Genomic DNA, 281,509 nt, shown 5'->3' on the forward strand with positions numbered 1-281,509 from the left:
TCTGCTAGGGCCAGTGCTGGCTTGAGGTGGCAGAGGGCCTCGTCTTTCACACTTTCGCCCTGGGCCTTAAACGGCTTTAGTGAGCCTGTTTTCTCTCTCCAGTCCCAGTTCACAAGCTGTTTATCTCCTCTATTCCCACAGTGCCCCCAGCTGCCTTCACGTGAAAGGGCTGGGGCTGTGGTCCACTCGGCCACTTCCTGCTTGGACAAAGCGGGTGCTAGACCTGGCTGCCCAGCCCGGGAGCGAACCTGGTGAATCTGTTTCCTCTGCTGCCTGCAGCCTGGTTCCTGTCCTTCCCGAGGGCTTGGGGGGAGAGGGCAGGAGCACGGATTAGGCTTCCCAGCCTCCTGTCCCGAATCCAGCCTGATCTCTCGACACTGCGCCTGGAGATGGCACTCATGCTGCTACACACAAAAGAGAAAGAGGGCCACACATCCCGAAGATTTCCTGTCACTCAGAGATCCTTCGCGGGATACTCGCCACCAAGAACAATTTAGGTAAAAACCTACCGCTGGAGTCACTACCAAGAATAAGAGGTGCCGGTATGCTGTTGAGCAGTTTTAATATCTGCTCTGGGTTTCAGCAGTGGCTTTACTCTCGTCTTAGTGAAAGTTTCCCTCCTTCTCTGTAAGACTCCCAGCCCTGGTTTGGGAGGAGGAGAAGAAAGCGGAAGGAAGGGCGGCCAGGGCTCCCATATTCCTTGGCAAACCCCGTGTCCAGTAGGGGGACACAGAGGCCAGAGGAGCGAATTGCCAGTGCAGGTGGCGGCTCTCCCACCCCAGCCGTCACGCAGGAGCCAGCGCGGGAAGCTGGCTCGCGGTAAAGGAAAGGCATCCTAGGAATCCAAACCAAAGCCCAAGCCAAGGTCTTTTTTCTAGGAAAATTCCTCTTTGTTGTCCACAGGGAGTCATCCTGCAGATAGTTTTACACCTTATAGAAAAGCAGTCCATCCGTCTTCCCCTGCTGCTCCCCCAGCGGGGCAGCAGTCCCATGTGTCCTGGCCCCAAGCGCCTGTCAGTCATCTTCACCCTCTGATTCTTCTGCTGACTCGGGCGCACTCTCAGGCAAGTCCTCTCCCATCGGCTGGAAGCTTCCAGACTGTGCGTCCCACATGTATTTGATGGTGACCTTGAATTCAGCCATCTCATACCCAAAAAGCTTCTGCAAGAGATGTGTAAAGGGAACCAACGGTCAGGAGGAGCATGTGTGGCACCAAGTGGCCATGGTCCCTTGTGCTACAGGCCACAGGATGCAGAAGGGGTCAGACTCACCAGCACGCGGGCCTGCTCTGGGGTCAGCACGTCGCCCTCCTTGCACACCTCGTAGTCAGACAGCAGGGTCACCACACCTACAGAGAAGGGGACCCCACACAGTGACTTCTGCACAGAGGCCTGCGCACAGCTCTCTGCCCGCCGCCCAGAGCCGGGAGGGGGCTGGCTGGCACCCCTGACCCCACTCCACCTTGCCCAACCCCAGCACACTCGTGCTAAACCAGCAAGCGTTCAGGAGGGTCTGTGGGGGGATGAAGCCTCCCTTGTGTCCTTTAGCTGAATTCTGGCTGCAAGTTACTGTCACTGTCGTCCCGACCAAGAGGTGGTCACTCAGTCCCACTTTCCTCCAGGAGAAAATGAAGGCCGGCAGAAATAACCTGCTCAGCCATAGAGCCAGACGGGGTCTGTTGAGCTCACAAGCTTGCATTCCTGGCAGCTAAGTTGTGACGTTTCCGCTACAGGGACTAACCCGTACCTCTCTTGAGGGCAGTGGGCAGGCCCAGCTGCCTCAGCTGTGGCTCCATGGAGTGGGGGAACTGCTCCAGGGGGCCCGGGTCCAGGGTCACGGTGAAAGTTGCTTTGTTTCCAGCTCGAGCGAAGTCCATTTCTGTGTATTTTGTGAACCACCTTTGGGAAAAGATCAGTGGTAGGAGGGGAGGCTCCTGACTGGCCCCCCAGCCCCGCATGAAGTCAGGCCCCCTGGCCTCTTCTCCCCCAACCCCCACCTCCCTGTCCATCTCTGCTGCTGACCAGCAGTCAGCCTGGAGCACGGTGCTGCAGAGAAGGAAGACCCAGGAGCAGTGTTCCAGGAACCAGTTTTGACTCAACGCCTCCATACTGTACAGAGTACCAGGATTATTCCTTCCCTGCTGCTCCTCAGTAACACTTACTCATTCACTTCCTCCTTGGTGCGGTTGGTGAAAAGGAGACCGACCTCACCCCTCAACTTCTTGCTGACCTACAGAACAAAAAGGTCAGCCCAGTCTCGTTAGACATCTGGCAAAATCTGGAGATGTTTTTGGTTGTCAGGAGCTGGTGGGGCAGGGGTGCTATTCTGAGTCCGGGGTTTAAAGGAGAACCGAGCAGTAAGTCAGGCCTTGCTCTCACTGATCCCGCCACTGGCCAGAAATTCACCTGATGCAGGTTGTCCTTGTACTCGTCAGCTGGGCTCCGACCCAAGGCCACCATCATCACTTTGTTTTTGCCAAAGAACATCCTACACAGAAAAAGAGAGGTCTGTGAAGGAAGCGCCCTGCCCACCCTCCCCCCGTTAGGTGCAAACCAGCTCTGGTTCCGGGGAGCCCGAGCGCAGGCCCAGACTGTTCCGCAGCAGGAGGTGTGGCCAGAGGCTCCTACTTCTTCCACACAGCCCTGCCTGCTCTGTCCACAGCCAAGGACCCCTCTCGTGATTTTCCTGCCTGAAGGCCTCAACGTTCACAGTATGCTGACTACCAGCTCGTGGGTGTTACGTGACCCACTAAGCGCCCCAATCTGGTAACGTGGAAGAGGCACAGTCACCGGTCTGAGCCACACCAGGACTCACTCGTACCGTCAGAGACTCACCCAAGGGGCAGGTACCCGCCACATGGCTCTCTAGTCACTGTGTCATTTCAGAGGACACATCAACATTTTAAAGCTGATGGGACGTTCCCAAAAGGACCAGCCTCCAGGGATAAGGATGCCCCTTCTCCTGAGGGATCATTACTCAGGCATTCCCTGAGCAACTACCAAATCCTGCCCCTGAGAAGCTCAACACAAGGCCATTTTTAACAGCTAAAAAGTGCCTCTGGGGGGTGTGGCACTTTCTCCTTAATAAGGTGGTATCCGCAGGGTCAATAACCGCCCCTTGCTCTGAGAGCACCCTGGCTGCTTCTCTACTCAGAAAGGCCCTCTTCCCGCCACCTGCTCACCGGCTGTGCTTCCAGGCGTTCCGGATGTCCTTCAGCTTGCTGTTCCTCATGTTGGCCACGGAGAAGATGAAAAGGTACTTGTATGTGTCCACACATTTCCGAAGCTGCGGGGCAATTCATGGGGTTCTGGAGTTCAAGGGGCAGCACGGGTTGGGCTTCAGATGGGAAAAAATCTGCTCTAGGTCCCTAACAACCGTGGAAGTTTAGAGCTGGAGGCTCTAATCTCGTCATTTCCTCCTTACTTCCATTACTGAAGTCATGATCACGGACTACAGGGGCTCCCCTGAGGCAAAGCAGGTGTGATCTCAAAGCGCAGGGGAAGCTGGGCCATGGGTCAACATCCCATGGTCTTCCCAGGTTATCTGTGGCCATGAGTGGAATGGATCGCTTTGCTTTGCCCGTTAACTGACAAACCGGAAACGCTCAGCCATACTTGGAAGGCTCCTGTGAAATGGAAATCTGTAACACCTTATTATTTACTAAGAAGAAGCGGCTCATTGGCCCTGCTCTGCCCACAGTGCTGGCTGCAGCCATGACATGGTCTCATGGAAAAGGAATCACTGTGCTGGAGGACAATCTACTGTCATCCAGCTTGCAGCCTTGGAACAATGTAGACAGGGGGCTGGCTGGTACACTTACATCTAGTAAACCCAGAGCTTTTTTTTTTTTTTTTTTTTTTTTTTTTGAGAGAGAGAACGAGGCAGGTAGGGCTCACCCAAAGCCTTGAGCTCACCTGACCTGATGTGGGGCTCAAACTCACTAACTGTGATCATGAGCTGAGCCAAAGTCAGATTCTTTTTTTTTTTTTTTTTTTTTATTTTTTTCTTTTTCAAAGTCAGATTCTTAACGACTGAGCCACCCAGGTGCACCCCCACCTTTCAAAAGTAAGTTCTATGCCCGTCATGAGACCTGAACTCATGACCCTGAGATCAAGAGTCATATGCTCTACAGACTGAGCCAGCCAGGTGCCCTGTGATTGTACAGCTTTTTGACACTGGGCAGGCTACCAAATCTAAGTTTCTGTTACCTAGATGCATAACAGTGATCATTATTCATAGACACGTATGAATGAAGTGGAACACACGTGGAGTACTTAGTGGGGTGCCATGCACAGAGTAAGAGCTCTGTGAAAACCAGAAATCGTTACTACGGGGGTTTTTATTGGGTGCTGTTGCTGGAGGAAAAAGGGCTGAACCAGCACCTTGTGGTGGTTGTTTGTGTGTGTGTGTGTGTGTGTGTGTGTGTGTGTGTGTGTGTTTTAAAAAACAGTATTTCCCTGACAACCCTATAGCCACCTTTATAAACCAAAATCTGAACCGATAAAAAGAATGAGCTCTTACCTCTTCTATCAGGTTCTGTTTCAGTTCTAAGCCTTTCTTGGCAGTTTTGGTTAAGGAAACTAATACAAAGAAGAAAAAGATAGATGATGAGACACATATCCAGAAGCCTTGCAGGCTCATTTCCTTCTCCCCTTTGGTAGCTCAGCTGGACCAAGCCAGCCTGAGGAAAGGCACCAGGGCTTTGTATTCCCAGGGTCCCCAGAATGCCAACTCTCTAGTGTTCCTGAGCCTGGAGATCCCTTGACATACTTCCTGTTACTTAGACAAACCAGGTGTTCCCTCGCTCCTATTAGGCTAACCTAAAAAGCTGTACTGAGGTGTGGGGGCAGGGCTTGTTCCTGTTCTTGGACGGCTTTCAGAGGGATACCTAGCTTGCCAGGGGCCTTCCTGATCCCCTCCCTCCGCTCCCCATGGTGTGTAGAGAAAATCTTAGGTGGCTTAAGCTGTGGAATGATGAATCTGGGGACTCTACCTTCTCTGCTACAACCTGTTCTGCAGTTTGGATGCAGCAATGTCTCTTTGGGGAGGGCAAGCACCTCTACCAAGAGCTGGGGCCCAATTTCCTCATATCCAGAGGGTTTGGCATTTGCCATCTCACCAGGGTTCCCTCTACCGAACCCAGTCATTCCACAAACACTTAACAAAGCATCAAATGCAAGGCCATGAGTGTCCCCAGTAAGGGGCTATTTCTTATTCAGTCTGCCTGGCACCCACAAGGCGTATACCTGGAAAGGTAATCAATCATGCCAGTCAGGGTAAGGGCAGCACAGGAAGGCAAACAGAACGCCACTGTCCATTTCCCACCAGGTTCACTGCTACAACAGTGGACCAAGCCAGCATGACCCTCTCTTGGATTGCTGCTGGTCTCATTCCTTCCAGCCTTGCCCTCTAGCTTCACTTTCCCCAGTCTATTTTCAACAAGGAAATTAGGGTGATCTTTTAAAAGTTAAACCCTGTCATCCCTCTGCTCAAGCTCCCAGGTGGCTATCCATTTCACCTGGGTGTGAAAGCCAATTACTTGCAAAGGCTTGTAAAGCCCTGCCTTCTTTGCCCACCTCCCTCCCCTTCTTTGCTTACTCTGCTCCAGCCACACAGCCCCTCTGCACTTTATCTTCCCTCTCCTTGGAATACCATTCTCCCGGGTAACTCCGTGGATTGCTCACTTCCTTTCTTTAGGTTTCTGCTCACTTGTCAGCTCATCAGAGACCTCTCTCTGGCTGCATTATATGAAATATCACTTCTTTATCTTTAGTCCACAAGACTCATTAGAATCTGACCGTATAGGATTTTTGGTGTTTTGGGGGATAACATTTCCAGTGACTAAATGTTAAACTCATTGAGGCCTCTAGGCCTTCTTGTTGTAACTGCTGTATCCTCCAATGCCTAGAGTACTGTAAGGGTTAAATTGTAGTGTAGGACTAACTGTCGCTTGAGAGATAACAGCTTTGTGTTGACACCGTAGCTTGAAAACTAACAGCTTTGTTCTGACACTGAAGGTCAAGAGATAACAGCCTTGCTTTACTCTTGTAAATTATGCTTCATACTCTTGTAAATAAGGCTTCACCAACTAAGGAAACAAAAGTTCAAAGAAAAGAGCATCAGAGGCAAGGTCAAGGAGATCCACTGGTTGCAACTTAGCGGCAGAAAGTCTAAAATAATCACCTCATCCGGCAACTGTTTCTAACTCATCTGGGAACTGTTTCTAACTCGTCTGGGAACTGTTTCTCTGTTCTGTTCCCAGGTGATGATAAAACGATGTGATTGGCTATAAAAACTCTGTACCCTGGCTGTTCGAGGCCGCACTCTGATCAAGAGTGTTGGTCCCATCGATCGGCCTTGCCTCTCATTGCAATAAACTTTGTTGTGACTGTCACTGGTGCCCGTAGCATTCTGTTTCAGGAGTCGTGTGGATCCAATAGTACTAGGCTCCCAAGTATATTTGTTCAGTGTGCTAGAGGGTCTGTATGGGAGAGACGCTACCACAATAAAAGAGTCAGAAATGGCCTTTTAAGACGTACCTTATGAAATGTCAGCTGAGACAGACCCAGGCACACGAAGACCGAAGCATAAGCATGCCAGGCAGAGGCAACGGCAAGTGAAAAGGCCAGATTTGGGATTAAACCCGTCTTAAAAGAAAAGCGGCCAGGGTGGCGGGCGCGCGAAGAGCTAAGGAAGATGGGCTAGGGTGGAAAAGGTGGGCCAAGGCGAGATCGGGTGCTCAGAAGCTGTTTGGAAAGGCACTCAAGGCTCGGCAAGACAGTCTCCGTTCCCCTGACCCGAGGAGACTCCGGACCCCAGTCGCGAAGCTCTCTCGCAGCTCCCAGCTAGTCCGCGGAGCTCCTCATGGAGGCCCCGGGGTCCCACTCGGAGCTCCTCGCGGAGGCCCTGGCGTCCCACTCACGTCCCCACCGCAGCTGGCAGCCAGCCGGCGGTGCACCCCTCACTCACCTTTCTTGTCGCGCTTGGATTTGGGCATCGCGCTGCACGCACATGTGTCGGAAGGCGGTGCTGCCTGTTAGGACCCGGGTGGCGCGGGGGCCTCTGGGACGGCCCTCCGGGGCTGGCCTCGCGCGTGCCTGACCCAATCTGCGCCACAGCCCGCCTCTTTCCACCCAGACTTCTCTAGGGCGACTTTAAGCGCACCCGGAGGCCTCCAAATCCCGAGGGCCCCAGCGAGGGCTGCGCGTGCGCTCCCAACTCTATGGTCCACGGAGGCGGAGCCTTCGGCCCGGTGCATGCCGGGCCGGCGGCGGCCCGGGCTCCTATCATGGCGGCGGCGGTAGGGGCGACTCTTTGGCCCTGGCTCTGGGCCGCCCTGCTTGTCCTTTCGGACGCGGTCTACGAAGACCAAGTGGGCAAGTTTGATTGGTGCGTGCGTGTGGGGCCTGTTCGGGAAATATGTGGCTATTTTCTCAGTACCTATGTGCTTGCTAAAGGGAGGGCCATTACAGGCAGCAGGATCGGCTGCATAACTTGCGGGGCTCAGTGCAAAATGAAAATGTGGGACCCCGCGTTGAAAAATGAAGAGTTTTGAGATGGCCAGAGCAGAGCATTAAACCAAGCGTTAGGGGCACTTCTAAGCCAGTCCCTGGGTGACAGGTCGCGAGCCCGTGAAGCCGGCCCTGACATTCAGGCATGCTTGGGTTTGTGGTCAGAGGTCACTGCCCCATCCTCCCCCGTCAGGCCCTGTTTTTGTGACTCAGGTTTCTGATCTACCGGGTGTCGGGGGTCGACAGCCCCTCAGTGAGCTCTCGTTCTTTCGCGAATTGGCGTCTCTTGGGTATGTGAACAGAGGCTTGGGTCAAGACAGGTCCTAAACCGAGTGCGCTTTCTGCTCCCTTCCAGGCAACTTCAACCCTGGGATCAGAATAAGACCCGGCAAGCCTCTCATCAGCCGGGAGGTGCCATTAACTCATTCATTCACTCACTCACTCACTCCCGCCCCCTTCCTTAAGGTCCTGGAATTGGTTTGCTTTTATTTGAAACTAAATTTTGCCATTTAAGGGTTGTGCGATTTTGGGAAAGTGACTCAACAGCGCTGTGCCAAGGTTTATCTGTAAAATGGGTTTACTAGTAGTCCATTGTTACCTGCAGTAGTTGTAAGGATGAGGGAGATCATTCCTTTAAATTAGTACAATGCCTGGCTCATTGAATGCAATTAGTAAATGTTACCCGTTATTATTACTGTTCAGGAAACAGTTTATTCTTCAGAGCCCAGCTTGGATACCTCCTCTTCTGTGCAGTCTTTTCTGTATCAGACACATTGATTCATGTATTTGTTGAGTGCTTGCAATGGGCCAACAGGTGTTCTAGGTGCTGTGGATACAGAGTTAGGAAGGATCTCAGTCTGGTGGGGCAGATGTATCTGTATGTGACATACGACAGTGTGACAAAGGCAACTCGAGTCACACTAGAAAGTTTTTTTTTTTTTTAGTGCTTTTTTATTTATTTTTGAGAGCAGGAGAGAGGCAGAGTACGAGTAGGGGAGGGGCGGAGAGAGAGGGAAACACAGAATCTGAAGCAGGCTCCAGGCTCTGAGCTGTCGGCACAGAGACCGATGTGGGGCTGAAACTTGTGAACTGTGAGATCATGAGCTGAAGTCAGAGGCTTAGCCGACTGAGCCACCCAGGTGCCCCTCGAGTCATATTTTTAATGATATGTGGAAATCCTTACAATGTAATATGTGAATATTACATGCATACGGCGTATTCATATATATGTGCTTGCGATATTCCAACTTACCAAATACTAAGTATATGCAATTTACAAATAGAAGAATAAACAGAAGGAAATACCCTAAAACACCAAAAAGTTTATAGCGGTGGTATTTTAAGCATTTTAAGATTAAAAAATACTTTTACATAGTTTTAATATCTTCTACAATGAGCAGGCATTACTTTTGCAGTTCAAATAAAAGATAGCAATATATTTTTTTAAGTTTATTTGTTTGTTTCGAGAGAGTGTGAGAGAGAGAGCAAGAGCTAGAGTGTGAGTGAGCAATCGGGGAAGGAGCAGAGAGATAGGGGGATAGAGAGAGAGAGAATCGCAAGCTTATCCGTGCTGTCAGTTGAGAGCCCGCTGTGGACTCAAACCCACGAACCGTGAGGTCACGATCTGTGCCGAAACCAAGAATCAGACGCTTAACTGACTGAGCCACCTGGCACCCCAAAAGATAGCAATATTTTACAAGAGAGCTTGGGTATTAGAGTCAGAAGTTCTTAGTTTTGTGTTCTAGTTCTGACAGTAACTAGCTGACCTCAATAGACATTAGTTTACTTATGTGTAAAATGAGAGTAGTCATTTATTACTTGTAAAATCAAACTAGTAACGTTTATCCTATGTGCTTCCTAGAGCATTTAATAGATACAGCAAGAATTAAGTATGTGAAAATACCAGTAGAAACTGTCAAATGGCACATAGGTCTGTCTATCTGCTCAGTTTCTTTATTTTTTTTTATTTTTATTTTTTATTTTTTTTTCAACGTTTATTTATTTTTGGGACAGAGAGAGACAGAGCATGAACGGGGGAGGGGCAGAGAGAGAGGGAGACACAGAATTGGAAACAGGTTCCAGGCTCTGAGCCATCAGCCCAGAGCCCGACGCGGGGCTCAAACTCACGGACAGTGAGATTGTGACCTGGCTGAAGTCGGACGCTTAACCGACTGCGCCACCCAGGCGCCCCTGCTCGGTTTCTTTAAAAAAGAAGACGAAACAACAACGACAACAAAAACCAACCAGACCAAACCACACCACCAGAGGAATTTAGTGTAAATGCCATGTGTGTTTAGTTTGCCAGAGATGAGAGTACTTCTTGCCTAACAGCCATGTGTGGGCACCTCCTGTGTACTTGGTAGTGAGCCATGCAGAGTTAATTATATTCCCTTTATGCTAGAGAACGGTGTTCAAAGTTATGGGATCTATTCCAAGGGAAGTCTGAGTAATGAGTCAAATGGATCTCAAACATGGAGTGGGCTCGAAAAGGCTGTAGAGAACAGAAGCCTGACCCCATCTATGGAGTTTGGTTGGAGAATCTGCATGATTTTTTTTTTTTTCTCTCCAGAACTCAGTGAAAATAGAAGGGCAAGTTGGATTGTGTGCTTGTGAACAACAGGCTTTGTGTCTGTTTCCGTCTAGTCCGAGAGGACTAATGTTTATTCCAGGGGAGTTTTGGTCAGATGTGTCACTTGAGACAAACATGTGAACTTCAAAGGAAGACTGGCACTTCTTATCTACCAGGGTGTTTTCTTTCTCCTTGTTCTGCTTGCTTCTGACTACACTGCATAGAAATCTTGCTTTTGGTCGGATCTCGTTAACAGACATTTCTCCTGTGTCCTAAGATAAGGACCTAAGATGGTGACAACCTCACGTATTGGCACAGTTGTCTTTTCCCAAAATATTTTGTGCAGTGATGATTTTGACCCCTCTCACTGCCCTGTACTCTCTTCCTCAGGAGACAGCAGTATGTTGGGAAGCTCAAGTTTGCCTCCTTGGAATTTTCCCCTGGATCCAAGAAGTTGGTCGTGGCCACAGAAAAGAATGTGATTGCAGCATTAAATTCTCGGACGGGGGAGATCTGTGAGTGACCTGTGTAGGCCATTAGCTTGGGATGGGATGGCTGACCATAGTGAATCCAGAATGGCCTATGGCTTAGGTAGTCTTCCTGGCTGCAACTCAAGTTAGGGACAGGTTGGCCAAAAGATGCATCTCTTACTGCGAGTAAGAGAACTCCTGCGACTTCTTAAGATACTGCTTCAAAAAACCCGTTCTTTTATTCTGCAGTAAAGGTTTGGATGCCACTCCAATTCCCTATGCTGCTTTCAGGGATGTTTTTAGGCACTAAGATTGTGGACATGTAATTTACGATCACTACTTTTCTTGTGGATCACAGAGATTTTGTTTTGTCAATCGTATGCTTAGGGTGGCAGGGGGTATGGGAAGTGAAGAGACTTCAGACTGGGATAAGAGTCCCTCCTCTCAACCCTTCCTCCCCTCCTTACCTAGTGAGTGGGAGGAGACCATTGCCAGTTAGCTGTAATCCTTCTCTCCTTTGAAAAAAAATTGGATACTGCTACGCAAACAAAGAGCTCTTCAGTTCTCTCCTACCTGTCTCCTTGGATGCCTCTCTTTTATAGTTTATGGTAATGTCTGACTCTCATGTTTCTCAGTGTGGCGCCATGTTGACAAGGGCACAGCAGAAGGGGCTGTGGATGCCATGCTGCTCTGTGGACAGGGTAAGCAGAGTCCTGCTTTGTCTCTCTCGTGGTGTTGGCCCCATCTCCCCATTCCTTGGTTCCTTCCTTTGTGCAGGGTTGGCTAAGAAAGGAGAAGGGGTGTTTTCAAAAGGAAAGGACAGGTATTGCAAGTAACTTCCATTTGCGTCCATACATCAGAGGTGCGGCCATTGCGCACAGACTGTCGGAGGAGGCTACAGAGGGCCAGTTGGGGAGATGACTTCACCGTGGTCTTTTCTCTTCCAGATGCAATCACTGTGTCCAATGGAGGCCGGATCATGCGTTCCTGGGAGACTAACATTGGGGGCCTGAATTGGGAGATTACCTTGGACAGTGGCAGGTAGAGGGCAAAGAAGCTGTATTTCACCTAGGCTTGGCGTGAGGCTTTGCTGGGACACAGGTCTGCATGGACAGCAATTCCGGGTCTTTTGGCTTTTTTCCTCACGGACCACCGAAGAGCCAAAGAACATCAAACACCCAGTGTCTTGATGAGTTGAGGTCATGGAACATGTGGTTACTCTGCCAGTGTTTATTGAACCCCCGTAGGCTCAGATTTCTGTGCTAGGTGCAGAGTGTATCCTTGCCCTCGAATGGTGGTCCTCATCTTACCGTGACTTGAGAACTCTGTAATGTCCTAGGTATAGGAATGTCACGTAAACCTCCCAGTGTTTTAATTTTACGTTGCGAGAGCAGCTTGGGCTACTGTTACACCTTTGCCGGGGTTGTTTCCGTTACAGGGTCATTTGCAGTAGCCTATACCTCTTCTGATAGTAATGTATTTGGCAAACACTTGGTAAGCCCTCCAGACGGTGGGAACACACGTGTGAATGTGAGATCAAGAAACACACTGTCAGCTGGGGGAGGCAAGCACGTAGCCTTCAGTGGCAGTATGGTGTGAAGGTTGCCACGGTAGAGGGATCACCTGCTTGCTGTGCAGTCCTGGGGGCGGGGTGGGGGGAGCAACCCTTAGGAGGTTCCTGGGGTCTCAGGGGAGCAGAACAGCCGAGTGGTTGGAAATGCAGCCCCTCAAGTCAGCCAAGCACAGGCAGAGCCAGTATTAGGATTCTGACGCGTTTGGCTCCAAGGCCTGTTTTCTCACCTACCGAGCTGCAGTGGTAGTGTTCCAGATCGTCTCCTCTAGTCCGAGGCCCCAGAGGTGCCAGGCCGTGCTCACCCCTGTACCTGCACTCAGTTTCCAGGCGCTTGGGCTGGTAGGCCTGCAGGCATCAGTGAGGTACATCGCGGTCCTGAAGAAGACCACTCTTGCCCTGCATCATCTCTCCAGTGGGCACCTAAAGTGGGTGGAACATCTCCCAGAAAGGTAAGGCCACCTTCCCACCCGGTGATGACTGCCTCGCCGTGCTCTCCACAAGCCCCTGTGTCTCCTTGAGGGTTGAAGCGTTTGTTCTGGCTCAGGCTCACCTTATATCGGTATCACATGGATGGTGTTGGGCTCACTAGATGTAGGCCTGCGCTCAAAGGCCTTGCTACCTCTGGCGTTTCCTTTGCAGTGAGGAGAAAATTCTCAAACTGGGCACTAGAGGCAGTCTGGCAAAGGGAGTGGCTCACTTGCTCCTGGTCATAACACTCTGGGCTTTTTGACTTCTGGTTCAAGTCAGACTAAGCCTTTCTCTCTCTCTCTCTTTATTTTTTTTTTTTTAATTTTTTTTTAATGTTTATTTATTTTTGACAGAGCATGAGCGAGGGAGGGGCAGAGAGAGAGGGAAACACAGAATCCCAAGTGGGCTCCAGGCTCTGAGCTGTCAGCACAGAGCCCAACACGGGGCTTGAACCCACAGACCGCAAGATCATGACCCAAGCCGAAGTCGGACGCTCAACCGAATGAGCCACCCAGGCGCCCCTCTTTCTTTCTTTTTTAATGTTTACTTATTTTTGAGAGAGAGTGTGATCAGGAGAGGGGCAGAGAGAGAGACTGAGAATCCCAAGCAGGCTCCATGTTGTCAGTACAGAGCCCGACACGGGGCTTGAACCCATGAACTGTGAGATCGTGACCTGAACTGAAATCAAGAGTCGGTCTCCTAATCAACTGAGCCACCCAAGTACGTCTTCAGTTGGACTCAGCCTTTCATTCATGTTACGAATCAGAACAACTGAAGAAGAGGCCAGGGTAGGAGCTGGGTGAGGTTTGAGATGGTTTCCAGAAGTCCTAGATGTGGAAAGCTGGGAGGGATTAGGAGGCAGGGAGGAAAGGAAAAGATTGGCTTAGACCTGTGGCCATTTTCAGAGTGTAAAACTCAAGTTCCTATGTGGCCCAGTGCATGGTATTCTGGAGCAAAGGAGGCCCAATGGGGCTTGCCGGCAGCTGCAGTGTGCCTGGCTGGCCTCCAGGGGGCAGCCTTACCCAGCAGATTGGCGCCCTATAGGAATGCCTGGGGATGCCATTCCTACTTTTTAAGAAGAGCTAAAATCTGATTTTTACATGTAAAGTCTCAGTTCCTTTTTTTTTTTTTATGGTTTATTCCTGTTTGAGAGAGACAGAGTGCAAACGGGGGAGGGGCAGAGAGAGAGGGAGATACAGAGTCCGAAGCAGGCTCTAGGCTCTGAGCTGTCAGCACGGAACCCCATGTGGGGCTCGAACTTGGAATGGCAAGCTTGTGACCTGAACTGAAGTCAGACGCTTAACTGACTGAGCCACCCAGGTGCCCCTGTAAAGTCTCAGTTCTAAATATTGACGACTATTTAAAAAACAAACAAACAAGCAAAACAAAACTGTGAGCCAAACAAAACCTACTTGGGGACTGCTAGTTTGTGACTTCTGGCTAAGGACTTGACTGATTTTATTTTATTTTATTTTATTTTATTTTATTTTATTTTATTTTAATTTTATTTTATTTTATTTTATTTTATTTTTTAAGAATGTTTATTTTTGAGAGAGAGAGATACAGAGTGTGAGTGGGGAAGGGGCAGAAAGAGAGGGAGACACAGAATCCGAAGCAGGCTCCGGGCCCTGAGCTGTCAGCACGGAGCCCATTTCGGGGCTCGAACTCACAAACCAGGTCGGGCAAGTCCAAGTCGGCACTTAAAGTCGGCACAAACCAGGTCGGGCACTTAACCGACTGAGCCACCCAGGTGCCCCAGGACCTGACTGATTTTAGAGGACCCCTGAGATGGGCCTGTCCCACAGCTGAAGCTGTTGCTCCTTGCCTTTTTTCTTCTGTCTCTTAGTGACAGCATCCATTACCAGATGATGTATTCCTACGGTTCTGGGGTGGTGTGGGCCCTCGGAGTCGTTCCCTTCAGCCACGTGAACATTGTCAAGTTTAACGTGGAAGATGGAGAGATTGTTCAGCAGGTATGGTCAAGGCATCGGCTTGAAGAGCCTTGTGGATTGTGGAGGGGAATAGATGGAGCCCTTCTTTGCATCCAGGACCAGAGAACTTGGCCGGGAAGATGCAGAAGCCATTCGTGGTCCCTGATTCTGGTCACTTGGGACTCTTTTCTTCTCATCCAGTGTTTGTTTAAAGCCCTCACATTTGTACACGGTGCTCTACTGGGGTGGCTGAAAATTACATAGGTTGCTTTCATTGCTGTGAGTTTCTTAGAAGATGATACCGTGAGATAGCGAGGAAACCACATTTGATAAATATAGTGGAGAAATGCTTACCTGAAGTATCAGGTCTTAAAGACGACTGGGTATGTTTTTCCAGTGACCAGAAACAAAATCCTGATTTTCTCCAACTTTGGAGCTCTTGAGAGGTTGGGAGGGATGGGAAGAAGTCCTTTAGAGCCAGCCATGAAGAACCTTTGATCTTAGCCCCCCGTGAGATTGGTGGTGACATTGCTGATGAGCCGAGAGGGAAATGTAAAAATTCTCACGAACCTCTCTCACTAGGCTATCTTTCCTGTAGGTCAGGGTTTCAACCCCCTGGCTTCAGAGTCTCACCGGAGCCTGTGGTGTGGTGGATGAGGCTGTGCTGGTGTGTCCTGATCCGAGCTCACGGTCCCTCCAGACCTTGGCCCTGGAGACGGAGTGGGAGTTGAGACAGATCCCACTGCAGGTGAGAGGTAGTGCTGCGGCCCTCTGGCCCAAGGCCTTGGCTTTGCCGCTTAGGAAAGTCTTTCTCCTGGTGATGCTGCTTCCTTCCTGAGCCTTGGCAGTTGCTGGGAAAAGGTCAGGCTTCTGGCTGACCTGGTGTGAGGGGAAATGGGCCACTCTTCTCTTTGGGGAACCTGAATGGGAACTTCCGGAGCCACATGCCATGGCCTAGTTACTTTCACTGGCAAAGTGGGGCAGGGGAAGCAGGCCTGGGATGGATCAGTGGATCAGTGACTTGCCTGCGTTTAGCCCTAATCCTCTTTCTTCTTGCCCTTCAGTCTCTTGACTTGGAATTTGCAAGTGGGTTCCAGCCCCGGGTCCTGCCCACGCAGCCCAACCCGGTGGAGCCTTCTCGGGCCCAGTTCTTCCTGCAGTTGTCCCCGAGTCACTATGCTCTGCTGCACTATCGTCACGGGGTCCTGAGTCTGCTCAAGAACTTCCCACAGGTAACCGCAGGCAGCATAGGATTCAGGCGAATATAGCCAAGTCATGAAGCTAGAAAACCCTGCCTCTGAATCTGTAGATGATCCCTCCGGGTCCAGACATCTCTGTGTGTGCTTTGAGAGGGGTTAGCCTTAGAGCAGAAATGGAACACTCTTTTTCTGAGAGTCACAAAGAATGTTTAGAGTAAAACTAGGGCCTTCCTCTGAGTCTGCAGCAGGGTGGGGATGTTAATTTGAACTTCCGTGTAGATACTAATAACAGCATGAGATTTATGACTGGCCTGTGCCTGTGTTGGAGGTACGGGGAAAGCCTTATGTGCAGCTATGGACGCACCTGGGGCCTTCGTCTGTTCTCATGTGCCCTGGCTGCTGTGCTTCAAAGCCAGGAGCACTTTTAGCCTCAAGGCCTAGGGGACCTCCCTGTAGAGGTGCTCCTCTGTAAGGCCACTGGCTGGTACGGGCCCCATTTAGGAAGTGGCACTTTGCTTTATTCCCAGGCTGCCCTAGTGAGCTTTGCCACCACTGGGGAGAAGACGGTGGCTGCGGTCGTGACCTGTCGGAGTGAAGTGGTGAGTATTGAGACTAGCAGCTCCTCGTATCTACCAGGAGCCCTGAGAGCCAAAAGTCGGGGCGGTTGGAATGCAGGGGGCAGGAAGCCGTTGAGAAATAAGTTCTCGCTGGTTCTACAGAACTTTCTGCATACCCCCTTGTCCCCGGGAATGAACCCTAATATTACAACCTCACTTTTCCCCTGGGGCTGCTAAGGGCTGCACGGGCTCTCTGGGCAGGAGTCAGGAGTGAGGTTTGTCTTCTCCAGGGGCTGAGACGACACAGAAGTGAGAGCTTCATTTTGGTGACTGGGGAATGACCCTTTGGCTAAATTTTCTCCTTCTGTCCTTCTCTTTTCCCCCGCAGAAACCTAGCAGTTCTGAAGATGGGTCACTGGGGAGTTTTTCGGAGAAGTCTAGTCCTCAGGTACAGTGTGGCATTGAGTACCAGCATTGGGCATCTGGCGTCGTGCCAGACCTAGAGACAGGGGCGGCCCTCCAGGGAAGCTGGGAGCAGCTGAGGCTTGGAGCGGGTCTCCCGGAGCCCTCAGCCTCACGTGGGGTTCGCCACGTTCTGTAAATGAAATCCGGTTTCTCTGGATCCTCTTTAGTTGGGAATTTGGAAGGAGAGACCCTAGAACCTGTTCTTTTCTTTTTTTTTTTTTTTTTTTTAAATTTTTTTTTAACGTTTTATTTATTTTTGAGACAGAGAGAGACAGAGCATGAACGGGGCAGGGGCAGAGAGAGAGGGAGACACAGAATCGGAAGCAGGTTCCAGGCTCTGAGCCATCAGGCCAGAGCCTGACGCGGGGCTCGAACTCACGGACCGCGAGATCGTGACCTGGCTGAAGTCGGACGCTTAACCGACTGCGCCACCCAGGCGCCCCCTAGAACCTGTTCTTAAGCACTTTTTCCTCTGGCGCTCAATTTCCCTGTCTCTTCTGGGGTCCTGGCTGGTATTGCCAAGTGGTAGTCTGTGCATCTGCATCGGGGCAGAGTGTGGGACCCTGGGTGGCACGCTTGTTGCTGCGTCCCCCGTCCCCGAAGCTCCTCTGGAGAGCTCTGTGGTCCTACCTCTGGGAAGTCTGCTGGGCCGCACCGACTTCCTTCTGAAACAAGTACGGCAGTCGTAGTTCTGTTTGTTTAGTCAGGTACTTTACTTCCGTCTCAGGATTAAGCTTTCTTTTTTCCTTTTGTTTTCCTTTGCGTGTATTTCCTCTTTTGGCCTGGTCCCCCTCTAGGGTGGTTCACCCCAATTCTTGGACGTCCTCTGTGGGGCTTTGCTTTGGGGGAATCTCGCGAGTTACCCCGTGCTGTCCGTACCCGCAGGACTCACTGGCGTGCTTCAACCAGACCTACACCATTAATCTCTACTTAGTGGAAACGGGTCGGCGGCTGCTGGACACCACCATCACCTTCAGCCTGGAACAGAATGGCACTCGGCCAGAGCGGGTGAGTCGGGGCCTTGGTCTTGAGGCTCTGTCCTGCGAGCCTCTCACCGTGAGCCTCGCTTCCTCAGGGTCAACTCGCAGCCTGGGGCGCTGGATTAGGGCTCTCTGGACACGGGTTCTAGTTCTTCCTGAGCAGCCGACCTGTCGCAAGTCCCTGTGAATCACAGCAGAGGCGGGTGTCATTTATGCCAAGCGGTGAGCGTGCCAGGCGCTGTGCTGTGCTAGTGCTTTTCATAAACACACTAATCGACTGGACCCCGCCTGTCACCAGCCTTGTGAAGTGGCTATACTACCGTCATTTTACCAGTGAAACTGGGCCTGGTGAGATTCAGGATGCCACCCAGAGTCACGGAGCTGGTAAGGGGTCACCGGTGCCACAGCCTGCACTTCGGGTTGTCGCCCCGCATTGCCACTCTGCACGTTCAGGGTCTTCTTCAGCCTGTCTGGGGCCGTGGCTTCTTTGTCTCCAAAATGGAACGTCTGATCTGAGCCTTCTGCTCGCTCTGCGGGGGAATGACACGAGGAATGACACGGCGCCCGGGAAGCACGCAGGTTCCTCCCTGGGGAGGTCCGAGCTGCAGCCTAGCACCCCTGTGCCGGCTCCGACGAGTTCACGTTATCTCGCGGGGGGTCTGAACAGTAGCCGTGTTGTTTACACAGCGAATAACACCATGAGCCAGGCCCCTAGCCACTCCCTATGCCTCGGCCTTTGGGGTCTGGTGCTCAGAGGCGTGTGGATGCTCGCCGACTGCGTGCTTCTCACTCTGCCCACAGCTCTACATCCAGGTGTTCTTGAAGAAGGATGACTCCGTGGGCTACCGGGCCCTGGTGCAGACGGAGGACCACCTGGTGCTGTTTCTGCAGCAGCTGGGTGAGCAGACCTCCTTCGGCCCTCTTCTTTTTTCTTCAGGCCTGCCCAGATTTCTAGTCAGGCTCTATTTTGGGGTCTGTGGACCGGCTGCTGGCAAAGATTCCAGCGGAGTGTAGCTTGAATGTTTTTTAGAGCCATATGTCACCTGCTTTTGAGTAATCCCTTAGCATTCTTAGCAGGGGGGGTATGGAACTCCCCTTACTTGAGCTGCTGAATCCCCCCCTCCCCCGCTGCTTCTCTGTCTCCCACAGGAGCTGCTGGAATCCCTGAGCCACGGAGAAGAGTGCGTTCAGGCGATGGGGGAGGCGGGCTTGGCTTTTGTAACCGGGGTTTCTGTAGCAGGGAAGGTGGTGCTGTGGGGCCGGGAGGAGTCGCTGGCAGAGGTGGTGTGCCTGGAGACGGTGGATCTGCCCCTGACTGGCGCGCAGGCTGAGCTGGAAGGCGAATTTGGCAAGAAGGCAGGTAGGCACGGAGGCCGGGACAGCAGGGCTGCTGGAGGGGCCGCCCCGGGAATGGGTTTGGTAGTTAGACCACAAGAGACGCTGGCTCGTGGCCTCCCCGGCTTCCTGGGCACAGTCGTTTTGCCAGTCTGTGTGGACCTAGCTCTGTGACCAGTTTCCGGGGCATTTGTGGCCATGGGATTTAGGTAACGTTCTTTCTGAAGGAGTCTCTTGTGCATCCCTCTGTGGCAAGATCCTGAGGGAAAGGAAGCTTGACTCAGTAGAATGATAGCTACCGTTGCCTCGGTACCTCGGTTCTCCAGGCACTGTGTCAGGCATCCCTAAACCCCAGCCACATCTTTCTGGAGAGGTGTGACTGGGCAGGTGCGGTTGTCGTGGTGACTGGCGGTGCCCTCTGACGCCGGCCAGTCCCAAGCCGCAGGCTGGACTTGGTTCACTTCCCTCTGGTCAGTCCTGCCTCCCGCCTCTCCCTCCCTCCCCTTCACCTCGCTCCGCAGCTGGTGTTTCCTCGGCCTCCTCTGGGCCAGGCACCCCGGTAGGCATTGTGGATTTTCTTGAGCTGAGGATTAATTTGACTTTACTATTCATTTCTGCTGCCCGGATCCAGCAATTCAAGGTAAAATCTGCTTCCTGCTGCCCTGTTGCTCGTTGCCTGCTCGCGTGGCTAGCTTTTGGTTAGTTCTTTGTTTGTCCTGGCCGGCATCGATGAGGTGCCTACCGTGTGTGCATGGACCGCTGGGGCTGTGACTTGTCCCGTTGGCTCTCCTCTTCCTTGAGCTGAGGTTGCTGCAAAGTAAGATATGCAAAGGCACTACTTTTCAATGAACGCTCGCCGTGGACCCCGCATGGTGTGAAGTCCTGTGTGTATATCCTGTGGTCTGATCTTCCCAATAGCCCAGTAGACGACAGGTGGTTTTACAGATGAGGAACCAGAGGTCAGAGGTTATGTACAGGGGTCACCCAGCTAGTAAGTAGTAGAGCTGGGATTTTAATTCAGGCGACACCAGAGACTGTGCTCTTTATTCACACTGGCTGGCTCCGATGGCCACGTTGACCCTCCGGAGGAGACTCGAGGGTGGCATCCTCAGTCACGGGGTGGGGTGGAGTGAGTGATAGCTCTGGGGGTCAGTCATCACTTGGTCTGTCGGGAATAGGTTAAATAGCTGACGGGGTGGGAATGAAGCAGTGGGTAATGGGAGTACCTGTCCACAGTGCACCTGCCTCTGCGTCCTGCACCCCGATACTCTCCCCTCTTGTGGCTTTGTCGCGGCACCCAGAAGCTTTCCTCTGGCCATTCTGGATGCGGGCCGTGGCAGAGACATGCCAGCATGGCTACAGCCTGCGTGGCTGACCCCTGGCCCCTGACCCCTAGTTAGTCTCCTCTCCCAAGATTCCAGGAGGTGGAATACTGTGAGCCAGGAAAGCAGGTTTTGGAAGTTCCTGCCTGGCTGTACCTGAGTGTGAGATGGGCAGCTTCAGACAAAGGACTGCCCGTTGGACTTGCAGCCTGGCATGTGGATCACTTGAATGGCCCACAGGAGCGGGAGAGACCCCTCGCTAGGAGAAGCCCCTTGCTGGCAACACCTAGTCCGATGAGGAGGGAGCCTCAGTTGCGTTACCTTTTCCTTGACACCAGACGGCTTGCTGGGAATGTTCCTGAAACGCCTCTCGTCGCAGCTCATCCTGCTGCAGGCATGGACCTCCCACCTCTGGAAGATGTTCTACGACGCTCGGAAGCCCCGAAGCCAGATTAAGAATGAGGTCAACATTGACACCCTAGCCAGAGACGAATTTAACCTCCAGAAGATGATGGTGATGGTGACGGCCTCAGGCAAGGTGAGGGCGTTTGAAGCCCCGGGTACCCAAACCTTCTGAGGCTCCGCGAGTGGGAAGCAAAAAGCCTCTGGTAGGGGATAGCGCCAGTTCCAGTCTCCAAGGATAGGATCGGTTCTTCGGCTTGTCTCTCTAGTAACGAGCCAGTCATTTGTTTATCTTGCAGCTTTTTGGCATTGAGAGCAGCTCTGGCACCATCCTGTGGAAACAGTATCTCCCCAACGTCAAGCCAGACTCCTCCTTTAAACTGATGGTCCAGAGAACTACCGCCCATTTCCCCCACCCCCCGCAGTGCACCCTTCTGGTAAAGGACAAGGTGAGGCTGTCCTCCTCGGATTTGAGCCAAAGTAGGTGTGGCTTTTTGGTGTTTTGCAAGCCGAATTTCTCCGGGGCCTTTGGCATGCTGGGATAGCTAGGGACGGGTGTTCTGGGGTTAGGCAGCTGTTTGCCTGAGTGGTGGGAGCATCCTGGACCGATGGGGGGGGCGGTTGGCTCTGGAGGAGCTGTGACGTCACCAGACCTGGAACGAGCCAGCTCTCCTCGTTCCCAGAGACACAGGCCACCGGTTTCTCTTTAGACGAGGGAGAGCAGGACACAAGCTGTTTATCTCTGCCTCCCAGAATTAGCTGGATTTTTGTGGATTCACTCTATGTCCTTGGAAAGGCGGTTTGGTAGACACTGCCGAGTCGGTCCGTGCCGACTGTTTTGTTTGTTCCTCAGCATGTCCGGTGCTTGGTTAGCTTTGCAGCCACAGGCAGTTTACCTGTTTCCCTTCTGACACGCTAGCCTCGAGGACCGTTCCCACTGAGACAGGACGTGATTTTGCACAAAGAGGGAATCCACCCAGAGGGCACTGGGGAGGCTGTCACAGCTGAGCCGAGGTCCCAGCTCTCCAGATGTACCCTTAGCGTTTGCCTTCTTTTCCGGTTGGCGGAGTCTGACTGTTTGCTTGACCATTTCAGGAGACGGGAATGAGCTCACTGTATGTCTTCAATCCCATTTTCGGGAAGTGGAGTCAGGTGGCCCCCCCGGTGCTGAAGCGCCCCATCTTGCAGTCTTTGCTTCTCCCCATCATGGATCAAGACTACGCCAAGGTGCTGCTGTTGATCGATGATGAGTACAAGGTGCGAGACTTCCGAGTGGCCGGACGGCATCCAGGAGGGTCAGATGTGGGGGGAGGTATGTGGTCGGAGCTGGTCAAAGCAGCCAGCACGTGTGTGGGCTTGAGGGGCGTCTCTGAGCCACCCGATGGCTCTTCCTGCACCTGAGAAAACTCGGGCTCTTAGCAAAAGTAGACTTACACCCCACGTCGGGTCAGTGGACTTCAACTCTTTTAAGATTTGCTATTTTATTCTTAAGGCTCTTTTTGATGGTGAACAGTAATGAGTCTTGAGAAACTGTATGGAGGATCCTTTTTCTTTAATTCCTTCTTTGGGCTATCTGGGGTTTTCAAGGTCACGGCGTTCCCAGCCACTCGGAATGTCTTGCGACAGCTCCATGAGCTCGCCCCTTCCATCTTCTTCTATTTGGTGGATGCAGAACAGGGACGGCTATGTGGATATCGACTTCGAAAGGTAGGGAAGGCGCCTCGTGGCAGGACCTTTTGGGGAGGAGTAAGGGTGTCCCTCGGATGTTCCACTAAGAAGTGGATTATAGCATGCATTCTGTTGTAGACGTATCAGCATAATCCCGATGTCTGACTCGTGGTCATTTTCATACTGAGCGACTGCTATGTGGCAGACGAGGGTCTAGGTGCTGTGGAAAGAGGGGTGCCCGACACATGAAGTCTGCCCTCGTGGAGGTTTTTTTTTTAATTTTTAAGTTTATTTTGAGAGAGAGACAGAGAAAGTGGGGGAGGGGCAGAGAGAATCCCAGGCAGGCTCTGGGACGTGAACTCCTGTACCACAAGATCATGACCTGGGCCAAAGTCGGATGCTTAACCGACTGAGCCACCCAAGTGCTCCTCCCCTGGGGAGTTTTTATTCCATGTTCTTTTTCTATAGCAGAGAGAAGGGATGTTGTCCATCCTTGAGCGGGTGGGAGGTGGGAACCCGGGTTGAGTAATGAGTCGTACTTTCTGTATGAGGATGATGTTATTGACCCGCTCCTGATGGAATGTGTGCTTTGAGTTTTATTTTTAGATACGAGATTGATTTGTTCTAATGCTGACATACTTGAGCCCAGCACTAGCAAACAGTGTAGACACTGGCTCTGGGGTCCAGCTCTGAGGTTCACAAGGGGCTGACTTTGGCCTCGTTAGTAGGCCTGTGGACAGAAGGGATTTGTGGACTCACCAGAGGCCCTCCATCCTGTCCTGCAGGGTCTTTTGAGAGGCAATACAGTGTAGAGCTTAAGGGCCTGGATCCGGCTGTCTGAGTGAAGCCAAGCTCTATCACTTGTTAACTTTGTAACCTCGGGCTTATGACTTCTCCAACCCTCTGTTTTCTCATCTGTGAAATAAGATGATTGTAGGATCTACCCCCATAAGGTTGTAAATCACATGAAGGTGTAAATCACATGAAGTAATGTCTGGCACATGATAAATGCCATCTAAGTTTTAGCTGCTGTTGTCCTAAAAATGTTAAAGAAAAAAAAAAGTGTCCTTTCCTGACGTTTTGTAGTAGCCGACCTTTACAGAAACAGCACGGGAAACGGTCTCCCCGGAAAACATCTTCTTTAGTCTTGTGGGTGAAAAAAAATTGTCCCTTCAAGTTGATAAAAAGGGGACCTTGAAAGAGATGGTTCTTTGTGGTAGAGGGGAGCAAACTCATGGGTGTCATGATCAGTGGAGTCCTGAGGACATATGGGAGGAAACGGTATCCAAAGGTGGACAAAGGACACTAAGTTTACGTGGGAAATAAGCCAACTGCAGTCTTGGGTCATTGACCTCCAGGTGAGTGTACTGGCGACCTTACTCCCTGGGGAGGTTTTCATGCATTCAAATGGCTTCACAGGAGCCGGTGGCGATGCAGCCTGATTTGCTCTTAATACAAATTTTATTTCAAAAAAAAAAAACACTTAAGTTATGCATGTTGTAAATATTGATCCAGAAGCGCACAGAACATGAGCAGACCTCTGCAGATGGAGTGCATGTCAGTAGTTGGCCGTGCATCCTCCCTTGTCCTTTCTGTGCATTTGTAAATACTGGAGTCACGGTGGTATGGACCATAGAATGTGTGGGGTTCATATTTAGGTTTTCTTACTTAAGTGGAATTTGTGAAATTTGTTCCTTTTATTTAGTATGTTTTCTACCTCATTATTTTGTTAAATCCATTGTTTGTCAATGTACGGTATTGAGAAAATGCAGAACCATGAGGTTACGGCTCACTCGTTCACAAGAGGAACGCGGTTGTGTACATGGCCCTCAGATCAGGAAGCAGCGTATGGCACCGGGACCCTGGGGGGCTCTTGTGTCCCTTTCTTTTTTTTTAAATGTTTATTTTTGAGAGAGAGAGAGAGAGACAGAGAGAGAGAGAGACAGAGCATGAGCTGGGGAGGGGCAGAGAGAGAGAGGGAGACACAGAATCAGAAGCATGCTCCAGGCTCTGAGCTATCAGCACAGAGTCCGACATGGGGCTCGAACTCACGAACTGCGAGATCATGACCTGAACCAAAGTCGGACGCTTAACCAACTGAGCCACCCAGTTGCCCTTCTTGTGTCCCTTTCTAGTCTCTCTCCCTGCCCGCCCCCCCCCCCCCCCCAAGGCTCCACATATATGCAGTATGGATGTATACTAATGTATTTAGCTGCCTGGGTGGTTCAGTCAGTTAAGCATCTGACTCTTGATTTTGGGTCAGGTCATGATCTCACGGTTTGTGGGTTCAAGCCCCATGTCTGGGTCTGTGCTGACGGCACAGAGCCTGCTTGGAATTCTCTCTCCCTCTCTCTCTCTCCCCCTCTCCCATTCATTCTCTCTTTCTCAAGTAAATAGTTAAAAAAAATGTATCTAACTATAAAGCTATATGTATTGGTTTTCTTTGACTATAAAGAACATTTCCTTGTATGGAACCAGAAAAGACCCCGAATAGCCAAAGCAATCTTGAAAAAGAAAACCAAAGCAGGAGGCATCACAATCCCAGACTTCAAGCTATACTACAAAGCTGTAATCATCAAGACAGTATGGTACTGGCACAAGAACAGACATTCAGATCAATGGAACAGAATAGAGAACCCAGAAATGGACCCACAAATGTATAGCCAACTAGTCTTTGACAAAGCAGGAAAAAAAGAGCCAATGGAATAAAAACAGTCTCTTCAGCAAGTGGTGCTGGGAAAACTGGACAGCAACATACAGAAGAATGAACTTGGACCACTTTCTTACACCATACACAAAAATAAACTCAAAATGGATGAAAGACCTCAATGTAAGACAGGAAGCTATCAAAATCCTTAAGGAGAAAGCAGGCAAAAACCTCTTTGATCTTGGCCGCAGCAACTTCTTACTCAACATGTCTCCAGAGGCAAGGGAAACAAAAGCAAAAATGAACTACTGGGACCTCATCAAAATAAAAAGCTTCTGCACAGCGAAGGAAACAATCAGCAAAGCTAAAAGGCAACCACAGAATGGGAGAATATATTTGCAAATGACATATCAGATAAAGGGTTAGTATCCAAAATCTATAAAGAACTTAGCAAACTTAACACCCAAAAACAATCCAGTGAAGAAATGGGCAAAAGACATGAATAGACACTTCTCCAAAGAAGACATCCAGATGGCCAATCGACACATGAAAAAATGCTCAACATCACTCATCATCAGGGAAATACAAATCAAAACCAACATGAGATATGCTCTTAACACCTGTCAGAATGGCTAACATTAACAACTCAGGCAACAATAGATGTTGGCAAGGACGTGGAGAAAGAGGATCTCTTTTGCATTGTTGGTGGGAACGTAAGCTGGCACAGCCACTCTGGAAAACAGTATGGAGGTTCCTCAAAAAACTAAAAATAGAACTACCCTACGACCCAGCAATTGCACTACTAGGCATTTATCCAAGGGATCCAGGTGTGCTGTTTTGAAGGGACACATGTACCTCAATGTTTATAGCAGCACTATCGACAATAGCCAAAGTATGGAAAGAGCCCAAATGTCCACTGATGAATGAATGGATAAAGAAGATGTGGTATCTGTATACAATGGAGTATTACTCGGCAATCCGAAATAATGAAATCTTGCCATTTGCAACTACGTGGATGGAACTGGAGGGCATTATGCTAAGTGAAATTAGTCAGAGACAAAAATCATATGACTTCACTTACATGAGGACTTTAAGAGACAAAACAGATGAACATAAGGGAAGGGAAACAAAAATAATATAAAAACAGGAAGGGGGACAAAACAGAAGAGACTCAAATATGGAAAACAAACTGAGGGTTACTGGAGGGGTTGTGGGAGGGGGGATGGGCTAAAGGGGTAAGGGTCACTAAGGAATCTACTCCTGAAATCATTGTCGGACTATACACTAACTAATTTGGATGTAAATTAAAAAAAAAAAAAACCAAAAAAAACTGTGTACACACACACACACACACACACACACACACCAAAAACCAAAAAAAAAAACAAACCCAAAAAACATTTCCTGTAATGTTTCAGGGTCCCTGCCAGCTTAGTAATTTACTGCTGGCTTCAGATACAGGAATCTTTTTTTTTTTTAATGTTACTTAATTTTGAGAGCGTGCACGCATGAGCAAGCAGGGGAGGGGCAGAGAGAGAAGAAGACATGGAATCCGAAGTGGGCTCTAGGCCTGATCTGTCAGCACAGAGCCCAAAGTGGGGTTCCAACTATGAAGAGTACGATGATGGCCTGAGCCAAAGTCAGACGCTTAACCAACTGAGCCACTTAGGCACCCCTAGGAATCCTCACCTTCAGTAATAAAGTGGTAAACTTTCTTTGGATATTTCTTACTCAGACAAACAGTGGGATACCATGGAATATTCCTCTCCTTTCTTACTAGCTTTAGTATCTTTCTGAACCAAACCGAGAGTTCCAAAACTCCTGCACAAACTAGATCCTTATTACTGTTTTCTTAGGAGCTCTGATCTCCATTTCTTCCAGCACAGAGGCCCCAAATAAAGGAGTATGGGACGTATCTGGCTACAGCTCTTGTGGGTCTAAGTGTGCTCTCCAGTTTATAAGTGCTGGTTCTCTTGCCCTGGCCCTAGGATCTTACCACTGAGCTAAGCTGGGAGCTGACTATTCCCCCAGAAGTACAGCGTATCGTCAAGGTGAAGGGGAAGCGCAGCAGCGAGCACGTTCATTCCCAGGGCCGCGTGATGGGGGACCGCAGCGTGCTCTATAAGGTACGGTTCAGCAGTCTGGTGTCAAGTAGAGGGGCAATGGCTTGGATTCTGGCTCTAGGATTTGGCAGATACTTGACCTTGAGTGAGTCACTTCGTTCCTTTGAGCCTTAATTTATTGTCTGTAAAACGAGTATAACATTCCCTGTTCCTAGGGTTGTTGTGTGATCACACGAATGCTCATGTGTAGCATAGTGCCTGGTGCGTGGCCGCTACCCACTAGAGGTTAGCTGTTGTTACTAGTGGTAGCGCTGATAGAACTTTCTGGGGTTGAGCCTTAGCTGATCCATTAGAAACCCCACCTCTGTGGTCCGACACTAGTTCGTGGGGAAGGGAGGGAGACGGAGAGGTGGCCAGTGGGCTGCAGCACCTCCGGGAGAGAATGCAGTCCTTGTAGTAGTGGTCATTGGTTCCACCCTCTGCAGAGCGGGGGCTGAGCTGGAGGAGGAGAGGGGATAGAACAGGGTAGCGCGACCCAGGAGCCTTGACGAGCAGGCTGCTTTCCCCAGGCGTGAGGCCGTGCCGCAGAGTGCAGGCCTGCTGGGCTGTCCACGTACAGACTTAGCTCTGCCGCAGGCTAACTTCTGTCCTGGGTAATTTGGGTAGGCTCCCCGAAGGTCTGTTTTCAAGAATATACCGGAGATAAGAGCACCTACGTCACAGGATTGTCTTGAAGATTGACGATAACACAGACCGTGGTTAGTGTACTGCTGTGTAATTAATGCTATTGGAGCCATTGATCTGAAATCTTTATTGATGGATGCCTTCCACGTGGCGGCAGTCAGTTTGACTTATTCAGAACGACCAAAATAACACAAATTCTAAAGTATGCTTGACTTGTACTAGAGAAAAATACATTCACTATGTGATTTACCTTTATGAGGTGAAATTTACTAGAGTGCTTATGTTTTTCTGTGTTGAAAAAAGTAGAGTGGATTGAAAAAAATAGAATAGATTCATATTCATCACACACATTGTTTAGTCTTTTTTCAATAAGCCTTTTGTTTTGGCCTAATTTTAGATTTACAGGGAAGCTGCAAAGACCATGCATTGAATTTGCCTATTCACCCCTTACCTGGTTTCTCCTGGGACACTGTGGTACATCTGTCTGAACTCAGAAACCAGCATTGGCGCAAGACTGTTAACTAAACTCCAGACTTTCTTCAGGCTTCACCAGGTTTTTCGCTGAGGTCCCTCTCTGCCGCAGGCCCCAGCCCTGGACCCCATGCTCCACATAGTGGTCCTGTTTCTCTAGTCTCCTCCGCTCTGTTCTGTTTTTCAGTCTCTCTTTGTTTCTCACGATCTTGGTAGATTTGAAGAGTACTGGGCAGGTGTTTTGTAGGCAGTTTTTGTTTGATGTTTTTCTCACGGTTAGACTGTGGTTGGGGTTTAGAAGGAATACCACAGAGGGGAAGCTGTACTCTTTTTTCTTTTCTTTTCTTTTCTTTTCTTTTCTTTTCTTTTCTTTCTTTCTTTTTCTTTCTTTCTTTCTTTCTTTTTCTTTCTTTCTTTCTTTCTTTCTTTCTTTCTTTCTTTCTTTCTTTCATTTTTTTTTGAGTGCTATCAGGATGTCAGGTACTTTTTTTAGATTCTGGGATACGTTAGTGAACAGAATAGACAAAATTGAGGCTGTTATATATTCTGGAGAGGCCAATAACGAAAATAAATAGATAAGTTTACAGCAAATTAGAGGTTGATTACAGAAAAATGTGAAACTGAGAAGAAGGAATGGGGAGCTGGGATTGGAAGGGGGTGCAATTTAAAATAGGAACGTTAGGAGGGCCTCACTGAGATGGTGACACCTAAGTGAAACTTGGACGGAAGGAGGAAGTGACAGTGTGTGATAGCAGGGGAAGAACCTTCTAGACAGGAAGGCCAGAGTGGGCCTGGAGGGTTCCAGAAATGGCAAGGATGGTGTGATTGGAATGGGGTAAGTGAAGAAAGTCCAGGCTGCTGAGGTCAGAGGGCGGCAGGTGGCGGGGCATACCACAGCTGCCACTCTGGCCTTTAGGTCATGTGAGATGGAATGCCAGTGGGGAGTTGGGAACACAAATGTGACGTAAATGACCAAGATGAAGGTCTCGCTCAGCCTGCTGTGTTGAGACCAGAGGGCCGAGGGAGAGAGCAGGCAGACCGCATAGGCTGTTGTAGTAACCCTGGCGATGTGGCGGTGGCTTGACCAGGGTCGGTGGGGGGTGAGGAGGGACCAGATTCCAGGTGTGTCTTTAGGTAGAGCCAGTGGGATATGCTGATGGATGGGATGCTTGGGTCTGTGCTGGAGAGAGAGAAGGGGGAGTCCAGGATGGCTTGGAGGTCTCCGGTCTTAGACCCTGACGCAGGGGGAGGCCCACGGGGAGCAGGCTTTAGGCAGGGGCAGGACAGGAGTTCCCTTTGGGGCGTGTCAGGTGTGAGATGGGACAGTTAGGAAGAGATACTGAGATGGCAGCCTGTCAAAGCCTGGAATTCGGGGAGAGTCTGGCATAGATACGCAGCCTTGGCCATTGCCAGCTCCTGTGGGTGACGTGACCATGAGAGCGAGTATAGACGAGGTCCAGGAGCCCGGAGAGATGAGGACTCCGCAGAATAGACTGAGAAGGAGGGGTCCATGGGGTGGAGGAGAAGCAGGGGGGCACGTGTCACGGACACTAGGTGGAGAAGGTGTTTCCAGAAGGGGTGACCGCCCTGTGTCACATTGTACCAGCAGGTCAGGGAAGACCAGAGCAGACTCGGCCATCGGCTTAGTGGTAGGGAGGGCAGTGGTGGAGAGAAACAGTGTCGCTGCAGTGATGACTTAGGTCCGCGAGTGGGCAGACCTGTATCTTGAGTTAACCATTTGCTGTGTCTGTGACGTGAGCAGGTTGCGTAACTAACTACCTTGAGCCTTTCCTCGCCTACCAAATGTGGATAGCCGCAGCTCCACTGCAGGGTGGTTTACGGGATTCAGTGAGGCCATGTAGGCCAAGCACCCGGTGTGGCACGCGGCACCCAGGGACTCTGATCCAGTGGAGGGAAGACGAACTCCAATAGGAAGTTCTTCTGACCAGGAGGTCTGGTTTCTCCTCCAGGCTGGCAGGCTCCAGGTCTGCCGCAGTGCCCAGGGCTCACATCAGAGTGGAGCTCGTGATTTGCCATCGTGGTTCTGAAGGACCTCTTTTCTCCTTCTCCCCAGAGCCTGAACCCCAACCTGCTGGCCGTGGTGACGGAGAGCACAGACATACACCACGAGCGCACCTTCATCGGCATCTTCCTCGTTGATGGTGTCACCGGGCGCATCATCCACTCCTCCGTGCAGAGGAAAGCCAAGGGCCCCGTCCACATTGTGCACTCCGAGAACTGGGTGGTGGTAAGGAGGGGCAGATCTACAGGTGTCACTACCAGGGACGTGACACAGTCAAGAGCGCATGGCTGGTCTCCCCGTGTCTCGAATCCTTTCATCGCCTCTTGTTGCAACCAGTGGCTGCTTTGTGTTTTTGTAGGATCCAAACCCCTGGATGGCAGTTGAGACAGACTCAGAAATTAGACCACCTAGGGCTGATGCCAGCCCTGCCTTTTCCTGACTTTATAACCTTGAACTAGTTATTTGAGCCAGTGTGTTGCATCATTTGCGAAGTAGAGAGAGCAGAGTGTCCTGTGGCCTAGGTTGGGACGACGCCTGCCATGTAATAAGCACTCAAACGCTGACTTGCTGTTCTGCTTTCTGAGTATCTTGAAAACCCCTTTGTCTTATGGTGCACTTTGGATAAAACTAGATAAAACTACCCTGAAAGTTAGTAAACTTGGCAGCAAGGAAGAAAAGTGGGGTGCTGGGTGGTTTCTTTCCTCCCTGGACATGTAGCTCGTCGGAAAGCTGGCTTCCTGTGGAAGTTCCCCTTTCCCGCTGAGCCAGCAGCCGCGTCCCAAGCTGCCCTCTCTTCTCTCTGCAGTACCAGTACTGGAATACCAAGGCCCGGCGTAACGAGTTTACCGCGCTGGAGCTCTACGAGGGCACCGAGCAGTACAACGCCACCGCCTTCAGCTCCCTGGACCGTCCCCAGCTGCCCCAGGTCCTCCAGCAGTCCTACATCTTCCCCTCCTCCATCAGTGCCATGGAAGCCACCATCACCGAGCGGGGCATCACCAGCCGGCACCTGCTCAGTGAGTGACCAGGGGAGGGTGTCCGGGGTGGCGGGGTTTCCGTAGGGCGTCACACTGAAGGACACGGTTGGAGACGTGACACTGGCACACCCTGTTTGACCACCGTAGGGGAGGTTAGTGAGGAGGGCTTTGTTTCAGCCGAGAAAGTTCCTTAGTCCGGCTTTGCCACCTGTAAGAGACGGCACGACTCATTTCTGATGAGCCACGTCACTTCTCTGTCAGCCATTTTCACCTCACCCAGCAAATTGAGCCCTGATGTCATGTCTGTGCTGATACTGAGGAAACCGGCAGGGGTTAGGGTCTCCTTCTGTGTCTGGGTGCGGGACTTAGTGACAGCTTAGCAGGCTGCTTGGTCTGCTGGATTTTACTAGAGACGTCAGGGACTCTCAGCTCCGACAGGCACTTGGATCACTAGTTTATTCTCAAATCTGTGGGTTTCCCAGATTTGGTCCCTCCATCCTGTAACCAGCAGGCTCTCCTGTGGCCTGCAGCGACACGCACATACCTGGTGTTCTGGTGTTTGGCCAGCGGCGGGGCCGCCCGCTTTGTTGGGGCGGCTGTCACTGGAGGGAAAGGAGAGGGCTGAAGAGATCAACTGGCCTTCTGCGCTCTTCTCTCTCATCATACCCGTTTCTTGATTCTAGAACTTGATTTCCTGAGGTCTCAGGATGATGTGTGAAGAAACCAGTATCTTCAAAAGTGGGAACCTTCATTCAGACCCATGTGTATTCTTGAATTACTGTTTTTGGCCACTTAAGGGCACATCAATGACCCAATTTTTGGTTTGAAACTATCTTAAATTTCTGTGGTAATGACATTTTTGTGACTAGCCCCGATTTGGGATTGGATCACTGTGTGAACATTTACCTCTGTTGACTTGTTTCTGTGTAGTTGGGCTACCTTCCGGAGCAATTCTTTCCCTTCCTAAGGCCTTGCTGGATCCCCGCCGTCCTGAGATCCCAACAGAACAAAGCAGGTGAGACCTTGCAGGTGGTGCTGAAGGCTCTGACCCTGAGAAGGTGACCTATTGAACAAACCTGGTCCTTGGCCTGCTGTCTGCCGTTCTGCTGTGCTTGGGGCTGGGGTCATAGCAGTGAACAAATCCAACAAAACTCTCTGCCCTCATGGAGCTTAACATTCTGGTGGAGGAGGTTAAATGAGATAAGCAAGAGAAATAATGTTGTGTTAGGTACTTGTAAATGCTACGGAGAGAAAATCAAAAAGGGACTGGGGCTATGAAGGGTTGGGGAGGGGTACCTGGGGGTGAAATTTGAGAGGGTGGCCTGGGAAAGCCGCTCTGGAAAGGTGACTGTGGAGTGAAGCCTTGGAGGAGGTCAGAAGCCAGCCTGTGGATGTAAGGGAAGACTTCCAGGCAGGGGACAGCCAGTGCCTGTGCCCTGAGATCATGGCTGGTGAGCCAGAGGCAGGGAAGAGGCCACAGTGGCCGCAGCAGCTAGCAGGGATGGGGGGACACTAGGAAATGAGCTCAGGGAGGCAATGGGGGCTGGGTTATGTGGGGAAGTCAAAAGCTTGTCATTGTTAGTAGTAATTTTTTGTGTTGACAGCCATCATCTCTGCATATTTCTCCACCTCTGTCCCGAATCCTCTTCACTTAGGGGTGTGGGGAAGAGGGAGCAGGAAAAGGGGAACAGGGGGAAAGGGGGTGTGTGGTTTGGAGAGAGGGGCGGCTGAAGCTGGGGAGACACGTGGGAGGATCCTAGGGCTTTCCAAGGAGCACGGGCCGAGTCACTGTGGAGCAAAGAGCAGGAATTGGCCTAGTGTGGCTCCGTGGGTGAGTTTTAGAGTGGCCCTGACTTTCCTCCTCTAGGGTGAAGTTGCATCCTGTTGTTTTCTTAGATTTAGAACGAGGTAGGAATCCAGATCTTACTCTCCACACAGGTTTCTTTCTTGTAGCCCTTGCTGACATTCAGCTGCTAAATTTTTAACTACATGATGCAAGTAGATGTTGAAGGAAGATTTGAGGCTAGATATGTGGCCTGGAAACCTCCTGGGACTCAAAAAGGGCAGCCAAGAGATCCCCTTGCAGGAGTTTTGAATGCCAGTCCTGGCTGATGTTTTGCAGAGAGGAGAACCTAATCCCGTACTCTCCAGACGTGCAGATACACGCGGAGCGATTCATTAACTACAACCAGACAGTTTCTCGAATGCGAGGGATTTACACGGCTCCCTCAGGCCTGGAGTCCACTTGTTTGGTGAGTAGAGCTCACAGCCGCTGCGTGTGATCGCTGCTTTTTGGTTCACTCCAGGAGACAGCTGAGGATTCCATATCTTTTCTTACCAGAGTTTGAGGTCACGGTGGACCACTGGCCACCTTTCTTACGTATTTCTCGCTCCTTTTGCCTTCTAGGTTGTGGCCTACGGCTTGGACATTTACCAAACTCGAGTCTACCCATCCAAGCAGTTTGACGTCCTGAAGGACGACTATGACTATGTGCTAATCAGCAGTGTCCTCTTTGGCCTGGTGTTTGCCACCATGATCACTAAGAGACTGGCACAAGTGAAACTCCTGAATCGGGCCTGGCGGTAAAGACCCAAGACCCACTGCCAGAGAACAGAGAGCCGAGGGCTGAGAGGGTCAGACAGGAAGCTGCAGTGTGACAGGCCAGGGGAGGATGTGTGTTGGGTGCTAGTGTCAGTGGAGTCGTGGGGAAGAAGAGGGACTCTTGTGGAGACTCCTTCCGGGACACGTCTGCTGCGGTGTTGGTGGCGCACGGAGGCTGAACTCACACGTTGTCTCAGCCGAGAATCTCAAAGCATCTTGACGGACTTGCCCTCAACGTCTGAAGGCTATCGCCCTGTTTCCTTTTTTTGCCCACTCGTGAATGTTGTTGTTTCGAAGACCCCCAGCAGATTTTTCTCTTTTGTGAGGCCTGCCTAACTTGATTGTGGTTTGCCTCTTGTGTTTCCCAGACCTGTCCAGAGATCTTTCTGTTTCCCGGCCTCATGCTTCAAAGTCCGGAGGGCACTCTTACTGAGAACTCCACCTCGCAGGTGCTTTTGCTGTTTTACGTCGAGAAAGAAGATCCAGGCTTAGTTGAGGCTTAAAGACTGATCCAGCTTCTCACGGACTTTCTCCAAAGAGTTGAGGAATCTATATATGGTGTCAAAACTCACTTTAACTGAGCCCCTTGTTTGGAGGCTGTCATTCATCAGGGTGGGCCACCCTGTCCTTGATGCAGTTCATCGAAGTCGAGTGCGAAACAGTGTCCTGGTTTGTTGGGCCAGTGCTTTTCACCTAAGTTGTGTCCAAGCTGAGGCCTTTTTTAATACTACTGACAAGAGATTTCAAGGAGGAGAGAATCTACCATTTCGTGGTGCCTGCTAACCTCTCGTTTCACCCCCAGGCTGTAGTCCTCTTCTGACCTAGAGGAAGTTGTCCTGTTCAAGAACCTCATTATTTATTTTTACTTTTAGATATAAATTAATGAGTGCCTCACCGTGTTTCTCCTAAAGTGAGTAGATTTTAAATGTTACTGTTGTAACCTTTGCAGCTTTAAAAGAGGGGAGAGTGGGGGTAGGGGAAGGAAATGGGCATTTTGTGGATGAAGCATTGCTGATTGGCTGGGCTGTTGTCTCTGTTACGAATGGAAGAAGTCCTAAAAGTTTCCTTTGTTCACGGATCTGGGAACGATGGAGTTTTTCTTTACTGTGGAAATGACATGTGCAGAGGAGACCATCTGTAGCCTTGCGGGGAGAGCGGTATGCTTGGGTGTCTGAATAAAGTGAATGGTGAATGGCACGAATGTCAGTCCTTTTTTGCGGTGTGGGACTTGGAGGCTACTTCTGCATTAGAGGGGACAAAAAGCTATCCAGAAATGGAGTGTATTTGAATAGGAAGCATGCCAATTCAATCATATAAGAGTTGTGTTATTTAAAAACAAAATGAAATCTGGGCCAGCTGGGTGGTTCAGTCAATTCAGCGTCCGACTCTTTTTTTTTTTTTTTTTTAAGTTTATTTCTGACAGAGTGAGAGCGAGTGTGAGCTAGGGAGGGGCAGAGAGAGAGGGAGACCCAGAATTGGAAGCAGGCTCCAGGCTCTGAGCTGTCGGCACAGAGCCGGACACGGGGCTCGAACTCACGAACCGTGAGATCATGACCTGGGCTGAAGTCGGATGCTTAACCGACTCCCCAGGTGTCTGACTCTTAATTTCGGCTCAGGTCATGATCTCAAAGTTTGAGTTCGGGCCCCACATCGGGCTCTGCTGACAGCAAGGAGCCTGTTTGGGATTCTCTGTTTCTCTCTGCCCCTCCCCCACTCATGCTGTCTCTCTCTGAAAATAAATAAACTTTAAAAAAAAAAATGAAATCTTTTTGTGGTCATATGCTGCTGGTAGATCATGATAGAGAAGGAAGAAACAAGATAATCATTTTACTTGAGTAATAAAATTACCAAACTGATTTTAATGAGTGAGTCAACATCTAGGTGTCTCCAGAAGAAAACCAGCATCTTTTCATCCTGACTCAAGGCATAGTTTGTTTAAAGTGTCCTGGGAGAAAGAAATTAAAACAAACAAAAAAAATTCTGCCCTAGTTTTGAGAGAGCTGGCTGGAATGTCGACTGCCCTATATACGTGTGTGCAAGCTGCGTCGTTAGCTACTGCCTTGGTGCCTGCTCTGTTTGCACAGCACCCCCAACTCTGCTAGATTCTGGTTTTTATTTACCTACATATGTGCCAGAATCTGAAAGAGCGAGCTAAGGGGAGGGCTTATCTGCCGTTTCATAAAATGCCCTGTATTTCAGCTCTGATCATTACCATTCTACTGAAAGTTATTGCAAAGCAAGTGCTTGAAATAGCTGATGCTGATGGCATGTTCCAGCGTCCATCTTGTCATTTCCTACCTTTCACCGTCTTAAAGCTGTGCTTGGTTGGGACCGGCTTCACCAGCCTCTACCTGTGGCATTTGAAACTGTTGCCCCTCAGTGCTCTGATTTCTCTGGTCTTCCTCTTTTTCTGTGCATTTCCCTTGAGCTGTCTGTTTCCTCTCTCTTCAATAATTAGGTTAATTGGGAGCCCCCTGCAATGTTTCACTTGAAGTAAGTCCTTCAGCGTTTTTAATGTTTTTTAAATTTTATTTTATTTGGTCAGTATTCAAGATCTTTGGTGGAAGATTTTGCAGCTAGTTATTTAGTGATTGTCAGTCCCTTTAGGGAATAATGTAAAATTTGTGGCTTTTGTTATAATTTTTCCCTAGCCTTTGACTCTGCAGTTATTGGGGAAAGTATGAGTTAACTACAGAATCAGAACATTCAGGGGAAGAACCTTTTTAAAAAATGTTTTGCCAGATGAGGGGCACCTGGCTGGCTCAGCTGGTAGAGAATGCGACTCTTGATCTTGGGGTTATGAGTTTGAGCCCCAAGCTGGACGTAACTTGGCAATTACTGCATAATTAAAAGAACGTAGACAGCGTTCTGTGCACTTTTATTGTAAGTTTGTAAAATGTAAACAGAGGTACCATCTACCTTTCAATAACGAAGGACATACTGGTACTTTGTATGAACTGCTTCAGTTTTCTCCACGTTTTTTAAATTTTCGCTTTATTTGTGTGTGTGTGTGTGAGAGAGAGAGAAAGACAGAGAGAGAGAAAGACAGCGAGAGTGCGTGCGTGCGCACAAGCGGGGGAGGGGCAGAGAGAGGAAAGAGTGAATCTCAAGCTAGCAGCACAGAGCTGGGGGGGTGTGCTCAAACTCATGAAACAAGATCATGTCCTGAGACAAAACCAAGAGATGGACGCTCTAACTGACCTAGCCACCCAGGCGCCCCTCCAAGTTCTCTATTTTAAGACTATTTAATAGGTGCACCTGGGTGGTAGAGTGGATTAAGGGTCCAACTCTCGGTTTTGGCTCAGGTCAAGATCTCATGGTTCTTGGGATCGAGCTCCCTGTCAGGTTCTGCGCTATCAGCCTGGGATTCTCTCTTTGCCCCTCCCCGACTCTGTGCTCTCTCTCAAAATAAATAAACTTTAGAAAAAATAAAAAAAAAGACTAAGAAAAAAAAGTTAATGCCCCAAACTGTAAGATGAGTCTCTCCCTCAAAGCCTTCCCCCATTCCGTGCCCCAGAGGTAACCACTGAACAATTTGGTAAATACCTCTCCAGATTCCATAATGTTCTGCAACTTGATTTTATCACTTAATGTATCGTGAAGAGCTTTCCATATTAGCAATATGGATTTCCCATACCCTTTTTTAATGGCCACAAGGTTGAAATTCTTAAATGTTATTCCATTAGAGATTTTTATGAGATCAATCGAATACTCTTTCAGGTCAGTCTATTTTGTATTATTTAGACCATCTTTCCAGTAAGGATTTATAAGGTAAATGATGTGCACACACCCGCCTCCTCGTAAGGCATTAGTGTGACCTTGAGACTGACCTCCAACCAAGAAGCCATTTTTCTTTATTTTGAGAGAGAGAGAGAGAGAACATGAGCACGGAAGGGGCAGAGAGAGAATCCCAAGCAGGCCCTGTGCTGACAGTGCAGATTTCATGAACCATGAGATCATGACTTGAGCTGGAATCAAGAGTCGGATGCTTAACAGACTGAGCCACCCAGGAGGCCCAAGAAGCCATTTTTCTATTAGCACTGAGCCTTATGTAAATTTCTGATCCATGATACTGGGAAGGTGCCTTTCCCAGTATACAGACTGATGACACTTAAGGGGGGGGGGGGGGGTCTTTATAAAATAGCCACTAATTTGTATGGAAGCACACTTTTTCTTTTAATGTTTATTTTTGAGAGTGGGGGAGCAGCAGAGAGAGAGGGAGATGGAGAATCTGATGTGAGCTCTGCACCGACAGCAGACAGCCTGATGTGGGGCTTGAACTCGTGAACTGTGAGACCATGACCCGAGCCTAAGTTGGACACTTAACCATATGAGCCACCCAGGTGCCCTGGAAGCACACTCCTGTCTCCTATCACCTCACATGCAATTGGAATGAGTGAAAGTCAGTAAAGCAAACTAAGCATTTCAAAGGCACGTTTACCCACATAAGTGGTTTACGGTTTTGGTGACGTTGTATATCCCATATGCTAGACTAGAAGAGTGATAAACCAGAGTGTAGGGTTACGCTTATGTCTGCCAGTTGGAATGCGTATCCTATTTTTAAAAAGCCTGTATAAGTTAAAATGCTATTGTAAGTCTGGTTATTTTGCAGTTAGAATAGAGGATGTGATATTCTCTGCATGGTCTTTATGGTCAGTGTGCTTCTGCCAAGAACATTCACTTCTGACCAGGGCAGCTCTCCTGTCCCCCTCCCACCCCCAGTCGTGCTAAAGGATACAGTTTAATCGCTTGACTCCACTTTTCCTAGATTTTTATGTATACGACTCTCCTTCTGCTAAGTACCTGCCACATAGATCATTATACTTAAGTCATGTTTTCCTAATCATAAAGCAAAGTACTCACAAACTTAAAAAAAAAATTTTATTTTGAAGCAGTTTCAGACTTACAGAAATGTTACAAGAAGAGTACAGAGATTTCTCAGATATCCTCCAGTCAGATTCCCCAAACGTTAACCTTTTACCACATTTGCTTTATCCTTCATCCCTCCTGTCTCTAAATGTGACAGTCCACAATTTTGCTGAGTGCAAATCCTAAAAGATGGCCAATGGCAGGTCTGAGGAATATAAAAACCATTTTATGAAAGAAAACTCTTCTGATATATTTGTGATCTTACATAAGTTATTTGGGTTAAGCTGAATTAGTGTCTCCATCTAAGCTTCATTCTGTAGAAGTTTGCCAGTCAAGCTTTCGGAACAGCGTTGCAAATCTGGATATTCACCTTATTATAATTTCAACCATTTCAATTGTGCTCTTTTCGTCCTCAGTTTCCTGTAAGTCTTGCTTCCTGCTATTCTGTAAAACTGACATTGTATTCTAGTCCCTGCACAGTTGCCAAGATTGCTCCTCTCTCTTAAAGTAAGAAGGCTGCAAGGCACATTTTCTGCTGTTTTAAATTCATACCATATACAATGCAGTATTATGGGAAAAATAATCAATACTTGTGGATTACAAATGACTATCTTATTACTAAATTGAATTAGGCTTCTAATCTATTTCCTTATATTCATGATACTAAAAACAAAAACAAAAAGCAACTCTGTTCATTGTGAATTACCAAAAAGGAGCTGCTCTCCATTTCCAGCATTCAGTTTTGCACTAGGAATTTCCACAAAATAGGCACTATTGGCTCTGATAACTTTGTAAAAGCCCAAGAACAGATTGACCTCTGTTGGCCACCTCTGGTGGCTGCTGGGAGCTAACACTTGCAGCTTATTCATGTGATTATTTCTTTAAAAAATGTTTATTATTGTTTATTTTTTGAAAGAGACAGAGAGCAAGTGGGGGAGGGGCAGAGAGCGAGAGGGAGACACAGAATCCAAAGAAGGCTCCAGGCTTTGAGCTGTCAGCACAGAGCCTGACATGGGGCTTGAACTCACACACTGTGAGATCATGACCTGAGCTGAAGTTGGACGCTTACTGACAGAGCCACTCAGGCACCCCAATGTAATCATTTCTAAACACACAATGTCTACTAGGATTTCTTTCAAGCAACTCTTATCAGATGGAATTTTTTAAAAATAAAAATGCCACTATCTCTTGTCTTTGAGGTTCCTGCAGTGACAGTGACCTCTTGTTTTTATTACTAAAGATTTTGATTTAGTAGTTCTGATGAAGCCAAGGAATATGGATTTTATTTCTTAAGAGAGAGAGAGAGAGAGGGAGGGAGGGAGAGAGAGCACGCAAGAGAGGGCACACGCATGAGCAGGGGAAAGGGGCAGGAGAGAGAGACTCTTAAGCTGGCTTCACGCTCAGCATGGAGCCTGACACGGGGCTGGATCCCATGACCCTGGGATCATGACCTAAGCCGAAATCAAGAGTTGGATGCTCAACTGACTGAGCCACCCAGGCGCCCTGACCTCTTATTGTTTTCAGATTGAAGTATTTTTAACTGCTAATGTGTATACATCATAAATATACAATTGAATATTATGCTTTCCATATTTTTCCACTTCCCAGGAGGTTTCTTCACACTTCTTCTGTCTGTATTCCCAGATTAACACTATTCAGTCATGGCTGCTTAATTTTTCCTTCACTGCATTTTTGTAACATGACTATATCATATCTCTCTTTTACAAGTTTTAAAATTTTAGTTCCTTACCCAGCCTCTTGGGATTAGAAGGAAACTAATATTTTAAATCATTCAGTTAATAATTCATAAAAATTACTGTTTAGTTTCTATCTTATTTTCTGGACTACAGTATTGGAAGCTTGTGTTACATATAGAAGTCTCTTTTAGTACCCTTTTACTGTGTTCCTTTCTTATCTAAATTTAGAATGTGGAAGGGCACCTGGTTGGCTCGGTTAGCAGAGCAAGCAACTCTTGATCCCTCGGACCTGAGTTTAATCCCACGTTAGGTGCACAGCTTACTTAAATTTACAATGTGGATGCCATTCCAAACCTTGAAGCAACACAAGAACAAACCTTGAATACTGAAACTAATATGCTGCTTGTAAAGAAAAATCTTAAACTGGAGTGCTTTCTCCAAATTGATGAGCCAGAGACAGTAAAAAGTAATGTGAGTTTAGGTACAGGTGCAAATTTCCCGGTGATAGTCTGCATTTATCTTTTTACTATGTCTCCTTCAAGCAGCAGGTGGAGGGGGGAGGAGGAGAGCAGGAACATTTGATCTTCTATTATTTCCTGAAACCTCCCCAAGAGAACCTCTGCAGGTTAATTTTGTACTTCAGGTAAAATGAAATTAATGTCCCAAAAGCCACTTTAAAATTTCAAGCTAAGGGGTAAAATTTCAAGCTCCCTGGTAGCTCAGTCAGTTAAGCGTCTGACTCTTGTTTCACCTCGGGTCACGATCTCATGGTTTCAAACCCCATGTTGAGCTGTGTGCTGATGGTGCGGAGCCTGCTTGGGATTTTCTCTCTCTCTCTCTCTCTCTCTCTCTCTCTCTCTCTCTCTCTCTCTCTCTCTCCGTCGCCCCTACTCATGCTGTCTCTCTCTCAAAATAAGTAAATAAGCTTGAAAAAAAAATTTCAAGCTTTTTCCTTAGGACTCTGGTTCAGTATCTTGAACTAGTGCAGTATTTGCTATGTTATGGAGAAGTTTCTTTCTCTTTTTTATTTTTATGTTTAAGAAACCTGCTGTTGTGGGGCACCTTGGTTTTGGCTTAGGTCATGAACTCACCATTTGTGGGACCAAGCCCCGTGTGGGGCTCTATGCTGTCTGCACAGAGCCTGCTTGCAATTCCCTCTCTCCCTCTTTCTCTCTGCCCCACCTCCGCTTGTGCTCTCTCTCAAAAATAAAGAAAAAAGAAAAAAAAAAACCCCAACTCTGCTGTTGTTATTATTTCCTGACATACAATAAATTGCCTTCTTACTGAAAGTGCAGATTGATCATCAGATACCAATTTACTTACCAGAGTTACACCAAAACAACAGTAGCTGAGCCTCCAAAACTTGGGGAAGAATTTCAGGGCTTCAGGATCTTCAAACCGTCCACCGACACCCCTCCACTTCCGCGAAGAATGTCCTCAATGCACGCATACCTTTCCTGGAGTCAACGGGTCAAACCGCTTTTCCCTCTTAGATCTTGAACCCAGATAGCTCTATCGGCAAAAATCCGTTATTAAAATTTAAGTTCCTTGTTTGCTAGTAGAAAAATGGGGAAAAAAGAACCTGCCGGGGCAAACTGCAAAGACCGATTAAATGCTGGCTGGTAATACTACTGGTGACGGTAATCAGAACGCAAAAGGGATCTGAGCGCGAATTAAGTAAGACTAGTGACTGCAATAGCGAGACGTGGTGTAGGGAGTAGAAAGTTGTCTAGAGTGCGAAGTGCTGTAGTATCACTATTAAGGGGGTCACTCGAGAGGGAACAAGCGGGTGAGTGATTAGACTCTGGTCCTTAGCTATCTCGGGCCGGGACCATCGTATCCGCAGATGCATAGTCTACTGCGCTGCCCTGGTCTTGCCAACTTCAACTAAACCCCCAGCTCACCTTTTCCGGATGCCGCGAAGCCACCTTGCTCCTACCTCGGGAAACGACTCCCAGCGCGCAGGCGCGGAGGTTAACGCTCCCCTGCCCTCCTTCAAAGCAGTACGTCCTGCGCAGGCGCAGCTCCTCGAACCCGCCTCCACGCCGCGCAGAGCTTCTCCTGAGAGCAGAGTGAGGCCGCCCTGCGCGTCGCGTGTTTTGCCTGGCGACTGCGTCGCGCAGTCTGACGCGACGATTGCGTCATTTCCGCCCCCTCCCGGGAGGCGGCGCTGGGCCGGTGGCAAGCCCCCGAAGGGAGCCGCAGTAGTACGACGGAAGATGGCGACGAGCGGCGGCGATGAGGCGGCGGCGCCGGCGCCGGCGCCCGGGGCCCCGGCGACGGGGTCCGGCACAACCCCGGGCTGGGAGGTGGCGGTGCGGCCCCTGCTGTCTGCGTCCTATTCCGCCTTCGAGATGAAGGAGTTGCCGCAGCTGGTGGCCTCAGTCATCGAGAGGTACCGGGCGGCGGCCCCGGCAAGGCGGGCGCCGGGAGGGGGAGGGGAGGGCGCGCCGGATCGTCCGGACCCGCTTCCCAGGTTGCCTCTTGAAGCTTGGCGACCCCCGCCCCAGCCGCGGCTTTGGGGCTCCCGGATCCAGGCAGATGAGGGCTTGTCCAGGGCTCCTTCCGCCGGCCCTTGTAAATTATCTGTGCCTCGATTTCCCTTCCGAGCAAAACTTTTGAGGACGCCCTCTGGAGAGGGCGTGGTCGGACCCGTTTGGGAGTGACTTTGAGAGGTTTCGCGCTCTTGGGGGAATGTCCTCGGGGCTGTCCCCGGTGTTGAGGTCAAAGCACTGATGAGTTTGCATTTCTAGCCCGTCCTCATCCCCCTACCCGGGGCCGGAGCGGAGCCTGGGGTTTAAATTGGAGATCTGCCACATAATTTAATAACGGTCTTTCCGTGGTGCTGTAATCACTGGGGGCACGTGCTGTTAATGTGACTGAAGCCACTAGTGACCACTGATGACTTTCTTTTCAGGTTGCGCTTATTGTGTATTGCTACCGTAACGGTCTTTGATGAAAAACATTTCTGGGTTAGACTGAGGTCATTTTCCCACGGAAACAGTGCCCTCGCTCTCGCGCGGGCGCTCTCGCAGTAGAGTATCTTCAGACCTTATTACAAACGGGATTATGTATTGCTCTATCACATCGTTTTGTCATTTTGTACAAAGTTCTTAGTTCGTGCTAGTTGTCTTCGTACAAGGCCGTGATAACAGAATGCCTGTGTTTTCCTGACTTAACCTTGTTCAGAGGAGTCTTCCATTGGTTTAATGGTAGACATGCTTTTAAAAAGGCAGTCTTTCTTTTATTTTACTAGCCAAACCTTACTAGAACAATCTGCAGTTGCTGACTGGGTCATTTTAGCTTCTTGCCAGCCAGGGTATATCTTAATGTGACCCAGAAGGTTAGAAATTGCTATTTGTTACTCAAGGGAGGCCCATGACTTGACAAAATGTTTATTATAGTGCCTGTTGTTAGGTTTGTGATGCTTTTGGCTCAGGTTTTTTTTGTTTGTTTGCTTGTTTGTTTTTTAAATAGAGACTGGGTTTGGTAATTTCACAGTTAACTTTACAGATGGATTTTCCTATCTAATTATTAAGCCAGGAATGTTCTAAAGATGTAAACAAGTATCAAGATACTGTTCTCAAGTTATATAGCCTCTTTTTTTTTAATGTTTATTTATGTTTGAGAGAGAGAGAGAGAAAACACGAGGGCGTGAGCGGGGGAGGGGCAGAGAGAGAGAGGGAGACCTAGAATCCCAAGCAGGCTCCAGGCTTTGAACTGTCAGCACAGAGCCGGATGCAGGGCTTGAACTCACGAACCATGAGCTCATGACCTGAGCTGAAACCAAGAGTCGAATGCTTAACCAACTAAGTCACCCAAGCACTCCTGTAGCTTCTTTTTTACCTGTTTTAAACATTTACTTTGTTGGCATTTTTCTTGATTATGCTCATAATGTTACTTACAATGGACAAGTTTCTACTCTTTAGAACATTTTTTCATATGGTGGTTTTTTTTTTTTTAATTTTTAAAAAATGTTTATTTTGAGAGAGAGAGCGAGAGAGCGAGCGAGTGCTAGCAGGGGAGGGGCAGAGAGAGAGGGAGAGAAAGAATCCCAGGCAGGCCTTGCATTGCCAGTGCAGAGCCCTTCCGGGGGCTCGAACTCCCGAACCATGAGATCGTGACCTAAGCCAAGATCAAGTGTCGGATGCTTAACCGACTGAGCCACCCAGTCACCCCGTTTGTTTGTTTTTTAAAGATTTTATTTTTATGTAATCTGCACACCCAATGTGGGGCTTGAATTCACAACCCTGAGATCATAGTCGCGTGTCCCACTGAGCCAGCCAGGCGCCCCTGCTTTTATGTTTTTGTAACATGAGCTGAGTAGGTTATAAAGTCATTTGTTGACACCCTCCCATTCATCCGGTATTCCAGACCCATCTTTTTGAAACTAACAGTTTAACAACTCTGTTCAGCTTGTAGAAGGAGCCAAAACCAAATATATCAAACTGGGTTTGAATTTTGCCAAATAAGAGACAGGGCCCCCTCCTGCACCCTAAGGCAACCTAGAGTTGCCTGTGTTTGTAGGCATTTAGTAAGAACTCTCTTCACGGTTTAGAAAACAAATCCAAACTAATGGACGTTTTAGTAACAAAATTTTTAATTGTAAGGCAAGATCCCTGAAGTCTTGGTTCCAGTTTTTGTGGCTTGGTTAATTTTGAAACCTGTGATCATAAGAAAAGTTGTCAGAAGAAGTATCTGGCTGACAAGTTCTTTACAGTCAAAAAAACAACCAAATGTACAAGTGTTCAGTTTGGTATAGAGCAGAGGTTGACACACTTTTTATGTAAAGGGCCAGAGAGCAAATATTTGCAGGCTGTATTTCCTCTGTGGAGTCGTCAACCCGGCCATTGTATGGCAGAAGCAGCCTTACACAGTACGTAAGTGAACGGGTGTGGCTGTGTTCCAAAATCTCATATATGGGCACTGAAATGTGCATTTCATATGATATTTCATGCCACAAAGTAGCCTTAAATTTTTTTCCCCAGTCATAAAAAAAATTGCAAAAACTGTTCTTAAATATGGGCTGTTACGAAAACAGTGCCAAACCCTGGTTTAGAGCACAAAAATTAGTGCCTTGCTATTGTTTCTCAAAAGTTTTTTTTTTTTAACCTCTCAAGAAAAAAAAAAAAGAAATGAAGATGTAAGAGTTATGGAAGTATTGGGGCTCCTGGGTGGCTCAGTCAGTTGAGTGTCTGACTTCGGCTCAGGCCATGATCTCACGGTTTGTGGGTTTGAGCCCCGCGTCGGGCTCTGTGCTGACAGCTCAGAGCCTGGAGCCTGCTTCGGATTCTGTGTCTCCCTCTCACTCTGACCTTCCCTACTCATGTTCTCACTTTCTCTCTCTCTCTCTCTCTCTCTCTCTCTCTCTCTCTCAAAAATAAATAAACTTTAAAAAAATAAAGAGAATTATGGAAGTATTCCCTATATATAGGATTACGGCTGTCGAGTATAGGACCAGATCAGCACCGTACATACAGATGCTGTGGTGGGCTTTGTTTTGTAGGTAATCAAAGGTGTACCGGCCTAGGCTGCTACTTTACTTTTGGGTTTGCCTCTTGCATCTGTGGTTCCCTTTCTATTGTCTTGACTGCCGTGTTTTTCTTCCTTGCCTCCGGGGACCTTCTATTTTTCTGTTGCAATCTGCTACTCTCTGTTTCTCTTGTAGATGTCCTGACTCCATCATGCCAGCTCTTCCTTCCTATCTGGCAGCCTGCTCATTGAATTCCTCCCCATTTGATCATTGGGGATGATAACTTGCCCTGAGACTCCTTTGTGCCCTACCATTCTACTTGTTGTCTCTATTCTTTCATACCTTTATAGTTGCATTTGAACTTTGGGTTTGAAGAAAAGATAAACAGAATTCCTAGGTCTAGCCCTGTTTATTAAGTTTGATTTTGTAGCCAAACTGTAAGACAAAGGAGGAATAGATTCACATGGGTAAACTTGGAAGCATACTTTCAAAAGTATGCTTTGAGGGGTACCTAGGTGGCTCAGGCGATTGAGTATCTGACTTCGGCTCAGGTCATGATCTCACTGTTGGTGAGTTCCAACCCTGTATCCAGTTCTGTGCTGACAGCCTGCAGCCCTGCTTCACATTTTGTGTGTGTGTCTCTCTCTGCCCCTCCCCCCACTCACACTCTGTCTCTCTTTCAAAAATAATAAACATTTAAAAAGTTATATGGGGCGCCTGGGTGGCTCATTCGGTCAAGCGTCCGACTTCAGCTCAGGTCATGATCCCGCGGTCCGTGAGTTCGAGTCCTGAGTCGGGCTCTGTGCTGACGGCTCAGAGCCTGGAGCCTATTTCAGATTCTGTGTCTCCCTCTCTCTCTGACCCTCCCCATTCATGTTCTGTCTCTCTCTGTCTCAAGAATAAATGTTAAAAAAATTTTTTTTTTTAATTATAAAAAAGCATGCTTCGATTTTTAAAAGAAAAACATATCTAAGTTTACTTACAGAGGAGTTTATTTTTATTTTTACTGTCTGTGCTAGCATGTCTTTTAGTAGTAAAGATTGAAAATCTTTTCAGTGCTCTTACTTTTCCAGAACAGAAATGGAGCTAGAACTAGCTCATTAGAACACATGCCATATTTGGGATTGATTAGGATAATTGCTGAATGTAGCCTTATGTTTTAAGGTACTATCAAGTACGGAATTCCTTTCTTAACTCTGTAAGATATGTCGGTGACCATAGTTGTCATTGACTCTTGATTACCAAAAAAAAAAAAGAAAAGAAAAGAAAAGAAAACGCTGCTTTCCCGTGAGCCAGCCCTTCCTAGGCTCCTCTGGCCTCCTTAATGATAAATCTCTTTCTGTCTCTGCCTCCCAGGTGTTGTATAAAATTTAGGCCAGAGAGACCTACCTGGGAAGGCAGAAGCTGTTACAAACATCCCTATTAGATAATGTTCTGTCATTTCCTAAATATCTTGAAAGGGAGAAGAGGATACATTAATGTCATGATCTTTTGAATTTACATGCAGTAGGACTGAAGTTCACGATTGACCTACAGGGGGAAAAAAAAAGCCTGCCACCAAATGATAGAGCAAAATTGTGCGATTAGTCCTCATGGCTGGTTAATGTCTCCATGTCTTAGTGTCACATTCACCACAGGTTTGTCAAGAGTGTGAGGAAGGTATCTGAAGGCTTTTAGTTCTTTGGTTAACATGTGTTAAGTACTATGTGACACACAGCAGATGTTCAGTGAGCATATATTTTTTAATGCTTTTATTCTTTTTGAAGAAATTTAAACTTTTTGTGCACGCGTGTGCAAGCAGGGGAGAGGGGGCAGAGGGAGCGAGACAGAGAATCTTAAGCAGGCTCCACATTCAGCGTGGGGTCTGGGGCTGGATCCCATCACCCTGGGATCATGACCTGAGCCTGAATCAAGAGTGGGACTTTCAACAGACTGAGCCACCCAGGTGCCCCAGTGTTTTTATTCTTCAATGTATTCATTATGCTTATTTGTTTCCTGATTGTAAGTGTCATGAAACAAGCATAATGGATTCTGTTCTTGGGGGTTTATGATTCTGATGAAGGGAAAGGGGTTTGGGGAGTTTACAAAAAAGATACAAATAGTATGTTATCTAGGAGGGAGAGGGGAGGTGAATCCCTAGTCTTTTATTTTGTCCTCTTGGATTTCTACCTTTTCCTAAAAAAAGCTAGATATTTCCAGACCCAAGCCAGTTCATTTTTACTTACATGTCAAATTGGATTTCTCTGACCTGGCTGCGTAGCTGCTGTTTTCCTTTGTACTCTGCCTCACATTTATTTTGTATGGAATGTACATGTTTCCCATTCCATGTCTTTCAGCCCAAGTGCTGCTGTTGGAATGTTTGTTAGAAGAAGCAGATGTTTCAGGAAGATAGCTTGACTGCCCAGAGGAGAGAGATGTTTTTACCTATAATTTTATTTTTCTTTCTCTTTGTTATATTTGTGTTCAGGTCTTCATTCTTTCCCATTCCTACCTAACTTCTTGCCCTTTGTCCCATTTTTTCCATTCCTTTGCACCCTCTGGTGTCTTGATGTTTCAGATTCTTGGGGAATGAGGGAGGCAGCAAGTCTTTATCAGGTGACTCGTATACACTTGTTTCTTTAAAATCAAGAGGTATGGTATTGTCCTTTGGGACACAGGTCCACATGTCCACATGTCTACTCCCTTCTTTTCAAATTAATTTCCCCTGGTTTATCCTTAGTTGCCCTAAGCAAATTGTAAGCGGAGCTTGAGAGTGCTCCATTTTTTTCTATGCCAAGGTCCATCTTTCCTCAAAGTGCATTCTTGTTTCTTTATTGGAATAAGGCAGTTGTGTATTTCTAGGGCAGGGAGGAAGGTTTGTTAAATCACAATGGGGCAACATTGAACCAGGCAATTAAATAAATACGAGTTTATTCTCTTATTTTGAATTTATTTCTTTATCTGAATGGGGATGAAAGCAACAGAATAAGTTCATCCTTTGGGTGGGCAGTTTTTCTTTTAGCTTTGGTAAGCCCGCTCAGCTGAAAAACATGGGGATGAACACCTCTGAACTTTTGAAATAAAACAGAGAAGGTAAATGACTCCGTAAAATACATCAAATTACAGGGTGGGAAAACTTTAGAACAATGACTAAAAAAATGTAAGGATGGAAATGAAGGAAGAACTAAGTATGTAAGGTAGAAGTAGGGGATTTAGTAGGGCGTTTTATGCTGAGTAGGATACCAGCATGTACCAATGTGATGGTCACCAGAAACTTTGAGCGTCTCTTGGTGCTTAAAGTTTTTGTTTCCTCTTTTTTGGTCCATCATAGAAATGATCTTTGGTGGGCAGGAAGATCCTTGCACGTCATAGGTGCTCAATAAATATTTTTTCTTGGTGAAGAAAGATATTCCAAGATGAGGAACTGATCTTTGGTAAATCACCATTTATCCTCAATAAATCCCCACATAGCAGAATGTTTGCAATGCCAGACTCTTAAGTGCTGTTTGAGATGATTCATCACTCGCCCTGGCACCTCCCTAGTGTTGAACTTGTCTTTTTGGCTCCTGTGTTGATTTGGCAGGTGGATAGAGTCCTGACTGTGTACATTTCCCTTCCCAGTGTGATCCTTCTTATTGGAGAATTAACTGACTGAAAAAACTATTTAGCCACAGCCCTCTATTCTTTCCGTTTAATAAGAAACATTTTGTTTTATTTTGTTTTCATTGCCTTCTTGTTTCTTGGGTTGTGGATTAGGATCTGATTTGATAGAATGACATAAATGTATACGGCTTTAAGACCTAGGTGGACCCCAGATTTTCACAGAAGAGGACATTTCTTCAGCTAAAGATAAGGGGATGTGGCTAAAATCCCTGAATTTGTTGTGATTTAGCAGTGTCCTGGTTGGGGATGTGGGGAGGTGTGGAGGTAGGAGAACTCTGGTACCTGGTAAATTTTAGGTTTTAGCACGATCAGGTGATTCCTGCCTGCATTGTTATTCTTTTTAAGTTATTTGTATTATGGACTGGCCTTGTTTAGTCTTCAGAATGGGTTACCATGACCTGTGTTCCCACTACAGTATTTTGAGTGTGCTGGTCTACCCTCTTTTGGCCAACACATGCCATTATTAGGTTTTGGTCTTTGCCAACCAGTAATACAGGACAAAATGGCATCCTGTTATGTTTTTACTTGTATTTTTAAAATTCTAAGTGAGTTTGAAAATATTTCCTGCTTCTTAGCCATTGCTGTTTACTAAGTCTGACACCTTGAGCAAGGTGCTTGATTTTAATTTGCTAAGCTTCACTTTCTCAATCTTGAATATAGGGATGGTAACAGTGCCTCTCAACTAGGGTTGCTGTAAGGATGAAGTAGGGCAATGCCTGTAAAGGGGATGGGTATCTGGCAGACAGGAAGCACTAAATAAATGCTAGCTGAATTATTTTCTTTGCAGTGAATCTGAAATCCTGCACCATGAGAAGCAGTACGAGCCCTTCTACTCCTCTTTTGTTGCACTTTCCACACACTATATTACAACAGTCTGCAGCCTCAGTAAGTATTCTACTCTTGTTACTCCTTGCCGAGGGCTTGGGAATAGGGGAATTGTGTCTCCTCTTTGTAGGGTGTCTGAACAGGTTGTTAATGAAGTTGTATTTTAGCACTCTCAGCCTGTCCACCCAGTGGTGGAAACTGCTGTCAGTCTGATAAGGCTCTGGAAGTTCCTTTACCTGGGCCAATCAAGGGGGCTTTAAAAACCACTTGGTTCGGATACCTGCTTTATAACCCATTAAGTTAACCTTCCTTCTGTTCTTAATCAAAAGCATTTTACTGATTTCACACATGCACGTGTAATTACTAGCGTGTTAATTTCTGGGAGTCGAGGCGGATGGGTGGATACGGACCTGGGGTTAGCAGCCACTGACGAGGGCTCTATTATTCCTTATTTGGTTTGGTGAGAAAGTAAATTCTCCTTTTGTGTTCTCTGGTATCTCAAGGGATTTCAGTTTCAGTTCCCATTCTTTTAAACTTTTTTTTACCCTTATTTTCCACTATTTCTGAATTTTTGCATTTTTCTTTTTTAAAAAAATCCTGAGATAGTTCTGAAGAATTCTAATTATTTGTTTACTTAAATAGTTTGCTACACATGTAAAATGAAAGGAAGGTATAGGGTCGCTCAGTAATCTTCAAGTGTCCAGTGCTGTTTATTATAGGCGCTGTTCCTGTTGAAAGAATCAGTTGTAGCTTGAAGAAATTTTGTGTAGGAAGCCCTTTGCAAAAGGCATTTAGAACCTATGGGGAAGAAGAGGTAGTACGTTCTAATAGTTAAGAGCATGAACTCCAGAGTCAGACTTCCTGGATTTGCTTGTGGCTGTGTGACTTTGGGCAAGTCATTTCATCTCTGGTGTAATTTCCTTATCTGTTTAGAAAAAGGAGGGGGGAGGGAAACAATAATAGCTACCTCTTAAAATTGGTTTAAGGATTAAGTGGATTAGTACGTTTGAAATGCTTGGTACTTATTGTGATGTATATCCTATTATTATTAATTTCCAGTAAATATAAGATAGGTTGCTCTAAAAGCAGTGGATGGCTGTTAGTGCCAGGATGCCTTTGTTTGCGCCTTGGATTGTTGGTTCTGAATGATTCTTGTCATAGAATGACATCGGGGATGTCGGACATGTGGAGCTCAATGGTTGTCTGGTTTTGATGTACTGACTGTGAGGCTGAAGCAAGCTGTAAGCAGTCTGAGGTTAAGTAAAGCTTACTTGCTTTCTCAGTTCCCCGGAACCAGCTTCAGTCCGTGGCAGCAGCCTGTAAAGTCCTGATTGAGTTTTCTCTGCTACGTCTGGAGAATCCAGATGAGGCTTGCGCTGTGTCCCAGGTGAGAGTGCCGGGCTCTTCCGGGGCCCTTCTTTCGAAGTAGGACTTTGACAGACTAGTGGAATGGTGGAGAAGGGGTGGCAGAGAGCAGGGGTTGGTGAACATTTCCCGTAATAGGCCAGATAGTAAACAATTTGCTGACCATTCAGTCCCTGTTGCAACTAGTCTCTATCTTCTAAACTCTGCCTTTGTAGTGTGAAAGCAGCCACAGACAATACGTAAATGAACAAGCGAAGCTGTGGTCCAAGAAACTTTATTTACAAAAATAGGCAGTGGGCTGAATTGGGGCTGTGGTTTGCCAACCTCCTCTGGTTGCACAGGCTTTTGCAAGGATTGCAGAGTGTCACGTTTCCAGGGACCAGGTCAGTAACAAAATCAGTGAAGTGTGCCAGCCACAGCTATTAAGGGCCAGTCGCTGTGTGGCTCCAGCCGATTGTTGCCATGCAGGGGTGGAGACTTAGTTGCTCTATCTTGGGGATTATCAAGAGAGATAAGAAATCTGTATTTGAATGCTAAAACTTCCATGCTTTAAAACGTTAGCTAAAACTTCAGATAAAAAGCTGAAAATCCAACAGCAACACTTTGAGACTAATGAGACAAATTTGCAAGCCAGATGTGGTCTGAGGACCATCAGCTTGTGATCTCTGCTTTAGTGTTTTTCCTCATTTCTATTCTTGCTAGCAAGCTCAATCTGGCCCTGTGCCAGTTACAAGTCCCAAAAGAGTAGCATCTTCTAAAAGACATACTTGAATTTGTTGTCTTCTCAGAAACACTTGATTCTCCTCATCAAGGGCCTGTGCACTGGCTGTAGCCGACTAGACAGGACTGAAATTATCACGTTCACAGCCATGATGAAATCCGCCAAGCTGCCACAAACAGTGAAGACGCTCTCAGATGGTGAGCGTTCGTTTGCCAGACCCAGTTCCTTGGCTGCTTCCCTGGCCAACTTTCTCCCGCTCTGCCTTCTAGCGGTACTCTGCTCATCCTGTTTTTGGTTTTATATTTACAGTGGAAGATCAGAAAGAGCTGGCCTCACCAGTAAGCCCAGAGCTGAGGCAGAAGGAGGTACAGATGAATTTTTTGAATCAGCTGACGTCAGTTTTCAACCCTAGAACTGTAGCATCACCGCCCGTAGGTCCACAGACTTCGGTGAGTTACTCCAGCCAAATGTCCTCACCCCTTGGAAGTTGTTAAGATGAGAATACTAGAAAAAAGTAACAAATGCATCTTCTGTTTGTGATATAAAGTGATTAAGTACCTATGATAGAAAGAAATAGAAGAATGCAAACCAGAAAAAAGCAAAACTTACCCTAACATTCTGTCCACTGTTGTTACTCTTTTGATGATTATTCTTCTGAATTTCTCAGTGCAAAGAAACGTGAAGAGCACGTACATTTTTCTGTCAAAGGTATCACACTCTATACTGGTTGTAGAATATATATATTTTAAAGCTATATGTTTTTCTCTTCTTGGGAAACTAACTTGTATTTTCCCTACATTAGAGGGGGAGTTGCCCCTCATTAACTGGGGAGTCTGAGGAGTATCCGTAGAACTGCTTCGTTTGGGTGCTTGTTTCGATTCTGACTGCAGGGCTGTAGTCAGCAGATGATGGTATCATGATAGGCCTTTCACGTGCCTTTTGTTTCTCTTTAGGCTGAAGGAGAAAATGATGAGCAGTCATCCACAGATCAAGCCTCTGCTGTCAAAACCAAGAATGTGTTTATAGCTCAGAATGTGGCTAGTCTTCAAGAGCTTGGTAAGACTCTTAATCATCGACAGAAAGCTGGTTTCTCTGCTTTCCAAAATTTCATACGTGGAAGAGAATCCAGCAGCAGACAGAGGCCCGTTTGTAAGGTTGAGCCTTGTCGTTGATTCAGGTGGCTCAGAGAAGCTGTTGCGTGTGTGTTTGAACCTACCGTATTTCCTGCGCTACATCAATCGGTTTCAAGATGCAGTGTTGGCCAATTCTTTCTTCATCATGCCTGCAACAGTAGCAGATGCCACTGCTGTTCGCAACGGGTAAGGGGCTCAGGCTGTTTGCTTTACGTTCTGATGCTGCCCTTGGAAAGAAACCGGTTAGCTTTCTGTGGCATGCCGACTTTCTTTAGTGATCAGAATAAGAAGCAAGGGATTCAAAGAGACGCTCTTGTTAACCTCCTCCTCTGTTATGTTCTAGTTTTCATTCACTGGTGATTGATGTTACCATGGCATTGGATACCCTCTCTCTACCTGTGTTGGAGCCTCTCAATCCTTCTCGTCTGCAAGATGTGACAGTCCTCAGCCTAAGTTGTCTCTATGCAGGTGAGAGGTGATGATGTCTGTTCTCATTTTGTCAGTCAAGTACAAGTACGCTTTCTGGAAAGCATGAGATCCTTTTTTTTTTCTTTTTGTTTTTTTAATTTTTTTTTTAAATGTTTTTTTATTTTTGAGACAGAGAGAGACAGCACGAGCAGGGGAGGGGCAGAGAGAGAGGGAGACACAGAATCGGAAGCAGGCTCTAGGCTCTGAGCTGTCAACACAGAGCTCAGCGCAGAGCTCAAACTCATGAGCTGTGAGATCATGACCTGGGCCGAAGTCGGATGCTTAACTGACTGTGCCACCCAGGTGTCCCAACCATGAGATCCTTCGGAGTGCTCTCCCCGCCTTACGTGTGCCCTTCCCCCCGAGGATCATCTAATGTCTCATCTAGGTGAAATGAGGTCTCAATAGGAGTCTTGTAAATTATCTTGTTGTTCCACTGCTGGTGTTGTTATTATGTGCATATTTGATTTTATAGTATGTGCAGATAGTAAATGTCTGTGTAAAGCAAAACGCCAAGTGCTATTGGGATATTGAGATGAACAGTATCTGATCCTTGCCCTCAAGGAGCCTACACTGAGAACAGTTAGGACCGCAGGGTATGGCATAAAACAGGAGATGACAAAAAGCAGTAAGAGGAGTGTAGCACGGTTGGGTGTGCGAAGTAGAGAGAGAGGGAGTCTTGCTGTGGGAGCAGGTTTGAGGAAGCCTTCATGGAACAGGTGGTATCTGTTTATATTGATTATTCTTTGTGCGCCCACAAAATCTCCTCTCTTCCTGTTGATCATGCTGCCTTGGAAGTGGGGCCTGACATCTGGCGTTTACTCACTTTTAAGTTATGACAGTGACTTTTTAACCCAATTCACTGATCCTTGATTTCAAATAGCATAGTCCTGGTATGTCTTGGAAGGTATAACAACTTCCTTTGTTTACTTGGCTCTCTGAGTGAGGATTTGATCAGTCTTGGAAACCTGACCTTGGGGACCATCATGAAATTGCTGAGGTTGATCATCTCCCTATATTCTTCCAACAGCTTTACTTTGAACATCTGGATGCAAATAGGAATTGGGTAAAGCAGTAGTAATGAAGAAGTTCTGTTGATGTACCTGTAGGGCAGGTGGATTTTCAGTAGGGCTATCCCTAGGCAGAGGCAGAAGCAGGACTCAAGAGTGTCCTAGAGTCTGGGGGCACATACTATATCAGTGTGTGTGGAGAGGAGGGGCAGGGGGAGAGGATATGTGCTTAGTGGGTATTGTACAGTGGGAAAGAAAGGACACAATCAAAGAGGTCTTAGAAATGCAGGCTAGGGGCACTTGGGTGGCTCAGTTAGTTGAGCATCCGACTCTTGATTTCGGCTCAGGTCACGATGCTACAGTTGTAGGCTCAAGTCCTGTGTCTTCACGGAGCCTGCTTAAGATTCTTCCCCTCCCCCTCCCCCCCCCTCCCCTCCTTATTCCCTCCCTCCCTCCCTCCCTCCCCCTCTGTCTCTCTCCCCCGCTTGTGCTGTCTCTAAAAAAAAAAAAAAGAGAGAAATGCAGTCTAAGTCATTTGGCTTATGTCCTGTAGACGGGAGAAACCATTGAAGGTTCTGAGCTATATTTTAGGAAGAACATTCAAGTAGCAGTACACAGGACATTTTGGCATGGAGAAATTTGGAGTCCGGAAGCTCTGTTAGGATTTTTTTTATCGTCATTCAGGCAAGACACATTAAAGGCCTAAGCTAGGGCAGCAGCAGTAGGAATAGAAAGCTAAAGATACCTGTGAAGATACGTTCTCTCCCAGCCCAATTCCAGTGTTTATTTCCTTGTCCTCTGCCTTTGATTTTTGCAGTTTTTAAGTTGGGGTTTGTTTCAATTATTAGGGAATTTCTTGAATATTACATGGCCGTCAGTATACTTAGTAATGGTTAAAGAATCCTTAAAAATTTTTAGTCAGATTAAAGATCCCAGAGTTGGTTTGTTGTTGAAATTTGATGGCCTGGGATTTGACTTAAAGACAAGGATTTGGCGTTGATGTCTTTGAGGAACACCAAGAGTGGAATGTTTTTCCCTGTAATCTTGAAAAAATTGAAAGATACCTTTGTGATGTCTTTAAAGTTTTAAAGTTAATAGATACTTATTTTTAAAGCAGTTTTACAGAAAAATTTACAGAAAAATTTTTACAGAAAATTTTGACAAAAATTTACAGAAAAATTTAGCAGGTTATACAGAGTGCCCATCTACCTTCTGTCCCCAATACAGTTTCCCTCATCATTAACATAGTGCATTAATAACAGTACGTTTGTTATAATCGATGAATGCACTGTTGATACACTATTAACATCTGAGAAGTCCGTTGTTTACATTATGGATTTCTCTTTCAGACAGTTCTGTGGCTTTTGACAAATGCATAACATCGTGTATTCGTCATCACTGTGACACAGAATAGTTTCACTGCTCTGCAGTCCCTTGTGCTCTACCCAGTAATCCCTTTCTCCTACCCCTACCCCTGCCCCCTAGAAATCACTGATCTTTTCACTGTTTCCATAGTTTTAGCTTTTCCAGAATGCCCTAAAGTTAGAAGCAGTCTGCTTGGATCCCGCATTTAAGTTTCCTCCGTGATTTTTTGTGACCTGATGGCTCGTTTTTTGTTATTGCCGAATAATACTCCTCGTATGGGTGTGCCGTAGTTTGTGGTACTGCATCCACCTGTCGAAGGGCATCTTGATTGCTTCCAGTTGTTGGCAACCATGAATAAAGCTACAATAAGTATTTGTGTGCAGGTTTTTATGTGGATAGAAGTTTTCAGCTCATTCAGCTAAGTACTTAGGAGTGTTGATTGCTAGATCGGATGGTATCACTGTTTAAGTCTTGCCCTGTGGACTTTACTGTCTGTGATCAAATCATGGAATTACCTTTGGGTAGGTTGTTTTATGGTTCTGTTTTGGTGGGCTCGTGGGACTGCCATGATTCGAATCTGTGCATCTTTCTTTTTTTCCTCCAGGCGTGAGTGTGGCAACTTGCATGGCCATCCTGCATGTGGGTAGTGCCCAGCAGGTGCGGACGGGGTCCACGAGCTCCAAAGAAGACGACTATGAGAGCGATGCGGCTACGATCGTCCAGAAATGTGTAAGCCATGCCATCTGGACCCAGGCACTGCCATTGTTCTGTGAGGAGATAGGGTCAGGCCCCCCTCTCTTCCCGGGTAGAGGAAAGGACACGGGGTGCTCTCCAACCCTTCCGCTCGGGTAACAGGTCTGAGTGGTAGGTGTTTGGCTTGTTTGGCAGCTTGGTTGACTCTGCAGAAAACACTGCATCTTCGTGTTGGCAGTGGACCTTGTGAGCGAGGAGTCATTCAGTCAGCACACGTAGTTGAAGGCGTGCTGTGTGTCAGTGCACTTTTAGTGAAGACACACGATACACGAGATAGCTGCAGAGAATGCTAAGCATGTAGGATGAATCAGTGTGGTAAGCTGTGGTCTGATGTGGGCCTGGGGTATTGTTTTAGATTGGGGGCAGGGGACACCTGTGAAGAGGTGACACAGGAGCTGGATATAGAGAGTAGTCAACACCATGCGCAGGTCAAGGAAAGTGTGATGGGATTGCATCATTAGAAAGTGCCTTGAGGACATTTAATTTTATGAGTGAAATGAGTTTGGGTGGGATTAACTTTTGTAATGAAATACGACAGCTTGCTCAGTTTTTTGTTACGTTTGATGTTGTGCAGCTTGAAATATATGACATGATCGGACAAGCGATCAGCAATTCCCGCCGGGCCGGTGGAGAGGTAAGAAATGTGTCTCTGCTACATTCCTGTCTAACAGCCTGTAAGATCTCTGTGTTCATACTTTGCTTTTGTGCCTTCTTAACAGCACTATCAGAACTTCCAACTGCTGGGTGCCTGGTGTTTGTTAAACAGTCTTTTCCTCATATTGAACCTCAGCCCTACTGCCTTGGCTGATAAGGGGAAAGAGAAAGACCCACTGGCCGCACTCCGAGTCAGAGACATCCTTTCTCGCACAAAAGAGGGAGTGGGCTCTCCTAAACTGGGGCCTGGAAAAGGGTATGTGTCTACTCGATTGCTACTCATGTTTTGTTTTGTTTGCCTGCCATTTTATCTTGATGGGGAGCTGGTGTAACCCCTCTTGTCTTCACATCGATAGAAACGTTTGCCTTCGTACTTGGTTGAATTTAATGATTAAGGTGATGACCATCATCCACTGTCTCTACATCATAGCTGTGTCATTTTGGATAAATTGTTCATTCTTTCTGATCTTGTTTCCTTATCCATAAGAGGGGGAAATGTGTGTGTAACGTATTTCAGGGTTTTTATTTATTTATTTATTTATTTATTTATTTATTTATTTATTAATGTTTGTTTATCTTGAGGGAGAGCATGCGCAAGCTGGGGAGGGGCAGAGAGGGAGAGAGAGAGAATCCCAGGTTAGCTCCATGTTATTGGTGTGGAGCCCATTGCGAGCCCATTTGAACTCACAAACATGAGATCCTGACTTGAAGCGAAATCAAGAGTCAGAAGTGCAGCCGAGCGAGCCACCCGGGTGCCCCTATTTCAGGCTTTTTATGAGGGTCAAATCAGAAAACAGTGCTTCTGTTTTGTGTAATGGGCCTGTTTAACTTTCAGCTGATGGCTCACTGCATGTTTAACCTCTAAAGAGGATTCTGTCGGGTCCCCCTGCCTTGCTTCCTAAAATGTTTGCATCTGTTTGGGTGAAGTAAGCCCTGCTTGCTAGGAGAGAAGTTAGACATATGACTTCCATGTGGTTTGACGTTTTCTTTTCTGAGCCTAGGCATTTCTGGGTTTTGTTTGCTATTCAGTCCCTACCACATGTTGGGCTGTCTCTGGGCACGGAGGACGTAGCACTCTTTAAAGCAGTGTCCTTGCTTTGATGGAGCTTCTTTTCGTTTCTATTTATTTAGTTTATTTTTGGGACAGAGAGAGAGCATGAGCAGGGGAGGGGCAGAGAGCGAGGGAGACACAGAATCCGAAGCAGGGTCCAGGCTCTGAGCTGTCAGCACAGAGCCCGATGTGGGGCTCGAACCCACAAACTGCGCGATCATGACCTAAGCCAAAGTCGGACGCTCAGCCGACTGAGCCACCCAGGCGCCCCATTGGAGCTTCTTTTCTAACTGGAGTGACCGTGAGCAGATACACTAATACGTTCATGATAACTTATCGTAGGAGTCCTGTAAAGAAAAATAAATCAGAGCAAGGGGCTAGCGAGTGACAGGGGCTGGTGTTTTAGTTAGGGTGGTGAGGAATAAGCTCTGAAGACAAGACGGAGAGAACATATGTGAGGTGGCAGGGTGAGCCATGCAGATTTTGGGGGTAGAATTGTTCAGGTTTGGAGATGGAGGTTTGATTGGCATTTTTAAGGATCAGTTAGGTCCGTGTGGGCTGGAGTGGAGCCGTCCAGGAGGGAGCGTGGAAATTAGATCAGAGAGGTAGCCCGGGGCCAGATCTCCTAGGGCCAAGTGTAATCTGTAAGTCATGGAGGGTTTTCCCCAGGAAAGTGATCCGATCTGACTTACTAGTTATTGGCGATGTGAGAAGCCAGCTTCTGTGAGGAGAACAGACTGCAGGGTGTAAGGCAGGAAGGAGGGCAGGTAGGAAGCTGATGCATTTCTGCAAATGACAGAGCTGGTGGGAAAGGCAGAGAGAAGAGGTCCAAGGGGTATGTGTTTTGAAGGTACAGCTGACAGGATTTGCCGATGGCTTGGATATTGAGTATGAAAAATAGGACCTCAACATTTTTTGGCAGGAGACAAAAAATTGTGTAATTTACGGAGGATGGTATGATTTACGGAGACTGGGAATACCAGCTCAGGAGTAGCTGGGGTGGCAGGAAGGCGAAGAAACACAGAATGTCATCTTCACCATGCCGACTTTGAGATGACTGTCACATCTCTCTGTGTGAGATGTAGAGGAGGCGGTTGGCATGGGCGTCTGGCGTTCAAGGAGGGAGTCAAATTCTGGACCTCAGTCAACAAATTATTCACTGAGTTGTCTTCTCTGTCCCAGGCTCTGTGTCATTTCTGGAATGCTGTGATGTACCAAAAAAAAAAAAAAAAAAAAAAAGGACACGCTTCCAAGAAACATGAAGAGAGATGTCAAATTGTATCTAGAGAGTATTACAATAAGGGCGTTTGGCGTGGTCAGAAATCAAAGCAGGCTTCTTTGAGGTGTTAAGCGAACTGAAATCTGAGAAAGACGTTGGGATGGTAGACGGTAGACACTAGGCAAAGAAGGGAGGTAAGCACATTAGAGGGAATAGTAGTTTATAATTCTGTGAGTGTCTGCGCTCATAGTACTGTAGAGGGAAGTGGGAGGATGCCAAAAGGTCTGCCCATAGAAGTAGCAGTTATGGGGCGCCCAGGTGGCTCAGTTGGTTAAGCGTCAGATTCTTGGTTTTGGCTCAAGTCATGAGCTCATGCTTCATGAGTTCGAGCCCTGGGTCGCACTCTATGCTGACAGCGCGGAGCCTGCTTGGGATCCTCTCTCTCCCCTCTCTCTCTGCTCCTCCCCTGCTCGCTCGCTCTCTCTCTCTCTCTCTCTCTCTCTCTCTCTCTCTCTTTCTCTCTCTCAAAATAAGTAAATAAAACTTAAAAAAAAGTAGTTATGTTTAAAAAATGGCTATTGTTTCTTAAGATTTAAGAACAAAACCTGTTCTTTGTGTAAGTTACAAACCATAAGAAAGGGGGGAAAATCACCCCAATTCTCCCACCCAAATGGATAAACGTTCTTCCAGATGTTTTTCTGTGCACGCATTCAAAATGTATATGTTTACAGAAGCAGGATCACCGTTAGAAAACATCGTAGACGTTTTCTCAGTGCCCGTATTAGGGATTCACTGTATCTAAGCATTCCACTATGTAAATAGGCCATAGTTGACTCTAATCACCTTATTGAAACACTTATTTAGGGTGTATGAAATTTCTGGTTTTGATAAACTGTGCTTTGATAAATCTTCTAAAACATAAATCTTTGTGAAGTTGCTTAATTATCCCCTTGGGGTAAATACCTAGAGGTATGAATGTTAGGACAAAGGGCACACTTATGTAAAAATTTGAAATGTTTTTTCAGACTGTTCTGATTGCATTCTTACTTAGCAGCTATGTGTGCACATGTGCCTGTTTCCCCAGGTCCGCTTTGAAGTGGGCATTGTTAGTTTTCACGTTTTCTAACGTTAAAGGAGGAAGTTTATTTTTGAGACCGAACACAAGTGGGGACAGAGAGACAGAGACAGAGAGAGAGGAACAGAGGGACAGAGAGAGAGAAAGGGAGACACAGATCTTTGACAGTGGGCATTGTTAGGTTTCACGTTTTCTAATGTTAAAGGAGAAAGTTTATTTTTGAACACAAGTCGGGGAGGGACAGAAAGAGAGGGGGACAGAATCTGAAGCAGGCTCCAGGCTCTGAACTGTTGGTGCAGAGCCCGACGCGGGGCTCGAACTCCGATGCTGTGAGATCGTGACCTGAGCCAAAGTTGGATGGTCAACTGAATGAGCCACCCAGGTGCCCCAGCGTTAAAGGAGAGAGGTGGTATTACATTTCTCTTATTAGTATTTCTTTATTAGTGCCATTGCAACTGCCTGTGTCCTTTGCCCCAGTTTTCTCTTTGGTGTTTGTCCTTTTTTCTTACTAATTTACGTGCACTCTTTGTATATTAGATATTCTAATTGTCATGTGGCCATTTGGACAGAAAGAAAGTTTTACATTCAATGTGTCAGTCTTTGTTTTTATTCTCTTTGGTTTGTGCCCAGATATTTTACAGAAATTGGCAATTTTTAACTTTTTTCTTCTCAAAAGAATGACTTCAAATGTCCTAGCAACCTTTGAATGTCAGCATCTATACATCACCCGGTCGATTCGAGCTGATAGTTTAAATTCCAAAATGCCGTGTACTTGGAAGTCTTTCTTTTACTCTTGGGGTGCTTAACCTGAAGCTTGTGGATCCTCAGGCGGGCCGTGGGTGGGCTTCAGGGAGACCGAGCTTCTGAAATTACATGCACATATTGTGTGTGCGTTTTCTTCCCTCCGGGGCAAGGTTCATAGGTTCTGAAAGGGGTCTGGGACCCCCGGATGGCAAGATCCCCTGTTCCGAGGTGGTGAGTTGTGTTTCTCCTCTTCTTCGTATAGGCACCAGGGCTTCGGGGTGCTGTCGGTCATACTGGCAAACCACGCTGTCACGCTATTAACCTCTCTCTTTCAAGACCTGCAAGTGGAAGCACTGCACAAGGTGAGGGACTGTGCGCAGGGGGTCAGCACGGCGACGCTGGCTTCGCTCCTGGGGAGGCTGCCCTGAGCCATCTGATCACGGGGTTCCTTTCTGCGCCGTTGGATCCGTAATTCTCTTTTGCCATGCTTCCCTTCAGGGTTGGGAGACAGACGGTTCCCCGGCAGTCCTGAGCATTATGGCCCAGAGCACCTCCATCCAGAGGATTCAGCGGCTGATCGACTCTGTCCCACTGACGAACCTGCTGTTGACACTGCTGTCAACCTCCTACAGAAAGGTGGGTGGGGTCACACCGTGGATGATTTGGAAGATCTCGTGTAACCCTCTCAGGAGGAAAAAGGCTGTACGCTGTGACCTTCATGAACTCAAAATTTATGGTAATGTTTTGAAGATGAGAGGAAAGCTTCAGTGATTCCACACGTGAATCTGTTACTGATTGTCAGCTTTTTTTTATGTTTATTTATTTTTGAGAGAGAGAGAGAGAGAGAGTGCATGTGTGTGCGCTCATGAGTCAGAGAGAGGCAAAGAGAGAGGAGACACAGAATCTGAAGCAGGCTCCAGGCTCCGAGCTGTCGGCACAGAGCCCAGCGCAGGGCTCGAACTCACGGACTGCAAGATCATGACCTGAGCTGAAGTCGGATGCTGGACCGACTGAGCCACCCAGGCGCCCCTAAAAAAATTATTTTTAAATTATTATTATTATTTTTTTTTTTTTGAGAGAGAGAGAGACTCAGAGCAAGGGAGGGGCAGAGAGAGAGGGAGACACAGAATCTGAGGCAGGCTCCAGGTTCTGAGCTGTCAGCGCAGAGCCCGACGCGGGGCTCGAACTCACAGACTGCGGGCTCAAACTCACAGACTGTGAGATCATGACCTGAGCTGAAGTTGGAGGCTTAACCAACTGAGCCACCCGGGTGCCCCCTGATTGTCAACTTTGTGATGCACATGGCTATTTGGTTCTTTGTGACAGCGGTCATATTTTTATTTTTTAATTAAAAAAAAAAAAAAAAGTTTATTTATTTATTTAGAAAAAGAAAAAGAGAGTGCAAGCAGGGGAGTGGCAGAGAGGAAGAGAGAATCCTAAGCAGGCTCCGTGCTGTCAGCCTAGAGTCTGATGCGGGGCTCGATCTCATGAAACGTGAGATCATGGCCTGATCGAAACCAAGAGTCTGAAGCTTAACAGACTGAGCCACCCAGGCACCCCAAGAGATTTTCTTGGATTTAGAGGAAGAAAGAAGACACGGAGAAGATGTCTTACGTGGTGAATGAGGTGAAGTAGGGCGGCTCCATTTCTGTGACCATTGGTTCCAAAACCTTGCTGTTTTCCTAGGCCTGTGTCCTGCAGCGTCAGAGGAAGGGCTCCATGAGCAGTGATGCCAGTGCCTCTACTGACTCAAACACCTACTATGAGGATGATTTCAGCAGCACAGAGGAGGACAGCAGCCAAGGTAGAGGCCTCTTTTCCGTCTCCCAGGAGATAGTTGCAACAGGAAGTTTCTCCATTGGCTCGCTTCCGTTAGTTTCCTGTTTGCCATTTTCACCTGCCTAGCATGGATCCTGATTTTCTGTGCCCTCAAAGGTGACATGTTATTCAAGAGTAAGTTGAGCTGTGGAAAAATGGATGGTAGAAATTACTCTCAGTGAAGCCCAGATTGCTTTTCATCCTTTCCCCTCCAAGATCAAAATACATCTCGTTTCATGTTTCTTTCTGCATTAACCCATTTGTGTGTAAGGTGATTGGTTTGGCTGTTGTCATAGATGCCTGGTGTGGGGAGGCGTAGGAAGAGAAACTCCACTCTGTTGCAGTGAACAACAGGGCAAAATGAACATTCCCTTCTGCCTTTGTTTGGAGAGAGATGGAATGAGATAAATATCTCCAGTTCGTTATAATTGGGTTTGTGGGAGCAGTGTATAGTATTGTGAAAGGTGCAGTTTTATTTGTGTATCTGAGAGAGCACGAGTGAGCGAGCGTGAGCATGTGTGTGCCCTGTCTCTTGTCTGTGAGAGAGAGAGAGAGAGAGAGAGAGAGAGAGAGAGAGAGAGAGAGAGAGAGAAAGAAAGAAGGTGTGCGTGTGCACAAGCATGGGAGGGTCAGATGGAGAGAAAGAGTCTCAAGCAGTCTCCACACCCACTGCGAGATCGTGACATGAGTCACAATCAAGAGTCAGACGCTTAACTGATTGGGCCACCCAGGTCTTAATTTGGGCTTTATAACCCACCGACAAGGAAACATTTGTTTTTCAAAACATTTGGCTTGTTGGCAGTAAAGTGAGGTGGTTCTTTCTTCATTGGACTCCTTTAAAAAAATACCAGTTTTATTGAGGTATAATTTACGTGCCATAAAACGCTTCTGGTTTGCTTACACACTTAGAGGAGTATTGACAAATTTATGAAACCATGTTACTCCCACCGAGTCCAGATAATCCTCGTGTTCCTTTGACGTAGACTGTTTTACAAAGCAGGTGTGCTAAAAAATTTTTACATTGTGTTATTTTTATTACTTCTCTCTTTCTCTGTTCCAGATGATGACAGTGAGCCTATTTTGGGGCAATGGTTTGAGGAGACCATCTCCCCCAGTAAGGAGAAAGTGGCACCTCCACCCCCTCCCCCGCCCCCTCCGCTGGAGAGCTCGCCTCGCGTTAAAAGCCCCAGTAAACAGGCCCCTGGTGAGAAGGGCAACATTTTGGCTAGTCGCAAAGATCCTGAGTTGGTAAGAGTGGATTTCTGAGGTTTAGGGGAGGGAGAAATGGGAAGAAGGGGTGTGAAGAGCAGACCATTTGAACTCAGACATTTTGTAGATTGGTTAATTAACTGTCATGTTTAAAGGTATTTTTACTTAGGGCCTGAGTGTACTGATTGCATTTGATTAAATAACTTGTACCCTTGGTGTTGCTTCTCTGATTGAGGGTTAGTAGCATAGTCTTTGGAGTTAGAAGCGAGTTTGAATCTAGCTTTTACCACTCACTGGCTTTGAGACTGTGGGCAAGAATCTAAACTTCTCTGAGCCTCAGCGTTGTCTTCTGTCATATGGGAGTGATAGTACCTGCCTTTAAGGGTGTTGTGAAGAAGTGAAGAGCCCTTAGCATAGGTGTGGTACGTCGTTAAATGCTCGCTAATTATTTGTTCAAGCAGTATTTCTAGATGATGTACTATCAGCCCTGTTCTAAAGCAGACACGTCAGATACGGACCTCACTTTCATACAGCTTAGTCTAGTCAAGGCTGTGGACATAAAACATTTACACAATAATTCAGTTTCATTTTGAGAGAGCAGTAAGGAGCTGGGAATTCCCTGTGTGTATAATGATCATACAGGCTTCTGAATTCCTTATTCCAATAATGTCCCCGAGCTGAACAAATACAGGGCCTTGGAGGAGTGAAAGAAGCAAGTCTGTGTAGAAGCCTCTGTTTTCGCACAGAGTTTTCTGAAGTCTGTTGTGTTCAACTGGTGCCATTTTTTGTAACTGGAAGAATTAGGTGGGAAAGATTGTCATAGTTAAGCTTAGCCCCACTCCCACTGTAGGGGCTTTAAACTCTGACTTGAATTCATTGCATTTGTTCCATCAGCTCTATGGGCATGTTTTATGTCTATTTAGATTGAGAATTTAGAGGCACTCTGGGCTTAAGAACCTGGCATGAACTTCTTTGTGCTCTCTTTAGTTCTTAGGTCTGGCTTCCAACATTTTGAACTTCATTACCTCTTCCATGCTGAACTCACGGAATAATTTTATCCGAAACTACCTGAGTGTGTCTCTTTCAGAACACCACATGGCCACCCTGGCCAGTATCATTAAGGAGGTGGACAAAGATGGACTCAAGGGTCAGTAGACAGGATTGGTGCCTGGCGGGTTTTTTCCCCGGTGGGGTTTGGCTGTCGCCAGGGCGGTGTAGTGCATCAAGTGGCTGCTTGAGTCATTGGTTTTCTTATTTGCCTCCAAGGTTCATCAGATGAAGAGTTTGCTGCTGCGCTCTATCACTTCAACCATTCTCTGGTAACTTCTGATCTTCAGTCGCCCAACCTGCAGGTTTGTGTGCACTGTGACCCTTTGGCCAAGCGCTGTCTGTGTCAGCTCCCAGTAGGCTGTAGCATTCCAGTCGCAAAGGAACATAGTTTATCCTGGGGACCCCCTCACTGGAAAGAGTGTTGAGAGATGATTATGTCCCACTGCCCTGATGAGGATCATTTTAGGGAAGAGAAAATGTGTTCTTTATCCCCATTCATTCAGTAAACTTAAAAGGAAAAATGATGAAAACAGCTTCTGATGACTGTCGTAGTAGGCAAGTGGACAAAATAGATGAGAGCAGTTTATAAAAAAGGCAAATACACATGGCCAGCAAACGTAGGAGATGCTTAACTTAATTAGTAATCTAAGAAATACATGTTGAAATGTGTGTTTTAAAAGAATCATTCAGGCGCCTGGGCAGCTCAGTTGGTTAAACATCTTGATCTTGGCTCAGGTGATGATCTCACGGTTTGTGAGTTTGAGCCCCACGTTAGGCTCTGTGCTGACGGCACAGAGTCGGCTTGGGATTCTCTCTTCTTCTCTTTCTGCCCCTTCTCTGCTTGCACTTTCTTCGCACTCTCTCTTAAAAATGAATAAATAAATAAGCTTAAAAAAAAATAATCATTCAAATTACAGGAGTAGGTGTTTTCAGATAGACTGCTATTTGCAAACTCACCAAGAAAATAAAGCCTAAGATCTTGATTGTAAGTTTTGAAATCTTAGGGTTTTCTCTCCCTGCTGGTAGGTCATGTTCTGAATCCTGCATCTCAGATTCCTTCATTCGTTATTTTTATTTATATATTATATATCCATGTATGTATACATATATACATACATATACATATATGTGTATACGTGTATTTTATTTACTAACAATTTTTTTGAAGTTTGTTTATTTTTGAAGGAGAGAGAGAGTTGGGGGGGAGAGGGACAGAGAAAGAGGAAGACAGAATCTGAAGCAGGCTCCAGGCTCTGAACTGTCAGCACAGAGCCCAATGCGGGTCTTGAATTTACCATGAGATTATGACCTGAGCCAGAGTCAGATGCTTAACTGACTGAGCCACCCAGGTGCCCCTATATATATTTGTTTTTACATTCGTAGTCCTTAAAGTTTTAGATTGATTGTTTTAAGCATTATAGTAATGATACCATGCTATATATAATCTTTTTAGGCTTTCTTTTTTTCACTTAATATTATTTAGCACTATGTCGCCAAGGTTTGTTTATATTATTGCTAATTCTGCAGTTCTTGCTTTGACTGCTGTCTGCTGTCCCGTTGTATTTGTGACTCTACCAGCTCCCCTCTGCTCCCACTGTTGGACCTTTGGATTGTGTCAGATTTTGTTGCTATTCCAGTTGTTGTTGTGATCTTTGTTGTAGAAGTCTCCTGTGATAAAACAAGGGGTTCTCTTGGGTAGAGAACTGGGAGTGGAATTGGCAGGATATGGAGTAGGTGATTGTAAGCAGGTGATGCCAGACTGCTCTCTAAAGTAGCTACATCAGTGGGGCACCTGGCTGGCTCAGTTGGTGGAGCGTGTGACTCTTAATCTCAGGATTGTGAGTTTGAGCCCCACATTAGGTGTAGAGATTACTTTAAATAAATAATAAATAAAAACTAAAATAAAAATAAATAAATAAATAAACCAACAAACACAGGAGCTGCACCAAGATTTACTATCACCAGCAATGTGTTCGAGATTTGTGGGTTCACTTTCCCAACATTTGACAAGGTCATATTTTGATAATAACTTATTTTTAACACGGTCAGAGTTTGTGGTTCTCATTCTTTAGTGTACATAAAGATCCCTGGGGAATTTGTTTAAAAAAATGCAGATTCCTAGCTGTGGCCACCCTTCATCTCCCCTAGAAGAATTAAATTTGGTAGATCTCCAGTAGTTTGCCCTGAGATTGTTTTGAAATTTTTTTTTTTGTTATTCTTAAGTGGATTCTCAGAATCAGGACACAATCGAAGAGATTGCACTTGCCCCAAAGGTACAAAATCTAGGAAGCAATTTCAAGAGGTTAAACTTGATTCTTAAAATCCTAGGCTATTTGAGAAATTCTTTTTTTTTTTTCCACTTTAAGTTTATTTTGACACAGAGAGACAGAGCGATGCAGAGGGGGCAGGGCAGAGAGAGGGAGAGCACGAATCCCAGGCAGGCTCCATGCAGCCATCCCAGAGCCAGCGTGGGGCTCGAACCCACAAACCGTGAGATCACGACCTGAGCTGAAACCAAGAGTCAGACACTTAACCGACTGAACCATCCAGGTGGACCTATTTGAGAAATTCTTAAAAATTCATTTCTTTGTTGGGGCACCTGGGTGGCTCAGTCTCTTGAGCACCTGACTTCGGCTCAGGTCGTGGTCTTCTGGTTTTTTTGGACTTAAGTGCTGCATCGGGCTCAGTGTTGTCAGTGCCAAGCCTGCTTTGCCTCCTCTGTCCCATCTCTCTCTGCCCCTCCCCCACTCCAGCACGCTCTCAAAAATAAAATTAACATTTTAAGAGCTTATTTCTTCGCTTAAAAAGATAACTATAAAACCTGTTTGTACGTACCTATTGTTAGATGAAACAGAGTGGGGTTTTTTTGGCAGGAAAGGGACTATAAATAGAGTGGTAAAGTTGTTGACCTAAGATGAAGAGAAGAAAATTCTTCAGTCAGTATATGGCCTGCACCTCCTTCTCAGACTGTATAGGGTCAGGAAGTTGTGTCAAAGTTATGAGCTCCTTAAGTTTATTTAGGGAATAACTAAGATCTTAAGTTTATTTAGGGAAGTTTCACAGTTCACAGACTTGGCCTTTTCCTGCCGAAACTTGTCCAAATAATGGGGGAAGAAATATTTTTCTGTAGAGAATAGGAGTTCTTAAGACTCCTGTTATGATGTTGCCCTCATAGCATGTAAAAAACTAATTCCAGACCTTGTGTGGACATGCAACTTGTCTGCCTATAACCGCTGACTTTCTGTAGAACAAATCCTCAAAACTCCCTTCTCATTCCATCTCCAAACATGGGCCTTTAAATTCTGCCCCCAAATTTCATTGCTATGGTGGAAGAGAGTAAAGGATGGTTGGTGTAATTTAACGACCTGCTATTGAGTTCCCCTGCCCTGCATGTTTCTCTGGGATCATGTACAGAGTCCTATACCTTTATCAAGATACCTGAGTGCTATTGCAGGACATACACACACAGTGTCCTTAAGGTAGGTTAGCAGAATGTAGCTCAGTCTGTGAAAGTAAGCAGATAGAAGTTTCATCACAAAAATTGTCTTCACCTATCAGGTTCATAAAAAACTGGTTCCGAGTTGGTAAGACCAGTAGGCCTGTTCCCTGCTTCTAGGAGAAATTGAAGCCTACTTATTTACTTCCCAAGATGATATCTTGGGAAGAGGGCTTTCTGTTGAAATGCCATGTGCTTGGTTGGCATGGCTTCTCTGTTCTTTCTTTCAAATTTGTTATTAGAGCATTCTAGTAAGATGATTTGTGTCTTCCGAAACCAAACGAGAAAGCAGGCCTTGTGTGGGTTTCATTGTCGTCCTGCTCTACTGGCCATTGGGGATTCTTTCTGTCTCTAGCCCTGGTTGGGGATGCCACTGAAGGTTCCAGCTCTCTAATCATAGGGTTGGTTCCCCTGGCAGTCAGCCCCTGGCCTAAAGCTGTCGAGGGGCCTCCTTATTATAAACATAGGTAATGCTGAAAGGGGCTTATTATGAATAACAAAACATGTTCTTCTCACCCTCGTCAGGAAATGATGAGAGTTTTAGGAGCTGTGTACCAGGAATGAGACAAAGACCAAATATACATTTCTTCTTACATCCCGGGATCACAGGGGCTTAGTGTTTAATAGGTATCGGGTTTCAGTTCGGAAAAATAAACAAGTGCTGGAGATGGATGGTAGTGATGTTTGCACAGTGTGTGTGTATTTAATGCCGCAGAACTGTGCACTTAAAAAATGGTCAGTTTTCGGTTATGTTTTTTATCACAAAGTAAAATTAGAAACGTACCTGGCACATAGTATTAGTGCCTACTCAACATTAGCTGCTGTCTTTGTTACTATTACCATTTAATGTTGTGTTTATAGTTATTATATTTATTATTATGTATAAAATTATAATAATTTAACGTTACCTTAGAGGTCTGAGTTCATTCATTCATTCACAGAGTATTCATGGAGCACCTACTGCGTGCCAGGTAGTGTAGGCACTGGAGAGATCCAGATGATTTGAGTTAGTGTGAGATCATGAGAAAAGGGGGAGATAGATACCATGTGGATAAAGGGCCCATGGTAGATAGAGATCACGGGAAACTATTTGAACGGGGTAAAGAACACAGATAGGAGAGAGTCTAAGGTGTTGCCTGGGTTTACAACCCGGATGAGACCAGAAGGATGCTGTTGTCTTTCGTAGAAAGGGGCCATCGGCGAGAAGGGTTAGTTTGGTGGTAGAGGAGCCGTGCCGAGTGCTCAGGGAGCACTCCTAGGTTTGAGTCAGCTCAGAGGTTGTGTACTTGTGGATTGCTTATTTATTCATGGTTGCTCAGAATGGTCCTTTGGGTTCTTGAGCTACACGAGGCACAGTTTGCCATTTTCTCTTTTTGTTTTTAAAAACAGTATCACCTTACCAGCACAACTGTCTCGCCGTCCGTTGTGGTTAGCCAGCCTCGAAACCATTCTGCAGTAGAGCTTGAGCGTTAGGCTTTCCTTAATTTTTCAGGTATTTATTTATTTTTTTTAGATGTTTATTTTTGAGAGAGAGAGTGTGAGTAGGGGAGGGTCAGTGAAGGGGACAGAGGATCCGAGGATGCCTCTACTCTGAACTCAAGAGAAGAACTGTGAGATCATGACCTGAGTGTAACCGAGTGAGCTGCCTAGGCTCCCCGAGGCTTTCCTTTAATGGAGTAAGCTAAAAGCAGTTAAATAGGCGTTACCGATGTGATTATTGATTATGTTGTTTCCTGTGTCAGAACGTTGCATCTTACAGCCCTTTCAATCCAATGAGAAAAACAATTTGTATGTTTTATATATGAGAATTCTATATAAGAATTTGGTGTGTAAGAATCGTGTAGCATATATTAACTTTTTTAGTTAAACGGTTACCACTGCCATTAAAGCCACTTTAAATATGATGACGTTTTGAGGGGCCAGTGGGATGAAGACATCTAGAAAGTAGTTGGAAATGTGAGTCTGAAATTCAGAACTTAAATTAAGAGTGGTAATGTGGTTTTGGGAATTATCCACTAAGAGGCAGTCGTTGAAGTAATGAGAAACAGCAAGGTGGACGGGGGATGGCCCAAGCGGCGAGGGCTGGGGCCAGGAACCCAGGAGAGCTGGCATTAAGCAAGGGTGGGCACGGGGGTGCTCGGGCTGGAAGGGGCACTTCAGGCTAGGCCTTGGTTGGTGGGCAATGGCTCTCTTTTACTTCTTAGGAAGCCCTCTTCCTTAGGGCTAATCCAGGCTCTGAGGAAGGCTTGGTCATTTTTTGCGGCTCTGAGGCCCGAGACAACAGACACAAAACAAAAAAACCCTCTCTTAAAAAAAAAATCCTATAAATAACATTGTAACGTTACATTCTTCCACCAAATTCATGGTTTATGTTTTTCCATGTTTCTTTGTAGTCCCTGTCTGTGTAGATAGATGCACAGTTTTGCAGTTAAAATCAGAACATCAGTTCATCTCTTGTTTTTTGCTTCTTTCAGATTTTACTATTTCAAATATTACTCCATTAAGTTTAAAAAAATTTTTTTTCTAATGTTTATTTTTGAGAGAGAGACACACACACATAGAGTGCAAGCAAAGGAGAGGCAGGGAGTGAGGGAGACACAGAACCCGAAGCAGGCTCGGGCTCTGCACTGTCAGCACAGAACCCGACGCGGGGCTCGAACTCACGAACCGAGAGATCATGACTTGAACTGAAGTCGGACGCTTAACTGACTCAGCCACCCAGGTGCCCCGAGAATGTAGATTTTAGAGATAAATCTGGTTTGGGCAGTTGGGAGTCTTGTGGCTTAGTGTGTTTTTAAACCACTCTGACCTCTGTTTCCCGCATCAGTAGAATGGAGCGCATACCCAGGTAACATAGTGGCCCAGAGCATTGCCTGTGACAGTTGGTGTGCGGCACTTAGTCATGATAACTGCCCAGCACATGGGAACTACTCCTGATTATCTGTGACATTTTGAATGATTGTTTCCCAGGAATGGGGTCCTCTGGGGTGTTACCTAAGAACATAATTTAATTTGGCAGACTTAGAAATTTATCCTGTATCCTGAGGTAACTATGATTTGTGTTTTCTGAAGCCAAGTGAGAACACAGGCCTTTTGTCTGGTGTTCCATTGGCATCCTGCTCAGTTTGTGTGTGTGTTTGAGAAGATAAGTTGCAGCTTAGATAACTGAGCTCAAAGTCAAGCTCATTTGAAAGACACGCTACAACTGGAGGCAGAGACACAGCCCTGACTAATTGGAGGTGCCTTGACATCTTACAGGCAGATTTCTCTGCTAATACGGTTCGTACAAGTGGGTGGACCCACAGGTGCGGGACCGACCTCCCCACTTGGCGTGTTACTTGTATATAACTGGTTATCGAAGAAAAACTGTCAGCCGTTAAAATTGTTCAAGAGGTTTTCTTCTGAAGGGAAGACTTTTCATGTTCTGCCTGTTTGGAAAATCATTCTGATTCTGCTGTCTCAGTTTGCATCTCTGCATTTCTCCTTTTTCAGGACCCCATCTATGACACCAATTAACTGTAGTTGTGAATGGGGTTAGATGAGTAATTTTCCCTCGATAGTTTTCCTGTTTGTTGAGCAAAGTGACCTTTCTGCAAACAACGTCTGAATCTGAATTTCTGTGTGCCCTTTAAAATACTCCTCCAGCGCCGAAATCAAGAGTCGGGTGTTCAACCTACTGAGCCACCCAGGTGTCCCTTGACTTTTTTTTTTTTTATGTTTTTCCTTTGCAATCAGTATATTTTATTTTCTGAGCTACCTATTCAAAAATTTCCCATTTAAACCATTATGGTGTGTCCCTTCCTTACTGAATTGAAAGGTTCTTTATAAATTCTGGATACAAGTTCTTAGTTAGATAAATGTTTTTAAAATACTGTTTCTCATACTGTGGCTTGTCGTTTCTTTTACTAAAAGTGACTTTTGAAGAGAAAAAAAAAAATACTCCTCCAGCATAAAGGGTAACATTTAGGGCTCATTGGTAACCTTTGGCCTCATTCCCTGTCTTTTTCCTAATGGTTTCCTGTGTGTCTTTTCCTGGCAGAACACACTGTTGCAGCAGCTGGGAGTAGCGCCTTTCTCTGAGGGCCCCTGGCCCCTGTACATTCACCCTCAAAGCCTCTCTGTGCTTTCACGCCTTTTGCTCATCTGGCAACATAAAGCCGGTGCTCAAGGTGATCCAGATGTCCCTGAATGCCTTAAAGTTTGGGACAGGTAAGAGAACTCCAGGTGAAGCCCTGCAGAGAAGGTTATGTACTTTTTTGATTTGTTTGACTTCTTTGTAGTTAGTCCGTGGCTCTGAGGTGGTATCTGCTGATGGCACAAACTGGTGAGGGCGGACGAGTGTGTGTTTCCGGTGGCCTTGGGGGAAGAGGTACTGTTTAAAAAACAGGAGCACCAAGTTAGTTATCTAATTAATTAAATAAGTAATACAAAAAACAGAAATACATAAACTATGGTCTGGGAACAGAATCATCCTTTGGCACCTGGGGGGGTTTGGTTGCAGTTTTGAGACATAACCTGACTCCTGAATGTAACCGATTCAAGAGTCCTGTCCTGATTTATTGAAAGGTGGGGAACAGGAAAGCCAGCTCTGTCTTCGGCTGTTCTGTTTTCAATGTGAAACCACTCCAAGTGACTTGCAGTCTTTTTTTGGACAACTTTTAAAGAATTTCTTCACTTGGGGGAAGCTCAGATTAATCATCGAAATCCTCTTTAGATGGACCTATATTTGCCATTTTTGTTTACATGGTTAGGAGCCTTCAAAGCAGTTTGTTTTCCTAAAAGGCTTTGCTTTTCTCTTCCTCATTCTGTGATCAAATAGCTGTAATGCTGGATTTGAGAAATCTTAAACCTCCTTGAGTGCCAAAGACCCACTGTATTTTTTCCTGGTGGAATCTTGCAAAAAAAAAAAAAGGGGGGGGGGTTGTCGGGGGAAGAGACGAGGATGAGGGAAACCTTTATTAAAACACAAATCTCTTTCCTAATAGCTAGAGGCAGTGGAAATAGTTGGCTACATTCACTCCTTTTTTGCGTAAAAGCTCTTCTGACAAGTTCTCCGAATAGTGTAATTTCTTTTTACTGCTTTTTACTGCACCGACTCATTTTGGACTGTTACCATGTAGTGAATTTAACCTGTAGGGCTAAGCTCTCAAGATAAGAAGCTATAGAGCCAAAACAATAGGGGAAAGTAATTGAACTATCTCTACCTGTGCAGGTTTATTAATTCAAAAAAAAAAAGGAGCCACCGTTTTGGGGGCTTCCGGTTCTTTTCATGGTCAGAAATGGCAGAGTGCGTGTTAACACTATCACCACAGTCGACAGGGAATGTTTTGTGGTCGAGTCTTGCTTTTTTGTAGCCAGGATTGAGTTCTTAAATCTTCTCTTTCCACGTAGATTCTTGTCTTCCCTGATTTGTTGTCTTGATGCCTGGGTTTAGAAAGCTTAACTCTTCCAGCACGTGACACCGTGACTCGTGGGGGATGCGTTCTGACTTGGTCCAGCAGACACGTTCTCCTTTTCTCCGCGGTAGGTTCTTGTCGACCATGAAGCAGAGCGCCCTGCAGGGGGTGGTGCCCAGTGAGACGGAAGATTTGAACGTAGAGCACCTGCAGCTGCTCCTCCTCATTTTCCACAACTTCACCGAGAAAGGCCGGCGGGCCATACTGACCCTGTTCGTGCAGATCATCCAGGAGTTGAGTGCCAGCGTGGAGGCCCAGGCGCGCTCCGTGCCCCTCATCCTGGCTCGCCTCCTTTTGATCTTCGATTATCTGCTTCATCAGTACTCCAAAGCCCCTGTGTATCTGTTTGAGCAGGTACAGATGAACGCATTGTTTTCGCTCTACTGGCTGTGATTGAGAGTGTCACTCTTCTTGAGTTGTGGTGATCCAAAGCAAAATGACCTGCTTACTTGAGGTTTCAGGTGTTTGTTGTGGTAGGTTTATGATTAACCTTGGAATATCACCGGACTTCTGGATGTGCACTCACGCTTTGTACTTAGCCAGGAGCAGTAAGTGTAGATTATTTGATTTGATGCATTTGTGAAAATTGGATTATAGGCTCTGTTCACAGGTATCCTTTGAATAACCCCACTTTACCTGTGTCTAGCTCCGCGCCCCGAGCATCGGTTCCCCCCCAACCCACCACTCCCCACCGTGAATATTTGTTAGTGGAGGAATGATGGTTGAGCAGTAGGTTTTATGGATTAGTAAATTCTTTTGTTGTAAGGATCCAACACGAGGATGGGAGGCCCAGGTAAGGATTATTCAGCATTTCCTAAAATGTTTGCTTGAGTGCTATTTCTGTTAAACTTCAGCAAAAAAGATTGTTCCCCAAAAAAGTCACAGAAAAATCTAAAACTTTTGTTTTGGCTTGTGAGTTTCCCAGTCTTTGATATGTTGGTCAGTTGTGATGCCTGCAGTGAGATGCTGAATGTGGCTGTGTATCTTTCTTAATTTGAGTATTTGTGTTTTAAAAGGTACAGCATAACTTGCTGAGTCCTCCTTTTGGGTGGGCAAGTGGATCCCAGGACAGCAACAGCCGCCGGGCGACTGCCCCTCTCTATCATGGGTTCAAAGAAGTAGAAGAAAACTGGTCTAAGCATTTTTCATCAGGTCAGAAAAAAGATGGTCAGTAAGAAGCTGACTCATTGGCTCTCGTTGGGGGGATTAAATTTGGTATTTGGAGACTCCTCAAGGTTTAGTCTATTCCTTATAGGTGGCAGATACCAGTGGATTCAGAACATTTTCAGAAATAGACCGTTACATATCCCACATTGATTTAAAAACAAAAAGCAAAAAACCATTGAGACATAAGAATTAGGAATTCTTGTGTATGCTCATAGAGTACAGTATTTGGATTTTTGCCACTTGGAGTGATTACATTTAATTTCTCAGAGGAATGTGGTTCTAACCCACAGGCTAAATTTCCTTTTGGGTCATGGTGGGGTGCTATTCAGAAAATAATGGGAGCCATGACATTCTCTGCAGCGTTTCTCATAGAGCAGCTGTCCGTTCTTTTGATGAAGTGCCTCTTGTGTTTATCTTTAGTTTGTGTTTGCACACTTCCTGAGGAGTGTAAGCTGTTGAGTGGAGTTTGTGGAAACTCCTCAAACTTTAGATCCTGTCATTGGGATCTCTTAGTAGTTAGTCCTGTTGATATTGGGGAGACAGCCATTTAAGTTTAATGCACTTAGTCTGTGGGTCCAGTTTTAATGATTAACTTGGTGTTTGCAGAGCACCTCTGTTACCTCCTGGAGCAGTGGTTCTTAACTAGGGATGCTTGGGCCCCATGCCCAGACGGGACAGTTGGCGACGTCTGGAGACATATTTGGTTGTCAAAACTGGAAGGGTGCTAAACATCCTGTCGTGCACAGGACAGCCCTCTCTCAGCAAGGAATTATCTGGTCCAAAAGTCTGTATGGCAGGGTTGTTTGTATTTTCAAGTGTCCAAAGGGTTTTCTTAATTTTTACATTTTATACTTACTAAGCAGAATCGAGAATGAAACCATTCTTCTAACGAGCTCATTGTTTTTCAGATGCTGTCCCACAACCCAGATTCTACTGTGTCCTGTCCCCAGAAGCCTCAGAGGATGATTTGAATCGACTTGATTCTGTGGTACCAGGAATTTTAAAACCCCATTTTACATGTGGGTCAGATGGTTTCCACCAAAATCAGTCTGGCAGGGGAAAAGGGAGTCACTTGCTTTTTGTAATGAGGGAATTTGGCCTGTATTAGGATTTGAGGTTATTCTAGAAGGAAAATATTGTTTTGAGATTTATTCGCTGGGCTCCACTTTTGCTGTAGGGGACCCTTCTTCCTGTCTTTGTTGGCGTGTTCACATGCAGATATTTTAACGGACAAAAATAGTTGCCTCATTCTATGGCCTGCACTTGTGTGCGCACCATAACCCATCAGCTGGGAGAGGTCCCTGAGTGAGAATCTTGCTGCAGTGAGAAATTCATAACTATAATTTGAATGAGCTATTTTGTCAGTTCTGAGGTTAAATGGTAGTGTATGGGTTGGAGGAAAAATATTTCAAAAAATAGGACAGAATGATTTTCTTTCTCTCGATATTAGGCGTGTGATGTTCTTTTCTCCAAGCTTGTCAAATATGATGAGCTTTATACGGCACTGACATCACTGCTTGCTGCTGGATCCCAGCTTGACACAGTCCGGAGGAAGGAAAACAAGAACGTAACGGCCCTGGTAAGACCACCGAAGCCCAGGCTGATGATGAAGAGTTTGGGATGTGTTTGATGATTTGGTAGCCATTCTACTAGAAATTTCTTCCTGGACTCTAATCAGTTATTGAATTATCTGTTTCTTACGTTCAGCAAATGGTGGTTGATAGGTCACATTGAAAGTCTCCCACTGGAGCTTTTCCTGTGGTCCCATGAATGTGTCTCTGTACCTCTAGAAGTTATGACAACAATTAGAGCCACAGAAAGGGGCACCTGATTGTGGGCCTGCGAGGCAGAATGTCCTGCTCTCTTTTGGTTACTTGGTAAATTCTTGAGGAGCCGAAGTTGTCTTAGAACAGTGATTTTGGCTTGTGAGATGTGCAAGTGTGGAGCATATTATTTATATGTGGGTTCTAACATGTTCTGCTTTATTATTGGATGTATTCTCTATAAAGATGTGGGGAGCAGACTTGAGAGCCAAATCTCAGTTGAAAATCAGGACTCTACACAGTCTGCTCTAAATGTATTCAGGGGGCGCCTGGGTGGCTTAGTGGGTTGAGCATCCAGCTTTGGCTCCGGTCATGATCTCACCGTTTGTGAGTTTGAGCCCTGCATCAGGCTTTGTGCTAACAGTTCGGGGCTGGAGCCTGGAGCCTGCTTGGGATTCTGGATCTCCCTCTCTCTCTGCCTCCCCCCCCCCCCCCCCCCCCCAACTCAAGCTCTGTCTCGGTCTTGGTCTCTCTCTTGCTCGCTTTCAAAAAAAAAAAAAAATGCTGTATTTGGAACAGTTCTCACTGTCAGGGAGCTCAGGACACCATAGCAAGTGCTATTGCTGTAATTGCTCTTTGCTTTTTCCAGGAGGCCTGTGCCCTTCAGTATTACTTCCTGATACTGTGGAGGATCCTAGGGATTTTGCCACCATCAAAGAGTTACATGAACCAGCTGGCCATGAATTCCCCTGAGATGAGTGAATGTGACATCTTACACACCCTGAGGTGGTCTTCCCGTCTCCGCATCAGCTCCTATGTCAACTGGATAAAGGTACCACAGTGTGACACAGGCCTTGCTGCCAAAGGGTTGTCCAAAATCACCGTGCTCTGTACTCGTGGGGACTTGTTAATTTAAGAGTAACGAAAGCTTTAGATTCTGTCTGTATCAACCTCCTGAACACGTTTTCTTGGCTGTCCAAATAGGATCACCTTATCAAACAGGGCATGAAGGCTGAACATGCCAGTTCTCTCTTAGAACTGGCATCCACCAAGTGCAGCTCAGTGAAGTATGACGTTGAAATTGTAGAGGAATACTTTGCTCGACAGGTATGTTAGTTTTGGGTCCATAATGACAGGATTTAGCTTCTGCTGCAGTCTTTTCCCACAACTAATTAGTATCTTGGGTATCTTTAAAGATCTCATCATTCTGTAGCATTGACTGTACCACCATCTTGCAACTTCATGAAATTCCAAGTCTGCAGTCCATCTACACCCTCGATGCTGCCATCTCGAAGGTCCAGGTCTCTCTGGATGAGCATTTTTCTAAGATGGCCGCTGAGACTGATCCTCATAAGTCATCTGAGGTCACCAAGAACCTGCTTCCAGCCACGCTACAACTCATCGACACCTATGCATCGTTCATTAGGTGTGACAGGCTGCCTGCCCACAGATGTCAAGACGGGGAATTTAGATCCTTCGGTGGTTTGCTTTCCTTAGAGGCCTGAAAATTCTTCACATTGGACTTAGTGGTGGTTTTTTTGTTTTTTTTTTTTTTTTAAGTTTATTTATTTATCTTGAGAGAGAGATCAAGTGCCGTAGGGGCAGAGGGAGGGGAGAGAGAATCCCAGGCAGGCTCTGCACTGTCAGTGTAGAGCCCAGTGCAGGGCTTGAACCCAAGAACCATGAGATCGTGACCTGAGCCGAAATTAGTAAGAGTCTGACACTTAACCAACTGAGCCACTTAGGTGCCCCTAGACTTTGTGGTTCTAGGTACTGTTCACTGTGCAGATCCCAAAGGACTCAGAATTGTACACATTTTTTATTTTTATTTTTGTCAGCTTAGGTTTTTTTCTTTTTTCCCCCTCTCTTTGTAGACTGCCTGATGAGGGAATTTTCAAACAGTTTAGGAAGAGTCGAGAAGTTTGATTTCTATAAATCTTTAAATATTTTGTAGCATTTACCTTGTAGGATATAAGGAAAGGTAACACAATTTCTCCAGACATGTCATTTCTGTTACTCACTGAGATAAAGCTTTAAATGTTTTTGAATTTCATGGTAGGTAGTTAGAGAAAAAAATTTCCTAATGAGTTAGAGAGTATTTTGAAATCCAGTCCTTTCTTAAGTAATAAACACTGCAATTTGCATGCCCTGTAGACTTGTTCTGTGTGATGTTTAAATATTGTGGAATTTGTTTTCAGTGTATAAACATTGGGAATTTATTCACAAAACAAGATTTCAGTCTTTTCTTACATTGGAAGAGCTGGCAGAACTGGGCTTGACATCCCATGTGACATTAACACACTGGAGTTGAGGAGTGGCTGCCCCTTGTAGCTCTGCCCACCGGGCCCCTTTATGCTCATTTACTTTATCTGGTGCCCGTAGGATTTCACTGTTCAGCTCCTGTTCTTTGGAACTTTTGTGCTGAAAGGGACTCGGATTGTTATAAAGTTTAATGTCTGGGTGTGAGTGTCTTGGAGTAAGTAGAGCAGAGACTATTGTTAGAGGCACAATTTTTGACAATATATGAGCCATAAGCATGAGTAGGAAATGTGAGTGCTTGCTTGTGCCAAGTACTGATCTAGGTACCAGGGATATCGCAGGGTCAAAGGTGACCAAGTCACTTCCCTCTGAGAGCTTGTGGGCTCTAATCTGACCCATTAATTAATGCCAACAGTTTTGTATACTGTTAATAAATGTTCCTGGCAAGTAAGTTTGGGAAGTGCTGAGTGAGTATAATTGAACAGCTTTCGAGAAAGTATAGTATAGTTGACCCTTGAACAGCATGGGTTAGGGGCACCAATCCCCCTGTGCAGTTAGAAATCCACAGAGAACTTTTGACTCCCCAAAACATAACTACTAATAGCCTGCTGTTGATCGGAGGCCTTACTGGTAACATCAAAACAATCGATTAGCACATATCTTGTATACAAAGGTATCATATCCTGTATTCATACAATTAAGTAAGCTATTTGTAAAACATAAAAAGATAACCTCATACGAAAACCACGAGGAAGACAATATGTTTATAGTACTGTACGGTATTTATCGACAAAGATCCATGTGTAGGTGCACCTGTGCAGTTAACACTTAATGTCGTTCAAAGGTCAACCGTACTTCTCAGAGCCTTCAGTATATACATTGCCAATCTTCCAAGGCCAGGGAGAGGTAGGTAGATAGTGTTCAATGTTCGCCAAGCTCATCTGTCCTGGAATTATGTTTTGGGAACATTTCAGAGGATGGGATATTCTTTGGAAACAGTTGCCCATTGGGGTTTGTAGGAGATCAGAAATGGGCAGGTACTCTCAACTATATTTAATAGATTAGGAAACTGAGATAACAGGTATTTCAATTTGTCTAGGGTAGTTTCTCCTATGATGGGAGTAGATTACTTCAGTTTTCATGTAGCCCCCTGTTTTTTCTTCAGAGCCTATTTGCTACAGAACTTTAATGAAGAAGGGTCCACTGAAAAACCATCCCAGGAGAAATTGCATGGCTTTGCTGCTGTTTTGGCTATTGGCTCTAGTAGGTGCAAGGCCAACACTCTGGGTAAGTGAATTTGAAAATGCTATTACTACCATTGGGTAATAGTATAATGCTATTAATACCATTGAGAATGAGTACTACCATTTATCTGCCTGCCTGCTGACATTTACCACTCACTGGGGCCTTTGTGTGTCAGACACAGCTGTGTGTGTGTGTGTGTGTGTGTGTGTGTGTGTGTGTGTCTGTCTGTCTGTCCTCTCAGGAGCCCTGTGAAGTATTACCGTCCCCTTTTACTCATTAGGAAACTAAGTCCTCCAAGTTAACTTGCCTGAAATCCTGCATCTTGCAATATGTGGAGGCTGGGATCCAAACCAACATCATTAAACCAACAGCATTAAACTGTTGCTGTTAGCACAGATCTTTGTTCTTGTTTTCTTTTTTCTTTTTTTTTTAAGTTTGTTTATTTATTTTGAGAGACGGCATGAGCAGGGAGAGGCAGAGAGAGAGAATGAATCCCAAGCAGGCTCCACACTGTTGGCGCAGAGCCCAACGCGGGGCTCAAACTCACGACCATGAGATCATGATCTGAGCTGAAACCAAGAATCAGACACTTAATGGACTGAGCCACCCAGGCACCTCTGTTCTATTTGTCATTTATAGAGATCAGGAAGATTAGCAAGCTGTCCCTTTGTGCTGGGCAAACCTCTTCCCTTTTTTAGGAATGATCTGGTAGAAATGTAGGATGGGGAAGCAAAAGGACTTGAGCAGGACTGGAGTGAAGGGCGGTAGTTACCCTTTAAATTTATAGCCGTTTGTATTTTCCTGAATGGCAAGCTTTAAATCCCCTTTCAGTGTTCAGGTAGTCTGTCTCACTTGAAGAAATTAAATTCTATTTCATCAAACACTGTTCTTGATGTGGATTAAGAATCCCTGTCCTCAGATTTGTATTAAGGAGAAAAGAGGTCAGAGTGCTACCCGTCCACAGAGGGTGTAGCAGAGGCTGAAGAGCGGTCTTAGCCTGACTTGTAGCGACATGCCCCCACTTCACATCTTGTTTTCAGTTGTCGTCTTTATTTGCAAGATTAGAAAGTGAATGTGATGGGAAGTGAAAACCTTATAATCGACATTGTTAGCTATTAAGCAGTTAGTTAGCTCTTGGACATAGTACTGCTCTTGAAACACCCATCTAAGCGATCTTCGTAATTATTTTGACAGCTTGGGCAATGGTGTTTCTTTCTGCATTTGGGCTTGGCTTTAAAATACTATGTGTCATTCTTTCCCTCTGGTGATGAGTTCTCATCCTTCCTGTCGCCTCCAGGTCCCACATTGGTTCAGAATTTACCATCCTGGGTGCAGGCTGTGTGTGAATCCTGGAATAACATCAACACCAACGAGTTTCCCAACATTGGCTCCTGGGTGAGTGTCTGTTCTGGGAATAGAAATGTGGAGCACCAGCTATTCTGTGTTCTGTTCTTGTTCCTTAGGGTGAAACTAGCTGCCACGAGGTCTTGGTATGCAGCAGTATATTTGCTAATGATAATCGATGTTTGAATCGATAATCAAAGCCTTGAATTATCCAAGCGGTACCCAGGTGGTCGTTTTGTTAGGAAGTCTGGGTTACCCTGTTAAGTGGACGACCACCTTATTACTATGAGTGTGTTTTTTCGTCTGCTTAAGACTGGGATGTGAAGATGAATTGTATTAAGTGTAAGGTGCTGACAAGATCTAGCATCTGAATTCTCAGAAGATACAAACTGTTTCATTTTCTTTTTAGGAGAAATGTCAGGCACCTACTCCTTTTGTAATGATTTTATACAGTAGCTTTTAGGTTCTGTAGGCTCTTAGAAGACTGTAGAATCTTCTGTCCATTTACTTGACCTTTGTGGATGCTCTAATCAAATTACCTCTATTAACAGATAATTCCGTTGTCACGGTTCTTTGGAAAAGCCAAATATTATAATCTTGTTATCCTGCTTTGTAATCGTGACCCCTATTTACATCACCCGGAGCTAGAGCAGAAGGATCATGAAGATATTTTAACGGAGGCTCTGGGGCTTTGCAAAACACAGATCCTTCTTAATTATGAGAGACAGTAGTCTTAATGTGAAGTATAATGTATTCTAATGATTTGAAACCTGGTATTGGGTATCTTAACTTTGTACTAACATTTTAACTTTTGAAATGTTAACTTTGTACTCACTACAATTTGTTAACTGCTTTCAGTGCTCCACCCCACGTTGCTTCCCAGGATGAATGATAGTATATACTGAGTAGAGCCGTTGTCTAGAAACCTCGGTGGAGGTCTTAGTTTATGTCAGTTGGTTTTTTTCCCCCACACGAGAGTTTATCCCAGATAGGTAGACGCTTTTTCTGTTCTTGTCTGTTTTGCTCCCTTCCAGCGCAATGCCTTTGCTAATGACACCATCCCTTCAGAGAGTTACATCAGTGCTGTGCAGGCTGCTCACTTGGGGACACTTTGTGGCCAAAGCCTGCCCCTGGCTGCTTCCCTGAAGCACACCCTTCTCTCGCTGGTCAGGCTGACTGGAGATCTTATTGTGTGAGTACCTACTGCCCAGCCCTCGGTGCTCGCTGTGCCTGCGTCCTGTCGTAGCTAAAGGAAGACGGGATGTAGAGCTGTATAATGATGCTTTTCCTGCATGCTTCGATAGCAGAGAGTATGGTTTCAGAGTAAATAGAGTGTGAGCATTCATCTAGAATGTGATGTGAAAGGCAGCAGGATACCTCCTCCCCTCCTGCAGAAGAGGCCATGCAGGCTTCAAATCATATTGTAATTTTGAGGTGCTTCGGGTCGGAATTTGAAGGTGGCAGTGATGTATTTCAAATCACGTGTCTCCGGAATCATCACGGGAGTTAGACTCTGCTATTGTGGGGCTGGGACAGGCCAGTGGAGGCATGCTCTGTCTTCCAGTACATAGGTCACAGGTGAAGTCCTGTATCATATTGCCTTAAGCGTGGTCTGGATTCCTGGTAGTTCTAGAAGAATTGTCTGGGTTTCTAGTTTAGGTTTCAGTTCATTTTCTTTTCTGAATATTCTATAAAATACATCTTACGTTATTTAACATTTTAATAAATGGGCTTTTTACATGGAAATGATTTTTGGTTTTGATAGAATAATGAAAAAGAAAATTTTGAAGTTGTATGATTACATCTATGTAAAAAAATAACTGCCAAGGGAAAAAAAGCCTGGGGTAAAAGCTCTCACCCCTCAATAAATGATTGAATTGCCCGGTCCTCGCCTTTGCAGCTAATTTTGGGGGAGTATATCCATTGACATGGTTCCATTTTCTTTGAAGTTGGTCCGATGAGATGAACCCGCCACAGGTAATTCGGACCCTGCTTCCCCTTCTTTTGGAGTCGAGCACTGAGAGCGTCGCTGAGATCAGTAGCAACTCCTTGGAGCGCATCCTGGGCCCTGCGGAGTCTGATGAGTTCTTGGCTCGAGTATATGAGAAACTGATCACTGGTTGTTACAACATTCTGGCCAACCACGCAGATCCCAATAGGTGAGCCTGATCTGAGCAGACATCAGGTTCCTCCTCCTGCTGTTTCCAGTGAAATGTACTGGCTTCTTTATGTCATTAACTCATGACTTGTACTTTTTAATCGAAAGTTCTGTGCTTATGTGTCTTCTCTTAATGATGAATTCTTAAGAATCAGCATTGAGTAAATGGAAGGCTTAAATGGTTCATATTTGGAAACTTTAAGTCACTGAATGGATGCTTATCAAGCACTGTATTAGATATAATGAACCGTACAAAGGACCTTCATAAAATTTCTAATATTTTTGTAACCCTGCTTCTTTCGGAGGTGGGTGGTGTGGAATTAGGTGCTCTTCACCATTGTCTGACTTTGGTAGTTTAGGTCTTAGTGATGTAGATGAGTCGTGAGGAACAGCAAAGTAAGCTGCAGTTTTGTCCCACTGAGAAGCGGACAGATAAAGGGTCAAGTACTGGGGTTTCTGGTCTTTTTGTTGTTGATGAATCCATGGTTTCATCAAGGGCTCCTTTTTTTTTTTTTTTCTTTTCCCTCCATTCTTCCTTCTCCTCCCTTCCTCCCTTTCCTGCCTTCTTCCCTCCCCTCCCTTTTTCCCTCTCCTCCCTTTTTCCCTCTTCTCCTTTTCTTTCTTCCTTCCTTTCTTCCTTATAATTTAAAACAGCAGCAATGATTCTTTGGACTCTTAGAGATTGAGTACATCTGTTATCTCAGGTTTTATTAACTTTTTAGTTTTATTATAATTCAACTTGTTAAACATGCACCGAGTTCCTACTGCACAGCCAGGCTTTATGCTAATAAGTTTTGGGGGAAAAAAACACAGAATATTGCCCTTAAGGTTTAGTGATAAACTTTGGGTTTTTAAAAATTAATATTAGGAAGGCATTGACACAGATTTTATTTCTGGTAGTTGACTTTTCTTTGTGCTTCTCAGTGGACTGGATGAATCCATCTTGGAGGAATGTCTCCAGTATTTGGAAAAGCAGCTGGAAAGCAGCCAGGCTCGTAAAGCCATGGAGGAATTTTTCTCTGACAGGTGAGCTGTATTTTGTTTTCCTCAGTGAACAGTTTTTGAATGCCTTCTGAAAGTAGTAGGTATTTCTTCTCAGGGAGCACCCAAGGCCTGCTTCAGTGTCTGTACTGTGGGGAGGACTTAGATTCATTGCTGACTCCTTCAGGTTATTGATGAGGGGGTTGACTTCATGAACACCTAGTGTGGTTCATTGGCAAGTGGCCAGTTCCCCTGGGAGAGATGACATTGTGAAGACATAGAAGCGGATGCCTTTTATGTGAGGCTTAATGTGATTCTTCCATTTTTCCCCCCTTCTGCCTCCCAGTGGGGAACTGGTGCAGATCATGATGGCAACAGCCAATGAGAACCTGTCTGCTAAATTCTGCAACCGGGTTCTGAGATTCTTCACCAAACTCTTCCAGCTGAGTGAGTGACAGCTTTTGGTAATCTTCTTATGGGAACTTTGATGTCCGGCTAATACTGTGCCTATCTTCTGCCTGAGTGTAAGCACCGCTTAACAAGTGCAGAGAATCCCTCTGAGAAAGTGTGGAAGGAAGTTGAAAACTTGCTCGAAGCCTTTCCTTCCCCCTTTCCTGGCTCACAGTCTGCGCTTCTCGCCCTTTCCCCCGCCTTCCTTCACTGACCGGAGTCTCTCGGTCTGTCCCTAGCTGAGAAGAACCCTAACCCGAGCCTTCTGCACCTCTGTGGCTCTCTGGCACAGCTGGCGTGTGTGGAACCTGTGCGTCTCCAGGCCTGGCTCACGCGCATGACTGCGTCGCCCCCCAAAGATTCCGATCAGCTGGATGTGATTCAGGAGAACCGGCAGCTCTTGCAGTTACTGACTACTTACATTGTTCGGGAAAACAGGTAGAACACGTGCATTTAGGTCAGGTGTCGCGAAGAGCCCCAGATGAGCGCTGAGAGTATTTGTTACTTTCTTTCCTTCAGGCATTGGTCCTTAACCTTTTGAACGATTCCACAGCTCCCCTCACTAGACTTAAGGAATCTAGTAGAACTCTCCTTGGTTTTTCCCGTGGAAAAATTTTTGCAGTGACTTGGCCTGTCAGTTATCGCATAGGCGAATGTTTTGTGCTCTACTAGCCAAAGTCCGAAACTGGGTGCATGTATATGGCAAGGGGGAGAGAGTCACGTATCTAATGTTTAATTTGCAATGTCTCTTAATGACTCTTACAAATTGAGAAGTACAGTCAGACTCCTGTTGTTTTATTTAACTAATTTGCTATTTCTTTTCTACCAGCCAAGTTGGGGAAGGTGTGTGTGCTGTGCTTCTGGGCACCCTGATCCCCATGGCGACAGAGATGTTGGCCAATGGTGATGGGACTGGTTTCCCTGAACTCATGGTTGTGATGGCCACCCTGGCCAGTGCAGGTCAAGGTGCTGGCCATCTTCAGCTTCACAATGCTGCTGTGGACTGGCTGAGTAGATGGTAAGATGATGAATTTGGAGGAGCCCATCACTCTTAGAGAAAAGGGGGAATAGATCATTAATTGCAAGGTATTTTCTTTGTAGCTTGGAGTGAGTATAAAAAGAAACTTGAGTCTACATTTTTATTGGGGATCGAGGGAGTAGCCTGTAACTATTCACTTTTTTTTTTTTTAAATCCATCAGCTCCTAAGCTTTTTTTAATGTTTTTTTTTTAAGTTTTTTAATGTTTATTTTTGAGAAAGAGGGAGAGAGAGAGAAAGAGAGAGAGAGAGAGAGAGAGAGAGAGACCAAGCGTGAGCAGGGGAGGGGCAGAGAGAAAGGGAGACACAGAATCTGAAGCAGACTTCAAGCTCTGAGCTGTCAGCACAGAGCCCGCCATGGGGCTTGAACTTAGGAGCTATGAGATCATGACCTGAGCCGAAGTCGGACGCTCAACTGACTGCAACTGTTCACTTTAGACTGAATCTTTGTCATATCCCTGGTAGGGTTTCCTGTTCGTTACCCCTGGGGGAAGTCTTAGGGAAAGTGATAAGTGTCAGTGATGAGACTGGAGCACCCCAAACCTCAGTGTTTTTCTAAGAATGCTTTGGCTTCCCAGTGTCTACAAACTGATGCAGGATTCATGAAGCTACTTCCTTTTCTTTGGTTCCTTAGATGATTTTGTGTCTCTCCCCCATCCCCTTTTTTTTTCCCCTTTGGGACAGCAAGAAATACCTGTCACAGAAGAATGTGGTTGAAAAACTGAATGCCAATGTAATGCATGGAAAGGTAAGCAAAATGCAGAGAGACAGCAGTCGGTGAGTGATGATCCTTACCTTTGTGGTCACATAGAAGGCTCTGCTTCTTACTGGCTTGTGTCCCTGGCCAGCCTGCCTACAATTTCAAAGCCCAGGGAGTGTATAATTCCGAACTGTGTGCCCTTGGGCCTTTGCTGAGTGACGAGGAATGATAGGAGGGAAATAATATGGGAAACAGTATCCAACTGAATCCTTCATAAAACCTGGTGGATTCTTGGTATTTTTAGCTATTGGTGTGCTGTGGAACTGGAGCTGTGTGCTCTGAGTAGGTGTTCTGTGCGGTTACAGACTCTGCCTTCTCAGCTCTAGTCCAGTTGCTAGAATAGTTTAATTTACCTGAAGATTCAGGGCATCTCTGAGAAGGGTTTTGAACTGACAAAAAGTCCACGTTCAGTTGTTCGCCCGCCCCACCACGGTCCTGCCATAGGTCACTGAGAGCGGGCAACCAGCCTCTGAGACCCAGCAGCATAGCGCTGTTTATTTCTCAGTAATGAGATGATTTAAATTTCAGTAATTTCAGCCTTTCTTGCTCGTCTTTCTCCTCTGAGTCTGAACTGTCGCTGCAGAGTGAAGAGCTCGGAAGTCTGAGGCCTTGATGCCAGGCTGCTGGGTCCTCAGGCAAGCATGAGCTGCTGGCAGCTGTTCGCTGGAAAACTTGTGGCTTCATTTCCGAAGCTGTTCCTCTCTTACTGCTTTCACTTAAAAGTCTTTCGCTAATGGTTAGAAAAAATTGCTAATGGTAGGGAGAAAGCCAGCGAGCGCCTGTTCATACTTTGAATCTAGTCTGTTTTTCCTTTCTTCATTTAAATTGAGGTATACTTGACAGGTAACACTGTATCCGTTTCAGGTGCACAGCACAGGGATTCACTGTTTGGGCGTGTTGTGGAGTGATCCCCACAATAAGGCTAGTTGCTATCTGTCTCCATATGTAGTTCTAAAACGTGTTTTCCTCGTAAGGAGTTTAGAGATCTGCTCACTTAGCAACTATCAACACGTCATACATTGTTAGCTGTAGTCGCCATGCTGTGCTTTATTTACACCCCTGTGACTTATTTATTGTATAACCGGAGGTTTGTGTCTTTTGAACCTCATTCATCCATTCTCCACCCACCGCTCCCCTGACTCTGGCAACCACCAGTCTCTTCTCTGTATCATTTTCTTCTCTTTTTCTATTTTCCTGACGAGAGTTTTACTTCATTTCATAATTTGTAAAGGGTTGTCTTTGTGCTTAAGGATGAGTGAATCCCGTTAATTCAGTACAGTGTATTGACTGGCTACACGTGGCCATAGTGCTCAGAGGTGAGGAAGTAGATAATTGAAGCATGTGGATTTTCTTTTATACCATTTCTCTGATTGCGGGCTTTATTGGGAAAAGTCTGAGAATCGGATATGGAGAACTGAAGTTTCTGTGACGGGGTAGTGGTCTTCTCTTCTAGCATGTGATAGTCCTGGAGTGCACGTGCCACATTATGTCTTACTTGGCTGATGTCACCAATGCCCTGAGCCAGAGTAATGGTCAAGGCCCAAGTCACCTCTCGGTGGATGGGGAGGAGCGAGCCATTGAGGTGGATTCAGACTGGGTGGAGGAGTTGGCCGTGGAAGAGGAGGACTCCCAGGCTGAGGATTCAGTAAGTACCACGTAACCCTCCAGGTAACCCTGCAAGGTTAACAACGGTGACCGGCACTGACAGAGCTCATGCTAAATAAGCTTTTGGCCTTCTTTTATGGCCCCTGTGAGCTTCAAAACTCTCCTGCTCCTGCCTGCTTTCTCCCAGTTTACATGACTAATGCCAGACTGATTTTCTAGTCTGCAGAGCAGGCTGGAGGCATCTAATCTCTTGGGGAAAAGACTATTTAATAAGCGCATGGCTTCTTCCATCCAGAGTCACTTATCCTGTAGTCGTTCAGTTTTTGTATCCTAACTACAGTCTTAGAGACGAATTCCTCATGGGGATGGTGTGAGCTCACTTGGACAGAAAACATAAGATTTATTTATTTTTTTTCTAACCACAAAACTATAAGCTCTCACCCAGAATTGTAGCACATTTATAGCCTGTAGATTATTTCCAGGGGTAGATTTTACTGGCCGTTTCTGAACGGACCATTTATTCTCCATAGGATGTATTTCTGTGGGGGCCTGTGTGGAAGAGTATATTTCTGATTAAAAAGATTTATTATCTTTAAAGGATGAAGATTCTCTTTGCAATAAACTCTGCACTTTCACGATCACTCAGAAAGAATTCATGAACCAGCATTGGTAAGAGTGGTTCTTTTTTTCAGAAGGTGAGGATTTGCGGGGCCTTGGCCTTGGCACTGCTGGGCTCATTTGCCGGTTCTTGTTCTTTGCAGGTACCACTGTCACACCTGCAAAATGGTTGACGGGGTGGGTGTGTGCACAGTGTGTGCCAAGGTGTGCCACAAGGATCATGAGATTTCCTATGCTAAGTATGGGTCCTTCTTCTGTGACTGTGGAGCCAAGGAAGATGGCAGCTGTTTGGTGAGAGTTTGGAACATTCGCTGGGCTACAAAGGGTGACGTGTTAGTGACACGGGAATGCTGACGCCAGACTGGGTAATTCCCATGTCACCTTCATGGTGGCCCAGGTCTAGGAGTATGTTCTGCTTTTGTCATTGATCATGGCCTAAGCACTTCACTCAGAACGTTAGACCTTGCAGTGTCCTTAAACAGCTTGCAGTTTTTCCCAAAGACCTGCCACAGTTTCAGAAGTTGTAACCAAGACCTGTTGCTGTGAATGGGTTAGGGACCCAGTTAGGTGGATACCTGTCAGCTGGATGTTAGATATTAGGTGAAGATGAGAATTCAGGCATCTGGTTATCATTTAAATGGTTAGCCGATTTCTCCGCCGGGTCCAGATTTTCCTCCAAGGTCTTTAGCAGTGTTTCAGCTCTGTTTGTGGGTAGAGCTCAGAATCTCTGACGTTTTCTGTCCCTAGGCGCTGGTGAAGCGGACTCCCAGCAGTGGCATGAGCTCCACCATGAAGGAGTCAGCGTTTCAGAGTGAGCCCAGGGTTTCAGAGAGTCTGGTGCGCCACACCAGCACCTCCCCAGCTGACAAGGCCAAAGTCACCATCAGCGACGGAAAGGTTGCTGATGAAGACAAGCCCAAGAAGAGTAGCCTGTGCCGCACGGTGGAGGGCTGCCGGGAGGAGCTGCAGAACCAGGTGGGGATCTGGTGGTGCCCGGTGCGGTGGGCGGAGTGCAGAGCCTGGCAGGTGGGTTCGTGAGCAAGCCGGGCAGCTCCCTGGTGGGGCCGACAATTGGTTTCTCCTTTCTCTGAGTTTACTCATTTTCATAGGACAGGCGTGGGTAGGACGTGTCGTCAGCCCCTGCCTCATAGGGAGGGGTTTAAGGACTGAGGGGTACTGTGGGGGTGTGGGGGAGGGTGAATTTTAGTTGGGTAATACTCTAGAGCACTTTTCTTGGCCAGGGTTCCTCATCTGAAGCAGAGCATACAGAAAGTGATTTAAGTGATTATTTTCTTAGTTTTCTCAGGGATGGCATGTAACTAGAATGATTCTAGATGTACCAGAGAGAAGATATCATAGGTGATGAAGGCGTTCTAGCATTAGGGTGTATACACGGGACTCCTGGTTTACAAAGATGGCTCTAGAGTTTGTAGCACAAATCCAGTATCATGGAGAGAGAGGGAGAGGGAGAGGGAGAGAGAGAGAGAGAGAGAGAGAGAGAGAGAGAGAGATGGCTGGAAGATGGAATCGGAAGTGAGGAAATTGGATTCTAGGTTCTGGAGGTAGTTACTGGCAAGATTATTATGATGAGTATGACCCATTATTTTTCTGTGTGTGGTTTTTTTGTTTTTTTTTTTCACTTGTGTATTTGGATTTTTCTCAGGCCAATTTCTCCTTCGCTCCTCTCGTGTTAGACATGCTCAGTTTCCTCATGGATGCCATTCAGACCAACTTTCAGCAGGCTTCAGCGGTGGGGAGCAGCAGCCGGGCTCAGCAAGCCCTCCGGGAGCTGCATACAGTGGACAAGGTGGTTGAGATGACAGACCAGCTGATGGTGAGTGTGTCCAGAGCACCACATTGACAGACATGCCATGGTATGCCGGGTACTCTCAGAAGTGCCCTTAGGACAGTCAATCCCCAGCCATCCATTGTGGAGATCGGCATGTGAAGTGTGTCTTTTAAAAAAAAAAAAAAAATTGGGGGCGCCTGGGTGGCTCAGTCGGTTGAGCGTCCGACTTCGGCCCAGGTCATGGTCTCACGGTCCATGAGTTCGAGCCCCGCGTCGGGCTCTGTGCTGACAGCTCAGAGCCTGGAGCCTGTTTCGGGTTCTGTGTCTCCCTCTCTCTCTGCCCCTCCCCTGTTCATGCTCTGTCTCTCTCTGTCTCAAGGATAAATAAACGTTAAAAAAATAATAATAATAAATAAATAAAAAACAATTTTTTTTTTGATTTATTTATTTTTGAGAGACGGAGCACAAGTAGGGGAGGGGCAGAGAGAGAAGGAGACACAGAATCCAAAGCAGGCTCCAGGCTCCGAGCTGTCAACACAGAGCCCAACATGGGGCTCAAACCCACAAACTGTGAGATCATGACCTGAGCCGAGGTTGGACCCTCAACCGACCAAGCCACCCAGGCGCTCTTGAAGTGTGTCTTAAAAGAAGACACAAAAGGTCATTTGGACCAACCCAGTAAATAAGTCCCCTTTTCAGTTCATAAAAATGTATCAACGCCCGGGGCGCCTGGGTGGCTCAGTCGGTTGAGCGTCCAACTTCGGCTCAGATCATGAACTCATGGATCGTGAGTTTGAGCCCCACGCCGGGCTCTGTGCTGACAGCTCAGAGCCTGGAGCCTCCTTTGGATCCTGTGTCTCCTTCTCTCTCTGTTGCTCCCTTGCTTTCTCTTTCTCAAAAATAAATAAAGATTGAAAACAAAATTTAAAAAAAAAATGTATCAACTCCAGGATATGAGGAATAACATTTGGGGGCAATTGTAGTAGTTAGAAGTTTCTTCTGTATAATAAAGTAGAAAACCTTTTCTCCCCTAAGGTTCTGCTGGCTTGCATAAATAGTGTTTGTCATCTTCTGCTTCTAGCCCTTTAGGCAATTCTGTTTCTTTATATGAAATGGCTTATAAGTTGTAAGTTATTATCCACTTTAAAACCTGCTCAGCACTGAGTCTAGGATTTCTGGCGTGTTCTGCGTGTTCTCTTTAGTAGCAGCGTAAAGTAATGAAAATGGCGTAAGGTGTGCTTTCGAAAGGGAAACGTACAAACGAATGAGGTCTAGGAATAGAACTCACAAGTCATTTGGAAATGCACACAGGTATATATACACATATATTCTGGTATCTTATTAAAAACAAGTCAGTTTTACACTAGTGGTTTTTAGACTTTCAGCTATTAAAGGTGAAGTTAAAAAGTATTGGGTTCGTGTTGGTGATCTATAAAGTTGCTGACCCAGTTTTCCCAGGTTAGAGCAATGAAAAACATTTCATCTGTTGTCACCACTCTTTGACTTAACAAAAAGGGGGGGGGGCATTTTAACATTTTTGGAAGGCAGTATTTTGTATTAATTAAATTTAGCCTTATGAAACATTCAGTATCTTGTTCTTTCTGGGTTGGCAATAATTTTGTCCATAGCTTAGAGCCTGGAACCCGCTAGTTTTGAGTGCATTGTGCAGTTTCTCGGTCACGTGAATAGCGGGTGAATCCATTTGATCTCTTTGCCTTACTACTGCTTCCTTCTCTGCCAGGTTCCCACCTTAGGCTCCCAGGAAGGCGCCTTTGAGAATGTTCGGATGAATTACAGCGGAGACCAGGGCCAGACTATTCGACAGCTCATCAGTGCCCACGTGCTCCGGCGGGTGGCTATGTGCGTGCTCTCCTCCCCACATGGGCGCCGCCAGCATTTGGCTGTCAGCCATGAGAAAGGCAAGGTGAGTTTCCGGTTCCTTCCCGCTCATTTTAGGTCCTGTTTGTCTTAAGTGCTTAAGCAAAACAGATTGCTCCAGTTGGCCCTCTGGGAAATGTTCCGATTGGCAATCTGGGAAAAAGTCTTTTGGGGTCCGGTAGTGTTTTAGGGGACAGAGCTCAATCAGCACGAAGCCTGAGTTCGTTGATCAGACTTAGAAGCAGTACGACTAGAACAGAGATGCTGTTTCTGATGAGTAGTTTCCCTGTCAAAACCTACCCTTCAAGTTCTCAGAGAAAGGTAATGACTAGCTGTTACCTAGGCCAGCGTGGCTCCCGTTCTTGGCTTGGTATGGTCCTGCTGGAGGGAGGGCACAAACCAAGAGATAAAGGTCTTCATGGGAAGAGTCAGTGTTCTTTATTTAGTTCTTGCCTGCCCTCCTGGCCCACTGACGACACAGGGAAGTTTATGTCGTTTTATAGAACAAGTTAGAAGTTGGAAGGGTAGTAGGTATCTTAACTCAAACTCAGCGTTTTTTTTTGTTTTTGTTTTTTTGGGTTTTTTTTTTTTTTTTTTTTTTTTTTTTGTTATTCTGGCTTTTTTTCATCACCAGAAAAGTTGTTTTAACTTAAGTGAAAAACTGGAAATCCGAATAGTCTGTAAGTTCCCTCTAAAATACTTAAAAAAAAACCAAAAAACAACAAACACACCCCAAACTTGTTTAGAAAACTAGAAAGGATGCTAGTATGTAGGAAGTGGTTAATTCTTGTCATGACCTGAATATACGAAGAGGAGTTGGTTTCTTTGCTCTTCTCTTCTGTCGTCACTGGAAGGAGGCAAGGAAGGGCATCCCATATCTCATCCCGGAGAAAGAGAAGCTGATACTGGTGTAGGTTTCTCCTGAGACACTTAACTGCGGAGCGGTACCCATCGAAGGAGCTTTTATCGGGCTCTCCGTCCTCTAAGAGGACAGGGGTAAGAATACATTGGCGATTGTTCCCTTGCAGATCACCGTTCTGCAGCTCTCTGCACTCCTGAAGCAAGCAGATTCCAGCAAAAGGAAGTTGACTCTGACCCGCCTGGCTTCCGCCCCCGTCCCCTTTACTGTGCTGAGCCTCACTGGCAATCCCTGTAAGGAGGACTACCTTGCCGTTTGTGGGCTCAAGGTAAGAATCGGGTCCAGGTTCGACCACTTCGTGCTATTGATCCCACTCCTCTTCTCTCCCCTGTTGTCAGTACCGCTTTCTCATACTCACTGTCAAGATTAAAACCTAGGGTTACCCGCGTGGCTTGGTCAGTTGAGCGTTCAGCTCTTGATCTAGGCTCAGGTCATGATCTCACAGTTTGTGGGACTGAACCCCACGTCGGGCTCTGTGCTGATGATGTGGAGCCTATTTGGGATTCTCTCTCTTTCTTCTCTCTGCCCTTCTGGCGTGCACGCTTGTTCACCAAGTAAATAAAACTGTAAAAAGAACTCTCCTGTTTTGCATGGGAGAGCCCTTTAAAAAAAAAAAAAAAAGGTTAACACTTAAAAGCCTTTCAAATGTAGAAGAAATCTTTTCCTGAGTTTCTTTCAGATTTCTCTTGTATCAGAAATGATTTTTGTGTGTTTCGAAACCTGAATATCTCCCTACCTGAAGTCAGGGAATGTTACGGAAGACTTGAGTTAGCCTACTTCCCACCATCTTCTAACCAGTCTGTTCCCTAAACCCTCTCTAGGACTGCCATGTGCTGACGTTCAGTAGCTCAGGCTCTGTTTCGGATCACTTGGTGCTACACCCCCAGTTGGCAACGGGCAACTTCATCATTAAAGCTGTGTGGTTACCTGGTTCGCAGACGGAGTTAGCGATCGTCACTGCGGACTTTGTCAAGGTATAGTTAGTGCTCATTGATGATGTGGTCCTAGAATGGTTTGGTTTTTAAATCCAGAATGTCTGATCTCCATTATGTGCTAGCTTCTCCCAGAAATTAAAGGTGAGCGACCCTAACATTGTGTTGCCTTTTGTTATGATGCTGAGCTAGAGCTTTCCATCTGTAGGCTTTATGATACCGATTCTGGTGGTTCTCCTGTACCTAGTGCATGACTATTACTGTACTTATCACAAAATTTGTAGATATGTGTCTCTCCCCTGGTCATTCCCTGAGGGAGAGTAGAAAGATGTTTGTCTTTGTGTGTTTTGTGCCTGACACAGATGCTTGTGGGATGGAGAATGAATGCTCATTACTTGCCAATGGCAGGTCTTTGGATTCTCCAGGATAATTTGGGGGTGGGCTGAAATAGACCTCCCTTATTTGATCTTCCTTCTTTCTGTCCTGCAGATTTATGACCTGTCTGTCGATGCCTTGAGCCCCACCTTCTACTTTCTCCTACCGAGCTCCAAGATAAGAGATGTTACCTTCCTCTTCAATGAGGAGGGAAAGAACATCATTGTTATAATGTCTTCAGCTGGTTACATCTATACCCAGCTCATGGAAGAGGCCAGTAGTGCGCAGCAGGGCCCCTTCTACGTCACCAACGTGCTGGAAATCAACCACGAGGACCTGAAGGTTCGGGCGGATGTTGCTCTCTCCTCTTCCAGATCTAGCTAGCCTAGCAGCTTCTCTGTTGTTCTTTTCCCTCTTGCCTCCTTTTCCCCAATAGCAGAAACTCTTGTCCTTTAGGACCAAACTGATTCAACGTGAAGTTCCATGACTCTCGTGGTACTTCTGAGATTTACCCAAGGGACTCAGATTACGAGAACCTGTGATCATGATTTAAAACTAGTAACCAGCAGAGCTGGATGCTGGTCCCTGAGGCACCATGAGAGGTTAATGCAGGTGTTGTGTGTCTTTGCCCCGACAGGACAGTAACAGCCAGGTGGCAGGTGGTGGTGTGTCCGTCTACTACTCCCATGTGCTGCAGATGTTGTTCTTCAGCTATTGTCAAGGCAAATCGTTTGCAGCCACCATCAGCAGGACGACTCTGGAAGTGTTGCAGCTCTTCTCCATCAACATCAAAAGGTGGGAAGGAGCCGTGTTCAGGAAGCTGTGTTCAGCTTCCGTGATGCCCACATTCAGCGGGAGCTTCCCCTGGCCCGGTACTGGCATCTGCTGGGGATCTGGTGAAACTTACTTTCCTCCCACAAGCCTTTCCCTTTTGTGAGCAAGAGGCACCTAGTGTTGGCAGGGTGGCTGTTGGCATGCTCTGTCCTCTGCCACGCAGACCCCAAGCTATGAGAAGAAGTTTGGGGACCGCTGTCACTCAGAAGGGAAAAGCTGTAGTCGAGGCAGCAAATCTGTGATGACTAAGTTTTGAAACGGGAATGTAAGTTGCTTCCAGACACCTATGTGCCAGAATGCCCTTTAAGTTTCCTTGCTGGGGTAGTTACTGATCAGTAAACGGAACATGATGTCAGCAGTGGGAGTATGGTTGGAGTTCAGGGAGTAGAGGCTTGCATGAGGTGTCCTGATGATAGAGGTGTGCGTAAGGTGGCAAGTGTTTATTTAGAGAGCAGGGAGAAGAGGCTTAGGCTCTGTCTTTCCTGCCTGCCCTTGAAGAGCCATTAAAGTGCTATAGGCACCATTTCTGTCCTCTGTTTTGTGAAACATTAGCTGGTTGGAGGTGAAGGCAGATGGATGCCATTCACACAGAACTTGATGTACTTGGAGATTCTTACTAGGACCAAGGATCATGCCTTAGGCAGCTCCGTGGCCTATGCAGTTGACAGCCTCTAGGCACAGGGGGCCACCTCTTCCCTCAGACAGTGGAACCTAGCAGGGGAGATTTTTAAGTCAGGACTCCTGCTGGAGGTACACCGTGGGGTATATGAGAATATATACATGGCTCGAATAAAACTGAAGCTCGTGGGTAATTTGAGTCCCTGGACAAATACATTGCTCTGGGAATCAGGTATTTAGTCAGTATGGCCTATAAATCAAGAGAAGGAAGTCAGGATTGGTACCCTGACTGTGGCCGGTTTTGTCATCTGCAGTTCCAATGGTGGCAGTAAGACGTCTCCTGCCCTCTGCCAGTGGTCCGAGGTGATGAACCACCCTGGCTTGGTGTGTTGTGTCCAGCAAACCACAGGTGTGCCCCTGGTAGTTATGGTGAAGCCAGACACTTTCCTTATCCAAGAGATTAAGACTCTTCCTGCTAAAGCAAAGGTCAGTGCCAGATTCTTCCACCACTTGGCTGTGAACCTGGTCTCATTTTCTGTTTCCATATTTGTATATTATGTCACTTCTCCAGCTCTTGCAGTAAAAGTGGTTTATCAAAGAATTTTCACCAATTTTCTCCTAGATGCCTTTTCTTCGTTACTCTTGTGCACCCCCAAATGACTGTTACTCTTCCGCACCCCCAAAAGCTAGTTGCTTCTCTGCCTTTTTTCCGTAGGTTCTGATCTATAGCTGTGGGAACTCACACCCTCCTTTGTCCCCTCCGCCAGATCCAAGACATGGTTGCCATTCGGCACACGGCCTGCAATGAGCAGCAGCGGACCACCATGATCCTGCTGTGTGAGGACGGCAGCCTGCGCATTTACATGGCCAACGTGGAGAACACCTCCTACTGGCTCCAGCCGTCCCTGCAGCCCAGCAGTGTCGTCAGCATCATGAAGCCTGTGCGAAAGCGCAAAACTGCTACCATCAGTAAGGCCCCTCCTGGAAAGACCGGTGGGGGAATGGGGTTGGCAGTGTTCTAGACGAGCCCCGAAACAGACCTCAATGACTATCCGTGGGGAAACGGTGACTGTTCTGCTTGTCTGTTCTATGAAGGTAGAGATAGGTGCTAGCTGATTTCCCAAAGGAAGGATCAAGTTTCCTAGGGCCACCAGTGTTCTTTGTGGCTTTTAGAGACCCATCGTGCAGCTGGCAAGCACTCCCTGGCTCTCCACTTCAGGCCAGCGCTTCTTAGGTGCCTGGTAAAGAATGATTCTGTGGACCTTGTTGGAGAGCTTTTTCTCTGGGTTTGGGAACATGGCCTGCCTGATGTGAGGCGGAGGGTGGAACTGACGGATGATAGATTGCTTCCGTTGGTCCGTTTCTTACCAAGCAGTGACGAATCCATCCTAGATCTCTGAGCCGGGAGTCTCACTCCTGACTGACAGAGGACTCTTGAGGGTGTGAAGGCTCAAACTCAGAGTGAGTGACTCCGGTTAAGCAGAGCTACCGAAATTTGTTCTGGAGTCCATGTTTGAGATGACGACGCAGCTCATTCTCCTGTAAAGAAGTAGTTTCTATTGTGTGCTTTATTTTTTTTATTATTTATTTTCAATTTAGTTAATTAATTTATTATTAGTTTTTAACGTTTATTCATTTTTTGAGAGACAAAGAGAGACAGAGCGTGAGTAGGAGAGGGGCAGAGAGAGAGGGAGACACAGAATCCAAAGCAGGCTCCAGGATCCGAACCAACAGCAGAGCCCAGTGCGGGGCTCGAACTCCCCAACTGTGAGATCACGACCTGAGCCACAGTCGGATGCTTAACCGACTGAGCCCACCCAGGTGCCCCATGTTTACTTTAAATAAAACAGTCATGAGGGGAGCCTGTTGCTACTAGCTGTACTCCATACCACACGCAAATTCTTTGTCCCGCCGGGTTGTGTTGTGGTTAGGGGTGACGACTGTTGGACAGCTAGCCCTGTGCAGGCATCGTACTGAGGCACACGTCGTGATCCCGGGTGTCCTGCAGAGATTGATTGGAGTGTTGGAGTGTGGGCTCAGCCTAGGAGGCGCTTTACTCATGGAGTGGGTGTAGAGGTGGGAGTGTGCACTGATGCTCTCACACGCTGGTGCTGCTCCCCACAGCGACCCGCACGTCCAGCCAGGTGACCTTCCCCATCGACTTCTTTGAACACAACCAGCAGCTGACAGATGTGGAGTTTGGTGGTAACGACCTCCTGCAGGTCTACAATGCGCAGCAGATAAAGCACCGGCTGAATTCCACCGGCATGTATGTGGCCAACACCAAGGTGAGGACTGTGCTGGGCTGGGTACAGTGCCCGGGTGGAAGGACCTCATAAACCGTGTGGTTCAAAGACACATCCTCTCTTAGGATGCGAGTGTAAAACATATGCTTACAGTCACCCTTGCTTCCAGTTACGTGGTCCCTGGAATAAATGGCTATTTTCACTTCCACGCAGAAGGGTTCCCGTTCCAACGTTAGCCACGGGGTCACTGTGTAGAGGGCAGCAGGAGGTGGTTAGTGATGAGAAAGTAGCCTGCAGTTGGAGACTGTCCACTCCCTTGCCTCTATTTTTCTATCCTTGGAAGTAAGCAAGTCATTACCAAGGCGTTAGAAGGATAAAGGACTCATCTGGGGTCGCATGCTTCAGCACCTGTAGGTGAAGGGTTATACGTTTGCCCCCAAGAACTCGTGTTCATTCTCTGATGTGCGCCTTTCCTCCCTCTAGCCTGGCGGCTTCACCATTGAAATCAGCAATAACAACAGCACTATGGTGATGACAGGCATGCGGATCCAGATCGGGACCCAGGCCATCGAACGGGCCCCATCATACATTGAGATTTTCGGCAGAACCATGCAGCTTAACCTGAGTCGCTCGCGCTGGTTTGACTTCCCCTTCACCAGAGAAGAAGCCCTGCAGGCTGACAAGAAGCTGAACCTCTTCAGTGAGTCGCCAGCTCCTGGCACGGCCCACCCTTCTCACTTGGCTGCTGACTTGGGGGCCACTTCTCTGTGGCTCTCTAGTATTCTGGGAACCCTCTGCTCTCTGCTTCTCAGTGGTCTCTGCCATCCTGAAACCCTGAGCTTCACTGGAAGTGGAAAGGAGGCAAGGGGGTGGGGGAGGGATGTACGAGAATGGGGAGGGTTAGCTTCTGTTGGGACTGGCTCAGCCTTGCTGGAATGGCTGCCTGCATGGGTGGGCAGAGAGGAGGCAAGATAAACACACAATCCCCAGGTTTGTTTGTTCGTTCTTCTTTCTTTTCTTTCTCCCTTTCTTTCCTTCCTTCCTTCCTCCCTCCCTCCCTCCCTCCCTCCCTCCCTCCCTCCCTTCCTTCCTTTCTTAAGATTTTATCAAGTAATCTCTATACCCAGCATGGGGCTTGAACCCACAGCCCTGAGATCAAGAGCTGTGTGCTTCACTGACTGAGCCAGCCAGGCACCCTCACCAGGCTCTCTTAAAGCACAGATGCCTGGCCTTGTGCTATCAAATACTTTAAGCTCTCAGAGTACAAATCCGTGAGCTTTTCACAAGTCTAGCACTTTTCTGTGCCATTTACTGGCCCCTCTTGCTCCTAGAGATAGTTGATATCGGTATGAATGATGACAACCTGTGCTTTGAACCAAGGGAGCACTTAGAGCTCCCTGCAGGTGGAGGGCGGCAGATGCCGGAGTCCCTATAGCACCAGAGGATTCCCGCGGTGCTTCCCAGGGGCTCTTCTGAGAAGCGGACTTCTAGGCCTTCGGTCACAGGGAGGGACTGCTTCATGCTTCATCACCGTCTCCTCAGGGTTAAGGTGCTGTTCGAGTCTCAGGAGACAGAGTTCTTCCGTACCAAAAATCGATGGGATTTGCTGCCTTGTCAGGTCTTGGGAGGCGAGGTGGTCACGTTAGCCCTTTAGAGAATGTGCTTTCCAGAGGCTTCTCTTGTTGCAGTTGGGGCCTCGGTGGATCCAGCAGGTGTCACCATGATCGATGCTGTAAAAATTTATGGCAAGACTAAGGAGCAGTTCGGCTGGCCTGACGAACCCCCGGAAGAGTTCCCTTCTGCCTCCGTCAGCAACATCTGTCCTTCGAACCTGAACCAGAGCAATGGCACTGGAGACAGTGACTCTGCAGCCCCTGCCACCACCAGTGGAACTGTCCTGGAGAGGTACCGACACCGGCAGGGGTTGGCTCCGGTCCTCACCACTTTTCCCTCTCCCGGCACAGCCTGTCCCGAGAGAGTCTCTCAGAACTACCGGGTCCAGCCTGCGAGTTTCAGGTTGTTACACAGCCCTGTGCCCCCTTAGCGTACCAACAGAGCCTGGAAACCTGCTCAGGGCCGTCTGGCTCCAGTCTGCCTGGGGGGGCTTCTGTGCCTTCTCTTAATGCTCAGGTGCCCTTTGGAGTAGCCAGAGAGACTGCTGAGTAGAAGATGCTTAAGCCAGTGTTAGAGATGTGGGTCCAGTCTTGCTGACATTATAGGGGAAGATCTTCCGGTTCATTCCGATTTCATCGTCTTCTCTTTCTCTGCAGCAGCCAACTTATGTGGTAATGGCGCTGCTGGCAAGGGGCGGTCTGCTGCACCTGCGGCGGAGTTCACAGCCTCCTGGCGCTCCCCCCAGTGGCCTTCTTAAGCATTGCGCTTGGCTTCTTTGTGCTAGGGGCCGCTGGTTTGCCGCGGTAGACAAGTGACTCATGATGTAAGACGCTGAGTTTCTTACATCGTAAGTCGGAAAGAATAGCCTGGCTTGGAATCATTGCCTCCCACCACCAGCCTCCCCACTCCCTTTTCTCTCTCTTTCTCTTTGTTTCCCCCCCCCTCCCCTATTCTTATATTGTTTGCTTAGGATGTGTTTCCAGGTTTCTCTGAGCTTCACATTTTTTTCCTTTTTTTTTTTTTTCCCTTTGCTTCTCCCCCAAGTTCTGAAACTGAGTCCCTAACCAAGCTGGACCGGTTAGTATGCCCTCTTTCTTTTCTCTGCACGGGTGAGTGTGTGCCAGAGAGCAGTAACCAATGGTGTGGCTTTGCGTTGATCCTGCTTCTGTGGAAGAGTCCTCCTGCTTCTTTCTGTTCTGGTCCTTGCATGGCTGCCGAGCTATCCCGTGTAAGAGTGGAGTGTGTGGAGGGTTGTGCGTGCACACTTGGTGTTGGCCTCTCCAGAACCTCTTAGTGTGCTCTTCCGTACCCCGCTCCTCTCCGCTCCTTCTCCGCAGTGGGTGAGCAGGGGACGGGGGCGGGCCGTAGGACAGCGGGAGAGTCCTAGTGTCTGACAAGCCAGCGTACAACTTGTTCTGTCCAACTGCGTTTTACGCCTCGGGTCCCTCTTCCCCGGCTCTTTGTTGCCTTCCTCTACCCTTTGACCTTTTCCCCTCCAGCTACCTTCTCTATACCTTTCCCTCTCTGCCCGGAGCCTCAGCATCAGGATGTTGGTCTTTTTACCAGGCCCCATTAAACTCACAGGAATAAGCCCTGGGGAGCATGTTGCTGGGTACCCTTCCACAGTTGGGTTTCCTTTTTCCCAGGAGAAAATGGCTCCGTTTTCTAAAGGTGCTTTGTTGCACCCTTTGAATGTTGGCAGTTGGCATGCTCCTGAAAATGCCGTTTGTTCTCTCCCGGTACTTAGGGACTCCTAGGAAGTGCCTTTGTGCGTTTTCATGGAGGTGTGAATAAAATACTACCTTTACCTTCCCAGTGTAAGAAGATGGCTTTAACCTTTCCCTTTGTGTATCCCTTTGCCTACCTATGTATGGGCACCTGAGCTTCGGGTCCCATTGCAGCAAGACTGTTAAGCCCCTCTCAGTGATCCCTGCCACAGGCAGCAGAAGGAAGCACACTTATCCGCTTTGAGGAAGAAAAGCCCTGTCTTTCAGTTCCGGATTATGAACGTGGCCTCAGGTTGATCTCCAAGCAGGAGCCAGGTTTCTTCTGGCCTGTAACACAAGGAAACGATATGCATGGTGCCTGTGGCAGGTCTTATTGTGCTTTGATTTTGTATTTGGCATTCATTAGCTGTCCCCAAGGTCCCTCCGTCTATAGTTTGCACAGGCTAAAGCACAACTGGAGAGAAGGGTTGTTGTTGTACTCAAGCCAGCTTTTCTGTCTCCCTAGGCTGGTTGTGAGTTCTTTAGAAGCCCTGGAAAGCTGCTTTGCTGTTGGCCCGATCATCGAGAAGGCAAGTGACTTTTTCAAAGTATATGGGAGCTTTCTGAAGAGGCGGGAAGTCAGTGGAGTTGTCAGAGGCCCGAGGCCTTGCAGCTAAAGAATATTTATAGCATAATCTTGATTTGCAGAGAAGCTCCAGAGAAGTCTTTGGCTTAAGGCCTTCTGTCCTACTTTTGGGGGGATCCATAGCAAGGGCATTTCATAGAGTCGGATGAGTGCTGGTAGAAAGAACGCTGTTCCAGGAGTCATAGGCTTGGACTCGATTCCTGCTCCCGTGTTGTGGGAGGATTGTCATTTCTGAAAATCTTCATCTTGCTCTCAGCAGTCCGTAGAGCATAACCTAGCACTGGTGGCCTTGGAAAGAGGAAGGGGGAGGGCAGAGCGTAGACCGTTCATTCCGCATGGACTTGGTGGGGTTAGTGAGAACTCTGCTGTCTTCTGCACCAGGAGAGAAACAAGAATGCAGCCCAGGAGCTGGCCACTTTGCTGCTGTCCCTGCCGGCACCTGCCAGTGTTCAGCAGCAGTCCAAGAGCCTCCTGGCCAGCTTGCACACCAGCCGCTCGGCCTATCACAGCCATAAGGTACTCATTCCCTCCCAGGAAGCCTTCTGCGGAAGTGGAGGTTGTGGTACTGACGGGGAATCAAGTGAGCTGACTTTTCACGTGGCAAATGAGGAGGGGAGTGTGAAGTCTGGTGGGGAAACGACCCCACTGAGATGAGACCCATCTAAAGTCTCTCCTGGGAAATTAATGACTACCCCTCAAAACTGATGACAAGCTGTCGGATGGGCCCCTGGTTTGCACGGAGTTTTTGGCCACTAATAGCATCAGCAAGATCTAAGAAAGACTGGGGGTGCTTTCCTTGGAAAAGTGTGAGGACTCGGGAATCGCGGAGATCCTCCTCCAGCTGTGGCACAACCCTAGATTAGGTGTACTTGCTTGTGGGGAGATTGCCAAATGGTTGTTGGAGAGACTCTGAGGGGGAATCTGGGGGCAGGGGTGGGTGTGCAGGGGGAAGAGAGGGGGAAGTCTCACCTATAAATGTAAGTGGTGGCGGAAGGCAGTAAGTGAGACCAGTTGCCATAGATGGAAAAGGTGACAGATCAAGGAGGAAGAAGCCAACAGGCCAGATGCCATGGTTAGCATTGGTGCCCCTAACCCAGAACACCGAGAAATTCAGGTTTCACCTGCTGAACCTCTTGAGGAAAGGCAGTTTAGAAACAGACTCTTTGTGATAGGAACTCACAGAGAAACGGTTCTTCCACTGTAGCAAAGTGATTGGGGATGTTGCAGGTCTGGAGAATCAGGTGGGTCCACGTTTTCCTGTCACACTTTGATACTTATTTCATGACTTCTGAATTTTGTGCCTTTAATGTTTTCTGTGTGAAGAAGTTTACCTGTACTGGGCTGCTTTGAAAACTTGTTCCCGGTAGTTGGCGGTAATTAACCTGTTTTCCCGAGAGGAGGTAGCCATCCTGATGATCTGCCAGCTGTTCTGTCCTCTTTGCTCGAGTATCCTACCCAGCCCTTCGTTTTGGTTCATCCTCTGTGATACTTTTGTTATAGGATCAGGCCTTGCTGAGCAAAGCTGTGCAGTGTCTCAACACATCCAGCAAAGAAGGCAAGGATTTGGACCCCGAGGTCTTCCAGAGGCTGGTGATCACAGCTCGCTCCATTGCCATCATGCGTCCTAACAACCTTGTCCACTTTACGGAGTCAAAGCTGCCCCCGATGGAAACAGGTGAACTTGGCCTACCTGGTCGTGATCCTGAAATCTGCTTAATAACACTTTCTATAGCCTTTCACTCTCTTCTTCGTATCTCTGGCCTCTGCCTTGACTGCATGCTTTGAGACAGGGATTTTACCCTTGTCTTCGTATCTTGTAGGGCTTTTGACGTTCAGATTATACCATTTAAGCGAACATTCTTTCTATTGCTTGCCCCTTCAATCATCCTTGAGTCTATTTAGTGCTCTGGATGTCAGGTATAACCTCTGTCTGAAGTAACTACCTCTTAAGATTTTAGGGCAAAGCTAAGCTTGGGCCCTGGTTGCTTTAAAGTAATAGGGTCAAATCTTGCTCTCCTGCTATTCTTTTTGCCAGTGTTTTATTAACAACATGTGCAGTGGCCTTTCTCCATGCTTGATTCTGTTTTCCTCCCTTCGCTTCACGTTGGCTGGGTACCTAACTTGTTTTGCTTTGTCAAATACAGTTTATTGATGTTTTTACAATTCTCTGTTATTTACATGCTCCCATCTGCTGTCATCATCCGGTTCCTCTTCCTAATATTTTCATCCAGGAGTCATTCCAGAAAATCTCACGTGTTCCCCTAGTTTTTAGAAGTTGAGCAGTTGGACCTGAGATCTCGGAGTCTGCTATAAAGATCCCGAATGCTCCCCTTTCTACTTAATTCTAACATACAATGTTTTCTGTGATATTCCTTTCCCAGACTGTTTTTTTCCTAGATGTGCCTGCTGGAGTCTAGGGATAGTTGGCATATTGATTGGGGCCCCACTTGAAACTCCCTCCCCAGGCAAGCTTCCTTGACCTGAGTTAACCTTAAAACAAATTAACTTCCATGTCAGATTTACCGTTGTTAATCATTTTCTGTCTCCTGCGTAGAAGGAGCGGATGAGGGGAGAGATCCTCAGAAGCAGTTGGAAGGAGACTGCTGCAGTTTCATCACCCAGCTGGTGAACCACTTCTGGAAACTCCACGCATCCAAACCCAAGAATGCCTTCTTGGCTCCTGCCTGCCTGCCAGGTATCATGTTAAAAGGGATTCTTGAGGCCTGATCGAAGTTCTGTCTTTGAACAGATCGAGCCCTCAGCCTTTAGCCTTCACCAACCATTTTTTCCAGAATTAATAGTCAGGAAATAGAAGGCTTTGAGATCAATGCGTTCTTTCTGATACAGGAATTCAGCAGTGTGGCAGAGAAGCGGGATTTTCTCGTACCGTATCTCCTCCCCTGGGGTTGAATATTTCTCATAGAGGGCACTTTTGTGTATCTCTGTATCCTTACCGGCAGTTATAATTGTTCTAAAAATGTTTTGGGAGCTTGATCAAAGCCACTTCAGAAGGGAGAAGTGAAGCATCAGCTTGAGAATGTTTTATTCCCAAGTTGCTGCTGTGTGGCATCTAACTTCTCACTCTCCAAAGTGTACGTGGAAAAGTAAGGATCCGAATAGCAATCTTGGAAAGTAGAGTGAGCCCTGGTGCTCATTTGTGTTTGCAGGTTGCACGGGCAGTAAACCTAAAAGGCGGGTCAGAGTCAAGTTTATCATCACGTAAGATCTGAGGATTATGGGGAACACGTACAATCTCATCTCGTCATACTTTTCTACCCTCTCTTTTGGTTTCTAAGAGTAGACACCTACTTACTTCAGTGATGCAGGATATCTGGAAAGGCTTTCGAGGACAGTTTGAGAGATTAGGAGACTGTTAATAAAGTAAATCACAAACGATGTTGATAACCCACCTTTTGTATGTGTGTTTTGTTTGTTCTGCCGAGCGCGTGAGCCCTTGCCGGTTTTTGTTAGCTTGACCTTTATGTGGGGATGAGACTTTGTACTTCTGTGTTAGATTTTCAAGTAGCTAGAAGTTTTTCTACTGTATTTTCCTCCCCTTTAGGCCTAACTCACATTGAAGCTACCGTCAACGCCCTGGTAGACATTATCCATGGTTACTGCACGTGTGAGCTGGACTGTATTAATACAGCATCCAAGATCTACATGCAGATGCTACTGTGTCCCGTACGTATCGGGCCAGCCCCAGATATCTTGTATTGGCCTGGGAATGTTGGGAAACGTTTTTTTTTGTAAGTTTGTTAGGAAATACAGTAGACCTAAAGGAAGGTAATGGGAAGTAAGGGTTTTGAATATCAGTGAAATCTTTATAATCTCACTCATTTCATGGAATAGAAAGGTTTGAAACAGGGATGGATTTTGTTTTTCTTGTTCAGTGCTAAGTCCCCAGGGAATATGCCGGCGGTTGCTACATAGTTTGTGCTAAGTTACTGTTAATTAAATGAGTGTGTGAATGAACGTCAAGATCCAGTTCCAGTGATTGTGTCATAGAAGCTCAATGTTCGAAGTACTGATTTTAGCACAGAGCGAGGATGAGCCTGCGATCTGATGAAAAGCCAGATCCGTTTGTAGAGAGCCACTGTGACCAGCCAGTCTGTGACCAGGAACTGAGATTCAGGCGGGTAGGAAGTGTGTCTTAATATATACCAGGTCTGGAGATGGGATTAACTACTGAATTTGGTCAGCAGGGTTGCAGGTGAGAGTAGATAGATAGGTCTTTCACACGTATGGAAGTGACTGACCAAGAAAGGAAAGTTTTTTTATAGACAGTTTCGTGAATAATATAAAACCTAATAAGCATGCTAGTTTTTTGGTTTTTTTGGTTTTTTTTTTTTTTTTTAACCTCAGGATCCTGCCGTGAGCTTCTCTTGTAAACAAGCTCTAATTCGAGTCCTAAGGCCCAGGAACAAGCGGAGACATGTGACATTGCCATCCTCCCCTCGAAGCAACACTCCAATGGGTAATGTGAAGTCTGGGTTTAGGCTTGTGTGTGCACGTGGTGGGGCCAGGGGGAGGGAGGTGTACAGCCTTAGGTACTGCTCATGTTGACCAAGGTCCTGGAAGCTTTGTTTGTCTATCCTGTGTCTTACCCTGCTTTGTTCCATAAAGATTTTAAGGTGGCACATAAAGATGCATATAGTAAATAGAATAAGAATAAAATTGAAGCCATAAGAAAACAAAGAAAGGTTAATGGTAAAAGTGAGCCAAGGATATAGAAAATTTCTGTCCTGAGGTTATATGTCTTGCATTATTAACAAATGAAGATTTTTATATTCGGCTGAAAGCTTCCCGAGAGCTATAGCAAAAATAAGAACAGTTAACAAAGGTCACAGTGACTAAAGACAAAAAACAGTCATTTTTCAGGAAAACTATATTTTCCTAGCATAAGAACTCTTCATTAAGGGCCCATTCTATTGCCTAAGGGGTAGCATCCCCAGTGGTCTTGACCTACAGTAAGTTTGTTAGCAAATATCACAAGAGATACCCCTCCTGATGCACTTGGACACAAGTCAAGGGCATGACATTTAACATTTTAGTAAGAGCAGTTCTACAAAATGTCTAAATATTAGCACGATTATGTAACTCTGGTTATTTCCTTTGGCTCACAAGTAAATTTCCAACGAAAGTCACATCTGTAACTTTAAATTTTCCACTTTTATAAAGGGTAAAAAGAAGTAAGTCCAGTATGTAAAGAATACCATTTCAACATGCACTCAGTATAAAAATTTACTAATGAAATACTTCCCATTTAAAAAAATTTTTTGTACTGTTTTCAGAATGTAGTGCATCGTTCACACTAATCCCACATGTCTCTTTGGACTAGCTGCGTTTTTCATTGCTCTGCAGCTACACATGGCTGGTGGCCACCTTGTGGTACAGTTGCAGGTTTATTGGAGTGTGTGCAACTTGATGATCTTCAGATAACCTTCCTTGGATATTATTTATTAATGTAAGCTTGAGTTAGGCAACAGTTTGTGCCTCTTTTCTTGGGTGAGAAACTACCATACAGGTAATTGACGTTTCCAGTTCAGGCCTTTGTCACGTGCTTTCACAACCCAGTAAGTGGAAGGCAAGGAAGGCCTCCACCCTCTTCTGACAATTAGAGGTTTAAACCGGACTCCTTTCTCCGTTATCAGAAGGGCTTCCCACTTGACACAGAAGCCAGCCTAGCCTGGGCAGGACCTGTAGCGGTGGCCTCAGTTTCTGTTCGATGGTTGTACATTTTAGTTCTGGTTCTTCTCGTAACGGTTATGTAGTATGAAAATCCCACAACACAGCTGTTGTGGACAGGAGTGAAATGATACTCCAGGCTGCCGTGATGTCACAGATAAACATCTGAATTGTACTACTTTCCCGGTCTTGCCCAAGGTCTTGTGGGAGTTGGTGGGAGCTCCTGGGGCCTACTGGTCTTAGATTTTTCTGCCCGTGGAATTCAGGTTGTTTTTTTTGTTTGTTTGTTTCGTTTTGTTTTCAGTTTTGTTTTTTTTTTGTTTGTTTGTTTTGTCACTTCGTCAGCTGGGAAAGTCTTCTCCTAAGGGGGCAAGATCCTGCTGGGCCCAGGGAGTGAGAGACAAGGCTGGGGTGTCCTTGTGGCTTACCTCTAAAGCATAGGGCTCTAGCTGGTAGCTCGTCTTGGGTTTACGCTGCTGCATGACTCTGCACACCACACGCCAGGGGAGGAAAGAACAGGCACTGTTGGGTGACTGGGGTTTCTTTGGCTCAGGAGATAAGGATGACGATGATGATGATGATGCAGATGAGAAAATGCAGTCATCAGGGATTCCGAATGCTGGTCACATCCGTCAGGAGAGCCAGGAACAGAGTGAGGTGGACCATGGAGATTTTGAGATGGTGGTGAGTCTCCGGCAGCAGGAGAGGGGAGGAAGAGTCTCTTAGCTCTCCTCTAGCTCTCATTCTGTGGACTTGCGAAAGCTGCCATTTACTGTGGGACACTGACAGAGCTTTCTCTCTGCAGTCTGAGTCGATGGTCCTGGAGACAGCTGAAAATGTCAACAATGGCAACCCCTCTCCCCTGGAGGCCCTGCTGGCAGGCGCAGAGGGCTTCCCCCCCATGCTGGACATCCCGCCTGATGCAGATGACGAGACCATGGTTGAACTAGCCATTGCCCTGAGCCTGCAGCAGGACCAACAAGGTAGAAGGCCGTGCCGGGAACAGAGCCGCCCGGCGGCCTTGAGCAGCAGAGAGGGTCTGGCAGTTACTGATATCCGGCTGACTTAGCTTGTCCCCAGATTTGGGGAGAGGTGGATCTGGGTGAGAGCTGTTAAGAGACACAGGTGGAGAGTGACAGGGTCGTGGTGGGATTTGCAGTCTGGGAACCAATCTCCTGATTTCCGTTAGTTTGGTCTTTTGGATTATTTCCTCCCAAATCTGTTAGATTCCTCCGGCCTGTGTCCTGCCTGAGCTGAAGGAAGCCTTCCATCATGTCTGTAACCAAACTTGGTGGGTGGACAGCACCGGCTGTTGATTAACTTCCTCCAGGCCAGAGGGGGTCACACGCCGGTGAATTTAGACTCCCGAGGGCAGCAGGCGGCCAAAGCAGTGCTGTGGACGGGGTCTGAAAGGAATGCTGTGCTCACTCTCCACTTGTTTCCCAGGCAGCAGCAGCAGTGCCCTGGGCCTGCAGAGCCTGGGGCTGTCCGGCCAGGCACCCAGCTCTTCCTCTCTGGACGCAGGAACCCTCTCTGACACCACAGCATCAGGTAACTGTCCACAGCAAGGAGCGCGGCTTGGGGCCCCAGGACCCTCCGGCCTCGCTTCTGGTGCTGTGAGAGTGGAACGGGCAGCTGCTTTGACAGGCCATTCTGGACTTCCTGCTTCTGCCTTTGCTTTAGGAATGCGGGCGTGGAGGGCACGGTGATGCAGCTCGGCAAAGGCGCTCGTGGCTCTGCTTCCTGACACTTTGCATGCTGCCTGGCTCCCGCTGGTCTCCCGAGGAAAGGCCGAGAGAGCGGCTTGCAGGGTGGTCAGCTGTAGGGCTCCAGTGACAGCTTTCAGGGCTCTTCGCCAGAGTCCTGACGCTCTAGATGACATGGAAAGGGAGACGAGGAGTAGCTAGAGCTCATGCCATTAACTGTTTTCTCTTCATTTACAAATAAAAGCGAAGCGGCAAGAAGCTGAGGTCTGCTTCAGGTCGGTGAGGCTCACCGGCAGGGGCCTGTGAGCCCGGCAGGTGGGGGGTGGAAGTGCAGAGGAACTCGTCAGACCCCGTTTTGTCTTTGCACTCCACCTCTTTGCTGATCTGATAAGAAAAAACCAAAATGTCCTGAGCAGAGAGTTGGACCAAATAGAGGAGGATGGGACACTGGGTGATCCACTAGAAAATCAACCCCTGAGTGATGTAAGGGTTGATCTAGAGTTTTCCAGAGTGCTGCTTCCCTGTATTTCTTTTTTCCTTCTTTTCTTTCTCTCTCTTCTCTTGGGAGTTTAACCCTGGATAGAAGAGAGGGGGAGAAACTGGCTGTCCCTCTCACCTTGCTGCCGTGGTGTGTGTCGCTTTTCTCCAGTTTCGTTCGTTGCCGTTCTCTCAGGCTCGGAGGTGGCCGTCGTGCTGTGCCGATTGTGTTTCTGCTGTGCTCTGTGGCTGTCTTGGCTTTCTTCCCCCCTGTATCTCATCCAGCGTTTTCCTCCTGTCTCAGCTCAGCCCTGATCCTGGATGCTGTGGCTGTCTCTGGGGAATTTCCTTGCTTCATTCTTAGCGTCTGATGAGGATGATTAGGAGGGGTGCAATTTCCCAATGAACTCCCCTCTGGACCACCTGATCAAAAACCAAACCAAATAAACAAACGAGGTTGATTCAAGAGCTCACGACAAGTGATTTCCTCACATAAGCACAAATGAACTGATTGCAAAACAAATCTCCTTAAAATTCAGAGTTCTGTGCTTTGAACGGTAATGGGTAGTCTCTGATCTCAGCAGGTGTCAGTAACACCTAGACAGTGGTGACTGTGAAGCATTCTAACTAGAAAACTGAGTGTCCACATCACAGATTCTCGTTGGATCTCTGCACTGTCTACTCGCTGTAGTATAGCAGCGAAGGAAATGCCCAGCGAACTGGGGTTTCACTTCTGTCTAAGTACTGTTTGCAATGCACCGTGTACAGTGTTTGTTCCTGTTGGTGATTAACCAGCAAAGCAAATCTCTCCCTTTTTCCTTTGATGACAGGATGTATCAACCGCATTGTGTCCCCTCTGCACTATGTGGTTTGATGCTGTCGCCCCCAGGAGGGGTTTTTACCTGTAACAGCTCTCGTTATTCTCTTAGCTCCAGCCTCGGACGATGAGGGCAGCACGGCGGCGACTGACGGCTCCACCCTTCGGACCTCCCCTGCTGAGCATGGTGGTAGCGTGGGCTCGGAGAGCGGGGGGAGCGCCGTGGACTCGGTGGCTGGCGAGCACAGTGGTAATGTGGCTGGGGGGCCCGATCTCCCTGGGCAGGGGCGGGAACACACTAGGAGTCTCTGCCTGGGTCCTGGGGGTTGGTGTCAGGCAAGGGAAGTTTTGAGGGCTCGCTGAAAGCCTTGAGAAATTCATTTGACCTCAACTTTGGAGTTTCAAACGCTCAGGGATCATAGCTTAAGCACCAGATGGTTAATATTGGGATATTTTACAGGCCACTTTTAATTGTCTCTTTTTGGAAGAAAGCAGTGACGTGCATAATCCCAAATCATGATTGATCTAAAACAGTTAACGGTACGACCTTAAAGTCCATCATACTGTGGCTCTTGTCCCCCTCTATTGGGGGAAGCTGTTCTGGACAGTCCTCCTGTTGATGATCTGATGTGTTAACATGGCAGGCCATAGTCTACTGGCTGAAAGGGCAGGGCTCTAGAATGAGAAAGCATGCCATTTTGGTTTGACCTTGTAAACCAGTCTGTGGTTAAAAATTTGATATGAAAATATTTTGTAGAAGAGATTAAGAGTAGCTGGTAATTTCTAGATTCCCAAGTCAATGTGAGTGTCCCTTGGGTTACGAGATGGAAATTTATCAGCAACAGAGATGAAGATTGTTTTTGTAGGTGGATTTTCTGTACCATAGAAGGTTGAGTGACTGGTGCCCTGGGAGTCTTTCAGCATAGTGCTATGGGGCCAGAATCTTGCATTCACTCCGTATCTCTTTTCTTCTTCACGCAGAAGAAAAAACGTTCTAAAGCTACTGGTCGTCTCCTAACTATGGTGGACTTCAGAATGCATTGGGTTCCACCACACTTGGGAGACGATACACACTTTTGTAACCTTTCCCTCTAGTATCTGGTCGGAGCAGTGCTTATGGTGATGCCACAGTGGAGGGGCACCCAGCTGGACCAGGAAGTGTCAGCTCAAGCACTGGAGCCATCAGCACCACCACCGGACACCAGGAAGGAGACGGCTCTGAGGGCGAAGGAGAAGGGGAAGGAGAAGGAGATGTCCATACTAGCAACAGGTTAGGACTTGGTCATTTGCAGTCAAGAGACTGTGGGAGAAGATTCCAGGAACAGGGTGATGGACCAGTTGCAGGAGGTGGAGTCACGATACCAGTCTATTTCTTTTGAAATACCAAAGGCAATAAGTTCAGGAAACAGTTTAAGGTCTTAGGAAGCCTTCTAGGTTTGTCTTCTTTACCCTAATTAGGATTACATCAGTGTAGGTTATAATGGCAGAGAGAATAGAAAGTAGTTTTTCTCTTAAGGCCCCGGATATCCCTCAGTCACTCTAAAGTGATTTTCAGAAAACCGTGTATCTTCCCGCTCAAATCTTTCTTGTCTCCTCATCACCCATGAGCCCATGTTGTAGCATTCTCTTTACAAGCAGCACTGTTCTAGGCTCAACAGTTGTAGCTGCTAGGTATGTACTAGAAGTAGTAGCTCCCGTGTTCAGCGTGTTTATAAGGTGACAGAGCAAATACGTGTTTATAGCTGAAGATACCAGTGGTAGGGCATTTGGCAAATTGAAAGCGATCTGTAAAATCCTAATCCGTCTCCCTCAAGAAGTTGTGGTGGTGTTTGGTGCTGGATTGTTGGAGTGAATGTAGTCTGAACCGAGAGGTGACTAGAGAGATACATTTGTGTTCTAATGTTTGTTAGATTTGTTAATAGGTAACTGCCCACAGGTATCACATTAGTGCAGAAATAATAACTGGCACTTTGAACTCCACGATTTCTACAAAAGGTCACTGGAGCTGATAGGCATCAGAGACATTTTCAGAGGGCGTCAGCGAGTGTCTCCCATATTCCCTGTTTCCTACCACTTGAACCTCAGTTCTTGGAACATCTCTGATGAAGGTGACCTCTGGCTCAGCTGATGATATTTTGATGGGGTTTGTTTTTTAACTTAACACGAAGGGGTTTTTTACTTAATCTTTTTTTTCTCACTTAACGTGCTCTCTGGGTTAATTCTGTGTGTCCAGAGAATGTGGTCTTTGTGATTTCTTGTTTTTTGAAATCTATTTAAAACCTTTTTAATCCAGTCTTCCGTTGCTTGTTAATCAAAATGGTTAAGTTTATTTGTGATTAGTGTTAATTACTGATGTATTTGAATTTATGCCTACCGTTTACCTCCTGCTGTTTCTTTGTTTTGCTTGTTTCGGTGCCTCTTTTTGTCTTTGCAGTCCTCTTTTGGGTTGATTTCCTATGTTTTCATTCCTTTTTCTTTCCTTTTACCTGCCCCCCCTCCATGTTTGGTACTGCAGTGTCTTGGTGGTTACCCTCCTCATTTCAGTGTGTACGTTTAACTTCTCCAAAACCAGAGTTAACTAAGAGCTGTATCTTCTACCTGAATACTAGAGAGGACCTTAGAAGGCTTGGCCCCTTCTTATCAACTTAAGTGGTGACTTTCCTGTGCTTTAATTTCTTTTTAAAAAAGGCTTTTGAAGCTTTCAAGGTATTGTTACTGTTTTATATAGTTTATGTGGTCAGTGTTTATTCAGATTTACTTGTATGTTTACCTCTTCCCGTGCTTGGCATTTTCTTGTGCATGTCAGACCTTCTGTCTGGGATCATTTTCTTTTCTTTTTTTTTTTTTTTTTAAACTTTTTTTTTTAACGTTTATTTATTTATGAGACAGAGCATGAACGGGGGAGGGTCAGAGAGAGGGAGACACAGAATCTGAAACAGGCTCCAGGCTCTGAGCTGTCAGCACAGAGCCCGACGCGGGGCTCGAACTCACGGACCGCAAGATCGTGACCTGAGCCGAAGTCGGATGCTTAACCGACTGAGCCACCCAGGCGCCCCTGTCTGGGATCATTTTGTATTGAAGTATGTCATTTAGATTTTCCTTTAGGGGAGGGCGGCTGGTTACAAAATCTCAGATTTTCTCAGTCTGAAAATATTTTTATTCAGCTCACATTTTGTAGACCTGTTTTTGATGGGTATACAGTTTTCTTTGAGAGTTTTCTCCCCCCAAATTGAAAACGATACCTACCGTGAGAAGTCACCTGCTGTCATAATTACTGCTTCTTCGAAAATAGTGTCCTTACTGCTGCTTATAAAATCTTTATTTTATCATTGTTTTTAGGATATGGTTAGGATGGATTTCTTTGCATTTCTTCTACTTAGTGGTCTTTGGAAATGTTGAATGTTTGAGTTAGTGTCTTTTTATTCTAGACGATTCTCACCTATTATGCTCAACAGATACTGCTTCTGTCTCGTTTTCTGTCATTTTTTCTTTCTGGGAGCCTACTTAAAATAGATGTTTTACTATCATATTCTCTTTTCCATCTCTCATGATAGCTTTTTTTTCCTTTGAAAAAATCACCTGTGCTTAATTTATAGTTTCTTACGATCTGTTCGAAGCTTTCCAGTTGTTTTTGTTACATCTGTTTGTAGTTGTAAACCACATTAATTGATTTTTCTGTTATTAAACCAACCTTGTGAGGACACTTGCTTGTGATACCCGGTCCTTTGCATCACTGGATTTGAATTGCTAATATTTTATCTAGACCTGTAATTTTTGTTTGAAATGTTTTTGTCAGGTATTGGTATTTATATTATTCTGGCCTCCTAAAGTGAGGACATGTTTCCCCTTTTGCTGTCTTTTAGAAGAGCTTATGTGAGAACGGCATTATATAATCTATAAATTCTCTTATAAAAATTTAGCAATGGACTCATCTGGTCTGGACTTTCTTTAAGGGAAGATTTAAAATCACAGATTCAGGGGCGTCTAGGTGGTTCAGTTGGTTAAGTGTCTGACTTTTAATTTCAGCTCAGGTCATGATTTCACAGTTCATGGGATCAAGCTCCCTGTTGGTCTCTGTGTTGACAGTGTGGAGCCCGCTTGGGATTCTCTCTCTCTCTCTCTCTCTCTCTCTCTCTCTCTCCCTCTCTCTCTCTCTCTCTCCCTCTCTCTCTCCCTCTCTCCCTCTCTCCCTCTCTCCCTCTCTCCCTCTCTCCCTCTCTCCCTCTCTCCCTCTTCTCTCCCTCTCTCCCTCTCTCCCTCTCTCCCTCTCTCCCTCTCTCCCTCTCCCTCCCCCGCTCATGCTCTTTCTGTTCCTTAAATAAACTTAAAAAAGTTTACAGATTCTTTTTTTTTTTTTTTTTTTTTTTTAATTTTTATTTTTGGGACAGAGAGAGACAGAGCATGAACGGGGGAGGGGCAGAGAGAGAGGGAGACACAGAATCGGAAACAGGCTCCAGGCTCCGAGCCACCAGCCCAGAGCCCGACGCGGGGCTTGAACTCACGGACCGCGAGATCGTGACCTGGCTGAAGTCGGACGCTTAACCGACTGCGCCACCCAGGCGCCCCAACAGATTCATTTTTTAAATGATACAGAATTTATGTTTCCTCATGTGTCAGTTTTGGTATGTTGTCCTTTTCAAATAATTTGTTAATTTTTTAAAGATGTCTGTTGGCATAAAACTGTTCGTAAACTTTTTTTTATCATCCTTTTAATGTCTTTAGGATCTGTAGTGATTACCTTTTTTCATTTCTAATATTGGTAACTTAACGTTTTTATTTTTTATATATTTACAAATGTTTATGAGAGGGAGCGTGCGCAAGTGGGGGAGGGACAGAGAGAGAGGGAGACACAGAATCTGAAGCAGGCTCCAGGCCCTGAGCTATCAGCATAGAACCCGACACAGGGCTCGAACTCCCAAACTATGAGATCATTACCTGAGCTGAAGTCGGAAGCCTAACTGACTGAGCCAGCCACCCAGGTGCCCGTGTTCTTTTTTTAAAAGTCCGTTTTGCTTGGAGTTACCAACTTTATTTATAAGGAACTGAATTCTGCCTTTGATTTTCCTGTTTTATGTCTGCTTTCTATTTTATTTCCACTCTTTTTAAAAAAAAATTTTTTTTAAGTTATTTATTTTGAGAGAGAGAAAGAGTATGCCTAGTGGGGCAGGGGCAGAGAGAGAGAGAGAGAGAGAGAGAGAGAGAATATCTCAGGCAAGCTCTGTACTGTCTGCATGGAGCCCGATCTGGGGCTCGAACCCATGAACTGTGAGATCATGACATGAGCCGAAATCAAGAGTTGGACGCTGAAGCGACTGAGCCACTCAGGTGCTCCTTATTACCACTCTTACTGTTTCTTTTTTCTGCTTACTAAAGTTGGTGTAGTACCTTATTTGGGGGGGGAGGGTTAATTTTTTGTTCTTTTTCTAGCTTAAGATGGAAGCTGGGGGCTCAGTTGGTTGAACGTCCAACTCTTGATTTCAGCTCAGGTCATGATCCTAGGGTTGGACCAAGCACTAAGATTCTCTCCCTCCCTCCCTCTTCCCTCTCCCCTCTCCCCTGCTCATGCTCTCTCTCTCAAATACTGAGGGGAAAAAAAAAAAAAAAGATGGGAAGCTTAAATAATTGGTGTTCCACCTTTCATTTTAAGTACATATTTGAAGCTATATATTTCGCTCTAAACTTCCCTTTAAATTCTGCTTTAGCTAGATCCCATGTATTTGGATGCATTGTATTTCATTGCTCTTCAGTTCAGAATGTTTTTTAAGTTCTATTGTAATTGGATCTTTGTTGCATAGGATATTTAGAAGTATGTTGCTTGTTATTTTTCCGTTACTAATTTATGATTTAACTTACCATGGTTGGGAACATACTGTGTGATTTCAGTCCTTTCAGATTTCTTGAGACTCCACATTGCTTTTTTCTTTTTAATGTTTATTTATCCTGAGAAAGAGCGAGTGAGCGGGAACAGGGGAGAAGGGCAGAGGGAAAGAGAGAATCCTGAGGTGAGGCTCGATCTCACAACTGTGAGGTCATGACATGAGCCAAAATCGAGTCAGACGCTCAACCGACTGAGCCACCCAGGTGCCCCTCAGCATTGCTTCTAAAATGATGTTTTATTTTTTATATCTTTAGCGTCTTTAGGAAGGCCATTTTAGGTAATCTAGCCATGTTAGTAATAGAAATATCTAAAGTGGTTTTGAGTTAACTTTTGTTTTTTTCAGGGATAATTTAATCAAGCAATTGTTAAAGTCTTTTCTTTTAAAGACTTTTTAGTTTTAAGTAATCTTTACACCCAGTGTGGGGCTTAAACCTGCAATCTCGAGATCAAAAGTTGCATGCTCCACCAACTGAGCCAGCCAGGCACCCATGACCCGTTTAAAATAATGTTAATAACTGTTTTTTTTTTTTTTAGTTTTTTTTTTTTTTTTAACGTTTACCTTTGAAAGAGAGAGAGAGAGCACGTGCGTGAGCAGGGAAAGGGGTGGAGAGAGAGGGAGATACAGAATCCGAAGCAGACTCCAGGCTCTGAGCTGTCAGCACAGAGCCCGACGCAGGGCTCGAACCCATGAACCGCGAGATCATGACCTGAGCCGAAGTCGGACGCTTAACCAACTGAGCTACCCAGGCGCCCCAGTAACTGAATTGTTGTTACTTTAAGCCACTAAAGAAAAGGAAGTTGCAATTTTTCGTGTAGAGTTTACTTTTTTTTTGGTTAGACGTTTTTTGTTTTTTTTTTTAAAGTCAGCTCCATGCACAGCACAGATCCCAACATAGGGCCTTTGAACCCACGAACCTGAGATCAAGACCTGAGCTGAGATCAAGAGTCAGATGCTTAACTGACTGAGTCACCCAGGCACCCCCTTTGTTTGTTAGGCTTTCCATTTAAGAGTTTGAAAAGCCAGCAGTCTGACAGCATCTTGGTCCAGGTCCAGACTCTGCTCATTTGGTTGACTTTTCTTTCATACACGTGTATTCACAAGTATGTTCTGCGTATCTGAAGATTTTAATCCCATCGCAAAGCTTGCTATGTTTTATCCTGCAAGTGTTGAACTGCTACCATCATCTTACTTTTCTTTGCTATGTCTTGTACATTCCTGAGCAGTTCTTATTCATTTGTGCTCCCCACACAGCTTGCTTTGTTCTCGGATGCACAAGTGAGGTTTTAGGTGTAACTGTATTCTGAAGGACTGTTAGCTCATTCCTTTGAGTTATTTTTGGAATCATGGTCATTTATCCTTCAAGTAAGACCCCATACTTAGGTTCAAACTTTTACTACTTTGAAAATATTCTGGATATCTCTTGGGGTATGTTAATACCTGAAAATCACTTTTTTATGTGTATATAGGCATACGGCTTGTTATACACAGTCTGTAAGGTAAAATGAAGCAAGATCAGTTTACGTATTTTGAGAGCGAATCCATTAACTCAGCAGATGCACTCTTAATCTGTGTAAGATTGTGTGTTAGATGAGACTGCCGACCGGCCTGTCTAATAAGATGGTAATAAATTAATTTTCATTTTGGTCCTGTCTTGAAACAGCATATTCACAAGAGACCCAGAGGTACGCATATGATAGGGAAGCCCAGCCGTGTATGCAGATGAAGAAGGCTAGTTAGTGCCTAACTGAATGTGTGGGAGAGCTCATGGGTCCAGTGGAAAGGGCGGTGTTGAAATTGAATTTTACACTAGGAAAAATGATGGGGGAGTGGAGAGGGTAAAGCGGTGCTGGGCCTTCCTGAGGACTTGAGAAGCAAGGAAAAGAAAGGCCTGGATCACTGTGCAACTGGATGATGCAGACTTTGCAGGTGGAGGAATCCCAGAAGATAATGCCTGGAGGCAGAATGGGGCCATGTGTTGGAAAAAGCCATAGAGTGCACCATACTGAAGGTGTGATTTTGCTACTGAGAACAACTAGGGCCCCATTGCTTGAGACATATTTGCAACTTCTCCTGTAGCAGGTTTTCAGGGCCATCAGTTGTATTTTGGAATAGTTTGTTCCTTTTAGTGGAGCGAGATTTCTCCTGTGTTGCTGGTATACCAAACAGGCATCTCTGAACATTTTGCTGATGCTAGGATCATTCCGAAGCAGTGGGCTCCTTGTTTACCTTGGTGGCAGGAGAAAAGAACTATATTCGGCCGGTTAGTGGTTGTGAACTAGCTCACATTTCATGTATTTTCCTTGGCCTTTTAGGCTGCACATGGTCCGTCTGATGCTGTTGGAGAGACTACTGCAGACCTTGCCCCAGTTACGAAATGTTGGAGGCGTCCGGGCCATCCCGTACATGCAGGTATCCCTCAGTTCACCCGGGTCTGTCACGTTGTGGTTGGACCATCCTTCGGCGTGTTCACGTGTCTCTCCTAGAGGCTCTGTAAGGCCTTGTTTGGTGTTAGGTCAGAGCATAATGGAATGCAGCTTTGAACTACAAGTTTTAGCCCTAAATTCTATAGGTGAAAAGGCCAGGGGTCGGAGAATTTAAAAAGATGTCTGCAAGTCCTCCAGCTAGTTACTGACAGAGCCGGGAGCAAATGTCTGCTCCACAGATGCTTGGTGTATGTGAGTCTGTATTAACACAGTGTTGGAATGTGGTCTGCTAGCTGTTCTCGCACTAACTGCCTTTGTCTTAGGCCCAGAGAGCTCTTTACTTTGGGCACAGCACACTGCCCCCTGTCAAGCCACTTTGGTTGATTACAACGTAGTTTAGTTGATTTGTTTTGCAGACTGTTTGCAAAACGCCTTCTGTGATGCCATGTGTGGCGTATACCAAAATTCGACTCTTCCGACTCCGGACACTTCACCTTCGGATACCTCGAGATTTAGGACCTTTTCGTGGATCAGAGTTGTGACTGACAGGGGCGTCAGGAGGATCGGGGTTTCTTCCGAAACACCTTGTGTTAGAGTGGTCCTCTAGGGTACTGGTCCTCACGTTTTACCTCTCTGTTGACTTCCAGGTCATTCTGATGCTCACTACAGATCTGGATGGAGAAGATGAGAAAGACAAGGGAGCCCTGGACAACCTCCTCTCCCAGCTAATTGCTGAACTGGGCATGGACAAAAAGGTAAGATTGGAGAGTCCCACTGTGTCAGAAACAGGCACGGGCTGAGGTCCTTCCAGCCTGCCATCCTTCCCTTAGAGGAGCTTCACTTCATTTCTGGGGGGCACCACCTGAACAGGAGGGCTCCAGTTCCAGTGATTCAACAAAAGCAGTAGGCCTGCGTTGGCCCAGGCCTCCTGTTAGGTCTGGACGTAAATGAGGAACAGACCAAGTCTCTGCCCCCACAGACCTTTTGTAGTTCCCCAAGCTGAAAACAAGAAATTAGTTACTTGTATCAGAACATGGGCTCTTGAGCGTAGCAGGCTCTAGCTAATCCAGGTGTGGTCCACCGATAATCGGAGCTTGTTTTGACTGTGACTCCGTGTGAAGAACACATAGGCTGGAAGGAGCCTTGTTGAGAGGAGGCTTCAGGCTTACGGTAAACGGGGGCTTCTGGGCTCTGTTTCTGCCTCCAGGACGTGTCCAGGAAGAATGAGCGCAGCGCCCTGAATGAAGTCCACCTAGTGGTAATGAGACTCCTGAGCGTCTTCATGTCCCGGACCAAATCTGGATCTAAGTCTTCCATATGTGAGGTACTGTCGCTTTGAGCATATGGGTGTGTGGAAAGGAAAGAGGATTGTCGGGTTGATGCTGGGGCTGAGGGCACAGGTGATAGTTAGAATAAGGCCGTTGTCTATTGTCATTCTAGAGGAGACAGATTCTAAGCTGTCACCTCTTCAAGAGCAGAGCTTCCACCTTGTTCAGAATACCTTCCAAGTCCTGATCTTTGCCAACAGTCCTTCCAAGTAGAGCGGTTACAGGGTTTGGAAGTTCCATTATTGAAAGGAGGGGGCTATTCTGCAAGGCGCAGGGTGGCTAAGAGGATTCCCCTACTGTATGTTGCTATGAGGTATGGTAATAAAGCAGAGAGAAAGCAGCGTGTGCGTGGTGGAAAGGAGATTAACACAAAGCAGAGAAGGTGGAAATGGAGGCTGAACTGCATCCAATCTTAATGAGCTTATGAGCTGTGGGGTTTGCTGGGATTTGCAAGGCTCTCCTAATGGTTTTATTTACAGTGGCTTTTCCCCTGCTTTTTTATTCATGTGATTACTTACCCCATCTCCTTTAGAAGCTGGTTCTGTAGAGAGAGCCCCTACTGGGAAGGTGGGGGTGCTATCTGGTGCTCACGGTGGAAAGTTTTCCCTCCCCTTGAAATGGGCCACTTTTCTCGTTGCCCAGGGAAGAAAGAAAGCCACCCTTCCCAGTAGAGAGGTTACCTAGCCCGTGCCCCCTTGGCCTCTGGCAGGGGTGTGGGGGGAGTAGAGCTGGGAAGCTGCCGTTGTTGGGAAGAGCTGGGGGGTGTTTGAGTTAGTCGGGGGACCTCTGGCCCGAGATGAGCTCAGTCCCTGGACTGCCACTCTGGGAACGTCACCGTCGTTTCCTCCCCGCTGCCTCCAGCTGCTTCACAAGCCACCCTGACCTCTTCTCTCTTTTCCCCAGTCCTCTTCCCTCATCTCCAGCGCCACGGCAGCGGCCCTGCTGAGCTCCGGCGCCGTGGACTACTGCCTACACGTGCTCAGATCCCTGCTGGACTATTGGAAGAGCCAGCAGAACGACGAGGAGCCCGTGGCTACCAGCCAGCTGCTGAAGCCACACACGACGTCATCCCCACCTGACATGAGCCCGTTCTTCCTCCGCCAGTATGTGAAGGTGAGGCCTCTCCCTGGATGTAGAGCGGCTCCTGCCCTCCTCCTCTCTGCTGTCTGTGAGTAGGGTCCGAGGAGCCAGGGCAGGGAGCCTGCTGGAGGCAGCCTGTGTTCCTCGGAGGGCGGGGGGGGGGGGGTTACTCTCGGCGTGATTTAGTGAACGACCACTCCTCCCGACCTACTGGGGTGCAGACTCCTGCCCTTTGTAAAGCCGGGGAACTGAGTGAAATCAGACAGATGCGTCTTTGCATGTGAAGCTCCTTAGAGAAAGGTGAGAAGGCACAGGGCAATGTCGGTAGTGACTGCGTCCTGCTGTATATGTCAGACTCCCCCTGTGGTTGTCAGAGCCCCTTCAGTGGGCTTGTTTAGAAGATGGGCTTTCTGGTCAGGTGAGTTTGGGAACCAGCATTCCCACTTCCCAGCCCCGAAGGTCGGGCAGGTTCCGTCTGGCCTTAGTGAGCCTCAGTTTGCACGCTGGGAAATGACGCTCTGCGTAGGGTCAGCTGTGTGGGTTGTCGTGAGCTCTGAGTGGCGTGACGCAGTAAAGCCCGGCGCCGAGGGCACACTGGTGCCCATTCTGTGTTCATCATCTCGACCACTGCTGTCCGTCTGCATCTGGGTGGTGGCCTTCTGCGGTGGGCACCCGCTGTGCTCCCCCTGCACATGCCGAACTGCTTTGAATAGTTCAGGGATAGGATAGGCATAAAATGTGAACCTCACTGTGTCCTTCTCTTTAACCCTTTGCTGGTCTTCCATAACTTTTAGGCCAAAAAGTTCTCTGAGAACCCAACTATCTACCTAACTCTTCAGCTGCGTCACTATGCATCCTGTCACGTGGCCCCCCTGACCTGTGCCTTTCCCCACATGTGGCACGCCACTTTCCTACCTGCTGTCTTTCTGAACTTCTTTCCATTTGCGTCGCTTCTTTTCCCTCTAAGCTAATTCCTAGTCCTTATTCAAGACCTGGCTCTCATGTGCTGGATCCTGGGAACAACCTCCCCAACACACACTTCCCTGCTACCAGGTCGGATGGAGATGGCCTTTCCCCGGGTCCCCAGAGCACCCTGTACACACATGTGGAGTCTTCCCCTTATTTGCACCTCCTGTGCTCGGCAAAGGATGAGTTACCGATGAGTAACTGGCGATTGAATACACGAGACACGTTGGGCCCAGACTCCTGCAGGCTCTGCCCAGAGAAACACACAGCCCGCGGGGTATCTGCCGCTTCCGCCATCCCCACAGCCCTCAGTTGCCCTGCCTCCAGGGGATGTGTGTTTAGTGATCTGGCTGCCTTGCTTTACTGAAATGTCTTTTGTTATAGCAGAAGGTTATGGATCTAGGGAATGGAGTGCATCTCTCGTAGGAAGTCAGGAATCCTTCCTCACCACTTTTTTTTTTCCATTTTTTCCCTTTAGAAGTTGAGTTTTTGTGTCAAGCAGAGCACAGCCAGTCAGCATCAAAACCCACAGAGTGAAATGTTAGAACTTTCAAGACAAGCGAGATCTGTGTCCAGATGTACATGCAACCTTTGCATGTAACAAAGTTGCCCCCAGGAGCCTGGGGTCTTGCTGGGTTCAAACTCAACTGTCAGAAAGCGATGGTTCCCATTTGAAAGGTGCCGTTTGCTAATTCCAACATAAGCTATACCTAACAAGCAGCAAGCCGGCCTTTTTCCTAGTTGTGGTCATGGAAAACCGCCCGTCACAGGTTCTTACACAGGTGTTCTCCCTCCAGGGTCATGCTGCTGATGTGTTTGAGGCCTACACTCAGCTTTTAACAGAGATGGTCTTGCGGCTTCCTTACCAAATCAAGAAGATCGCCGATGCCAACTCTCGAATCCCCCCTCCTGTCTTTGATCATTCTTGGTTTTACTTTCTCTCAGAGGTAAGTGAAGGCCCCAGGCAGCATGCCATTCCAGGAGAGGACATACTGGCTGTGACAGCCTTTATGGCCCCCTTCTGTCCTCGCTCCCAGGAAGTGTTGCCCCCAGCAGCGCCGCTCACACTGTGTTGATCTTGCCCCGGGTGTCCCGTGTGGTGAAGCTGTGGAAGATGGCTGTCAAAGCAAGCCATGGCTCTAGATTTTAAGTCCATACGTTTAACTCTTTTTGCGTATGGTAGGAACAGACAAGTGTAAAAATTTGAATTCTGGTAAATAGAGAATATAGTAGTTAAGTTACAGAGAGATTTTAACATAGGGGATTGCTTGAACCACCATTGGAAAACCAGAAAAGGAAAAAAGGGAAGCCAGAGACAGTGACTACAGGAAGCAGCCACCAGAAACCCGCGTGTGAAGAGGAGTCAGCTGGGTGAGCCCGAGGTGGGGGTGCTGCTTCCGGTGCCCCAGGAACTCTGAGGGGCCGCGGTGCAGTTGATTCTGGAAGTATGCAAAGAAGCTGATGATCAGAACCAACTGTAGTTGGTTTGTCCTTGGATGCTGAAGAAATGACGGAGGCTGCCAGCATGAAGGGCTATTGCCAGGATAGCAGGCAGACAGGAAGGAGCTGGTGCTTTTTCCTCTTGCCCTCTGTCGTGCCTTTTTGTTCCCTGTTGGTAGGACCGGAGGGAGAGCCAGCTGGCAGAGAGGCAGTGTAGTTAGCGTGCTTCTGGACCGGCCATTGCAGGGCGGTGTGTGGTGGGGCAGGTCTGGGACCGCTGAGATTTGGTAGTTTAAGATTAGCCACCATCACAGCAAGCTTGAGATTAACTCTGGGAAGAGTGACCTGTTAGCAAACCCCAGATGACCATTTCAGGTTTCCCCACCTCTTTGACCAGAAAGAGAGATTCTGAATATGTTTTCTTGATCATTTCACTCTGGGTGGGCTGGAGTGGGGGCCGGCTTCCCTGTAGATTCCAAAGGATTCCAGTAGGGGAGTGGGGATATGGCTGTTTTCCCCTCTCTGACGTCTGTCTCTCCATGCCTGCCTTTCTTCTGGTTTCTGTAAGGAATACCGCGGTTAACTGGAGGCCGGCTTGGCCGTGAGGAAATAGCTTAGCTTGCGTTTCTTACCAATTTTTAATGACAGTTCGTGAACACCTGGGGTGTCACTGCTGTCACAGTTCCTGAGTCATTGACTTTTCGTGTTGCTTTTCCCCTCAAGTACCTGATGATCCAGCAGACTCCGTTTGTGCGTCGCCAAGTCCGCAAACTTTTGCTCTTCATCTGTGGATCAAAGGAGAAGTACCGCCAGCTCCGGGATCTGCACACCCTGGACTCCCATGTGCGTGGGATCAAGAAGCTGCTGGAGGAACAGGGGATATTCCTCCGGGCAAGCGTGGTTACAGCCAGCTCAGGCTCCGCCCTGCAGTACGACACACTCATCAGCCTGGTATGAGGGCGAGGGGGCATGGTGGGGCAGACAGAGGGCGGGTGATGCGGCTCGGCCAGCGAGGCGGTAGGATGGAGCGGAACGGGGCTTTTAAACTTTTAGAGGACGTTAAGGCCACAGTTGAGCTCAGGGCGAATCCGCGGTGCTGTACATCCGGTGCAGTTGGCGTCAGGGTCTGAGATTTCCCCACCACCGTTCCCACTCCCGCCTGATGTCATGAGTCGTGGCGTGACCAGTCATGACCAGTGTCGCTGGCTCCACCAGAAGTTTGCACACCTCTGAGTTCTGTCCTTCAGCACTAAAGACACGATGTGTTACTGTCTGAAAGCGGTTTGGACTTTGGGGAGCAAATTGAATCATCGCATAGGAGCATCTAGAAGAGGACGTCTTCGGTGTTCTGTATTTCTAAGCTAGTGTCCTTCCTGGGGTGCTTTTAGCAAAAGAAAAGGTGGGAGTGCGGGAAAGAAAGGGCAAAGTAACCTGGGTCGTAGTTTACTGTCACAGTGTGTCTCTCTCTTGCTGTGTTACTGAGCGGCCTGCAGGGTCCCTGTAAACAAAGGGCGTTTGTGTGGTGGGTGTAGCCCGGAGGACACTCCGTGAAAGCTGCAGTGTGTGCACTTGGGGAACCCGGGGCACGGGGTCAGCAGCCGTGCACAGGGGCTGTGCTCAGTATGCAGTCTGGAGTCAGGACAGTGACCCCTCAAGTGCGGGCTGCCTGGCGGGGCTGCTCACCTCTGCGGATTGGTTTCCATTTCAGATGGAGCACCTGAAAGCTTGTGCGGAAATTGCTGCCCAGCGCACCGTCAACTGGCAGAAGTTCTGCATCAAAGACGACTGTAAGCAGCGCAGCTCCTTCGGGCTGCTGTTACTCCATCGTCCCTTTGAGAACTAGGTAGTGAGGCCCGCTGTGTGCCAAGCACTGGCCTGGATGCCGGAGATGAAACCGTGAGCAAGACACATAGCTAGAACTCTGCCTAGCTGAGAAGAAAAGTCAAACTTAGGAGCAATCAGGGTCAGAGACAAAATTTGGGGTGCTCTGGGGGCACAGAGTAGGAGCAGCTGACCTCTAGATTATAGAGCTAAAACTAAAGAGGAGGCGGGGGGGTCTAGAGAGTCGTCTTCTTCGAAGAAGTGGGGGCTGAGAGTCGATCTCGAGGTAGCTGTTTGGACATTTGTGAGGTATTTCTGCAGCGGGCACGAGTTCTGGGCGGCATCTGGCAGAGCAGCCTCGGAAAGCAAGCTGGTGGGAACGGGGCTGGTCCTGGCTGGGTGTAGACACGGCTCCCGTGATGGGGAAGTCCGCGGTAATTGTCTCAGAACCGAGCCCCGGTCTCCTCTGCCTACAGCCGTCCTGTACTTCCTCCTCCAAGTCAGCTTCTTGGTGGACGAGGGGGTGTCTCCGGTGCTGCTGCAGCTGCTGTCCTGCGCCCTGTGCGGCAGCAAAGTCCTCGCCGCTCTGGCGGCCTCCGCGGGCTCCTCCACTGCCTCCTCCTCCTCGGCGCCTGTGGCTGCCAGTTCTGGACAAGCCACGACACAGTCCAAGTCGTCCACGAAGAAGAGCAAGAAAGAAGAAAAGGAAAAGGAGAAAGAGGGTAAGCGTTTGTGACCAGGGTGATGTGTTCTGCTTCCTCTTGGAGCACACTGTTGATGCTTCTTTCAGGAAGGGCTTTCACCTGGATGTGCTAGGGACCTAAAACTCAGATGCCCTCTAGTGTCTAGTTTTGGTTTTATTTTCCTTTACACCTTAAGCTTGTGACTTCCCGTACCAAGGAAAGGCCAAAGGGCACTGAACGTTTTTAGTAAGCTAAGTTTGTTTTTCCATGAAATAATAAATCACACTTGCTGTGTGAGGAGGTTGTCAGTGTTAAATGATGCTTGTAAATGCACCTCGTGAACTGTTAAATGCCCCACAAATGGAAGCTGTTTTAGTGGACTCCCTACCATCAAAAAGGCAGAAGCCTTTCTGTTTTCACTGCTTTTCATGGTTCTCGGAGGCCTGAGACCAGTGATCAGCAGAGCAGGGGAGGTGGTTTACGTTCTCCCAATTAATGATACAGGTAGATGTTTTAGGTAACGGATCTCCGATGTAGCCGTGTTTGTTCGGTGCCAGGCTTGCGTCGGCCCTTTGTCCTGTGCCTTTTTGGTGGCGTTATTGCATGTCTGTCTCATTTGGGGCTGGCCTTCTGGTTCTCCAGTAAACAACTGAAAGTTGTTCTCAAATTAAAACCATTTAGTTGAAACTCTTAGACATGGACAGAATCCCCTCCCTCTCCATCTGGTGTCACTGGCTGTAGGACCCTAGACCATGCTTCCTGGTCTCCAGTCCTCAGTCCCGCCCTGATCTTGCAGGTGAGAGCTCAGGCAGCCAGGAGGACCAGCTGTGCACAGCTCTGGTGAACCAGCTGAACAAATTCGCAGATAAGGAGACCTTGGTTCAGTTCCTGCGTTGCTTCCTGTTAGAGTCCAATTCTTCCTCAGTACGCTGGCAGGCGCACTGTCTGACGCTGCATATCTACAGGTGGGGTCCGGGGCTAGGTTTTGGCGGTCTGCATGGGTCCAGGACCCGAGTGGACGATGTGGTTCTGTCTGGCTTCATGTTACATGGTCATGGTTTCAGTTTCGGTATTTATATCGGTCTGGATCCCCTTGACTGTTACAGGTGTCTTCGTGAGGTTAGCCGTTCGTAGCCATTAAACTGATGTCGTAAGCAAGAGATGCTTGCGTTTTTTTCTGAGAAGGCTATATTTTGGAGTTTGTAAAGTGACCAGGCTTGACTCTTCAGGCCACCTTCTGAAGATGCACCTGTTAGGATCTGCTGTCAGAAGAACAGCAGAATGGCTTGAACTTAACCCCTGGTTGTGGGGAGGGAGATACAGCTACAGAAACAGTACCGGGGCATTGTTGATAAATAAAAGGAACTCCAGGGTTTTCTGCTGCTTGGTAATGCGAACTGTCCTTTATCTACAGAAACTCCAGCAAATCGCAACAGGAGCTCCTGCTAGATCTGATGTGGTCCATATGGCCAGAACTGCCAGCCTATGGTCGTAAGGCTGCCCAGTTTGTGGACCTGCTAGGGTACTTCTCCTTGAAAACCCCACAAACGGAGAAGAAGGTAACAATTGATGTATAGTCAGGGGGCTCTCTAGCCACGTTTGACCTTTTTTCCCTTGAGTTAACATTCTGACCGTCCCACATGGGGGGCACACCTGTAAAATCTCTTTAGATCTATGTTAAGCACTCCCAACACGTATGCCACAAGATAACATATACTAGCAAATAAGCACAGGCTGAATTTGGCTTAGCCAGCAGAAGGAGATCAGGTGGAGAGGAAAATGCAACCCATTTAAAGTTGTTTTAGGAAAGAAGGTATCCCCCTCGTTTTCCTGGCTGCCCTGATGGCATCCCTAAAAGTGTCTCTGCAGTCAGATAACCATTTCGTGACTTCTCCATGGGAATAAAAATGGTCTTTGTCCACAGGGTCTGAAAAGGTGACTGTCCCTAAGTCTGTGGAAACTTGTAGAGAAGACAGAATCCTTTAAATGACTAGGAATTAGGCCCAGCCTTGTGTGATTCTGCACTGGGGCTGAAAAGCCTGGTATTTCTTGGGCGATGTCAACTAGATAGCAGGAGACAGAAGTCTTTTCCAGGAAGACTTTCCCTTGGCCTTTAACTCTGGTCTTTTATTAACTTCTGTTTCAGTTAAAGGAATATTCCCAGAAGGCTGTGGAGATTCTGCGGACTCAAAACCATATTCTTACCAACCACCCCAACTCCAACATTTACAGGTGGGCCCATTCTGCCTTCTCCCTAACTGAAGCTCCCTCAATCAGGCCCAGTTGCCATCTCCACATTGGTTAGCTCCTACATAAGAATCAGTACGCCTCTATCTAGTTGGTCTTCGAATCCTTCCTCGTAGCTGGAGCCTTGCACACCCAGGGCACTCAAAATGTAACTGCTCGATTAGATTTTGGGAAGCAGTAATTTGAGAATGTTTCCTACTTCGAGGGTCTGAGTCTAAATCAGATGAGTGTACAGAAAATGGCTAGGTTAAAACAACTTTTGAAAGAGTATCAGTTAAACTAACAGCTATTATTTCCCTGGTTTTAATAACGACTGTTCTCTTTTCTTCTAAACTTCATTGAGATATACTTTCTATACCACGAAATTCACCTATTTTAAAATATACAACTCAATGATTTTTGGTCAATTTAATTGTGACTCTGCTTTGAGTCAAATATTAATGTAGCTTTTTAGGATTCCTCTGACCTCAGGATGGCTCAGAAGTAGGAAACATCTAGGGCTGATTGGTTGACATGTCCTTCCTGTGATATCTAAGTCCTGTTGGGATTTCTTGCGTTTCCCTGTGTTCTTACTAGGGTGGGGCTCGCCTTAGGGAATGTCGCCGTGGCGCGTTCATGGCTTCTTTGTGAAGCTTGGTGCTTTCTAAAATGAAAATTTCCTTATGCTGAGACTGGTTTCTTCCTTAGCACCTTGTCTGGCTTAGTGGAATTTGATGGCTATTACCTGGAGAGCGATCCCTGCCTGGTGTGTAATAATCCAGAGGTGCCGTTTTGTGTAAGTGCCGTCTTTAACGTGGGCAGTGGTGAGGCTTGCAGGGCCAGTGGGTTTTCTCGTTCAGAGATTGATTGTTGCCACATAGGTGTTCCTCTCCCGACGGTTGGTCACCAGTGGTATGAATGCTTACCTGCCACGCTTACCACCTCAGATAGAAGTGTCATCTGTGGTTGAAGAGTGGGTTACAGTGATCAGTTTTGAAGAAGGCAGGATGAGCCGGTGGCCTTGAACCGATACACTGTTTTGTGTCCTCCTGTGTTTAGTATATCAAGCTGTCTTCCATCAAAGTGGACACGCGGTACACCACCACCCAGCAAGTCGTGAAGCTCATTGGCAGCCACACCATCAGCAAAGTGACGGTGAAAATTGGGGATCTGAAACGGACAAAGATGGTGCGGACTGTCAACCTGTATTACAACAACCGGACTGTGCAGGCCATCGTGGAGTTGAAAAACAAGTATGGGCTCTTCAGGCTTGGGGAGGGGCCGTGTAAGGCTTAACACCAGCTGTTGGTTTTGATTGCTGGAATGGGGTGAAGCAGCACATCCCCTAGAGGCCTGGTATGTTCTCTTTCCACTTCAGTCAGGGCTGGGGACAAAAGTGAAACACCGTTTCCTAATGTTGACAAAGGTTCTTTGGCCTGTCCGGTGGAACCCTTGGGGTCTGAGGGAGCAATTGAGCAGTCTGCCCTCTGAGAGAGCAAGCTGAGTGAGGGGACTGCAGGCTTCTACCCGTGTTAATCAGGGCAGTTCTGGGGTTAAAACCCATACTGGGAAATACTTGTCGTTTCTTGGATTAAGATGATGTTTGCTTGCTCACAGAGAGGCAGTATTCCTTAAGAAGTTTCTCTAGTACGCAGGCCTTATATTGATATGTCGCACCTTCCTTTTTTTTTTTTCTAAATCTTTATTTATCTGTGAGAGAGAGACAGAGTGTGAGCAGGGAGGGAGCAGAGAGAGGGAGACACAGAATCGGAAGCAGGCTCCAGGCCCTGAGCTGTCAGCACAGAGCCCAACGTGGGGGTGAAAGTCACGAACCGTGAGATCATAACCTGAGCCGAAGTCGGACGCTCAACTGACTGAGCCACCCAGGCGCCCCACACCTTCCTTTTGTATCTGCCTATGTTGGATCTTTCCAGCTCATGTGTCCTGGTGTCTGAATCGGGGCACGTCATATGTGGGCCAAAGAAGGCACCGGTGGGGGTTACAGTGTTGACCCACAGAGACAGATCTGTTGAAATCTCTGGCATGCCTGTTGGGCAGAGGACATGGGGAGGTGCTGCTTTAAGTAGGAAGACTTGCAGGGCTGTTCTGCACGGAATGGAAGTATTGGTATTATTCTAAGGGGCAGAACAAAGCTAGGCTGGACCACATCAGCGAACGGCCACGGGGAGCTTGGCCGACAGGAAGTTTTCTTCCTTTGGAGAGCAATTCACATTGGTCACGCGCAGGTGAAAGCTGCTAATGCGGATGACCCGCTCCCCTTCTGGAGGAGGTGGGTTTCATTTCCTGTTGCGTAGAGTCCGTGCAGCTGCCGGTGACGCGCTCAGAACCCGCGATGAGACCGTGGGCTCGCACCCCAGCTCTGCTGTCTGTCTTTCTGGTGTGGGAGCAGTTGTGTAGTTTGGTTTAGTGTATGTAGACTGCCGAGAATGGAGCCTAGCACGTAGGAAGTGCTTAATAAATGGTACCTGTAGTTAATGTGATTACCCTAAATTACTACGTGCCTTTTTTTTTTTTTCCCCCCTCTGCTTGGCACATGGCACATAGTTCATGGTACCTCTTGGGATCTTAGGCTTTAGTGTGGAATAGTTTTAGAGTAGTCTCTCTCCCTGATGCATGCTTCGTTGTTTTTCTAGGTTCTGAAGTCATTCTGTGTAACATCTTAAAGCACTTGAGTGTTAACATCCTTTTTTATAAAGACCAGTGGGAAGATTTTCTTTATATTTGGTTGCTATTATCCGCCAGATCACCTTTTCTTAGAGTAACCACTGCCTTAGAAGAATACATGGGGACAGCCTTACTCTTTGTCTCCTCAGACCATCTCTGAGGGGTAAACAGGCGGCTCTCAGGCCCCCTGCCCCTCTGTCTGACACCATCTCTCGTAGGCCGGCTCGCTGGCACAAAGCCAAGAAGGTTCAACTGACCCCCGGGCAGACAGAGGTGAAGATTGACCTGCCCTTGCCCATCGTGGCCTCCAACCTGATGATCGAGTTTGCGGACTTCTATGAAAACTACCAAGCCTCCACAGAGACGCTGCAGTGTCCGCGCTGCAGCGCCTCGGTCCCTGCCAACCCGGGGGTCTGCGGCAACTGTGGAGAGAACGTCTACCAGTGTCACAAATGCAGGTGAGGGAGTGTCGCCGGGCCAGAGCCGTGTACGTTCCTTGTATTTCCCTGTAAGAGCCTCAGTGTGGGCAGGGTTCCAGTGTCTGGTGCCCTCGTGATAATTAGGGGACTGTGGGCGTGTGGAGTCCAGGGATGGAAGAGTGGTGCGCGTGTAGGTGTGCGCGCGCCTGTCCTGTGGTAGGCGGGGAGCGGGGGTCCCTGGGTCTGGTTGCAGGTCTTCCTTTCTTGTCACCTGGTTGTGTAAGTCACCCTCAGCTGTCGTCATCCCTGCACGGTTCCAGGGTACGCGGGTGGCGCCGTCCATCTCACGGTCACCCCCCACCCCCTGCCACTGAACCTCTCCTGCCCCCTGACCCGAACGCCTTGGTTCTTCAGGTCCATCAACTACGACGAAAAGGATCCCTTCCTCTGCAATGCCTGTGGTTTCTGCAAATACGCTCGCTTCGACTTCATGCTCTATGCCAAGCCCTGCTGTGCGGTAGATCCCATCGAGAATGAAGAAGACCGGAAGAAGGTGAGGCTGCATCCGCCCTCGACTCAAGGCAGTGGCTTTGCTCTGAGCTTTGGGCAGCAGGGCTGGCGGAGGGCAGCGGGCTTTTCCTTCTGGCCCTAATCTTCCTCCGCTCAGGCACTGTCTGCGGGGCCCGGCTTTAGGGTGGCAGCAGATACAGGCGTGCAGTTCGTTGGAACACGTCGTTTACGTGTGACTTCTGGGAAGTGTCGGTTGGTAGTGAACTAGAGTGTCCCAGCAGACAAGCAGCTTCAGATTTGGAAAAGCAGAAAGAAGTCGGACGAGTGCCTTGCGTTTGTTCCACAGACGCCTTCATACTGCAGCTGTTGGCCTTGTCTCAGTGGCAGTGCGTCCAGGGGCTGGTTCTGGATTGTTAGGAGGAATGGAAATAACGAGTGCATGAAACAGCACCTGACCTGTAGGAAATGTTTCAGAAAACGGTTAGCAATTGGGATTAGTTAAGGAAAAGCCTTCACACCCGCCCCTGTCTTTTCCTGCTAGGCTGTTTCCAACATCAATACGCTTCTGGACAAAGCTGACCGAGTCTATCACCAGCTGATGGGACATCGGCCACAGCTGGAGAACCTGCTCTGCAAAGTGAACGAGGCAGCCCCCGAGAAGCCGCAGGTAACCCCGAGCTAGAGGGGCATTTGGAGAGGGCTCCGGGGCAGAAGCAGAAGACTGACCACTTGCCTCTTGGGTTGCAGGATGACTCGGGGACGGCCGGGGGCATCAGTTCTACCTCTGCCAGTGTCAATCGGTACATCCTGCAGCTGGCCCAGGAGTACTGTGGCGACTGCAAGAACTCTTTCGACGAGCTCTCCAAAATCATCCAGGTAGAGAAGCGGGAGTCCCTCTGGAGTGTTTCGTGGAGCATTACCAGTGAGGTTTTCAGAGCATTCCTGCTGTCGCCCTCCGGCACTTTGAGTCTTGTATTGCCCTTGCCCGATCTGAAAAGGCAGGGTCCCGAGTGGCCGCACCATTCAGCCTCTCTCCGTTGTGGTTTCTGGTGCTTGGCAGAGACCTGAGTTTATTCCAGACGATTGAGAGTGACATTATTAGATGTGCTTTCCTTGGCCCATTTAGAACCCATCTTTTGGTAGAGGGGTTGCTAGTTTTAAAAAACCAGCTGTCAAGATTCTGTTCCCCCCTTTTCTGAAGGGCTACGTGTGCAGGCCGGTAGGGCAGGGCACACCGACTCCAGTCAGCTAGGGTGGGCCGTGCAAATGATGGAATGTTACCAACCTAATGTCCGTGGAATGGGAGGCTGGCCGCACGCAGACAAGCCGGTTCCTGGCCCATCCAGAGTTGTCTCTGCTATATGGGCCGACATCTCTGATCTTCGTGTTTGTTCTTTATGAGACAGCATTCATGTGGGAGTTAAGGACCTGTGCCGTGTTCAGGGGCTGAGTTCTGACTCTGCCACTTGCCTTGGACAAGCTAACCCTCCCAAGCTTCAGCTTCCTTCTCTGTAAAATGAGGATAAAGTATCTAATTGGTAGGGTCATCAGAAAGGTTAAATTGGATCATGCACGTGAAATGTTTTTTCAAACCAAAACTAATTCCCAGTTAACTTTCTCTTCTTCCTTATTTATTGCTGTTTTATTTCTTTTCATCTTTTTTCTCTTAGAAAGTCTTTGCTTCGCGCAAAGAGTTGTTGGAATACGACCTGCAGCAGAGGGAAGCAGCCACCAAATCGTCCCGAACCTCCGTGCAGCCCACCTTCACTGCCAGCCAGTACCGCGCCTTATCCGTCCTGGGCTGTGGCCACACATCCTCCACCAAGTGCTACGGCTGCGCCTCGGCCGTCACAGAACATTGTATCACGCTGCTCCGGGCCCTGGCCACCAATCCGGCCCTGAGGCACATCCTCGTCTCCCAGGGCCTTATCCGGGAGCTCTTTGATTACAATCTTCGCCGAGGCTCTGCGGCCATGCGGGAGGAGGTCCGCCAGCTCATGTGCCTGCTAACTCGGTCAGAACCTGCAGCGTGATCGTGGGCCCGGTAACTCCTAATGTGGTGGGGGGGAGGGGTGTTGGTGGCCTCTGGTAGTAGCGAAGCTGGGAGCTTAGGGGTGCAAAGTGTGGTGCTTGTTGCTGCTGGACAGGCTGGCTAACTTGTGAGGGAGGAAGAGGGGGAGATGCCCAGGGTCTTGGTGAGCGAATTCTGCGAGCATTTGAGACCAGGTTAGCTTGTAAATAGAATATTTGGCTTGTACGTTGTCGGTTCCAGTGAGGTTCCCTGGGGAAACGAGTGTCTGCGTTCTGGTGAGGGAGGAGAAGGGAGCCTGGGCATTTGGACTCCAGACTCCCATGGAGGAGGCCAGTGGAGCAGTGGAGCCTGGTGACGAGAGCTTATTATGCGGTGTCTGATGCTCTGTGCCTCGGACAGCTTACCTAACGTCTTTGAGCCAAGGTTTTCCTCGTCTGAAAAATGCTGATGAGTAAATATCTTGAAGGCTTGTGGCGAGGACGGAATGAAATAATTCACGTGGGCGGTGACTCCTGTTTGTTGAGTGCCTACCTTGCGACGATAAGAGTTACCAGAGCTGCATGTGGTTTATCTATGGAGTGTGTGGCATGGGTTCCAGAACGTGTTAGGTGATGGATAACCATTTCTTGCTGTATCATTTATTCACCCACTTAGCAGGTGTACTTTGAGTGTCTTTGAATGCCAGGCACTGTTTGGGACTCTGGGTGTGCAGTGGGAAATGCTGCCCTCACGTAGCCCTCAGTCTAGGTGGGGGAACTGCAGAAGCATACTTGTACAGTATAGCATCAGGAAATTCCAGTTGTGAGGGGAGGTCAAGCCGCAGTGGCGCCCCGGCTGTGGCAGGAATTGCCGCGTGGAAGAAGGTGGCTAGGGTAGGTCTGTTGAGGGGTGATGATTGAGGAGACGCGTGTGGAGTAAGGGGACGAGCCACGCAGATGTCTCTGCTGTGGCGGGGTGTGCCAGGGATCCTGCAGGTGGAGTAAAGAAGGGCGCAGGGGAAGGAGAACCAGAGGTGGCCGGGGGCCAGATCCCGGGGGGTCTTCTAGGCTATCGTAAGGGCTTTGAGTTCTGTTGAAAGTGGGGTAGGAAGCAAGAAAGGGACCTGGTACAATTTACGTTGTTAGGACTAACGTCGACATCATTACAGTGGGGCGTAGGTGGGAACCATGGGTGCCTCGTGGGAGCTGAAGTAGAGGTACGTGGAGAAAACGAGGAAAGTGTTGTGACCCATCCTGGCAGGAAGCCCCTGGATCTGGAGCCTGGGGACTCAGCAGCCTGGGCTGTGGACACGGAGGCGATCTCGGTGCTGGTGCTAAGCTCCCCTGAGTAACCCCTGCGGGACAGGCGGCTGTGATGGACTCTTTGTTACAGACCCGGGGCTCCTCGTGGGGCTGATCTCTTAGGCCCCTGGACATCAATTGCCTTTTCTCTGAGCTCCTCAGGTGGGGAGGTGGACACGGCCAGTGGTGGGTAACAGGACTCCCATGCCTTTGCTTCCTCAGAGACAATCCAGAAGCCACCCAGCAAATGAATGACTTGATCATTGGCAAAGTCTCCACTGCCCTGAAGGGCCACTGGGCCAATCCTGATCTGGTGAGCAGGACGGCCGCTTCTCTGACCTCTCCCTCTCTGTCCTTCTGTGCTCCTTTCCTTTCCTTCCCACCGGTCCCTGTGGGGTGACTGTCCCAGGTCAGAGCCAGCGTCAGAGGGAGAAGAGAAATGGGTGGTTGGCCAGAGGGGGAGCAGGGGTCTCCAGCTCTCCTTTGTCTCTCTCGTGGCGCCACTGGGTACCAGACATTTTAGTTCCGGGTCCCCTGATCAGAGTTTGGACGTAAGCCCCAGTCCTGGCTCCCGCCTGCAGACCCTCCTCTACCCGTGTCTCCTCCCGTTGACCTTCTAGGCAAGCAGCCTGCAGTATGAGATGCTGTTGCTGACAGACTCCATCTCGAAGGAGGACGGCTGCTGGGAGCTGCGGCTGCGCTGTGGTGAGCTGGGGACGCGTCTGCTTTGGGGCTTTTTGGGGGTGGGGCTTCGGGCTCCATCCTGGCCACAGACGGGCTGGGACGGGGGCTGCCCCGGGCAGCCCTGCTGGAGCCAGGGCTTGGTGCTCGGTGACCGCGGCTCAGCCTGTCCCTCCTACCCCCAGCTCTCAGCCTCTTCCTCATGGCGGTGAACATCAAGACCCCCGTGGTTGTGGAGAACATTACCCTCATGTGTCTGCGGATCTTGCAGAAGCTGATTAAACCACCTGCTCCTACCAGCAAGAAGAACAAGGTACCGGGCGGGGAGGCCAGGAGGGGAGGGAGGGTGGCAGCCCCTTCCTGCCCCGGCGGGCCACCAGCGCTTCCTCTGCCTCAGTTAAGCAGACAGGAGTTGGGAGTTTTGAGAAGGAATGTTTCTCAGAGGGAAGTCGAGAGTCACGTAAACATGAAAATACAGAAGCGTGGAACGAGCTGGTTTACTGGAGGTCTGGCTCTTTCTCCAGTCACATCAGATGACTCACAGCTCCCAGAAGGCACGTGTTCTTTTCCACCCCTGTGCCTTTGTGCATGCAATGCTGTGCAGGGGCGAAAATCCTAGACTCTGAAGCAGACTTCTTGGTTTCCGATCCCAGCTCTTCTCTTTACTAGCCTTGTGACTTTGGGCAAGTTGTTAACTCCAGCTCCTTGGTTTCCCCATCTCTGCAATGGGAATACAACACATTGAACTGTTGGGAGGCATCAGTCACTTAACACAAATTACGTGCTCGGAACACCGGCTTGAGTTAGTCCCTTAGTAAATGTTAGCTGCGGCTGTCTGTCATCTTCTCTGTGTAGGATGCCCCTTTCTTTGTTAGCTGCCTCTTAGAAGATCCAGCTCTCTGCGGGGCTGGCTGTGAGCACCTCGAATCCAGGGATGTCTGTTTTGTAGTTTTTTTTATGTCCAGTGCAGAGCATGCTACTTAACATACGCTAGCCATTCAGTAAGTCATTAAGCGAATGAGGAAAGCCAAGTTTTTGTTCTAAGATAACATAACCATAGCTGAGCCCCAGATTGATGTGCTTGGACCAACTTGTGGAAGACACGGGCCACGGTTCTTCCTCTCAGCCATGCCTGAGGCTGTCTCTCTGTGGTCCTTGGGCCATTTGATTCCTGCACCGTCCTGATGGGGCCCTTGGTGGGAAGAGTCTTCATTACTGCAGGAAGATTGCTTTCTGAGTGGTAAGCACTAGGGTGGAAGCTGGATATTGAACAGTTTAGTAAATTTTCCTTGACTCGGTCTTCCTAGACAGTCCTCGGAAAAGGCAGGACTGAGGTACCCATCTTCCTTCCCTTTGACGAAGGTTTATTTCCCCTCAGAGCTCATTGTCAGCCAATAAAATCAGTACTTGACTAAAGAGGAACGTCATCCCCACATGACCATCATTTTTCCCAGAGTGAGGCAAAAAATTTCCAGAGTTGTTTATTCTCTAAGTGCGGGAGCCCATTGTCGATGTTTGCAGCTGTGCTTAGTTTCAGCCTAGAGAAAGCAGCAGTTCTCAAAACTAGGCTCCCGGTGCCTGAGCGTTCCCTGGACCACTGGGGACTCTGTGAGGCCAACATTTGTTTCCTAACTCTCCTCCGGCCCTGCTTGCCCCTTGTGGTCTGTGCATGTCGGGGCTGGTGGTGCACAGTCCCTGGTGGCGAGGCCACCGGGGCCTCAGCGGGAAAGGCAGTGCGTGCTCACTCATGGGCGTCCTCGATGAAACGGTGCATGTTAATGTTAGTACATCTCCCTTCTTGGGTACTTGTGTTCTTAATACTCGGTGTGACCGTGTGGAAGCGCGCCGGAAGTGCTCCTGCTGCACACGCCCCAGTGCCGCCGCGCTTGCTGTTGGGGGCAGGTGCGTGCATGTGAGCCGCTGCCTCTTGTGGGGCCATGTGTGTGCTTGGAGGGGTGTGCGATGGGCCAGCTGTGCTTATTCAGAATTGGGTGTTGGCAGACATTTTCTTCTTTCTTTCTTCCTTCCTTCCTTCCTTCCTTCCTTCCTTCCTTCCTTCCTTCCTTTAATGTTTGCTTATTTTTGAGAGACAGAGCGTGAGTGGGAAAGGGGTAGAGAGAGGGAGACACAGAATCTGAAGCAGGCTCCAGGCTCTGAGCTGTCAGCACAGAGCCCGACATGGGGCTCGAACTCACAGACCATGAGATCATGACCTGAGCTGAAGTCGGACACTCAACCGACTGAACCACTCAGGCGCCCAAATAAATAAACATTTTTAAAAGGTCACTAGAGCCACCCAATGGAGTAGGTATTATGATTATTCTCTGTTTTATGGAGGAGGAAGCCTCCATAATGGCTTCTGGACTGGGCCCCAGAGAACTAGACCTTCTCAATAGAGCCAGGTATTGGGACTGGCAGGTTCACACTGATGATCCCATTAATCTCCACAACCCCAATAAGAGGTAGGTGTGAGTTCTCCCATTTTCTAGATGAGGAAACTGAGGCACAGAGCGACTAAGAAATCTGTTACATAGCTAAAAGTGCTAGAGGCAGGGTTCAAGCCCTATGCAATCTGTCCCCCAAACCCATACCCCTACATCTCACCAACATTGCTTTCTTGTCTATTAAAAAAATTTTTTTAATATTTATTTTTGAGAGAGAGACAGAGCGTGAGCAGGGGAGGGGCAGAGAGAGAGGGAGACACAGAATCCGAAGCAGGCTCCAGGCTCTGAGCTGTCAGCACAGAGCCCGACATGGGGCTCGAACTCACAGACTGCGAGATCATGATCTGAGCCAAAGTCGGACGCTCAACTGACTGAGCCACCCAGGTGCCCCAGCAGACATTTTCTTGAAAAATGAAGGAAGTGAACCCATCACTCCAGAGGAACTGACATAACTCAGAGAGCCAGTATTTTCCAGGTGACCGACACGTGCTACAGAATCACACGTGGTTTAGTAAAGATGAGGGTTAGTGTGGTGGAATATGAAAAGTTTATCAGTCGATTTCAGATTCCACATAACAGCCAGTCTTTAAGAACCTATCACTTACTGCACTCCCCCGAAAAATATTAAAAAAAAAAAATGTATCATTTGTTGAAAGTGAGATCCAAGAAAGCAACCCGCAAGTATGTGAAAAGGCTGTAAAAATACTCTTTTTTCCAGCTACGTATCTGTGCAGCTGGTGCTTTTGTCGTACTGCAACCCCAACAACATACGCCAACAGTTTGAACACAGAAGCAGCTCTGAGAGTCCAGCTGTTGTATTAAATCGGTCATTAAGCAAATTTTCAAAAACGAAGCAGTGCTGCTCCTTTAGGTTATTTTCATTCTGGAAATACAAAAAACATCATTTAGGTAGATAGGTAATGGATTCATTCTTGTTTTTAAATGAAATTAGTTAGTATTTTAAGAATTTCTCATGCTTAACTTTAAAATTCTTTTTTTTAATTTTTAAAATTTTTTATTAAAAATTTTTTTTGGTAATGTTTATTTAATTTTGAGAGAGAGAGAGAGGGAGGGAGTGGGGGAGGGGCAGAGAGAGGGGGGTGACACAGAATCGGAAGCAGGCTCCAGGTTCTGAGCTGTCAGCACAGAGCCCGACGTGGGGCTCGAACTCACGAACCACGAGATCAGGACCTGAACCGAAGTCGGACGCCCCACCGACTGAGCCACCCAGGCGCCCTTGTCATGCTTAACTTTTAATGTTGTAAATATCAATAAATAGAGCCATACATACAAAACAGTTTCGGGTCCTCAATAATTTTTTAAGAGGGTGAAGGAGTCCTGAGGCCAAAAAGCTTGAGAACATCTGGTTTAGAGTGTGTGTGGGGCTCTTGGCTGTGCAGGCTAGTTCTGCTTGGTAATGGCTCCCAAAATTCTGGAGACTGCCCAGTGGCTCCTTAAAGAGTGATGTTTGGGGAGCTGGATCAGCCTTGGGGTAGGAATTGGCGGGTGTGGCTGTAGGACTGTCTGTAGGAAGCCAGCTACTCTTAGTCCTGCACAGTCAGAACGGCGACCTTAAGCTCAGTGTGGAGACGCCGCTGCTAGGTTGTGTCAAATGGCTTTGAAGGAACATAGGCTTGGGCGGAAATGATACGACCGTTGACCCTTCTGACCTTGCTTCGCGAACGTCCCCCTGGGGCGTCGGTGCCATCGTATTGGAGCCATCGCATTGGAGCCGTGGCTCAGGTGTGTTGTCACACTCCCGCCTTGTTCCGCTTTCCCCCTGCAGGATGTCCCTGTTGAGGCCCTCACCACGGTTAAGCCGTACTGCAATGAGATCCACGCCCAGGCTCAACTGTGGCTCAAGAGAGACCCCAAAGCGTCCTATGAAGCCTGGAAGAAGTGTCTTCCTATCAGAGGTGTGTCTGTGTCTTCGTGCCTGGGGAAGCCAGTCCCTCCGACCCCTGTCCCGGCAGCCCTACGGTCCCCCTTTTGCTGTTACTTCCTTTCCCTTACCCCTCGCTCCACCCCCCTGCCTGCCAGGGACAGATGGCAATGGGAAGTCCCCCAGCAAGTCGGAGCTCCGCCACCTCTATTTGACCGAGAAGTACGTGTGGAGGTGGAAGCAGTTCCTGAGTCGTCGGGGGAAGAGGACCCCGCCCTTGGATCTCAAGCTGGGCCACAACAACTGGCTGCGGCAAGTGAGTGGCCGCCTCCGGGCCTTCCTCCCACCCCCCTTGCCCCAGCTACCAAGCAGTGCCTCTCTGCTCCCCCCTCCCCCACCCATGTCTGCTCTGCTCTCTTGCCTCCTTTCAGGCGGGAAGCAGGGGGAGGTCCTGGGTTGCAGCCACCCGTGTGGTAGACTGGTTGAGAGAGGACTTTTCTGTGCCTCTCATCAAGCTGCTGTGCTTGTTACTCCCCCCTGGCCACTCATGGGAACTAAGCCTCAGTGCTACCCCTCCCTTTTTCTCCTTTCATCGTCTATATCTCCTGCTGCCCTCTCCCTGTTCGTTCTAGCTAGCATCGTAAAGGATTAAAGTAATTAAAGGCATCCATTTGTCTGTTAACGTATAAAGTAAGAAATACTTGGTCAAATGTAAGTATTGAGCATATAGGTATCTCCAAAATAGAGTTGCAGAGTTACAGAAATCTGTGCTGAGGAAAAGACTTGCTTGCCTACTTCCTAGTTCAGTGGTTTTATTTTATTTATTTAAAAAAAAATTTTTTTTTTAACGTTTATTTATTATTGAAAGACAGGGAGAGAGCATGAGCAGGGGAGGGACAGAGGGAGAGGGAGACAGAGAATCCAAAGCAGGCTCCAGGCTCCGAGCTGTCAGCACAGAGCCTGACGCGGGGCTCGAACCCACGAACAAGGTCATGACCTGGGCCGAAGTCAGACGCTCAACCGGCCGAGCCACCCAGGCGCCCCTCCAGTTCAGTGATTTTAGATGTGCTGTCCGGGTTACCTGATGGAGAAGCTTCCGTGAAGAAGGGGCTGCTGAGCAGCCTCTTTCCCAGTCTGCCACAGCGGCATCTGGCCTTGAGTGTGGTTTTCGCCTCTCCCCTTTCCCCGGAGGTGCACCCGGAGGACTTCCGGAAGGTGCCACTTCACTGTGTCGGTCACCTGAGCCACGGCTTCTCTCCCGTGTCCTGCAGGTGCTCTTTACCCCGGCGACACAGGCCGCGCGCCAGGCAGCCTGCACCATCGTGGAAGCTCTCGCCACCATTCCCAGCCGCAAGCAGCAGGTCCTGGACCTCCTCACCAGGTGCCACTTGAGGGGGGCGTGGGAGAGCGGTCAGCCTTCCCCGTTTTCCTGGGGGAATCTATAGGTCAGGATGACGGCAGGCACACCCAGGCTCTGTACCCATCGCCTGCTGCGGAGAGGGGCACGGGAACAGAAAAGAACCAGAAAACCGGGTGGTTGTGCTGCTGCTGGTGGTGGTGCGGGTGGTCATAGAGCAGCAGCAGCAGCAGCGACCGACGTCAGTTGAGGTCTTAGGAGTGTATAAACGCTCGGCCCTGTGTGAGCTCCTTGGATCCTGCCCTGCAACCTGGGCTTGATGCGGTTGAGTAACGTGTCTGCCGGAGGCAGGATTTGAATCCAGGCCGTGTAATTCCAAAGCCCACGCCATCGGCTACTAAACTCTGCGGTACACTTGCCTTCTCTGTGAGTCATTCAAAACCACAGTTGCTGTCCGGAGAAGCACTGTTCTGTTTTGCCGCTTGTTGTTCCCAATGGGCCTAGTTTACCGCATCACATTCCCTGTCGTGTGCGCTGAGCTGTCCCTGAGCGGGGGGAGTTCCCAAGTGGGAAGTTTGGGGTTTCCTCAGGTGCCTCCCTCAGCCTCTGGAAGGAAGGGGGAGCGAAGGGCAGCAGAGGACACGAAGGTGGGAAGAGCGGAGGGGGCTGTTGGAGCCATCGGAGCCGAGTCCTCACGGTGCCCTGTCTTGTCGCGGGCCAGCTACCTGGACGAGCTGAGCATAGCGGGCGAGTGTGCCGCCGAGTACTTGGCTCTCTACCAGAAGCTCATCACTTCAGCCCACTGGAAAGTCTACCTGGCCGCGCGGGGTGTCCTCCCCTACGTGGGCAACCTCATCACCAAGGTACCTGCCCCCCGCCCAGGAGAGCCCTTCCCCCGTTTGGCTTTCGTGGCCCTCCACTGGGGTAAACTTTCTGGTATTCCTTTTTTGCTGAGAAGAAGTATTTGTCGAAAGTATTATCTTTGTGACTGTAGCATGAGGAAGCAGCAACCCGTTGGGGGCATTTCGGCTCTTCTCTGTCTTTAAGCCACCCCTTAACATCACTGCATCTGCCCTCGGCTGCTTAGGAGTTCGGCAGAAGTGCAGCTCGAGGGGTCGTTGGAGTAAAAGGGGAACTGTGGAGCGCCTGGCTGCTGTTGCTGGCTCCTGGCGCCACAGGTGGAGGGGGCCGATGTCGTCAGCGGTGCCGTCACTAACTGTGCTTGTGGTCCTTGTAGGAAATTGCCCGCCTGCTGGCCCTGGAGGAGGCCACCCTGAGCACTGACCTGCAACAGGGCTATGCCCTCAAAAGTCTCACAGGTAGAGACAGCCAAGAGGCCCTTCCTTTAGGCACCCTGGGCACAGTGTGGGGACGGACCCTTAGGTCTTGGGGTGCTGAGGTTGACTCTCTTCCCTCTTGTGTTGATTCAGTGCATATTTCAGCTCCGTAGTTTTCTCTTCATCGGTGGCTTTACGTATCTGAGCTCCTGTTTGCTGTGGACCGGTTCACTTCCTTGAGCCCCAGCTCTGTGCTTGGAAGTTGCTTTGGAGTTGCTCATTACCTTTGGAAGACAGGGACCTTCCTTGCTCCCCTGCTCGTTCAGAGCTCTTGCAGCAGATTTTTCCTGTCCCCACAGGCCTTCTTTCCTCCTTTGTCGAGGTGGAGTCCATCAAAAGACACTTCAAAAGTCGCTTGGTGGGCACGGTGCTGAATGGGTACCTGTGCTTGCGAAAGCTGGTGGTGCAGAGGACCAAGCTGATCGATGAGACCCAGGACATGCTGCTGGAGATGCTGGAGGACATGACCACAGGTAGCACCGCCTGTGGCCTGGAGCCGGGACTCCGTCCCTGCTGGAGGGGGTGGCAAGCGTCTCTCCACGCTCAAGGAAAGAGGGGAAGAAGTTCTGGTGCTTGGAGCTGTACAATTCCAGAGCTGGGCTCAGTCCGTTCGGACTTTTTATATTAAGTTCACAGAACAGAAGGGAGTCACGTGTTCTCGGATTGGTGTCTTTCGCTGGTTCTGGCACGTTCTCAGCCATCGTTTCCTCCGTTGACTTTGCTACAGTCTCTCCCTCATTCTTGTGGAACCCACAGTCTCTCATCCATCTCTGCCTCTCTGTCATGGGGTCCATCTCACCATCTCTCTGTGCTGATTCTGGAGGATCTCTTTGGTTCTTTCGTTTAGTTCATTTGTTTTTTCTTCGCTGAGTTAGCTCTTTCATCTATTTGTTGAGTCCTTGTGCTTCTCTACAGATTTTATAGTCTCTTCTTTTTTTACTCACGCTCCCCCCCTTTTTTAAAAGTTTTCAAACATAGCAGACGTTTCTGTGTCTGTTAATTCTAAGATTTGAAGTGTATTGATCTGATTCTGCTCTATGTTATTCCAGCTCTTTAAATCTTAGCTCTAAGCTCTTGCCTTAAATCTTTTTGTATTTCATGATTTTTTTACTGTGAGCTCAAATTTTGGAGGTTTTCTGTGGGAATTCTTTTTTTTTTTTTTTTTTTTTTTATTGTTAGAGAACGCACACATGCACGAGTGAGGAGGGGCAGAGAGAGAGAGGGAGAGAGAGAATCTCAAGTAGGCTCCATGCTTAGCACAGAGCCTGACGGGCTCGATCTCATGACCCTGGGATCATGACATGAGCCAAAATCAAGAGTTGGCTGCCCAACTGCCAGAGCCACCCAGGCGCCCCAATCTGTGGGAATTCTTTAGGACCCAAGTCAAATACGGGTTTCTGTAATGAGGATTTATAACTGCTTCTGCGAGGCATCTGGGGACACTGCATCATGGGGCTGTCTTCAAACCAAGTTTTTCAGGTTTTTCAGACCTCTTCGGTAGTGTGAATTTTGAGCCACAAACCCCTATGAGGGGCAGCCTGTTATAGGTTCTCTCAAGGGAGATCCTGCCCCCCTCTACTCAGTGCCAGATTGTAAGGGAAGACAATTTTATTTCAGTGACTTGCCTAGGGGAAAGGTAGAGTTACTTCTCGTTGACCCTTATGCAATGGGTGTAGGTAGCTCTTTGGGGACACCAGACTTTTGTGTGGGTCGGGGAGGGGTTCCCACTAGATTGTCCACCTTGGCAGACCTGGGCCTTTGTGTCTGGCTCCCAAATCCTGGCAGGTTGTGGAAGCCAAAGCTCAAGGCAGACACCAGCTTCAGAGTTTTGCTAACCTCCCTAGGTTCCTGATTTCTCTTAGTTTTTGGTTTTTGATTCATCTTTGCTAGTGTGGCAGTTCACTGATAAATGTTTTCAGGATTTTACATTACCTCCAAGTGGTGAGAAGCGGGGGTAGGTCAGGGAGTGGAGTCTGCCATATTGCCAGATGTAGAGGCCCTCCTTCTGATGCATTTTCATCATGCCGTGCTGAGCTGGTTTGTGACCTTGCCAGTTGGACCCTTTTTGAAGCATATTTCTTCCTTTTCCTGTGATTTGAAGTCGTCTGTCTGGCTTGTAGAAGGCCATCCACCTGATCTTGCAGACCAAAGCTTAAAGTTATACCTTCCCTGGAATTTGCCTGGAATACAGTTAGGATTACTATTTGACATTTTTGAGTACCTGTTTTGGGCAAGAGGACATTAGTTGAATGACGCATAGTTCCTCTCCTTAAGGAGGTTATAATTCTGAGAGGAAGCAAGACGTGTACACAGCCGATCCGGAAGCGCTGTGTTGACTTGGGTGCTGGGACTTTCAAATGCAGCGCGGTCTGAGCCTCGAAATCAGTCCGCCTCAGGTTTCCAGTTGTAGCATCGATGCTGTCACGTAGTGCGTTTAAAAATGTACCAGGAAGAAGGAACCTGTTGGTGACTGTACTTCATGGAAAGTTTCATGGTGGTTTTTACGTGCGAAGCTATCTCCTAACTGACGTGGCCACTTTGATTTCTGGCAGGTACAGAATCAGAAACCAAGGCTTTCATGGCTGTGTGCATCGAGACAGCCAAGCGCTACAACCTGGACGACTACCGGACCCCCGTCTTCATCTTTGAGAGGCTCTGCAGCATCATTTATCCCGTAAGCAGGGCGTCTTCCCCTGCCTCTCGGGGTGTCCGTGCCGCCATCCCACCGCTAAGCCTCTTGGTCATGGGCAGTCTCGCCAGCTGGGGGCAGTTGAGCCACATTTTAGAAAGCTCCACTGGGGCGCCTGGGTGGCGCAGTCGGTTAAGCGTCCGACTTCAGCCAGGTCACGATCTCGCGGTCCGGGAGTTCGAGCCCCGCGTCGGGCTCTGGGTTGATGGCTTGGAGCCTGGAGCCTGTTTCCGATTCTGTGTCTCCCTCTCTCTCTGCCCCTCCCCCGTTCATGCTCTGTCTCTCTCTGTCCCAAAAATAAATAAACGTTGAAAAAAAAAAAATTAAAAAAAAAAAAAAAGAAAGCTCCACTGACAACACAGAAGCAGTCTCATGGTTCTCCTGCTCCTGATGGTGGGAAGTCAGATGACCTTCCTTGGTCTTATTTCCTAGATTGAAGGTCTGGATCAGTCTTCTCAAGAACCGGGTCTGACCTCCCATTGCCCAAATCCTGTTGCTTACCAGTTCAGTATGCTGTGAAAGAAACAATGTTGAGCCAGAGCAAGAAGAAATGCTTGCTCTCTTCCCTGTTTTCAGGCCCATGTTTTTGTGCGCACACACCTGAGTGCGTGTTTCCCTAGCCTAGCCGTCTGAGAGCATGATATGGTCCAGGGACCCCATGATACGGTCCAGGGACCCCATGATATGGTCCAGGGACCCCACCAGTATCATCAGTTAACGGTGAGAGGTCTTTGGGGTGGGCACACCTGAGTGTTAGGTAATAGACCCTCCTCTTGACTCGGGGGTTCTCAGTGGCAGAGTCATCCAGCTCCAGATTGGTTAGTGTCACTTGAGGTGAGCAGGACGAGGAAGCCCCTCCCCTTGTTTAATAACACAGCTTCCGTATGTTGCCTGTGTGCTTATTTTGGTAGACTTTCTCTCCTCCACCCTTGAGTTTCAGAGGAGATGGCTGACAGTGAAGGCTCTTTGAAGTATATTTGGAATCACCTCTGTGTTTCTTGTCGCTTATGTCTTAAAATGTGTAAGGGGCTGGATGAGCTTTCCCCAGAGTGTCTGTGGAGCCAGGTGGCATGTTCTAAATCTGAAAGTGCCTCTGCCGACCCTCTTAGAGTATCTTTATGCCATCCCTGCTGATGGCGTCCTTGTCTCTGTCCTTTAGGAGGAGAATGAAGTCACTGAATTCTTTGTGACTCTGGAGAAGGACCCTCAACAAGAAGACTTCCTACAGGGCAGGATGCCCGGGAACCCATATAGCAGCAATGAGCCAGGCATTGGGCCACTTATGAGGGATATAAAGAACAAGATTTGCCAGGACTGTGACTTGGTGGCTCTCCTGGAGGACGACAGCGGGATGGAGGTAACGAGCTTAGGACATTGCTACCCTGGTGAAGAGCACGGGCTGGGGTCACATCCAGGTTCCTCCCTACTTAGTAGCTGGTTAGCCTTGGGCAGGTAGCTTGCTCCGGCTTCCTCATCTATAAATGGGGCCAGTGATTCCCACCTGCCTGCCTTACCTGGTGTTAAGGTTAATTACCTGTCCGGGGCTCTGTCCGATGTCTGGCATGCAGGAAGCGAATGGTTTGTGGCTATCGCTCGTCACCAAGTAGGATTCTGTTGTTCCCGATGCTCTGGCAGAGATTTCCCGGGGATTCCAAGTTAATTAAGTTCCTAAATACTGGCACGGTGGCCCCTGTGCAGATTTCTGGCCCTGTGTCCGATGCCTCCTGGCAGGCAGCCTCCAGGGTCCGGCCTTCTCATCTGAGGGGCGAAAAGCTTGTTGGGTAAGATGGAATAATTGCTTTTTCTGGCAAAACCTGAAAGGGAATCCTCAGCAGGGGTTTTTAACCTGGAGTCCATGGTTTGGGTTAAGGGTGTTTGTAGCTTCTGCAGTTGCGTCCCACGTTCTGTGTGTTGTGCACACACGTGCCGTTTTTTTAGAGAGGGAGAGTCTGTAGATCCAGGACGCAAAACCGATGAGTTATGAACCCCTGCCGTGAAGTGCCCTTTGTTCTTGAAACGCACTCGCCTTGTAATTATTTGGAACAATAGCCTCATCTTCTCTTCTGTCCAGCTTCTAGTGAACAATAAGATCATCAGTTTGGATCTTCCTGTGGCCGAGGTTTACAAGAAGGTCTGGTGCACCACAAATGAGGTACGCGGCTTGTTTTCTTGCTTGGAGGTGGGGTTTCACTTTCCTGACTTGTGCAGACTGGTACCGGGAGGAGCCGCTCATCGTCACTTACCTCGCTGTAAATAGCGCTCACACGGCCGTGCCTCCCTGTTCGTGGTTGTGGAGAAAACCAGTCGTCCTCCTGTTGAGGCCTCTGGCCAGAGGTGGAAGAGCTTCAGGAGAGGATGGGCGTTCTTGGCCATGCAGCCGGCGAGGCAGCGCCAGAGGAGGCGTGCGGTGGGGAGTGTGTGCTGTCTCGTAACGCTCTGTGTGCGGCACCTCTGGACCGAGACGAAGCCTCTGCTTTCAGGGGCCTGCCCGCTCGGAGCATGGCCGCTGGCGCTGCCAAGGCGCGAGTGATTTCTGTGTTACTGGAGGGGAGACTGGGGTGCAAACAGCAGTTGTCCTTGAGGGGGGGAGACGGAAGGAAAGGAAGCCTGGCGCTCTGGTCCTTGGGCCACCTCGGTGCTACTCGACCTCTCCTGAGAGTCTCAGATAATCCGCTTCCTCCTCCCTCCTCTTCTGCTCACCTCTCTCCCCTGTCCCTTCTTTTCCTCCTCCTCCATTTCTTTCCCTTTCCTTCCCGTCTTTTCATTAGGGAGACCTTCTAGTAAGCGAATCAAGGAAGTAATTGGAGTACAGCAAACTAGTTGCCCGTGAAGCACAGTGAACTCCTCTGGATTTAGGCCCAGATGTTTCTGGAGAGCTTCAGATGCTAAATTGGTAGTGTTGGCTAGTACATCTTGGCCTTCATTCTGTCACATGTTTTCGCTTCTCTCCTTTCTGTTCTGTGCCGGGAATCCTGGTCCGTGGGTACTGCTGCCCGTTGGCAGAGGGTCACACGGGAGATTGCCCCCCTTCAGCGCATCCCGTCGTTGGCACTTGAGCGTCAGAACAGAATGATACAGATTTAATCTGTGAGGCACACAAAAATTAAGATCAGGCTTCTGTGGCTGCCCTTGTAAATGGTGGTTTGGAACCCAAAGAGCATACACGGGCGTCTCCGCTTTTGAACCATGAGGCAGGATGGAGAGGAGGATCACTTGCCCTTCACAGTAGTGCCCGGCCCACTGAGGGCTTCTTCTGACAAAGTGCAGGCACCTTTTTTAACTCTACGCTCATTTTCCCTGATAAACAGCCTGTCTCCTTAGCTACTGACTAGAGCCTGTTCTGTTTCCTAGGTCTCTTTCTGTTTCTGCCCTTGTTCTCTGGCCATTCTCTTTCTTAGTTCCCACTGGGCTTCCGTAGCTGGGAACACTTCCGCAACTGGCCTTTCTGGAAAGTTCTGTCCCACGAGGGTTTCTTGTCCTGAAGCTGAGCACGGGCTTAGAGGCAAGCAGTACTGTGGTGCTGGCTCGTCACCTTCATTTCGTGCAGTGTGACTTCAGAGCCCTGTTTCTTCTCTCCGAAATGAGAATAATGTCCATGGTAGAATGCCTAACTTAGTACCCGGTATATAGTGACCTCTCACAATCCTCCAATTTAGTAAAGTGCTCTAATCTTCTAATTTGCAAAAGACTTACTTTTAATCATTCCATCAGGTTAGAGGTTTTAACTTGAGTAACTTTGGAAGAATCCTTTTCTTGCTGTATTTATGTGAAGACCTCAGGATTGGCTTATGCTCTTGCTTTTGATTCCGGAGTCTTGAATCAAAGCTCTTTGATCTCAGTGATCTCGTCTTACTTGTCCGGATTCTTTGAGTAGTGGTTCCCATTGGTTAGAGTTTGTGCTCCTGAAGGAAGCACAGCTGGGAATTAGCTGCGCTTGTTATTGGATAACTTTGAAAAAGCTGCTTAACCTAGTTTAAGAGGATATCTGAAGTGCTTGATTAGCACAGAACTTAGCACAGAGGAAAGCATCGGTAGATGATAGCGACTATGGTTGTTACATACGATTTCGAAGCAATTAAATGAGATTGTGGTTATGAAAGGCTCACACAACTTGTCTGTGGTAGACACTACATGAAATAAACCTCCTTTCCCCGATGTAAGTTACAGTGCACGTGGATTCCAGATGTTGTGATTAGGACCTTGTAGAGAAACAGGAGTGAGGCCAGGTGTTGAGTCCCTTTCATTTCCTGGACCTGTTTACAAGCACCTTTCTCCCCATGTCTCTGCTCAGGGAGAGCCCATGAGGATCGTTTACCGCATGCGGGGACTGTTGGGTGATGCCACCGAGGAGTTTATCGAGTCCTTGGACTCCACCACAGGTAGGCCCTTCCCACAGACACTGGTACACATTGCATTAGAGGTCTGGGGCCAGTGAGTGGGTCACTTCCTGGGATTTACGGGTGTTCTGGACACACTCCCCTGTACCTCTGATCAGAATTGACGGGAGATTACTTCCCCAACTGAGAAAGAGTACACGTATCTATGGCCCAGTTCACACACCTCAGGGGTTTTAAAACAAGGCCAAACAAAACTTGGGAAATAAAGTGCAGTTGGCAACAAACTTGAGTTCAGATTGATTTTTAGCTTAGTTCCTCCCCTGCCCCCGATGGTGGTGGTGGTGCTTGTGTAAATAATTTTAATTGGCTTCAGTCTCATAGTTTCGTATCCAGTATTGACCCCTTTCGTTGCTATGCTTTTGTCGGAGGTAAGAGAAAGGGCACTGGCTATCAGCCTGGAAGGGGATTATCTGTTTTATTTCCATCTGTATCTTTCCCTCCCATTTCCGCTTGGCCTCCCTCCTCCCTCAGATGAAGAAGAAGATGAGGAAGAAGTGTATAAGATGGCTGGTGTCATGGCACAGTGTGGGGGCCTGGAGTGCATGCTCAACAGACTGGCAGGGATCAAAGATTTCAAGCAGGGACGCCACCTTCTAACTGTGAGTCGGGGTGGCAAGGTGGGACCGGTCCATTGTTTTGAGAGAGGCCCCTGTGGAGGGAAGCTTGCAGCCACTGTGCCGGCACGCGTAACCCTAGAGGGCGGCTTGGTGCCCTGGGCCAGTGCAAGCCAGTGGAGGGCCTGGCAGCTTCCCCGAGCTCTTGATTCTGGAAACTCCCCACTCCCCTGCTTCTTGGCTGTCCCCGAAGCCGCAGCGGTGATGGCAGCCTCCTGCTGTGTCTTCTTTAGCCACCTGTGGAACCAGTGCCTGTCTTTCCCTACAAAACTGCACTCGAGTCAATTACTCTTATTCTTGCTTTTTAAATTGATTTCATAGGGTAACCCTTTCCGGCTTTTTTGTAGGATTTGGTTCGGGAGTTCATCCAACCATCTCCTGAGGAGTAGAGGATCACAAATATTACTCTATTTATTTTTTTCAGCTGCAAAGGAGATGAGAACGCATATTACAGTATTTGTGTTCTATGTGACCTATGTGGAGAATTAGAATTGAAAAAGCAACTAAAAGTAATTAAAGTTTTAAAAATGTAAAAAACAAGCCATTTATGTCTTAATAAAAGAAGAAAACCCACCTGTGTCTTAAGGAAAACTAAATAAACGACCTACATGGTTCTGAGTTCCCACGGGCCATGAGTTTTGGGATCTTTCTGGTTAGTATTTGTTAGATTCGGAGTTACAACCGGAATTTCCCTAAGACAACAGGGAATTCTACTAGGAATTGGTGTCATTGCCATTTTAAGAGATGGTAGAGATATGCTGAGGCCACGTGACCTACTGCTGGAGAACATTGCTATTCAAAATGCCAACCTGATCTGAGATCTTCCCCGCCTTGCCATGTCCCCTCAGGAAGCACTTTTCCTTACTGTTCCCTGTACTTCAGGAAGAGTACTTGCTGATTGTACATGACTGCTCTCAAACATTTCTGTCTTGTTCGTCCCCACATCTTACACTCTCAGATAGCCTCACAGGTTTTGACTGGCTTTTCTTGTCAGGTGCTCCTGAAATTGTTCAGTTACTGTGTGAAGGTGAAAGTCAACCGGCAGCAGCTGGTCAAGCTGGAAATGAACACCTTGAATGTCATGCTGGGTACCCTAAACCTGGTAAGGGGTATGGGCTGCAGAAGACAGAGTGGGCCTCAGAAGTCCTGGGTCGGGGAAGGAGCATCCGGGCTCAGATGAGAAGGGTTTGTGGCCTTTTCAAACTCTTCATCTGTCTGGCTGACTGGCCTGAGGCACGGATCATTCAAACCGTCCCTTGTCCTGCTGGCTCACCCCTGTGCTGCTGCCATGACACGTGAGAACTTCCTTGTCTGTTTCCTGAATCCAGAGACAAGAGGAAGTTTATAAAACAGTCCAGACTACATACCCTAGAAAAGTAATGCCCTTGTCCTCGGGGCAGCCAAGATAGACATCTGGAATATCACAATTTCATTGTGTGCACAAACACCCACATGCTTGTCCCCCTCCCCCCCGCCCCCCGCCCTCACGCACTGATATCTGGGAAGTAAGGCCATGAAGGCATTGGTGAGCAGCAGATCCCATCAGCACGAGTGGTTGTGGTGTTATCCCCAGACTGACTGGGTCTCCTCCTACAGGCCCTGGTAGCTGAGCAAGAAAGCAAGGACAGTGGCGGTGCGGCGGTGGCCGAGCAGGTGCTTAGTATCATGGAGATCATTCTGGATGAATCCAATGCTGAGCCCCTGAGTGAGGACAAGGTGCGTGGGGCCAGTCTGTCCATCTGCAGACGCTGGGAGCATATGCGGTCTCATGACCAGCAGCAGGCTTGTTTGCGTCTAGCTGTGTCCAAAAATGGTTGAACCTGCTCAGGTCATAGAAATCACAAAGCAGTGGTGACATGATGGCATTGAAGCCTGAAATGTGCGGATTTGGAGGAAACAAAGCTGCTGAGGGTATTCGTTCACTCAGAAGCTCTCATTAATGGAATCCTAGCATGTTCCAGCTCATAGACAAGGGCCTTAGCCCAGCCCCTCATTGCCCAGTTGAGGGAACTCCCAAGCGCGGAGAAGCTAAGTGAGCTATTCCGTGTTATGTGTTTGGCTGCTGGCAGAATCAGGCCGAGAACCCAGGTGTCCCAAGTCCCAGTTCAGCTTCTCTCTGTTGTGCCCTTGCCTTTCCCCATCCCTTTTGGTACTCATGTTTCCCCCATCCCTGTTGGTACTCATGCTTTGGCTAGAGGTGGGACCAAGTGAGCAGCAGGCAGCCTGCGTTCCCTCGGGGGAGGGGAGATTGTGTTAGGGTTTTCGACCATGTGAGACTATTAATAGAGCTGCGCAGAAACTTAGAAACTAGTATCAAGTGAAACTCATACCCAGGAAGCGCCAAGACGGCTTTTCTAGTGCTGCTTCTGAGGGAAGTGGGTGACCTCTGGGGTTCAGATGTTGGCTGACCGAAGTCCTGACCCTGTTACCGGACCCTCCGTCCTCCTTCCCGCTGCAGGGCAACCTCCTCCTGACGGGCGACAAGGATCAGCTTGTGATGCTCTTGGACCAGATCAACAGCACCTTTGTTCGCTCCAACCCTAGCGTGCTCCAGGGTCTGCTTCGCATCATCCCATACCTGTCCTTTGGCGAGGTGGAGAAGATGCAGATCTTGGTGGAGCGCTTCAAGCCGTACTGCAGCTTTGACAAGTATGTGCTCGCATCTCGGCTACGGGAGGGTCCTCCCAATGCCCGGGCTCGTCCTGTGGCCTAGGGAAGACTCGTCTGAAGTTCTGTTAGGGTCGCGCACGCCTGTCTGGCCTTTAAGGGGTCCATCGTAACTGGGGGCTCAGCGTACTGTTTAGTTGGCTAGGCAGAGACGGTAAAGAGGCTGGCGAGATGGGGCAGGGGTGTGACGGGAGGGAGAGAGTCACGGGTGCAAAAAGCGTGAAGACGCGAGAGAGCGTTGGGAGTGTGCGGCACACGGCGGGAAACGGGGAGTGGCGGGAACCGGATCGGCATCCTCGTGTCGTACTTGACCCCGTACACTGTTGAAGGTCGTCAACCGAGGGAGTGCCACGGTGCACGTTTGTTGTTCCCTTCACCCCCTGAGGCTCTGCTCTCTCCTGCAGGTACGATGAAGACCACAGTGGCGACGATAAAGTCTTCCTGGACTGCTTCTGCAAGATCGCAGCCGGCATCAAGAGCAGCAGCAACGGGCATCAGCTGAAGGACCTGATTCTCCAGAAGGGAATCACCCAGAGTGCGCTGGACTATATGCAGAAACACATTCCCAGTGCCAAGAAGTAAGAATCGGCTCTGTCAAAGCGACTGTTTTCCTTCCCTCTTCTGGGTCCTTTTCTCCTTCATCGTTGTGGCTTAAAGCTTCATGTATTCCCCCCTTGGCCCTCCTCGGAGTCTCCCTCCTCTTTTGGAAACCCTCAGGGTGACCACTCCGCCACCGCACAGCCCTTCGGGGCTGGGGAACAGGTGGCAGCTTGTTGCTTTCTATTTGGAATAGTGCTTTTTGTCTGGCTGCCCGGCCGAGCTAGGTGATCCTCTGTGATTGTTGATGGCCCCCTTGAAGGGTCACAGGTAAACAAGCCAGAACAGGTCAACAGCTGGTTTCCAGATAGGTTTTGCCCCTCTGGCCTGCTCATCTGCCTTCTTTTCCTTTGCAGTCTGGATGCTGACATCTGGAAAAAGTTCTTATCTCGCCCGGCCCTGCCATTTATCTTGAGGCTTCTTCGGGGGCTGGCTGTGCAGCACCCTGCCACCCAGGTGAGTGAATGGCCAGCATGCTACTTAATTCTGGAGGCAGGGCGTGTACGGTGCCTTCACCTCTTCTCATCTGCCGTGACTGCCTCGATTAGCCTCAGGGTGTGACTTCTCCTAGCACGGAAGAGCCCCAGCGTATGGGGGACTTGGAGGTTATCTCGTTCAGCTCTGTGTGTGTGGAGAGGCGTAAGGTCTACTTGTGCTCTCCCCATTCGACTCCTTCTTACGTGGGGCTTTATTTTCTCGTGGGTCAGCGGAGCAGCAACCAGACGGAGGGTGTGGCTGGCCAGAGTTTAAAACAATTTAATTTCTGGCTTTAGTCGTTTCGGTCTCTAGGGACATTTATAGTACCATCATCGCTGTTTTCTGTCCTGGTTCAGACAGCTAGAAACTTCATTCTCAGAGAAACCCACCATTCCAGTCTGCTGCTCATCCTTGATCTGTCCCCCCTGGGCTGGAATACCTGTTACCCCTCACAAATCCTGACTGGCCCAGACAGGTGGCCAGGCTGGAATTTTTCTAAATCAAGCTCTTCATTTTGAGGTAATTGTAGGTTTACGTGCAGTTATTAAATAATACAGAGAAATGCTACATACCCATTTCTCGATGGTAACCTTTTACAAAACCACATAGAGTATCACAATCAGGATATTGACATTGATGGAGTCAGGATCCAGGGGAAGTTTGTCATCACAGGGATCCCTCTTGTTGCCCTTTGGGAGCTCTGTCCACCTCGCCACTAACCACTGGCCACTACTGATCTCTCCGTGGCTGTAGTTTTGTCACTTGCAGAGTGTTCTGTAAATGGCGTCAGACAGCATGTAACCTTTTGGGGTTGGCTTTTTTCACTCCGCATAATCTTCTGGGGGACTCCCAGGTTGTGTGTATTGATAGTCTGTTCCTTTTTATTGCTCGGTGGTGGTCCATGGTGTGTGGGTTCCCCAGGTTGCTTAACCGTTCATCCGTTAAAGAACATCCGGGCTGTTTCCAGTTTGGGGATGTTACAAATAAAACTGCCGTAAACATTCACATGCAGTTGTTTTGTGCGTGAGTAGAACTCTTCACTCCTCTGGGATAAACGCCTAGGCATACACTTGCTGGGTACATAGCTGCATATTTAGTTTCAGTAGAAACTGCTGAGCTGTTTTCTAGAGTGCTGCACCCTTTTACATTCCCACCAGCAGTGCCTGAATGATCTTCCTCTGCATCCTTCTCACCACCCGGTGGTGACACTGGCTTTTAGTTGAGCCCCTCTGACAGGTGGACGGTGATAAGCTCCCTGTGATTTCAGTTTGCGCTTCCCTGATGGTTAGTGGTGCTGTGCGTCTTTCCATGTGCTTCGTCTGCGTGGCTTCAGCAACCTGTCTGCTCGTATCTTTTGCCCATCTTTTAATTGGATGTTTTTAGTGTTGAGTTTTGAGCGTCCTCAAGGGCTGGGTTTTCCCGTGTATAGTGTTCTGCATTGAATGTCATTCCACGCTCTCATTTGGTGATCTGTCCTCGTAGCTCATCCCAAAAGTAGGGTAGCTTGGCTACAGGAGAGATTCTTCCCTGTGTCTCACCCCGGTCTCAGTGGTTTCAGACTTTTGTTCAGTTCATTAGAGATGGTCATAATTAGCACATCTTTGTGGAGGTCATTCTTCTTACAAAGGAGTCTTCACGTATATTGGTTTCTCTGTTCCTATAACGTGTGTCTTCTATGTGGGTGAACCCAGGAGTGTGGCTGTGATGTGGCCAAGCTCAGGTCAGGTGGTTCCCAGGCTTCTTTGTAGTTACTAAGTCGAATTACTTTCTTTAGACTAAGGCTTAATCTAGTTAGGAACGTGGCGTTCACACTTGGGGCCATTCTCTTCCTAGCAACACATTTTTTAAGCACCTGTTGTGTACCTGTGCTGTGCTAGACCGAGGCGACATTGGTAACCAAGGCGGCCATAGCCTGTGCTCTGGGAACTCACTATCTGGTGGAAGATAGAGTCACATTCATGTTGATAGCTGAATAGTGACATAAGTGTAGTGTGAAAGGGGCCAAAGGAAAGAAGATGCTTTTAGAAGAAAGTACGGCACCTGCCGAGGCTTAGAAGCCAAAGGATACTGGAATTGCACAGTGGGGGTGAGGCATGGTGCGAGCTGGTCCCGGTGCAGCATGGGTCCAGGGCGCATTCTCCAAAGAGAGGAGTGTGCGTTTTCTCCTGAGGGCCGTGCCCCCGGCCATGAATTGGCAGGAGAGGAGATGACAGACAGGAGAGACGATTGGCTTTTATCATACTCTAGGTAAGAGGTGATGACAGCTGAGCGGGCGCACCAGGTGGACAGCGGGTGGGTTCAGCAGCCGTCTGGGAGGCAGAGTGAATGGGATTTGGAGGTCAGTTGCCCGTGGCGGGTGAGGAAGCCGGATGAGTCAAGAACTCTGCTGTTTCTGGGTTGGGCGACAGATGAGTGATGGTGTCCTTGAAGGAGGTGAAGAACCCAAGGAGGTTCGAAGTGAGGTGCGACGGGGGCATTATGTCAGGCTACCGCTGTTGTGCGTCTGCTCGCCCGATTAGAGTGTAACCCTCAGAAGGCCGGGTCTTTGTTCCTCTAGCACGTAAAGCACTGCTTCACACACGGATGCACGCACGCAGGCGCACAGCTCACACCCAGCGTGCGGAGGTCGGGGTACCTGTGCAGCAGTTCAGTAGGCAGCCACACCGTGGGCTCAGCATTCAGGAGCACGAGACGTGAGCTGACCTGTAGCTTTGCTGACGGGCCAGTTTGAAGCGTACCTGCTCTGAGGACAGGTTTATGAGCCCGTGGGTGATCCGGGTTGAGTGCTGAGCTTTCATTTCACGTTGCAGGTCGGTTCTGTTGTTTTCCACGTATCGTTAAATCCGTACAGTAGCGGTGGACATGGATGCACTTGTGCAGGGGGCGGGGGGCTGTGGGTGGCACGGCGCTCCTCCTCGGCTCACCTGGAGGGCTTTGTCGGGTCAGCCCTGCCTGCGTGTTCTGTCCTTCACCCGTGTTGACAGTGCGGTGTTGTGGTGTGGTAATGCCGGCCTTCTCGAGCACGGGGGCTTCTCGGTCATATCTGTTCTCCAGACAAAGTGTCTTCTCATCCCCACTCCCACTCGGAGTCGCACCTCTCATACCCCTATGTTGAGGGAATCCTGGGCTCCCAGGTGTGGTGGACACGGGGCTTCTGGAGGAAGAACCGAACACAGTCGCTATGAATGTCACGGCCTGCTCTGCCCTGTGGTCACTGAGTCCACTACCCAGGCCTCCGCAGGTGCTGCTTCTCTAGGGCATCTTACCCGAGCCCCTTTCTCTCTCCCAGTGCTGGCCACTTTACGTCCAATTATCTCTGACGAAGTTTTAATCCTCACCACAACCCTGACATTATCACCACTTTATAGGCCAAGGCACTGGAGCCAAAGAGCATAGTGCCTGGTCAGAGGTCAGCGGCAGGGCCAAACCCTCCTCCATTTGTCAGAATCTTTTGAAGCATGTGTTCGAAAGGTCTGATCGAAACTGAACAGATGACGTGAATTTGCGTGCATTCTGCTGAATTTTCTCAATCTGTCAGCTCCTGGAGAGCATGCTGATTCACGTAATTGGAAGCATACATTTCTCTGGTCTCCACTTGGTAGGTTCTGATCGGAACGGACTCCATCACCAACCTACATAAACTGGAGCAGGTGTCCAGCGATGAGGGCATTGGGACCCTAGCAGAGAACCTGCTGGAGGCATTGCGGGAACACCCTGATGTAAACAAGAAGATCGATGCTGCCCGCAGGGAGACCCGCGCGGAGAAGAAGCGTATGGCCATGGCAATGAGGCAGAAGGCTCTGGGCACCCTGGGCATGACGGTAAAGCCACGTTCTGGGAGTCTCCACGTTCTTGTCCACACTGTTGGGGAAGAGGCAGCCATGCTTCGGGACAGAGCTGGGCTGGTGAGGAGAAGGAGGGAGCTAGGTGCACCTTCCTGACAACCCCTCAGAGGTGTGACTGTTGTCCCACCGCCCAGATGGGGCTCCGAGGTTAAATGACATAACGAGTTCACGGAAACCATGAGAACGGGGATGATCACTCCTGCTCCCAGGGGATTTACTGCTTGCCAGGCACTGTGCTTAGTTAGGCACCTTGCTTGTAAGGTTTTATTTAAGCCCTTGTGTGACACAGTGAGGCTGATCTTACCATACCCTTTCTCTGGGTAACAGAGTAACAGAGGCTGAGAAGCACAGGAAATAGAAATAGGCCAACGCTCATGCTTAATGAGGGGTTGACGAGAATTTGAACCCACGTCGGTTGGACATGGTGGCCTGTGCTCTCCTTGCCCCGGGTCAGAAGCAGCGTAGTCTTAGGAAAGCCTTCTCTGAACCAGCCAAGCTTGGGTGTCAGCAGTTTTAAAACTCCCATGGGAACCGTGAAGTGAATCCTAATGCGACAGCCCTTGGCAGCTGGGACTTGGGATTGCCAGCACGAAGAAAGGGGGCTTTTTTGGTGGCAAGTGGCAGCTAGCCAGACTTCCAGCTGGTTAGTCTCCTCTGCTTCAGTGGTTCCTGGAGGAAGAGAGTAGAAGAATCTGGGTCTTTACCCTCACTGGAAGCCGCCTACAGAGGTTTCCTTTCTGTGACTTGTCCTTCCAGTGCCTGTGGAAGGGCAGCCCTGTTCCTGAGTGTCCCCAAGCTAGGTTGGGGGGCGGCGGGTGGAAATCCCCTTCTGACATGTCACTTGGGTTTCCCCTACAGACAAACGAGAAGGGCCAGGTCGTGACCAAGACGGCGCTCCTGAAGCAGATGGAGGAGCTAATTGAGGAGCCGGGTCTCACGTGCTGCATCTGCAGGGAGGGGTACAAGTTCCAGGTATAGCGCTCGCCCTGGGCTGGGTGCGCAGCCTCGCCCCTTGCTCCGGTGGCGTCCTTCTCCCGCCGGCCTTTTTGTTCTTAGATGGGCCGAGGTTGAGGCGTGTCTCAGGGCCAGCTGCCTCTCTAAAGGGAGGAAGGCAGACTGATATGAACACGAGGCTTCATCATCACTGCCACCCCCCCCCCCGCCCCAGCATCACCACCCGTTCGATTCTTTCTATATGCCAGTCCTTGTGCCCAGAGCTTTATGTAAACGGGTAATTCTGTTTTTAAACCTATAAAACAAAGCAAAACAAGGGTCACGTGGCAGAGCCAAAACTGTAGCCCATGCTTCTCTGACTCTAGACCTGGGCTTTTAAAAGCACATCGTGCTGCTTTTTAAGCAGGATACCTGGGGAGAAGCTCAGGACCTCTATCCAACTAGATTTACGACGGACAGGAACAGGACAGCATGGGACCTGCTTGTTCCCCTAAAGGCCTACAAGGCGTCCTCTTCCCCTCCAGCTCGAGTGTCCTGCTGAGCGTCCATGCCACTGAAGGGCCACAAGCCTCGTAGGTCCTGCTGTGGCACAGGCTGCTGGGAACTGCTTGATAAGTTTTATAAAGCAGGGGACTTAGCAGGAAGGCACTTTATTCTTCCTTTTGAGATAAATGAAGCAAAAAGGGAAGGATGTCAGTTTAGGCTTCTGTATTAGCCTTTCCGTCTGCATGGCATCTGCTTTATTTTGGTCGTTCCCCACATTTCTCATCTCACTGGGACTGTGCCCAGCCGAGTGCTTAGCCAAGAGACCAAGGTGCTGACCATCCCTCCTCCTTGAGTGCATTCCTTCCTGGGAGGGGAGGTCCTCGGCTCCCCTCTCTTCGGCTTCGCCTCCTCCCGGAGCCTGCCTTGGACTTCGCCTCACCGCTCCTCCTTTTCATGGTGTCTTTGCAGCCCACAAAAGTCCTGGGCATCTATACCTTCACCAAGCGGGTAGCCTTGGAAGAGATGGAGAATAAGCCCCGGAAACAGCAGGGCTACAGCACCGTGTCCCACTTCAACATCGTGCACTACGACTGCCACCTGGCTGCCGTCAGGTAGGCCCTAGCTCCTGCAGAGTGGCTCCTCAGCCAGGCCTGTGTCCCTTCAGAGCAGTGGACACCTTGCCCAAGGCCCTGTGCCGGGAGCGGGGAGGGTGCCGACCCTGAAGTTTTCATCTCCGGGGATTAGGGTGTCCGACGTCAAACCACACAGGCCAAGAGCCATTTGTGCCGTGTAATTAAGAAATCCATTTGGCGTTTGGCCTAAGGCTGGAGAAAGCAACCTTGCTTCCCGGAAACAGCGAAGCTGGCATTTACCATATTATGATACAAAGGGCTAATTCTCTCTGGAGTCAGGTTCACGGGCTAACTTCTTTCCCTAGTGTTAGCAAACTCTGCTCCGCCCCCACGTGCCCAGGTGCCTGGTTGCCAGATCAGTTCCAGTGGTCACTTGTCCCTGCTCTTCTCCCAATCCAGGCTGGCTCGTGGCCGGGAAGAGTGGGAAAGCGCAGCCCTTCAGAACGCCAACACTAAGTGCAATGGTCTCCTTCCGGTCTGGGGGCCCCACGTCCCTGAATCAGCTTTTGCCACCTGCTTGGCAAGGTGAGTGTTGAGCAGTGTGAATGGTACGGAAGACAGGGTTCCCAGGAGATGGGGGAAAATCAGTGATCAGCTTGGCCCGAAGGCCTGTGACTGTCGTTGAGAACCCTGGTCCCTTCCTTTGAGTGCTGGCAGGGAAGCTATCTGGAACAGGGAGGAACTCGGCTGCAAGAAACCGGCACCCTCAGCATCTGGTGCACCACGTGGAATTTCTAGTTAGTTGCTACCTCTTCTCCCTTGTTGATCTCAGGGCATAAGACACACCACCCTGACTTTGTCCTTAAAGCCAAAATTTCCCATATTTGTCTTCTGCAGTGTGTGCCTGTGAGATTTAAATAATGAAAATAGCTCAGTCCAGGGGGATTATCGGGCTCCTTTCAAGCCTCCCTTGTCCTAAAATCCAGACTAGAGTCACTAAGGCTTTGAGGAGGTCCTTGCTCTTGCTGCTGCTTGGTGGAGTGATGCCCCACCTCGAGTCCTATTGTAAAGCTGGGGGATGGAAAGGTACCTGGCAGTAATCAGGATGGGCAGCATATTAAAATGCCTACCACGTGCTCTTACACACATTCTCTGGTTGAGGAATTTGTTGAGGTCACATAGAGCCCAGGCTGATGGTAGCACGTATTGACATAGAAAAATATCTTTCAGGGGCACCTGGGTGGCTCAGTAGGTTGAGCATCCGACTCTTGATTGCAGCTCAGGTCATCATCTCACGGTTCATGGTTCATGGGATTGAGCCCTGCACTGGGCTCCATGCTTACAGCATGGAGCCTGCTTGGGATTCTCTCTCCATCTCCCTCTGCCCCTCCTGCACTTGCGTACGCGTGCAAGCTCTCTCTGAAATACATGTTTCTTAAAATAGAAAAATACGGGGTGGCTGGGTGGCTCGGTTAAGCGTACGACTTCAGCTCAGGTCGTGATCTCACAGTTCATGGGTTCGAGCCCTGCATTGGGCTCTATGCTGACAACTCAGAGCCTGGAGTCTGCTTCAGATGCCATGTTTCCCTCTCTCTCTCCTCCTATCCTGCTCATGCTCTGTCTCTCTCTCTCTCTCTCTCAAAAATAAACATTAAAAAAATACAGAAAAATACTTTTCATTTGGAGGTTAAAGAAAAAATTCTTATGAATAGATCACCTTGTAAGAATGAATACTTTCCACGTTTCTTCTTCTAAAGTGTGCTAGGTTTGGCTGTGATACGTTCTGTGACATTTGTCTCTCAGGAAATAGGGCCCCCAGAACTAGCGAGGTCTTCTCAAAGCTTGGAGGGCATCACATTCAGTCATAACAGAAATGGAGTTGTCATCTGCTCCGGTCTTCCTACGGGCCACAGTTCATGTCCTCAGCCGTCCCCTTCGTTCCTCAATCTGCTTATGTGACCTTTGCAGCCATCGGGCCGGGCTGTGCCGAGGTGGCTCTCCCTTCCAAACTGGGCTTTCACCGGGGAGCTCGCTTTGCTCACAGCGTTCATTCTGCTTCCCCGCAGGCACAACACTTACCTCCAGGAGTGTACGGGCCAGCGGGAGCCCACGTACCAGCTCAACATCCATGACATGAAGCTGCTCTTCCTGCGCTTTGCCATGGAGCAGTCGTTCAGCGCGGACACCGGCGGGGGCGGCCGGGAGAGCAACATCCACCTGATCCCCTACATCGTCCACACTGTGCTTTACGTCCTGAACACGTTAGTATCTCGCTCCCCAGTGGGCGTCTGGCCGGCCCGCCCTGTGCCCCTCTGCCCAGCAAGGTGTCAACTTTTCTCTGTCTGCCCGAGTTAGTTCCAGGGCAGATGGCTGGCCTCAGGTAGCCTTTACTGAAGCACGCGTGTTCTGCGTGCTTTCCGGAGTCACACAGAATAAGGTGACTTCCTTTCCAGAACGGTTCCGTCTCCCCCGAGTGGGCAGTTGAAGGCTGTGTCCTTGGACTGACGCTCTGCCCAGAGGGGAACCAGGAACTGGGAGAGGCCAGCCCACCAGAGAACCTCCTTAGCTTCTACTACGATGTTGCCTCCACTACCCATAAGACTCGGTGCTCTTGGGTGGGGAGGCCATGGATCAGAACCGCACATAGTCACTGTCAAGGGGACACAGGGTGTTACAGGGGAAGGTTTCATAACTGGGGGCTGCGGCAGAACCAAAGACCGTTTTCATAAATGGAAGACTGGACTTGGATCCTGGTTTCTCCCCCGGTGAGCAGTGCTTCTGGCACATTGAGGGTAGGAAGTGTTGAAGATTGGAAAAGTTGGCTGATAACCAGGAGGAGAGTGGGTTTGTATTTTTATCTGTGTGTACATCACGGAGCAGTTAGACTGATAGCTAAAAGTGTAATTTGAAAGAAGCAGTTAGGGTAGCAAATAGCATTCGTTCATACCAGCCCAAATGTTAAAAGCCAGTTAGAAGGTTTAGTAAACTTTGGCTCCTGGTTTGAACAGTTTTGTGCTTTTAGGCCCTGTTTTCCAACAAGAGTCTCCTACCTGCTTCGGGCAGGGAACTGGCCAGCTGTTGAAAGACTGGGTACGGTCCGCCTAAGGCAGCTGCAGTCTGAGTTAGGCAACAGGACAGTCTGTCTCTTGTCCTTTCTGGCCTTCTGTCTTCACCAATGTTGTTTTCTCCTTCCCTCCCATTTCCCGGTGAGATAGAAGGCTGAGCTCCAGAGCGCAGGCCTCATCGTTAACAAGATGCACGGGCAGGTCTCTGTCAGGGCGTGACATCCTCTGCTAAACTGCTGAGACTCTCAGACACCCACATCATCGACGGCACAGATGTTCTCACTCTCCAGATCGCTGCAGGCCCCAGCAGTGCTAACTGCTGGTGTTTGTTTGGCATTTGACAGAGCCGTTGGCTCTGCGGAGACCTGTCTCTTGGCAGCTGTGCGGCAGAGCGGACTGCCCCGCTCTCCGGCAGGGTGCAGGGTGCGCGGCGCCCAGAGAGGCAGCGTGACTCGCCCGGCTGAAGAGCCAGTGACCACAGGTGTCCTGCGTTTCTCAGGGGCCACGTACTGGTAACTCAGGCTCGACCCCCTTGATCAGGGAGGGTGTTGGCTGTGTCACGGATGTGTCTTGGTCAGTTAGAGCCTCACGTGGAGGCTTCCCGCAGAGGCGCTGTTGCGCAGCCATAGACTGCTCCCCCAGCTGGTCGCTTCACCTTGGCATGAGCCTGGTCACGTTTGTGTATACAGGCAAGTAGGTCATGCTGTGAGCCAGAGCAGAGTGGGGCAGGTCCTACGGTGGCAGAAAGCTTCTGACTCCCGGTTCTGGAAAGTCCAGTCGAGTACATCCATCTGTGCCATCCTTGTCCATTCTCAGCAGAAGGAAGCAAGGTGTCCTTGCACACAGCCCCCTTCTGCTTTCCCACAGTCCGGCATTTGCCGGTGCCGTCTGTAGGCCTACTGGCTTGGACTGTCATGGCTTTTGGGGTTGTGTTTTGTTCTCCTCCGCACCACCCCCCCCCCTCCCCCCACCTTGGGATAAGGACAGGGCGGTAGGTGCTCTTGGCATGAGAGCACCATCCAGGTGATAGGGTCAGGGATATGCGGTCAGGAAGGCCTCCAGTGGGGTCTCTGTGCCGCCCCAGTGCCGCTCACCGAAGCTCTGTGGTGCTGGGCAAGGGCCTTTGCGTGGATCAAGAACGTGGAGGGCCAGCTTGGTAGCCAGACTGCCAGGGTTCAAAGCCTCATTCTTCCATCCCCAGCATGCGATTGTGGGCAAGGTAGCTGTCTTCTCTGTTGCATCCTCTTCTGTGAAATAGGTGTGGATCCGGTACCTGTGTCCTAGGGCCGTTGTCAGGATTAGGTGAGATGATCCATTCAGGCTCCCAGAGCAGTGCCTGGTAATAAAGTTCAGGACCATGTGTCCACAGTTTAGGCAGGAGAGAGAACAGGAAGCAGGGCTTGCTCGGAGGCAGCTGTTCGAATGAAGGAGGAACACAGACATGTAAGGAAACCATGAGATACGGAGGGTGCAACACGGGAGCCAATGCAAACAGCCTAGCTCTGGGGACTATGTGGGGCAAGCGAGAACATAGGCTGGGTTGCAGAGTCAGGTTCTGAACACACATTGGCTCCCTCACTTACAGACTCACTGGCTTAGGGAAGGTCACTTCGCTTCTCTAGGCTTCAGATACCGTGGTAAGAAGGTGCTAGCTGTCACCTTCCAGAGTCGTTCGGTCACTTTGTTGGTAGAGTGTTTGTGACCTTGTCTGCCATATGCAGGGGGCTCAAGAGCCAGTAGGTGTTTGGAATCGTGTCAGAGCTGAGCTAGGAGTTGATGGGGGCAGGGAAAGTGCCACCAAGTAGGGCTTAGAAGGGAAGAAGCAGTCCTTGGGGAGGGGGTAGGAGGGCTACTTAAGAGTGGGTGGCCATGTTTCGTGATCCAAGCGTTCAAAAGCTTAAAAGAAGACGAGATGTTGACCAAACCTCCTCTCCTCTTACCGCTGGTACCCTGCTTCTGTTCTGGTTTCATCGTGTCCCTTTTGTTCCAGAACCCGAGCAACTTCCCGAGAGGAGAAGAACCTCCAGGGCTTTCTGGAGCAGCCCAAGGAGAAGTGGGTGGAGAGTGCCTTTGAAGTGGACGGGCCCCACTATTTCACGGTCCTGGCCCTCCACATCCTGCCCCCCGAGAAGTGGAGAGCCACACGCGTGGAAATCCTGCGGAGGCTGCTGGTGACCTCTCAGGCCCGGGCAGTGGCTCCAGGGGGAGCCACCAGGTCAGTCTCTGCCTCAGGAAGTCCCGTCTTCTGGGCTGCCTGGCGCCTGGATTACATATTTCCCATTGTGTGTAAAAGCTGCTTTGCAGCGTGTGTGGTAAGTGAGGGCCTGCTCGTTTGACTCGGTCATTGACCCTGTCCCTTGTGGTGCCAAGAGTCTAGGCCCGATGGCCAGCAGGTGCCTTGGCCACCTGTGGGTCTCGTGTTCAGTCTCTGGAAAGGTGGAGTGAGGCTTGGGTCTGTGGAAGATTTCAGAGAAGCAGCCAGCCAGACGCAGGGTGAGACTACTGGTGAGGAGGATGAGGGCCAGCAGGGAGCTAGGGCAGGTGACTGGGTTTTCCCAGTCTTGCTGGCCTGGCCATAAAGTGGGAAAGCTTCTGCATGGCTGCACTGGGGATTTTCTTTTCTGACCATGAAAAGCTCATTATCTCTCTCCCTGGTCACATTCCTGTGCTGTCTGCCCCACGTTCCACGAGCCTTTCTTCTGTTTCTCCTGTTCGTGTGGACACGTCCCAAAGAAGGAACGATCTTTCAAGGAAGGAAGCGTCTTTGTTCTCATGACCTTGTGCTGTGATTTGGGTCAGATGGGCAGCATCTTGAGAAAAACAGCTGTAAACAACAAGAAGCCCTTTGAGATGACCACAGGGTTGCCACACGTTGCGTGGACTCCACGGGACTCCTCTCTCGGCTCATGGTGGCCCATGTGCTGTGTCTGCCTCCCCTGGGCTTGAGAAGGGTGTGGGTTTGTCAGCTTGCTTCTGGCACTCCAGGGAAATCTTCACTTCTGCAAGATCTATTCTTGTCTGTCTGCCCTTGCTAGGATCCGAGGGAACATTTCCACGTTTACAGGCTTTCAAGCCCCTGATAATGACAGACCAAGTGGGCACAGCCATGTGCCTGGATCGGCACCTGGTACCTGTTACCCCCACCAGCTCTGGTTTATCCGCGTTGCCAATCAAAGGCCCCTCCACCCTCAGAGAGACTAGGTCAGAGCTCTGCTATTGAGTCCTGCCAGTACTAGCTGCTCTGTGTAGAGTAGGAGGGGGTGAGTCTCATTCAAGTTCCCACCTAACCCATGCCCCCTTTCAGACGAATCACTGTCCTGTGTTTCCCAGAGTCCAGAGCATTCATGCTGAGCTAGCCGCTAGAAATCAGAAGTTCGATCTGGAAGGTAGCAGGTTGTTCGTAAGCCAGGCTCAGCCTGTCCCTGTGAGAGCGGCTGTCTGCTGGGCACTGGCCCTCGGTGGCAGCTGTGAGATTTGAACCCACAGGAGCCGTTTTGCTTTCAGTTAGGAGACCAGAACTCTCTGCTGTCCCAGGCAGTGGGGGAAAAGCCCATCTGTTCACAGCTCACTTAGGAAATCCAGTGTGAGCTGCCCTCACGGCTTGCCATTTTCTTTGTGGCAGTTTGCTCACCTTTATTAATTAGCCTTAAATAATTAAGTTGGGCAGGTCGCTCGATTCCTGCTTACCAAAGCACAGCAGCCACCGAGTCTGGCGTGGGGTGGAGGCCTGAGTTGGAGCCCCTGAAACAGGCTGGGGGAGGTGCCGGGCGTGAGCCCCGTATTGGGACACTCTCCGAGGAGAGACTGTGCCGGAGGGACACTCAGAGGGCGTCGTTCTGGCGGTTGGGCGGTGTCCCTGGCAGCAGCAGGCTTTGTCCTGAGTCTGTGATGGGGTGGGAGGCAGTAGCCGATACAAAAATCTAGGAATTTGCACCGAGAGAAGTTGACCTCTTGTGCATGTTTTACATTCAGGAAGAAGAGTTCCTCTGCCAGGAACTTGTAAGTCGTTAGGCCTGGGACTTAGGCTTCCGTCCGAGCCCTATCTGGTGTCCTGTGGGCAGCAGGCAGAGTCACAGACGAGTGGGTGTCGCCCTTGCCCCCAGGTGGGCCTGGCGGCAGACCTCACTGTGGGCTGCCGAGTCCACACGCAGGGCAGGTGGGAGACAGCGGGTGCCCTGGAGGATATGGGGGTGTAGGGAGGGAACGGGAAGAACATTGTAGCAAACAGAATTGTCTGACTTCATTTTGTTAATGAATTTACCTTTGCTGGGTGTACGTGTGGATGCCATCCCGGGCCCCACAGTTCCTTCTCTCTCTCTTTTTTTAACGTATATTCATTTTGGAGAGACAGAACATGAGAGTGGGGAAGGGGCAGAGAGAGGGAGACACAGAATCCGAAGCAGGCTCCAGGCTCTGAGCTGTCAGCACAGAGCCCGATGCGGGGCTCGAACTCACGAACTGCCAGATTATGACCTGAGCCGAAGTCAGTTGCTCAACTGACTGAGCCCCCCAAGCCCCCCTCACCCCCCACCCCGCCACACAGTTCCTTGTCTTAAGGCCCATATGGGACGGTCTCACTTTATGATTCTTACCTACACAGACACTTTAATACTCAATTTTAGTTCCCTTAGTTACGGACTTTGTTCTAGTGTGTTTTAAGACAGAATTTCTGTGACAAGGGTTCATCTAGCTTTTATTAACTGCAGATGTGAAGGCAGTTTGCAAACAAAACGTCTTGTAGATCTCGGACGGTAGAAACTGAATCCTATAGCAGAGGGGTGTCTGCTCTCTCTGCGTTTCATAGTGGCTTTACCACTGTGATCTAGTGTCCTCACTCCTCAAGCCAGGAGTGCCTGCTGAGAGGGCAGAGGATGGTGTCCCAGACCGCCCCCGCTATTCCAAGAGCCCGCTGGCCTTGAATCCTGCGCTGAATCGTTAGGTTGGGTAGAGCTGGTCCTGGGCAGAGACCGGGACTGTGGCGGTGGCTCTGGGACAGCCCAGGATTTAGGAGGTGGTGGTTGCATCTTCCATCCTGGATGTTACTGTTGCCCAGGGCCAGTTTTCCACCAGCTCGCCGTTTTGTTTTTTTGGGTTTTTTTTTTTTTTTTTTTTTTTTAACACAGCCCGTGGTTAACAAATCCCTGTGTTTGGCTGGTTTAGTCTGCTGACTGTATTTGTGGAAATGGCTCCCAGCGGGAATGTCAAGGCTGAGGTAGAGCCCTGTTTCCCCTTCACGTATGAGGTCCTGGCAAGTCCGAGAGCTCGTGTGGGGCTCAACAGAGCAGGGATGCGCGGGTCTCCCTGGCATCTCTTCATGGCAGTGGCCTCTGGTTGCCACGTTGCACGTGGCGTTCCCCCTATTCTGATTCACCCTGATCCGGAAGAGAGTCAGTCCTAAGGATGAGTATTTCATGGATTATTTTATAGTAAGTAAACCCCTGGGTCCAGGCTTCAGAAGTTCTTGCCCACAGCTGCTTTTTCCCAAGAAGATAGGCAAGTAGCTGACGTGGAGAGGTGCGTAGATTCCTGGATCCTTGACTTGCTCTGCTCCATCCTGGCGTGTATCCCTCCAGCGTCTTCACGGACATGCAATTTGATTTTCTTTTCCAGGCTGACCGACAAGGCAGTGAAGGACTACTCTGCTTATCGCTCTTCCCTTCTCTTTTGGGCCCTCGTCGATCTCATTTACAACATGTTTAAGGTAGGGAAGCCATCGGAAGCTCGACTGCCTTCTGCAAGAGTTTGAAATTTTTGTGCTGCTGGCTCTGACCCCACGCAGCAGCGGGGCGGCTGCTCCCCCTCTGGCCTCTGCTGGGAATCGAGCTGCCTCCCCTGCGGAAGGATTTCCACCGTCGCTTAGACCCTTTCACCTGCGACATCCGTTTGTAGCCCAGACCGCTCCTGTCACCTGGTCTCAGGCCTGCTGCAAACTCACTTCCCCAGGCAGACCTTCCCTCCTGAGTCACCCTGTTTGCCCTTGGTCCCTCCGTTTGGGTAAAGTCCGTTGCCTTGTGTGAGTGTGACCTACTCCAGCCTAGCTTCCAGTAGGGACACTGCTCTCTGCCTTGAGAGAGTCAGAGGGTTTGGGGATGGTTCCTTGTACAATCTGAATGAAGCATGGTGAGATCCCCTTTTCCTGGGGAAATGCAGATGTGACACCTGCAGGGAGGAGTAGCGGTCTCGACTTGTAGCCTGTAAGTGACACGGTGCATAAAAAGGGGCTGCAGGAGGAATGACATGAGACTTTGTTGTTCCTGGAACCAAAACACGTCCTCCAGGGGAACTTGGATATAAGTGGGAGGGCTGCTTTTTGGCATCGAGAAGGCCTGACTGACTCGAGGCATTAAGTAATCCACCCCCGGGCCTGTCTCCTGTCGGTTCTTGTAGAAGGTGCCTACCAGCAACACGGAGGGAGGCTGGTCCTGCTCTCTAGCGGAATACATCCGCCACAACGACATGCCCATCTATGAAGCTGCTGACAAAGCCCTGAAGACCTTCCAGGAGGAGTTCATGCCAGTGGAGACCTTCTCGGAGTTCCTCGATGCGGCTGGTCAGTGTCAGGATTTTCTCTCTCAAAAATCTTCTACAGCAAAACCCATGTCTGTCTTAGAGGGGCCAGTCTTAGCTTCCGTCTTCACAGCAGAAGGAACACAAGCAAGAACCAGCCTGTCGGTCACTGCCAAACGGTCTGGGAGAGATAAGTAAACACCAGGCCACTGGGAGCAGGAACAGCAGCTGGGACATGTGGGGACTTACTGCGTCCCACGCCCTGTGCTGCTCAGTGGGTACACGTGTTCGGGGTGGAACTGTGGTTACCCCTACTTCATAGGTGGGGTAACTGAGGCTGTAAAGACTAGAGGAGTTTCCAGTGGGGCATACCTGGAAAATTGGTAGAGCCTCTAAAAAAAAAAAAAGAACCTGAAAAACATGGGGCACCTGGTGGCTCATTCAGTTGGTTAAGCGTCCAACTCTTGATCTCAGCTCAGCGCCTGATCCTGAGATCGAGACCTGATGTGTCAAGCAAATGTTCTCCCCAGATCCCACCATCAGGAGAAAGCCTCCACTAGTATTTTTCTTGTGTGTCTTCACCCTCTGGGAGCTCCACCCTCAGGGGTCTCTAGCGACGCTCACAGAATTCTGCTTTCCTCCCAGCCCTGCGCCAGCTGACGGAGGTCCCTGTGTGCCGGGGGCTTCCGGTTTGACTGTGCTTTGCGGTGGCCTCGGCAGAAGCCGAGCACCGTCATGGACCTTTGTTGGCCCAGTGCTACCCCCGCTATCTGGTGGTCACACGTTGACATCGCTCAGCTCAGCGTTTTTGTTAACTTGCAGCCTCGACGTTGTCCCTGAGCCACACGCCTTCCCAGGAGCCGTTCCTGCCCGAGAGCTGGTGGCCCGTGTATTTGTGTCCTCGGTGCCATGCTCTGGGGAGTGTGTGAGCAGAGGCTGTTGGTGGGGATGGAGGGTCTGAGCACGAGAGGAGGGGGTGGCAGGGGAAGGACGGTGTTCACCTCGGTTCATGGCGTCCCAGCCATCCTGCAGCTTGCAGCGTCGTCGCCAGCCTGAAGCAGGGGAGAGTGGGACCTGCTGGGCAGGGAGCCTCTGTAGCCTCACGCCGGGATCGGGTTTTTACGGCATGGTTTTATTACTTCGTTTAGACTGGCAGAAAATTTCAGAATACCAGACACACCCTGCTCAGATGCAAGGGCAAAACCACCTTCCAAAACCAACAAGGGGTGATTGGTGCCAACCTTTCCCCCGTTAGCACGGATGCTGGGGAGAGGACTTGGGCGTGAATGTCGCCAGGACTTGGGCTTAACAGCTTGGCGGCCGTTAACTTTGAGCGCCCTGCTTGGGGGTCACAGAGCCCCTTCTGTGCACTCGCACATTCACACGTGGCCTCATTTAATCCCTACAGTGACCCAGGTAGGACTTGTTACTGTCCCCGTTTGATGGTTGCAGAAACGGAGCTCCCGAGCTTTGGCAGCTCGCTCGAGACCCTGGGACTAGTGGTTGGAACGAAGCCCAGCTGAGCCCAGGGCCCTGGTACTGTGCTCTGTTCCTCGTGGCCCTTGGGGGCACTGATGTTAGCTTTTCCTTGGCCCCGGCCCCTTCGAGAGTATGCTTCGTGCTGTGGACTCTCTCCCTCCAGAAGGCCCCTCTGCTTTGCACGGAGTTTCAGCAGACGAGAGGCTCCCCTGCGGTGGTTCGTGGACCTGGGTTAGAACCTCTGCCCTGGGGGTCGTAGGGTTGGTCTCTGCCACTTTAATGCCTTGGAACACACAGTGGCTCCTTGTTGCAGAACGTGACCAATTCCTCTTCCAGAACGAGAGTGCTTGCTCAGTGACTGCCTCCCCGTCATCGCCAGTGTGCCTGGGAGCAGCGTGTCGGAGCTTGTCGGGGCACATGGTGTTCTCTGCGTGGATGCGGCAGCCGTGACTCAGTGGGCTGGGGGCTGTGCGTGCCTGCGCCTAACCCACCCCTGCGTGCCCCTGTTTTCCAGGTCTGTTATCAGAAATCACTGATCCTGAGAGCTTCCTAAAGGACCTGTTGAACTCCATCCCCTGAACATCACACGGAAACTGCAGTTAGCAGAGACCGAAGCGAGCTTGCCTTCCATCCTCCGTGTTCTTCCCTCGTGTGCATCGATCCCCTCCCCCACGGGACGCGCGGCACCACTCCTCCCCCCCATGTCTTGGAGTGGCTTGGGGTTTTTAGGCTTCCTGTTCTGTCTTGTGTGTGTGGTGCACTAGCTATGAAGTTGTCTGTAACCCAAGCCGTGGAAGGGCCTGTGCGTACCTAGGCGCCACGCGCTGTCCTGGCCAACTCCGCACTCGCGTGTGCACATCTTGGCAAATAAACGAGTGACTGAGCACACACTGAAACAGAAGGTGTTGCCTGCTGCTTGAACCCACCCCGAGTGTCCCTGGCCAGACGCTGTCCTTGGCCGTGTGGCTCTTTCTGGCATGAGTGCAGGAAGACGGACGAATCCGCGTCGCCGTTCTTGTCAGTACCTGATGGAGCCCGTCCGCCTGGCCCGCGAGCTGGGGCAGCACCTTTGAGTCTGAGCTTCCTGAAAGCAGACCCCTCGGCCTCCCTTAGTTTTTCGGCCTTACAAGCTGGAAGCCAAAGACCCGTGGAGCCGGTGACTGCAGACCTCGGCTGAAGGCGGGCTCAGTGGAGCAAGGGTGCTTGACGATCAGGCTAGCTGCGCGTCAGAGACCCCGTGGCGACTTCGCTTCAGGGTCGCTGTGTTAGGAGAGGGCCCGGGGCAGGCCTAGAGCCAGAGTAACGAGCAGCTTCCCTTTGCTGACCTTCCCTCTGCCGGTGTGAGTGTGTGTGTATGTGTGTGTGTTTCTAGTCTTCCCAGCAGCCCTGCAGGAGAGGGCCTGTGAACGGGCATCATTTGCCCAGGGCTGCCCCACCGGTAGCCACCGGAGCTGTGAGTCTGTGCCCCTGAAGCGCTGTCCTGCCCCGCGGTGGCAGCTGCCTTGAGGGCACGAGACCCGCTTTCCCACGTTCGTGGGCAGTGGCCCTGTTGCTGGCGAGGCAGCACGACTCGCAGGGGCCTCTCCCCAGACCCGGGCAGGGCTGCGCCAGACGTGGCCTCATGGGGAGGAAGAGCTTGGTGACAGCCATCTCCTTTGGTCGCCTGTGGGCTCTTCTGCCAACTGCTGCTCTGAAGACCGCCGCCTCTGTCTCGATGCCCAGCTTATGTGGCTCGTTCCTCAGGCCAGACCACTCGGGACAGGAGGTCCCCTTGGGCCCCTTTAGAAGACTTCCACATCCCTCCCTCACAGTCTGACCGGGCGGCCACAGGCAGGCAGGAGTGTCCCGCTTGGGACTCCGCCAGAGAGACAGAGGCAATTTGTTGCAAGAGCACGGCTGGAGGCCCCGGCAGGCGAGAGCGTGTGTGCGTCCGGGTGCACGAGTGCACGTCGGCGTTGGTGCTGGGCGAAGGGCATCCTGGGGGGCTGACGGGCGTGTCAGGCTCTCCTCAGATCCCAGCCCTGCCGCCTTTCATGCCTCTGCAGCCTCACCTGTAAAATGGGCATATCAGCAACGGCGGGCCAGGGCGTTACCAGGTATATGTGGGCAGGTCTGTCTGCCACATGGGAAGGGAATGGCTGCTCCTGTTAACAAACTCGTTTTCAGCGTCTGTGATTTTGCCTTTCTCTTTAGCAAAACTTCACGTCTCAGCTGAGTTCCAAGTGTGTCTAGTGAAGGAGGATGAAGCACCTTGGACTCAGGGACACGTGCTTCTCACGCTGACCGCAGCAAGGTCACGCCCTCTCAGACCCCTCGTCTCCCACGTGCCAGTGGTCTCCGGAGAGGCCATTCTAGGTACACGCTCGTGCACAGAATTGCTATTACATAACGTCCCAGCAGGGACGGATGGGAACAGCTTCGTCTGGGACGGCAAAGGCAGAAGGGAGAGTGGGGAGGGTGCCAGTGCAAACGGCCGGATTACACCTGCTTACCAGGTGTCGGGCTTGCTGTTTCGGCACCATCGTAGGCTGAGCCACGTTTGCAGTGACACCGCAGGGCATCAGGAGTGTTGACAGGGCACTTTCACAAGCTTGTCCGTAGCCTGGTTCCTTCAGCCTACAGAGCTGGGGTCACCAAAGCACATTGCAAGGTGTCGGTTTATTTTCCTCTGCCCTTTTTGTATTTCTTGCAAAGTCCTCGGGGAATTTTGGCCCCAGCCCAAAAGCCTCAGCTTCTTGTTTTCACAGCCACAGCTTTCCTGGTGTCTGCACGGGCCACCTGCCGGTGACTGCCACAGTCCCAGACAGGCTGCTGGCATGGTGACCTCATGGGTCTGTGACCATCCCAGGGGGTGCCTGAAGCAGAGCTTGGGCCGGAGACGAAGCTGGTCTCGGAGAGAACCCTGCCTCCCCGGGCCCTTGCCCCATGACCTCAGCGACATGGTGATGAGGGACACCAGGCAGAGAGCCACTCCGTCCCTTCCTATCCCGAGCCATTTTCTGGGCTCGTGGCTTCTTGGGCCTCTGTCTTTCTCAACTGGCAACCCCCTTTGGGGAATTCAGGTGATGCCAGAATGGCAAGGCCCGGTATTGGCTGCAATTTTTAAGCCCCTGAAGCCTGTGTTCAGCAATAAAGCTGGAGAAGGGATGTCGGCATCTTCCCTCCTGGGATTTCTAGAGCCCCTGGTGTCCTCAGTCTGTGTCCTGTCTCTCCTGGCAGCCAGCTTTCCCAGTTCAGTTGTGGGTTAGGGGCTAAATGGGAGGCTGGGTGGCCCCTTCCTGAGGCCCCCTCCCCTGACCCCGGTTATGTTTTCCGAGAACCAGGGCCTGGGCCGGGTCCTCTGCGTGTAATTCTCACGTGGACCTTACAAGTTAGGTCGTGTTCCCACCTTGCAGTTGAGGTAACTGCCCACTGGGCTCAGGAGCTGCTGGGTGTGCGGGACTCCTGAGATGCGTCCGCTGCCTTACTTGACTCGTCTGTGCGAGTCTTTTGTGTCCACCCGGCCCCAGGCCCTGTGCTGAGGGCCTGGCGGTGTGTCCACAGTGTCCTTGTAGGGCCTGGGCTCCCCTGAGGGGTGCTAGACGGTAGCAGGTGAAGATGTCAGGGGAGGGGCGGTATGGGGCAGAGGGACTGTGACCACCACGCAGATTCCTAATGGGGCGGTCAGGTCAGCGCCCAACCCCCTCTAACCCGCCCACTTGTCACAGGCGTCCTGTGGCCCTTCAGACCGCAGTGGGACACCTGGTGTGTGTTTGGCTCCCTGGCAGTTCCTGCTCTGGCCAGGCCAGCGCTTTTGGGGACTGGGGACCCGCTAGGTAGGAAGACTCACTCTGTTCTCTGGCTTCAGATACGCTCACCTGTCCCTAGCTGGCCACCTGTCCCCCACTGCTGCACCTTTGTCTCCGGAGCCTCCTCAGGGGTCTTTCTGCCCCCTCCCCCCCGCAATCTGTTCCCTGAGCACCCCGACTCAGACTCTCCCAATTCACGCATTCACCGCTGCCATGGAACCGAGGCTCCTCCCCGAGCCGTCAGCCTCCCCTCCCATCCCTCCTCCTGCTGCTACTCCACTCGTGCCCCTGCTGTCCCAGAGTACCGAGGGGACAGCAGGCGGGGGGGGTGGGGGGTCGAGGCTTCTCTAGGCCACCTCGACCCTCTTTCTGCCTCGAGACTTGTTTAGGGAGGCTCAGATGCAGAGGAAGGGAGCCGGGCAACCTCGGGCTGTGAACGAGGCCAAGGACCGGCCTTCCCCAAATGCTTCCTGGAAGCGGGCGCTTCGCCTGCCGTGCCTCAGTCAATCCCTATTGCCGTCTCATGTGGCGGGTGGCACCCTTCTCCAGAAGGGAAACTGAGGTGCAGAGAGGCTAACAGCCTAGGTCCGCCCTGCTGATGAGGACCCAGTTCTGGTTGGTTCCCAAGCCCCTTGGTTGCACTAATGCTGAGGGGGAGGTGCAGAGGAGGAAGAGGGTGTTCAGGGGTCTGGGGGTGTGATCCTTGCTCTCTCCTGTCCCCGAGGCTGGAGAGACTCCCCAGGCGTCTTTGCCTGCAGGTGCAGCTGCAGAGAGCGTCTCCCAAGACTACATGAGCTCTGAGCTCTCCATTCTCCATCAGCTGTGGGCAGTGTGGTGTCGTGGGGACATGCCAGGGCCCAGAGAGGGCCCAGCTCTGCTGCGTGCTGGCCACTCTCCTCTCAGAGTGAGCAGGAAGTGAAGTGATGCGGTAGAAGGTGCTAGAACCTAGCACGGGCCCGGGCACAGGCCCCCTTAGTATATTATCGCATAAGGGAATCACAGACTGTCCGAGGTCAGGAGCCTTTGGGAATCCCCCCTCCTCACGTGATGGCTGTGAGGACAGATGTTCAGCCGGGACACGTGTGCATGTATGCACGTGTCTGCACGTTCCACAGTTGCACCTGAGCCCATTGCTCTGGTGACTCCTGTTTGCTTCCCGAGTTACTTCTGCCTCTGCTACTCTACAGCCCCTGCCCCGGGCACTGCTCCCTTTCCTGCCCGTCCTTGTCTGTCGCCTGATCTGGGGGCCTCGAGGGCCGCCAGCTTGCCCACTTTGGCCCCCCTGACGCCTGGAGCCACTGGGCAAGGCGTGGCCGGGCGCAGAGCTGCGTTGGACCCCACCCTCCAGAGCACCGGCCTGGCCTCTGAGGGGAGGTGCCTGCCCTCTGCAATGCGACCCGAGGACCCTGTCCCTTCACGTCCTCCTACCTCTCACCTCTGCTCCTTTGCTGGCTTTGGAGGTGCACCCGGACCCTGTCACTCTAGGCTGGGACAGTGGGGCACAGAGAGGAGGGCCTGCCTGAGGCCCACATCCCAGGGTCTGGGGCATTCAGGCTCAGGGGCATTCCTGGCCTGTCACCTGAGTGCATGAAGAACGATTGCCACGTATTGGCTGACACTGGCCAGAGAAGAGAGGGACTGGTGTAGGGCTCAGAGGAGGGGGATCTCTCTTGGGGAAGAGAAGGTGGCCAGCGGTCAGAGCAGAGACCATGAACTTCAGCATCTGGAGCGGGCCCCATGCTTCTACCTGAGGCTGGGGGTTGGGGGTGGCCGGACTCCTCGGGAGCAAGAGAGATGAGGACTCGGGACATCCCAGGCAAGGGGCAGGACCCAAGTCCGCCCCGGGGTGACCAGCTCACAGGGGAATCAGCGAGTGGGCCCAGAACTCCCTGCTGAGGGCCAGCGCTCTGGTCGTGGGTGGGATTGAAGGAGGTGGGACTCCAGGGTCTTGCTTGTTGCTCTTTGGACCCTGCCCTTCACGTCCCTCTGCCATCTTGCCCAATATCCTTGTCACCCCATCTGCCCCAACCGTCCCCCAGCCTGCTCGCTCTCTACAGGGGGGCTCCTGCTGGACCCTCGTCAGGCTGTTCTCGGGTTTAGATATCTGGGGACCCCAGCACACTCATATTTACTGAGCACCTGCTCTGGGCTGAGGCGCATTGTGTCAGACATGATCTTGTCCTTGCTACTGCTGTTCTGTTTCACTCAGAGAGGTGAATTCACTTGCCTAAGGCTGCACAGCCCGTAAGGGGATGCTGCCGCCACGCAGCCAGCCGGAGCTCCGCTCACCCACCTGGGCCTGCTCCCCATCTGGTCTGGGCATGGATTTGGTCAGATCCGCCCAGCTCCCAACACAAGGCACAGCTCTGGGAGCCAGGACCCGGCCAAGTGCCCGCAGGCAGACAGGGCGGCCACACTCTGAGAACCGTGCAGAGGGCGGGACAGACAGAATGCGAGGCCCTGGGAACAAGCTCCCGGCTGGGAAGACAGGGCAGATATGTGGGCCCCACTGGCCCTAATGCCAGGGCAAACAGGGCAATTAGGAGGTAGCTTTCGTTCGGTGGGGACTGAGTGCTGGGCTTGGAGCTGCGAGTGGCCGGTGGCCCCGTCCCGGTCACGTGGCTGCCCTCAGCCCCGGCCTCTGCACAGGGCAGGAATCTGCTTGTTCACAGGGACGAGGTCACAGCCCTATGGAACGTGACTGTACACAGCAGGACAACGCCACTTTGTTTCCTCTCCTGGCTCCGGAAGTGGCTGCTGGCGGGCAGATTGTTTTCCCGGCACAGGACACCAATCCCTCCCTCCTTCCCTGCTCCCGGTGGCCAGAGGGGCTCCGGCCACCTCAAGAGAGAACTCACAGGCGAAGGTCCCGGGCTGCGGGTAACGGGCCCACCAGCCTCCACTTTCCCTTTCCTCCACTTTCCCTGCCTCAGCAGCCCCCTCTCTGCCCGCTGTGTGCGGGGCCGCACTCCATACCCGACGCTCACGTCTCTGATGCTCGCACCCACAGAGGTGGGCATTCCTAGTTCCGCTGAAATGAGGAAATAGAGGCTGCAGGGTGGGGTGCCTCATCCAGAATAGGCACCCCGCTAAGGATGGCCAGATGAAATCCTGGGTGCCGAGCCAAATCTGAATTTCAGATAAATGACAAATAATTCTTGGTATAAACATCTCCTCACTACTGCAGAGGACAATTTTTGTTTTTAGTGTAAGTATATCCCCTGCGATGGCTGGGACCTACTTATACTAAAGTAATTAGTCCTTGTTTATCTGAAATTCACGTTGAACCACATGGCCCGCGTTGTCATTTGCTAAGCCTGCTAACGCTTAGCTCAAGTGGCTGTTGAGCGCACAGATTTGCGCAAACTCAAGCCCTGATTTTGAGGGAGCTGGTCCACTTCTATGGGAGAAAGTTCCAGATGCAACTCCCCACTGTGGGGGGCTGAGGGAACAGCAGGTGGCCCAGCCTCCAGGCTGGAGAGAGCCTGGTGTGTCGGGGGGGGGGAGGGGGGGGGGGCTTCCAGGTGGACAGGCCTGGAGCGTAGGGGAGGGGGCCCTGGGGCTGGTGAAGAGGTTCATCCTGAGAGCCATGTGGAGCCCGAAGAGTGATGAGCATGGCAGGCAGGTGCCGGAAGCCTCAGCTCTGGCCTTTCTGCAGTGGCCGCCCCTTCACTGGACTGTGCTGAGCCCCCTGTGGCCCAGCGCACGTCCCTCTGCAGCACACCCACCCTGCTCTGCCCCCACCAGAGCTGCTCAGCTCTGGGGGCAGATTTGGGTTCAGCTGGCTCTGCGGCCTGGGACCAAGCTCTCCTCTCAGGGCCTCAGTTTCTTCCTGTGTAAGACGAACATGCCTCATCCATCGGGTTAACCGAGAAGGTGCTTGCACAGCACCGGTCACAGAGGAGGCTCGGGAAACGTGAGTTGCTGGGGTTATGAATGACTCACCCCCAGGAGGGGGCTTTCACAGGCATGGTTTGGGTTCCATCGAAGGGAAACGCAGCTGCCAGCAGGGCTCCCGCAGTGACAGGAGCAGACTTGGGGGGGCAGTGAGTCTCTGTCATCGGAGGCATCCGGACAGAGGCCCATCCACCGACACGCCACCTGGGGGACAGTGATGTCGAGGGGCACGTCCAACTGTAAGGGCTGGGCGGCAGGTGAGAAGTCCAAGGGCTTTGGAGTCAGACGGTGCCGGGTGCTAATTCTGACCCCCCTACGCTCTGTGACCTTGGCCAACCGCCTCACCCTGCAGCCCTCAGTTCTGTCCCCTGGGAAGGCGGTGCTGCCTCCAGGGTAAATGTCACCATGTTTGCAAAGGGCTCAGCACAGAGCGGGTGCCAAAGAGTTGTGGGTTCTAAGAAGCATCTCCCTGATGTGGGAACGGAGGCTTCTGAGAGCCTTTCACGGGGCCCTGCCAGGAGCTACCCATCCCCTCCCCGGTTACTCTGGCCGTCCCCCAGCAGGTGGGACTGGGCTGTGGCGAGAGCAGCCCCAAAGGGGACCCTCGGGTTGGAGGAGAGAGCCCCCCCTGCCTCCGGGGTCTCCCTGGCACCCCCGGGAGGGCTTGCAGGGCCTGAGCCTGGGCTCTGTGTTTTGAGGCAGCTGTGAACCCGACCAGCAGGTTGGGTGCTAGGCCGGACCGCCCTCAGTGCCGCGTTGTGTTCCCCCGACCTGGGGAAGCTGCCAGAACAGGACGCACATGCGTGCCCAGACGCTTTCATTTTATCAACTCCTGGAGGGTGGAAGGTGGGCAGAGATCGTCCAATTAGCAGCTTCTGGGGAAACTGAGGCTCCAGAAGGGTGGGACTTGCACAGTCTCATGGATATCAGGCACCACGGGGCACACAGTCTCCTCGAGAAGCTGGCAGAGGTGCTGTTCCCGGGAGGCCCCAGAGCAGGAGGGGCCACCAGATGTCCCCCCCCCACCGCCGCCCCGGCTTCATACTAACCAGCCAATATGTGCCTCATTCCAGGGAAAGCGCTCACAGGGTGTTTAATCCCCGCAGCCGCCCTGTGAGCTGGCACTACTCTCGTGCCCATTCCACAGGTGGGGAAACTGAGGCCACCCCGTCAGAAGCAGCAGAGCAGAGATTTAAATCCGAGTCCATCCAAGGCCTCAGTCCACAATCTTTATGCCTTTGCCACCTCAGTCTCCATCCTCGGCCCAGCTGGACTCTGTCTTGGAAACATCTGGACTCGAGTGGCCGGGACTATGGGGGGCAGTCACGAAGGACTTCTTAGTGTTCCAGAGGCTGAACGTGGCAAATCAGTTCAAGAAGGGTTTTCGGGGGGTGAGGCACATCTGGCCCGCGTTTTGTTTAGCTCGAGAGTAAGAATAGTTTGTGCATTTTTAAAAGGTTGGAAGGAAAACAAAGCAGAATGTGTAACAGAGACCGTATGTGGCTGGCAGAGCCCCAGATATCACCATCCGGCTCTTTGCAGAACATGCTTGCCGAGCTCTGGTTCAGATGGGGGATCTGGAGGCTCACAGAAGCCAGGCAGCCTGGGGACTGACCCCCACATCCAGCGTCCCTTACAGCCTAAGCCACCCGGAGACCCGGTGCCAGCCGCCCTGAGCAGCTGGAGGAACCCACTGTCTCAGCCGCCGAAACATCCAGAGCAGGAGACCCAGGACCGGTGGATCTCGCGGCTCAGCCGGGCCACTCTGATTTTCTGATGGTGATGGTGACAGGGGTGACAGATGTTCATCGAGCACTCACTCTGTGCTGGGCCCACGTGACCTGCACGCCTGGACTCCTTAACCCTTACAGTAACTCCTCAAACTGGGTGTTAGTATCATCCCGCTTTACAGATGAGAAAACGCAGGCTCAGAGAAGGCGAGTGTCATCCCTGGGTCACACAGCAGTTAAGCGGTAGGGCAGGAGTATACCTGCTCTGATTTCAAAGCCCCGTATTTGGGTTGGTTTTTTTTTTTTTTCATGTTTATTTATTTTTTGAGAGAGAGAGAAGAGAGGGAGAGAGAGAGAGAGAGGAAACACAGAATCTGAAGCAGGCTCCAGGCTCCGAGTGTCAGCACAGAGCCGGACGCAGGGCTTGAACTCAAGAACTGCGAGATCGTGGCCTGAGCTGAGGTCAGACACTAAACCGACTGAGCCACCAGGCGCCCCTCAAAGCCCCATATTTGAATGGCTCATTCCAGAGTTCCAGCCCCAGCCCTCCCCTTCGGGAACCCTCCATCCGTCCGCTGTCTGCCTGCTCTTCCGTGGCCTCCTGCCGCCTTATTCCCCCATTTTACAGATGGGGAAGCTGAGGCCCGGTTAGGGGTGGTAGATGGACCTTCAGGGCAGGGCTCAGCGAGTAGTTTCCGGAGACAGACGGGTGCCCTTTTCTTCACACGTAGCCTTCAGTTGTCTTTTTATTGTTGGAGGGCTCCATCCCCCGCCCACACCTTCCCTCCCCCAGCAATGGCTTTCTGGAGAGTTCAGGCCAGCGTGGCGCTGGAGAACGTTCTACAGTCTGGACTTGTCTGGTCATTTAGCTGGTCCTTTACCTGTGTCACGTCCTGTAACCTGGAAGTCAGGTCTAACAGCTCGATCGGGGTCTTGTTCCAACTTCCTGGCAAGCGCGGGTGAGCCTGGGGACTTCGTTTGCCAACTCCTCATGGGCGGGTGCCCGGCCACTAGGGCTCCCATTTGATGGCTCGGTCAAGCACGGGACCACCCGGCTGACCGATGTCTCTCTCCTCGAGAACTTCATGCCCTCATTTGCCTGGTGTCTTCAGAGCACTTTCTCTGTGCCAGGAGCAGGGGTCGGGGGCACAGGCATGACTTAGGCATGTCCCTCTTGGTGTGGGCTGAGCCGAGGGGTGGACAGGAGCTATGGTTTGCGTTGGAGGAAGGAGGTCAGGATGGAGCGAGCAGATGAACACGGGGCCGAGGGAGGGGGCACCTGGGCTGAGTCCTAAACAACCAGTAGGACACAGACCCAGGCGGGTGGGGCAGTAGGGACAGCAGGGGGAGGACATTTCGGGCCAGGCGGCAGAGGCGAAGGTGGGAGGGTCAGAAGCAGCACGGGGCTGTGAGGACTGCAGGTGTTGGGGCAGCACCAGGTTCACCCCCACGGGAGGGACGTGCAGCCCAAAGGCAGCGACCAGGCGCCCTGAGACCTTGGTCCCTGCTGGACGCACCCGGCCATCCCTTCCCAAGGTGGCTGAGGGGCTGCTGAGCTGAGCTGCTGAGACAGTCACCTCCCAGGGCGGGAACCACTCAGCTGCCTACCGCTGGTCCTCCGCCCCATCTCCACGGTGACATCTTTATCTGGAACACCTGCCAACCCAGGCATCGTAAAACCTGCTCAGGGAGGTGCTCCCCCTCCCTCCTGGCTCAGCCCCCTCGCCACCTCGTCCTCAAGAAAGCCGTGCTGGCAAAGCGCGAGAGTTTCCTGGCTCCTGGCCTGCTGGCAGATGCGGACTCAGGCCCCGAAACAGCCCCCCACCCCCGTCTGCGGACAGGCCCGGGGAGGGCCGGAGGGCTGGGAGCTGTCACCTAGCATCTGACACATCTCACCCTGCCTTCCTCCCGAGTCAGGGGGCCAGCCTGCTCTTCCTGCCCTGCTGCCGGGACAGGCTGCCCATCACTCTCCAGAGAGCAGGTCCCTGGCCAGAAGGCAGTGACATCATCTTCTCTTGGGCAAGCTTCGTCTGCCAGGGTGGGGCCCCCACCGGGTAGAGGCTGGCACGTGTCTGGGCACCTGAGCCAGGCGGGCCGGGGGGACAGGGAGGCAGCCACACAGCCAGGATCCGGAGGCCCCTGTCTCGGGATTTTCCCAGCCTGCCCTGGGGCAGGCCAGGGTCCTCCCCTGAGGGCCTGGGGCCGGGTCTCCACGAGGCGGGACTTCTTGTCTGTAAGTCTGCATCCAAAGGTTAAGGGCAGCTGAGTCTCAGGAGATGGAAGAAACAGAGAATTCCCTGGGTGCATGTTCCTAAGTGCGAGGATGGGGATGAGGGCGTCAGGCATGTGTCCCCCAAAGGCATTAGGGCCACCTGGCCTGTGAGGAAACAGCTGCATCCACACTGGCCTTTCTGTTCCCCCAACAAGCCAAACCCTTTCCAACCTCAGGACCTTTGCTCGCGATGAACGCTCCTTCCTGAGTCTCATAGACCCCTTTGTGGCCCTCGGGGCTTGTTCATGTGGCATCTCCTCAGAGAGGCCTCTTCCAGACACCTGTCCGGTGCTGCCCGCCCCCCCCATCCTCTCCACCCCATCGCCCTGATTTACTATCTTCGTGGCACCTGTCCCGTTCTGAAGTTTCCATATGGATCCACTTGGTTGTGTGTTAACAGCTGGCCCCCTCTCTGGCTGTCTCTTGGTCACAGCTCTCTCTGGCTTGGGTGTAATTATCGCTTTAAGCTCCGGCTCCCTGGTACCCGAGATCGCCGAGGGCAAGAATGCAATCCTGTTCTCTCTCTATCCCTGGCATTGAACTGGGGACACCTGAGAATATTTCTACCAGTAGCCTCGCATTTGGTTTGACCTTTCCAGGACGAGCACCTTAGGGAAACTGAGGCAACTCAACCCATCTTCTGGACCTGCCCACTATCCTGGGACAGGCACCAGGGGTTTGTCGTGCCTCAATAGGCCCCAGGGCCCGGCTGGGGCCCTGCTCACGGTGGGTCCTTACAGTCTGAGTGCTGAACGAGCTTAATGGGAAGGAGGAGGGAAGGAAGCCTGGAACGTGGGGGGCTCCTAGGCTTTTCGGGGTCAGTGGTTTGTATTCCTTATTTTTTTCCAGCCAAACTCTAAATAAAGCCCTTCCCCATATATGAAGAGAAGCCCTAGGTCCGGCTCTGGTGACATTGTCCCAGCGGGAGCTAGAGTCCCATCTAATTGGAATGCCCCTCCGCCCTCCCCTCCCCCGCCCCAGGTGGACCACAGCTGCATGGAGAACAGAATAATTACCATTGGTCAGAAATAACAGCCCTGTTTTACAGATGGGAAACTGAGGCCTGACAGGGGAGCGATGACAGGGGAGTGACGGGCCCTGGAAGCACTACCCAAGGACCTCTCCATAGGTTTCTTCCACGTCTGGTTGTCCAGCCATGCCCTGGCCAACATGTTTCCCCTGCCCGCCTGTGGAAGGCCTTTGTGCGTGGTCCTCCCTTTACTGGGGCCACAGAGGACTCTTCAGGGCCAAAGACTGCCTCCAATGGCCCTGGAGCTGTCTGTGACTTTCTCCTCCACCCTGGGGGAGAGGGGTGGGCCCCCCAGAATGCAGGATGTCTGGGGGGAGGTCAAGGGGGTCCTTTCAGTTTCCTGAGGGTGCTGGAAGGAGTGGTGGGCATTCATCCGCTGGCTTTAGCGGGGGCCACATAGCTGGGAGCACATGTTCTCTCTGTTCCCCTTCTGTGGAATTTGGGGAACACAATTCCCACCATGGGGAGTGGTGTCCCCGGCAGGCCAGGTAAGAGGTCCTGTGCTGAGCTCAGCTTGGGGCTGACTCACGCAGGTGCCTCTCCCGGGGGCCCGCTGGAGTCGCCCGGCCTCCCTGAGGCTCCCACGAGGCAGCCCAGTGGCTCAGGGCCCTGTACACGTGCGGGCTCGAGAGTGCCACCGGCCTGCCTGCCTCCCCCTCCTGCCTGTGATGAGGCCTGAGCGCAGCCGCAAGTGCTGGGCTCGGGGAGCTGTCCTCACTCACTCACAGGTCCTCACTGTCCTCACGCCTTGGCCCCGGGGCCTGCTGACTTGGGGTTTTGTCCTGCGCTGGGCCTGGGCCCGCCCTTTGAGGAGGACGTCTGTCTAGGTGCCCATGGGATTCACTGGGGAGAACAGGACAAGCGAGGCCTAGCCCCACACAACACACAGACCATCCCTTAGTTTGCCGGTCCAGCTAAAGACATTCGACAGCCAGGCTTCTAGGAAGAGAGGCCATGAGTACAGCCTGTGCTGGCATTTCGGCCACCGGTGATGTCTGTCCCAGAGGGGAGCTCTGAAGGGCAGGGACAGAACAGCCCAGCCCTGCCAGGTGTGACCAGAAGCACATACTTGGGAGTCCTCAGGAGGGGCTCAGGGGGGAGGCAAGCCATCCCCTGAGAGGGCAGTAGAGTGCGGGGTGCTGGGGCAGGGGAGGTGCAGATTCCCGGGCTGACACCTGCTAGCTGTCAACTTTCTTTCCCGGTCTGAGCCTTGGTTTCACCGACTGCCCAATGGGTTTACTGAGCCTGCCCTCCCAGGGCTGGTGCGAGGACTCAGCGAGTTTACAGAAGGCTCTGTAAACCGTGAAGTGCTGAAAAACTGGTGAGCCGTTCTGATGACCTGCCACAGGCAGGCAGATGACGCAATTCCCGAGTTTATCCCCGGGAAGGCCCGGAGCCCTGCTGCAGGCTCGAGGCGGGGGATCCAGGAGAGCCTGTCCTGGCTAAGGCTGGGAATGTCCTCAATTCCCTTGGCACTTCAGCTGGGGAAATCTGGTTGGAGACACAGCGTGCTCCTCCCAGGACTTGCAAGAAAACACAGTGATCAAGAGGTTAGGGTCTGCATCAGAGAGACCTGGGTTTGAATCTGCACTTTACTATTTACCGGCTCTGGTAAGGAGAGTGTCCACGGGGGTCACAGGGACCCAGAAGGCAGAGCCCAAGCAAGGGGAAAAGGCAGCCCCATGGAGGGTTGGCCTGGTGCGGGTATCAGAGCCCAAAGGGTTGGGAAGTTGTCCACGTAGGGGAGAAGCCTACAGGGGATGCCAGAGCCCAAGGGAGGTGAGGAGGGCACCCCTGTGTGTGCGTGGGATGGGGGGACGGCAGAGGGAGACTGGTTACACATAAAGGGATTGACCGGATTGGGAAATATGCTCAGGATAAAAAAGCCAGACTTTCGTGTCAGAGAAGAGAGCTGCAGGTATAGACAGGGAGAGGAGGAAAATGAACGAGGTACACAAATACAGAATTAAATGTGTGCATTAGGTACTCACCATACACACACGTTTGTATACATGCTTGTGTGTGTGTGTGTGTGTGTGTGTGTGTGTGTCTGTATAGATAGATTTTCTGCCCCCTCCCCCCACCCCGACCCCTCCTCTGTCCTACTGAGAGGGCCTGGGAGCAGCAACTTCCCACTGGCGGTGAGCACATTTGACACCCAGATGTTGGCTTCTATGTACCCTTCTCCACTACAGGAGCCACGGTTCTTTGCAGACATGGCTGATTGTAAGGGAAAGTACCAGATGAAGCTGGGATGTCTTCTGCCAGAAAGCAAGGAGATGCTCAAAGAATCACGGAGACATACTCCCATGCCCCAGGAGCCGCTTGAAGGGACGACCACTGGCCCTGGTTATGTCTGTTGTCACAAACAACGGTAATAATGGATTATAAGCTGTTGGATACAGTAAGCAGCCATGTGTCCATACTATTCTACCTCAGTAAGTGAATACATTGAGAATTTAATGAAGAAAGGATTCTTTACAAAGCTTCAAAGTATGTCCTCACAAATTGCTTATTAATTACAAGGCAAGAAAGAGTAACTTGACAGGAAGGAAACCTGGCAGATTCCACCTTAATCAAGTGATTAACCCAATTTGACATCACCAGTAAGGGAACCAATTCAAAGCCAAGTGGGTGGCCCCTGGGATGAATCTAGCCATGAAGAAACATCAGCCGAACCCACATTTTACAAAATAAAGGACCTGAATGTCTTCAAAAGGAACTGTGAGTATGGGGTCCGGACAGAGAAGCCCTGATAGGTCCAGATTCCGCCCTGGGTGCTTTTGCTATAAAAGGCATTGCTGGGATGGTTGGTGAAACTTACATGAGGCCAGGGAGCAGAAGGTGGTAAAACGTGTCAATGCCAACTTACTGTGGCTGTTTGTAGAAAGTAAATGCTAAAGACTTTGGAATATCGGGGGCCTCGGGAACAACTTACTCTCTTACTCAGGGACTTCCTCTCCAGTGGTTCCAGAAAAATCTTAGTATTGCATGTGCAAATTTTCTCCAGGTCTGCAATCGCTTCAAAGCTTTAAAATCTATTAGTATAGGGGCACCTGGCTGGCTCAGTCGGTTGGGCGTCCAACTTCGGCCCGGGTCATGATCTCACGGTCCGTGAGTTCGAGCCCCCCGTCGGGCTCTGTGCTGTCAGTTCAGAGCCTGGAGCCGGCTTCGGATTCTGTGTCTCCCTCTCTCTCTCTCTGCCCCTCCCCCACTCACGCTCTGTCTCTATCAAAAATGAATAAACATTTAAAAAAATTAAAATCTATTAGCATAAAAGCAAATACGTCAATGACAAAAGAAGAATTCCAAGAGCGCGGCACTCAGACAAATCCTGACATAGTATGTGCTCACCTAATGTCCAGAGTTACGCTGATGACTGCCAGGCTTACTGCACCTCCTGGCCTTGTCTTCTCTTTCTGCCCATCCCTGCCACTTCCCTCCCTGCTCAAAAGTCACCTCCTCCAGGAAGTCCTTTATGAAAATGTCATGTGTATCAATGACTGTGGTTGCCTGGCCTCTCCCAGATCCCGGCCTCCTGCTTTGTTTTAATTCACAATTGCTGGTATAGCACAGGAAGCATAGGAAGGGGTTGGGCTGGATGAACCCCCATCCCCAAGCTCTTCTCCTGCCCTAAATTTCCAGCATCCTCTGACTGGGTGTCCGCCCCTTTCCTCAGAGCAGAAGTCTTCCCAGAAATCACCCCCTCAAGGTCAAGGCCCTTCCTGTCCTGTCCCAGAGTCACAGCGAATCTGGTTCATTGAGTCCATTCCCCTGCGTCTCGGCAGGGAATTTCTTACACCGGCTTGGCAAAAGGGGGCCTTATCTTTTTTCTACATTCCAGGGAACAGGGTTTCCAAAGCGTACATCCTCGAGCGATCCCGTAGGCTAGGCTGCCTCGCAGAAGTGTGGCATGTACATTCCCCAGCTTTCTGGCTTCTCACCCACCGGTTCACACAGTTGTCACTGACGGGAGCCACACATCCTTGCAAGGTGCCAGGCACTGACCTGGGAACCTTACTCCCATTAGCTCGCTTAAGGCTCGCACATCGTGATGAGGTGGCTACAGTTCAACGCCCACTTTACAGATGAGGAACGGGAGGCTGTGAGAGGCCGTGCTCTCTCTGTGGGGCCTGGTCCAGCATCGGGCCAGCAGCTTTGGGTACATGTGCTCGGTTCATCCCCAAGGGGTGGTCCCCGGGAGGACCATGGGATGGTCCAAATTACTTTCTCATTTTTTAGGATGGGCCCAAGGCTTACACAATTTAAGGGGGACTCTAAGGAAAAGGGTACGAAAATATTCTGCGTTTGTAAATGATGCAAAAAAAGAGATTCGACCCAAGTTCCTGGGAACTTTCCCTCTCCTGTCCTCTCCCCAGGTGGCTTTCTGGATCTTGCCACATTCTCAGAGTGAACTGGGCCAGGTAAGGGTGGGGCTCTGTCTGGCTTCAGGGTGGGGCAAGTTAGAAACCCCAGGCTTGGACTGGCCTTAAGAATCACCTTGGGAGCTTACCAAGAATTCATGTTCTTGGGCCCTCGGACCCCCAGACACAGATTTAGTGGGCAGGGCCTGGGAGTCTGTACTTTCAACAGGTCCCCAGGTGAGGTGGCTGCGGTCACCTAGCTCCTGGACCCCCCCCCCCCGGCCCCCCCCCCCCCCCCCCCCCCCCCCCCCCCGTCACCTCTGTGTCTGGTTTCCTGCCAGGCTGGGCCCCGGCATTGTGGCTGAGGTCTGGGTTAACAGCCGTGGGCTGAGCGGGCCTCACTCCTCAGGTATGCAATTAGCAGCCCCAAGAACAATACCCTCATTTTAATCATTACAGCTCGGAGCCGCCTGGCAATTTGCTGCTGCTTTTACTGCACTAACAAGCTCTGGCTTGGGAACAGGGGGTGGAGGGTTCTCCTTTCATCCGGCATTCCCAAACACCTGCTCAGGGGGCTGTGGGAGAGCAGGAGAGATGCCTAGCACCGCCTAGGACAATCTGGGGAGTCTTCCTGGGGGTGGTGGCTGCTGGTTATCCAGTGGCAGGATCCAGAAAGGGGCTGGCATCTGGCCCGATGCTGGCGATACAATAGTAGATAGACAGGTGGACTCCACCCAGGCCCTTGCGGGGCTCACAGGGCGCTCGGAGGGTAAATGTGGTAGCGGACAAGAGGGGCCGGGTGGGGCAGGGGGGCCAGAGCAGGCTTCCTGGGAAGAGATGACATCTTCATTGAGCCCTGAAGGGTAAGTCAAGGTGGGCCAGGTGAAGGGGGTGGGGGCAGCTTGGGCAGATGGGTTTTCTGGTCAGAAGGAACAGCGTGTGTAAGGCTCAGTGAGCCTCATCAGCAGTGCCGAGGGGCGGGACCCCAACTGAAGGGTGACCTGTGGTACATTAGGGTTTTCCAAACGTGGCTCTGACACTACTTTCCATCTCTCTTGCTCTTTTTTTTTTTTTTTTCAAGTTTATTTTTTTGAGATAGAGCATGCACAGGGGAAGGGAAGAGAGAGAGGGAGAGAGAGCCCGACGTGCGGCTTGAACCCACGATCATGACCCCAGCCGAAGTCATGAGTCAGAGCTTAACCGACTGAGCCACCAGGTGCCCCTCTCTGGCTCTTTTTCCAGCGTGACCTTGACATTCCTCCCATTCAACGCTGGGTCTAGGTCCCCTTTCCTTGAACCCGGGTGGCGCTTTGTGTCTGACACTCCGTGATCTCCAAGGCGAGGTCAGGAAAATATCTTTCCATCTTGCTCTCTTGGGACAGTCACTCTTTGAACCTGGCCGTCATGCTGTGAGGAAGCCCAAACCAGTCCGCGTGGAGAGACGATGCGTAGGTGTCCAGCCCCCAGCATTGCCAAGGTCCTGCTGACAGCCAGCATCAACAGCCAGACGCGTGAGCAAAGACTCCTCCAGACGGTTCCCAGCTCCACCCATCAAGTCTCCCCAGCCTTCAAGTTTTCTCAGCCGAGGCCCCAAACATCACGGAGAGGAATGAAGCCATTCCCAATGTGCCCAGTCTGTTCCTGGCCCAGAGGCTCTGAGCCTAATAAAGCGGTTGTGTTATGGCCCTAGGTTGCGGGTACTCTGTTCCTCAGTACTGGTAGCTGGCGCAGGTGGCGAAACGCCACAGGACTTTCGCGGGGAGCACCCCAGTGGATGCTTTGGAAAGCTCACCCAGTGTGCAGGGTCGGGGGTGGGTTGGCAGGGCTGAGACTGGACCCGCCCCGGGTGACCCAACGCTCACGCCTCCCCAGGCTGCCCTTTCCTTTGTCCCTCTGAGTGTCACAGCGTTCTTTCTCAGGTCCAGTCGACATCTGCTTCCTCGAAGGCTCCCTGTGTTTGATGTTGTTCTTCCTCCGGATTCCCGTGCAATCCGTCTCTTCCATTCTGTTCTTCAAGGATGTGCCGGCGGCAGCGACCCTCCAGCCTACTCTTGTACAATTAGCAGCTCTGGTTGTGTCACCTGCCCCTCACGTGGTTTTGAGCTGCAGACCTGGGTTCAAGTCCAGGCTCTGCTACGTCTAGCCGACTGGCTCGCCTGTCTGAGTTCTCTTGGAGAACAGGGACCACAATGGTGCCCAACTCCTATCACTGTGAGAGGGACATGGGAGAATGTTCGGAAGGCATTTGGCACGGGGTAAGGACTCCTTTGTACACGGAGACCCCGCGTTTCCACCTCACCTTGTCCAGGTTTCCCTGGACATCACCGGGCAGTCCGCCCACCCGGATGGTGTGCTGTGTTGACTCAGGTGGCTTGGGCTTCCAGAGCTGGAGGGAACAATGGGGGGGGCTCCCGGGGCCCTTGTGGGGAGGGGGAGGGGAACGGGTTGGAGGGGGAGGGTCCTGCCTCCCCCACCCCCAGCCTCTCCACTTGGATCTGATTTACATAAGACTTCGACAATTTTTGTTTTCTTTTAAACTAAAACAAGGTGTAAAATCACCTCACTGCTTCCCTAAGCGTCGATTTCCCCTGTTGTGTTACAGGTGGGCGCCCCCCCCCACCCCCGCCGCGTGGGGGGGGGGGGGCGCGGGCGGCGGAGCATGTGATCCAAACTAGCCAATCAGTGTGTTCCATTTCTCCGTCCACCGGCGTTGGCTCAAGGGCTTGTGACCAAAGCAGGACCAATCAGAGTGAACCTTAGGGCTTGAGCCGGATTGATGGGGAGGGGCCTCTGGGGCCTCGTGAGGGGCTCAGTTCCGCCCAGGCTGGGATTAGATGGGGGGAAAAAGGTTGGCGTGGGGTGGTTTTCACAGCGGCTGTGTCCAGCCCCACCTGCTACGAGACTTTTGGCTTCTCCATTGTTCGGGCCACATCTTTAGTTGAGCTTCGCCACCGTGTAAGTGAAAGCCATCTTCCTGCTAATGCGGTGTTCAGTCCCAGGCCTGGGATGCTCCCTTGACCGCTGGGGCGCTTCCAGGCTCATGGCCCTTTGACCTCTGAGCGCCTCCTCCAGGTTGCTTCCATCTCCCCACTCGCAGGCGGGGACCCGGGCAGGCGCCCGCGCCCGGCCCGGCCCCTGGCTCAGCCCTTGGAACTGGTGGGGCTGACTTTGTCACGGAGGCCACCCGCCTCCGCCCACCCACCACCCCCAGAGCCACAACCCCGGGCACTTCGGCCCCTGAACCATCCACCTGCAGAGGCCTCCGCACCCGAGCTAGGAGGAAGATGCCCTCCCAGCCGAATTCCCCGCTCAGCCTCTGACCGGGGGCGGCACAAGGAAAGCTCAGAAGGGGCTGCCTCCCCGCGGGTCATGACCCAGCTGTGCCCCAGGTGCTTGGAGGTCACCCAGGGGCCCTTCCCACAAACCCCTCTGCCCCGGTCGAGGGTGGCAGCAAAGGTTTGCTACCTGCCTACTGCGCGCCAGGCGCGATGCGGGGGACTTGGGAGGCAGTCCTTTGCTTGATGCGTATTGTCTCCCCAGGAGGCCGGCAGTGTGGGCCTGGGGTTTAACAGAGGGATTCTGGAGCCAAGCTGCCCAGGTTCGAATCCTAGCAGTACCACATGCTAGCCGTGTGGCCTTGGGCAAGTTACCTAACCTCTCTGTGCCTCATCTCTCCTCCTGTAAAATTGGGATGCTGCCTGATAGACTCTTGAATGAGGACTTAATACCCATAAAGGACTTAGAAGAACGCTGCCTGGCCCGTGGTCAGTGCCGTATAATGTTAGCCATCATCATGATACCTGTTTTACAGAGGGCAAAACTGAGGCTCTCTGCCCCACAGCATACCGCTGAGTAAGCCACTTCTGTGTCCTTCCAGAATCTGTGACCCATTTTATTGCCCGGTGAGGGTACTCCCTCAATATGTCACCTGAACGGTTTTCTGCAGCTGGCACCAGCTGGGGCCCTGGGGTTCAACCCAAAGGACGTGTATGAGGACTCTAGCCTGGCCTCTCATCCAGTCACATAATTTTAGAGGAGGCCTTTGAGATTATGGATGTCTGTGCTGTCCAGTATGGGAGCCCTTAGCCATGTGGCTGTGGGGCCCTGGGGCTGTGGCTAGGTCAAGTTGAGATGTGCTCCAAGGGTGAAATGCATACTGGAGTTGAAAGTTGTAGAACAAAGAACACAACATCTCCTTGCTACTTTTTCATACCGACTACATTTCGGAATGGTAACGTTTTGGACATGTCGGGCTAAGTAACATATATTATTTTTTAATGTTTATGCATTTTGAGAGAGAGAGGGGAAGCACGAATGGGGAAGGGCAGAGGGGGAGAGAGAGAGAAAGGGAGTCCTAAGTGGGGTCCCCCCTCAGTGTGGAGCCCCACATGGGGCCGAGTCCCACGACCGTGAGATCATGAGCTGAGCCGAAATCAAGATTCGGACACTGAACTGACGGAGCCACCCGGGCACCCCCAAGTAACATATATTATGAAAATAAACTCCACCCGTTCTTTATACGGCTGCTAGAACATATATGACTCAGGTTATATTTCCATTGGACAGTGCTGATCTAGGCCACTATTCCATTTTACAGATGAGGCAAATGAGGCTCAGAGGTGTGATTTGCTTTAGTTCCAGGGTTTCTATTGGCAGAGCTGGGCCTCCAAGTCCCCTTCCAGGGCTCTTCCTAGGGACCCCCATTGCTTCGGGAGGGGGTGGGGGGCTGCCCCGCGTGATAAGGAGACTGGCCGCGGGACGCTCTGTTCCATGCCACTGTGGCTCTGTCTGTCCCTTGCCAGCCGCCCCTTCCCTACCCTCACACCTCCATGTTCACAGCCCAGACCACGATGTCAGAGAATCACCCTACCCAGTTGGCCAGGTGACCAGCCTAGTCTGCTGGAGGGAGACACTGGCCGCCCTGTTCTCGACAGAAACCCCATCTCTGCTTTCAAAGACGTCCTGGGGTGGAGGCTCGATCACCCTTCTCCCTTGGCTCATTCCAGACTCCCGCACCCTCTCATCAGTCTTCCTGGTGCCTAACCCACGCCTCTCATGCTGCCGTGTGGGCCTCTTCCCCTTAGGCTGGCTCCTGAGGGTTTTCTCAAGAACGGGTGGCATTATGTAAGGACAGCGCGGAACGTCTGGATGGGTGAGTGCTGGTGACTCCCGGGTCCCCCTCCCTCCCTAAGCAGGGTGATCTCACCCTGCGGTCTCCTGAGCCCTCGCTTCTGGGTGCCGAAAGCCCATTGTCATCCCATCCGCGGAATCCACTTTCTAGTAACGTCACACAGACAACAGTGTAGGGCATTGGCCTTTGAGTATTTGATCATAACTCACAGTAAAAAATGTATTTGTCATCACGACCTTGCATACAACGCATATACACCTTGCTCATGAAACAAACCTCCCCTTACCATGCGCGCTAGAATTTTACTCCTTTCTACCTGCTTCTATTTTATTTATTTATTTGTTTATTTCTTGTTCTATTTTTTGTTTGAAGTTTATTTATTTATTTTTGAGAGTGAGAGAGAGCAAGTAAGCAGGGGAAGGGCAGAGATTGAGGGAGAGAGAGAGAGAGAGAGAGAGAGAGAGGGAGGGAGATGAAGAATCCTCAGCAGGCTCCATGCTGTCAGCACAGAGCCCGATGTGGTGCTTGAACCTACGAACTGTGAGATCGTGACCTGAGCTGAAATCAAGAGTTGGACATTTAACCGACTGAGCCACCCAGGCACCCCTGCTTCTGTTTTCTGAATGAGCTCATAGTCTGCTGAATTGATTTCACACCCCTCTCACCAGTAAGAACCTGCAGATTGAAAAATGCTGGTCTACTCGGGCAAGAACTCAGGCTCTGGAGACAGAGTTGTCCGTGCCTGGTTTCTGGTTTGTAAAGGGAACATAATAATCCTTCATTTGGGGCTGTTGTATAAGGACTGGGAAGAAAGGAAGGAGGCACCTGGTATACAGTAGGCGCACAAGAAGCAGGTGACTGCTGTTATTGCTGCCTGGATGTGCCTGTTTGGGAGGGTGGGGAGAGTGGGCCATCGCCTCTGGGCTGTGATTTGGGAAGCCAAGGCTGGATGCCTAGGATGGATGTGTTCAAGTTTCACCATTAGATAGTCACTCTTTTGGATTGAGAATCGCCCTGCCTGAGTCCTTTCAGCAGGAGCAGCAGCTCGGGTGCCCACTACCAATGAATTCGTCAGACTCTTGCAGTCCTGAGGGGCACAGGGAATGAAAACTGGGGGGAACATTGTGCCTGGAATATGGGGGTTAAGAAGCTAGTGAGAGACCTGGAAGGTTCTTTCTGGATATCCAGACATAATGCCTGGCCAGCCAGCCCCAACTTCCTATGGAAGCAACACTCTGGGGTGCAGACCTGGCTTCCTCGCACACGAGCTCAGTGATTTTGCGGGGCGGAGGGTCCCTCGTGCTTCTGACCCCAGTTTTCTCCTCTGTAATCCCGTGCTTGACCTCTCTGCCTCACTGGGTGGGGGTGTCGAGCTTCAAAGGAAGGGTGCGTGTGAAGCACCCCACACCATTGCTGGCACATGGTGGGACCAAGAGATCTTATTTGCCCTTCCCAATGCATCTCCCCTCCCCATGTACTCCCTAAAAACCAGCTCTTGGGAAAAGATCTGCCCTGTTGAGACAGTGAGTTCCCCATTACTGGAAATATCACCCCCCCGCCAAAAACCCCGGAGAACCAACAGAGTTGTAGAAGAGGTTAACATGCTCCTGGTTTCAGGGCACCTGGGTGGCTCAGTCGGTTAAGTGTCCGACCTTGGCTCAGGTCAGGATCTCGTGGTTCGTGAGTTCGAGTCCTGCGTGTGGCTCTGTGCTTATGGCTCGGAGCCTGGAGCCTGCTTCAGAGTCTGTGTCTCCCTCTCTCTCTGTTCCTCCCCTGCTTGCACTCTGCCTCTCTCTCTCAAAAATAAAATCATTAAAAAAAAAAAAGATTATCTTGGTTTCTGGAACAGGACAGGTGCTTTATATGTATCTCTGGAATAAATAAATAGCTGTGATTCCTGCATTGGAAGGAGGCAGTTCTAGAACCCTGCTGACACTGGGCTATGTGTCAGAAACCCTGGGGAATTGATAAAGGATGGATGCTTGGATCTCACCCTGGGGGATTTGGACTTCTTTGGCTTGTGGTGCAGACTGGGCATTGGCATTTGCCAAAGGGCTCCGGGTGGTCCCATGTGCAGCCACATTTGCGAACAGAACACCAGATTCCTTCTGATTCCAAGATCCTAAGGATGCGTTACAGAGTCATTTACACTTTGTGTAACTTTAAGTCAAAGTTACCTCGTACACTATGCGATATATAGAGTAAGCAGTTTAATAAATGGTGTAAGAAATGTTCTCAGATGTCGGAGGACAGCTGGATTTTCTTAAAAAAAAATTTTTTTTAACGTTTATTCGTTTTTGAGAGACAGAGAGAGTCCGAGCATGAGCGGGGGAGGGGCAGAGAGAAAGAGACACACACACAGACTCTGAAGCGGGCTCCAGGCTCCAAGCTGTCAGCACAAAGCCCGACATGGGGCTCGAACTCATGAACCGCGAGATCACGACCTGAGCCGGAGTCGGATGCTTAACCAACTGAGCCACCCAGGCGCCCCTGGATTTTCTTTCTAAGAAGCGGAAAGTGTTCAGATGAGTCAGCTAAGCATGAAGGTGAAGGTGAATGAATGGTCCATCGGCATCCACGTAAATGGTTCAAGAGTCCACTAGGCACACCCTGGATGCAGAACTTTCTGGGACCACAGAATTAAAACAGGAATCTCCAGTTTGATGAGAGAGGCCTAACCCCAGATTCAGGGGCTCCTGGTCTGATGGGGGAGGACCAACCCTTGTCCTCAGGAAGCTGCCAGTTTGGGACGACCATCACAGCTCTCAGCTTCATCCAGTGTTTTCCAGTTTACAAAGTGTTTTTTTAATATCCACCACCTTCATTAAGTGAATGGTCTAATGAGGGGGACACATGGTCCCAGCTGCCAGGGAACCAGCTTGAGTAGGCCGTCCCTGCACCCTTGGGGAACTTTCTATAGAATTCTCCTCTCTAGTATTCTTGGGCGGATGGGAGAGACACAGTGACTGAGTGTCCTTGGAGGGGGAGGGGGCAGAAGCAGAGTCCCTGTTCTCGGGGAACCTCCTGGACACTGGGGGGTCGGCAGCTCCCTGTGCCTTTAGCTAGCCTGCACATAGTTGTCTCTTTGGTTGGTTGTCTCGTGCAAACAAGAGCTCCTAAGGGACGGGGACTCTACTACTGGTTTTCTTTGGATTCCCGGGTTTGCCGACCGACTGATGGACCACCTGAGTGAATGAACGCTTAGGGCAGTGGGGGGTTGCAGGCAGACCCTCAGGGAGGTAATGCTCCCTGCTCACTGACCCCAAAATGGATCGCGCACACCTGTGCAGGTGTGGACTGTCCCAGCAGCTTTGTAAAACTATGCCCAGAGGCCACAAGACAAGGGCCACAGCTCTGCAAACAGGGACACTGAGCACTTCTCAGCATGAATCGTGTGGGGCCCGACAATGGGGGTTGTGTGTGTGTGGGGGGTGGAACAGCTTCCTCCTTCGTGGCTTTCTGGGGTGGGGGGGTCCCTTTCCTCTCTCTTGTGCAGAAAACCACATGTAGAAAGAGCTGGAAGGAAATGCACCCAAATAAAACAGCAGGTGTCTTGGCGGGAGTGGGGGATACAGGACCACCGCTCTGTAGTGTCCAAAATTCCGGAGTGTGGCCTTGATTACAAAGCAAACCTGCATAATTTCACATTCTTGTGCAACATCTGCTGGTTGTCCCCTGCCACTGTCAGGCTCTGCCTGTCCCCTCGGGGTTCGATTAATTTCTTGAGAGTCACTGGAACTTACTCCAGGCGCTGCCTGCCAGCTGCCCTCGGCTGCCCCGGTGAGTCTGAGCTCTTCTGGAGGTGGTGGTGGTTGGGGGGGGGGGGTGTCTTCCCAGTTGCTGCCAGGAAGTGGATGAAAAGAGCCAAAGGGGTTACCCAATACAGGTCAGTATCTGATGGCTGCTCTCTACATCTGTGCAGTCCTGGAGAAGGGGAGAGGGCAAAGTCACCCGCCCACAAAAGCTGTCACCCTTGCAAACTCTGTCACCACCTCCCAGATGGGTCTGGGCTTGTGTCTTCCCTGGGCCCCGAGATCTTCCTCTATTTCATCAATTCGTTCATTCATGCATGTATTCAGTGTCTGACTGCACTTTCCTGCCTGGCCTTCCTCCCTACGTTCCCAGTTGCCTCTCCTGCCCGCTTAGACTGTTCTCCCCCAGGAAGCTTCAGGGCACATCTCCTCCTCAGCACCAGGTCTTACACAAAGCACAGAGGCCAAACATTAAATCAACAAGGTTCTAGCTTGAAAGAATGCATCCTCTGGTCAGGAAAAAAGACGGGTAAATGAGTAACCAGGTGAAATATGTTAAGTGAAGGAATCGGGCGGGCGACGGCCATATCAGGGCAGACAGCCTGGAGGAGGCCATGCTTGGAGGAGTTGGCCGGGGAGGGAGAGGAGAAAGACAGTCTGGGTCAGGAGACGACAGGGCTGTGGGCTGGGTCCCTGGCTGCCAGCACCACGGGGGGTCATTCTCTCCCCTCCCCCTCCACCCTGCCCCTTACCTCCTCCCAGAGCCGCTGTACCAGGTCACCAGGTCGGGGCAAGGTGAGAAGGGGAATTCTCACCAGCCAACACAGTGAAAGGCTGCTGTGCCGTGAAATTCAGAGCCAGAGTCGGCTGTGGGGATTATCTGGGAGCCTCAATTATCCTGGCTTTAGTTTATCTGTCTATCTCTTCCAGGCTTTGTTGCAGGGAGTTAATGTGATTATCTATGATACTGCTTTGGGCGGGACCCAGGTATCCCAGACAAATAAGCTCCCTTTTCCCTTCTCGGTCCCCCTTTCCTCCCTGCCAGGGACATCCCCTGGCCACCAGGCCGAGGGGGCAGACCCAGCTCAACTGGGCATGAGGGACAAAGCCCTCAGCTCTCTGCAGAGGCTGCTGATAAAACCCCATCATGAGGTGACCTGCCTCCCAGGACGGCTTGTTTGCTTTTAAAACAAGAAATAAATAGAAACTGACTCTTACACGCTAGGGCTAGCTCCCAGAGGGCACTGAGTATTCCATGAAGAATCCCGGTGCTAAACTCTGGGGAGGGGTCCAGAAAGGCCAGCTGATGTGACCCGAGTTAGCGAAAAGCAGACGGCCGTCTCAGTGCTGTAGGGAGGGGGCTGTGATGTGTGGCCAAGTCTTGGCTCCTGGTGACCACCTGCTTTGCAAAATCTAAGGTTCAGCTTGCTTTCGGCTCACCGCTGGGACGATTTGGCAAGAGAACGCAGGAGTCCTGATTTAAGGGCTAGGTGGGGGCATCCCGTCCTGCACAGGTCCTTGGAAAAGCGAGCTGTCAGGAGGCCCAGGAGACCCCGACCCCAGGCCCTCCACCACGCCTGGCTGGGGCCCATCAAGTTCACAGGCCAGTGCCGAGTGGGGACCCTGACTGCGGGGGTATCTGCACCAGGTGGGGTCCTACCAGGGACATCTGAAGACATGGACGGCTGCATAATTAGCCGGGCCCAGAGCAAAATGAAAATGTGGGCCCCATGCTGAGAAGTTATTAAGAATTTAGGATGGGGGACACAGAATGCTATACCAAGCAGGGGCCCTTTTGAGCACAGGGTCCTGTGCAGGGTCCCCACCCGTGAGGCCGGGAGCTCCACCCCTGGGACTGCTGTTAACAAACCAGAGGGCTTGAAATGCCAGAAATGTGTTGCCTCACTGTCCTGGAGCCTAGAAGCATCAGCAGGGCGGGCTCCTTCTGAGCACCCTGAGGGACAGTCTACTCCAGACCTCTCTCCCAGCCACCGTGGTGTGTGACAGCCTGCGTCCTTTGCCCGTAGAAGCCTCCCCCCGATCTCTGCCTGCACATCGCCGTCTGCTCCCTGAGGCCCTCACGTTGTCTTTCCTCTAAGCACGTCTGCCTCTGCGTCCACGTTTCCTCCAGTCATGTCCTAACAAGCCCATTTTACTCGATCACCTCCATAAAGACCCTGTATCCAGAGAAGGTCATATTCTGAGATACGGGAGGTGAGGACCTCAGCGTGCCTTGGGGGGGAGGGGGGACACCATTCAACCCGTGAGGCCCTGCTGAAAGGCCCTCTTTGGTTCACTTCAGCTGGCGGACCTTAAGAGATGCTTGTCTGTGCCTTCCTGTCCCCATGCAACCCTCCAAAGGAAGCAGGGTGGCTCCCAGGACGGGGTGGCTGGCAGGCCTCTGCCCTGCCTTAGAGGGCCAGAGTTCCCACTGTGGCTTCGTTGGGGACACAGAGCCTGACTACCTCTGGCTATGTCATAACCCGCCATCACCCAATGGCTGGCCACTCTGCTGCTGAGACACCTGCCTGCCTCCGTATCCTCCCTGTGGGTCCTGGGAGGGGCTCTGGGGAACAGCCACGGCCTGGGAACGGTAAACCGATGCTGTCCCTTATCCCAAAGGGTCATGCCGTGGGGCTGTGTGGTGCAGCTGAAAGAGGGCCTGTGTCTCCTGTGCTGCCGCCCACCAGCGACTAACCTTGAGCTATCCCCTCCCCCCCCCCCCCCCCCTTCCACCTGCAAAGTCCGGTCACCAGGGCCTGCCTCGTGCTTCTGCTGTTTCAGAACAGCCAGCAGAGCCCAGGACACTGCAGGGGCTCAGTAAGAGGCAGCAATTTGAACTCCATTTTCAGCTGTCTTGGTGGGAAAGCCAAAATTTGCCTCGGAGGTGTGGACGTCTCCCAAACGCCTTCCCCTGGGGGCCGGGAGGGGGGCAGATGCTTGGGGAATGACGGGCTGGGGGGCGAGGGCTGAGCCCGGAGGGCAGGGTGCTGTCCTTGGCACAGGAGGCTCGGGCTGGGTTCGGGGCCGTCCACCTGGCACGCACCTGGGGCCCTTGTTTTTTGGCTCGAACCCGGGGTGGTGTCATCCTCTCTTTAACAAGCGATCGTTAATTACCTCCGAGGAAGCGCGCCAGCTATGGGGTTTGGGCCTTTTCCCTCCTATTTCTTTTCTTTTTCTTTTCATGAGTGTAATATGCTCAGTAGGGACTTGCGGGAGGGCAACTGTTCCCTTTTTAGGGCAAGGCGTCTCCCCTTCCCTGACTCATCACCTTGCTTTCTGGCCCCTGAGCCTGCACCTTGCCTGTTAAAGCTGTCCCAGGCGTTGCCCCTCCCTAGGAGGGCGGCCCCCACCTTCGTGTTTGCGAGGCCGAGTCAGCAGTGAGGTCACCCCTTGGCTTGGTTCTCAGACAAGCACCTTCTTGCCTGGCCTGCCCAGTTCCCGCCGGCACCCTGGCTCCACCCTGGTTGTCGCGTGGGCCCGGACCCGGGGCAGGTGGTCAGCCGAGGTGTTGGCCGATGCTGGCTCCAGGCTGGGCTCTCATGTGGGCACCAGGGTGTGAGGATGAGGAAGGCCCGGTCCCTCCTGGGCCAGGGGAAACGCGCACCCCGAGATTGCCACGCATCGGGCTGTGTGCGCGTGGCCGAGTGGATGCGCTGAGGGGGCAGCACTCGACTGCCCCGGAGGTCAGGGAAGGTGATGCTGGACGCGAGTCTTGAAGGTTGTACCAGAAGCTGCCAGAAAGGGGAGGGAGAATATTAACCAGAGGAACAGCATCAGCAGGGGGAAAGCATGTACAAAGGCCTAGAGATGGGTTTAGGGGAGATGGGCAGTTTTCATGGTGAGCTTAGGAGGAGTTGAGGCCGCAGAGGGACATGACCAGATCAGTTTTTAGGGCAGTGATGCTCATGGCAGATGGGGTGGGTGGACGGCAGGTGGAGGCAGGTGGCAGGAAGCCTAGCCGGAAGCTGTCGGGATCGTCCAGGGGAGATAGAGGTCCTGGGCCAGGGGGGCACAGGTGCAGAAGGGGCGATGGGCCCCTGGTCCCTGGGAGCAGCCGGTGCTTTTCCTGGCTGACAATGGCCTTCCATTGTTTCTGGCCTCAGTGCCATCGTCCATGATGTCCCCCATAAGTTGGCTGTGGCAACGTGCCGGCCCATACGTACATCGCACGACCCAGTGTTCAGGCCCACCTTGTCGTCTGGGTCTCCCTCCGGCGCCCCTGAGGATGGAGGGGAGTGGGAGGCACCCATAAGAGACACGAGGTGCAGGCCAACAGAGGCCAAGGAGCGTCCTAAGCTCTTCTGCTTCTCAGAGGGATCCCGGTTTCACTGTGCCACCGGGGAAAGCACCCGCTTCTGAGTCAGACCACACAGGTTCCGTCCCTGACGGTGTGACCTTGGGCAGGTAACTTGACTGCTCTGTGCTTTGAAGTCCCTCACCTGCAAAGCAGGCTGGTCGCTGGGCCTGTGTGAGAGTTGAACGCAATGGCATGAAGCCTGGATACAGTTACATGTGACTATATATTATAATTACGAACAAAACCTCCCGTCTCCCCTTGCCTGCCTCCAATTATCTGAGTACCTTAGGGTGTGTGCAAGACTCGCATCTCCCGACCACCAAGACCACGACTGCCAGGGCACCTAACACCCACCTGGAGGGTGAGGAGGACCCGCGTCTCCAGGAGTTTCTAAAAGCCCCAGTGCGGGACAGATGTCTGGTGCCAGGCTGAGCCAGTGCCCTCTGGCCTGAAAGACCGTCGAGATGCTTTATGCCCGAGGGATGCCCTGTCGCTCCCATCAAGCAGGCTCCCTGTTCATTCTGACGGCATCTGTTCCCGGACTGGGCCTTGGGATCAAAGCAGGTGCCCCTCTGTGCTGCATCTTTGTTCCGTCAGCCACCCGCTATGCCCAGCTCTTGCAGGAAAGACGCGGATGCAAAGAAATATGTGATAAAACCATCAGCCAAAAGCGTTGCTTTGTGTTTGCTGCGGAAGGGGTGCCCTGTCCCCAGGTCGCTAAGATTCATCCCTTTGTTTGTCTCTTTTCTGTCTCTTAATAAGGTGAACGAGGATTTGTAGGCAGTAACTCGTCTGCCCTCAGTAAATATGCCAAAGAAATCGTTTGGCTCATACAACGCAGAGCCACACAGCCATGAAAAGAGTGTCCTAGATCCGTGTTCAACAGCATGGAGCTAGGTGCGCATGATTTTGTTAAAAGATCCAGTTACTAAACGGTATGTAGAATACAATCCTATTTTGTCAAATACACGTAATATACATGCCCAGGAAGAGTCCAGAGTGAAACATGCCAAAATGTGGGGAGCATTTATTTTTGGATGAAGGTTTATGGGCGTTTTTTTTTTTTTCTTTCTCTTATCTGCATCTCGCTGGGCTGTATAGAACGGGGTTTGGCAAACTGTGGCCTGTGGGGCAATTGCAGTCTCCGCCCATGAGCTGAGAGTGGTTTTTTACATTTTTAAGGGGTGGTAAAAACAAAAAACAGAAGAGTGTAGTATAGAGAACATATGTGGTCCACAAAACCGAAGTTATTTAGGCTCTTTTACAGAAGAAATTTGCCGGCCCGTGGTCTAGGAGAAAAAAATGACAAAACGAAAAGCCATGAGCATGTATCATTGTTAGAATAGTAACGACACCGAAGTGTTTCTTTTCTGAAATTTAGGAAATTAGTAAGTTAGTAAGATCTAGTAATATGGTACATTTCCCCTTCCCAAATAGAGGCATTCAGAATCCGTTTCTTTTCAATAACACACCTAAGGGTTGGACGTAGACTCACCTCCCCCTTCCCTTCCTCCCTTCTCCTCTCCCCCTTCCATTTCCAAACGTGTCCTGAGCACCTTCTTTGTGCCAGCGGCTCACAATCTGATGGGAAGACGATCCCTGGGGCAAGTCACCGTGACTCTTGGGCCTGAGTGCCTCGGTGCGTCTGTGGGTCCCTCATGGTGACACTTCATGGGGTGGGAGGACCGGCTTTGCCTGGGATGGGGAGGGGTGTTCCAAGGAGGCCTTGGCTTCGGGTTTGCCACAACCACGCAGGAAGCAGGTTGGGCCCTCTGCAAGGTGATTCGACATGCCGACCGCCTGGGCCAGAGTGCCCCACATCAGTTTGGTGACCAAAGGGGCTCGTTTGAGGATTTTAACAGTCAAACATCAACACGTGGAAAACAGGAGTGGATGGTGAGGGGACCTGCATGGCCAAAGACCGAATGAAGTGGGGCCGGGAAAGGCATTTGCGGGGAGCAGAAGGTTGTGAGGTGGGAGTTTGTGGGGGCTAAGCCTGGAAAGCAGGGCAGCCAAATGCCAGGTTGAGGAGCTGGGTTTCGTCCTGGGGTGCGACAGGGAGCTCTGAGGGGCAGGCTCACTTGGGCTGGGTGGTACAGGGCAGGGTAGGAGGCAGGGAGGCTGGGAGGCTGTGGCCCAGCCAGCTTCTGGTAGCCGGGTCCTGCAGGCCCACTCCACCCTCCCGCCCTCTCTCCCATTAACTCGGTCAAACCAGTAGAGGGAATTGGGAAATGGCTGTGTGGGGCAGGGGTGGGTAAGCCGAGGACACCCCTTCCTTCCTCTTAGTCACTGGATCTTACTTTCAGTACATTTTTCAAGCCTTAGTCACGCCTGAGATGATCGTGCCCTTCCTTAGCACCCAGGAGAACTGAGGCAGGGAGCCATGTGGGCAGGGAGGCTCTGACCTCAGGCTGCGAACCTACTGCCCTCTCTCCTGGGTGCTGGGATTCAAGGAATGAGCCCAATAAATAGGCCAGGCCCAGCCATGCCTTTACGCTACCAGGATTTCTGAACACCTCTTAGCTCTTGGTACAGGACTAGAGGTGGTGCTGGGGCTCAGGCAGGGCAGACTGTGGTTCGAATCCCAGCTCTGCCTCTGTGTGACTTTCGGCAAGTCACTTCACCTCTCTGGACCTCAGTTTCCTTAGCCTAAAACAGGGACAATGAAATAACCTCCCAGGGGGCGCCTCCCAGGGGGCTCATTTGGTTAAGCGCCTGACTCTTGATTTCCGCTCAGGCCGTGATATCGGGGTCCTGAGATCGAGCCCCGCATACAGCTCTGCGCTGAGCATAGAGCCTGCTCGGGATTCTCTCTCTCCCCCTCTCTTGTCTCTAAAAAATAAATAAATAAAATTAATTAATAAAAAAAAAAAAAGAGGGGCGTCTGTCGAACTCTTGATTTCGGCTCAGGTTGTGATCTCTCGGTTTGTGGGTTCGAGCCCCGTGTTGGGCTCCGTGCTGACGTTGCAAAGTCTGCTTGGGATTCTCTCTCTCTCTCTCTCTTTCTCTCTCTCTCCCTCTCTGCCCCTCCCCTGCTCGTGCTCATGCTCTCTCTCTCAAAGATAAATAAACTTAAGCAAATTTTTTTTTAGAGAAGAAAGAACCTCCCACATAAGGACTGACTGCTATAATGCCCATAAAGTATGCAGCAGGCTTGCAATAAACATTCCTTCCGTCCTTTGCAGACGTATAAGGAAACCAGGGAAGCACAGGCCCTGCCCTCAAGGGGTTGCCAGTGGAACTGGGGCAGAGCAACGCCCTTGGGACAATTAGCTACTCGAATGGAGCTGAATAACACCACAAGACTCTGGAAACTGTAATTTACACCCCAGACTTCTGTGACTCCTCTAGGTCATTGCTAACTACGCTCCGGTCACACAGGACTTCGGGACAGCTGCTTGGACACGCCAAGTCTCACTGCAGGGCCCTTGGACAGGTGATTCTCTCCACCTGCTACCCTCTCCTCCTTGCCACCTTCCCTGCCTCCACCCCACTGGGGTCACCAGAACTGCCCTCAGAGTTTAGGTGGAGAGGCCCAATCCAGTCTTTGCAACGCCCCGGGGAGACCCTAATTATTCCAAAGGATTATCAGGAAAGTCTCCAGGCAAGATTAACTTTAATTCACTTTAGTTAAAAAAAATTTTTTTTAATGTTTATTTATTTTTGAGACAGAGAGAGACAGAGCATGAACGGGGGAGGGTCAGAGAGAGAGAGAGGGAGACACAGAATCTGAAACAGGCTCCAGGCTCTGAGCTGTCTGCACAGAGCCCGACACGGGGCTCGAACTCACAGACCGTGAGATCATGCTCTGAGCCGAAGTCGGACGCTTAACCGACTGAACCACCCAGGTGCCCCATGATCAATTTTAATTCACTTTAAGTAAAAGAGAAATGACAGCTCTCTGGTGCTTTGGTGGGTGGGAAGGGGAGCCAACAGACCTATGTCCCCACCGTCCCCACCGTCCCCACTGTCTGGGCTCCAAGGAGGCACGTCCCCGCCCAGAAGCGGTTGACAGCTCCCTCCCTGCTGTGCCCACAGCACTGGGAACTCTGGCGAAGCTTCATTGCATTGCTTCGCGGTGACTGGGTCACATGCCTTTCTGCCCCACTGGACTGGGCACCGTCTGCATGACCCTCATCTTCCCAGCCACCCTACCCAGAAGGTTACCGGCAGCGTGTGGCACACGGTGTCCAGCCAGATGTGGATATGGCACAGAGCACTGCTCCTGGCCCCCATGTTCTTTGACAGCTCCACTGAGGTGTAATTCACACTCCATAAGCTTCACTCGTTTTAAACACGTGGTTCGGCAAATTTGGGTAAACCTGCATGGTTGTGTGTCCACGACTATGGTATGCATCCAGCACCCCCAACTTCCCCCGTACCTTTTTGCAGATCAACACTGCAAATACTGATAAACACTGATGTAATTTCTGTCACTGTGGTTTTGCTTTTCCTAGAATTTCACATAAATGAAACCAGACTGTATGTGATCTTTGATGCCTGGCTTTCTTTGCTTAGTATAATGTTTTGGAGTTTCCCCCGCTTTGTAGCTTGTATTCATAGTTTGTTCCTCTTCGTTGCTGAGTAGTATTCCATCGTAGGGATGCACCGCATTTTGTTCAACATTCTCCTGTTAAAGGACATTCGGGTTGGATCAATTTGTTTTGGATATTATGACTAATATGGCTGTGATCATTAGCATACAAATCTTTTCGCGGATGTAGATGTTCTTAATTCGCTTAGGTAGATATTTAGGACTAGAATCACTAGATCATAAGGTAAAGTGCTTTTAAAGAAACCTGTCAAGGGGCGTCTGGCTGGCTCAGTTGGAGGGGTGTGTGACTCTTGATCTCAGGGTTACGAGTTCGAGCCCCATGTTGGGTATGGAGATACTCAAAACCTAAAAAAAAAAAAAAAAAAAAAAAATATATATATATATATATATATATATATATATATATATATATATATAAAAGAAGCCCATCAAGCTGTTTTTCAAAGCGGCTGTACCAACGGGCATTCTCACCAGAAATGCACAGGGTATCAGTTTCTTTACTTCCTCACCCACACTCGGTATAGTCAGGTGTAGTGTTTGGTTTTTCGTTTTAGCCATTCTGGTGGGTGCACAGTGGCACAATGTTGAATGGAAATGGTGAAGCAGACATCCTTGCCCTGTTCCTGATTTTAGGTGGCAAGCATTTGGCCTCTCACCATTAAATCTGATATGGGCTGGGGGGGTTTTGCCAGATGCTCTATTAGGTTGAGGAAGCCCCCTTCTGTTCCTAGTTGGCTGAGAGATTTTATTGAGAATAAATGTCGCACTTTGTCAAATGCTTTTCCTGCATCTGTTGAGATGATTGTCTGCTTTTTATCCTTTATTGGATAACATGGTGTAATACATGAATTGATTATGGGGTGTTATGTTAACCTTGCATTGATGGGATGAACTTCACTTGGGTCTGATGTATTATTATCCTTTGTATACGTTGCTGCATTTGATTTGTTGATACTTGTCAAAGGTTTTTGTATCCATATTCATGGGGAGATATTGATGTGGTTTTTTCTTCTTTTGATTTCTTTGTCTGCCTTTGCTATTAGGATAATAGTATCTTCATTACATGAATTGGGAAATGTTTCTTCCTGTATTTTCTGTTTCTGTAGAATTGATAGTATTTACTCCTGAATATTGGGTGGGATTCACCAGTGAAGGCATCTGGACCTGGTCTTTCCTTTGGGGGAAGACTTTAAACTACCAATTCAATTTCATTGGTTGGTATTGATATTGGCAATTGGAAACTCCTTTCTCTTTCATGTTGATCAGTCTAGCTAAAGGTTTATCCGTTTTACTGATTTTTTTTTTTTTTTACTGTGAATGAACTTTTAGTTTCATTGTTTTTCTTATGTCTTTCTCTTGTATTTTCTCTGCTTGTCTCTTTGTTCCCTCGTATCTTGTACTTCTTGTCTTAAAGCCTATTTTGTCTGTTATTGATATGGTCAGTCCAGCCCTCTCATGCTTCTGTTTGCATGGGACATCCTTTCCCATCATTTTACTTTCTTGTGCACAGCATATAGTTGGATCTTGCTTTTTAATCCAGTCTAAAGAATCTCTGCCTTTTATCTGGCAGGTTTAACCCATTCATAATTAATGTATTACTGACCTGGCTAGAGTTGGTCTGCAATTTTGCTGTTTGTTTTCTACTTGTCTCATCTCTTAGTTGTTTCTCCTATACTTCCTTCATTTGTGTTAAAGAATTCTTTTTTAACATATGATTTTAGTTCTCTCTTTCTTTTTTTGATAGTTTGTGGGGTTTTGGTGATTTTGGGCATTGCAATATGCATCCTTATCACAATCTAATTCAAATTAATAATGACTAACTTCCACCAACCTTGCACTAGCATATTTGCATCCATCTTCCGTTGAGCTACTGTTTTCATATATTACCTGTATATTTGTTATAAACCCAATGTGATATTTTTTGCCTTAAACAGCCATGTATCATTTAGTGAAATTAAGAAAACAAAAGAAAAAAACATGCCACATAATCACCAATTTCAGTGGTCTTCATTCAAACCTGTGGATCTTGATCAGGTTTTGATCAAGGTTTTAAACTTTTGTTTAAAGTTTTTACTCAGTTTTCCTTTATTTTTTATTGTAATGCAGATCTGCCAGAAACACACTTGCCCAGTCTTTATTTAGCCAGAAGTGTCTTCACCTCACTCTAAGTTTGAAGGGTAGTTTTGCCATATAGAAAATTCTTTGTTGACAATTTTTTTTCCCTTCATCACTTTGAATATGCTATTGCAATGTCTTCTGGTGTCTCTTATTTCTGGCGAGAACCCAGTTACTTTTCATATTATTAATCCTTTATATGTGATGCATCATTTTTGTCTTGCTGCTTTCAAGATTTTGTCTTTGTCTTTCAGTGATTGGACTACGATGTGTCTAGGTTGGGCTCTCTTGGTGTTTAGCTTTCTTGTTGAGTTTCGTGGATCTGTTAGTCAATGGTTTTCACTAAATTTGGGAAGGTCTTGGCCATTATATGTCAAATGTCTCTCTGCCCACTTCTGTCATCTGTCTCCTTCTTGGGCTATAATGAAACATATGTTGGGATGGGTGACACCAACTTGCAGATTTCTGAGATTCTGTTGATTTTTCCTCCATCTTTTGTCTCTGTGGCTTTCCGTCTGGATAATTTCTACTGATTTATCTTCAAGTTCATTCTTTCTTCTATTATCTCGCATCGACTATTAGGCAATTAAGTTACCTGGACTCCATCTGCAAACGATCTCTCCCATAGTGTGGAGCTGCTAATGTTTCTGCTAAAATAATATATATTTTTTTATTTTTTCTATTTTCAATTGGCTCCCTTGGGTTCTCTCCCGTGTTTGAATAGCTCAAGGTCAGCCACGGATTGAACAAAGGTTATGCTCTGACATCTCAAGCCAATGAGGATTTAAACCCTTTGCCATCTGAGCTCTGGGTGAGTTGAGGAGCTCATTCAAAGGTTCTAGTTTCAGGTAAGCTAAGAAGAAGAGGGAGAAAGTGTTCAAGTGTCCTCAGGCTTTCAATTTCCTCTGAGTTCTTTGGGTTCTTCACACTTATGCTTAGTTTAGCATTCAGCCCAAGACGTGTGAAGAATTTGTTGTCTTTGCCCTCCTATGGTGTGTTAGTCAGGCTTGTCCAGAGAAATAGAACAACAGGATATATAGATATGGATAAATAAGGGAGGACTTATTATGAGACTTGGTTCACCAAATTATGGAGGCTAAAAAGCCCACGATCTGCCATCTGCAAGTTGGAGAACAGGAAAGCCAGTGGTGCAATTCAGTCCACATCTGAAGGCCTGAGAACCAGGGGACCTGATGGTATAAGTCTGAGTCCAAAGGCCTGAGAATCAGGGGGCTGATGGTGTAAGTTCTGGTCTGAGTCTGAAGGGCCAAGAACCAGGAACGCCAATGTCTGAGAGCAGGGGAAGACGGATGTCCCAGTTCAGGCGAAAAGAGCAAATTCTTCCTTCCTCTGCCTTGTTGTACTCAGACTCTCAGTAGATTGGATGATGTGAGGACAACAATCTTCTTTACTCAGTCTAACTATTGAAACACTAATCTCTTCTGGAAACACCCTTGCAGACACACCCAGAAATAATGTTTTACTAGCTATCTGGACATCCCTTAGTCTGGTCAAGTTGACGCATAAATTAGCTATCACAAATGGCTCTTTCACTTTCAAAATCTCTCTGTTACATTCGCAGCCCTCCAACCATGTCTACCACCGTTGGCCAAGGAAGCTGTGGGTTCTTGCTGCCCTTTGCTGGGAGAAACCCAAACACCCCCAAGGCAGAAAGGTCACAGTAGCAGTTTTTCTTGAGTAAAGACTACTCAAGTTGTTACCTGCCTTGGGTCATTTCCAGTGCTTTGTTAGCAAAATAATTTGGTCCAGTTTTATACTTGTTAGTTTTCTATGGAGAAGAACTGTTTAAGGCCTCATACTGACATTACTAGAAATCTTGCTGTTTGCATTTTTTTTCAGGATTTTGTTTTATTGTACAGCGAAACCAAACTCATCACGAATATTTAGACAATTCACAAGATAACTGTCTCAAATCACTCCTAATCTATTACCAGGAGAGAATTGCTCTTAACATCGTAGATATATTCTTTCATGTATATTTAAGCATGTACATTAACGGTTTTTAAATGGGATAATTTTATGTATACTTTATTATTGTGGTAAAATACACATAAATTTTATCATTTTAACCATTTTAAGTAAACAGTTCTGTGGCATTAAATACACTCACACTGCTGTGCATCCGTCACCAGAACTTTTTCATCAGAACTTTTTCTTCTAACCCAACTGAAACTATGTACCCATTAAACAACACTTTTCTCTCTCCCATCCCCTGGCACCCACCATTCTACTTTCTGTCTCTATGAATTTGACTCCTCTAGGGACCTCATGTAAGTGGAATCACACAGGACTTGTCTTTTCGTGACTGGTGTGTTTCACTTAGCACAATGACCCCGAGCTTCATTCGTATTGTAGCAGGTGCTGGAACTTCCTTCATATTTAGGTCTGAATAATATTCCATCATACGTGTAAACCACATTTTGTGTATCCATCTTGGACTGTTTCACAACGAGGTTATTTCCACCTTTTCGCTATTGTGAATAATGCTGTTATGAACATAGGCCTACATACACCTGTTTCAGTTCTTTTGGGTATATATCCCAAAGTGGAATTTCTGGATCACATGGTAATTCTGTGTAATTTTTTTTTTTTTTTTTTTTTTTTTTTGGGAATCACCACACTGTTTTCCACAGCAGCTGCACCAGCAATGCATTAGGGTTCCCATTTCACCACATCCCCACTGACATCTGTTTTGGTTTTTGATGATACCAATCCAAAATGGTCATGCAGTGGTATCTAATCTGGTTTTGAGTGCATTTCCTAAGTGATTAGTGATGTTGAGCATCTTTTCATGAGCTTGTTATCCATCTGTATATCTTCTTTGGAGAAATGTCTGCTCATTTGCCCACTTTATTTTATTTATTCACTTTTTTAAAGCTTATTTATTTTTAAGAGAGCACAAGTGGGGGAGGGGCAGAGAGAAGGGGACAGAAGATCCGAAGCGGGCTTTGCACTGTCAGCACAGAGCCCGATGTGGGGCTGGAACCCTAACCCTAACCCTAACCCTAACCCTGGATCTCACCGTGAGATTATGACCTGAGCTGAAGTCGGATGCTCAACCGACTGAGCCACCCAGATGCCCCTTGTTTTGCCCACTTTAAAATCAGGTGGTTTATTTTTGTGTTGTTGAGTTATAGGAGTTCTTTATATATTCTGGATATTAATCCCTTATCAGCTATATAATTTTCAAATATTTTCTCCCATTGCACATACTGACCTTTCATTCTGTCGATCGTGTCTTTTCATGCACAAAGTTTTTAATTTTGCCAAAGGGTAACTTACCTGTTCTTTTGTTGTTGTGGTTGCTTGTGCCTTTGGTGTCACATCCAAGAAATCATTCCCAAATCCAATGTCGTGAAGGTTTTCCCCTGTGTTTTCTTCTAAGAGTCTTATCATTTTGGTTCTTCCATTGAAGTCTTTGATCCATTTTCCAGTTAATTTTTGTATATAGTGTTTAATAAGGGTCCAACTTTATTATTATCACTTTCTGCATGTGGTTGTCCAGTTTTCCCAATACCATTTGCTGAAAAGATTGTGCTTTCCCTGTCTTGGCACTTTTGCTGAAAATTATTTGACCATATAGGTGGCAGTTTATTTCTGGGCTCTCCATTCCATTCCACTGGTCTATACGTCAGTCTTTATGCCAGTATCATATTGATTGTCTTAGCTTGGTAGTAAGTTTTGAAATCAAAGAGTGTGAGACCTCCAATTTTGTACTCTTTTTTTCAAGATTGGCGATTCAGGTCCCTTAAAACTTTGCATGAGTCTTAAAATGGATTTTTATTTTTCTTTTTTTAAAAATTGCGGTAGAGTTGACATAAGACATCATATTAGTTTTTAGGCATATAACGTGATTCAGTATGTGTACATATTGCACAATGACTACCACAGTGAGGCTAGTTAACAGCCAACAGCACACATCGTAAAAAAATTTTTTTCTTGCAAGGAGGACTTGTAAGATCTACTCTTTTAGCAACTTTCAAATATGCAATACATAGGATGGAGTTTTTATTTCTGCAAAAATGTTACTGGGCTTTTGATAAGGATTCCACTGAATGTGTCAATGAGATACCCTGCTTTTAAACTTTAAAAAAAAATTTTTTTTAACGTTTATTTATTTTTGAGACAGAGAGAGACAGAGCATGAATGGGGGAGGGTTAGAGAGAGGGAGACACAGAATCTGAAACAGGCTGCAGGCTCTGAGCTGTCAGCACAGAGCCCGACGCGGGGCTCGAACTCATGGACCGTGAGATCATGACCTGAGCTGAAGTCGGCCGCTTAACCAACTGAGCCACCCAGGCGCCCCTAAACTATCTTTTTATCATGGGGTGCCTGGATGGCTCAGTCGTTTAAGCGCCCGACTTCAGCTCAGGTCAAGATTTTGTGGTCCATGAGTTCGAGCCCCACGTCGGGCTCTGTGTTGACAGCTCGGAGCCTGGAGCCTGCTTCGGATTCTGTGTCTCCCTCTCTATCTCTGCCCCTCCTCCACTCACGCTCTGTCTCTGAAAAATGAATAAATGTTAAAAAAACTATCTTTTTTCATAAAATATTATGAATATGTGAACAGTATACCATGCAATCTTTTATGTTCATAATTTACTTCAATGATTTCATTTGTCATGGTTGCATAGTCCTCCACGGTATGGATATGTTATAATGTATTTAATCGTACCCTATTGTTCAGTATTTTGGTTATTTCCCGTTTTTGAGATGATGAAGAATGTATGATGACTATCCTTGTAGCATTATCTGTTTACATGTAACCTTTTTCTGGGGGTGGAGAGTCATCCCTGAGTTTTAGTTATAGAGAGAAGCTTGGTGTGAGCAGGAGCTTTAAAAACTGTGTTGTTGTCTCTCCTCCATTTGACAAATGGAAAACCAAAGGCTCCCACAGTGCGAGTGTTTGTGAATGGTCACATGCCGAGCTACAACTGGGTTTGTATCCTCGCTCCACCGCTGATGAGCTAGATGAGTTTAGGTAACTGCCTTAACCTCCCTTCGTGGGGAAAATGACAGTAATGGTGCTCAATTTGTAGGGCAAACGGGGAAGCTCTGAACCCAGCACAAAACAGACATTCAGTAAACACATCTCCTTTTCCGTCTCGGCAAGCCTAGAACTAGAACCCGGGGTCTTTCTTGACCTGGTCTCTTATTTCTGCAATCAGAGGCCTCAGATGCTTTCTGACTCCGTGGTCTCACTTGAAGAGAAGGGAAACACCCTTTCTCCTTTTTCCAGCTAACCAAAGCCCTTACTACTTTAATCAAGTAATTAGTAGTTATACTAATTACATATCTTATGTATTATATTCTATTTATATTGATGTATAATCTGTGTAACATAAAATGATAGTTTATATTATCTGCCAGGCACTGCTCAAATGCTTTAAGAGTGTGCATTCGTTTAGTGCCTCGGAGCTGAGAAAGTGAAATTAGCTGGGACCGAGAAAGGACAGATCTCTGGCCATTTGTCCGTCTGAAATGGCAGATGTGGAGAAGGCCAGCTGCTGAGAAGCGGGAAACAATATTCTCCTGCCGCAGGACGCTCTGCGGCTGTAAAATGTCGTAACAGCTCATGGCTTTCGGTGACTCGTTGAGAAAATGCTAAGATCATAGACTCCCTGAAACTTGGCTGCTTGAAATTTTACCAGCAGGAATTTGGGGGGGGGTGTTGGGGGAGACTGGAAAGTAAGAATGAAACATCCCACCTTTGCCCCGAAGTGTGAGTCACTTTGACATGGAAAACATCCCTCTTTGCAACCCAAGCGCAGGGCTTCAGATAAGGGATTTCTGAACACCCCACATCGGTCTTAACCTTGTCGTTTCCAGGGAGACAGGACTCTGGGTCCACTTTCAGTCCAGACTTGACGTGGATCCCTCTCAACACGGTCCTGCTTTGCTTTGAGGCAAAAAACACTGCTTCCTTTGAATTGCACACCTCTTCCAAGTCCTAGAGTAACTGTCTTTTCTTTTGTTTGGTTCCTTCAGTGTGGGTTCTCCCTCATTGCATGGGGTTGATAAATCGGGCTTTGTCAGACTAGGGCTCGTTCTTGGCCTTGATGGGGCTGGGATGCAACTTCTGAGCCTCAATTCCAAGGCTGTCCTCGAGAAACACGGGATGCATGCCCAGGGCTTCTCCAACTTGAGGACATGTCGGAATCACCCAGAGAGCTTGGTAGAGCACAGATTGGTGGCCCGCACCTCCCAGAGTTTCTGGTTCAGTGGGTCTGATTCATTAGGTTGGATTTCTAGCAGATTCCTAGGTGAGGCTGATAACTGTTGATCCCGAGGGACCACAGTTTGGAAACACTGACCTAACCAACCCACATCATCTTCACATAGTACAGTGAGGAATAAGTGGTAAGTTTGTGAAGAGCTCGGCTCAGGATTTGGCACAGAGTAAGTACACAATGAATGTAAGCTATTACCGCTCTTTTGAAATGAACCACTCAGACTCCAATGATCCACACAGCCATCTGCTCCTCTAGTCCACTGACAAGTTCACCCTTGTGGTCCTCTGGGAGCTTACCGTCGGGGGACAAATAGGCAGCCATTTAATTGTAACACAAGGCAGAAGGAAATAATCTCCTTGCAAAGGTGTTGAAAACACAAATTCGTGTCTGTTGTATATTATTTCCCCTCACCAGCTGTTTTTGTCGCAGATTCCCCACGTCGTGATTAGAAAACCTTCCAAACCAGGAACACGACACTGTGTCTATGCTGAGTTGTGTTGAACCATCCTATTGTTGGACGTTTAATTTCCTCCAATTGTTGCTGATATAAAGAACTCTCTTGCCAAGCTCTTTGTATCTACACCATGTTACATCCGCAGATGACTTCTTTAGGCAAAAGGCCTAAAATGGGGAAATGATGGGGTCAAAAGGCGTGAGCTTTCGCAAGTCTTCTGGTAGCTGTTGTCAAATTTCTGGCCGTCTTGGAACAGGAGGGTGGCGGGTAGAAGCTTCCAGATGGCAACATCTGTGCCCCTTTCAGCAGATGTCCACGATTCTAAGCACCAGGCAAAGGCGATGGGGGTCCCTGCAACAGATTCAGTATATTTTCACCGCCAACCTTTGCCTTTTACGGCTTCTGGCTGTGACTGAGTGCACGAGTTGACCCAGCCTCTGCCAGCATCTGCCCGCCATTTTATTCCTTGGTTGGAGGCCAGTCTGGGGCCAGTGTCTGCAGTGCTGTAAGGGCTTTATTTAGCTACTTTCCCCCGTCCCGAATGGTGCATGAATTGCTCTATGGGTTTCAGTGAAACATGTAGCTAATGGGAGTGAAATCATTTCCTGGTGACCTTTATTTAAATCAGGGCTTGGCTGAAGTTTGAATAAACTGAGGCGGGAAGTGGTGAAGTCTGTGATCAGCTGTCCTTCAAAATAAATCATTCAAAGGGAGTAGCCACCTCCACTGCCGTCAGCAGGGATGAAAGAACCGGCCTTACCTGTGTACACAGAGCACCTGCTGTGGGTACCAGGCGTCCCCTGTTCAGTCCCTGCCCTTACTTCTAAGGACTTGTGCCAGCCCCACGGGAGAAACCTCCCCAGATGCCCACAGCCCACATTGGCCTCTCCACCCCTGAGGGCTGCGCTGGGGGCAGAGTTCTTGGCATACCTTATCTCACTCAATACTCACAGCTACTGGTGACCCATTTCCCAGCCAAGAGAACAGGCTCAGAGCAGAGTGGGAACTTGCCCAAATGACAAAACAGGAGAACTAGGGTTGAAAGTCAAGTCGCCTGTGTCCAGAGGCCGGACTGCCTTATGTCAGCCCCAGAGGGTCAACTGTGGACCACGTGCCTTGCTCAGAGTCTTTCCGCACCGCTGATTGCTTAAGTCATGCTTGGAGCCCTCGCCTGTGCACCTGTGCTGCTTTACTATCATCTCAGAACCAGGATGCCTGACTTGGCTATTCTCTGGGTAGCCCAGGCTAAGCACAGGGCCGGACCTAGCGAGGATGCTCAGAGATGCTTCAGGACATCCACTTTGCTTTCCCTTTTTCTTCCTTCCTCCGTCTCTCCGGCCCTAGAAGGAACGATACTGGGTGACCACACTTGTTTCAAGAAAATATATTGAGGAGGGAGAGAGGTCTTCACCTCTATCTACTCCTGTAGTTCAACGCTTTTTAGAGACAGAGCGATCGCCCTTCTATAAACCCGCCACGATCTTAAAGACGGCAATAAAAATTCTAGATAGTTCAATATCTAATATTCACGAAGTGGATCGAGCAATTTCAGCTCCAGCCTCCCTGTGCTAAATGCCGGGCTGGGAATGCCATGGCAGAGGAGATGGCCTTGGTTTTCTTGGGAGTCCTCTCTGGGTCGAGATGATAGGCACTAACCGTCAAACAGTGCCCAATATGAAGTCGCTATTCAGCATATTGTTTTTCTGCTTTATTAATAAATAAAATGGTAATATATTTAAAGTGTAAAACGTGATGATTTGATGTAGGTAGGTAGGTTTCCTCCCATCTAGTTAATTAACACATCCATCACTAGGTGTGTGCGTGTGTGTGTATGTTTATTGTGGGAACACTAGTCTCTTAGCAAACCTCAGCTACACAATCTCGTGTTAGCAGCTGTACTCCCCATGCTGTGCACTAGATTCTCAGACCTCATTCATCTTAGAGCTCAAAGCATGTGCCCTTTTACCAACCTCTCTCCGTTTGCCTCACCCCCTAGCACCTGGCAACCACTTTTTTACTGTTTCTCTGAGCTTGACACTGTCTTTTTCAGATTCCACCTGTAAGGGGTACCATGCAGTATTTGTCTTTCTCTGGCCAGTTTCCCTCAGCATCATGCCTTCAAGGGCCATCTGAGTTGTCCCAAATGGTGGGATTTCCTTTTTTTTTTTTTTCCATGGTGCGCATTGTACACTGTATCACCTTCTTTTCCACTCTTCTGTCGGCGGACTCGTGGGTGGTTTTCGTATCTCAGCTCCTGTTCGTGATGCTGCAGTGAACGCGGGATTGCAGATACCTCTTTGAGATCCTGATCCTATTTCCTTTGGGCAAATACCCAGAAGTGCGATTGCTGGATCGTATAGTAGCTCCATATTTAATGGTTTGAGAAGCCTCCACCCACTATTTTTCCACAGTGGCCGCACCAGTTTACGTTCCCACCGACAGTGTGCGAGGGTTCCTTTTCTCCATATCCTGGCCAGTGCTTGGTGTCTTCTCGTCTTTTTGATGGTAGCCATTCTGACCGGTGTGAGGTGATCTCTCACTGTGGTTTTGATTTGCATTTCCCCGATGATGAGTGATGCCAAGAACCCTTTCAGGTACCTGCTGGCCATCTCTGTGTCTTCTTCAGGATAATGTCAAGTCAGTTCCTCTGACCATTTTTTAATTGGATTGTTTGGGGATTTTTTTTTTCTTTTTTTGCTCTTCAGTTTTGTGTATTTATTTATTTATTTATTTTGAGAGAGAGAGTGTAAATGAGCGAGGGGCAGAGATCAGAGACTGAGGGAGAGAGAGAGGCAGAGAGAATCCAAAGAGGGGGAAAAAGAGAGACAGCGAGAGAAGCGGGGCTTACCCAAACTCATGAACCGCGAGATCATGACCTGAGCCCAAGCCAGATGCTTAACCAACTGAGCCACCCAGGCACCCTGTGTATTTTAGATCTTAACCCTTTGTCAGGTATGCGATTTGCAAACATTTCCTCCTGTTCCATATGTTTGCCTTTCATTTTGTTGGTGGTTTTCTTTGCTGTGCAGAACCTTCTTAATTTGATGTAACCTCACTCTTTATCCTTGTTTTTGTTGCCTTTGCTTTTTTGGTGTCAACCCCCCCCCCCCCCAAAAATCATTGCCAAGACCCATGTTAAGGAGCTTACCCCCTTATGTTTTCTTCTAAGCAGCATATTCTTTTTCTTTTTTTTTTATGTTTATTTATTTTTAAGAGAGAGAAGAGAGACAGAATGTGAGCAGGAGAGGGGCAGAGAGAGGAGACACAGAATTTGAAGCAAGCTCCAGGCTCTGAGCTGTCAGCACAGAGCCCATCACAGGGCTCGAACCACAAACCATGAGATCTTGACCTGAGGCGAAGTCGGATGCTTAACCAACTGAGCCACCCAGGCGCCCCAGCAGCGTATTCTTTACAAGGCAAATATTGCCAGGTTCTTGAATGTGAATTTTCTTGTGCTCTCAGAATGAAACGAGAGAACCATCACCAGTGTGTGGTCTATTTGGGGCAGGCGCCCAAGGATCTCTCTGCCCCACCTTAGCCACCACCTGGTGGCCCCTTGCAGGCTGTGCCCTGTGGAAGGCAGGTGCTGAGTTTAGCTGGGATCCGACTGGACTCCCGTGGAAAACCGCTACTCTGTGCACTGGGCTGAAGTTTTTCTATCACAAAATCAAATCATGATAGTGTTCTTTCAAATCACAGAACAATTACAGTAAGGGATAGAACATTTTCAGTTACACGTTTTCTCCCACCTGCTGTGTTTCATTTGCACCACGATCAGGTATATGATGGGTGTCTGATTTAGCCCCCGAATTAAGTTTGACCCGTTGGTATTTCCTACTGTTCTCTGCAAGGCCACTTGAAGACACCCGGGGACTGCTGGCCTGGAATATCAGAGCTGGAAACTGCCCTCAGGGACTGTAGGCTCTGTACTGATGCCCACCTCCCTGCACCTGCAGCCCCATTACGTCCGCACTCCCCTCGCCTCTCACCCCTGTACTCAAGGCCCATGGTTCTGCTTCTCTGCAAGGGCTTTGCTCACAGCCTCTCTCTGCCTGCTGTGTCTCCCATCTCCACTCAGTCATTACTCCTCTGGAAGGTCATCCCTGACCTGCCCCTGCCCACCCCAGGCCGGGTCAAACCCCCATCACAGGCTTTCATAGCACCGCATACCAGTGCTAATCATGGCTACATTTTAATGTTTGTTTATGGAATCATTTGATTCATGTCTGTCTTCCCCAGCAGAATGTGACTCTTCCAAAGATAGGGAATGGGGACCATGTGTGTGTGTGTGTGTGTGTGTGTGTGTATGATTCCTTACCATAACTTCCACTGTGCTGGGCACAGTGCTTGAACATAGTAAGCACTCGATAAATATCTGCTGGTTGAATGCCTGTGTAGTGCTGTATATTTCTTTAGACTCCTTCTGACAGCAGTGACTCCATTTTACAAACGGAGAGACCGAGGCCCAGAGATGTGACTTGCCTTGGCCAGCATCCTGCAGCTGGAAAGGGCCAGAGCTGGGCTTGGAACCCAGGCCCCTGACTCAGTCCGGTGCCCTTTGCACCCCTGCAGGCTTCCAGCTTCCCTCGAGGTCTGGTGGGTTAAACAGAAACAAAAAGTTCAGAGGAGACTTACCAGAAGGCAGCGCGGTTACCAGCAATGACTTCACCTCAGGCAGCGAGAGGCTTTGCACATAGAGCTGAAAGAGAATACCTTTGGCATGAATGAGCTGGGCCGCTGGGCTCTGGCTGACTCACGAGAAGTTTTCACTTTATAAGGACTTTCTTGGGGTCCCCCTCGGCGTGCCTTTCGCCCTGCCTCCAGGTCTGGGAGAGGGTAGGCAGCGTGAGTGCAGGTTGTAGGGCTCACGGCCCGCAGGCCCGGCTCTGCCAGCTCTGTGTCCGGGGGCCCGCACCTCCTCCTCTGTCTGGAACCCGTCTCTCCTGCCCTGGGTGTGAGCAGGCTCACGTAAATAGCACCCACCCAAGTTTCAGTGGGTCTGGCTGCGAGCTGCTCCTCAGGACGTCTGGCCCCTGCAGACCGCCCCCCCCGCCCCCCCGCCGGAGAAGCTGGGAGTCCAAGTGTACCTCCCGAGTCCTGAGGGCTCAACCCCTCTCCTTTCAGCCCTTTATTTTTGCCATTCTTCTCCTCCTCAGTGTCTTTTGCCCTGGAAGTCACTTAAGGGGTCTGGCCAGTGCTGTCTGTAGGAATGCGGAAATCCATCCCAAGAGCCGTTTCCCAAAGCGCGCCCCCCCCCCGCACCCCCCATTTCTGGGCCCACAGAGCTGCGTTCTCGGCGGAAGGACGGGAAGGACCACTCTTACTGCCCCGTTCACGCCGTCCTCCCTGTGGACAGCACTGCCTGTCCCTGCCTGGGCACCTCCTCCCAGGGCACGCACACCTGTGCCACCGCCCGGGCCCCATCTTCCCGCCTCTTCTTTCAAACGACCCTTCCCCCCGTGCCCCCACCCGAGAGCCACTCAAGCAAACCCATGCCCGTGCACAGCCATTCTTGCCGGCCGGCCCGTCACACAGCCCCCAGCTGTGTTTTCATCTTGGCGGGGTGAGAACAGTGAGGACCCCCAGTCACTTCCACACACCCCTCAGACTTCTCACGGCCTGGAAGGTTGGCTTATCACGCACCCTTTCAGAGATGGAGAAGCTGAGGCTCAGGGAGGTGGAAATCTGCCAAGGTCTCATAGCTGGAGGGACAGGGGTGGCACAGGAATGGGTCTCTTTGGTCCCACTTTCCTGCGGCCATCAACAGGGCATACGGCATTTCCTGTGACCCCAGCCTGCTGCAGCGGTTCACATCTGGGATCAGGTGGGGTGGGACCTACAGTAAGAAGAATGCAGGGAGGTGACCCCTGGGATTCTTAGCACCTGCTATAGCTGTTAGAAATCGTTGCCAGGTTATGTCACACGTTGGTGACCCACTGATCGATGTGTGTTTCTGCTTGGTCTGAATTGGATAACGATTAAGCCGAAGGCTGAGGGTTCGGAAGGGGAAGGGAAGTGTGGATTATGATCCGGGACCATAGACCCTCTCGGTGGGAGTCTGGATGGGTGGGAGCCAGAGCAGTGACTCAGCAAACCCCTGGCAGTCAGTGTCCAATGCCTTAGTTTAGCTGGGCCCGGAGCAGACTGTGGCTTTGACATCAGGCAAACAGAGCTGAATACTACCCCGTTTCTGCGGTTGTCTAGCTGTGGACCTTGGGAGAGTCCCTCCTACCTCTGAGCCTCGTATTCTCGCCTGTGAAAAGAATTGTAAAATCCCCTTCTTTACGAGGAGGTCAAAAAGATTACATGAGATAAACCAGGGAAAGGGTTTTGCGTGTAGGGCGTGCTCCATAAATGCGGGCTTTCCATCCCCTCCCACCAGACGGAACATCAGGGTTAATTTTCAACAGCTCTGGGGTTAGATGAACCCTAGATCTGAAGCTCACCGGTCTCGTTTCCTGGTTGTTCAACCTGGAGAAAGGGATTCCCTCCTCCACCCCCCACCCCGGCCAGAGACCCAGCTTCGTCTGTAGTAACAGGAATGAGGACACAGGTACCGAGTGGGGTTTGTAGCAAAGTTCAAATACGATAGCGCATAGTGATAGTGAAACCTAACGTTTAGCAGGCTCTTAGCTAAGTGCCGGGAATCTGCATTTCTAACAAGCTCTTGGTGGTACTGATGCTTCTGATCCGGAGACCACACTAGACTTTGAGTAGTGAGGGGAGGGATGAAGGTCAGTGGGATTGTAGGGGATGGAGGGGGTAGAGCAGGGGCACCTGCTCAAAAGTGGGCTGTTGCCTTTGGGATGCCACCTGCTTGAGGCAGAGCTAAAGGTTATCTGGCAGTTAATTAATCTATTTAATTATTTGTTCCATCGACAAACATGGCCGTGCTGGGGGTTGGGGGATCATTTCCTGTCCCCTCGGAGCTCAGGCTGCCATGACTTCCGGGACGGGACCCTGACCCAGCCTAGGGGTCAGGTATGCTGACTGCACGTGAGGGCCCTCGAGCCGGCGTCCAGGGATGAGGGGGAATCAGCCGGGTGGAGCAGGCCGAGGGCAGTGTCCAGGCAGGTGTGCTTGGCAAACGAGAGTCACATGGACACGCACTAAAGACACAGTCCGTCGCCAGGGTCGCGATTTTACAGCCCCATGCGGAGGAGAGAGCCCAGGCTTGGGAGGCAGGGAAAGTTGGAGTCACAGCTCTGCCATCAACATGCCGGTTTACCTACACGCTGTGTGACCTCAGCGAGGGACGGCCCTCTCTGGGCCTCAGCTTCCCCTTCTGCAAGGTGGAGGCGACACGTCCTGTCTTGAGTGCTTCGGGCAAGCGGAAGGTCCGAAGGGCTGTGTGTGGTCTGGCGTCCGGCAGCTGGCTGACCACTGTGAAGTCCTTTCCCAGGAAACACGGAAATCCAGTGTCCAAGCGTCGGGGTCCTGGTCTCCCCGTGGCCTTCACCGCAGGGAAGCCTCTTGCCCTGCGGTGTTCCACACGCCTCCCCCTTGCCCCCAACCAGGCTTTCCAGGCAAGGCTGGGCAGCCTGCCAGGGTCCCAGGGAGACTGGTTTTGTCAGAGCCTCAGACCTTAACCCCTGCACTGTCCGACAAGAAACCAGAGACCTGGCTGAGATAAGAAGGCAGTTATCATGGTAAACAGACTGCTCCTGGGAGGAAGAGAAGAATAGAACAGCCTGTCTTCCCTTGGCAAGACACCCATGGGCTTGGCTGCCGGGCCCCGGGCCGACCTGACTTCACAGCTGCCCCTCTGTGCCCACCCTCCTCCTGCCCCCTCCCCGCCCCCTTCCCTCCTTGCTCGCTTAGCTGTTTATTTCTCCCTCTCAGGCTTATCCATTTACCAGGTGGTCCAAAAGGGCATGGGAATTGGCACCGTATCTGGGCCTGGGTCTCTGGGATCCAGTCCTTCAGGTGACCGGCCGTCCCGGTTTGGCTGGGACGGAGGGGTCCCCGAGACAAGGACTGTCAGTTGTAAAACAGGGACTGCTCCAGGAAAATTGGGACAGGTTGGTTCCTCTGTTTGCCTCTCTGAGCCTCAATGTGCTCATCTGTAAAACAGGGATAATCGTCAATGTTGGATTGAATGGGGTAATACAAGGAAACATCTAGTGCACGGTGACTCATCCGTGTGGCTTCAGGTGTTTATTTCTTTGCCTGGGGGAAATCACAGGACTCTGACCTTGAATTTCTTATCTCCCTTATTCCTACAACCTTTTGAAACCAATGCAGAAGCAGGTTTGGGGTAGTGTCTGCATTAAATCATTAAACTTGCCTGCTGTGCCTGTGCCCCAGAATGCCTTCTGACGGACAAGTCTAAAGCAGTGAACGGAGGCAGGTTGGGAAAGAGACACAGACTGGAAACCAGGAAGCTAGGCCCACTCTCCACTCTGCCACTAGCTTGCTGGGTGACCTGGGGCGGTCGCTTTGCACTCTGGGTCTGTTTATCCACCTACAAAATGGAGGGTTGGATGGCCTGGATTCTAATCTACCTTCCAGCTCTAACCCTCGGTGATCTCACGGTTCAGATCTCATTACCCTGAACGCTGTTAGGAAGGAACTACTGAGGACAGCAAAGATGGGTTGGTGCCAGGAAAAGGGTGAAGAGGAAGGAGCCAGCATCTGGAACACGAACTGAAGTTTGGAAAATGACAAGAGCATCTTACAGATAGAGCAGGTGGTTGACGTCTGCAAAGCCAGCGGGGCACTGTCTCATGATGCCTTTGGTTTGTTTCCTCATATTCTTTTGTTTACCCGTTCAGTCCTTTGTTCCTTCCTTCTTCCCTCTGTTCATTCTTTTACTAAGTGGTTCACATAGTGATTGATAAGGGGGCATAGCTCGGGGGCAGAGCATTTGACCGCACGTAGTGATTGAGGGCATGGAATCTTTTTGAGTTTATTTATTTTGAGAGCAAGCGAGCAGGGGAGGGGCTGAGAGAGAGGAAGAGAGAGAGAATCCCAAGCAGGCTCCGCCCTGTCAGTGCAGAGCCCGATGCAGGGCTCGAACCCACGAACCACGAGATCATGACCTGAGCCAAAGTCATGAGTCAGAGCTTAACTGACTGAACCACGCAGGCACCCCGATTACGTGGATTCTGAAGCTGATCTGCTTGGGTTCAAACCCTGGCTCTGCCACTTACCAGTTATGTGTCCTCGGCAAGTGACATGACTTCTCTGTGCCTCTCTTTCTTCATCTGTGAAATGGAGACAACAGAAATACCTGCCTTGTGGGGTGGTTTTTGCGTTCAATGTGTTCATGTGTGTAAAGTTCTTAAACCAGTGCCCGGCCGTTACGAGGTGCAGTATTCATGTTTGCTGTTATTGTTTATTTATTCCCTCGCCGATTGCTAAGAGACAACTCTATGGCAGGCCCGGGGCTGGGTGGCCACCAGGGATTCGGATCTGAAGGACGATCTCCAACCTTGCGGAGGTCACAGATGCATAAACGGGCAATTGCAGTCATGTGGTCAGTGTTGTGCAGGTAAGCTCAGGGTGCTATGGGAACAGAGAGGAGGGGCACCCAGCCTGGGTGGGGGTGTGCGTCCAGGAAGGCTTTCTGACAGAGGTGTCACTTGATCTGGGTGTAGAGGCACAGGTATGCACATATCAGCCGGGAAGTGAAGGGGGCGGGGTGCCTGGACACTCTGGCAGAGGCAACAGCTAGTGAATCGGCTTGGAGGGAGAACATGGGTGCCCGGGGAACACACAGGGTTTGGTATGGCTTGCTGGGGGGTGGGGGAGGTGGTAGATGAAGCTGGAGGGGGAAGCAAAGATTTCACTATGCTGAAGATTCCAGGACCGCTAACGAGCTAATATTTCATCAGTTAGGCTGCTATCCCCACCTTCTAGGATCACGCCTGAAATAAAGAGAACAAAATCTCCATTACATGGACATTTATTTATAAATAAATTATACACATGTACTCCCATGCAAATACACCGTGTGCATTCTAAGACACACACTAATAGAAAAACTTCATTGGATTGCTTGCTTTTTCCTTCTCTTGAATTGCATGAGTTCCTTAGATATTTTGGATACGAATCCCTTAACAAATATATGATTTGCAAATATTTTCTCTCATTCTGCAGGTTGCCTTGTCATTGCGTTGATGGTTTGTCTCCATCGCTGGGCAGAAGCTTTTTAGTTTGACGGAGGCCCACTTGCTTAGTTTTGCTTTGGTTGCCTCTGCTTTTGGCATCAGATCCAAAAATAGCATCGCCGAGAGGGATATGAAGGAGCTCACCGCCTGTTTTTTCTTCTAGGAGATTCATGGTTTCAGGTCTTATGTTCCAAGTTTTTCATCATTTTTCTGCATGTGGCCGTCCAGTTTTCCCAACAGGAAAACAGAAAGCACGAGATAAAGAATGCATTATAAAATAGAAATTCTGGTACCTTTGCTCCCTCAAACTGATGGCTCTTCTCGTGCATTTCCTGGAAGGCATCTTTCCTTCTCTTGCCAGCTTGCCGTTCACTACTGTGGGTTGCATCAAAGGAGGGCGAGTGGAAGACAGTGGATATTTACCTTTAAAAGACATCATGACATTTATACATGCTGGTGTCCCGGCAGTCATTGAAATGAAGAATAGTTATATGTTATTTAATTTTTTTAATGTTTATTTATTTGGGGGGGAGGGGCAGAGAGATGGAGACAGAATCTGAAGCAGACTCCAGTCTCTGAGCTGTCAGCACAGAGCCGGACGCGGGGCTCGAACGCATAAACTGTGAGATCATGAGTTGAGCCGAAGTCAGATGCTCAACCGACTGAGCCACCCAGGCGCCCCAAAAGTTTATTGATTTTGGGGGGGGAGGGGCAGAGAGAGGGAGAGAAAGAATCCCAAGCAGGCTCTGCACTGTGAGTGGAGAGCCCAACTTGGGGCTGGAACTCATGAACTGTGAGATCATGACCTGAGCCGAAATCGAGTCGGACCCAGGTGCCCCAATTATTGCGTGGAAAAGAAGCAAGTGAAAAGAAGAAAGTTGGAAAAGAAGAAAGTTGAGACTCCATTAGCGTGCAGGGCATAGAACAGATGGGAGGCAGAATAAGGCAGAGGTCCTGGGGCAAGTCAGAGCATGTTGGAGAACAAGGTAAGAAATGAGAGAGAACTTGGATTTGGCCATGGTGGGGGGAGAGGAGAAGAGACGTGTTCGAGAGATCAGTGAGAGAGAAAGACTCTGTAGGACTCAGCGACCGATTAACCATGGGAACCGAAGAGGCAGGGGTTCTCCCCACCTCCTTATCCACGAGGGATATGTTCCAAGGCCTCCAGTGGATGCCTGAACCCAGGGACAGAAACCGAGCCCTGTTCATACTATGTTTCTTCCCTCTCCGTGCATACTGGTGTTCGTTTAATTTGTAAATTAGGCAGAGGAAGAGATTAGCAACAACGCTAATACAAGAGAGTAATTTTAACAAGATACTGTAATAAGAGTTATGGGAATGCGGCCTCTCTCCTGGAAAACATCTGATTGAACTGTACTCACCCTTCTTGGGATGATGGGAGACGATAAAATGCCCTCGTGAGGGGGTGGAGTGAGGTCAGGGCTGTCGGCCTCGTGACCTCGCTTTAGGCTACCGCCGACCTTCTGATAATACATCAGAAGGAGGATCACCTGCTTCTGGACCGCAGTTGATCGTGGATAACTGAAGCCTCGGAAGGCACAACCGTGGATAAGGGACTTTTGGCTGAGTGGTGCTGTTACCTAAGATGGGTAACTCGGGAGAAGCGGCAGTTTTGAGAAGGGGGAACAAAGAGGAGGGGCTGGGACTATTCCGTTGGCTGGGTTTTGGGCGCACTGGTGTGCCTTGTGGGACACGGGAGAGGAAAGTGGGAGACGGATTTATCGCTGGAGCTTAGGCAACTAGCTCTACACAGGCCTGTTTCTCGACTCGAGCCATTATTACCGGCACTCGGCCTTTGATAAGTTGCCCAGACATTCAATGACATATGCTCTACTGGCCTGGACATCCCTTTTCTTTTTTAAAAAATATTTTTATTTATTTTTGAGAGAGAAAGAGACAGAGTGTAAGCAGGGGAGGGCACAGAGAGAGGAAGACACAGAATCCGAAGCAGGCTCCAGGCTCTGAGCCGTCAGCACAGAGCCCGACGTGGGGCTCGAACCCACGGACAGCGAGATCATGACCTGAGCCAAAGTTGGATGCCTAACTGACTGAGCCACCCAGACGCCCCATGGGCATCCCTTTCTGACTCACGGCCTAGTTTGAAAGGAGTTAAGTTTTTTTTTTTAATTTTTTTTTTTTTAACGTTTATTTATTTTTGAGACAGAGAGAAACAGAGCATGAACAGGGGAGGGGCAGAGAGAGAGGGAGACACAGAATCTGAAACAGGCTCCAGGCTCTGAGCTGTCAGCACAGAGCCCGACACGGGGCTTGAACTCACGGACCGTGAGATCATGACCTGAGCCGAAGTCGGACGCTTAACCGACCAAGCCACCCAGGCTCCCCGAAAGGAGTTAAGTTTTAAGACACACGGCAGTAATCCATTGCCATCACGTGTAAGCAGCAGCAGCTGACTCATTTGCATTCTAGAGAAACTTTCTCTTCTCTGCCTTTCAGCTGAGAAAAATGGCTGCCCCCTCTTACCACTTTGTCCCCCCCTCTAGAATCAGAGGGGTGATTTCAATCCTTTGAAAAATTGGAGTGTTCAGGGGTGCCTCGGTGGCTCAGTCGGTTGAGCGTCCGACTTCAGCTCAGGTCATGATCTCGCGGGTCGTGAGTTCAACCCCCGAGTTGGGCTCTGTGCTGACATCTCGGAGCCTGGAGCCTGCTTCAGGTTCTGTGTCTCCCTCTCTCTCTGCCCCTCCCCAGCTCGCGCTCTGTCTCTCTCTCTCTGTCGTAAAATAAACAAACATTAAAAAATTAAAAAAATAAGTAAACTGGAGTGTTTAGACAATTTACATTTAATGTAATTATCAATAAGGTGTAGTTTAAATCTACTGTCTCATAATGCTAAACAAAACACGTCAGTCAGAGAAAGACAAAAACCATAGGAATTCACTCATATGTGGAATTTAAGAAACAAAGGGGCGCCTGAGTGGCTCAGTAGGTTGAGCGTCTGACTTCGGCTCAGGTCATGGTCTTGCAGTTTGTGAGTTACGGGCCCCGCGTCGGGCTCTGTGCTAACAGCTCAGAGCCTGGAGCCTCCTTCGGATTCTCTGTCTCTCTCTCTCTGCCCCCCTCCCCTGCTCATGCTCTGCCTCTCTCTGTCTCTCAAAAATAAATAAAATTTTTTTTCATAAAAGAAAAAGAAACAAAACAAATAAGCAAAGGAAAAAAAAAGAGAGAGAAATCAAAAAATAGATACTTAACTACAGAGAACAAACTGATGGTTACCAGAGAGGAGTGTGGGGGGAGGGGTGAAATAGGTGACAGTGATTAAGGAGTGCACTTGTCGTGATGAGTACTGAGTAATGTATAGAATTGTTGAATGACTATATTGTACACCCGCACTAATATAACACTGCATGTTAACAATACTGAGTTAAAATTTAAAACTTAATTTAAAAAATCATAATGGAGGGACTCTTGGGTGGCTCACTCAGTTAAGCACCGGACCTCGGCTCAGGTCATGATCTCACAGCTTGTGAGTTCGAGCCTCGCGTTGGGCTCAGAGCCTGGAGCCTGCTTCAATTCTGTGTCTCCTTCTCTCTCTCTGCCCCTCCCCAACTTGTGCTCTGTCTCTCTCAAAAATAAATAAACATTAAAATTTTTTAATAAAAAAATTATAATGGAGGATACTCATCTGAATAAAATTAAATAAACTGTAAAAAGAATCTACTATCTTACTCTTGCTCTATGTGTCCCATCACTTCTTTGTTCCTCAATTTTCCTTTGCCTGGCTTCTTTTGGATTAATTATTTTTTATTATTCCTTTTTATTTTCACTCTTTGTTCTGTTTTTTAGTGGCTACTTTAGGGTTAATTAAATGCACCTTACCTTATCATCTCATTTTTGCATAATATTTTGCCACTTCACATATTTATTAGGGTCCCATCAGAGAAATAGAGCCACTTGGAAGGATCTAGAACATGGGAGTTATTACAGGAATTTGACCTTATATAATTATATGGAGCTGGCTAAACAACTTATAAAAGGCCATTTTCTTCGTGTCAGGTGCTGGGATACTACTGACAGTGAAGGGAAGGAACTTGGGAAGGGGAGATCGATTTAGTGTGGGGAAAGAATGGGTCAGAGCAGGGACAAACCAGCACCCGGATGTTCTCTGTCTCCTCCAAGGTGCCAACTTCAATGATGTGAATGACCTGTAGGAGAAACTGGGGCTTTTCATCATAAAGCTGAACACACAGCTAGTCTAGGGATCAGAGAAACTTAAAGGACAATCCAAAAAAGGCAAGTGGCCGCTGCTCTATTCCACCTCCCAAATGTTGCACAAAATGTCTTTTGTGACCCACACTAATTGGAATTATACAAGGAAAGGAATTCTGGGGGAAAAAAGGTCCTAGAATAGCTTAGCTGAGTTGACACAATACAAATCAACGACAATAGATCGTGTAAGAAGCTTTTATAACAGCAGTACATTTCTATTCCCCATTCTTTCCTTTCACTACTGTTGTTGTTATACATTGTCAACCTCAGCAAACAGTGTTAATATTCTTTCTATCGTTTAAAGAAATTGACAACTGAGGGCAAAAAGACCTTTATATTTATTCACGTGTTCATTGCTTTGTGTAGCCTCAAGTTTCTATCTAGTATAATTTTCCTTTCCCTTGAAGAATTTCCATTACTATTTCTGACAGTGAAGGTCTGCTGGTGACCAATTCTCTCAGGTTTTGTTTTTCTGGAAAAGATTTTATTTCTCCTTCATTGTTTAAAGGATATTGTTGCTGGAAACCCAGAATTTTAGGTTGATAGTTTTTTCTGTCAGTAATTCAGAGAGGTTCCATTGTCTCTCGGCTTGCATAGTTTTTGATGAGAAGTCTTTTAACTCTTATCATCGTTCTTCTGTAAGTAACATGGTTTGTTCTCTCTTTGCTATTATTTTTTATTAACATTTTTTAAATGTTTATTTTTATTTTTGAGAGATAGAGTGTGAGCAGGGGCAGAGAGAGAGAGAGAGGGAGACACGGAATCTGAAGCAGGCTCTAGGCTCTGAGCTGTCAGCACAGAGCCAGACACAGGGCTCAAACCCACAAACTGTGAGATCATGACCTGAGCCAAAGTCGGACACTTAACTGGTTGAGCCACCCAGGCGCCCCTCTCTCTTTGCTTTTAAGATTTTCATGTTATCACTGGTTTTCAGCAATTTAATTCAATGTACGTGTGAGGTTTTTATGTTTATTCTGTTTGGGATTTATTGAAATTCTTGGATCTGTGGGTTCATAGTTTTTAGCAAATTTAGAAAATTTGCAGACATCATTTTTCCAAACATATTTTCTGTTTCTTTCCAACTCCCTCTTTCTCTCTCCTCTCTCCTTTCAATTACACATATTAGACTACATGATGTCATATCACAGGTCACTAAGCTCTGTTCATTTTTTTTTTTTTTTTTTAGATTTTTCCCCCTTGTGCTTCAGTTTAGATAGATAATATTGCTATATCTGCTAGGTCAATGATCGGTGCTTCTGCAGTGTCTAATCTGCTGTTATCTTCATCTAATGACTTTAAAAAATTTTAGATACTGTATTTTTCATCTTTAGAAGTTCCATTTGATTCTTTTTTATGTCTTCCATTTCTCTCTTCATCATGCACATGTTTTTAACAACTCCAACATAGTTATAATAACTATTTGACCATCTCTATATGCTAGCTTCATCATCATCTCTGCACTTTTGGGTCCGTTTCTATTGACTGACTTTTCTTCTGGCTATGGGTCACATTTTTCAGCTTCTTGGCATGTCTAGTAATTTCTGACTAGATGCTGGACATTATGGATGTTATGTGGTTGAGGATTTCAATTTTATTGTCTTCTTTTGAAGAATGCTAGGTTTTGTTGCAACATGCAACTAGGTTACTTACACATCAGCTTGCTCTCTTTGAAGCCTGTTTTTAAGCTTTGCTATAACTGGTCTGGACTAGCCCTCACTCTAGGGATAGCTCAGCTTACAGCTAAGGCCTGATACCTACAAAGTCTCCACTGAATGTTCTAGGTTTTCAATGACTTCTTACCACACTGGCTGGTCGCAACTCAAATGCCTCCTGTCCTGTGTGAGCTCTGGGAATTGTCCAGCTTGCAACATTGCAGTTTTTCTTTGCCCAGTGTCATGGAGCTTCACCCTAGTCCTCAGCAACAACTCCAGAAGGTCAGATCCAGATTTCTGAAGCTCTTTTTTGGGCACAGCTCCCTCTTTTCTAGCACTTTGCCACACAGCTTCTAACTGGGTACCTGAACTCCAATCTCCAAATCCTCAATTCAGCAAGGTTACTATTGTCTTCTTGGGATCCCTCTCCTGGGACCATGGTCTGGAATATGACTCCATGCAGACACCAGGACAATCAATGGCTCCCCTCATTTGTTTCTCTTCTCTTAGGGCTCATACCCTTTCAGGCCTTTTAATTGTTTTTGATTGTTTGAAAATAGTCGTTTCATATATCTTGTTTGGTTATCTAGTTGCTGGCGGTGGATAGATGAATTTAATCCTTATTACTCTATCACAACCAGAAGCAGAAGCCAGGAATTGACATAAAGAAAAGCTCTCTAATGGTTCCGTTTAAATGCTACCCCTCTCTCATAAAGCCTTTCTTAATTTCCATCTCATCTGTGTTTATTACCAGCATACTCTGCCTTGACTTATAATCACTTACGTATGTGACTCAATGGACCAAAGGGGACTTGAAGGTGAGCACATGGTCTCTCTTAGTGGCTTCTCTGAGCCTAGTACATGATAGGCCCTTGGGAAGCAAAGCTGAGTTTCCTCGTGTGGCAGTGAACTGAAGTGACCCTGATGAGGTCACGGGTATCCCAAGCTGAAACCCAGGAGGACCGGCTCTCTCCTCTGTGTGATCAACAGTAGGCATACTCCCAGGTAAAATCACGAGGGTGCACAGTTCTCCCTTATTAGGCAGGAGACCAAGCAATTGGTTAAAAGAATCCAAGCCTGTCCAGACTTGCCAAATACATCATCCTGACATTAGAGCTCACAGAGCCTTCAGATCTTGACACAATGGAAGGGCTTGACCACAGGTGCCCTGACAGTGTCACATGATCCCCCAGAGTGAGGCCAGCCCATTCCCCAAGGGACAAGTCCTGGAGTGTCCAGGAACTCATGCTGCTGCTGCTCTGGCCCACTTTTCCCTGGAAATAGAGCAAGAATGGGCACTGATGAGGTCTGGGTCCTCGCCCTAGCTGTGTGACCTCATCAGCTGACTCAGTTTCCCCACCTGCAAAGGAAGCCTCAGGTTGGTCTCTAAGGCCTTTTCCTGCTCTAAAGAGCTGGGTTCTGGCAACTGATGGCTTGCCTAGAAGTCTGTGATTCCTTTAGCTGGTGATTCTAGGCTTAGAACTGATGGTATGGGGATGTTGGCTTTTTGTGGCTCTGTGATTAGAACAATCCATAGCTCTTGAGTAATCCACGATGCCGTGAACCTAACTAACCTTCTGTAGTTCTGATGGCCACAGTAAATAGCAATTCTGTGACACTGTTGTGTGGCTCTGTGACCCTGAAGCATTTACCTCATTGATCAGCAGCAGCAGTGGTGCTGGTGTGCCTGGGACCCAGCTTTCTATCTGCCCAAGAACTCAGACCTGCTCCTCATTCATTGTTCCCAGGGTCATTAATCTGAATGATTCACTTGCAGGAGCCAGAGAGAAACAGGTGCAGGGGATGCCAGCCTGGTGGCTCTCAGCCTGAAAGGGCTGAATTGTTCTCCTGCCGGAGGGAGAGAGCTGTCGTGCTTGGCTGTCTAGTGAGGGCCTGGCTGGGCCAGGCTGGGCTGGGCGGGCATGAGGGCACTGGGCAGCACCACACTGTGCCCATGCCACAGGGACGTTTTGCCCTCCTCGCCCATTATCCAGGATGACAATGTGCCCTACCAGGAGGGATGAGCAGAGGGCAGGCAGGGGCCCATTGCCAATTCTGCCCAGGTTCCCGGAGGCCACCTCTGGCCGGGCTTGGACCTGTTTCGTCAACCCTGGGCGGTGGCCCTGGTTTGCCTGGTTTCTGGCCTGACTTCACCTGAGAGTCTGCCATGCAGCTCTCTGAAGTTCTCTGAGCCTGTTATGCTGTCTAACTGGGACCTCTGGGCACACCCCCTGGAAGTGGGATTGTTTCCCTTTCATTTTCCTCTAAATGAGGACCCAGATGCTTCTCCCGGACCTGTTGGCTGTGGGTCAGGGACTGACTTCTGGCAATCCCATAATCCCGTCCCTGACCCGTGGCTGCTTACAGCCAGATCCTGATCCACAGGGACAGGCCAGAGGAGAGGGGACCCCCACTCTGCCACCTGTTCCCGTGTGACAACTCACATCCCCTCTCTGTCCTGCAGGCTTGTCAGCCTATAACACGGGAGAGTGGTGCCTCCCTCCCGGTGGCTGTGGGGAGAAATCCATGAGAACATGTGTACAGACGTGTTCTGGGAACTAAGGGTTGGTGATTACGGTGCAGACAACAGGGTTAGTTCTCCAGGAACACCTCCTCCTATACCACTCCACAGAGGGGTTCCCTGCCCCCAGGGGAGAATGTCTGATGGGCACCTGGGTCTGCCTCCCCGGCAGGAATTAAAGGCTCTCTCTTACTGACAGGGGAAAATGCAGTCAGGAGAAGTCCATTCATTCATTCATTCATTCAACATTCGTTAGTTTATTTGTTCATTCATTCATACATTGCCAGCCATTGTTTTTTGCCTCTGGTTTTTGTCTTGGCAATTCTACCTAGAGAATGATTTCATTACACTCTGGATGGGGAGGGGAGGGGGGTGACCATACCAGCCCAGCCCTCGTGGGGAAAACCATTCCGGGCTGGGATTAAGAGTGACCATGTTGGAGTCAGACAGGTACGGGTCTCTGCCATTACCCTCCTCGCTGAGTGATCTTGGGCAGGTTGCTTAGCCTCTCAGAATCTCTGGTGGCTCATCTGTAAAACAGGAGAAAGTAATGGCAATTTCCCTGCCAAGGTTGCTATGAGGCCTGAAGGTAATCCGGTGTTGTCCTGGGTGACCAAAATGGCAGCTCTAGGGTGGAGGTTAAGGTCGTAGGAATCAGGTGATCAGTTCGAATTTCAGCTCTGCCACTTGCTGGCCAAGGGGCCTTGGGTGAGCCACCTGGCCTTTCCTGCCTCAGTTTTCTCTTCTGTCTAATGGGACTCATGGCGATATTGTGAAGTTTAAATTTTTAAACATGTAGATCATGTAGTCCAAGGCCTGGCACGTGGTAGACCTCAATCAATCGTAGCCAGTAGTATTATTAAATATTCCCCATGGTACCTGAGGACTTCATTCAGGAACTTCTCAGGGAAGCATGTGCCCCTGGATGGCCTTGGAGAAAGACTCTGGCCACATGGCAAATAGGGATTTATCTGGGAGCTTGGGATTTCTTTATATGGAATGAGTGTCCCACACCTGTCTCCCAGTTGGCCCTGCTGGAATTTCTAGATTCCTAAGGTACCGGTGAAGGAGGCACCCCTCCTTGCCCCTTGAGTTTCCAGGAAGGGTTTGGTCTCTGTTTTGGTGCCTTGTTGTGGGGTTTCCATGGGGCTGCCTGAGCTTGAAGATTGCATTGATCTCAGCTGCAACACCCCTAGTACCAAAGCTGGCTCCCCTTCCGGTGTGGGAGGAGCTGGGAGGAGGGCGCAGCCAGCACTGGGCCTGGATCAAAAACCTGTAACGGGTGAGAATTGCTGGGCTCAAGATGAGCCAGAAGAGAGTCCCATCTAGGGTCCTGCCCACCTGGGCGCTTAGCCTTCCTGGCTCTGAGGCCAGTGTTCTGTTCCCTGTCTGTTCCAGTCTGTTCCTGTTCCCGATGCCTCAGGCTGCCAAAGCGTCTGAGCGTGAATATGGGCCTGGTACCTGGGCTCCAAAAGCATGCATTCGTTCACTTATGTATTCATTCCAGATCTCACTGAGATTCCTGCACTAGCATTTGGGGGAACAATGGCAGACTTGCCCTCAAGCAGCCCACAACCTGGAGGACCTGGTCAAATTATATCCCAGCTAAAACAGCAGTGTTATGATGAGTCTTTTTTTTTTTTTTTTAATTTTAAGTAAGCTCAACATCCGACCTGGGGCTCGAACCCACCACCCCGAGATCAAGCGTCACGTGCTCTTCTGATTGAGCCAGCCAGATGCCCCTTAACAACTCTTTTGTGTGTTTGTGGCATAACCCCTTTAAGAACCTGATGAAAATAAACTTCTTCCCAGGAAATGTAATAAGCACACGCACATGAAATTTTGCCTACAATTTTAGCATGTTTCCGGATTCCCCTGACATCCATTCAAGAGCCTCAGGTCAAGAGAGTTCCTCAATCATAGCGGGGAAATTGCTGAGACAGCCAAGCCGGGGGCTGTAGAAGTGTAGAGTTGAGGGATGCTCCTTGGTCTAGGAATTCAGGAGAGACTGCCCGGAGGAAGTCTCACCTACTCATTCAACAAAGACTTCCCGAGCCTGTGAAATGTCATCCATTGGTGATATGCAACCGAAGAAAAAGGCAAGGTTCCTCCTCTCCTGGCACTTACAGTCTAGTGGGGAGAGACACAACAACGACAACAACAAAAATTAACAAGCAAACAAATTGGTGAACACAGGGATGTGTGGAGGGGACGATGAGCCTGCTTCAGGGGAAGTGCCAGGCAGAGGGAACGGTTAATGGAAAAGTCCTGAGGTGGCCATGAAAATACAGGGCTTGAAGAATGCGTGAAAGAAAGCTAGTGTAGCTGGAACTTAGTGAGTGTGGCATGAGACGGGTGAGGTTACCGTGCAAGGGCCATGTCACACAGGTCTTGTGGCCCAGGGTAGGAATTAGGATATTGCCGTCAGGGTGATGGGAAGCCATGTTTCTGAATTTTAAGTGTGTGCAAATGGAAGCTGTGTGTGCATTTCTGTTCACAGCCGCCTTTTTCTAGTTGACAACGCTTGAGAGATGTTGAATTAATTAATTTTCGACTGCTATATAGAATTACGTGGTGAGTATACTTATCCATTCTCATTGATGGGCATTTGGGCTGTATCCTGTTTTATGATTACATCTGACTCTGAAATGGAAGATCAGTGGGTTGAAGGGTGTGCGCGTTTTCAGCCTTACAGGAAGTTGCCAGATGGCTCTCTAAGGTTCAGGTGCTAATTTATATTCCCACTAGCAGCGTCTGGAAGTCCCCATTTCTTTATGTCATTGCCAGGAGTTGATAGTGTCAGCCTTTTAAGATTTTGACAATGTTTTGGGTGTAAAACGGCAACTCGCTTTAATTTGTGTTTCCATGATTACTAGTGAGGTTAAACATGTAATTTTGTATTTACTGGCTCTTGGGAGTTTCTTCTCTTGTGAATCGTCTGTTCACATCCCTTGCCGTTTTCCCACAAGGCTGTCTCCTTCTAACTGATTGGTGGAAGCTGCTTATATATTGGAGTTACTAAACCATTGTCTTTTCTAAATGTCGCAAATCTCTTCTCCCACTCTGTTTACTGGAGGGTTTTAAGGAGAGGAGTAACATGTTCTGATTTACATTTTTCAAGATCACTCTAGCTATGGTATGAAGAATAGAGAGTGAGGAGGGGCATGAATGAAAGTGGGTAAGCCAGTTAAAAGGTCATCACAGTGGTCCAGGAATGAATGATAGTGGCCTGGACGAGGGTGGCAGGAGGGGCAATGGAGAAAAGTGGACAGTTCCAGAATACATTTTGGAGGTAGCGCCGATGGAACCTGCTGACAGATTGGATGTGGGGCAAGACGAAAAGATAGGAATCAGGATGACTCTCGGGTTTTTGGCCTGAGCAACTGGGTGGATGCTGGTTCCATTGGCTGAGATGGAGAATGGCAGGCGGAGAAACAGGTTTAGGCTAAGAGAGGGGGAATAAATACTTTTTGTTTTCAACATGTTAAGCTTGAGACAGCCTGTGGATATCCAAGTGGTTAAATCAAATAGGGCATTTGGAACCATGAGGCTGAGTTCAGGGGAAACAGCCAGGGCTCGGGATAGACATACGGGAGTCATCAACGTGTGGATGGAATTTGCTGGATAAGATGGAAAAGACAAGAGGCTCCCAGGTGAGCCTTGGCACATGCTAACATTGAGAGGCTGAGCAGAGGTGGAGATTCAATAAAGAATGCCCTAGAATGTAAACTCCACAGAGCAGGGCTTTGTTCTGTTGACTGCCTGGTGTCTAGAATAGGACTTTAGCAAGTAGTAAGCTCTTGGTAAATATTTGTTGAAGGAACATGTGGAAGAATACACAAATGAATCAAGAAATTAGGAAGGGGTGGCTAATGAGATAGAAGGAGGAAGACAGGTACCATGGAAGCCAAAAGAAGGAGAAAGGTTTCAAGAAGGTGAGAACAGTCAGTTGTGTTAAATGTTGTCAAGAAGTTACATAACAGCTGCACAGGGAACTGACCATTGGGTTTGGCAACACAGGGGTCACTGGTGACCTTGATAAGAGTAGTTGAGACTTGAAAGAGGAGGAGTTTGCCAGGTCCTGTGAGGTAGGGGGCAGGGTGGGGGCGGAGAGTGAAAGGGTTTTCCAGGCATCGGGAAGAGCATGTGGAAACACCAGAGGTCAAGTGGGGCTGGTTTATGTCGCTACAAGTTGTTCCAGATGAGGGGAGGGTAAGAGAGTGGCCCGGAGAGATGAGGCTGGGGTGAATGGGAAGGCAGGGAGAGAGGCTGAGGGCAGCCTGGGGTTCGGAACATGATCACCTGGTCTGGGTTAAGGGGCTAAGGGTCCATGTGTCGATCAGGGTTCAGGGGACAGAATTCCAATTCTAGTTGGCTTAAACAAAAAGGACCTTTCCCCTCATGTAACTGAAAGGTCCACGGATAGATGCTCGCTTTAGATACAAGACTTGGACCCTCTCTTCACTCCTAGTTCCCCTTCTGTCTGTGTTGGCTCCCTTGCCAGGCAGTCTGCTCTCTCAGAGGCTCAAGATCAAGGCTTTCCTCCTGCTCCCTGATCTCAGCGGGAAGGCCGGATTCATTTCTGATCCTTCCAACCGGGGAAGTCTCATTGGTTCTGCCTGGTGGTCATGTGTCATCCCTGACCCAATCACTGTGGGCAAAGGGAAGGCACTCTTCTGATTGGTCAGGTCTGGGTCATATGACCATCCCCCAGCTGGTGTGAAGATGGGTCCACCGGAGGTAAATTCCCATTGGATAATCAAAGTGCCCACTCCGGATCGGGCTGGGGGAGGTGCTAATGCCAGACAAGCTAACCTGCAGAATTTAATGATAACCGAGCATTAGAAGGACATAGACTTGTAGAATATCAGAATATTAAAAAAAATTTTTTTAATGTTTATTTATTTATTAAAAAATTTTTTTTTTCAACGTTTATTTATTTTTGGGACAGAGAGAGACAGAGCATGGACGGGGGAGGGGCAGAGAGAGAGGGAGACACAGAATCGGAAACAGGCTCCAGGCTCTGAGCCACCAGCCCAGAGCCTGACGCGGGGCTTGAACTCACGGACCGCGAGATCGTGACCTGGCTGAAGTCGGACGCTTAACCGACTGCGCCACCCAGGCGCCCCTAATGTTTATTTATTTTTGAGACAGAGGGAAACAGAGCGCGAGTGGGGGAGGGGCAGAGAGAGAGGGAAACACAGAATCTGAAGCAGGCTCCAGGCTCTGAGCTGTCAGCACAGAGCCAGATGCAGGGGCTCGAACCCACCAACCGTGAGATCATGACCTGAGCGGAAGTCGGAGGCTCAACCGGTGGAACCACCCAGGCGCCCCAAGAATATCAGAATATTTTAAAAGGTGGGCGGGGGGGGGGGGGGGGGGGGAGGGGAGGCTCTGTGCTGACAGCTCAGAGCCTGGAGCCTGCTTTGGATTCTGTGGGTCCCTCTCTCCATCCCTTCCCCAGCTCACACTCTGTCTCTCTCAAAAATAAATAAATATTTAAAAAATTTAAAAAGTGGGGGGAGGGGTGAAATTCCTTAGGGAATACCTAAAGAGAGTCCCCATTCCAGTGCTGTCCGATAGAGGTAGAATGTGAGCCACAAATGTATCTTTAAATTTTCTAGTACCCTGGGGCGCCTGGGTGGCTTGGTCGGTTAAGCCTCCGACTTCGGCTCAGGTCACGATCTCGCAGTCCGTGAGTTCGAGCCCTGCATCGGGCTCTGTGCTGACTGCTCAGAGCCTGGAGCCTGTTTCAGATTCTGTGTCTCCCTCTCTCTCTGACCCTCCCCCATTCATGCTCTGTCTCTCTCTGTCTCAAAAATAAACGTTAAAAAAATTAAAAAAAAATAAATTTTCTAGTACCCACATTACAAACAACAAAAAAAGAAACAGACGAAATTAATTTTAATAATACATTTTATTTAACCTATAAAGTCTAAAGTGTCATATTGAAAGGTGATCAATATAAAAAGCATTAATATTTTACATTATTTTTTCATGTTAAGTCTTCAAAATCTGTATTTTGTACTTAAGGAACATTTTTTAAAATTAAAATGAAAAAAAAAATTTTAACTAACCTCTACAGCCTATGTGGGGCTTGAACTCACAACCCCCAAGAACAGAAGTTGCACGCTCTACCAACTGAGCCAGCCAGGCCCCTCCCCTTACAGAACATCTTAGCCCCAAAGCGAAATTTTCCCCAGAAATACTTGATCTGTGTTTAGGTTTTATCAAATTTACAGTGGAAAAAGTAGGTTCCCATACCCAAGGTGCTGCGAATTCTCAAGGTGTCCTTGAGAATTCTCCAATAATTAAAGACCTGTATATCCGTTTTTAAATTCAGATTAATTAAAAACAAATACAATTTCAAATTCACTGCCTCAGTCTCACTAACCACCTTTTAAGCGAGGGGTTACCATATTGAATAGCACAGCCCTGATCCAATTTGTTTGCCAGCCTGAGGGGGAAGTGACGTCCAGGGTGGGGAGTGGCGCTCCAAGGGCACTGAGCTGAGTGGGAGCAGAATCCAGGTCTCCTGACTCTGTCAGCGCCTCTCCACGGCACCTTACACCTGCCCTGTTCTGAGCAGGTCATTGTGCACCAACCAGGAAAACAGCGCAAAGGTCGTGGGAGTCCAAATATTGCTGAGGCTCAAATTCTTGCTCTTGCTTAGACTGTAAGGAGTGTTCCTTTATTTTATGTTAATCTTGTCTGTGACCATCCCTGCCACTGGATGATCGATGTGTTTGGAATGAGGGCATAAATGCATCAGCAAACAGCATGCACCGATTGAACACCTCCGTGTTCTTTTTTTTTTGTTTGTTTGTTTTTTTTTTTTTTGTTTTGTTTTTTTTTTTTGTTTTGTTTTTTTTTTTGTTTATTTATTTTTGGGACAGAGAGAGACAGAGCATGAACGGGGGAGGGGCAGAGAGAGAGGGAGACACAGAATCCGAAACAGGCTCCAGGCTCTGAGCCATCAGCCCAGAGCCTGACGCGGGGCTCGAACTCCCGGACTGCGAGATCGTGACCTGGCTGAAGTCGGACGCTTAACCGACTGCGCCACCCAGGCGCCCCAACACCTCCGTGTTCTAAGCACTGCACCCAGGCTTGGGGCACAGAGATGAGACTGACCAAGCTCCTGCCCTCAAGGGGCTCCCCATCCGGCCTAGGGGGGACAGGGTGGTAAACGCATCATTTAGGGTGCGCACAGGATGGCGTGGGGGCAAGGGCTTGTGGGAGCGGGCATATGGCGTGCCTCTTGGGTGGAAACCACCAGCAGCCGCCGGGGCTGGTTGAGTCCTTGGGAAAATCCAGAGGGAGCCCACACCTGGCGCTACTGGGTGTTGGGCCTTGGCCTGTGAGCGTGGGGGTGTTTGGGTGACAGCCCCAAGGCTAGGTGGGGTTGTTTTGAGTGTTGATGTTTGGAACTGAGAGGGGCTATTGTTAGGTGAAGTCTTAGCTCTTTGGTGTGTGGGGTTGGCTCGGGACCATGGCGTGGGAACTGGCTGGGTGTCTCTGTCATCAGTTAACATTGCTTCGTTGATGAGAACGTCTCTTCACCTCTTCGCTGAGCACCCACAGCAGCATCCTTCTCTTCCATTCTCCATTGTGTTCTCCTTCTCTCTCTCTCTCTCTCTCTGTCACAAACATACACACACCATGGCCACATAATTTAATTTGTGGAGCCCACTGCACTGTGAAAATGCAGGGTCCCTTGTTCCAAGATTAAGAATTTCAAGGGGCGCCCGGGTGGCTCAGTCGGTTGAGCGTCCGACTTCAGCTCAGGTCATGATCTCGCAGCTCGTGAGTTCGAGGCCCGCGCCGGGCTCTGTGCTGACAGCTCGGAGCCTGGAGCCTGCTTCAGATTCCGTGTCTCCCCCTCTCTCTGGCCCTTCCCCGTTTGCACTCTGTCTCTCTCTCAAAAACAAATAAGCACAAAGAAAAAAGAATATCAAGATGGTGGTATAAAAGCAGAGTGTTAATCAAGTGCAGGGCCCAGAGGTTAGAGTCCTATACGACTGCTCGGGTCCTGAGTCCCGAGTCCGGGAAGCCAACCACCCGCACCACACACAAGGGCCCTGCTGGTGAGGACAGCGGCTAGTGCCAAGTGGTTTAGAGATTTGTTATGTCTTGCAATCCGTCCACATCTGGATGTAGACGATGACTATGGTGCTTGCTTTGTATATGAGGAAACGGAGATGCCGAGGATACCCGGTGCTTGAACCCCAAACTTTGCTGACTCCAAAGCTCAGACTCGTTCCTCTGCCTGCCTCCCTCTCCCGCCAAGAGGAGTCAGCTTCCTTTATTTTGTCCTTTCTGATTTTTTTTTCTAATCCTCTTTTCCTCGGAAGTTGTAGACGGTGAATCTACTAGAAAAATGGAATCACCGGATTTCTCTAGCCATGTGGCCACTCTCCCTGTCAGTGAGTCCCTGCCATGAGGACCTGTGGTGTCCCCACCTGGCCCAAATCACCAAGGATTCTTGGGGGGGGCGGGGTCTGAGTCACCCCCTGCCCTTGTCCTCTCCACCCCCATGTGGACTCAAGAGCAGCTCATTTTCCTTTAACTCCTTCTCAAGGTGTCACTCACCTGAGCAGCACGGGCTTTTACTGAGATTTGGGGTCGCAGAGAGAATGGCGTCACAGAACAGCAAACAATGGGAAAGTGACATCAGACGCCCTTCCTCAGCTATCTCTGGACCTCCACTGCCTCCCGGGGCTCCTTCCCGACCAAGGCTTCCCTGGAGCCTCCTTCCATGTTCTTTACCTCCTAACTTCTCCCCCATTCCTCCTCCCTGCTACCCAGGGTCTCTCCTCCACCTTTCCAGGGGTGTCCCGTTCATTCATTCATTCATTCACTCACTCACTTATTCATTCCTCCCTGAGCATCTAGCGTATGCCAGGCACCCTGTTTGGTGCTGGAGATACAGGGAAGAAGTCTCTGCCTTCATGGGCTCTCAGGCTGGTGGGAAGATGGACCCGAAGTGCCCAACACAGTCACAAAGATCGGCTTCCGAGTTTCCATTGAGACAGAAGCTCTGGAGGCAAAGGCTGGAACGTTAGAACAAGATGGGAAGACCCATCTTAGTTTGGGTGATGTGGAAGCCAAGACCTGAAAGATGAGCATGGGAAGAAGGAGAAGGAAGGAGGTCCTGAGCGGAGGGCACAGCACAGGCATGGTCCCTGAGGCATGGAAGAGCTGGGGGCGTGTGTGTGTCTATGCAGAGTAGATGGGAGCCAGGCTGCCTGGGCTGCAGGGAGCAAGGGGGACCCCAGAGGAGATGCCGTCACGGAGTGGGTGGAGTCAGATGGCACAGGGCTCTGCGGCCGGGGAAGGGGCTGCGACGTGATTCCCAACCCAGCAGGAAGCTCCAAGACTCTTCTGAGCTTGGGAGTCATGTGGTCTGAATTACGAGGCAAGAAAGACTTCTCTAGCTGGTGGGGGGAGAACCGGAGGATCGAAACGGGGGACAACGGCCGACCACTTCGGGGTTCACATGTTGGATGAGGATGGCTGGGTCCGGGGCAGTGGCGATGGTGGCAGGCGAGGCGGACAGATCTGACATTTATTTTAGAGGTCGAAGTGGATCGTGCTGGAACAGCGTCTGGTGATGGAAGAGGATTCCTACACTTCTGGAACTTTCCCCCTATCTACACCCCCACCGGCCTTCCTCGCCCCACCGTCAGATGTGGCAATGATGCATGACAACGGCCACCCAGGGCACTGGGCACAACACTGTGTTCCTGGGGGTTTGAGGTGGGCAAGAAAGCCTGGTGGACCCCTTGGATGGTGTTATAGACCCAGTCAAGGGGGAGGGGTTAAATGGGGCAAGCTTTGATAGCCCTGTTTTCTTCCTTATCCTTGAAGTAATACACAAAAAAGTAAAAAGATTGATGATGTCACGCGTTGGCGAGGACTTGGAGAAACAGGTATCTCGAATACCATTAGTGGGAAAACCAACAGGCAGATCTTATTTTTGGAGGGTATTTCAAAGTCATCTTTTTGTTTTTTATTTTAGAGAGCGAGCGAGCACGAGTGGGGGAAAGAAGCAGAAAGGGGGGAGAGAGAGAGAGAGAGAGAGAGAGAGAGAGAGAGAGAATCTCAAGCAGACTCCATGCTCAGTGCAAAGCCCAATGTAGGGTTCGATCCACGACCCTGGGATCATGACCTGAGCTGAAATCAGGAGTCGGACACTCAACTGACTGAGCCACCCAGGTGCCCTATTTAAATTTAAAGTATGCATGACCATAGATTTGACTTCTTAGACTCTCCTCCTAAGAAATGGGTATGTACCTGCACGTGTGTAAGCGTAGATGGGGATTTTCACTGCACTGATGTTTGCGTTCATCAGCAATGGTGAATATTCATCGGTTGTGGATAGGTAGACAAACTGCGGTCCATCTGTACTGTAGAAACCACGTAACAGTTAAAATTATTGAAGTAGATGTCTTTACGGAAAGATCTCCCAGGCCACTGGGTAAGTGAAAAAGCAAGTTATATATCCGTACAGTACACACGTTAGGAGACCAATTATGGAAAAAAAAGAGAAAAAAAACCTAGAGAATGCTGCATATTTCTAAATGTCCACACATATCTGTGCAGAATGCGCGGGAAAAGGATTCACAGGAATGACATGAGGCTCCTAACAGTGGTCACTGAGGGGGTGGAGGTGGTGGAGGGGTGGGAGGGGTCATGGGGGGTGGGGCATGGGCACTGGGGCAGGGCTTAAAGATGATGCTGGCCTTAGGCATCTTGCTTGAATACTTCACCGTGAGTCCGTTCTCCTGCATTACTGGTGTAATTAAAAAGTTCAAACTGAAACATCTATTCATTGCAAACCCTCTGAAAATGCAGCCTTGCAACATGAAAGGGAGAAAAATACCCGTAATGTTACATCCCAAAGAACCATTATTAAGGTCTTTGTGTCTAGATCTTTCCTGCATTTTCCCATGCTTAAGACATAAAAATATGACTCTATTAAACAGTCTATTTTATGACCTGCTTTTCTTTCACTTCGTATTGCATTGTGAACATCTTTCCATGTCATTAAATAATCTCCCAAGCCAAGTTTTTTTAATTTTTAAAATTTTCATGCAATGCCCTATGCTGCTGGGTTTTACCATTACATATTTAAATCCTCTGTGGTTGACACAGCATATTTCTGATTTTCCTTTATTATATTATTTAGGAGAATTTTGTTAGGAAACTATGTGGCTTATGGTAATTTGTAGGTCTTTTTTTTTTTTTTTTTTTTTTTTAAGTAAGCTTTCTGGATCAACAGGGGGCTTGAACTTACAACCCTGAGATCGAGTCGCATGGTCCACCAACTGAGTTAGCCAGGCACCCCCAGAAGCTCTTGGAATGCAATGCCCAGTTGCCTTCCATGAAAGGGAAGCCATTGCAGACTGAAAAGGGCAACATGTCCCCTTTGCCTCAAGGTTTTTCTAGAGGAGCTTTTTTTTAAAAATTTATTTTTAATTAAACATTTTTTAACATGTATTCATTTTTGAAAGACAGAGACAGAGTGTGAGCAGGGGAGGGACAGAGGGAGAGGGAGACACAGAATCTAAAACAGGTTCCAGGCTCCAAGCTGTCAGCCCAGAGCCCGACACGGGGTTCAAACCCACGAACTGTGAGATCATGACTTGAGCTGACGTCAGATGCTTAACCGACTGAGCCACCCAGACATCACTCAAGAGGAGCTTCTTGTCCAAAGGGAGCAAAGTTCTCAGGAGAATCAGTGGTGTCTTCCTCATAGGAAAGTTTCAGAGACGGAGGAGTTGTAAGTCTGTCCAGGTTGATCTTCAGAGGCAGAGCCACCCTGGTGACCCCTGAAGCCCCTCCCAGAACGGATGTGAGGTTCCATTGACAAGACGAAAAATCATGGAAACTGTGTCAAGGTTAACCTGGACACCTGGCTGTGAGTGCCAAAGCCCCTGGGTGGATCTCCAAAGACTCTGCCCTCAGAGGACCCGGGTCAGGAGTCAAGTTCCCTCGAGGCCCGCAAACCCAGAGTGTCTCCAAGTGTTGCCACCCCACAAAGCGTGTATGCCTCCCCAGAGGAGATGCCGGACATTGTTAAGAGGTAAGGACAAGGTCATGTGATAGAAGGCTTCTGTGGTGGGCCCAAGACGTGACCAGTAATTCTCCAGAGTTTGCCGGAGGGCTGAAGCGGCTGTGGATTCCGCATGTGGCTGCCAGGACCAGCTTGGGGACAGCTTCTCCAGCAAATCCTCGATTCTCCACCCTTCATACAAGCTCCCCATCTACCTTTCTTCGGTCTAGTGCATGTGACATATTGAGAAAAGTAACCGTTCCCATGATCATTTTGCAGTCTATACAAATATCGAATCATTATGTTGTATACCTGAAATCAACACAATGGTATATGTCAATTACACCTCAATAAAACAAAAGAAACAACCCCAAAGCATCCACATGACCCAAAATGCATCCAGAGCACCCATCACGCCTGCTGCCCCCAACTGCTTCTCCTCTGCTGGTCCCTGCTTGGTTTTCTGCAAATGTAAAGTGTATTCCTAAGTGCGATGAAATCATAACATCACTGTCGACTCCTGACTCTCCCGCTCATTTGCAGTCACTCTAAGTGGCAAAGATCTTTCAAATATATTTCTTTTCCCTCTATACCCCCTACCATCACCCCCGCCACACCCTCATCATCGCCATAAGAAGAAAGATTCGTATGGAGCTTATTATTTTAAACACTGTAACATTGGTGATTCCAGTTTGTATTCACAAGACCCCAGGCAGGTAACAGCCTCACAGTGGGTCTCCCTGTCCTTTGGAGTCCGGAGTCCACACCACCCTCACGGCTGCCAGCGTATGTGTGCCTAGGTGTGCATTTCCATTTTGAAATTAAGAACATTTCAGGGGCGACTGACTGCCTCAGTCGGTGGAGCGTGAGACTCTTGATCTCAGGGTTGCAGGTTCGAGCCCCATGCTGGGTGTAGGAGATTTCTGAAAAATAAAATCTTAAAAATAAAAAGAGAAATTAAGACCATTTCACCCATGCAAAATACACCTTGCATGCAGGATATTAATAGTAATGATGAAGATAATATGAATAAACTCACGTACCTACCTCCAAGTTGGGAGAGCTGATAAATCCTGAGGCTTCCCCATGTGCCTCCTCAGCTCTCCCTCTCCCTTCCATCTGGGGGCAATAACTACCCTGGATTTTGTATTTTTCATCCCTTTACCCTTTTCTTTATATTTTTCTCACAGTTGGATGCAGTCTTGAACAATATATTGTCTAGCTTTGCGTGCCTTTGACCTTTGGAGAAATAGCTTCGGGGTGCATTTTCCTACAGCGAGTGTGTGTTTGTTGCATATTTTGTTTGTGACATTCATTCGTGTTGTTGAGTATAGCCATAGTGCATTCGTTTTGGCTGCCATAACGCACCGTATTTTATGAATAAACCACAAGTCATCAATCCGTTCTCCTGTTTATGGACATAGGGTTGCTGCCATCCACATTTATTACATCTCCTGATGAGGTGAAGAGTTTCCAGGTGAGGCACACGGGAAGAGAGGTGCTGGGTAGTAAGGTGTGTGCCCCTGAACTTGACCCGATGATGCCAAGTTGCTTTCCAAAATGGCTATACGAATCTACGCTCTTACAGCAGTGTATAAGAGCTTGCGTTGTTCCACGGCTCTAACAACACTTGGTGTTGTCAGATTTTAACACTGGTGCCAATCTGGGGGATCCAGGCTCCGAGCTGTCAGCACAGAGCCTGACGTGGAGCTCGAACTCACAAGTTGTGAGATCATGACCTGAGCTGAAGTCAGCTGCTCAACCGACAGCCACCCAGGCACCCCTGTTGTCTTTTTCTTATTGATCCCTTAGGAGCTCTTTATATATTAGGATCCTAATCTTTTGTAAATTATGTGCATTCCAAGTGTCATTTCCCAATCTGTGGCTTGTCTTTTCACTTTTTTTTTTTTTTTTTGAGAGAGAGAGAGAGAGAGAGAGAGTCTTAAGCAAGCTCCACACCCAGTGTGGAGCCCAACGCAGAGCTTGATCCCATAACCCTGGGATCATGACGCAGGCCAAAATCAAGAGTTGGATGCTCAAACAACTGAGCCATCCAGGTGTTCCAGAAGCTCTTATTCTTAACATATTAGAGTGTATCAACGTTATCCCTTCTGGTCTGTGCTTTTTGTATCTTTTTAAAGAAACCTCTCCCTCCCCTGAGGTCTTAGAGATCATGTCTTATATTTTCTTTTGAGAGTTTCATCTTGCACATTTAGGTCTTTTGGTCCACCTGAAATTGATTTTGTGTAAACAGGATCCAGTTTCAGTTTTTTTCCATGTGGACAAGCAGCCATCCTGGCTTTGTCTATTGAATACTTCCTTTTCTGCATTATTTTGCAAAAGCCACCTCTTCTCTAGATCACATTTCTGTTTATGCTTGAGTCTGCTTGTAGGCTCTCTAGTTGGATGCACTGGTCTATCGTGAGCCAAACCCATGCAACTCCAATTACTAACGCTTTGAAACAAAAGTGATCTTAATGATCATTTGCTATCGTGCATATTGATATCTGGTAGGCCAAAGTCTACTCCTTGTAATTCCTCAGGAATGTCTCGACTCCTTTTGCTCTTCCTTATAAAGTATAGAAAGAGATTGTCGTATTTCATTAACACCTTTTGGGGATTTCATCTGGAACCATACTGAGTGAAAATGAATTTGTGCGGAAATTGTATTTCATATAGTTAATATTTATTCACATTTACCTGCGTGGTTGTCTCTTTTATTCTCATTTTTCTTTCTTGCATTTTGGACCTTACATTTGAGATCGTTTTCCTTCTTCCTGAGACACATCTTTAAAAAAAATTTTTTTAACGTTTATTTATTTTTTGAGAGAAAGAAAGTGAGTGGGGAAGGGGCAGAGAGAGAGGGAGACACAGAATCAGAAGCAAGCTCCAGGCTCCGAGCTGTCAGCACAGAGCCTGATGCAGGGCTCGAATTCACAAACTGTGAGATCATGACCTGAGCTGAAGTTGGACACTTAACTGACTGAGCCATCCAGGCTCCCCCTGGGACACATCTTTAAAAGTGTCTTTGTTGAAGCTTTATCAGTGGTCAACACACCCAATATTGCTTGTTTTAAAGTTTTGTCCTTGTTCTTGGAAGATAGTTTGGCTGGGTATACAATTCTAATTGATGGTTATTTTCCCTTGGTCTCTGGCTACAGTTGTTACAATTGAAAGGTCAGCTGTCTCCAAACACTTGTTTTGTTTTTTGGGGTTTTTTTGATTGGTAAATCTCTTTTTCTCTGACTGTATTTTCTCTTTGATCGTGCTCTCCTGAAGGTTCATTATGTTCTATGTGGATGTGGATTTGAACTTTTATCTTGCTTGAGATTTACTGTGATTTTTGAATAGGACAATTCACATCTTTCATCTGTTTTGAAAAATTCGTAGCCATTATCCTTTTGATTATTACTTTTCTCCCACTGTACACATTTCTTGTGGCTACTATAACAAAGTACCACAAACTTGGTGGCTCAAAACAGTAAAAATTCATTCTTTCACAGTTCTGGGGGCCCAAATTACTAAATCAGTATATTTAGGCTGATATTTAGGTGTTAGCAGGGTCATGCTTTGCTCTGGAGGCTCTAGGGGGGGAATCCACTCCTGTCTCTTCCAGCTCGTGGTGGAGGCACCCCTGGGCTTATAGCAGCATACTCCAGGCTCCAGCATAGAGCATCTTCAAGCCTCTCTCTTCTTTGTCTTCATATTGGCTTCTCTTCTGTATGTTGTCAAATCTCCCCTGCCTCCCTCTTAGAAGGACACATATGGTTGCATTTAGGGACCCTGGTTAATCCAGGCTAATCTCCCCATCCTAGCTAGGACCCTTAACTCAATTACATCTGCAAAGACCCTTTTTTGTCATATATGGTAACATTCACAGGTTCCAGGCATCAGGACGTGGAAATCTCTTTGGGAGGGCTGGGGAGGCATTTTTCAGCCCCCCGCACCGAACTCCAGTGAGATGTGTATTTACACCCTGTCTCTGCCCCCGTGCCTTTAGTCTTTATTTCATAGTTTGTAACATTATCCCTCTGTGCTATGTTCTTGATAGTTCCCTCAGATATAGCTTCCATTTTCCCCAATGATCTTTTCAGCCCTGTCGTCATCTGCTGTTTAATCCAGCTGTTGATGTTGACAATTCTGCTTCATATGTTTTCCTTTCCTAGAAGTTCTATTTGGTTCTTTTTCAAACCTCCACGGTCAGTTTTATAATCGCTTGTTCCTTGTTCAGTTTGATTCTCTGTTTAATCGATACAGTTCTTTACGTTGAATGTGGCTGGAGAACAGTTCAACGATCTTTTATGAAATTTTCCTGTGGAAATGATCAGAGACGTGGGCCAGTAGCTGGAGAGGGGTGTCAGGTCAAAATGATGATGATGATGATGATGACAAGTCACTTTCAAGAAAGGTGGAAATTTACATGACAATGACAATGACCTAGAAGGTGGGGGCCATTTCATGGGGCAATGTCCTTGTGTGGGGGAGAGCAGAAGGGGTTCAATGCACAAGGGGAGGAACAGGACTCAGGTATTGCTGGAGAGTTCCCTTGTAGCAACAGGGGAATGACAGAGCACACAGGTTGGAATGAGGTGATGGGTAGGCATGGGACATCTCTTCTGGTTGCTTTGCTTCCTCGGTAAATAGGAAGGAAGGTCGTCAGCTGAGAAGGAGGATGGGGAGGAGGTGTCTGAGCCACGAGAGAGAGAAGATGTGACACGGTCATCTAGGAGAGTGGGAATTTGGATGGAATGGATTATCGGGCAGCACAAAACACATGGGATGCCAGTGGACGCAAGTTAATGGGAGACTGATCAGCATGGTTGTATTTTGCTAAAGCACAGCTCTGACCATGTCCCTCCCCTGCTTAAAACCCTCATTCACTCCCCTGCTGCACACTCCATTGCGTGGCATTCAAGGGTCGCCATGACTTCAGCCCCACTAGATCCCTTCTGCACCCCAGCAACTCAGAGCTACTTGAGATTCGTCAAGCAGATTTCACACTTCTCTGTGATGGCTCTTGCGGTTCACTGCCTAGAATGCCCTTCCCTGCCTCTACCCACCAACAGCAAGCACCCCTCCAACAGAGTCTGCCCAGGGAATCTGCTTCACTTCCGCCTCCTGCCCCTCACCCCCTGGTTCCCTGTACAGAATCTTCTCATCTGTTACAGCTCCCACAAAACTTTGCTGGCTATCAGTTGTTTCTGGTTCTGCCTTTTCCACCTCATTGAGGGCACAGACCGCATCCTGTCCTTTCTGTGTCCCCGGCATCCTGCACCAAGCAGGTGCGAAGACAGTGTCTGCTGAGAGGACTGACTTATGGCTTCTAGAGGAGAGCTGGGTCAGGCCAGCAGGGGTGTTACCCAGAGGGCCATTAGTGGGATCAGTGGACTGCGGAGAAGAGACAAGAACAGCAGCCAGGAAGCAGAGCCAAAGCCTGAGGTCAGGAGAAAGCAGGCCATGCTCCCAAGCAGCGCGGAGAGGGAGGAGGGCGGGGAGGCTGAGGGAGCGAGTGGGGAGCAGGCGGGGGGAGCCTCATGGTCCATGACATACATCTTCAGACTCTGTGCAACTGGAAGAGTGGTTCTGTGCTGTCACCTGGTCCTTGTGCTGGGGAGGGGCGGGAGCTACAGCGAGGCACCTTTCTCTCTGGGAATCTTGGGTCTCTAAAGGTAGGAGAGATGTGGGGCCCCCCAACCCTTCATTTCCAAAGAACCAAGCGTTCAACTCCCAACACCTCCAAACATGCCTTTGGGGAACGAGGTCCAATGGGCATCTGGACGCAGCCTGGAATAGCGCCAAGGGGAGAGCTCAGGGGTCAGGCAGCCTGTCGCCCGCAAGCTGTGGCCCTGTGGGCAACAGCTCTGTTTTCCTGAGCCACATTTCTCGTCTGTAAATGGGCCACGATGAAGAAGACATATAACCTAATTAAAGATGGGCAAAGGAATTTGTGACACCGTGGATGGACTGAGGCATTATGCTCCGTGAAATAAATCAGAGGAAGACAAATACCATATGATTTCACTTCCATGTGGAATCTAGAAAGCAAAACAGAAAAAAACCCAGAAACAGTCTCATAAATACAGACAACGAACTGGTGGTTGCCAGAGGGGTAAGGATAGGGGGATGGGTGAAACGGGTGAATGAAAAGTACAGCGTGGGGAATATAGTCAGTAATATTGTGGTAACTGTCCTTACGGTGGTGGGCATTTTGTAATGTACGTAAATGTTGAATCACTGTGTTGTGCACCTGAAACTAATACATTGCACGTTCAACTCTCCTTTGATTAATATAAACAGGCAAATGATTGGAATAGATCCACATCCAAAGAAGATCACGCACACGGCCAGTAAGCACAGGAGAACCGCTCGGCCGATCTTTAGCTATTAGGGAAATGCAAATCAAAAGCATAATGGGATAAGACTTTGCACCCACTGGACAAGAGTCCAGAATTGTAACCTTTACACATTGCTGGTGGGAATGTCCAACGTGGTGCAGTCTCTTTGGAAAAACATTTTCTCAAAATGGTAAACACGGAGTTAGCATAGGACCCGGTAGGTATCTACTCGAGAAAAATGAAAGCATACCTCCACCCAAAAACTTGTACGTGAATGTTCATAGCAACGTTATTCATAATAGCCGAAAAATGGAAACAGTTCAAGTGTCCATTGGCTGGTGAATGGAAAAGCAAAATGTGGTATATCCGTTCAGCAGAATACTATTTGACAATAAAAAAGAGGACTATTGAAACATCTACAACATGGATGAACCTCAGAAACATCACGCTGGATGAGAGAATCCAGACCCAAATGACCACACCTTGTATGATTTCTTTTATAGGAAATGTCCAAAGAGAAAAATCTGTGGAGACAGAAAATGGATGTGTGAATGCCTAAGGCTGGTGGGGGTGTTGAGGGGGGGGTTGGGAATGGGGAGCCACTATAAATGGGCAATGTTCTGACACTGGCGTGTCCTACTCTGTAAATACATTAAGATGTTAAGTTGTACACTTAAAATGGGTGAGTTTTGTGGCGTGCAAATTATACCTCAATAAAGCTATTTGAAAGGGGAGGGATCCTCACTGGGATCTATTGAAAGTCAAAAAATGTTTTAAAAGACAGAGAAAAGGGGAGGGAGACAGTGATGTCCACCTTGCAAGGCTGCTGGGAGACTGAGAAATCATGCACATCCACAGCAGGGGTGGAGTGCTGGGGAATTAACCCCTCCTGCCATCACACTTAATAGTGACCAGGAGTTGGTGCATCAAGACCGCCCCCCCCCCCCCAGCCTTGGGGCACCTGGGTGGCTCAGTCAGTTAAGTATCCGACTTCAGCTCAGGTCATGATCTCACAGCTCGTGGGTTCGAGCCCTGCGTCAGGCTCTGTGCTGACAGCTCGGAGCCTGGAGCCCGCTTCAGATTCTGGGTCTCCCTCTCTCTTTGCCCCTCCCCTGCTCACACACACTCTCTCTCTGTCTCTCAAAAAATGAATAAATGTTAAAAAAAAAAAAAAAAAAGAGCCCAGTCTGCCCAGCTTGGGTTCTACACCGGCTCCCAGATTTTTCCCATCGGCATTGGGCTCCACCTGCCCAGAGCTTAGCTGACTGCCTTCCCTCTCCATCTCACGTCCCCCCTCCCCTCCTGGCATTTCCTGGGCTCACCTTTCCCATAAACTATGGGTTCAGGCAGCGAACCCTTATTTTGGGTCGAAGCACTAGCTGGGACGGCAGTCCTAATGGAGCCGCGTCTCGTGACCCCAGCTGGCCTGTCTCCGTCTTGCTCAGGACAGGGTGCTGTCCGTCCCCAGCCTCTGCTCTGAAGGAGGGAAGACTTGCCCTGGAATGAGCCGAGGCCCAGGGAGGGAAAGAGAAGGACTCAAGGATTCTTCAGATGATGACAGAACTGGATGAACTGAAGATGTGCTTGGTGCCTGGCACTGTGTGCAAAGTACCTCCCAGGTATTATTCTCACAGCGGCTCTGCGCCTCAGTCGACTGAGTTGGAAGCGGAGGCTCAGAGAGGTAAAGTGACCTGCCCCGGGCCACACAGCTCCTAAGCCGTGATGTCTGAATTCGAAACCAGGGCCCGACTGCTTCGTCGCCGCACCAGCCTGCCTTTCACGGAGCCGTGTCAAACAGCGACCCACCTTTTTTCCGTTTAGACTTCCCGGGAGTCTGGTCTTCCTGGCGAGGTCCCGCTCTGCTCTGTATGCTGCCGCGTTGGCCCCGAGCCCAGTGGTAAGGACACCATCCAGGCGTGTCTTTCGTTGGGTTGTTTTTGTACAGATTTATGGTGCGGGGGAACCCACTCTCGGGAGAGATGGGGATCGGATGGGGAACAAGGACGCTAGCGTGGTCTTCTTTGAGGTCCCACTGACTCATGAACAAGGCAAGCCTCTAAATCTGCTTCCCGACCCATAAACCGTGTTTATGGAGTCCTGTCCTTGGGTTTGGAAGGGCTGCTGTGAGGGCAGCCTTTGGCATGGCCCTGGGGCCCGGGGCCCTGGGTTTCAGGTCAGGGACCCCCGTGAGAACGCAGACCCGTACGTGGGCGGGTGGGGCCCCAACCCCATCCCATCCTTACCCCCCGGCCAGTTCACTTTGTTTGGCTGAGAGCAGGGGTTGGGGTGGAGGACAGGAGGAAGAGGGGGGAGGGACCCCACTTTTACTGTGTACTTAGCCCAGACCTGCTCCGGCATCAGGCGCTGAGAGCCACTTCCCATCTCCACGAAACCCCTGGCCCTTGCAGAGTGGGGGACCAAGAAACTGCCAATTATAGGGACAGAGGAGTCATCATGGCGAGCATTTTCTCAGCACTTACTGAATGTAGGGGCTTCACGGGCGTCCTGTCATCCAGTCCTGACACTGACTCCAGGCACAGCCTGCTGTTTTACAGGCAAAATGGCTGAGGCACGGCGAGGCTCAGTCACTTGTCCAATGATAGAGCTAGAACCGAGAAGACCCAGATTTGAACCCAGTCCGTCTGGCTCCGGAGCCCAGAGGCTAAGCCTCCCCCTCTATAGCCTCAACAGAAGTGGGGGCATGGAGGCAGCCTCGGGGAGCCGGCTCTGTTGGGAGTAGGAGTGGGATACATAGCGGTTTTCATACTGATGCCTGATTGGGGCTTTGAAGGATGAATAGGAGTTGGATGCAGAATGGCTACAGAGTGTGGTCTGCTAGAAGGAACAGCCTGTGTGTAGGTAGACGGGCCCAGGTTAGCAGGATGGGTTTCCATATCGCCGGAGCATAAAGCATAAGCATAAAGAGGCAAGGTGAGGCTATAGACCATGTTCAAGGCACAGAGGGCCTGCCCTGTCCTGCTAAATCATTTGCTCTTGGTGTAAGTCACAGTCCCCACCCTCCAGGGGCCTTACCTGAGCTTGGGGAGGTGAGCCATGTCATCAGGAATGATGGTGAATAATCCTCAGCCTTGTAGGTACAAGTGTGGGGAGGGCAGAGGAGGGAGGCCTGCCCCGGGTCTGGGAGGGATGGGCCATGGGGAAGACTTCCTGGAGGAGGCGCCGTCTTGTCGGGGGTGAATAATGGGAGGTAGAGGTGTATGAACAAAGGTGCTGAGGCGCAGAAGTGCCAGCTGTGCTCTGGGGACACGGAGAGGATGACGGGGCAGGAGGTGTGGGAAGAGAGATCAGCAAAGTGCGTGTTACGTTCAGCGCTGCCTACCTAAAGCCCTTTGCCGCCTGACCTGGGTTCAAATCCCGACTTGCTGCTGACCAGCCGTGAGACCTTGGGCAAGTCACTAACGCGCTCGGAGCCTGTTTCCTTCTCATCTGTAAAATGGGTAGAAGCAAGTGGTTATTACCTCCCAGAGTTCAGACGAGGGCTTCTCCCAGTCTGGTGTCATCGCAAAGATCTTCGCCCTATCAGCCAAACACCTCCACCAGGGGCTGGCAACATTTCTCCATAAAGGGTCAAAATAACAAACATGTTGGACACTGCGAAAATAGTTTGGTCCCTGTTGCAATTACTCAACTCTGAGCGCCTCGTGTGGCCCAGGCCCGATGTGATCTCCTAAGGGTCTAGCATCGTGGCCGGCTGTGGTGCTGGGGACTGGGGGGCAGCATGGGTCCTGAGGGCTTATCAAGGTCACTGACTATCTGGGGAGGAAAAGGACGCTGCCTCTGACCAGCCCATCGGGCGTGAGTCAACCTCTGCTGTTTCGAATCATCTGAAGACAAGCTGGTGTCCAGAGCAGGGATTACTATTGTTAATAAAATACTAATCACAGAAATGGTGGGTGAATTCTATTGATGAGATGTTAGTGCCCGAAGGCCTCAGAGCGTCTTTTAAAAGCATCACCAATATGATCATTAAAATCGCAACAAAGGTAGGTCAAGGATATAAAAGCAACTTAGGCCTGCTGAAAAAGCCAGCGGGGCAGCCTTGGGACCCCCGTGGCCCCTTCCAAGCAGAGGCCGTGTCAGGTTTCAGGACGCTCATGGAGAGGAGACAGCAGTCAGGCTGTGGGGCATTTAAAAAAAAAATTTTTTTTTTAATGTTTATTTATTTTTGAGAGAGAGAGAGTGTGAGTGGGGGAGGAGCAGAGAGAGAGGGAGACACAGAATCCGAAGCAGGCTCCAGGCTCCGAGCTGTCAGCACAGAGCCCCACGTGGGGCTCGAACCCAGGAACCGCGAGATCATCATGACCCGAGCCGAAGTCGGATGCCTACCGACCGAGCCACCCGGGTGCCCCAGGATGTGGGGAATTTTTAAGGCCCCAAGTGAGATGGTGGCTTCTGACATGTGGCCTCTTGTTGGAGGTTTCTGGGCTTCCGTGGCCTCATCTGAGAAATGGGGATAATATAATACTTTATGTTTAGGAGGAAGGGGCTGGACCAGACGAGCTCGTGAGGCCCCATCTAAGTGCTACCAGCTCTTCCCTGATGTGTCCTGTCATCTGGTGACTGGGCACCCTTCATCTGGGTGAACGTACCTCACTCACTCCAAACTTGCTGCCCGGGGCCCAGCTCTGACCCTTAGCTGTGTTTATTCAACCGGGATGGTTAAAATTTGAAAAAAACAACTTTTGGGGGCGCCTGGGTGGCTCAGCCGTTTAAGCGTCCGACTCTTACTTTGGCTCAGGTCACGATGTCACAGTTCGTGAGTTCGAGCCCCACTTCGGGCTCTGTGCTGACAGCTCAGAGCTGTTTCCCTCTCCCTGTCCCTCCCCGGCTTGTTCTCTATCTCTCTCTCAAAATAAAAATAAAGAAAATTTTTAAAAAGCAACTTCTGGGATTTATTACCTATTACGAAGTATGACATACAGATAGAAATATGCACAATATGTAATCAGTCAGCTCAGCGGTCTGTCACATGGTGAGCAGGCTGGGTAACCAGCAACCGGGCCAAGAGAGAGTGCACGGCATGGAGGCCCCCAGAGACCCCTCGTGTCTCTTCCCATCACTTGACACTGTATTTGTTTAAAACATTTTTTCATGACGTGGTGTCCTTTTGCTGCTACCATTTGTGACACCAAATGGTGTGGGGGTTTTCCACCTGAATTCTGCAATTCTCTGACACCAGGGACCCAACTCAGCTCTGACACTAAGGGCCTTGGAGTTCGCACAGACCACACAAGTTCAGGGCTCAGTCTCTCAAGACTGCCCCCTACTTCAGACGTCAATGGCAAGTCCTGGGGGCTGCCTGTACTTCTGACCAACTGGCTGTAAATCGAGGGGTCCCGTGACCCCCCGCCTTAGGTTAGATAATTCACTAGAACAACCCACAGGACTAGGAAGACGCTTTCCTCGTGTTCACTGGGTTGTTATAATAAAGGACACGACTCAGGAACAGACGAATGGAAGAGAGCCGTGGGGGACCCCTCGCGTTCACCACACCCTCCCAGCACCTCTGTGTGCACGCTGACTCGGAAGCTCTCTGAATCGTGTTGTGTAGGGGTTTTATGAGGGTTTTGTCACGTACCGGCCATTGGTGACTGAAGCCGATCTCCGGCCTCTCTCCCTTCCCAGGAGCCTGGGGAGGGGAGGCTGAAGGTCCCAACCCTCCCAATCGTACCTTGGGCTTTCTGGCCGCCAGCCTCCCATCGCAAAGCTACCTTGTCCCCCCATTCCCCGTGACTCATCTCATTAGTGTGCATGAAACAGAAAATTCCAAAGTTTTTAGGAGCTCTGTCCCTGGAACCTGGAACCAGGGACAGAGACCAAATATTTATTTTTTTATTATACCACAGACTGTGTTTAAGCAGGTGGCTGCACACCACACTTTGCCACAGACCACCCCCCCCCCCCACCGCCCCCGTGCACCGCCCAGTTCGAAGATTCATGTTGCCTGTTCGGCCTCGGCAGGCATGTGAAGGAGTGATCCCTGAGGACTCTCATGCGCTGTATTTTCAGATAAGGAAACCAAGGATCAAAGAATCCAAGTACCTTTCCCGAGGTGACGTAGCAAGCAAAGCACAAAGCTGATGGAGCCCAGACCTCGAGGTGGGCTGGGGCGTGGGACCTGCCGTAACTCTTGGGGAGCGGTTTTGTACTGGGGAGTGGCACGGGCTAGGGGGTCAGGTAGGCCTTCACACTGTGACTCTGGACACGTAACTCAGCCTTTTGAGCCTCGGCCTCCCTATCGATGGCATGGGCGCAATGACAGCTGCCTTGCGGGGTCACTGTTGGGCACGAATGAGCTAGGCACCGGTAGAAGTTCTATAAATAATTCTTCTCTGCATCCGGCCTAAACAGAGGGGTTGCTAGAGAGCTGAGATCTCCCCGGAGCATCCCACATCTGCCTCCTTCAAGACCCAGTTCAAAACCACTTCCTCCAGGAAGCCTCCCGAGATTCCCAGCAGCCCCACGGTTCTTGTCCTTACTTTCAAATTCCTCAAGGCTTTGGTTTATGGGACAATAGTCCATCCTGTGCCTGTTCCCCCTCCTAGCCCAGTGTACCCACTCCTACCTCTGAACACCCTTGACTTTCCAGAGCACCCTGGACCTCGTCACTCATCACTTTCGATCTGCTGTGGGCATCACTGGCAGCCTGCCGGGTCCCTCCACCGGGCAGCGGAGGCTCCTTGAGGGCAGGGGTCCGGTGGAGAGTGGACAAACTCTCTCCCACCTCGGGCCTGCCGCAGGGCTCAGCAGAGTGCGTGCCTGTTGTTGGTGAACTTCAGTGGGTCTCTTGCCCCTTCTTGGCAAGGAATCGTGCAGGGGCATCTCTTTTGCCGGAGAATGTACTAGAGCAAGGGGACTCGCATCTTGTCTCACGTAACCTTCCTATGGGTTTTTTACAGATGATATTAAAAAAAAATTTTTTTTAGGGTTGCCTGGGTCAGTTAAGCGCCCGACTCTTGATCTTGGCTCAGGTCACGATCTCAAGGTTTCTGAGTTTGAGCCCTGTGTCGGGCTCAGTGGATTCTCTCTCTCTCCCCCTCTCTCTCTGTCCCTCCCTTGCTCGCGAACTCTCTCTCTCTCTCTCTCAAGATAAATAAATAAACATTAAAACATTTTTATTATGGTGGTAAAATACGCATAACATAAAATTGGCCATTTTTAAGTGTACAATTCAGTGGTATTTAAGTACATTCATAATATCGCATGACTGTACTACTATCCATTTCCAGAACTTTTTCATTAGCCTAAACTGAAACCCTGTGCCCTTGAAACAGTAAGTTCCCATTCCCCCAGCCCTGCCCCACCCCCCCAGCCCCTGGTAACCTTTGCTCCACTTTCTGTCTCCATGAATCCGCCTAGTCTAGGCACCTCACGTGTTTACCCTTTTGTGACTGGTTTATTTTCTCTTATTTCCCTGGCATGTGTCTTCCAGGTTCATCCACACTGTTGTAGCGTCAGGAGTTCCTTCTTTTTGAAGGTTGACTGACATCCCACTGCAGGTTTATTCTGCATTTCATTTATCCGCTCATCTGTTGTTGGACACTTGGGTCGCTCCGACCTTTTAACGTTTATTTATTTTTGAGAGAGAGACAGAGCATGAGCAGGGGAGGGGCAGAGAGAGAGGGAGACACAGAATCCGAAGCAGGCTCCAGGCTCCGAGCCGTCAGCACAGAGCCCGACGCGGGGCTCGAACTCACAGACCGCGAGATCATGACCTGAGCTGGACACTTAACCGACTGAGCCACCCAGGTGCCCCCCAAAATGGCATTTTTTAAGAAGAGCCATCTGCTGACCTTCTGGATGTCCTTACAGACTTTTTCTCTATATTTACACATAGGCAGCCCCACGGACAGAAGATAAACACTTTTAAAATGAGTTTTGGGGTGCCTGGGTGGCTCAGTCGGTTGAGAGTCCAACTTCGGCTCAGGTCATGATCTCGCGGTCTGTGAGTTCGGGCCCTGCATCGGGCTCTGTGATGACAGCTCGGAGCCCGGAGCCTGCTGTGGATTCAGCGTCTCCCTCTCTCTGCCCCTTCCCTGCTCGCGCTCTGTTTCTCTCTCTCCCTCTCAAAGATATATCACATTAAAAAATAATAATAAAAAATAAATGAATAAGATGGGTTTTATAGTGTATTGTGTGTCTTTTCACTTTGGTGCAAATGGCGGTCCCCTCCCTGTGCCGAGAAACAGCAGCGTGTATTGTCCTCTGGATGGTTGGGGTGTTTCTTCTTACGGATGTGCCGTGACTTACTTTAGTCCGTCCCTTGTTGCCCTCCAGTTGGGCTGGAAGGGGCAGGGCAGGTGTAGACCAAGGAGGCCTCCGGCTGGCTGAGGCCCTGCGGTTACGTAACAGCCGTCGGGGGAAGTCACCGAGGCTGACACGGCGACTTCTGTGGAGAGTAATTTCACAGTTGCACTAAGGACAATTAGGGCGCCGGGCCCGTCACCGGGGCCTGGGATGAGCTCAGACACATTCCTTGCTTCATGGCTGGAAGGGGCAGGCAGTCCTCCGGGAAGAAGGCCTGTGAGCCACCCCTCTCTTGCAGTCACTTCCCAGGAGGTGTCCCCATTGCAGGGACATCTGTTTCGGCAGAAATAGGGCCACGAGGCCGCGGAGGGCCCGCCCTGCCCGACCGTGAGGACTTTCCCTGACACGGGAGGTAGCCGTTTGCAGACCAGAAATCAGAAGTGAGGTGGGTACAGATTTACCCCGCTTGCCTCCTAATGGGGGCAGAGCAGCTGGCGCGGAACACAGGAGGGACCCCCGGGGGTCCTGCCTTGCGGCTTCTGGACCTGCCAGGGCCTCCCTGGCAACCATCTGCTCATCCTGGTCCCCCACGCGGCTGCAGGGCTCCCTGACGTGGGTGTGGGCAATGCAGTGTCCTCGCCGGACCCGACTTAAGGCTTCAGACCTACGATCTCTGGGCCCAGGAAAGGGGGCAAGAATCCAGCGTCTCCTCTCCAAGCCTCAGTTTCCCCATCTGTAAAAGGGAACGGCGGTCCTTCCCCCAAATCGATGAGGCTAGGATAGAACGAGACGAAGCATACCAGGCTCGCACGCAGACTGCAGCTGCTGGGGCGGACCCAAGCGGGTAGCAGGACGAATGAGTGAGATGCCCTACGGGGACCAGGGAGAAGGCTCTCGGCACCTGTTAGCCCTCGAGGTCTGGGGCCCGGCGCTTTGCGCAGAGAGGGACGCGTCGCCTTATGGACGTGTTGGGCACTTTATGGAGCTTTCGGGTTAGATGAGAAGAGAGGCAGGAGAGGCGTCTCCTCTGCGAGGGCTGCGGGATCTAGAGTGACCTCGGAGAGCCACCCCCGGCCAGGCACCCTTCCCAGGACTCAATAGATGGCATTTCGACGAGCAGTCCCTCCATGAGATGGGGGTGACAGTTGAAAATGCCACAGAGAAATGAACCCGCCCCGGGGGAGAACAGGAGGCCCCTTACCTGGTTTGGGGGTGCAGATTCTGGCTTCCCCAGGCGGTGCCACCTTTCACACTCCCAGAAAGTTGAAAATAAAAAGGACCACGGCTCCTGGCTGGCTCAGTCAGTGGAGCTTGGGACTCTTGATCTCAGGTTTGTGAGTTCTCTACAATACACTGAAAAGCCCCAAACGACAAGCCGCCCCGATGTCCACCCGCAGTAGAAAGCATACATAGATAGTGATATGTTCGTACCGTTTACTACTATGCAGCAAAGGGGAAGAACAGAAAGCTGTTACACACAGCTTCACGTATGGATCTCCCACAGATAAGACTGAGCAAAACAAGGGACACCCGGGTGGCTCAGGCGGTTAAGCAGCTGACTCTTTTTTTTTTTTTTTTGATTTTTTTTAGCGTTTATTTATTTTTCGGAATCAGAGCATGAATGGGGGAGGAACAGAGGGAGAGGGCGACACAGAATCTGAAGCCAGCTGCAGGCTCTGAGCTGTCGGCACAGAGCCCGATGCGGGACGCAAACCCACAAACCGTGAGCGCGTGACCTGAGCCGAAGTCGGATGCTTAACCGACTGAGCCACCCAGGATCCCCAAGCAGCTGACTCTTGACTTCAGCTCAGGTCATGAGCTCATGGTTGGTGGGACAGAGCCCGGCATCGGGCTCTGCAATGACAGTGCAGAGCCTGTTTGGGATTCTCTCTCAATCTGCCCCCCCCCCCCCAATAAGTAAATAAACTTAAAAAAAAAAAAAAAGAAGACTGAGCAAAAGAAGCCCAAAACGTCCTGTATGATTCCATCTACACGAGGCTGGAAGGGAATCCGTGGTGAGGAAAGTCAGAATCTGATTACCTTCGGGAGCCTTCAGGTGTGTGGGGAATGATCTGGGTGGTGAGTACGTTGGCGTGTGCAGCTGAGGAAATTCACTGGGCCATACATGTAATATTTGCATACTTTACTGAGCGTAAGGGACACCTCATGCCAAGTCAAAACAAGGCAACAAATGAAGAAGGAGAAGTGCTACCAAAGCTGAGATCTGAAGGATAAGTACGAACTGGCCGGTGGGAAAGGGGAACAGTGTTCCCGGAGGAGCGACCAGCATGTGCAAAGGCCCAGTGGCAGGAGTGCATGGGGTTGCTGCTCATCTTGGCTCTGGGCTCCCTGAATGATGCTCCTGCACCTCCATTCTCCATGCCTCCTTCCACTCATTTGAAGGTTTCTGCCGCAGAACAGGTTGGCAGAAACAGCTTCAGTCTGCCAGTCTGCATTTGCATGTTCCACCATTGAGTTTTATAGCCAGAGAGGGATGGACAGGACTTGGGGTTCAAAGTTGGGTTCAAAGCGCATCTGGCGGGGGGCACGCCTGCCCGGGTGGCTTAGTCAGTTAGGTGTTTGGGTCTTGATTTCAGCTCACGTCATGATCTCGTGGTCATGGGACTGAGTCCCACGTTGAGCTCCCTGCTCGCTGGGTGTGGAGCCTGCTGAGGATTCTCTCTCTCTCTCTCTCTCTCTCTCTCTCTCTCCCTCTGTCTCTGCCCCTCCCCAGCTTGCACTTTCTCTCTCAAAAAATAGAAACAAAACAAAACAAACAAAAAGCCAAAGCACAACTGTGCCATGAAACGCGTATTCTTAGAAGGGCCCCTTTGCCCCCTCAAGGCTCTGTTTCCCCATCTGTAAGAAGGGTAGAGGGGTCTTTAACGCGTGGAGTTTTGGTGAAAAGATTTGATGAAAGCTGTTCAACAGTTGCTGTCATGTGGGAGTCGATAAAGCCTGGAAGCAAGGGCCGCCCAAAGTCATGGCTCCCCCTGGGTGATCCAGCATGGCGCTCATTAGGTCTCTGCAACCCACAGCTTTGATTTCTTGTCACAAGGAGCTCATATCACCACCTAGAATGGTGCCTGGCAGGGGTTCGAGGAATGTTGGCTCGTGATGGCCAGCACTTATGCATGCCAGGCACTGTTCTAAGCTCTTCACACATGTGGACGTGTTTAATCCCCATAGTAACCTCAAGAACCACTACCCTCCCATTTCACAGAGCGGGAAACGGAGGCACAGAGCAGTTGACTGCCTTGCCCACAGTCACACGGTTAATTGACGGAAGCTGGCTCTGCATCCCCTGCTCGTCACCGCCCTGCCGTACAGCAAGATTATACAGAGCCGCCCGGGCTGGCCTTCATGAGACAGGCCTGCGGGGGCCTGGAGAAGGTGCTGGAAGCACCCCAAAGGCTGCTGGGGCTCCCCCAAGGCTGCTGACCAAGATCAGCGCTGTCTGGGCAGCCAGTGGGACACTTTGGCGCCCGACGGTGGTGAAAAACCCACGCCCTTTTCGAGGAAGGCAAACCCACCCAGAATAATTGTTGAGACAACGCGCAGCTTAAGCCGCTTCTAAGCCCGGAGGTGCCCGGGAGGGTTGAGGCCTAGCAACGCGCTGCTGCTACGGGCCCAGCCAGAGTCACCCTGCTGCCAAATCTTTTTTTTTTTTTGGCTGTCGTTGTTGTCATTGTTACTTTCTGGGAAGAGAGACGGGACATCTGAAGACTTTGTGCTGCTCAGAGAGTTAATCTTCACCTGCAGCATCATGTGGGGCTTGCAGCCACTCCCTTTCCTCTGTGCCATCGTGTTTTACTGCTCTCTTTCATTTTACCGGGAAGCAACCTCATGGGAATGTTCTAGAAGCTACAGGCTGAGGGTGGGATGGGGAACACGCAGGGGAGAGGGAGCAGCTTATTCCCCCCAGCAGCAGGGCCGAACTGAGACGCCAGACGGGGTCCCTGGGTGTGGGATTGCGGGCGATGCTTTCTCCCCCTGCCTCTTTATACATTTTTGGGCTTTCTATATTTGCATAAACAAAAGGATGGGAGAAAATTCACGGTGCTAATAGCTGATATTTATTGAGCAGGTACTACATGCCGATTTTACACGTATTCAGTCATTTAACCTTGGCAACCTCCCTGTGAGGGAGAGAGTCTTACTTGGTCCTATTTCCAGATGAGGAACAGAAGTGCAGAACGGTAAGCAAGGTAGAGAAAAATCCCAACCATCAACATTTAAAAAGAGATTGTCGGGGCATCTGGTTAGGCGGCCAACTTCAGCTCAGTCGTGATCTCACAGTTCCTGAGTTTGAGCCCAGTGTCGGGCTCTGTGCTGACAGCTGGGATCTTGGAGACTGCTTCGGCTTCTGTGCCTCCTTCTCCCTCTGCCCCTTCCCCCACTCACGCTCTCTGTTTCTCAAAAATAAACATTAAAATAAATAAATTAACAAAAATAAAAAGAGATCGTCAACCACAAGGAACGATCCACGAGGGCTATGTATTTTATGTTTCCATTTATATGAAATGACCGGAAAAGGCCAGTCCACAGAGAAAGTAGATCAGCGGTGGCCTCAGCAGGGGGTGGAAACAGGGAATACCAGTTAAGAGGGCACCAGGGATCTTACTGGGAGAGATGAAATATTCGAAAACAGATTCATAGTGATGGTTACGCAGCTTGGTAAGGTTAGTAAAATCCATTGAAATGAGCAAATGATATAAGTAAACTATGGCTCGATGGTTGCAAGACCTAGAAATGTAGTTAAAATGAGAAAAATCGGACATTTATTGAGCGCCTACTCTGCACCTGACGGGAGTTTTCTCTCGTATTAACAGCACATTTGCTTGCCTGAACTCATCTCTGTGGAGCACCTATTATGTGCTGGGCATCATGCCCGGATGTGGGGCTATAGGGAATCTGACTTGTTCCTGGCTCAAGGTTGCTGACCTGGAGGGTGCTGGGAGGACAGAGGTTTTGTGCGTGAAGTTGGAATCTGCAGGATGAGGGATAGTTACCCGGTGAAATGCCAAGGGAATGGGGGTGGGGAGAATGAAGTTGTTTGTCCATTCATTTATCAGTTCATTCATTCGTTCATTCATTCATTCATTCAGCAACTGTTTATTGAGAGCCTATCAGGTGTCCCCAGCACTTTGACAGGGCAGGCAAGGTGGCCGTGACAAGGAGGCAGAGACTATAAAAAGGGCCTCATGGGTGAAGTCATGCCCATCCTCACTGAGGAGAAAACCCATCCTTATTCAGAGAGTGGAGGCTGGCATCCCTCTTGGGGATATTCCTTTTGTCTGTCTGAGTGATGCCCCCACCCAGTGAAGAGTCACCTGCGTTCTCTCTGGATGATGGATGGGGAGGTGAGGGTGTCCAGGGTTGAACGGATGGAAACACTGACCTCACTGAGAAGCTTGGGGGAGGGCTGAACAGTGGACAGAGGGTAGGACCAGAATTCTAGGCCAGGTTTTGCCACCAATTTTTTTTTGGGTGATCTGGGGCTAGTCCCTACCCCTCTCTGGACCTTGATGCTATTGTCTGTAAATTGGAAACACTGGAGTGGCTTCTTTTCTTTTTTTTAATTAAAAAGAATTTTTTTTAATGTTCTTATTTGTTTTTGAGACAGAGAAAAACAGAGCATGAGCAGGGGAGGGGCAGAGAGAGAGGGAGACACAGAATCTGAAGCAGGCTCCAGGCTCTGAGCTGTCGGCACACAGCCCGAGGCAGGGCTCGAACTCACAGACTGTGAGATCATGACCTGAGCCGAAGTCGGATGCTTAAGCGACTGAGCCACCCAGGTGCCCCCCTTTTTTTTTTTAATTTTTAAAAAATATTGATTCATTTTTGAGAGAGAGAGAGAGACAGAGCATGGGGGCAGGGGAGGGGCAGAGAGAGAGAGAGAGAGAGAGAGAGACAGACAGAATCTGAAGCAGGCTCCAGGCTCTGAGCTGTCATCCCAAACCGTGAGATCTTGACCTGAGTCAACCGACTGAGCCACACAGGCACCCCTAGGCTGGCTTCTTTCTGAGCCCCATCTGGCTGACATTGATGACCAAGACTTCTGGCCTGAGAAGTTGCCAGAGCTATAAGGGCTTGTTTTGGTTTCTCTGAAACTTTCTGGTTTTAGCATTGAAAGTCCTGCATCAAAGGGAACCCTGGGTCCTGGGCAAATGAAGACAGTTGGTCACTCTACTGGAAGGACATCAGGTTAGCCTCCCCTCTCCTCTTACCCATAAAAAGCAAGACACACAACATCTCACTTTGGCTCCTTTATGGCCACAGCACTATTTTCTAGCCATTTTGTTTGTATGTATATTTCTACGGCTGAGTTGGAAATCCCTTTGGGTACGATTTCCTCCATTTCCTTCAGATCTTCTGGTTCTCTACTCCTCCAGGCCAAGTGTCCCTTCTCGCACCCCTCCCATGCCTCAGGAGGGTCTTTCTGGTAGCCTTCATTAGCTTTCCCGGCATTCCTTAAACTCTTGCCTTCTGATAAGCGGAGAGCCTGTGCTGACGCAAGGGCTCAGTTAATGATCATAGAATGTCTGAATCTCTCCAGCGCCCAGGACAGGGCTGGGTGCCCCCGACACCCCAACTCCAGGACAATGCTGCTGGTAGGACATATTCTTTCTGGAACAGGCTGCAGGGAGCCACTCCCCAGGTGTGGCTTTTTAACCCTTTCCATCCCACAGGCCCCTTGAGCATCTGGTAAAGCCTATGGACCTCTTTTCAGAATAATTTTTGTAAATTTTATTTTAGAGAGAGAGAGACAGAGAGTCAGAGAGACAGAGAGCAGGAGCAGGGGAGAGGGACAGAGGAAGAGAGAGACAGAATCCCAATCAGGCTCCGTGTGCCTGACACAGGGCTTGATCCCATGACCCTGGGATCATGACCTGAGATCAAGACTCAAAATCAAGAGTTGGATGCTCAAACCAACTGAGCCACCCAGAAGCCCTAAGAATACTTAAAAAAAAAAAAATGGCATTAGGATAATAAAACAATTTTTACTAAAATACAATCACAAAAAATTTGAACCAGTCTGTGATATAGTGCTTCTTCACTAACACACCAATAAGATTTAGTGGTGGGTCTAATATGATCTTCATTTCAGAGTTGTGGTAGCTTAAATCACATTTTGAAATATGTACAGTAACTGTAATATCGATATGAAAAGATCTTTGACTTCCCTTAGTGACAAATCACAGGGACTTCTACCGGTTGCCTGCACTCATGGTCAAAGAAGATGCTAAATACCATTTAGAGATTAATGAAAATAAAGATATAACTTTTGCCCATCCCAGTGTCATGAATTCTATCCTCAGCCTCCTTGGGGGAGGGGGTCTCAAACTCCTGCTTTAAGGCCAAGGGGTCTTGATTCTTTAGATTAGATAAACAAAATCACCAAGAGCTGAGAGAACAGAGCGAAGAAAACTGACCACGCTGGGTTGGGTGAAGCAGAGAGAGGTTTCGAGACAGGTGAGTTTCGGTGCTGAGTGTTGTCAAGGTGAGACCATTTTGGCAGGGAGCAAGGAGCTGCGGTTGAGGGAAGGAAACGTGGGGAGGGTTTTTGCTCTTATGACCAAATCAAAAGCAGCAGGTTAACACAACAGCCACAACCTCATCCCGGAACAAGCCCGCGCCCCCTTTGTGTCTCTTTTGTCGCTGAGGACACCAAACCATTGTCCCTGTAAGACAGGGTACCTGCCCTCAAGCTTCCGCACGAGACAAAACACAAAAGTTAATGAGACAAAATTAAATTGCAATTCAAAAAATGCAGCTGGAAGAATCTGGAACATGCCACATGTCTGGTACACAGTGCAAGCCACAGGCGTTCAAAGGTGTGGGCCACCTCCCCTCTGAGGTTTATGGAGAGGATCAAGTGGGAAAATGCACAGGAGCCCAGCAGGGTAGGATTGCCGGTTACAGCAGGCGTTTTTGGGGATGGCTTGTTGCTTCTCTGGTCTCAGCGATCTTCTCTGTAAAATGGAGATAATAACTAAGTTTGGCACCTGACATATAGGAAGCACTCAATACGGGGAGCCATTATTAGCATTAAGAAAATGATGACAGATATTTGCAAACTGGTTCAAGAGACTGCAGGAGGCTGGAGAGCTTGTTCTTTAGGGTGGTAGAAAAGACTGAATGAATTGAATTCTCGGGTTGGCTCCGCCCTTCACACTGGTTCCACCCCCTTGCTGCCCCCTAAACAGTTGGATGAAATGCACCCCAGGCGTGGGGCCCCCTGCATCTCTGCGCGCGAGTGTGCAGAGGTGGAAAGGTGGTCTCGTTCAGGGCCGGAAACAGCAGCAGCCCAAGGCTGAGCTTTCGGATGTCATTTTCCGGGAGGGTCTTGGCTCAGTCTCCCCCCCCACCTCCGCCGTCCCCCACTCGGCTGGGCTCCTCAGTGCACCCGGGGACCAGCAGCTCGCCAGTGCCCAGGTCAATCTTGGGACGACGAACTCGCGCCCATAGGCGGGGGCAAGCGGTGCAGAAGCCCGCCCTGGTCCACCGCGTGGGGTACGTGCCAGCGGAAGCGCTGCCTTATCCTGGGAAGGTCGATCTAGGCCGCCCCAAGTTGGCGTGGGGGTGGGGGGCGGATGCACCTTCGTACCCTATGGTTCCCCAGCCCTTCCGGGACACCCCGTGGGAATTTGGGGCCGGGGAAATCCGAGTAGGGAGCCGGAGCGGAGCCTCCTTGTGAGAGGATGTGGGGGCAGGGGCGCTCTAACAGGGAAACGTGCGCTGCGCCGGCCGCCGGCCCCTTTAAGGGGCCGGGCTGGCTCTGCGGCGGTTCCAGCTAACCGCGGGCCTGGTGCAGCTCTGCGGTCCGTGTCCCCAGGCAAAGAATCGGAGCCGGGCCGGGCGGCGGGACTCCGCGCGGGAGAGGGCGTGGTCCAGCCGGGAGCCAGGCGGAGCCAGAGCTGCAGACAGCCGGTCCACCCAGCCCAGAAAGCAGCCTAGAGCGGGGGTGGGCGGAGCCACCGCCTCCTGGGCGGGGCTCGGCGCTGCGGGCCTCGGGGGCGGGGCCTCGGTCTCGGGGAGCGCCGCAGAGGGAGGCGGGGTGGGCGGGGCGAGGACAGGGGCGGGGCCTATGTCTGCAGTGGGCGGGGCCCGCCGCAGAGGGGCAGTGCCGGCCGAGAGTCCTCTGCGCGCCGCTGCCGCGGAGCCTCCACACCGACTCTGACAGCCGCGGAGCTGGGACCCGCGACCCTCGCCACCTCACGCAGCCTTCGCGGCCTCCACCGCGGCCCCGAGTCCAGTCCCTCGCCTCGGCGCCCACATCCGGGGGGCGGTCCGGCCGCCGTCGCTGCGGAGGCCGCATCTGGCGAGCATCTGGAACCGCCCGGCCGGCCGCGCTGGAGCCCGCGCCCGCCCTGGCCCGGCCGCGCCGGGAGCCCTGCCCGGAGCTGGAGCCGCATCTGGAGCCGCGGGCCCGGGGCCCTGAGCCGCGCAGCCGGCGCATGGTGAACTCGCTGCTGTTCGGGGAGATGGCCTTGGCCTTCGGCTGCCCGCCGGGCGGCGGCGGCGGGAGCTGCCCCGGCGGGGGCGGCGGCGGCGGCGGGGCCGGGCCGGGGCCGTCGCCTGTGACGGCGGCGCTGCGGGACGACTTGGGTTCCAACATCCACCTCCTGAAGGGGCTCAACGTGCGCTTCCGCTGCTTCCTGGCCAAGGTGCACGAGCTGGAGCGGCGCAACCGGCTGCTGGAGAAGCAGCTGGAACAGCAGCAGAGCGAGCGCGAGCGGCGGCTGCGCTACAAGACCTTCTCCCGCGAGCAGGCCGTGCAGACCGGGCCCGAGCTTCTGCGGCCGCCCGCAGCCGGCGCCGGGCTCGGCAGCAGCAGCGGCGCGGCGGCCGGCGCCAACGCCAACGCCGTGGCCCTGGGCGGCCTGCCCCCCGGCGGCGGCTCGCACCCGCAGCACTACGGCCGCCTGCCCGGGACCATCTGGAGCTACACGCAGGTGCGGCGCACGGGCGGCGGCGGCGTGGAGACGGTGCAGGGCCCCGGCGTGTCGTGGGTGCACCCCGACGGCGTGGGCGTGCAGATCGACACCATCACGCCGGAGATACGCGCGCTCTACAACGTGCTGGCCAAGGTGAAGCGCGAGCGCGACGAGTACAAGCGGAGGTGAGTGCAGACTGCCCTTCCCCCGCGCAGCTCCCGGGGAGGGGGCGTCCAGGTCCCGAAGGCCGCGGAATGCGTGCGTTGGGGAGGGGCCGGGGGCGGCCAGCTGGTCCTAGCAGGTGGGCTGGGAGCTGTGTTTGCCTGGCGCCCTACACGCGCTTGGAAAACTCAGTTATCTAGTTCCAAGAATGGGGGCTGGCGCTGACTACCATAGGGGACACCTCGGCGCTGTCATTGGTCGAGGCAGGTTGCTTTCTAGGTGACATAATAACCACTGGTGTTTTAGGTGATCTCATTTAATCCTCACGCCAGCACAGAGTGTAAGGCATTCTTATCCCCGATTTGTAAGTGAGGAAGCTGAGGCACAGGGATGCAAGTGACTTGCCTAGGGTGACTTGGCTGATAGTGGTGAAACCAGGATTTGAACAACTAGTGAATTGAAAGACTTTTGGCTAGTTTGTCTGCTGCTCTAGGTATTTTCCAAGGCTGTAGGGGGTGGGCTCCTCTCCCTCCGCGGGTGAAAAGAAAAAAACTCAACCAAACTACTGTTTTGTTCCTTGAATTAAATGAGACCATATGTTTGAAAATGGGTAGATTTGTCCCTACCCACTAGGGCCAGAGTCTGCCATTTTGCTCTGGCTCTGCAAGGTCCAGGTGGCGGGGCCTACATCAGACTGGCCACCAGCTTTTAAAAATGCCTCTCTTCATCCCTCTTCTCCCCACCCCACTACTGTCCTGGCTTACTGAGCCCCAACAGACTCAGCCCTAAAGGCCCACAGGAGGCGAGGACCTTGGGCTGAAAACTAGACATGGAATGGACCCAGACCACCATCTCTGGCTAGTGTTGGGGGGCACACTGCCTGCAGGACCAGCCTGCACATTCCTGCCCAGTCCCGATTCCCCAGCTGGGACACTGACACTGCTTCCTGCTTGCCTGCAGCCTGGCCTACAGGACTGATGGCTCAGCTTTCCAATAAGAGGAGAGGGGTCTGTCTGTAGCTTCTCGGGCCTGGGTGGGGGCAGGGCCCTCTGCTGTCCCCGGCATGGGCAGCTCTCCGCATTGGGAGCCTCTGTTTGGAGCATGTTGCGAGAAGGATCTTTCCTTCTACTCCTTGAGTCCTGGGGCTCGCATGAGCACACAGGTCTGCCCAGGGAGCTAGGTGTGGGTCTCCTTCCTTTTCCTCCACTGGGCTGGATTCAAATGCCGGCTCCATCACCCACCAGGGAGATTGTTGAACCATTTGGAAGCCTGTTTGCTCATTTAGAGAGACTGGCGTAATAAAATCTACCCAGGGTTGCAGAAGGGGAGAAGTAATCCGTTGATGTTAAAGACGAGAGACTGTGTCAGGCCAGCCCAGCGTGGAGCAGAGGCCCAAGTCTCAGGTCTGTCTCAGGCAGGGCCTGAGTCTCAGCGGGAGGTCTTACACCCCGTTGGGGGAACGAGCTCCTCTCCGGGGCTGGTCTTCTCTTGAGGACTTGAGGATGGCCTGGTGGCCCGCCATGGCCATGGGAAGGCTACCTCTGCCTCTGTGGGCAGCTTCGCCGGGGTGGGGTAGGGGAAAAGGCACTTGCTCTCGATGGTGAAACACGGAGGGCTGGGCCCTTCTGTCTGCCACTGTTGATTGTGTCGTCATGCCCCAGGCTTGTGCCGTGTTTGTTTTATTGTGTGTGCTTTTTTGGACCGGGCGACTAAGGGGATGGAAAAACCGTGCCCAATCTCAAAGGGAGATAGGTTGGCGTTGAGCAATGCTCTGTTCAAGTTGCACCCAGGGCGTGGGGTGTGATGTCAGCCTCTGGCGTTGGCCTGGAATGAGATGGCCACTGCTGAGGCAGGTGGAGTGTGGGTGCCTTCCTCCCACCCTCTGGGCTGCACGAGCACCTTCCCTTCCTCCAATTTTTTTTTTTGTGAACCGGGGAGGCGCATCTTTTCTGAAGTTGATTCGGGGCTCAAGTTTTTGGATTTTTCCAAAGCAAGTATACTCCCTTCTGTGGGACTCAGCTTCCCTATCTGTAAAGTGAGGGGTGAGTGGGTTAGAACCATGCTCTCCGAAGCCTCATGCTTCCTTAGAGATGCTGTTGGGGAGGGGGTCCTTGAATATTACATGAGACTTAATATTTTAAATTATATTAAAATGTTAAGTATGGTTATAAACATGTGCTCACTTGAAAAAAAATTTTTTTGACATTTATTTATTTTTGAGGGGGGGAGGAGGGGCAGAGAGAGAGGGAGACACACAATCCGATGCAGGCTCCAGGTTCCGAGCTGCCAGCCCAGAGCCCAACGCGGGGCCTGAAGTCACGAACAGTGAGATCATGACCTGAGCCGAAGTCGGGTGCTTAACCCACTGAGCCACCCAGGCGCCCCAACATGTGCTCACTTTTTAAGTTCACGTTAACTCCTTGAAGTCCACTGACACACTAACGTATTAGTAGTTGGCCTCAAGTTAGAGCCACCCTCCTGCCTTCTCTGTTTGTCTGAAGAGTACTCTGACATTGCAGAGCAAACCGCTAAAAACCATTCCCATTTGTAGCTACTTATCTGTGTGAGTCAGGATTTTCGTGAAACTCTGCAGCCAAAACTGGAAACAGAATTAAATGGAAAGTGGTGCTGTCATCTGTAGTCCCCATTCTAAGTGTTAATGAATCAAAATAGCCTCGTCAACTTCACTGATTGAATTTAGAATGGTTATATTTGAAATGTCTATATTTGAACTTACAATATAAATGTATACAAGTAGCATTCTGTTTCTACCTGTTTCTGTATTTGGGCTTCTCATAAGAATTTTCTCTTGGGAGGAGGGCAGGTATCTGAACCACTTAAAAAAAAAGTTAGGAGTGCCTGGGTGGCTCTTAGGCGTCCGACTCTGCATTGGTCATGGTCATGATCTCATGGTTCTTGAGACTGAGCCCCGTCTCAGTTGAGGCTCTGTGCTGCAGAGGCTGCTTGGGATTCTCTCTCTCTCTCTCTCTCTCTCTCTCTCCCTCTCTCTTTGCCCTTACCTCTGCTCTCTCTCTCTCTCTCTCTCTCTCTCTCAAAATAAATAAACTTAAAAAAAAAGTTAAAAAACCACCGGGCTAGATGATCTCAGAAGGTCTTGACAAAATATAATCTTGCATTGGAACTCCCGGCCCACTTCTGGGCCCCTGTCCATGAGAGAAGGCACAGTCTGAGGGATGGGACCATGGGGTTCGCTTGCACTGTTGGCCACTGAAGCCTTTATATCCTTTCGGGATGTCTAGCACAGAGCCCCAAGCCGTGAGCACTGGAAGGCACCTGTGCCAGGAAAGGAAAGGTTCCCGGGTTTCCTCTGGTTCCCCCCCCACCCCAGAGGAACTCACAGCCTTGGACACCCCCCACTTGCTTCCCCAGAGGGCAGCCTGGGATGTGCAGCTCTGTGTTGTCTAAGCTGGGGGCCTTTGGGTTCCCCGTCCGGGATGTGCAGCCATATCCACCTACCACCACATTATTCCTGCTGTAAAATATCCTTTCACAGATTTACTGCGGTGGAATTTGCGTATCCTAAAATCCTCTCATTTTAAGCGCACAATTCAGTGATTCTTTTTTTTTTTTAAGTAAATCCATAGAGTTGTGCAACCATCACCACCGTCCAGTTTTAGAATACTTGCATCCCCCCCCCCCCCCAAAAGATCCTTCGTGACCATTTGTAGTTAATCGCCATTCCCACCCAGCCCAGGCAACACGGATCTGCTTTCTGTTTCTATAGATTTGCCTCTTCTGGACACTTCATAGAAATGGAATCATACCATAGATTGTCCTTTGTGTCTGGCTTCTTTCACTTAGTGCTTTTGAGGTGGATCCATGTTGTAGCAAATTCCAGGAGTACCTTCCTTTAGATTGGCGAATAACGTTCTACTGTGCGGACAGACCACATTTCGTTTATTTGCTCACCTCTGTAGTCGCTAGACTTTAAACACAAAGAGTCACTGGTGAACCGCCTCCGATCGTCTCATGTGCCATCGGTGGTATAGGAGCCATGCTTTGGAAACACGCAACCCAAACCACAGCCCCTGGCCTGTTCGCTATGGCTTTTGGTTTCCCTTTGGTCCAACCAGCTCTGAGCTCTTCACCATGAAATGTGGTTGCCGAAACTGTAACGCCAACAAGGTTGTCAAGCATTGATTTGGAAACCAAAACAAACATCTCTGCCCTGTCACCACCCAGTGCCACCAAAATATCCTGTTCTGAGTCTGCAAGCTGGGGGCTTTTCCCTGGACATTCCTGCTGAATCTATCTGAACTTTAAACACGTGGGGGTTTTTCTGCATCACGTCCAGGAGACCCAGACTCCAGGTCTGGCTCCGCTACTAGGCGCTGTGTGACCTCAGGCCAATTGCCGCCCTCTCTGAGCCTTAGGCCCTCCACCTTTACAGGAGGGGGTTTCCCTTCTAATTCACTCTACACTTTGGTCTGTGACTCCGAGGGGTCCGGGTCAGGGCCCTTCCTGCCTCATGGGATGGCAGTCTGGGCCTCCCCCTCTCCTGCCCCAGGCCCAGTGTGGTTTGGAACTGTCTGGTTTCCTTCCCTCCCCGCTGCAGGTCGCTAAGTGTCTGTGCCTCTGACTCAAGTCAGCATGAGGGGCTTGGTTTGTTTTAACCTGGTGTTTGGGTGATCGGAGCTTCCCTTGAGAGTCAGGAAGGGACCACAGTGATCATTGGATCCTGATGGTTCCCACATGGGCCCTCTGGATCCCCGGAGCCTTGGGGCAATTCTGGGGACAGTGAGCGGGGGTGCCGAGCACCTGGGGTTTGGCTTTCATCAACCACAGAAGCTCCATTTCCGTGAGCTGTCATATTGATCTTCTGAGGAGGATTCAATTGGAAAACAGGGCTCTACGGCTTAGAAAAAACAAAAAAGAGAAATTGCTGATACAGCTGAGTTACTTTCATTTTTGAGGTGGGGAAACTGAGGCCCAGAGGGAGCTGACCCACAAAGCTGAGTTGGGAAGCCTGCTGTCCAAAGCTTTCCCCACCACGCTGAGGTGATGCCCACGTCATCTGCCCATGGTTGGGTGTTGGGAGAGTTCTCTCCACCTTTCTGTGTCTGCCGTTAGGCATTTTTTAAAAAGCTACTTTCAGGGATGGGAGGGACTTTTGTCACAGCTATTTCTGATCATGAGCCGGAAGGGGCTGGGCTGGGGGCCTGAATGAAGGGCTCCAAGAAGGGCTGGTGGGTGAGCCAGCTGGAGTGTCCCCTGCCTTTTCCCATCACGCCCTGGAAGGCCCTTGAGCAGGTGTTTGCTGGCCCTTGAGTGCCCCAAAGCCAGAAGACTGCCCCGGAAAGCTGGTTGGAAGGTTTCGTTCCCTGCCACTTCTGTTATTTCTGAAGCTGCCACCGATATGGATTCTTTATTTCTGGTTTTTCCGGGAGGCAGCCTGGGATGGTGGAAAGAAGGTTGAAATCCCAGCTCTGCCACTTTCTGTGTGACTGTGGGCAATTGCTTAACCTCTCTGAGCTGCCTGAGCCACCGCTGTCTGTGAAAGAGGGGGAGTAATGTTGCTCCCCTAGGAATCGGGGAGGAATAAATGAGCCCCGGTGACAAGGCACCTGGGGCTCGGTAGGTTCCGGGTTGGTCCCCTCTCTGACCTCCCGCAATGTCTGTTCCCTTCATTTCACAGGGCTTTCCTGGCACAATGCTGGACCTCCCAGCACACCCATTTCAGGACGCGTCGCAGCTCTCTGTCCCGTGGAAGGCGCCAGACATGGTGTTGGGGGAGGAGGGAAAAAGGACTACTTCTTTGTCCAGCATCTAAGGAGGGTGTTCTTCCTACTCTTAGCGGTTGATTTGTGCCTCCGGAAATCTCTGGCCACCCCCCTCCCACCCCCCACCCTTTCTTCTAACCTTCATTGAAAGAAACACACAAACCCCCTCCATCCAGCTTCTGGGTATCCTAGAGTCTCTTGGCTGTGCCGGCATTCTCTTTGGGAACACATTTGGGAGGGATTTTCACAGCCTCAAGCCAGAGGGAGGGGAATGAGGTCCCAGAAAAGAAAGGGAAGCAGGAAGCCTGGAGACAGCTGACGCTGAAGATTCCTTCCCTGAGGAATGTGGGGCGGGGCTTTTGCCTTGGCCACCGGATGCGAGGCCCCTGCCCCCCTCCCCCCGCCCCAGTGCACACACACACACACACACACACACACACACATGGACTCACACGCTCTCAGTCTCTGTAGGCTCTTGGCCCGCATCCGTACACGTGTCGGCATTTGAAGGACACGGAAGGGTAGACCCAGAATCTGAACGTGCTCTTTGCCGCAAGGAGATGTGTTGACTTCTAGGGGCATTGATTTAAACGGTGCCATGTGTCCACAATACCGGAGGCTGTGGACTTTGCAGTTGGAGTCCTGGCTTTTGATCACATCGGGGAAGCGAAGCCCGGCTGGTGTTCTGCTTGCTTCCCATGTCATGGATGGCTGAAGGCCTGGGACAGGGGAGGAGGCGCTGTCATCTCCTCGGCTCAGGACCGGGATGCGTTGGTTTTCCTTGACTTTCTTCTATCCGGCGTTCCTGAGTGCCCACGACCTCTCCCATCACGGCACCCCATACCCTGAATCGCAATTGCCTGGGATGTCTGCTCCCCCACAGACTGGAAGCTTGTGGGGGCCGGTTCCAGGTCTGTGTACTGGCCGAGCCCAACCCGGGCCTGGCCAGAGTCCATGCTGAGCAAGCGTTTTGCGGTGAGGGAGGGCCCTGCGCCTGGCCGCTGTGTGGTGATAGGCCCCCGGTGCGGCCAGGGGACACAAGGCCCAGATGACGCCGGTGGCCGCCACAGACTATATATCTGGGGTCTCGCGGCTCGTGGAGGGAAGGGGCTGGTTTGGAGTCGGGAGACCCGTTCTCCCGGCCCCACGCGTCAGTTGGACCATATTTGAATGGCACCCATCACCCGGTGCTAGACGCTGGGCTCCTGGCTCAGGGGTTGAAAGCTGAGTGACATCGGCCTAGTCACTTTGCCTCTCTGGGTCTTTCTCCTCATCGCTATGCTGAGGTTGTGGGCAGGGTGAATGGGCTCATGCAGCTCCAGCCCTAAGTGAAGTTCTGTAAGAGTTCCACAGCAGGATTTCACGGGGCAGAAATGTGGGTGCCCTGAGAAGTGAGTGGTGCCGGCTTTGTGGGCCGAAGTCAAGAGCCAGGCCGGAGGCTGAGGGGAGGACGGTCAGCGTCTTCGCCAGCCGCCTCTGGGTGTCATGTAACCTCTGGGCATTGCGGGTTGCGCGGGCCAGACGGGAGGCTGGTGAGGATTGGTGAGGCTGCCGCCTGCCCGCCAGAGCTGTGCCCGCCCACCTTCAGGGGGCACGGGGCATTCGGCTTCCTGGGCAGGATGTGGTTTCTCGCCCTAGTTCCTGGTACAACAGAGGATAGTTGTCACCCAGCAGTAAACCTGGTGAAGGCCTCTGGTTCCTTCAAGGGGCTGTGGCCTGGCCGAGTCCCCTGGCGGGTGGCAAGGGGGTGGCCGGAGCCCCGTGGAGTCCAGGTTGTGGTCCCGGCTTGGCTGTGCTGTGATCCGAGCTTCTGGTTGTCCGCCGGGGAAGGGGGACGGTGGGAGGATGGGCTGGTCCAGGGCACTGCCAATCCTGGTCTCTCTAACTTTGTTGGAGTGGTTTCGGATCCGCACACCATTTAATCTTTGGCACCTCAGTTTGTCACTCCATAAAATGGAGTTTTCTCACGAGTCCTGCTTTCCAGGTTGCTGTAAAAATCAACCGAAATATGGAGTGTAGAACGTTCTGAAAGAGGTTTAAAAAATAAGCCATAATGACTTAATAGCCTCCACTGATTGAGCAACTACTATGTGCTAGGCTCTGTAATGAGGTCTTTATTTTTTAAAATTCAAACAAAAATTTCATTTTAGAGAAAGAGCGAGTGGGGGAGAGGGACAGAGGGAGAGAGAGAGGATCCTAAGCAGACTCCATGCTCAGCACAGAGCCCCACGCGGGGCTCAATCCCACGACCCCGGGATCATGACCCGAGCCAAAACCGAGAGTCGGATGCTTAAGCAACAGAGCCACCCAGGTGCCCCTGTGATGGCTTCTTTAAATAAGTGAGAGTTCATTACTAGACAACCCCAAGAGCTGAGAATTAATTATGCCCATTTGGCAGGTGGGAGGTTCTGACAGGTGAAGCAGTCTGCCCCTGATCTTGCGGGAAGTCCGGTCTGCATCTCTAGACCCCGAGTTCAGCGTTCTTCCTCGGGGCGGACGGGCTGGCCAGGTTCCTGCCGCCCTGGGGAAGGCTGGTCCAGGGTGAAGAGGCAGGCTGAAGTGTGGGGTCTCCCCAGCGCCTGTCACAATATTGCCACCACGGGTGGCAGAACAGAAGGCGGCTGCTGTACTGGGAAGTCTTCCCGCTCTCACTTGACGGTAGTTATTTCTCAAGAAGCCAGTGAGTCACCGACAGTGGCAGGCAGATGAGCCTCCTGGGCCACCGTCGAGGGCGGCCTAGCCCCCCTGCTCTTTGGAGGTGATCCTGGTCGGGGACTGGACTCTGGGCAGGGAGCAGTTACTGGTCAGCCACAGAGGCTGGCACAGTGGAGCTGGTGGGCCTGGCAGGGGGAGGAGCGGGGGGGTCCGGGGGCACGGATTATTACCTGTCTGACACTTTCCCCTCCTCTGATTTAAACCTTGTGCCATCTCTGCAGAGGGAAACCCAGGCTCAGGGCACAAGAGTAACTCACTCTAAGCCACACAGCAAAGCCAGGGGCTGGATGTGGGTCTCAGAGAAGAAGCTAACGCTCCTTTGATCGTACCCGGCACCTACACCCTCCCAGGGCAGGGGCCAGGGTTTCTCGTCACTTGGTGACAAGCAGGAGAGAGCAGCCGGCACTCTGGTGACTGCAGGGAGATGGGCCTCCGCCCTGGGCTTGGGTCTCCCTAACTTTTGCTTTCGGTTGGTTCCATAAACTTTGCCTGGGTACAGGGAACTTGTGACAGTCACTCCGTGCCTCGTTTGGGGAAGATGAGCCCGCTGGGTGTGGATGTCTGAGAAGCTGAGGTTTTGTTCTCCTGGCCGTGGCTGGGCACCCACTGTGCGCCAGGCCCCGTGCTGGGCACTGGGGGGAAGCAGACGTAGCCCCTGC

General features: G+C 49.6%; 4 protein-coding genes across 10 annotated transcripts in view; 3 read left to right on the forward strand and 1 right to left on the reverse strand.

The window, feature by feature from the left end:
• Positions 1 to 590: 590 nt before the first annotated feature.
• Positions 591 to 7,144, reverse strand: MRTO4 (MRT4 homolog, ribosome maturation factor). 2 transcript variants are annotated; one of them, XM_047873706.1, is made up of 8 exons: positions 6,970 to 7,144; positions 4,522 to 4,580; positions 3,182 to 3,285; positions 2,406 to 2,487; positions 2,162 to 2,229; positions 1,747 to 1,898; positions 1,272 to 1,348; positions 591 to 1,161 (listed from the first exon to the last, which is right to left on the reverse strand). In XM_047873706.1, the coding sequence occupies exons 1-8, from the start codon at positions 6,995 to 6,997 to the stop codon at positions 1,015 to 1,017; spliced, it is 717 nt and encodes a 238-aa protein (XP_047729662.1). In that variant the 5' UTR covers positions 6,998 to 7,144; the 3' UTR covers positions 591 to 1,014. The 2 variants fall into 2 exon arrangements, with proteins under 2 accessions (XP_047729662.1, XP_047729663.1); XM_047873707.1 differs by lacking the exon at positions 6,970 to 7,144 and having other exon boundaries at positions 3,182 to 3,307; positions 4,522 to 4,576.
• Positions 7,145 to 7,259: 115 nt separating this feature from the next.
• EMC1 (ER membrane protein complex subunit 1) lies at positions 7,260 to 35,114 on the forward strand. 4 transcript variants are annotated; one of them, XM_047873701.1, is made up of 24 exons: positions 7,260 to 7,389; positions 10,471 to 10,595; positions 11,186 to 11,251; positions 11,498 to 11,591; positions 12,444 to 12,572; positions 14,438 to 14,564; positions 15,121 to 15,270; positions 15,587 to 15,754; positions 16,249 to 16,320; positions 16,667 to 16,726; positions 17,629 to 17,751; positions 18,525 to 18,621; positions 18,961 to 19,083; positions 19,690 to 19,698; positions 20,719 to 20,918; positions 21,082 to 21,231; positions 21,878 to 22,039; positions 22,370 to 22,489; positions 27,086 to 27,223; positions 30,390 to 30,563; positions 31,144 to 31,354; positions 32,246 to 32,330; positions 33,438 to 33,567; positions 33,723 to 35,114. In XM_047873701.1, the coding sequence occupies exons 1-24, from the start codon at positions 7,289 to 7,291 to the stop codon at positions 33,900 to 33,902; spliced, it is 2,994 nt and encodes a 997-aa protein (XP_047729657.1). In that variant the 5' UTR covers positions 7,260 to 7,288; the 3' UTR covers positions 33,903 to 35,114. The 4 variants fall into 4 exon arrangements, with proteins under 4 accessions (XP_047729657.1, XP_047729658.1, XP_047729659.1 ...); XM_047873702.1 differs by having other exon boundaries at positions 7,264 to 7,389; positions 18,964 to 19,083; XM_047873703.1 differs by lacking the exon at positions 19,690 to 19,698 and having other exon boundaries at positions 7,264 to 7,389.
• A 7,548-nt stretch (positions 35,115 to 42,662) lies between these two features.
• Positions 42,663 to 174,360, forward strand: UBR4 (ubiquitin protein ligase E3 component n-recognin 4). Of its 3 annotated transcripts, none has more exons than XM_047869235.1 (106): positions 42,663 to 42,878; positions 50,386 to 50,483; positions 51,707 to 51,810; positions 52,577 to 52,706; positions 52,819 to 52,958; positions 53,463 to 53,565; positions 53,687 to 53,828; positions 53,986 to 54,110; positions 57,090 to 57,214; positions 57,813 to 57,872; positions 57,958 to 58,148; positions 62,244 to 62,343; positions 62,480 to 62,617; positions 63,668 to 63,785; positions 64,860 to 65,047; positions 65,996 to 66,155; positions 66,275 to 66,360; positions 73,594 to 73,763; positions 75,082 to 75,364; positions 76,027 to 76,162; positions 77,086 to 77,165; positions 77,628 to 77,756; positions 78,590 to 78,772; positions 78,925 to 79,047; positions 79,137 to 79,366; positions 81,365 to 81,486; positions 82,742 to 82,839; positions 83,823 to 83,980; positions 84,738 to 84,947; positions 85,871 to 85,972; positions 86,274 to 86,374; positions 86,617 to 86,815; positions 87,207 to 87,395; positions 88,099 to 88,162; positions 89,628 to 89,819; positions 90,378 to 90,448; positions 90,541 to 90,688; positions 91,145 to 91,372; positions 92,061 to 92,231; positions 93,928 to 94,110; positions 95,093 to 95,251; positions 95,805 to 95,957; positions 96,405 to 96,632; positions 96,928 to 97,085; positions 98,057 to 98,228; positions 98,510 to 98,711; positions 99,867 to 100,030; positions 100,472 to 100,688; positions 101,677 to 101,893; positions 103,835 to 103,898; positions 104,336 to 104,470; positions 105,455 to 105,629; positions 106,509 to 106,649; positions 107,517 to 107,638; positions 108,320 to 108,431; positions 110,196 to 110,326; positions 110,448 to 110,625; positions 111,089 to 111,193; positions 112,755 to 112,892; positions 113,738 to 113,912; positions 120,834 to 120,930; positions 121,592 to 121,699; positions 122,152 to 122,268; positions 123,176 to 123,385; positions 125,116 to 125,265; positions 126,482 to 126,709; positions 127,467 to 127,545; positions 128,056 to 128,301; positions 129,059 to 129,227; positions 129,677 to 129,821; positions 130,409 to 130,494; positions 131,197 to 131,284; positions 131,548 to 131,741; positions 133,392 to 133,631; positions 134,007 to 134,145; positions 134,644 to 134,769; positions 134,850 to 134,978; positions 135,773 to 136,116; positions 137,637 to 137,727; positions 138,035 to 138,119; positions 138,281 to 138,408; positions 142,326 to 142,455; positions 142,580 to 142,737; positions 143,693 to 143,802; positions 144,500 to 144,641; positions 145,016 to 145,097; positions 145,415 to 145,588; positions 147,668 to 147,789; positions 148,964 to 149,161; positions 149,876 to 149,956; positions 152,096 to 152,183; positions 152,673 to 152,800; positions 153,810 to 153,917; positions 154,412 to 154,531; positions 155,274 to 155,464; positions 155,887 to 156,060; positions 156,436 to 156,535; positions 160,159 to 160,377; positions 161,260 to 161,373; positions 162,310 to 162,452; positions 162,873 to 162,998; positions 164,480 to 164,674; positions 167,469 to 167,693; positions 171,089 to 171,179; positions 171,866 to 172,028; positions 173,979 to 174,360. In XM_047869235.1, the coding sequence occupies exons 1-106, from the start codon at positions 42,703 to 42,705 to the stop codon at positions 174,041 to 174,043; spliced, it is 15,546 nt and encodes a 5,181-aa protein (XP_047725191.1). In that variant the 5' UTR covers positions 42,663 to 42,702; the 3' UTR covers positions 174,044 to 174,360. The 3 variants fall into 3 exon arrangements, with proteins under 3 accessions (XP_047725191.1, XP_047725192.1, XP_047725193.1); XM_047869236.1 differs by having other exon boundaries at positions 112,761 to 112,892; XM_047869237.1 differs by lacking the exon at positions 111,089 to 111,193.
• A 97,074-nt stretch (positions 174,361 to 271,434) lies between these two features.
• The window catches only part of IFFO2 (intermediate filament family orphan 2), a 49,405-nt gene continuing 39,330 nt past the window's right edge, over positions 271,435 to 281,509 (forward strand). The window contains exon 1 of the mRNA XM_047871201.1: positions 271,435 to 272,417. Within this exon, the coding sequence (XP_047727157.1) occupies positions 271,753 to 272,417 (665 nt within the window). The 5' untranslated portion in view covers positions 271,435 to 271,752. The remainder of the gene's footprint in view (positions 272,418 to 281,509) is intronic.

Source organism: Prionailurus viverrinus, chromosome C1 (genome assembly GCF_022837055.1).
Source record: "Prionailurus viverrinus isolate Anna chromosome C1, UM_Priviv_1.0, whole genome shotgun sequence".
NCBI lineage: Eukaryota > Metazoa > Chordata > Mammalia > Carnivora > Felidae > Prionailurus > Prionailurus viverrinus.

Bases quoted from the DNA above. Each gene is read 5' to 3' on its own strand.
- MRTO4 (XM_047873706.1), bottom strand. From the start codon at position 6,997: ATGCCCAAATCCAAGCGCGACAAGAAAG. The intron at 2,488-3,181 runs GTGAGCAGGTGG...TTTTCTGTGTAG, and splicing joins AACGCCTGGAAGCACAGCCG to GATGTTCTTTGGCAAAAACA. The intron at 1,899-2,161 runs GTAAGTGTTACT...CTTTTCCCAAAG, and splicing joins ACCAAGGAGGAAGTGAATGA to GTGGTTCACAAAATACACAG.
- EMC1 (XM_047873701.1), top strand. From the start codon at position 7,289: ATGGCGGCGGCGGTAGGGGCGACTCTTTGGCCCTGGCTCTGGGCCGCC. The intron at 10,596-11,185 runs GTGAGTGACCTG...CATGTTTCTCAG, and splicing joins TTCTCGGACGGGGGAGATCT to TGTGGCGCCATGTTGACAAG. The intron at 21,232-21,877 runs GTGAGGCTGTCC...TGACCATTTCAG, and splicing joins CCCTTCTGGTAAAGGACAAG to GAGACGGGAATGAGCTCACT.
- UBR4 (XM_047869235.1), top strand. From the start codon at position 42,703: ATGGCGACGAGCGGCGGCGATGAGGCGGCGGCGCCGGCGCCGGCGCCC. The intron at 142,738-143,692 runs GTGAGTGGCCGC...CGTGTCCTGCAG, and splicing joins ACAACAACTGGCTGCGGCAA to GTGCTCTTTACCCCGGCGAC. The intron at 153,918-154,411 runs GTAAGGGGTATG...CTCCTCCTACAG, and splicing joins TGCTGGGTACCCTAAACCTG to GCCCTGGTAGCTGAGCAAGA.